The sequence below is a fragment of the Sciurus carolinensis genome, chromosome 9 (assembly GCF_902686445.1).
Source record: "Sciurus carolinensis chromosome 9, mSciCar1.2, whole genome shotgun sequence".
NCBI lineage: Eukaryota > Metazoa > Chordata > Mammalia > Rodentia > Sciuridae > Sciurus > Sciurus carolinensis.
The window spans coordinates 55,605,456-55,885,845 of NC_062221.1; the positions used below are offsets into that span (position 1 = coordinate 55,605,456).

Genomic DNA, 280,390 nt, shown 5'->3' on the forward strand with positions numbered 1-280,390 from the left:
ATTCTGCCTTAGACATGGTGGATTCATTCAGACTAAGGAAAGCTGTTTACAAAGATGTTTAATAGGGACTGGAAGTATAGCTTGGTGCTAGCATGCTTGCCTAGCACATGTGAGGCCCTGGGTTTGATCCCTAGCATTCCCCTACACATGATGTTTATTAATATATTTATGGAATAACTACATAAACAACATGTGACTATATCTACTGCCCAGTTTAAGAAAGCAATATGACCATTTCCCCTAATATCTCCTATGTACTCCTCCCAGATCTCCTGCAGAGATAACCAAAAGTTCTGAATTTTGCTCTAATAATTCTTAGTAGTTTTTCTCTTAGTAGTTTTAGCACATATGTGTAAATCACTAACCCATATATTGCTTAATTTTATGTGTTTTGGGACTTTATAAAATGAAATAATATGTCTTTTTCTGGGACATGCTTTTTTAAAAAAAAAAAAATTGCGCCACATTTTAGCCTTAGATTTGACCACATCAATATATTTAATTATTGCTCATTGGTTTTCATTGCTACATAGTATTGCATTGTATGAGTATTCCAGAATTTATTAGCAGATGAATTGACTGATGGAGTTTGGGATGTTCTTGTTTTTAGTTATTACAAAGGTTGCTCCTATATACACATATTTTATATGTATTTGCCACACATATACCCCAACATTTCTTAATGTTTTTCATATCATAATCCACATAGAAAAGGATAGATAATATTTGTACAACACACTGGATTAAAGGGAAAAAACTGTGTCCCTGACATGTCCCTGACATGTCCCTGACATTGCTTGGCTAGAGGGCTACATTCCACGTCTGGGCATGTTCATTGCATACTAGGTAAGGTGCCTCAGCACACTAAGAGGGAAGCTTTGCTAGGGTGCATGCCTGGGAGTTGAATTGCTGGTTGTAGGTATATGTTTCCTTTACCCTTCTAGGTAATACCAATTATATAGTGGTATTAATTATTATGGTTGACATCCATAGTGCTTGTATCAATGCATATTTGCATATTCTCTGAATCTTTATTTAAATTAAGGGAATCATTGAGAATTTTACCAATCTCAGGATTATGAATGTCAAGTTGGAAAAGAAATAATTTATTACTCCCTGGGATATCAATTCAAATTTGCTGTCTCCAAATATGATCATGTCAGAATTTCTCAAAAATGTGACAGCAATAGGCAGTAGGAGATGTCAAGAAGTGACAATATGTCACCATAGTTATTAATTGTGAAAGCCACAACCTGGGCTGAATGAATTACTTAAGAGAGATGTAATTCAGTCCTCCAGGTTTGGTGTTGCATTGACTTTTTGTTTCTTAACCACAAGAGGTAATGTCATGTAATGCATACAAGATGGAGTAATGAAAGCTATTTACTATGTAAGTAACTTTTAGTTTAGAAATCCAAACATTTAGAAAACAAGTTGGTTTATTTTGACTATTTTTAAAATTGGTTTTCTTTTAAACCATGAAGGTTTCTAATTATTATGATTATATTATGGTAATGAATAATGATATTGATTTCTCTATTCAGATGACATCAAACTAGACAATTAATTTTAGAAAAAAAAATCACTAACTGGTCATAGTTTTTCCATGAAATATTCAAGAAACTTTCATATATTACTTCTACTGTTACTGATTTAATGGTTTTCTTACAGGAAAGACTTAAAGTAATCTTCACTTGCTTGAGAGACTCTGTTTAAAATGAGATGAAAAATATCAGAGCAAAGTTTTCAAGCTCATTCTTAGCCTGATTTATGAAAATGTAATGCTAAAGTATTTTAATTTTCTTGGCAGAAAATTATAGATGAAAACTACATTTCTGTTTTACTGGCATACTATGCCCTATACATAAGTCAGGTTTTCACAGTTTTAATACAAATTAGAATTTGAAACATAGTCACCAATTTACTTTATTAACACCTATAGTATGTGACAGTATATGTATGTACATATGTATTTGTATATACACATGCACACACAGATATGCACATATTACATATACATATTTACATTGGTTGGGACTCAGTATAAATTTATCGTCATATAGTGTTGATTAAGCCTCTAGATATAGACAAAACTGACTTTCCTCTTAATGTATAACTAAGCTTTAGCTATAGGCATACAAGATAAATGGTTACATAAGTTGGGCTCATTAACAAATAGTGGGATTTTATTCATTATTTTTCTCCTTTGAATGTGAAATATTTATTGTAATTTTCCTTGTGAAGCCATAATTCATGAAGTTACTTTTTTAAACAGATACCCTGAGGTTTAGTAATACACACATATTTCAATATAACTGGTCATTATATGAGTGCTTCTCAAATTGTATTCAGGTATCTCCTTATAAAAGCGAAAAGTGAATTTGTAGCCCCAGAAATAGTAAAGTGACAGCCTATAAAGACATCCTACACTTGAATCTTGGAATTTGTCCTTAAAGCTCATGTGAATTCTATATTTTTCTGTTTCACTTTATTTTCTTCAAAATAAAGATAATACTACATAAAGATCTATCCTGTTGCTTCAAGTGTTTGAGAAGCATGATTGTAAATGGAATCCCAAAAGCCTTTAGCTCAGAAGTGCTTTCTCCTGTGAAAATTTCAGCTTCTGTAATCCAGTTCCATTTAGTCTTTACTGGAAAAAAAAGAGACCTCTTGAGTAAGCTTTTGCCACCATGGATCTCTCCTCTCTCTTTTGAACTAGCTGTCTTGTGTCTTCTATGTATCCTCCTTTCTTGGACAATGCATTCGATGGGCCCCTTCTTCTTAGATCTTTGTTGTTGTCTTCCCCCTTAGTTTCCAGAAAACTGCCCTATTCTGCTTCTTTTCCAAACCCTTTGCCCATTCCCTCCCAGTGTTCTTTGCTGCCACTGTTTTTCTCTAACCGTGTTTATGTCCTGTGGTTCAGTGTTGGCTTCCCTTTCCTCATTCTGTATAATCTTTCTCAACTACCCCAGGCCTGAACTCTTAATTTCTTTATTTGTATGCCTTTTGGACAGTTCACCTAGGACATTCTGAACCTGCACGCTCCATAACTGGCATTTATAAACTCATCCTCATACCCTATGGTGTAGTAGGTACCAACAAATATTTGTTGAATGAGGAAATTAACTGAAACTCATTATTCTTCCTCCTCTAATTTTCACTTTTATCAATAATGCCACTTTTCTGATCTCTCAGTGATACTGAAAATATTTTGATCTTTTCTTTTTAAATGTATCTTCTGATTAGTTATTTTCATGATTTTTTTTTTTTTTTTGTATCCGGGATTGAACTCAGGGACACTTAACCACTGAACCACATTCTGAGCCCTTTTTTGTATTTTATTTAGAGACAGGGTATTGCTGAGTTGCTTTGGGCTTCACTAAGTTGCTGAGGCTGGCTTTGAACTCGAGCTGCTCCTGGCTCATACTCCTGAGCCGCTGGGATTACAGGCATGCGCCATCATACCCAGCTATTTTCATGATGTTTATCCCAGTGTAGACTCTCAACACTTTACACCAAGATTACTCCACACTTCCCCCCTTGACCTCTTTGGTTCAGAGCTCTCTTTAAGCCATTTTCTTCAAAGTTTCTCTAATTTTTTAATAAATTTTTAATTTCAGAATAATTTTAGATTTACAGAAAAGTTACAAAGATGGTGCAGAAAGTTCCATATAACTTTCATCCAGTTTCTCCTCATGTTAACATCATCTATAGCCACAATTTATTTGTCAAAGTTAGGAAATTGGTACATGACCATTAACTAAAATCTAGGCTTTGTTTTTTTTTAAAGTTTTTAGTTGTAGATGGACACAATACCTTTATATTATTTATTTTTGTGTGGTGCTGAGGATCCAATCCAGTACCTCACACATGTTAGGCAAGCACTGTACCACTGAGCCACAATGTCAGCCCCTTTATTTGGTTTCCACAAGTGTTTCCACTACTGTAGTATTTCTATTCCAGGACCTAATCCAGGGTACCATATTGCTTTTAGTATGTCTACTTTTAAATAGATAATACCAGGACTGGGGTTGTGGCTCAGTGGTAGAGCACACCTAGCACACATGAGGCCCTGGGTTTGATCCTCAGTACCACATAAAAATAAAATTAAAGGTATTGTTTAACCTACAACTAAAATATATACCTAAAAACGTAGGTAATACCAACTGTGGTTAAAAAAATTTTAAACATTCAGAGGAGATACAAGTCTCTTTTCCATTCCTGAATGCCAGATATATGGCTGCTCTCATAGAGGGCACCAACCATTTCTGGTTTCTTAGATACCCTTCCTCAGAGGTTCTCTCTCTCTCTCTCTCTCTCTCTCTCTCTCTCTCTCTCTCTCTCTCTCTCATATACACACACACACACACACAAAAAAAAATTGCATTCTCAATATATCACCCAGTACCTCTTTTTAAACTTAACATTGCTTGTTCATTCTTGGTCATTAACAAAGATGCCTTATTTTTTTTTATTCCTTTATTCCATTAGATACCTATACTATAATTTATATGCAACAATGTGGCAGTGAATATCCATGTGTAAACATACACATTTTATATTTGTAAATAAAAATGTTGGTGAGAAAGCATTGTTCATAATTTGCCCATTTATTCTTGAGGGTTCTATCAATTTATCCTCTATTATTGCCCCATAATCTCACCAACATTACGGTTCATGAAACTTTTGAACTTCACCAATATAAGGTTAAAATATAGGTTAAATGATGTCACTCTACTATTTCCATTTTTCCCATACTGAGTGAGGTTGAGTATGTTTATATGTTTAGGGCCTTTTCAGATTTCTTCCGTCAACTATAGATAGAACCAAGATTTGCAGTCAGGAAACTTGTATGTGTTTGATCCCAACACAGGAAAGAAAAAAAAAAAAAAAGGAGGAATGAGTCAGGTACCTGGTTTGATATAGATCATGTGACAAAGACCCAAGAGTCTGATAAGTTAAGAGTATAATGCATTAAGCCTGGCAAGGTAGTGCATGCCTATAATCCCAGCTACTGAGGAGGCTGAGGCATAGGATCACAAGTTCAAGTTCAGCTTTTGCATGTTAGCAAGACCTTGTCTCAAAATATAAAATAAAAAGGGTTGGGGGTGTAGCTCAGGGGTAGGGCACCCTGGAACCCCAGTACCGCAAACAAAATAAAACAAAAAGAGTATAAGGCATTAAAAATCTAAAACAATAAACTTACAGCATCTGGATTAAGGAACTTGATAGTTCCACAATTTTTTTCTTCATCAGCATTTATTTGGAGTATTGTATTCAGTATTATATTTTAAAAGAGCATTTTAAGTAATATGGTTCTTTTTCTTTTTTTTTTTTGGAATTTTTTTTTAATTATTGTATACAAATGGGATACAGGTTGTTTCTCTATTTGTACATGGAGACAAGGCATACCATTTGTGTAATCATAAATTTACATAGGGCAATGATGTTTGATTCATTATTTTTTTTCCCTTCCCCCTCACCCCTCCCACCTCTCTTTTCCCTCTACACAGTCCTTCCTTCCTCCATTCTTACCACCCTCCTTATCCCTAACCCTAAACCTAACCCTAACCCTAATGCTAATCCCTCCCACCCCCCATTATATGTCCTCATCCGCTTATCAGCGAGATCATTCGTCCTTTAGTTTTTTGAGATTGGCTTATCTCACTTAGCATGATATTCTCCAATTTCATCCATTTGCCTGCAAATGACATAATTTTATCATTCTTCATTGCGGAGTAATATTCCATTGTATATATATGCCACAGTTTCTTTATCCATTCATCAACTGAAGGACATCTAGGTTGGTTCCACAATCTGGCTATGGTGAACTGAGCAGCAATGAACATTGATGTGGCTGTATCTCTGTAGTATGCTGATTTTAAGTCCTTTGGGTGTAGGCCAAGGAGTGGGATAGCTGGGTCAAATGGTGGTTCCATTCCAAGCTTTCTAAGGAGTCTCCACACTGCTTTCCAGAGTGGCTGCACTAATTTGCAACCCCACCAGCAATGTATGAGTGTACCTTTTTCCCCACATCCTCGCCAACACTTATTGTTGCTTGTGTTCTTGATAATCACCATTCTAATTGGGGTGAGATGAAATCTTAGGGTAGTTTTGATTTGCATTTCTCTTATTACTAGAGATTTTGAACATTTTTTCATATATCTGTTGATTGCTTGTAGATCTTCTTCTGTGAAGTGTCTGTTCATTTCCTTAGCCCATTTGTTGATTGGATTATTTGTATTCTTGGTGTAGAGTTTTTTGAGTTCTTTATAGATTCTGGAAATTAGCGCTCTATCTGAAGTATGAGTGGCAAAGATATTCTCCCACTCTGTAGGCTCTCTCTTCACATTACTGAGAGTTTCCTTTGCTGAGAGAAAGCTATTTAGTTTGAATCTATCCCAGTTGTTGATTCTTGCTTTTATTTCTTGTGCTATGAGAGTCCTGTTAAGGAAGTCTGATCCTAAGCCAACAAGTTGAAGGTTTGGACCTACTTTTTCTTCTATAAGATGCAGGGTCTCTGGTCTGATTCCGAGGTCCTTGATCCATTTTGAGTTGAGTTTTGTGTGGGGTGAGAGATAGGGGTTTAATTTCATTCTGTTGCATATGGTTTTCTAGTTTTCCCAGCACCATTTGTTGAAGAGGCTATCTTTTCTCCATTGCATATTTTTGGCCCCTTTGTCTAGTATGAGAAAATTGTATTTATTTGGGTTTGTGTCCATGTCCTCTATTCTGTACCATTGATCTACCTGTCTATTTTGGTACCAATACCATGCTGTTTTTGTTACTATTGCTTTGTAATAGAGTTGAAGATCTGGTATTGCGATACCTCCTGCTTCGCTCTTTCTACTGAGGATTGCTTTAGCTATTCTGGGTTTCTTATTCTTCCAGATGAATTTCATAATTGCTTGCTCTATTTCTGCAGGGTACATCATTGGGATTTTAATTGGAATTGCATTGAATCTGTATAGCACTTTAGGTAGTATGGCCATTTTGACAATATTAATTCTGCCTATCCAAGAACATGGGAGATCTTTCCATCTTCTAAGGTTTTCTTTAATTTCTTTCTTTAGTGTTCTGTAGTTCTCATTGTAGAGGTCTTTCATCTCTTTTGTGAGATTAATTTGCAAGTATTTTATTTAATATGGTTATTTTTCTATTGCTGTCATAAGTATTTTCATAAAATTTGAGTCTTTTTTTTTTTTTGCGGTGCTGGGGATCAAACCCAAGGCCTTGTGCTTGCAAGGCAAGCACTCTACCAACTGAGCTTTACCCCCAGCCCCAAATTTGAGTTTTAAAAGGACACAAATTTATTATCTTGCAGTTCTGTAAGTCAGAAATCCAACATAGGTCTCACTGGGCTGAAATCAAGGTCTCATCAGACTGTGTTCCTTTCTGGGGGTTCTAGTAGAAAATCTGTTTTCTTGCCTTTTTTAGCTTCTAGAGGCTACTTGCATTCCTCAAATTGTGGCTGTCCTCCTCCCTCTTCAAAGCCAGCAAGAGCAAGAGCTAGTGAATCCTTTATCTCTGACCACAGCTGGAAATCGTTCACTGCCTTTATAGGATTCATGTGATTAGGTTGGACCCATCTGGATAATTTCCCCATCTCAAAGTTCTTAACCTTAATTGCATCTACAAATTCCCTTTTGCTATGTAACATAACATATTCACAGGTTCCAATGATTAGGACATGGACATCTTTCTGGGAAAGTCATGGCAGAGGATCACCAGGATACTAAGGAGTCCAATTGTATACAGAGTATTAGACTAAAAATTGAAGATGATCCCAGAATGTATTGCCTGGGAGAGAATAAGAATGTTTATAAAGTGATTAGTGCAATGAGTACATTATAAGTGGTTGCTACTTCAAAGGGTAATGGTGCAAATTACAGACATACAGATGCTCGGAAGAGAAAGCAGCTTAGAGAAGTGAAAGGGGATAAGGAGCGTAACATTTTTATCTTGCAAAGAACAGAAATTGGGATCCAAGTTCTCACTTTACATTAGATCAGCAGGTGGTTTGAATGTCAGAAAGCGCTTAATTTTGCCAAGAATTTTGCATTGTTTCTCTCACTAGTAAAAGAATCAGAGAATGGAGATGGAGGAGGAAACTAGAATAGAAGCAATTTTCTGGCCTCTTTTTGTTATGAATGCACAATGTATAGAGCCTGAAGAGGAGGGGAACATTTTGTAAAAGGAAGAAAACGAAATAGTTGTTAGCTCAGAAGACATCCTTTATTTTTTTTAAAAAAAGAAAAGAAATCCTCTCTAAAACCAAAGCTCAAGTCATCAAATATGATAAGATTTTTAGGATTTCCTTGTAATCTTCCTTAAGTTTGTCTCTTTAAACACATTTAACTTGACCTTTGAGAAGTTGCTGATAAGCAGTTATGGAGCAGGAGTTGACTTAACGAACCCTCCCACCTTGCTTGTTGGGTGGTAGCTTCCAAGGCCACTGTCAATGTGTATCAGTGTGAACCTGATCCAGAAACTGCCAGGAAGAGGACAAAGTTTAGTCTGTGAGGAAATTGTTGGCTGCTTGTTATTTCAATCTGTTTGTCCAGACTTCAGCTTGGTGTAAGTAGTTTTTAAAAACTATTATGACATTTTAATATAAAAAGGACTGTAAGAATAATTTCTGTAAGAGTAAATCAAGTTCCTACTTGGCTCTCAATCTTGTGTACTAGACCTGCTGAAAGTTTCAGCATTGCACAAGTCGTTTTATTTTTAAAAAGGAAAAGGAAAGCCATGAAGTGTTTCAGCAACTGTTCTGCTAAGGCAGGTCCTGCTTGCAGAAAACAATTTTTAATGTCTTGTCTTATGTTGTGTGAAGGTGTTTACAGTTAGAAAATAGAAGGGAGTGAGTATGTATCTGCTGTACAGAGATCGATTTCTTTCTAAAAGCTGCTTAGCTTTCTCTCCATATCCCTTCCAGTTGCTTTTCCTTTAGGTCTATGCTATGAATTCATGTTAGCAAATATTACTCAGGGGTAATTAAACTGGAGAGTTTATGTTGAAAGAAAGTAAATGAGAATAAAGTAGAACTAAAAATGTTGTGACAAAATGTTAGGATCCTAGGTTTGAGACTGGCAGAATATATTTTCAAAGAGAAAGAACTTTGTGAAACAGATGGAAGTGACAAAAGCCTGAGAAACTTATGCCACTTTGGAGAAAATTGTGTGTTTTTTTTTTTTTTTTTGGTAAGATTTTGACATCTGTACTGATTTTCCAGATGAAATTACCAGTATTATAGTATGTAAAATAGGTTTCATATATGATAGTAGATTTGCTATGTTTTAGTGGCTCTCATTCTAATTTGCGATTAGGAGTCCAGGAACTACACATTGTTACACAAACATATTGACTTTATTGAGTGCAAATATGGGAATGTTAAGGTCGCATTTGGTGTTGCAAAAATTAACATTTTGTTTCCCTCTTACCAAAATACATTAAAAAGAAAAACAACTCCTGGTGCATGACAAATGACTTTGAATATGGAAATAAAGTTCATTTTAGTTTATGTACAAAAGTTGTAAAGACTGGCTGTTAGCCAGTAACCTTTCAAATCATTCAGAGAGTCCTAAGGAGAGAAACTGTTTATGTAGATGTTCACTGAGTTTCTCATTTCCTCTAACATCATTTCAAACCATAGGGACATTTTTCAAACCATAGGTCTATTTTTTTAACCTGTTTCTCATTCCTGCCATATTATGTGGGTACCAAGACCATTGTATTGGGCTTCAGGAAGCCCAGGATGCACTGTTCTAAGCAGGTTCTAGGTCTGTAATGGAAGTGAAAATCTTTACACACTGTTTAGGTTGCCGAATCTCAGTGATTGTAGGTTCTTAGACTGATTAAATTCCCCAAGTCAATAACCTCTTCTGAGCGTGGTTACTTATTTAGTTGTTGGTTCATGAGGCAAGAGTAGGGAGTGGGCAGAGGTGTTGGGAAAGAAGCCAATGTGGCATGTGTCACTCTTACCAAGAAAGCTTTTACCTGACTGGGTTTGAAATATTTTAGTCATTTACTTGGAAGGCCATAAGATATATATTGGCTGAATCTTATCCAAGCCCCTTTGGGAATTTTTTTAAGCCTCCAGTGGCTGCCTGTAACACCCAAGTCATTGCCCATGCCCTACAAAGCCTGCAAAAACTGACTTCTGAGCATCTGTTTTGCATCATTGCCTATCATTGTTTTCTTCACCCAGTTCGCTGGGGCTACACAGATGTGATCTGCTTTTTCTTGATCACATCTTGCTTTAGGGCTTTTGCTGTCTAGAAAGCCCTCCACCTCTACTCCACCCCCCATTGTTTCTTCCCTCCAATCATTCAGATACCTACTCAAATCCCTTCTCCTCCGGGAGGCCCTCCCAGTTTACCCCAGCCAAATAACACCACTACTCTTCCACCACATCACTTCTTTTTTCTTTTGTTGTTTTTTTATAATAGCTACTGGGCATTATTTAATTTATTTTATAAATATTTTAAAGTGTGTGTGTGTGTGTGTATGATATATGTATATATCATACACACACACATATATATAAAATGTATATATAAATGTGTGTGTACAGACACTTATATTTTGGTGGTCTTTCCTCCTAAAATATAAATTCCAAGAGGGCAAGAACATGTCTTGTTTAGTGCTGCTGCCAGTGCCTAGAATAGTGTATAGTTAATATATAGTAGGCATTTGGCAAATAATTGTATGAATAGATTAGTGTCAATTGGTGGCATTAAAATTTATTTCTAAGCATAGAAATTTTTGAATAAATGATATATTCCCATGGTCCCAAGACCAAAACATAGCTGTACATTTAAAAATCCCACCCCAGCGAGTCTCCTGTGCATTTAATTTCCATTCAGGACCCCTAAACCACTGCTATTATTTTTCCATGTATCCTTCTAAAACTTCTTAATGTATAGCAAGGATATACAAAAGTATAAATAGATTCTTAAACTCTCTCCTTTTTTACACATTATATTTTACATATTGTTCCAAATTTTTTCACTTGTAATATGTTGACTATCTTCCCCTATCAGTATGTAGTGAACTTCCTCATTTTTTTTTTTTTTTTGGTGCTGGGGATTGAACAACTTCCTCATTTTTAAGAAGCTGTATATATTCCACTGTATGGATATACCATAATTTATATAACCAGTCACATAGCAGTGGGCATTTGGTTATTTCTAGTGTCTTCCTATTATAAATAATGCTGAAGTTCATAGCCTTGTACATATATCATTTCACACATGTGTAGAGTATATCTGCATGATTGAATTCCACAATGTAGAATTGCTGAATCAAAAGGGATCATAAACCCAGCTTGGTGGTGTAACCCCAGCGACTTGGGAAGCTGAGGCAGGAGATTTCAAGTTAAAAGTCAGCCTTGGCAAAAGCGAGGTAGTAAGTAACTCAGTGAGACCCTGTCTCTAAATAAAATACAAAATAGGGCTGGGGTTGTGACTGAGTAGTTGAGTGCCTTTGAGTTCAATCCCCAGGATCAAAAAAAAAAAAAAGGAATCATAGATATTGCCTAATTGCTTTCCATAGGGATTATACCAATTCATACTCCCCCAGTAGCTTATAAGGGTACTGTTTCCCATATCTTAACCAAATAAGAGTGCTATCAGACTTTTAGAATTTGGTCAATGTGATAGGTTAAAAAACAGTTGCAGCATAGCTTTTGGTTTTTAGAATTTATAATGAAATTTGTCTTAAAGTTTAAAAAAAAAAATTTTTTTTTCGATGCTGGGGATTGAACCCAGGGCCTTGTGCTTGTGAGGCAAGTACTATACCAACTGAGCTATATCCCCAGCCCATAATTTTTATTTTTAATTAAGATTTTAAAACATGAAATTTGCCATCTAAAACCATTTTTAAGTGTACAGTTCAGTATTGTTAAGTGGATTCATATTGTTGTGCAATAGAGTTCCAGAACTTTTCCATAATATAAAACTGAAACATATAGTTCCACTAAATAACAACTCCCCATTTCCTCCACCTCCCAGTCCCTGATGACTACCATTACTTTAGTACCCATTGAACCTTTCTGAGCCTTATGCTCTAAATGTTGTGTTATTTATCTGTTACTATTACAAAATACCTTTATAACCAACTTAGAAAGTGAAAATGTTTATTTTGTCTTACAGTTTTGGAAGTGCTAGTTCATAAGTAGGCAAATCTATTACCAGGAGTTAGAGTTAGCACATCATGGCTGGAGCACATGGCATAGCAGTACTGTTCCCCTCAGGGATACATGTGAAATAGGGAGGAAGAAACCAGGGTCCCACAGTTCCCTCTGTGGCATGCCCTCAGTGCCTGGAAGACCTCCCACTAGGCTTCAACTCCTCCCAGTTGCACCACAATAACCATGTCTTTAGCTCTTGGGCCTCCAGGGGACATTTAGGATCCAAATTATAGCACCTATTAAATAGGAATAACACCAGTTTGCTATAAAGATTAAATGAGATGACATGTATATTAAATGCTTAGTGCAGGGCTGGTATGGCAAGGCAAAAATAAATAAATAAAAGGCCTAGATTTCAGAAAAGAAGTAAAATTGTGGTTATTCACACATCTGGCTGTGTATAGTAGGAGAACCCTGTATATATATATATATACATATATATATGTGTGTATTTTTTTTTTTTATTATAAAATTGTAGACAAATGGGATACATGTTGTTTCTCTGTCTGTACATGGCGTAAAGGCATACCATTTGTGTAATCATAAATCTACATAGGGTAATGTTGTTTGATTCATTCTGCCATTTTTTCCCCTTCCCCCCCTCCCCTCCCACCCTTCCCCTCCATCTATACAGTCCTTCCTTCCTCCATTCCTGCCCCCCTCCCTAAACCCAACTCCAACCCCAACACTAACCCTTCCCACCCCCCATTATGTGTCATCATCCACTTATTAGCGATATCATTCTTCCTTTGGTTTTTTGAGATTGGCTTATCTCACTTAGCATGATATTCTCCAGTTTCATCCATTTGCCTGCAAATGCCATAATTTTATCATTCTTTATGGCTGAGTAATATTCCATTGTATATATATACCACATTTTCTTGTGTATTTTTTTTTAATTGTAAACAAATGGGATACATGTTGTTTCTGTTTGTACATGAAGTAACTGCATACCATTTGCGGAATCATACATTCACATAGGGTAATGATGTTTGATTCATTCTGTTATTTTTTCCTTCTCCCCCACCCCTCCCACCCCTCTTTTCCCTCTATACAGTCCCTCCTTCCTCCATTCTTGCCCCCCTCCTACCCCCCCATTATGTGTCATCATCCGCTTATCAGCGAGATCATTTGTCCTTTGGTTTTTTGAGATTGGCTTATCTCACTTAGCATGATATTCTCCAATTTCATCCATTTGCCAGCAAATGCCATAATTTTATTATTCTTTATAAGTGAGTAATATTCCATTGTGTATATATACCACAGTTTCTTTATCCATTCATTAATTGAAGGGCATCTAGGTTGGTTCCACAATCTGGCTATTGTGAATTGAGCAGCTATGAACATTGATGTGACTGTATCTCTGTAGTATGTTGATTTTAAGTCCTTTGGGTATAGGCCGAGGAGTGGGATAGCTCAAATTAATTAATGAATTTAGCAAGGCTACAAGTTATAGTCAACATAATCATTAGAAATATTTGGAACAGCTGAAATTAGAAAATAAATGAAAATATCATCACTAAAAATATCAAGCCAGGCATGGTAGTGCATGCCTTATAATCCCAGTGGCTCAGGAGGCTGAGGCAGGAGGATCGAGGGTTCAAAGCCAGTCTCAGCAAAAGCGAGACACTAAGCAACTCAGTGAGAGCCTGTCTCTAAATAAAATATAAAATATGGTTGGGGATGTTGCTCAGTAGTTGAGTGCCCCTGAGTTCAATCCCCGGTACCCGCCCCCAAATATATATATATATCAAGTACATAGAAAATAGGCCCTTTAAAAGAGCACAAAACAAAAACACTAAAGACTATAAAACATTGCTAAGAAAAATTTGAGAAGTATAAATAAAAAATGTAATATATATATATATACCATGATCATGGATTTTAAAATTCAAAATTGGCTGGGTATGGTGGCATACACCTATAATCCTAGCAATTTGGGAGGCTGAGGCAGGAGGATGGCCCTAGCAAGTTTAAGGCAAGTTAGTGAGGCCCTGCCTCAAAATTAAAAGAACTGGGAATGTAACTCAGTAGTAAAGCACCCCTGAGCTCAAACCCTAGTACCAAAACAAATAAACAAACCAAAAAAAAGCAACAAACAAAACCTCCAAAAGAAGAAAACCTCAATGTTGTTAAGATGCTAGTTCTCCCTAAATCAATCTATATGTAGATCCAGTGCAATTCCTATTAAAATTCAAGTAGGCATCGTTGAAGAAATCAAGCTGATTCTAAAATGTATATGGAAATGCAAAGGATATAAAATAGTTAAAATAATATTGAAAGGGAACAGCAAGATGGATGATTTATAATACATGATTTCAAAACTTAACTAAAAAGCTTCAATAAGCTCATATATTGCTATATATGGACAGACATATAAGGTTAATTGATTTTTGACAAGGTCCATTCATTGTGAAAAAGGTAGTCTTTTTAACATATTGCTAAAACATGGATTTTCTTATGGGGTATGAGGGAAGAACTCCTTACACAAAAATAAATAGACATAGATCATAGAGCTAAACATAGAACTCAGAACCAGAAAGCTAGGGGAAAAAAATAAAGGAAAATATTTCTGCAATTTTGAGTTATGCACAGATTTCTTAAGCAGGACATTAAAAGCACTAACTATAAAACTAAATAGAATTAAATGAGCGTATGCACTTACTACGAGATTTCCCAGAACTTTAACATGTTAATGTTTCTAATGAGAGGGTCATGTAATATTTGGTCATAGAATCCTTTTTTTAAAAAAATCTGGAGTATAGAACTAAATTGCAGAAGTTAACAGAATATACTTGAAGAAGTATTGCTTTGGTTCTTTCCTGAAAGCATACTACTTTGGGGAGTTGTATTAAGTGATGATCAGTTTCTTCCTTTTTGGTACAAATTAATGTAATTGGATTATTTCCTCAACAAGAAAACCCTTCAACCCAAAGAACTGTGATTATTCCCACATTCACTGGTCAGCCAGCCAACTGTTGCAATTGTAACTGTTGGTAGGATTCTTGGCCATTGTCACATTAGACAAAAATTTTCATAGTAAGAGGAGGGGGGAAAGTGACTGAGAGTGCAAAGCATTTGCATCGTCCCTCCTATTTGTTCCCTATGCTTATTCAGTCAACCTTACCCTGCTCTCTCTTTGCCTATCGTTGTTAACCCTTTGCTTTTCTGATTGCTCAGCTCCTATAGCTCTAGTCCCTAACTGCTTGAAGGCCTTTAGGCTGACAGTCTTTATGTGTTCTTGGTTTCGGTGGCATGCCTGATCTCTGACTCATACTTCACTCACCTAATCAGTTTCCTCTCCCTGCTGTTGTTGCCCACTAAATGAAGTTTTATGGAATCTGAGTTGTTAAATAAGAAGTAAGGAAGGAACTAAAGAGAAAGTAGAAGGAAACCTGAGGTAAACTCAACCAGAATTTGGCCCAAGGCTCATCCTGTTCAGAGATGTTTGAAAGAAATCAAAATGGTATGTAATGCAAGAAGAAATGTAAAAAGAAAAGAAAGTTTAAGGAAGTGTCCTAATAATGTATCTGAGTTATATTTAAAACTTGAACAGTTCTAATAGATACTAGTTTCTCCTAAATGTGGAAAACTAATAGCTAATGTCATCTACGCCATGTGAATAGAGCTTACTAGAGAGTTTACATGACTAGGAAACGAGGCTTAATTTTAGATCTGCCACTAATTTGTTTTTTTATAGTAAAATATAATCTGTAAAAGAAAAAATGATTGCTTTCCTCCTTATTGCAAAAAATATTTATAGGTGTGGGCTGGGTGTGATGGCACATGCCTGTAATCCCAGCGGCTCAGGAGGCTGAGGCAGGAAAATCGAGAGTTCAAAGCCAGCCTCAGCAAAAATGAGGCACTAAGCAACTCAGGGAGATCCTGTCTCTAAATAAAATACAGAGCTAGGGATGTGGCTTAGTGGTCTGGTGCCCTGAGTTCAGTCCCTGTTATTCCCCCATCAAAAAAATTTATAGGTGTGTTTATGTATATGTATATGTGTACAGACACACCAGGCTCTGTTCTAGATACTTTCTCATGTGCTGTCTTATTTAATCATCTGTGTCCCAGATTCCTCAATCTGGAAAAATGGAATAATAATATCTCACACTGCCTTCACAAAACAACCAATGTGATCATAACCAGATAACATACTACTTTGATCATTACTCTATAAAGAACAAATCTTGAATGCTATTTGTGAAGTGTGTATCAGTGGTTTCCGTAGCAAAATGATGTGATCAATCCTGTTAAAATTCATTTCAAAGTACATTTGCAATACAAATTGAGCAGAAGCAACTTACACAGGATGTTTCACAGACATCAAAAACAATTATGGAACACCTGGAAAGTATAGACCAACCTTTTTTCTATTTCTCAATAAATGCAACACAAAGTAAACACACCCTGCATAGTACTTTATGACATACTTCATCAAAGAAAAATGAGCAGGAGAAATACTTAGGCAAATAAGTAAAGGCAGGATGGCCACACAGGTGATAAGAATTTCACATCAGAACTTGAAAAACAAATTTTGACCTGTATTAGGGTAAGATGAACAGTTAGAAGGGTGAGAAGTGCCACAGGAGGACATGTAGGTGTTCTCAGGGGTCAAGTGGTAAGATGCTTGTATAACTCTAATACTTATTAACACAGACCTGAGAGCTGAGTGAAAACGTGCTCTCTTTTTTCAGCAATTCAATTCTTTATTATAATCCAGATGGAAGATTTAAGAACTACTGAAACCCACCTCTAAACTCTCTTCCCCTTGTCTTCTCAACTTTCAGAACTTAATAATATGGTGGGAATGGGGGAAGCACAATAGCCTCTAGGTATGCAGGAAACTTTTCTCACTTAAGGTCCCTAAAATAAGGAATCACAACTAGGGAACAAACTCATCAAGGAAAGACCACAAACAGTCAGTAATTGAAAAATTGGAAAAAGGTTGATTGTATAATCCATTATCCAGAAAATGATTGGAAAATAAAGGAACAGACATGGGAAACAGGTGGCTTATATGGCTGCTTTGAGAAGCTGCAAAAAAAATTTTTTTTTGCTAGAATGTTTTCCATTTGAGAGATTCAAGAATAAAGTATTCAAACAATATACAATATAAAAATGGTATAATGGGGGTATAGCTCAATGGTAGAATGCACACTTAGCACTTGTGAGGCCCCAGGTTCAATCTCTAGTACCAAAAAAAAAAAAAAAAAAAAAAGGGAAAAGAAATACAAAAAATGCATTACAAGCAATAAGTAGCAAGTTGGAAATCACCAACATATAGTCGGGTGTAAATATCATTGGTTCCCTGAACAAAGAAAAAGATCAGAAAACAACTCATTACAGGTGTTTCTTTCATTTAGTAGTATTGCCCTTATTCCTATAAAGTGAATTCTTCAATTTTGGTATTGATTATTAGCAGCATTTTTTCTTGATTCTTTTTTATACTTACATTTCTGTAGTCAAATTTTCCATTTGTTTTTGCTTCCCTTTTCTACTAGACCCTTTAACCAAGGGAGTTATTGTGGTGGTAATTACAAGAATCCAAATATAAGTTAAAACTCTTAGAACTGAACACCAAAAACTGTCAATTTCATTGTGTTAATTTACAAAAAAAGTGTTTCAAAAAATTCTGTTTAAACAAATAACAATGTATAATAGGGTTATAAGCACATGAATAAGTAAACTATATATAACAGGAGCACAAAGGGCAGAAATAAAATGGTATAATATATGAGATAGATGTAAATAACTTAAAATTATAATGTTGTCTTGGAACAGTGGTTCTCCACATGTGTTCTGCAGACCAGTAGCATCAGTATTACCTGAGATTTTTTTTTTTAATACAAGTAGAAGCATATATAATTTTATTGAAAATAGGCACATGGTTCATGCATATTCTAATTTCAACTTATACTGTCCTAAAGTGTGAAGTAATACAAATTTCCATCCAATCATAACGCATAAATAAAAAATGAAAATATTCACTGATGCGGAAAAAAACCTATTGTACAACATGGAAGCTACTCTAAACAATGCAACCCAGAAAAGGACACAAAAATGATAGAAAATTTAACCTACAAAATCCTGAATAACCATAAGAGTGTTAGTTTAAAAATCCTTCTTTAAAAATACAATTTTCAGTTGTGGCTATAGACTCACAAGGAGCAGGCATTGTGAATCATTGACATTCATTATATAGCAGAAAATGTTCACCAAAAATCCATTATAAACATTTATAAAGAGCTTTAATGAGAAAGTTTGAATGAATAAATGTTTAAATCATATTAGATAAATTGTATTCTGATATTAATATATTATAATGGTTTAAATTAGAGGTATTCAGAAATGTACACAGATTTTCTAGACCCCCTAGATAAATAAAGTGCTGTCAGATCATGCAGAACCTCACAGACAATGGGGAGTACTATTACTTTGAATGTACTGAGAGGTCACTGAAGGGAACAAAGAGCTTTAAGGATTTGAAAATATAATAAATACAGGGTAGGACATATTCTTCCATAATTGCAAGAGAAAGAAACCTAGGTTTCTAAAAAGTCACTTCTGTTGAATGATAGATGCTCAATTAATATTTTGAAAATATGACTTCCTCCTGGACATTTGGGACTCTCATCTGTGTCCTTTGCTTCATTAATTTCTACACACCTGGTTATATGGCTACTGTCTCTTGACTATTCAAATGCCAGGGCTGTTTCCTTTGGTCCAGAAAGGTGGACAGGATGGCTTAGAGAAAGAAAGACCTGTTGATTGGGAAATGGAATATGACTTTGTGTGGTATTCTCCCTATAAATACTGAAGTTTCTATCCTAACTACTGTTATTGTTAGAAAAAAGATACAATAAAAGATTCTAGAAAAAAGATTTCTCTAAATGTACTTTGCTGACAGAAACTTTTGAATACTTAAAAAACACTTTCAATCTGCAGATTCTGACTTTGAACTATCAAAACCAAAAATAATAAATCAAAGATAAAGGAATAAATTGAACTTTAAGGTATATCTCACAGTATTTTATAGCACTGACTTACTATAAGCATGACAAATCTAAAGTGAGGGGTGTTTATCACCTCAAAAAGGAGGAAGGTTAAACACTAAAAGAAATAGTAACATTTTCTTGTCAATAACAACAAATGCCAAATTTTATTACTTAAAATCAAGAATTTGAAATTCATTCATGAAGAACAGAAGCTCCCAAGAGACAGTCTACAAAGGAAGAAAATTAAGTATTGATAGTGAATTAAGAATTCTAAAGGGAAGTTTTCCTCACCCAGAAAGACCAGGTTTCTATAGATCACTGTCACATCTCTATATAAATGTTTGCTGATCAGGATCCAGGTAGTCCCATTCCTCTTCAGAGAAATCAATGGCCAAATTCCCAAATGTCAAAGGTTTCTTTACATGCACTCTGTGTTGACTTGCCCGTATTTTTGGACCAGTGATTTAAATGGTTGGATTTTTGTTGCAGTTTTTTCTCCTTGTAATTCTCATCAGTTTTTTTTTTTTTTTTTTTTTTTTTTTGCAGTGCTGGGGATTGAACCCAGGGCCTTGTGCTTGCAAGTCAAACACTCCACCAACTGAGCTATCTCCCCAGCCCCTCTCATCAGTTTTGAAGAGGTGTACATCAATGGAACTCTTCATACTGTCATGCATTTCCTCCTGACTTTCAGGGTGTCCAGTATTCTCCCTATGGTTCTTTCAGACCCTGTGTAGCACAGAAACCCTATACTCTCCTGAGTATAGGAGAGGAAATCTGGAAACAGTTACCTGAGATCCCGATAGAGAGGAAATTCTGGGTCTGCACCCCAGATCTGCCTAAATCAGAAACTCTGGGGTTATGGCACAGTAACCTGTTTTGAGATCTTGATACTTGGTAAAATTTAAGAATCACTGCTTTAGAGAGCAGGAGTTGGGAAGCTTTTTGTATAGATAGCAACTATTAGTAAATATGGCCTCATTAACAACTGCTTAACTCTGCCATGGTGTTACAAAAGCAGACATGGACAATCTATAAATGTACAAGAGGGGCTGTGTTCAAATAAAGTGTCATTTAGAAAAACAAGTAGCCAGCTAAATGTAGCCCATGATCTGTATGGTTTGCCTACCTTTGCTTCAGAGCAAACACACACACACACACATACATACACACACACACACATATATGAAATGATAAAAATAAAATATTTAAAAATATAGATAATCCTCACTTTGCAATTGCATGGGACAGCTGAATTGCAATTGCATGCAACTGAAACTGTATAGAGTACTTTTAATAATCAGTGGGAAAAATTATGGTTGTTTCATGACCCTTAATTTTTTAATCAAAACATTTTTGGTGAAGGATGGGGGAAGGTATTTTATTAACTGGAGAGGTACTCCAGGGAACTTTCTAGTGACAGTAGAAATGTTCTGTCATTTTAGGTGGTCATTATGTGAGTGTATAGAATTGTCAACCTAATTTTACTGAGCATTTGAGACCATGTATTTCATGTAGGTAAATTATATGTCAATTAAAGATTTTTTTAAGTACAAAATAAAGGTCAGGAATACAATTTGCAGTTCACATTCAGTGACATTTTTATTTCAAATAAAACCTGATATAAATTATGGTATACCCTCCAAAATTCAAGGAAGAGGTGACAGGGCACTCTAGGGAAAAACAGTAGCAAGGTCATGTATCTTAGTTGATCAGAGAAGGAACATTTCAGTTTGACTAGAGCCTAGAATGAGTATTAGAGGAATGGCAGGAAATGGGGACAGAGAAGTTGGTGGGGTCACATCAGGAATGGTTTTATATGCCAAGTTAAGGAGTTTGTACTTTATCCTGAGGATAATGTTTCAGGACTTAAGTGTGTGTCCTCTTCTTAAAGGGTACTGCTCATTGGATTTAGAACCCACCCTATCCATTATGACCTCCAATTAACTAACATCTACAAAGACCCATTTCCAAATAAGTCACTCAGTTTTTCCTCACTGTGATAAAATACCTGAGATAATCAACTTACTGCAAGAAAAGGTGTATTTGGTTTCATGATTTCAGAGGTTTCAATTTATGTCACTTTGCCTCATTGCTTTGGGTCTGTGGTAGCACAATACATCATGGCAGAAGTATGTGATAGAGCTGGCCTGTTCACCTCATGGCAGCCAGGAAGTGAACAAGAGAGATGGGCCAGGGTCCCTAGATCTCCTTCAAAAGCATACCCTTCAAAGACCTAACTTCCTTCCACCAGGCCCCACTTTCCAAAGGTTTCAACACCTCCCCCTAGTACCATAGGCTGGGAACCACTCCTACAACACAAGGGCCTTTGAGGACATTTAGGACACAAATTGCAACAGTCATATTCTGAGGTTCTGAAAGGTTCTGAGTAGATATTAATTATGGGGGATACTATTCAACTCACCACAATATACATTAGTGTCCCCCCGAAACTAATGTTCATCAAAACCTCAGAATGTGACTTCATCTGGAAAAGAGTCCTTGCAGATATAATTAGTTAATACAATGCCAGATTGAGTAGGATGGGCCCTAAATCCAATAAGAAGTGTCCTTATAAGAAGAGGAGGGGAAGAAGGCCATGTGAAGATAAAAGGTAGAGATTGGAGTGAAGCAGAACCACGGCCACCAGCACTTTCCATGAGCCACCAGAAACTGGGACGAACTAGGCAAGGATGAGTTTCTTCCCTAGAGCCTTCAGGGAGAGTGTGGGCCTGCTAGCACCTTGATTTTGGACTTATAGCCTCCAGAACTGTGAAAGAAAAAAAAAAAGTTCTGTTGTTTTAAGCCAACTTGTGTATGGTAATGTATCATGCCATCCTTAGGGGGAAAATGTATTATTTAAGCCACATTCTACCTCCTGTATTAAGCCCATAGTAGTGTGGTTTTAAAATATATCTATATATTCTTTTCTTCCTCCCTTCAGAAAGTAGAACCTAATTCCTCTTCTCTTGAGTATAGGCTGTACCTAATGACTAGTTTCTAATGAATAGAATAATGAAGAAGTGAGGGTGTAAGTTGGTCAACTATGATCCACAGGCTGGCTGCCAGTTTTGTAATAGTTTTATTGGAACACGTCATACCCATTTGTTTCTATATTGTATGTGCCTGTTTTACACTTCAATGACCTTGTGAGTAGCTGTGCAATAGTCTATACAGAATGTGAGCCGAAAATATTTATTATTTGTCCCTTTAAGAAAAAGTTTGCCAGCCCTGGACTAGGTTATAAAAAGCACTTCTGGTTTTTGCTTGCTATTGATAACTTACTTTCAGGAAGCCAGCTGCCTTGTCACGAGGAGACTGTGGAAAGACTCATGTGACAAGGAACCAAGGCCTCCTGCAAACAAGCCGTGTGAATGAACAATCTTGGGAGTATTCCTCTAGCCCCGGTCAAGTCTTCACATGACTGTATCCCTGGTCAATAAACTTGATGTAACGTCATGAGAAACCCTAAGCCTGAACCACCCACCCAGATTCCTGACCCTCAGAAACTGTGAAGTAACAAATAATCTGTTGTTTTAAGATGTTGAGTTATACTGCAATATACAACAAATATACTCATTCTCCCCTTCTATAGTTTTCCATGCTGTCCACAAGCTTCTGTGTGTGTCTTACCCATGCCACAAGCTTTTGCTATTTCAGAAACATACTAGGGAGGGCTGGGGATATAGCTCAGTTGGTAGAGTGCTTGCCACGCAAGCACAAGGCCCTGGGTTCAAATCCCCAGCACCACAAAAACAAAAAAGCAAACAAACAAAAAAACATACTAGGGAATGAGATCGCCAGGATTTTTAGGAAACAAGGGGTTTGGAAGGCAGGGGCTATATTTGTTTGTTTTTATAATTCCCCTTACTATCTAATATAACACTGTGTATGTTCATTGCTACCAATTTTAGGCTTATAACCCAGGCTTATTTGAGTCATCAGGCAGGATGTTTACTCTTAGTCACTATTATTTATATAAAAAGGAGTAGTAGATAATGCCATTATAATCTTTATTAGGTGTGCCTTAAGGGATTTAGATGCTTTCTATAAATGTAAACCATGCTGTCTCTAGCTTCGATGGTATCAAGTTCTGAGGGTGTATCAGTTTTCTATTATTGCATAACAATATTATCACAAAGTTAGTGGCTTAAAACGACATACATTTATTACTTTGGTTTTGGGCATGGCCTACCTGTGTCCTCGGCTTAGCATCTAACATAAAGGCGTTGACTCAAGTAGGGAACTTAAAGTTGGTAACAATGTTCAGTTCTGGTGGCTGTGGGTTATGGTTGTAGGACTGAGAGCTTTTGATTTTAACTTTTTCCTTCCTGTTGCCTGGAGTCTGCCAGAGCTCATAGAGGCCACCTTTCCTTCCCCCGCATGACCACATGCTTCCTCACAGCTAGCATGTGAGGGAGAAACTCCAGACAGGTGCTGCAGTTGTATTTAACATAGTGACATAATGATGTGCATGTAATCATGTTCATCCCAGCACCATCACTGTGTTCTGTTGATGATAGGAGCAAGTCCTACTCACACTCAAGGGGAAAGGATCACACAGCATATGAACAGGGGAGTTAAGGCCACCTTGAGAGTTTGTCTGCTATGTGGACTTGGATATCATGCAAATCCTATGTGCAGGATTAATTTAATACCTTAACAAAGATGGTTTCTGTACCTAAAAAGGCATTGTGTACTTTATCTTTATTTAACCCCCTCTGTGCTACAAATGGGTGACTCCCAGCAGGGTGTTTTTTTAATGAATAGAAATGGGATAATAAAAAGCAGGGGGTTAAATGATATACCTAATCCCAAAACACAGCTTCAAACTGAAATGTTCTGTAGCTGGAAATAGCTTGGCATACAGCTAGTTAGACTGTCGTAAGCAAAGACTTCCTGCATATGAGGAGCCCAAGGTGCTATTGCCAGTGGCATAAAGGGAGGCTATTTCTTCAAGATCAAAGATACAGTGTAAAAGCTGTTTTTCTTTTAGTAGATGGGATAGATCCCAAATTTACCCTGATGTATACATTTGTTCACTTGTTTCATAATTGCTACTGAACGTACTCCACGTGCAAGGCCTTTGCTAAGTGCTGCTGTTTTTCATGTTTATTGCTATCCCTGCTATGGGTGTGGGAAGGGGAGTAAAAGAACGTTTGCCAAGTATTTACCAGGCCTGGCATATAGTGTTTTTCAAAAGGTTTGGTAGAAAAGGACCAGAGAGTGAGTAGGCAAGTTAGAAATTTTGAAAAGGAGAGACATAGCCAGGCACCATGGTGCCCACATAGAATCCAGGCAACTCGGGAGAAGTTGGAGACCAGCCTGAGCAACTTAGTGAAAACTTTCTCAAAATAAAAAGGACTGGGGATATAGCTCAGTGGTAGAGCACCCCTGGTCTCAGTCCCCAGAACCGCCCCCTCCCCACACACAGTGTGCCTAGAGGCAAAGGAGAAGCCCAAACAATAAGAGACTGCAAATTTGATATATTTCTCTGTGCCATAATAATCTGTTAGGTAGTAGGTGCTCAGTTTTACTAGTTGTCTTTCTGCTCTCTTTATACAGTCTCTCCTCCTGCCCCCGCTGCCCTCCTCATCTAGGCTGACCTTGAACTCATGGACTCAAGTGATCCTCCCACCTCACTCTTTTTTCTTAAACATATATTATACTGTTCTACTATATGCCATACATAGCAATACAATAGTACCGTAGTAACCAAACTGTATACATCCCTCACCTCTTTCCCTTTATGCCCCATCCAACCTGGAAACATGGTCATCCATTCAATCACTTCCTCCAGTCTCACATTCTCCACTCCACCTTTGGCCTTTCTTCTGACTGTGCCTAACATACCTCCCAAATCCTGATTCCGCCTACCATGTTGATTTCTTGGCATCCATTGTAGGGTCCTCAATGCTGATTGGTGGCCTTTAATTCATATCTATTGCTTTTTCCACAGTGGTTATTCACACTTCTGGTGCTTCCCATTATCCCAACTCTATCCTTCCCTTTTGCCAGATAACCATGCCTCCTCTAAGGTTATTAAAAATGGGATTTCTCAGCTTCCTTTCAACTTACCTCATAATCTCTTATTGCCATCCGCACTTTCCTATTTTCTTTTTAAAAAACAAAACTCACAAACACACACACACAACATATACATATGCATATGCCTTCTGTCAGGCTTTTTGTCCCAGACTCTCCAACCTCTTCAAATTTTATCCCAGCCATGACTATCACACTCTCTACTATAACTTAGGGTATTACAGAATAATTTCCAGGTTATCTTCCTTAAGTTTGTTTTTGTTTTACCTTATATACTTACCATTTATTTATGGCAAAATCACTTAAAATTCTATTCTTAGCAATTTTCAAGTATACATTATATTGTATATTGGCTCCTCTGAATTTATTTCTCCTAACTGAAATTTTGTATCTTTTGACCAACATCTCCCCAGTTTTCCCTAATAAGTTTTTAAAAAGTTATAATAGCAGTAGATATTTATTACCTTAGTAACATTTAACACTTTTCCCAAAAGTAAATACATTTGTACTTCATGGATAATTTAGAAATTTAGATTAAAAGAGAAGAAAATAAAATCATATTGTCCCTACATCTAGAGATAACCATGATTAATATTCTATGTTCTTCTAGATATATACGTGTGTGTCAGATCACATGATACCTCTTACTATGTTACCTTCCTTTTTTAACACTTCATCATGAATATTTTTGCCTGTATTTATATATGTAATATAGATAAATGCACACACACACCACACACACTATATACATATACATATGCATATACATATACATATATGGTATGTATGGTGTGTATGCTGGGGATTGAATCCAGGGCCTCACTCATGCTAGGCAAGCACTCTACCACTGAGCTACATCCCTAGCCCTTAGCATATAATTTGTAGAGGTTTAAAATATTCTGCCTTATAGTTTACCATAATTTATTTAACATATTCTCAATTGTAAGGGCATTATATTAGTTCCAGTTATTTTTGTTTTAAACAATTATGTGATGAAATAGCATGTGATGATCTAACAAATATGTGATGATCTAACAAAGTAGTTAGATCCTTTTTTTTTTCCCTACAAATTCCTGATTATTCATTTAGAATAAATTCCTTGAAGTTGAATTTTGGGTCAAAAGGTATTTTCACTTATAAAATATTTTAAATTTTCATTTAAAAGGATTGTTATATTTTAAGACTGTTGATATCTATTGACAAACTGTACATCAAAAAAGTCTTTTAAAAAAAGTCTTAATTATTTAGCCATCGTCAGTGTGTAAGTTCCTGTTTTGCTACACCCTTTCCCAAAGCATGTGGATAAACAAAAGATCTCAACCACTTTGCAGAAAAGCTGGTATTTTATTTTATTTTCATTTGATGCTTAAATTGTGTTTTTCTTATTAGCCATTGAATCATTTTGTGTATGAACTACCTCATGAACCTTTTCTTGTTCCTCCTTATTAGTCTACCTTTATAATTCTTGAACTCACAGTTGTTCAAATTATTAAGTGTATTTTTTTTTCTGTGTTGGGGATTGAACCCAGGGCCTCACACATGCTAGGCAAGTACTCTGCCTCTGAGCTCCATCCTCAGTCCCTGTATTTTCCTTTCTAATAACTTTGAAAAGAGTTTTTCTCAATGCAAAGGAAGAGAGACTTGTTTTTGCATATAAAATAAGCAAGAGATTATTCATGTACATGTGTGTATGTGTGTATCTGTTGCCTGAAAGCCATTTAATACTCTTCTGTGTAGCTTATTTACTCTATTTCCTTCTTCATTGCTTTATTAATTATCATTTAGGATTGTGGAATAATTAGTAGTTGAATTAAAGGGAAAATATGACAATTATCTTAGTCTAAGTGCCTCATTTATATTCTTGAATAATCAGTGTAATGCATTTTATTTTTTAAATTAAAAAAAATTTTGTAGTTGTAGATGGACAGAATACCTTCATTTTATTTATTTCTGTGTGGTGTTAAGAATTGAACCCAGTGCCTCGCACATACTTGGCAAGTGTTCTGCCACTGACCTACAGCCCCAGCCTATTTTTAAAATTTCCATGTTTTATTTTTATCAATTCATTTTATTTATACATAATAGTGGAATTCAGTATTCCATATTTGCACATGCACATAACATAATTTGATCAATCTCATTTCCCAGTACCTTCTTTCCCTCTCCTCTTCCCTCTTCCTGATCTGCTTGCTCTACTGATCTCCCTTCCATTATTATTAGTGATTATTATTATTATTATTATTATTATTAATCGGTGCACTATAATTTTATGTGTAAGTGGGATTCATGTATGTTTATACATGGACAGAGGATAATTTGGTAGATTTCATTTCCCAGTACTTCATATTCTCCCTTCCTCCCTCCCTCCCTCTCAGATTTCCTTCTTCTACTCTATTGGTATCCCTTCTATTTTTATGAGGTCCTTCTCTCTCTAGCTTCCACATATGAGGGGTAACATTTGACATTTGAATTTCTGAGTCTTATTTTACCTAGCATGATAGTCTCCAGTTCCTTCCATTCACTTGCAAATGCCATAATTTCATTCTTTTTTTATGGCTGAGGAATGCTCCATTGTGTGTGTGTATGTGTGTATGACATTTTCTTTATTCTCTTTTTTTTGGTACTGGGTATTGAACCCAGAGGTACTTTACCACTGAGCTAGATCCCTAGCCTGTCCCCCTCTTTTTCTTTTAAATTTTTGAGATAGGGTCTCATAAATTGATTAGGGCCTTACTAAGTTGCTGAGGCTGGCCTCTAACTTGCAATCCTCCTGCCTCAGCCTCTCAAGATGCTGAAATTACAGGTGTTCACCCCCATACCTGGATTTATCACATTTTCTTTATCTTTTTATTGGTTGAATGGCACCTGGCTGGTTCTATAACTTAGTTATTGTGAATTGCGCTGCTATAAACATTGGTATGCATATATCATTATAGCATGCTGATTTTAGATCTTTTGAATGAATGTCAGGGAGTAGGATAGCTGGGTCATATGGTGGTTCCATTCCTAGTTTTTTGAGGAATCTCCATATTGCTTTCCAAAGTGGTTGTACTCATGTATAGCCTACCTACAGCAAAAAAGTGTATCTTTTCCTCCCACATCCTTGCCAGCAATTATTGTTATTTAAATTCTTGATGATTGCCATTCTAACTTTTTTTCAAGAATATTTCTCCTATTTGCAGTAGGTGGCAGCAGTAGAAGCATTCTTTTCATTTAATTCAGAATGTAATAAGGCATTTATGGGGGGAAAAATAGAGGAACTTGTTCTAAATGTGAAGAACTTGTGTTGGAAGCTACTCTAGAAATGTAAATTTATCATGAAATTTATGACTATTTAACAGCCCAACTAACAGTATGTGACAACAAATACTATCCTGGGAAAAAACACATTTTATTTTTCAAATGTTGTAATGTTTAGTAATTATATTTTACTGGGGTTTTTTTTAGCTTTACTTTTTCCTCCTGCCTCCTTTTATGTTTATTTATAGTGAAATCCACTTCAAGACACTAGTCTACCAGTCTCTTTTCTGGAGGAGAGTCCTTTTGAAGATGAGCATTTAATATAGAGCTTTGGGTAATTTAATAGATTAAAAATACATGCTAAGAAAATGTGGTCCATTTAGGTTACTGCTTCCATCATGAATAGTTTTCAGTGGGGCTTCATTTTGCTAATATATCTTCATTTTGCCCAATATATCTCAGAGTACTTATCTTAGATGTCTCTAGATTATAGTATTCCCCCTGAAGTTAGATAGATAGTGTCTTTAATACATTCAGGGCAGGAGCAAGCACCACCAACCACCTCAGAGGGGCGGGCAGCATTTCTACTTTTATTTCCAAACTATACTGCCAGGTGGATATTGTGATCCATAGGCCCACATGGGTGACTGTAAGATAGGTCTAATAGTTATGGGGTTTTTAAAATTTTTACATTTGTGTGTGTTTTATTTTTATTTTTTTGTATTTTGTATGGAACAGAATCTAAAAATTTGCATCTTAATGTAAACATGGCATCAATGCATTCCAGATATCCAGTCCTGCCCTTGCCTCTGCTGGGTTCACGTCTTTCCCTTTAATAGACTCTCTGAGTGAATGCATATGTTTACTCTAAGAAAGTATTCTATGGTTATGGATTTTGAGGGTGGAAAAAAGGAACACTTACTACTTGGACCAGTTGAAAGCTAATGGTGGTTTTGATTGCAGAGAGACTAGATTGTTCTGAACCAGAGGCAACAAGAGGCCATAAGAAAAATATGCGAGCAGTGACTTTTATTTATACCCTGACTTACATATGACTGCCTCAGAATGAGAGAACATTGAAACTCAACAAAGTAAAGATGGTCTGGAGTGGTTTTTCTTACTCCAAGGATGTAGTGTTTGGGGGTGAAGGATTCTTTCACACATAATTCCACCCCAGTTCGAATTCTATATGTGAAGATATGTTAAGAAAGGAGTTTCCATTTCTAGACTAAAGCTTCTTCAGGGCAGGCACCATGTATTTATTTATCACCTGATCTCAGCTCACTGCCCACATGTACTGCGTACTTAGCAAAGTTTTTATTGACTGAATAAATGAAGTTAACTTCCTCATACTGACTCCTTATTCTTGTTCTTTCCTTTCATGTCTCCCTAAAACTGCCCCTTTCTTCACATACTTTTTAGCAGACTGTGTGCATACAATCAAGTATGCATGAATTCTTCCTCCTCAGTAAGGCACGGCTTAGAAGAGAAGTCTCTGGTGAAGAATGGTTACTGCTGGCTAGACAACACAGAAGGGATCCCTAGCCTGTGTTTTTTGTTTTTTTGTTTTTTTTCCTGTGTGCTGAGGATTAAACCCAGGGCCTTGTACATGCAAGGCAAGCACTCTACCAACAGATCTGTATCCCCAGCCCAGAGGTGGTTTTAAGAGATAAAAGCATTAACAATTTTCAGATCAAGAAAAAGGAAGAAATTTTTATGATACTTGAAAATATATTCCCAGGCCCTGGCATGTCTGATTAAATTTCAATTTGAGTTGATTCAAGTATTCTTGATCATATTTTCTATATTTCCAAAGCACTTAAGTTACCAGGAAACTGACTGCTTCCATAAGACTTTTGTGACCATTTCCATTTATATCTTGTTGGATCTCTTATCTAATTACTTGGTCTGTTTCTTGTTTGTTTATCCTTGTTTTAGTAGTACCATATATTTATACTATTTTATCCTGTGTTAAACTGCAGATATCTTTGAGACAGAACAAGTAATTTTTAAGATTCTTGTTGACTGTCCTTTAGAATTGAGCATAGTACCAAGAGTACTGAGTGAATCTTAACTAATTGTGCTAAGAAAAGAAAAAGCCAGCATTAGTGGTCACTGTGGTTGCACAGATAGAAGACGAAATGCAAAGAACACTCAGGAACCTGGGGTCACTTTTTGATTGTCACAAATTTCACAACTGTGAACAAATTTCTCAGCCTTACTTTCTTCATATGTGAAAAAGAATAGATGTTTTAAATTTTTCTCCCAGCTCTTTGATTCTCTGAGTCATTGATTCACTGAGTGCCTAGAACAATCATTGCTTATTTATCTAATTTAGGAAATAACCTGTAGCAGATACCACCAGTTGCAATATATTGAAGTTGGAATACAAACTAAGCAACAGTAACAGAGTCTCGAAAAATTTGGTGACTCAAAAAAGGAATAATGTTATTTTGCTCTTGATTAACAATCCTAAAGTAGATAGGTATTCCAGAACAGATAGATAGCTGTGATTTTCTAGACTGTTCAAAGCCCAAGGTTACATCTGTTTTGTTGCTGTGCCATTACCTAGTATATTGTCTACATGGCAGAGGCTGATTCAGCATGAGAATATGGGGTAGGAGAAGAATCCAGGACAGGCAGCCTTTCCTCAAAGGAGGACCTCAAAGTTGCAGACACAACTCTCATCCGCATCCCATTGGCTAGAACTTACTTATTCATGTGGTCACATCTGCAGCCAGGAGAGCAGAGAAGTCTTTAGCAGAGTAAACACTTATCTACCTAATCTCCCCAACTTTGTGCATGTGCATGTGTGTGTGTGTGTGTGTGTGTGTGTGTGTGTGTGTGGTACTGGGGATTGAACCCAGGGGTGCTCTGCTACTGAGCTACATCTCTAGTCCTTTCACTTTTTTGAAACAGGATCTCCCTAAGTTACTGAGGCTAGCCTTGAACTTGCCATCCTCCTGTATCAGCCTCCCAAGTTGCTGAAATTACAGGCATGTGCCCCCATGCCTGTCTCCCACCTAAACCTTTAAAATGGGTTGGGGAGGTCAAGACTTCTCTAACAGGAAAGAGAGAAAATTGAATATTGGGAGACAATGTGTACCGCTATGCTTTCTATTGTGATTTTAGGCCTCTATAGCAATTTTAAATTTTCTATATATTGTGTTTTTTAGCCAGTGAAATAGACTGAAATCAGGGTCTGTGATTTATTTCTATGTGTATGCCCAACAACACATGTTAAGGTATCTTAAACATAGATCTGTTTTTATTTACATATTAATTTTCAGGGTATGTAGGTATGCACTATGCTCAGCTTGCTTCCCTATCACTTTGCTCTGCTCTACTTATTACTTATCTAGAGAATGTTACACGTAAAGCTTTTCATTTTCAGCCTAGTTGAGAAGCCAGGATTGGACCCTACGGGGTAGTGAACTTTAAAAATATATTATAGATTGATTTATTTGGGGCAGGTTACTAGTAGTAACTCTGTCTTTTTCTTCTGAAGGCAGTAATAAAGATAGGACTGCCCCTTTTGAGGTACTTTTATTACATGTAATGGAAAACCAAGAGCTTTTCAGCATGGCTTCATTATCTGGTTTTAAGTGTATCACCTGGTGATACATATAGTAACATATAGTAATGAGTAAATTTTAAAATGGATTTTTTTTCTTGAAAGATTTTTGGGTTCTGTCTTATTTGCTCCCTCCTTTAGTGTTAATGATGAAGAGATGACTGAAGTTCTGAGTGTGAATCTATACATCATGAGATTGTTTGTAGATAGTTGTATAAGGCTAATTTTTAAAACTAAGGCTACTCTTTACAGATTCAGTTCACATCTTATCCTCTCTAACTTCCAGTTCTTTTGCTGCTGTATTGTACACTATAATCTCACATTGGAATGAGAAGTACTAGTATATGCCTTACCAGTTTTACAGTTGATATGGACTACCTTGGCAGAATTGTCCCTCCTTTCTCCTATCTAGTTTCCCCCAATTCCTCCTCAGCAAGGCGCAGTTCCAGTCTACCTCCTTATTGTAACTGACTGTAATCACCCAGCCCCAATTGATCATTCTATCAGGAACAAAAGAAAGACTTAATTCAAGCCTTGGGTAAAAGGGCATTAGTGCAAATCAGGAGTGGTAGAGCAAACTGTAGCGTAAGGACAGGGTGTGTTTGTGTAAGGACAAGCCCTTTATTCCCTCTACAAACACCCCACCTTGCCAAAGACAAGCAAATCATGAGTACTGGCTATAATCTGAGCTAGGAAGATCAACTCTCAGGCCTTCTTCAGCTTCATCTCACATTCCCAGAGCTCTTAGACTCGCTATGAGACATCTTTATCTTTGGTGCATTTTTCTTCAAGGGATTTACATTTTTCCCTAACTGATAACAGCACGTTTGTTTGCAAAGAGCCTGCTCTTACCTCCCTATGTCAACAGAGGGCAGCAAAGAGCACCACTCTGTAACCTAACCTGTGGGTCTCAAATTGGCAGTCTCAGTCCCCCTAGTGCCTGGGGGAACAAGTGCATGGGAAACTTCCTAAGCTATGATGAGACTGGAGCAGTTACAGGGATGCTAGGTATGTGCTAATAAGCATTTTGCTGGGTACAGGATAGTCCCATGCAAGGAAGACTTTGCTCCAAATTTCGGTTAATTTCCTTCTGACGTTTTCCAACCTTAAGTAAAACATTCCTGTCTACCCTGTGAATTTAGCATTCACACCATTTGTGTAGTTACACATTTCACCAAAGCTCCTTGATGCCAGAAATTGACTTTTTCATCATTGCATTGCCACTTTTAAAAATTCATCTTTAGGGACTGGGGAATAAATAGCTCAGGGGTACAATGCTTGTCTAGGAGGCCGAGGGTTTGACCCCCAGCACTGCAGAAATAAATAAACAAGAATAGTCTAATTTTTTTTCATTAAATTATAGAAAACAGGTTTTTATGGAGGGAGGGGAAAGGGTAATGGATAGAATTTAAAAGTATAGTAAGTCTTCAATATGTTACAGAGTTTAGATAAAGCTGGAGTAGATGAACTAATTTCCTGGGGCCTTAATTTTCTTATATATAAAATGGGACTAGCAACAACTCTATTTTTAAAGTACTATGTGAGATGTAGAGTGCAATACAAGATTGTATTATATATATCTAGGACCAGATTTTTCCTAATTATGATTTCTGGGATTTAGAAATCTACAACTCAAAAAGAGCACAATATAAAGAAGATAGTTTAGCATGAAAGGCATGGTATATAAAATAAATAATAGCAACAAATAGATATGTATTAAATGTATATGTCATAGAATAGTAATTTTTGAAACTTTTGTACTGTTAGTTAACTTTTCATTGCTGTGACAAATGCCTGAGGAAAATAACTTAAAGGTGGAAAGAAGTATTTTGGGTCATGCTTTCAGAGATTTTAGTTCATGGTCAGCAGACTCCATTATTTTAGGCATGAGGCAAGGCAGAACATCAGGGAAACAGCATGGCAGAGAAAAGCTTCTCAGTTCATGGTAGCCAGAAAGGAGAGAGAGAGAGAGAGAGAGAGAGAGAGAGAGCGAGAGCGAGAGCGAGAGAGAGAGAGAGAGAGAGAGAGAGAGAGCGTGCGCACTGGGGCAATATATAGACATACAATCTCAAGGGCAGCTCCCCAAGGACCCACTCCCTTTAACCAGGTCCCACCTCCCACACAGCCTCTGCTACCTTCCCTTCAACCTCAATGGTTAATCCATTTAGCCTCAATGGATTAACCCACTGAAGATGTCAAAGTCTTCATGATCCAATCACTTCCTCAGAGCCTCACCTCTGAACATTGTTACCCTTGGGACCAAGCCTTCAATAATTATTGTATGTTTTCTGTCACAACTAGTTAGTCTGAACTTCCTAGAATCTTATGTAAACTGAATCATAGAGGATGTACTCTTTTATGTGACTTCTTTCACTCAGCATAACTACACTGAGATTCATCCACATTGCAACATTTATCAATAGCACATTCCTTTTTACTGCTGAATAGTATTTCCATTGTATGGATAAACCACAGTTTATTCATTCACATACTATGGACATTTGGGTTGTTTTCATTTGGAAACTATTACAAATAAAGCTACTGTGAATGTATGCAAGTCTTCATATGAAGAAATAGCTAAGAGCAGAACTGTATCATCTGGTTGGGGTATGTTTAACACTTTAAGAAACTCTGGTCTTGTTTTACCAGCTTCTGTGAATGAGAAGACAGAATAGCAGTTCTCCTGAAAGGACCCACCAGGCTAGTCATCTTCCTGCACCACCTTCTAGCACTCAGCTGGCTCTTACACACTGTGCATCTGGAGCACCTCCCATTTGGGACACAATAACCTTTAATAATCTTATAATAATCTATGAGATTATTATGTTTTAAAACACAAGGCTGGATTAAGACCTATATAGTCCCAAACACTGAAAAAAAATTTCCTCTGGCCTAAACATTGTCAAAATCAATGCTAAGAATATTTTATATATATATATGTATATATATATATTTCTCATTTTCCCCCACAATAGCAAGTTTGATTCTTCAAAAGAAATATATGGAATATCTGATTCCATCAAAAGTAAATATTTCAGGTGCCTCTTTTTTCACTGGGGTTCTAAGCACACACATTAGTCTGCCTGGGTACACTTCATGAAGTAGGTTCTAACAGATTGGTTTTTCATTTGCCTATTACTATTCTTACTGCTATCACAGATGGAGCTGCCAGACACCCTGTATTACTTATTCACGGGCCTGTGGATCATACTCTTAAAATGGGCTTCTTCAATAATTACTGTAGCATAATTTTTAAATGGATAATTATACATATTTCATCATATCCAATTGTTTGGATACTTCTAGTGTGAGACTACCATTTAAATTCTTTTTTCCTACTAACAGATGAGCATAATAAGAAAATAGGTTCTGGAATCCACTGTTCTCTCTCTTTTAAACTGGCTTTGTTATTTCAAGTAATTTAACCTTTCTATGCCTTTAACCTTTCATCCTAAAATGGGATTAAAATACCTATTTAAATCTTTGTCTGAACTAAATTAAATATGTATGTGGTGCTCTTAATGCAATGCTTGACATAAAGTAAAAATTGATAATTTTTAGCTTTCTTATTATGGTACTCACTATTTATGCTCATTTTTATTATGGAAGAGGGTAATGGCACATATAATTCAAATTAGTAAATGATAAAATAATTTTTCACTTGGGACAAAATGTTCTTTGGCAGATTCTTTGCCATTCTATTTATATTTTGCTTGGCCTTAAATTCCTTCAGAATATGTACACTGATCATAGAAAGGAAAATCTTAAAGTGGATATTCAAAGAGAGTCGACCATTTACTTTAAAATGAAAGCCAGGAAAAGGATAGATCAGAATAAAAAATCAGTTTTTATAAACTTTGAGTAGATGGTAAACAATTTAAGAGATCCAGAGTTGTACTCTGTCAATCTCAGAATAAGAATAACCAATAAGAAAATGCATGCAACTTAGAGAAATAAAAGGTAAATTGAGTAATGGTTTTGGTTATGAGGTTATTGAGTATGTAGCTAACATTGGTTACCATGATGAGGTTCATACTACTTTGTAATCGCCTCCATGTTGCAGTGAGGCATGGAACAGTTAAGTAACCTTACCTAGGATTTCCAAGTTAATGTATTTTTAAAGCTTGAATTAATTGAGATTAACAGTAGAAATTATTTCTGTGAAAGTCATTGGCTTCAAAAATATTAAAGATAACAGTTTGGCATGATGCATGCACCTCTAATCCCAGCTAATCAGGAGACTGAAGCAGGAGGATCATTTGTTTGAGGCCAACCTGGGCAACATAGTGAGACCTTGGCCCAATATAAATGAATGAATGAATGAATGAATGAATGAACAAATGAATAGAAATCAAAGACAGCTTACTATTGAGAAGAAATGTTTGGTTTTAAGAATGTTGTACAAGGTGGATGACACAGACAATTGCAAAGTGTAATCCCTAAGTGAGAGTTAGAAAATGGAAATTTGATAGTTAATCTACCGAAGCGTTAAAATTATTAGCATCAGGAAAAGGAACAGAAAATATGATTTTAATTTTGCTTTGTTGAATATGATGGAAGACAATCAATAAATGACATTGTGTTAATAAGCCCTCTCTGTTGGCTGCAAGTTATAGAGACTTATATTAAACTGGTTTAAGTGGGGGAAAAAAAAGAGGGAGGAGGAAGGAATTGATTGGCTTACATAACTGAGAGTCCAGCAGAGTGAGCGGCTAAGTTAGTCTCTGTTATCAGGAATCTGTCTTCTTCCCTTTACTCCTCTGGGCTGCTTTCCTCTATCCTATATATGGATAAAGATGATAACCCTCTGCTTTTATTGTGCTTATAGCTAGTAACCTGATAAAAGAAATGTACATTTCATCCCCAATAACCGTAGCAAACATCCTGGAGATGAGTCAGTTGATCCTCATTGGCTGGTTTGGGTCATGTGTCTCTCCTTTCACTAATCATGCCCAAGGAGATGAGTTCCAGCCTTGTGCCACCTTCTCACTCTTCAGCCCTAGCTTCAAGTGAGGTCAGCTCCCTCTGCACCATAGGCTGATAGTGCGGGGAGAGACAGTTCCCTCAAATGGAGAAGGTGTAGGGGCAAACTTAAAAGCCCAACATTCACGACTCTCCATTCTGATCTTTATTTATCTTGCCTGTGCTGTGAAATTAAAGTAGAAATGTCAATTTGTATTTAGCTAATGGAAACAAATTTAGATAGGGTAATGAATAGAATTTATATGGTTAAGATTTATATTTTACATAAATAAAATGGCCCTGGGGTTTGAACCAGGGCCTTGAGCATGCTAAGCACACACTGTACTACTGAGGTATACCCCCAGCCCAGAAAGTATTATGAATTCTATGTGTAAAAATAATGTATAAAGTTTCCTTTTACTCTTTCAATTTATAAAGTGCCTTTATAAATGCCAGATATTATTTCTAGTCCTACAAAGTTTTGGTATATGGTATCTTGCCATAATTTGTATATTATGGAATGGTGTATTTTGAGCATGTTAAATATTTTATTAATGAGAAATTCATTTGCTTTTGATTTGCTTCAGTGTGTTTGCAGTTTTGATAAAAGAATTCTTACATCCCTCATTTGTAGTCATCCTTTTGACAGAGACAATACATTAAAACGTCATTAAGCTATTAAGATTTATTCTAAATGGCATATAAAATTACAAGCAATTGCTTTTCTTCAGTTGACTAGATGTTTAGTTATCCTTCGAAAAAAACACCTCAAAGAGTTCAAATCCAGTTAACTCGTGATATTTCTAAGTTTTTCATATTTGTGTGTACCTTTAGAGTTTTCTTTTGTCAGAAAGATGGTTGTAGAATTTACAAGACATGTCTTTTTAAAAGTTTACAGATGTATTTAGTATAAAATTTTATTTGTAGTCTACTTCAAGGATTTGAAGTGCCTATTATTAAGGAAGTATCTATACAAGGTTAACAAAAGGGAAGTCAAACTCAAAACAAGGAAGAGAAAGCAAAAATGCTAATCTCAAAAGCATATATATAGAATGTAAAGTTGGCTCTGAGTTTCCCAGCAGCAGAGACAGAAAAATGGGGAATTCAGTGAATTACACCAATGTTATATAAAAGGTGGACATCTAATAATTCTCTAAGAACAGAAAGCTCCCTGGTATTAAGTTGTAATATGAATTCTTCATATGAATTCCTTACAAGTTGACAATGCAAAAGCAGTATGGCTCTTCCTTATAATAATTCTTCACAAAAGCAAATCAACAATACTCAATGATAGTGATTCTGCTGAGGGATACTAGACTAATGATATTTAGAAAGTATGTAGTTTTCTGATTATTTCCTTTAATACAATAATAGATTTTAGGGATATTTATAAGAATGTTTTTCCTTAAATGTTTCTTAAGAGTCACTTTTTCAGATAGGCAGTTATTGGCACAGCACAGAAAAAAATTAAAGTAATAGTCTGCTGAAGTCTTTGAAATTCACTTGTTGACTAAGGATCCTCCTAATGTTTTGGATAGAAAATGATAGGTTAGCTTATTAAACTTTCTGATATGGAAGTGGAGAATTCTGACCAGTATTCTCACTTAGTAGGCAGATCATTTTCCATATTAGTTCATATTACTTTATAAAACTACATCTTTATGTAAAAAAAAAAAAATTAACTGCTAAAAAAAAAAAAAACGAACAGAATTCTTAATCAACTGGCTTAATTACCCCAAGGTTTTTCTCCTCTGATTCAGAACCTCAGAGAAAATTCCCTAATCTCTTTAAGGAAAATAATTTGGATTAGTTTTTCTTTGGAATAAGTGTCCCTGATAGATATTTTTTTAAATATCCTGAAAGGGCCTCATCAAGTTTTATTATAAACACAATAAAAATTTTTGTATTATTTTGTATAATTTTAATTCCTGGATCTGCACAACTGTTGAAATTTCCCTTATTGAGTGAGTAGAAGAGTCATAGTATTTGAATAATAACAGCAAACAAAACAGGTACTGGTGACTTTTTTTTTTATCTTCTATATGCTTCTATATGCTGGTACTGTACTAAACTTTTTATAAATGTTACTTTATTTAACTTTCCAATAATAGTATAGTCTATTATTATTCCCAATTTACTAAGGTAAAAATTGGAACTCAAATCTTTCTGGAATTATATAACTAATAAGTGGCAGAGACAGGATGTGAACCCACATCTTTTTACCAGCTTTTACCACTACATTCTGATGCCTGTGAAGGAAATCTGAGTCTTCATGCATTAGCATTTGAGGTCACTATACTCTTTCTTTTCCCTAGTATTTTTGACAAAAGTTGCCACTGAGTCATGATACTTTCGACTTCTCTCAAATTCTAGCTTAAATGAGTCATTTTCCTTTTTTAAGAATACAATTTTCCTCAAAAAACAAAAACTAGAATAGCTCATATTTTTATAGCAGAACAGTGTACCTTAATTTTTTTCTACCCTTAGATTTTTATCTAGAAATGAGTTTTTAATATCTTCTTAGGCAAGGAGACCAGCACCGTCTTCCAGTCATTATTGAAATTTGAAGAGGTTCATTTGGTTCTTAAAAGAGCTTATTCACCTCCAGAATGGCTTTGTAGTTCTCCACACTTAGCATGCCCACATGCTGAAATAAAAAATTACTTAGGTTCAGTGCCTCCTACCTGCAATCTTGGCTACTGGGAAGGCTGAGCCAGCTGGATCACTTGAGCCCAGGAGTTAGGGACCAGTCTGGGTAACATAGACCCTGTCTTAAAAAAAAAAAAAATTACTTATGATGATGTAACTTAACTTGGCTTGCTATTTCTAAATAGGTAACCTGTCCCATATGGTAGCCACCAACACATGTGACTATTTATTTTAAAATTTAAATTAAAATTATGTTAAGTTAAAAACACACTAGGAACATTTCAAATGCTCAGGAGCCACATGTGGCGGTGATATTAGTGCAAGTTATTGAACATTTCCATCACCAGAGGCAGTTCTCCTGGGCAGTGCTGCTTTAATGGTTGCTTTTTTCATGCCCCTTCCACCTTCCTCTGTTCCTACAACAACAATTGCTTCCTTCAGGAATTAATTCTGTAGCTTCCATAACATATCTTCCCAATGATTTCCCATGATATTTTACATGGAGGAATCTTTGTTGGTCCAGTTGTTATTTCTGTGGAACAGGGAAGCATGCTAACCCAGACCAAGTTCATCTTACTAAAGTGGCAAGGCCATAAAGCCAGCTAGTTTTCACTTGCTAGATTATATATTGGGCCAATAATCTTGGGTAACTGTTATGAGAAACACGTATAAGACCTTTTTGCTGAATCACTGCAGAGACTACCCCCACCCTTTAACTTATTAGTAATGATGCTACTACTGAACCTTACAAATGTGTTAACTTCTATAATAATTTTGGATTTTTTAAAATCATTTTTATTTAATCTTTTTAGTTATACATAACAGTAGAATGTATATCATAAATACATGGCATATAACTTCCCATTCTTGTGGTTGTACATGATGTGGAGTTATACTGGTCATGTATTTATATGTGAACATAGGAAAGTATGTCCAATTCATTCTACTGTCTTTCCCATTCCCATCCCCCTCCTTTTCCCTCATTCCAGTCCAGTGAACCCCTACTCTTCCTCCTGTCTGCCTATTTTGAGTCAGCATCTGTATATCAGAGAGAACAGTCTTTATCCGGATTGGCTTATTTCACTTAGCATGATTGTCTCCAGTTCCATCAATTTACCAGCAAAGGCCATAATTTCATTCTTCTTTATGGCTGAGTAATATTCCATTGTGTATATGTACCACATTTTCTTTATCTAGTCATCTACTGAAGGGTACCTAGGTTGGTTCCGTAGCTTAGCAATTGTGAATTTAGCTGCTATGAACATTGATGTGGCCACATCACTCAGTATGCTAATTTTAAGTCCTTTGGGAATATGCTGAGAAGTGGAATAACTGGATTCCAAGTTTTCTGAGGAATCTCCATACTGCTTTCCAGAGTGATTGTACCAATTTGCAGTTCCACCAACAATGTATGAGTGTACCTTTTCCCCCACATCCTTGCCAACAGTTATTGTTACTTGTAGTCTTGCTAATTTTTGTTCTGACTGTAGTGAGATGAAATCTCAGTGTAGTTTTAATTTGCACTTTTCTAATTGCTAGTGATGTTGAACATTTTTTCATGTATTTATTGACCATTCGTATTTCTTCTGTGAAGTGACTATTCAGTTCCTTTGTCCATTTATTGATTTATTTTTTTTTTGGTGTTAAGTTTTTTAAGTTCTTTATGTACCCTGGAGATTAATCTCAGGTGCAGGGAGCAAAGATTTTTTTTCCCATTCTGTAGGTTCTCCATGTTGTTGATCATTTCCTTTATTGTGAAGAAGATTTTAGTTTGATACAATCCCATTTATTGATTCTTGATTTTACTTCTTGTAATTTAGGAGTCTCGTTGAGGAATTTGGTTTCTAAGCCAACATGATGGAGATTTGGGCCTACATTTTCTTCTAATAGGCACAGGGTCTCTGGTCTAATGCCTATGTCCTTGATCCACTTGGAGTTTTATTCAGGGTAAGAGATAGGGGTCTAATTTCATTTTATTACATATGGATTTCCAGTTTTCCCAGCACCATTTGTTGAAGCTAGCTATCTTTTCTCCAGTATATGTTTATGGCACCTTTGTCTAGTATGAGATAATTTTATTTATGTGGGTTTGTCTCAGTGTCTTCTATTCTGTGCCATTGGTCTTCATGTCTGTTTTGGTGCCAATATCATGCCATTTTTGTTACTATAACTGTAGTATAATTTAAAATCTGGTATTGTAATACTTCCTGCTTCACTTTTCTTGCTGAGGATTGCTTTGGCTATTCTGGGCCTCTTATTTTTCAAATGAATTTCATGACTGATTTTTCTATTTCTATGAAAAATATCATGTACATGATTCGAGGAGAAAAAAATGTATTTTAAAGATCAAATTCTTTTAGTATATCTTGATTGGCTTTGATTGTTAGTAAAAGACATGTTAAAAAGAAAAGAAAACAAAAGAAAATGTAGCCTGATGCAGTGGCACATGCCTGTAATCCCAGCAGCTTTGGAGGCTGAGGCAGGACAAATTCAAAACCAGCCTCAGCAACTGAGTGAGACCCTGTCACTAAATAAACATTTTTTTAAAAAAAACAAAGGGGCTGGGGATGTGACTTAGTGGTTGAGAGCCCCTGGGCTCAATCCCTGGTACCAAATAATAATAATAATAGGAGGAAGGAGAACATGTATATTCTTTGTCTTCTTTCCCTTTATTGGTTCTAAAATAACCTTGGTACATGGACATATTGTTGTAAGTCTATGTGTGGTACACTCAGACCTACTGTTAATGTACCAATACTACATGGGCCTTGAGTACTCTTATCTTACCTGGGTAAACTTTTTTGGTATATCTTTTCTGCAGTGATGTTCCACCATAAACTCCTTTGGAGAAATTTGTTGACTATGTTTGTCAGTGGTATTTTTAGTGTTTGAGCATATAGTGTATATAGCTCACACATCTGTGCTGTGTGTAAAATAATCCTGGAAAGTGTCTTTTTCCAAATGAGTAATACTTAGTAGTGGTCAGGTTTGTACCCTCCAGAACTACATAGAACAGGCAACTATGTTCCTTCTTGTGGCTGTGCAAAGTACAGAGAGAGAGAGAGAGAGAGAGAGAGAGAGAGAGAGAGAGAGAGAAAGCAGATGCCTGTGCAGAATGTTCTTGGTCACTGGACACCTCATAACTGAGACCTTATATTAACCACTATTGTTCTAGTTTCAAGGATTTGGGGACATTTCCTAAGTTCAAAAGAGTCATGATCAGTATTGTGGTAACTGTGAAGTAAAATGATGGGGAATAGTTTAATAAATTATATTTCCCTCTGCTTTGGCATAACGTTTTAAAAATTTAAAGAGTAAAGAAATGCTACAGCACATACCTGTAATTCCAGCAGCTCAGGAGCCTGAGGCAGCAGATCACAAGTTCAAAGCCAGTCTTAGCAACTTAGCAACTCAGCGAGACCCTGTCTCAAAATAAAATATAAAAAGGCTGGGAATGTGGCTCAGTGGTTGAGTGCCTGGGTTTAATCAATCCCCAGTACCAAGAAATAAAAAAAAAAGAAAGAAGTGGAAGAGCCCTTTCGAAGAATTTAATACAGTAGTTTTTGCTGATAATGATAAAACTTACTGAAATCTTGCTTGGATACGATACAATTTGCTTGGATTCATTAAGAGCCCTTTTGGAGCCCTGTGTTAATTGAATTTCAGGAGTTGAGTAAACCAGTGAAGGAATGCTGTACCTTATTTAAACATAGCAGTAATTTACTCTTCTACATTCCCTTTTGACACACCACAAAGGTCAGTAACATGTTACTATTATACAAAGCAATTAGATTTATGTAATATAGTCTTAGATATTTATGTTTCCTTAGTCACTAGATTATTAATTTCATGCACTATTTTGGTGTTACAAGTCATGTTGCAGCATGCATGCAAGTCCACTGCTCACCGGTTTTAGAAATTATTTCCCTGACTTTGGTTTGTTTTTATTACGTCAGGCATATTGCTGAACAGTAAGAAAAGGGTTAAAAAAAAAAAGCTCTAATGCATAAAAGATGTGATCTTCTATATGCATTTTTTAAAATATGTATTTTATTTAGTTGTTGATGGACCTTTTTTTAAGTTTATTTGTATGTGGTGCTGAGTATGGAACCCAGTGCCTCATGCATGCTAGGCAAGCTCTCTGCCACTGACCTACAACCCTGGCCCCTTTTTTTTTTTTTTTTTTTTTTTTTTTTTTTTTTGGTGGTTTATAAATTTTTTTTCTTTTTTTTTATTCCTAGCCCTTTTTTTAGTATTTTTAGTAGTATTTATTGATCACACCAGAATTCTATTCTAATTCCCTCATTTAATAGCAATAATGTTTTCATGACTACCACACCTACACACACACACACACACACACACACACACACACACCTACACACACACACACACACACACACACACACACACACACACACACACACACACACACACACACACACACACTTTTCTCAAGCTGCCAGTCTGTCTTACGGCTGTGGCAGACGCCTGATTGGCAGGCTGTGTTTATTCTGTGACCAGATTCCTTCTAAAGGAAGGCTGGCCATGACTGCCTGAAGCCTATTGGCTGTGCATACTCAAGACCCTCCTCCCCACACACTCCCCCCTCCCCCGCCCCAGCCTTTTTTTTTCCATGGCACACACCACAGCGAAGTCTGTGCGGAATCCTAAACCAGCCCAATTTACATCCATTCATGAATCTGTGACGTCAGCAAGCCTCTGGGCTCCTTTGCGGTGGGCTGGAGGATTGTGCGGGTGGAATCCCCCTCCCCTTTATTTTTCTAATTCTGCAAGTCTCTTTAATAAGCTTCCATCCTTTTAAAGCAGGAAAATGGAACAGCATGTGTAGGAATTCTTCATTGTTGTGAGTATTGCACTATATTTTTCGGTTTCATCAGTATTTATCTCACAAGGATAGATGGAGAATGTGTTTGTGATTTGAGGTGATTAGAAAATTGATATTATTGAGGGAGAAACGTTGAGAGAGACAGGCGGAGAGAAACCTGAAACCCGGTTACAGCTAGGAGCCTCTGAAACTGACAGCTGGTTTTCCTTTGCTTGTCTGCCTGCTAGACGTGGACATTTTTCATTTACGGATCTGCACGTTACCTCTGGATGCTGGTTTGGCGTTTCTTAAAGGGAGATTCATTTCTCTTTGAGATGATGTGGGTGGTATTAGAGGAAAAGCATAGAACACTAGAAAGGTGCTGTGGAAAGTGGGGCCAACAAGACAGAGCAGGTTCTATCCTGCGGAGCACTCTTCCTTGCCGGTCCTTTCTACCCTTACTCACCCTTCACCTTGCCTTTGTTTCATAATTGTGTAACAATCAATATCTTGAGAGTGCACTTTGGGGAAGATGAATACTTTCTTGCTCAACCGTTTTTCAAAAGCTTTTATGATGGGGGTTATATTTATATGTATGTGGAACTCTTCTTTATGCCACTCCATGTACTTTATTTATATCATCAAAGACCCAAAAATCTGTACCAGAAGCAAAAAAGAAATTACCCTTGAATTCTAATTTTTAAAATACCACTAATGAAGTGATTTTTTGCTAAGCTCCAAAATTATATTATGTAGAAATGCACATGAATATTTTTCTAAGATGAACTTCCAACTGAAAATAATTCATTACACTACGTTTGGGAAATATGGAAAAGTTCTAATGTGTGACATGTACGAGGTTGATTTTATAGTTTGCTTGTAGTTTTAACAAAAAGTATCTGTGATTGAATTTGTTTTCCAAGGCTCTGGTTTATTCTGGTGGAAGTTGTGATACTAAAAATGAGGGATGTGACATTGTGACATGTTCTGCCCCTGGGGCAACTCCTCAACCCAAATAATCTTGTAGCATTTTCCAACTATCTCACTTTGAGCATTTTATATACTAGTCAGCAACATGCCCTTGGTTTTTCTTTCTAGTGAGAGAGACATCAAAATGCCGGTTATTTATTATCCAGCCTTATGTTTACCTTCTGCAATCAATACTTAGTTTGAGACTTTCATATTATTATCTTTTCTCATGAAGCAGTGCTTCTGAATTATGACTCTAATGATATCTTTTGAATTGTTCTTCTTAATGAATCTTCCAACTGTAAATTCATTTAATTTCAAAATTATCATACCTAAGGATATATTACTTTCTTTTATTTCTCAAATTGGCATTGCACTCCCTGATTTTGTTTTTCTAAGTGTATCGAACTTGCTCAAGTTATGGAAGGGAAAACCTCTGCCTAATTTCATATCAGACTATACTTGTCCTATACTGAGACTATTGTGGTTTCTTATTTTGCAATTTTTTATTTGCTAGATTGAACAAGATAATATTTTAGACAAAATTCCCTATATTTGTAAACATCTTCACTTATTTCAATGTTTTCCTTTTTTTGTGTGTATACCTTTAGAGACTTTGAAAGTAGCAATTTCAAAGTTATTTTAAATTGTTGACATTTACCAGATCAAAGATCAAATTCTTGACATTTAAAAAATATTGTATTTATGAGCTGGAGGTGTAGCTCAGTGGTAGTTCATGAGGCCCTGGGTTTAATCCCCAGCACTGGAAAAAAAAAAATATTGTGTCTATAAAATCAAACTCATATTAAGGAATGTTCACTAGGGGTTTGGGATGTAATTCTGTGGTCAAATGCTTGCCTAGCATGCACAAGGCCCTGTGTTCAATTCCCAGCACTACATTAAAAAAAAAAAAGAAATAAAGAAATGTTCTCTTTTCTTTATTTACCAGACTCTTTTAGGCACATCTTGCCAAAATAGAGTTTTACTTCCTTGAAAGAAATACAGTCTGCACTTGGATTTGTTGAAGTAAAACTGTTCCTTTAAGGTACAGGGTGGATGTAGAATCCCCTTTCTCCCTACTCCTAGTGGCTGTGTTCCAGATTATATTTATTTTCATGTATAGTGTACTTGTAGGAAAAAAAAAACAATAACTCTTAATTGTTTAATATCAAACAATAAAATCCTGTGTATCAGTGACTGTCAATAGATGGCTTTCTGTTTAAAAATTGAAACTACTCCAGAAGAAGGAATTAATTTATTTAGTAAACAAAGTCGGACAAACCAGAACCGTGTCCTGGGGAACTGTCAAAAGAATGGTTCCTAAGGGCCAGAGGCCACATCCACTGCTATATGACAGAACAACCATACTTTGATGGTGGAACCGGTCAGTTTGGTTTGCTCTGTCTACCTGCCTTCTTTCTGTGTGCTGCAGCTGAATTAATTGCTTGGGGAGCTCAATTGAATCAAGATAGCCAAGATGACAAATCTACCAGGTGGCAACCTGACTCTTAAAATTTCGGTTAAAATGAAGATTCCCCAAGAACACTCTACTGCTTCAAAACAAAACAAAACAAAACAAAACAAACAAAAAGTCATTCAAAAGATAGCACACTCCTGCTCTGTGCTGGTAATTATTCTGTAAAGATATGGAGGAGACAAAGATTTAGACAATGCAATCTTTACTCCCAAGGAATCTAGAAGGTACGTTATCAGAATAGGCTCCAACATTAGAATTACCTGGGGAACTTTTCCTCCCTCCCTTCCCTTTTTCCTTCCTTCCTCTTCTTTTTCACTACTCAGTGGTTTTAGTATTCACAGAGTTGTGCAACCATCACCACAATCAACTCTAAAACATTTTCCTCATCACGAAAAGAAACACATATCCATTAGCAGTCACTCCTCATTTCTCCTAACCCCCACCCCTAGACAACCACTAATCTACTTTTTCTATGAATAGATTTGCCTATTCTGGACATTCATATAAATGTAATCTTATAATATGTGGTCTCTTGTGATTAGCTTCTTTCTCTTCTTTTTTAAAAATTATTTTTAGTTGTAGATGGACACAATACCTTTATTGTAATTATTTTTTAATGTGGTGCTGAGAATTGAACCCAGTGCCTCACACGTGCTAGGCAAGTGCTCTACCACTGAGCTACAACCCCAGCCCCTTCTTTCTCTTCTTAATGTAATGTTTTCAAAGTATATCCATGTTGTAGCATGGATCAGTACTTTACATCTTTTTATTGCCAAATAATATTTTACTTATCTTTAATCTGCTGATGGACATTTGGGTTGTCTGTGCTTTTTAACTATTAGTAATACATTATGTACAAGTTTTGTGTAAGTATGTTTTCATTTTGGTAGTAGAATTTCTGGGTCATATGATATAACTATAGGTTTAACATTTTGAGGGGATTCTGGTTTCCAAAGTGGATGAACCACTTTATATTTCCATCAGCAATCTATGAGGCTTTCAATTTCTCCACATCCTTGTGAGAATATGTTAATATCTGTCTTTCAAAATAGAGCCCTTTTAATGAATTTGAAGTGGTATTTCATTGTGATTTTGGTTTACATTTTCCTAATAATTAATGATGTTGAGCATCTTTTTAATGTACTTATTACCTATCTGTATATTTTCTTTGGAGAAATGTTTATTCAAACCCTTTACGTATATTACAAATCAGATCATTTATGCTTTTATTGTTGAGTTATGAGTCCTTTACATATGCTGAATACAAGCTCTTTATCAGCTATATGATTTGCAGATATTTTCTCACTCTCTGGGAGTAAAGATCAAGGAAGTCTTTTCACTTCCTTGGTGATAGTATTTAGTTTATTAATTTTTTCTTTGGTTATTTGTTCTTTTGGTGTCATATCTAAAGCAGTGAAACCTAACCCAAATTCATTAAGATTTTCTCTTATGTTTTCTTCTAAGCATTTATATTTTTAACTCTACATTTAGGTCTATAATCCACTTAGAGTTAATGATTTGAATGCTGTAAGAAAGGGGTTCAACTTCATTCTTTTGAATGTGGATTTCTAGTTGTTCCAGTAATATTTAAAAGACTGTTCTTCCCCGTGTTGAAATGTCTTGGCATCTTATCAGGAAACTTAAAAGAAAATGAGGATGCCATGATCTCCCTCTAGAGATTCATATTTAATTTGTCTGTGGTGGGGCCCAGTTATCTGCTATTCTTACAAGTTCTTCTGATTATTCCAATGTGTATCCAGGGCTGAAAATTATGGGCATAGATAGAGGGCTAGTCTTAGAAAAGAAGACAGACACTTTCTGAATCAGGAGAGAAAATGAGTGAAAACATAGAGTTCTGACATGAAAGGAGGGAAGAAAGGAAAATTAAGATTAGCTAGGTGTGGTGGGAGACTGAGGCAGGAGGATCATGAGTTTAAAGCCAGTCTCAGCAAAAGTGAGGCACTAGTAATTCAGTGAGATCCTATCTCTAAATAAAATACAAAATAGGATTGGGGATGTGGCTTACTGGTTGAATGCCCCTGAGTTCACTCTCCGGTACCAAAAAAAAAAAAAAAAAGAGAGAGAGAGATTCATATCAGAAAACATAGAATTTCTTGTTAATCAGTGAGTGAAGGTATCATTAGATGTTTGTGAAATATGTCAAATTAAAGGAAGATGAGGAGCTAATATTTATTAAGCACTTTCTACATGCCTTTAAATCTGTTGGGAGTTTTTACATATATATTTTTATATTTAAAATATAATCCTCTTGATATGAAATAGGTGCTATTATCCCCCCCATTTTTCCATTGAGGAAAAAGACTCAGAAAGGCTGCTGACTCAACCAGACATACCAGGTAGTAGGATGTTATACTCAGTTTTCAAACACAGCTCTAATGCTTAATCCTATTCTGTTTCTTCTGTATACCATGTAGTTTGAGTGTTGAATAAATTTAATATCTTCTCTAGGATTGCTCTGGACTGGACAAAGATAAGTTGGAGGGTGGTGGTCATCAAGGGTTGAGGGTTGGTACAGCAGGTGCATCCATGGAAGATAAGATGGTAGGAATAAAGAGAATTATCATGTCACAGATAATTGCAGAGCCCCAACTGGCTAGAGGATCGAAGGCCAACATAATGGACATGAAAGAATGATTGAAGAGGTGACAGGGAAACCATGAGGGGACAGACAATGAACCAAGTAGAACTGGCAAGTGTAGAGGAGGTATTATTCAATTTTTCATTCATTTAAGCAATAAATTTGAGTATTTACTATGTGTTCTAGGTACACAGCAGTGAATAAGACAAATATTCTTGCTTTTGGGGGCTTATTTTATTCTAATGGAGGGAGATGAGCAGTAAATAAGTAAATTATGTTTAGCAATAAATGTTAAAGAGAAAAATATAGGTAGGAAGAGATTAGAGAGTGCTAGAGGTAGGGTAAAGCAAAAAGGGACTTCTTCATTATATTGTTTATTTGAAGATATGTCTTCCTCAAAGAGATTAATGAATCATCATACAGAGCTATCAGTGATTGACCAAGTCAGGCATCTTGGAAGTATAGAGTTTCTTCTACCTAAAACTCAAAGTGAATGTTTAGTATTAACTTTTTATTCATTAACACCCAGTGCCTGACACAGAATACACTCCATAAACATTTGTTTATTGTATAATTACCTTTTCAGGGAGCTGGGAAGCTAGCGATTTTTCCATGAGGTGGAGACCAGGGCAGGAGTGCTGCTTAGAGTGAGTGCTCTTTCAAATTTTGCTCGCCACTCTATTGGTGTAGATCCTAAGTACATGTATGGGTGTGGTGTATCCTTCATAATGTCACCACTGACAACCACCACATGGTAAGCCATAGTTAACAAGGGGAAGTGTTCTATTCTCAGATGACCTGCACAGAGAATCACCAGTGTAGGCAATTCTAAAGACACTTAAATTTCTTTTGCTTTTTCCACTTTACTAGGAGAATCACAAACACCACCTTGAATAAAGGGTGAGTTTATAGTTAAGGAAGCTTTGTTATTTGACTACTCACCTACCTTCTTCTTTCTTTAGTTAATTATATTAAAATAGATAAAATCCAACATTTTAAAAAATCTGCTAATAGACACAACAAGGCAGAGGAAAAAGAGTTAAACTAAGCCTGTAATGCCTCCTAAGCAGTCTCAGGTCATGCAAGGCAGTTGTCCTCTCAGTTCTTCTCAGCTTTGGTTTTAACATATGAGATGAAGAAATTGTTCCTAATGGTCCCAAATGTTCTTTTTAATTCTGAAAATGTAGGATTCTGGTTGTTGATTACCAACATCAAATAGGCAAGTGACAATGTCTAGGACAGTTTTAAATCTACTTTTATTTCAATTTTTTCGTAGTACTTTTATAGAAGTCAACCTCCATGGAATGTTGCTATAACTAAGGAGGAGAAGGGTGTCAGAGGGTTTCAGATGGAGCTATCTGGGCAAGGCAAAAAGGTTAAATGACTTTCACATTTGCCCAGGGACTTCCTTATAAGCAAGAAAGAGTTCTGATGGGATATGACCTTTCTATTTTGGGGTTTGCCCATTATAAATGTTATTTGTCTTGGTCATTGTTCTCTATAGTCAAAAGAGAGCCTCTGTTAGACTTGCGATTTGGGTGGTCTGGGCTAAAGGGATGTGCCAGAAGATAATCCAGTCACCTCAGTTTGGTTGTGTGTTATAGCCTTTTCCTTGTGACCTTTATTAGTGTTCTTAAGTGCAGTTCATCATATTGGCTATTTCTGTCCTCTCAGTTTTTTCTATTGTCTTTTAACTTAGGCTGAAGCTTGATAAAGGATGAATACTGTATTAAATCAGAAAATGAAGACCATCCAAATCCATAAACAATATATTTAGTCTTTGTAAAAACAAGATTATGTTATTTTGTGTAACAGTTGTGGGCTTTTGAAAATTATTTTCATAATTCCCCAAATAACAAATTGGTTGATGGATTAGTGTTTTGGATTTGGAGGTTTTGTCAAAGAAAAAAAAATTAAATTGCATTTAAAAATTAATTTTAAAAATAGCAAAACAGAAAAACCCCTTTTTCATTTTTATGTTCATTTCATTAGCCCAGAATTTTCCTTATATCCTTTTTCATTTGTATAATTGTCGAGCAGAAAGATCTGATGCCTAGTCTTAACGGCTGTAATAATTTTATATAGTGGTTCCATTTAGTAACAATACTTTATCTGTGTGGCAGTGTGGTAAAAAACATCTTGAAAAAAGCAATAGTGTATTGCAGGGAAACCTGAAGAGAATGTTCAGTAACTGTGCGATTTTAATTGTTTAAAAATTTTAAGGAAAGACAATGTAGGACTTTCGGCTGACAGATGGTGATTGTCTCCAGTGTGCTAATTTGTATCATGATTTCCTGGGCTAGGGGTAATGGTAGAACTGAGCAGTTCTTAGAGGACATTTTAGTGAGATCCTGGATTCGAAAAAGGTCGTAGAAGTGAAAGAATGAGTTGATTGAGGGTGAAGGACTGAGGAAGGAGCCAAAGATGAAGGACTGAAGAAAGGTGATAGGGAAAAAAAAAAAAAAAGAACAGAGCCCAGGGACACAGTGCTGATGAGGCAGGTGGCAACCGGGACAGCAGTTTTCACCTTAAGCTAAAGGGAGTGGATCTGGGACCCAGACTGAAAAAAGACTCTATTTTAGAGTCCTAAAGGGGGCTGTCACAGTTGCTATTACTAAAGAGGGCTCAATTTGCAAAATAAGCCCACTGAGGCTTCTTATTACCCTGAGGCACTGTGCCTGCATTTTTAGTAGCTGGCCCGCCTGCCATTAATGGGACACATTAGGCTATCTGCAGGCGTGGATAACCATGGATAATTGAGACTAGTGAGATAAAGCTCACCAAAATACAAAGCCAGGATTGCATTTTCCAGAGAAAATAATCTCTCGGTTAAAGTGAGATTAAGCATTTTACTAATTACCAATTATTTCCTCTCACATAACAAATTTAAATACATATGCACACTAAGGAGAAACAGATGCAATGTACCTTTGGATATTTCCTGTCACTTCTTTTAGACCTAAATTATGGACTCTAATCTTTGCTAAGCATAGAAACTCCTGGGAAATATCCACCTGACAGTACAGCTGTTAGGGCTCAAGAGCCAATTTAAGAACAAGTTTTACTACTTTGCTAGCCCCACACCTCCTTTCTGGCCATCTTTGAACAGAATCCCTTCCATCTGTTTGTCTATGAAAAAATAACTGAACATTTGCTTTTTACTGGTAGCATTAATTTTTGAAGCTATTCTCTAATCTAAGCTTTAAGTATTCTCATTGACCTGGAGACCAGATTGGGTTTCTTGGAGAAAGAAAAACAATCACATCATCTTTTTTTATTTTCTGCAATGATTTCTCCACGACACATTGAAACAGAACTTACCACCCCCATCATCTATTCTTCTTTGATCAGGTTATCTACCTGACTCCTGGTGTGGTGGTGCCACACCAGCTACTCCAGGAAACTGAAGAACAGAAGGATTGCTTGAGTCCAAAAGAGCTTGAAGCCAATTTGGACATCAGAGTGAGACCCTGGCTGAATGAATGAATGAATGAATGAAGTGGGGTGGAGTATCTACTTTGATAAAGATTTCTTTTAACTGAATCTTACACCTTTGTTACTGACTTTTGCTAGATTTCAACTTCTTTTGCTACAGATTGTTTTCCAAATAGTCTTTGTCTTCTCCCTGCCAACTCTTTTTTTTGGGGGGTGGGGGTGGGGGGAGGAAGGTACCAAGGACTGATTGAACTTGGGCACACAACCACTGAGCTACATCCCCAGCCCTATTTTGTATTTTATTTAGAGACAGAGTCTCACTGAGTTGCTTATCACCTCCATGAGTTGCTTAGCAACTAAGGTACTGAGGCTGGCTTTTAACTTGCCATCCTCCTGCCTCAGCCTCCGAGGCTACTGGGATTACAGGCGTGTGCCACTGCGCCCAGCTCCCTGTCAATTCTTTAAAAGACTGTGAAGCAGTTCATGGTAGCACACATACCTGTAATCCCAGAGACTTGGAAGCCTGAGGCAGGAGGATTGCAAGTTCAAAGCCAACCTTAGTAATTTAGTGAGGCCCTAAGCAATTCAGCAAGACCCTGTCTCAAAAAATATATAAAAAGGGCTGGGGATGTGGCTCAGTGGTTAAGTGCCCTGGGTTCAATCCCTAGTACAATAAATAAATAAATAAATAAATAAATAAATAAATTTTTAAAAAGACCATGATATGGTTTTGAAAACAGTCACCAAAGTTCTAAAAGCCTTGAACCAGCTCTTTTCTCCATGTTTCCCTGCTGCCATAGTGGTATGAATGAATGCCCTAGCTGTTGCCCTCAAGAGTATCAGCAGTGCTGAAAAGAGGCAAATACCAAGTGCTTGTTAGGCCTTGCTCCAAAGTCATCATTTGATTTCTTCCTGTAATGATTAAGCTTGGTTACAATGGCAAATTTGAAATCACTGATGATCGCAGAACTGGAAATCATCATGAAGCTTTTAGGCAGGTTAAACAAGTGCGGCATGATCAGCTGAGATTTGTTGTTACTGAAAGATCTACAAAAATGGCAGAATAATCTGCTCCCACCCTGTCAGTTTGGCTCTGCTCTCCTGACTGCCTCAGCTGGCATCATGGGCCAGGATGAAGCGGGATGAAAACACACATGAAGAAAAGTCTTAGAATTATTTTTCTAGGATTGCATTACATTCATACAAATAGAAATATGTCTCAATGGGGAGGGAAAAAAATCCTTGCATCCATCTGAAAAGTAAAGAGGAATTTTAGGAGAATCTCATTATTAGTGCAGAGTAAAGGGGACCACAAGAGAAGAAAAAGGATGTCGCTCAATGGAGTACCCATACTGCTTTAATGCCTCATCAAGCCCACAAGCAATATGAAATGGTAACTGTGATTGACCTGGTATGCGTACACCCTGTAACCCAGAAATTCCTTTATGCTGAGGAATAGGTATGAGTTGGAGCCAACTGTGTGTTGAAGTTTCAATGTGAAGAAACTATAATCTTGCAATGTCTATCTTCCAAGAAATAGCCAGTTGATTCCTGAGTGGAGGCAGCCAAGAATTTACAAGAGACCAAGACAGTAAGCTTTGGGCCTTGTTTTGAACCTATCCTTTCATTGCTACATATTATTTTTTATTATAGGAAACTGAAAAAGTAAGAAAAGTTTGAAACTTTACCAAGGAAATTCTTCAGATTCTCCTATTTTTGTATGTAATTCATAAAATATAGTTTATGAAAAAAACATTCAATATGATTTTTTTCAGTTACTTAGTGATAGGTTCTTTTATAGAGTTTGCTTAAATAACAAGAGAAAAACACATTTAAATTTTTTTTTTTCTCTTTCTCAGTTGACTCATCCATATTGGCCTACTCCTGCCAACCATGACTAGAGCTAACCATCCTGGTTGACTTAACCCACCTCCACAAAGTCTGGCCCTATACAGTGAGAAAGATTTCTTTTGATGAGCTATAACTATTATTCCACGTCACCACCACAAAAGATGAATTAGCAGTTTATAAACATCAGTTCTGCAAGAGAGCTACCCATGAACCAGCCAAAACAGTGCTTCTCACAGTGTGGCAGAGCATTGGCATCACCTGGGAATTTGTTAGAAATGCAAAAATCTCAGGCCTCCTCCAGATTTCCTCAATCAGAAATGCTGGCAGTGAGGTTGGCCATCTGTGTTTTAACAAACTGGCTATTGAAGATGATGCATTCCTGAGTTGGAGAATCCTTGATTTATAGCAGAGCTTCTCAGACTTTAAATGTGTATAAAATTGCCTAAGGATTTTGTTAAAAACCTGATTCTGGTCAATTGGTCTGGGGTGCTTTTGTCAAGTAACTCCCAGGAGATTGCTAATGCAGTTCTAGGACCACATTTTGTGAGTAGCAGGATTGTATAGTTCAGATCTGGAATGTTCCCTGAAGGCCTGTGTGTTCAAGATTGGTTCCCAATTTGGTGCTATTAGGAGGTGGCGGAACCTGTAAGAGGTGGGGCCTAGGCAACAGGGCCAATTGATCATGGGGCTTGAAACCTCCAAAACTGTGAGCCAAAATAAGCCTTTTTAAAAACTAAGTTGATTATTTCAAGTATTTATTATAGTTATGGAAAGTCATTAACACATAAGTATCTGGAAAAACTGTCTTGAACCACACTAAGAACAACTGCAATAAGTATGCTCCATCAAAATTAAAACCACCCCTGTAGTTCCTAAGGAAAAACCCCTAAAATAAGAAGTTTTATGCATAAAGATACTGATCATAGCATTATTTTAATAGAAGGAAAAAGGAATGGTTTAATTGTTCCCTATAGGAAATATTTAGTCAATCCTTCTAATTCACAGATACTATATTTACGCATTTGCTTTATAGCCAAAATTTATTTTTTTAACTCCAAAAACTCCTGGTTTTATAATCTTCTGCAAAGAAGCACAGAATAGCAAAAATTTGAGTCACCTGACAATCTCCCAGCCCAGGTCAAATAAGGTGAGGCATTGCCTTCTTGTTTTGGCTCTCCTATTGTAAACAAATGTCTTTCTTGCGCTCTATTTAGTGCCCTGATTTTTTTCATTTTTTGTCCTTGTTGGTGATTTTGCTGTTTAAAATGGCCCCCAAGCATACTGCCAAAGTGCTGTCTAGTGTTCCTAAGTCTGGAAAGCTGTGATATATTGTCTTAGTTCTTTTCTTTTCTTTTTTTTTTAGTATTTTTTAGTTGCTGATGGACCTTTATTTATTTATATGTGCTGCTGAGAATCGAACTCCGTGCCTCACACGTGCTAGGCTAGAGCTCTAGCACTGAGCTGCAACCCCAGCCCCATGTTAGTCCTTTTCTGTTACTATAACAGAATACCTGAGACTGGGATATTTATAAAGAAAGAGGTTTCTTTTGGTTTACAGTTCTGAAAGTCTGATAGAATCTGGCATATGCTCAGTTTCTGGTGAAGTCCACATGCTGCTCCATGCATGGCAGAAAAGTGGAATGGCAAGCAGGTGCTTGCAGAAGAGGGAACAAAGGGGGCCAGATGGTTTATAACCACCCACTCTTGTGAAAATTAATCTATTTCACAATAGAAAAATTAATCTATTTTACAATCTACTGATGTCTTTGGGAGAAAGACATTAATCCCACTTAAGGCCCTGCCTCCCAATATCAATACATTGGCAACTAAATTTCTGCATGAGTTTTGATTGGGACAAACCACATCCAAATCATAGCATGTGCCTTATAGAGAAAATATGTGTGTTAAATATGCTTCATTTCAGGAGACAAAGTCCAAGTACAGTTATATGTTAATTTTTTAAAATAGAAAAATTGAAGGAAATGTACCAAAAATTTTTGAGTGATATTATTTTTCTCTATTTCTCAGTTTTTGTACTATTGTTATATAGATTCCAAAAAAAAGTTGCACTTTAAAAATTTGCATCTTCTAGTTCTTTAAGATACTAAGAGGCACTTCTTTTTCATCTTCTGAGCAGCAGGGGCAAGGCATTCTGGTTAAGTGGTAGACCTTAGGAAAGACCTGTGTAAGATGATTATTAGAGAATATGCTCTCTGTATCAAACGAAATAAGAGTTGATTGAAGAGACATTGTGAAGATCCAAGAGTAAGACCTTATGGCAGAGGTAACTAGGTACTTAATAGGTACTACTGGAACCATTCTTTGTAAGTAATTTGTTTTGCTTAAATAGCTGTCTGAATGTTTTAATATTTTCCAACTCTGTCAACATGGTTAACGGTTTGGCCTATAAAATCAGAGTGGAATCCTATTGTTTCCATTTAGTAGCTACAAGTTTCTGGTAAGTTACTTAATGGTCTCTTAAGTTTCTCCTATATAATATATAATATATAATAGAGATCATTTTAGAACATAGTGAGGGTTAATAAGATACAATGTAAAGATTAAACACAATGTAGAGTGTATACTAAGGCCTAAATTTATGGCAGTTGCTAATATATGTTAACTTTCTTCCCTTAGTTGATTGTTTACTATGTGAAAAGTCTAGGGGAAATTTAAAAATAGAAGAAAGAAAAGAAAAAGAGAAAAAATAAGATATTATTCCTATCCCAAGAACTCACAGTCTACTTGGAGAGATCACATACACTATAATAGGACAGCAGTTCTCTTTTTGGTCTCAGGATCAAAAAAAAAAAAAAAAAAATTATGGACCCAAAAAGTCTTGTTTATATGGGTTGTATCTTCTATATTTATTAGAAATTAAAACTTAAGAGACTGGAGGAGGGGGGAGAGAAGAGAAAGGGGAAATACTGAGGAATGATATTGGCTAAATTGTTATATGGTGTGCATGTACCAATATGTAATAACAAATCCCATGATTATGAACAACTATAGTACACCAATAAAAATGTGAAAAAAGAGATTAAAACTGAGAAATTTTAAAATATTAATTTTTAAAATAACAAACAAATTACACAGTAACTTAAAGAATATTTTCTTTAATGGAAAAAAAAAAAAAGATAAAGTTTCCAAATCTTCAAAAAATTTTGCAAGGAGAGTGGCATTGTGAAAAGAGTTTTGCAGATCTCTTTATTGTCTGACTTACAGATGATAGCTGGATTCTCTTGTTTGCTTCTGATTTTAATCTGTGGTAATATCAAATGGTACATAGTGGCCACTGGGAAATTTCACTACTCAATGAAAAAGGAAAATATTGTCTTATTATTATTAAAACAATCTGAGTTCTCACACCCCATAAAAGGTCGCAAGGGTACACAGGAGTCCCCAGAGCATACCATAAGCAGCGTTGATAGGATATGAGTGCAAAGAGCAAGAATAGCAGCTAAATCTATACCGTGCTCCCTACGCAGCACACACTGTTCACGGTGCTTTACTATTTAAACCTCACCAACTCTGCAAGCCAGGTGCTGTTATTGTTGCTCCTAGTTTCTAGTCGAAAATCAACAAAGGTAAATTCATCGAGATGGAGCCAACATTCAGTTTCAGTCTGGCTCCTAGATCTCACCTCTCCATGTCACTGAAAGGCTTCCCTCTTTGGGCAATGAATAAAATTTCATAGAGAAAACATTTCTCTTAAAGACTACACAAGAACAAGGAGTCTTAGACACAATCTTACTCGTATACACATATTCTTAAACACAGCGCTTATTCTATGTTTTCAACTTTAGTTTTACCCAATGAGTTTCTTCTAAATCACTTTAGATTTAGAATCTTTTCCTTTCTTGCTCATCCTACACACCCTAGTCTGTCCAAGGTTCCTATTAAATGCAGCTGCTGGTTACTGTAATTTTGAGGCAAAAGACAGGATTTGTCACCCTTTCCTTTTTTAAAAATTGTGATTAAATATACATAACATTTACAATTTTAAGCATTGTTAAATGTGCAGTTCATTGGCACTAGGTACATGCATGTCGTTGTGTAACCATCACCAGCATCCCTTGCCAGGACATTTTCATACCCATTAAACACTAACTCCTCATTCCTCCTGCCCAGAGACCCTGGCAACCACCATTCTACTGCCTGTCTTTGTGACTGTGACTACTCTAAGCACCTCATATAAGGGAAATCAGATACTTTTTTTCTCTTTTGCGACTGGCTTATTTCATTTGGCATAATGCATTCAAGCTTCACCTACATTGTACATTGTGCTAGAATTTCCTTCTAGGTCAAACAATAAAGATGGATTTTGTTTGTTAAGAATAAATTATATATTTTTAGCCATTTTTGTTTCTTCTTTGGAAAAATGTCTGTTTAGTTTCTTTGCACATTTATTGATGGATTTATTTGGGGGTTTTATTTTATGGTTTTTTTTTTTTTTTTTTGGTGATTTTTTGATTTCTTCAAGACCTAAAGAAATATCAGTTATTTTTTAAATGAATGTAAAATACTATAGAATTTAAAGAAAGTAACATAAACATATAATGTTTTCTTCTGTGCATTATTAATAAGTTACTATTTCAACAATTATCCTAAAACTCATAATTTATCACTTGGGTCAATTTAAGAGGAATTCAGTAGAATTTTTTTTTTTTTTTTAAGGATGAGCAACAGACCCCATCACACGTACTGTAGCTATTTCACTTAATTCTAGCCTTCCTTTCCCTTTCTGGTGCTTTTTTCTGCTTCTCTTCTCTTTCCCCTGTCATAAAGTAAAACAAAACCCTCTTTCATCTCTCCCAGGAGTGGCCATTTTATGGAACTGTTTACAATTAAAAGCAGAAGGGTTCTATATTTTACTCTAACTCTATAAAATAAAATCCTAAACACACTGAAGTACATTCTATTTGAATATACTTCAAATATGTGCTTTTTATTTTTCTTTTTTGAGGGGGCAAGATTGGGGTGCATGGGATGGGTCATGGTTCTTGAGAAGAATTTTTTTTTTTTTTTTTGAGATGGGGGCTTGCTCTGTTGCCCAGACTTGCCCCAAACTCCTCAAACTCCTACCACCTTGGCCTCCTGAGTAGCTGGAACTGTAAGCCTGCACCACCACACCCAGCTGAGAATTTTTAAGGAAATTTCTGTTATCTGGAACCCTGTGGAGAACTCAGCTTTCTGGGTATGTTTTTGAATGAGTGCTATATCCTGTGCCATGCACTGGGAATATAGTGCTGACCAGTGGCAGGTTTGGACATAAAACATAATATATTAAATTCATTATTTATTGGATTATGGCCTAAAAAGTTCAAGGATTTACCCTAGATTACTCAGCTGCTGAAAACCTGCCCTCACGGAGGTTACTAGCAGGAGAGATCATTAAAGAGCAATTATAATGTAGTATGATATGTGTTCTTTGGAAGGGGGGTGAAGTGGTGACAAGTACAGGCTGATTGAGGAGGAGTGAATCTAACATACTTGAGTAAAGTAGAGAATCTAACAGATTTGAGGGATCCAGTGGTAATAGAGATGAACCATGAAGAACGAGCAAGAATTAAGTGCTGAGAGTGGTAGAGGGTTTTGCATGCAAAGTGAACGGCAAGTGTTCAATTCCAGAGGGAACAGAGATGTCAGTGAATTTGGAGAACTGAAATGAGTCCGATTGGTGGATTGCAGGGCAGTATCAAGCATGAGGCAAGAGAAGCAAAATATGCCTAGAGGGTTGCACTTTATCCTAGGAGCAGGAGATTTTACAAAGTTGGCTGGCATGTTCAGAATTGCACACTAGAAAAAGCACGCTGGCTATGGAGAGAATGGAATAGGATGGAGAGATTAGAGACAAGGATGCAATTAGGAGTCTATTAAAATAATCTAAAGATAATGACTTGTGCTAAAAAGAGTTATTAGGATGGGAAAAGGTACATAAGTTCAAGAGACTTTTAGAATGTTAAAGGATACTTTTTTAAAGGGTAAAATAATTCATTGCTATATAAAATGAATGGGTATTAGCCTGTTTTGTGTTGCTATAATAAAATAGTTGAGGGTGGGTACTTTATAAAGAAAAAAGATTTATTTAGCTCACAGTTCTAGAGATTCAAGAGTATGGTAGTAGCATCTGCTCAGCTCTGATGAGAACTTCATGGCAGATGGCATTACAATGATAGGAGTACAAGCAAGAGCAATCACATGGCAAGGCAGGAAGTAAGAGACCAAGAAGAGGCCAAGCTTGAACTTTTTATAACAACCCATTCCCTCAGAAACTAATCCAGTCCTACAAGACCAGCATTAATTCCTTCTGGGAATGGTACTCTTATGATCTAATTACCTTCCACTAGGCTCCAACTTTTAAAGGTTCTGTCACCTCAGGGCTGCCACACTGGAGAAAAAGCTTCCAATACATGAACCTTTAGGGGACACACTCAGACCACAGCAGTGTTAAAGAGTTTACTGAACTCATTTATTAATGAGGGAAATAGTAAGATGTTATAGGAAAAAATTCAAATACACATATATAGGCAATCAGGAATGCCAAACTGTTGAAACAAGTTTATAATTAGGGGAAAAAACAGTTAATATCCACAGGGCAATAATCATTTGCATTTCACCATACACAGTTCATTTGCATTTCTATTGGCAAAGATCAACTGCATTTCAGTTTATTTACTATAATCTACAGAGCTGTAAATATCTTAGAAACAAGGATAAACTAAGAATGGTTCCCCCACATAGACTACATAATAATCTTTTTGCTCATTTACAATCTTTTCCTGACAAGAAAATAACCACAGGATTTTGGTGATTAATTGGGTGTAGTGATGGTGACCAGGGTGGAAAAGAGAGAGAAAAACCAAATGTGACTATGTATTCAAGAGGTTAAGGCAACATTTTGCCAAGATTTTGAAGATGGAGCAAAGGGATCCAATGGCAAAGTTTTGGAGAGAGAGGAGATTGGGAGGTGGGGTCAGGGAAGAGGTTGCAAAGAGGAGTATAGGGACAGACTGTAAACCAGAGGAGCTTCCATCTTAGGCAACAACAAAAAACATGAATGTGATGGAAGATGGCATTTAGAACTGTTCATTTTTCCTATGTCCCTCTGGGTACTTGTCCCTGGGTATCTTCTTGCATACAGTATGTCAACTTTCTGTTACTGTAACACATACATGAGATAATCAACTTATACAGAGAAACAGTTCATTTTGGCTCACTGTTTTAGAGCTTTAGGTTTGTAACCAATATGACCCATTGTTTTGGGCCTGTGGCAACATGGTGCATCATAACAGGAGCACATGGTGGAGGCAGGTCATTCACTTCATGATGAAGAAGCAAAAGAGAGAGAAAAGGGTTAGGGTCCTCATATCCCTCTGAAGGGCACACCCCCAATGACCTAACTTCTTCCATGAGGCCCCATCTTTTCAAAGTTCCATCACCTCACAGGATTGCCACAGACTGAGGACAAACAAAGCCTTTAATACCTGGACCTTTGGGAGACAGGTAAGAGGCAAACTATAGCAGAATAGAAACCTAAAAGGATAATGTTGATTAAGAACATAAAAAGTGATTTCAGGCCAGATGTGGTGGCTCACACCTGTAATTCCAGTGGCTTGGGAGGCTGAGGTGAGAGGCTGAGGCAAGAGGATTGCAAGTTCAAAGCCAGCCTCAGTAAAAGTGAGGTGCTAAGCAATTAAGTGAGAACCTGTCTCTAAATAAAATAGGTCTGGGCATATTGCTCAGTGATTGAGTGCCCCTGAGTTCAATCCCTAGTACCCCCCCCAAAAGTTATTTCAATTTAACTAAATTGATTTAATAAAAGTAACCTCTGAGGATAGAGAATCATGCCTTGCACATCTTTCTATTCCCAAGGAGCTTAGCATAACATCTAGGAGTTATATTTCATAAATATACAGAATGGAAGACTAGTCTATAGACATTGACCTAAAGCATTTAAGGGCTTACCCCAGAACATATAGCTGCTTACATAAGGATCAGGCTTCAAACCCAATTCTTATGACCCTAAGGCTCATGTCACTAGGATTAGTGAGTTACAACATCTTATGGATTTTCTGCCACACAAGTATTAGGAATGATTTTTTAAATATTTCTTTATTTCTTAATATTTCTCATGTTTCCAAAAACTAGATATAACTGCAAAATCTACTCTTTCTAAAGTGAATTAACTTTCAAGAAGAAACTAATTTGAAATCAGATGAATCTAAGAGACCACCTACTACTATGTAACCTTGGATAAGTTATTTAACCCCTCTGTACCTTGTTTCTCTCATCTATAAAATGATACTACTGACCTCTATTTTTTTTTGAGGGGGGTGCTGGGGATCGAACCCAGGGCCTTGTGCTTGCAAGGCAAGCGCTCTACTGACTGAGCCATCTCCCCAGCCCCCGACCTCTATTAAGATATAAAGATGAGCCAGGAGTGGTGGTACCCACCTGTAATCCCAGCGACTTGAGAGGCTGAGGCTGAGGATCACGAGTTCAAAGCCAGCTTCAGCAAAAGTGAGGTGCTAAGCAACCCAGTGAGACCCTGTCTCTAAATAAAATACAAATGAGGGCTGGGGATGTGGCTCAGTGACCAAGTGCACCTGACTTCAATCCCTGATAAATTTTTTGAAAAAAGGTAGAAAGATTAAGTGAGATAATGTATATAAAAGTTTAATCATAATTTATACCTTAACAGGTACTGATATTTTTTTCTCCTACAGTGTAAAGCTTAGCATGTGTATTTTATACTAAAATCTGTCATTATTTGAACAGATTAGTGCTTTTGCTTAATTCTCATCAGGCTAAATTTAGTTTTTCAATATAATTTCTGTAGGAAGATTCTTGTTTCTTTGTATATTTATCCCCTATTTCAGGCATTTTACTTTCTCTCTTCCTGATATATTAGCTGTTTTTATTTCCAGTATTCTAAGCTTTACTATTACATGCTTCCAAAATGGCATTGCTAGATTGTAACTTAAATTGGGTTGGGTTTGTTGTAGTTTGTTTTGTCCCCTTATAATTTCTCAGATGTAACAAGTATTACTAATTCAACGTGTATTTTAATCCAGTTTTTAAAAATATTGTTACAATTCATGATTGTTGGTTTCCTTTTTAAGTGTATTTCCTGAAATTCCATACAATATTTTATTCCTCTGTTACCTGAATACACATAAATATACTGAAATCATAAATAGATAAACATATCTTTCTAGACCTCTTGTGACAAAAGCATTTAAAGGAGTCAAAAGTGAAATAATAGGATTTAAATTGTTTCCCTTTCAGGAGAGGGCATCTTACTAAACCTCACTCAGCCTCAGTTTTCCTCAGAGAAGGAAAACAATACCCATTTACCCACCTCACATGGATGTTATGAGGCTTAAATGAAATTAAACTACATGAAATTACTCTGGAAACTCAACTCAGTATGCAAATATAAGAGAATAGTAATTAGTATTATTTGCTACCATTTTGATATATGTCCCCAAGGACATAAACCAGTGGGGCACACCTGGTGTCGGGAGCTTCGGTATGCTCCAAACAAATGAGAGTTGATTGTGATTCTCTTCCCTCCCTGCTTTAATTTTTCTGACTGGCAATCAGAAGGGTTTGTGTGATCAAACCCTATGTGCTCAGTTTGGAATGACTAGAGGCATGTAGGCCTTTTCATTGCTGGGTGTAGTGTTTGCAGAGTTATTTACACCACCCAGCAACCAGGCCCAAGGCAAACAGTCCCCATCAGCCACAGAGTGACTTGCTATACCTGTCATTGTTCTGTTAACATAACTTCAAACATTTACTGTACCTAGAGGAGGGCATTTCCTCCCTCGCTTTTACTATTAAATTAATTTCATTCTTTAGTTGTTTTCGGGTCTCCAGAACTAATCAGTAAGATGAGAGAATCTTATTTGAAAGACACTGTGAAAGTCATTTGGGTAATCCTCTTTACCAAATTAAGAATTTTTTTGTATAATTTCTCTGATAGATGTGTTGTACAATTGAATTTCCAATGATAAGGAGGTAAGCAGTTGTGAGATAGTCTATTCCATTGTTGAATTGTTTTGATTCCTTATATTCAGAGAATTTTTTAAAAATTGCTTTAAAAACCTTTGAGATCATTCTAATTCGATTCCTTCAGTTGCCAGATGAGGAAATTGAGACCTAGAGAGGTTAAGTGACTTGTCCAAGGCCTAACAATTTATGGCACAGCTGGTACTCCTGATTTGTGGTAATTTCTTTCCAAATCATTAAACTGCAAAATTGCTGAAGTCATAAATGTTGAATAGTAGTAAATGCTGTTATGCAGCATATAAATGCTTTAGTATGCAGCATATTTTAGCATAGCAAGTATTTATGTTGCACTGTGGATAAACTTATTTTGATTTCAATGAAGAAAACTCTAAATCTTTCCTGTTAGGGTTCAAAGAGCTCTTTAAAGCTTCCTGAGAAACTTCCTCCTTCCAACAGTACGTTTTTTTCTTTTTCCTTTTTGCTATTCTTTTAAGAGGGGTAAGGGAGAAAGAACTCTAAGAAGTCAAATGGCCAGAAAAAATTGCAAATCACATTTCTCTGCCTGACATGAGGGTTGTGGCATGGCATTGGTCCCAGGCCTGTCAGTGGCAATGTGGATGAGACTGGAGTAAAGCCTGCCCATATGCCAGGGAGACTTTGTAAGGTTGCCTGGCCTCCCCTGCCACCTGGAAAGACTGCACTTAGAGGGACTCCGCAACCTTTTTGTTCTCCAAAATTACCTGCTAGAAGCTGTAAGGTTTCCCATTTCTCCGTGGGGGTGGGGACCATAAGGGAGAGGGCAAACATTGATTGCATATGAACGAAGACCCTGAAATGGTTTTGAGGTATTTACACAAACTTGGGAGGATTAGGGAAAGAAGCCGTAGAAATAGTGTGAGGTAAAGAACTGACGAACAATGCTATCTGTTCCAAGAAATAACCAAGAGACTTAAAAAGGGGACCTGGTGGCACCTTTGGGTATGTGAGCCAGTAGGCTAGCTTTAATATCTTTTTAGTTAGTGATATAAAAATATTCATTTAAGCTTTATCAGATGCACCAGTAAGAAAGACATCCCCCCATCCAGATTTCAAACTTTTGATTTCATATCCCTGTGAAGACAGATGGCCAGCCTCTTGCTCCCCAAAGGCAGAAAGATTAATCTTTTTCTTGTTTTATCTGACTGTACTTTGTACCTCTATTATAAGCTCTGCCTTCATTTAAAACGAACGTTTGCAGCTGTCTTCCCTTCCAGATACTACTCTCTCCCTACCAGGATAGACTTGAGTTCTGAAGAGCAGACTATTTCTTTTTTCTTGCTTGCTTTTTAAATTATGAAACATGTCAGGCATACCAAAAAAATAAACAGGGTGCTATCTTTATACCTTAACATCTCCATATGGCTTCTAAAAAGCACAGTACCTAGCATGTGGCAAGCACTTGGGAGAGATTTGTTGAATTGTGGTACTGGCTTCCCTCTTACACATGTACAATCATCTTTTTAACCCTTTAAAGATTATGTGAGATCAGAATCATTTTCTCTGGGGGTCTAAGCTCTTAGGGTCAATGCAAATATATTCTGATATTTGTGGAAATAGTACTGCTCTGAAATGCCATTGAGCAACAATACCCACCTTAGACAGTTCTAGTTATTGATGGTCTTTAGAACTCAGAGGTAGCCAAGTAGTCCATTCAGGAGACTTAAAGTTTAAACGAAGCAGTAAAACAATAAGGGTATATACAGCTGGTCCTCCATATCTGTGGGTTCTGCACATGTGGATCCAACCAACAGCAATCAAAAATGTAGTTAGGGGCTGGGGATATAGCTCAGTTGGTAGAGTGCCTGCCTTGCAAGCCTCAGGCCCTGGGTTCAATCCCCAGCACCGCAAAAAAAAAAAAAAAAAAAAAAAAATGTATTTAGGCTTGGATTAGATAGAGGGGAGTGAAGGGGGGGGGCTTGAAGCTAGGAAGGATAGTAGAATGAATCGGACATTTTAGCCTAAGTGCATATATGATTACATAACCAGTATACCTCTATATCATGTATAACCAGAAGAATAAGAAGTTAAACTCCATTTATGTATAATAAGTCAAAATGCATCCTACTATCATGTATAACTAATTAGAACAAATAAAAAATAAAGTTATATGTACATATTTAAAAAATGTAGTTAAGCCTATAATGGTCACATCTGTACTGAACATGTACAGATTTTTTTCTTGTTATTCTTTCCCAAATAGTATGGTATAACAATTTGGACTGCACTTACACTGCATTATATGCAAATACTATGTCATTTTATAAATCCACATTCATGGATCTTGACATCTGTGTGGGATCCTTCAACCAATCTCCCAGGGATCCTGAGGGATAACTGTATAGCTAATGGAACTATGAATTTGGTCCTTTAAGATTAAGAGAGTGTAGTGCAGACCATATAGCCCATCTTGTAGAGTGCCTGCCTCTCATCCTGGAGACTCGGGTTCGAGTCCCCAGCACTCTGGCATTGTGGAAATAACAAACAAAGATTAAGAGAGTGTGTTATCCATGTTCATTGTTTCATCATTTAGCCATCAGTGATTTATTGAGACCAAAGAATGGCTTATGGGTAATAGAGAGTTTCAAAGAAAGGAACATTGTCAGGTTGAGGAAAGGGGAGGAAATTATTTGTGTGTCAATATTAAGGAGGGGAGGAAAAAGAAACAAGGGAAAGATAAAATTACCCCAGAGAAAGACTTACACTGATCTCCAAGCTAAGGATAAGTGAGCCCATAAAACTTATGTCTCCTGACCTGAGTATGTTATATGAAACTTTCCCCTTGTATTTGCCTTTCCAACAATATTTATAGTTCTTTGTCCCAGTTTCAGTTTAGCAACTTCCTGATGGTTTCCAACTACCTTTCTGATAGAGTATGTCAACGTAGAAACCCGAACTTGTTACCTCCTCACTGGCATTCTGTACTAGCACCTCTTCTGGATTTTCTAGTGGTAGCATCTAGTCCTCAATGCCAGAAAACCCTCTCTCACTATCACATCCAACCAATCCATATAATCTGCCAATTCTGTCTTCTAAATAGCCCTTATATTCTCTCCATTCCCTCTGAAGCAACTTTGTTTCCACACCCCATCTTCCCTCCCTCCATTTGCTACCCTTGAACAGAATGTCTTTTGAATCTAATCATGTCTCTTCCCTTCACCTCTATTGTTCTCTGCTCATAGGAGGAAAAAAGTCCTTTAGTCCACCTTTCCAGTCGTATCTTCTACATCTTTCATCACATCTCATCATCCTTTTGGTGTTTCCTCTCTCCCCAAATAACCTTGTGATTCTTTTCACATCTCTGTGCTTGCCTGTCCCTCTGATTGATGTTCCCTCTTCATCTTGGATGGCAATTTCCCTTTCTTTGTACCTCAACAGCTTGGATCCATCTTCCTTAGAGAGCTTCTCATACTACATAGCAATTATTTGTTCACACATTTCTCCTCTAGGAGACTTCTCTAGAGTAGGGGTCCACTGTGTGTTCATCTTTGCATCATCCTTATGGTAATGTCAGCACAGTAGCTGATTCACAAATCATTTGTTGAATCAGTGAATGAATGAATAGAAAATCTGTGATAAGTGACTACCTTCCTCACAGAAAAGGAAGTTTTAGGTGTGGTCTTGTGATTTCAGTGGAAAATTTGAGTAGTATCTTTCTCAGAGAGCTTAGCAAGAACTGATATGGAGATGGCCCTTAAATGTCCTAGAAAACCCAATGAATCTAAACTTTAAGTGTTTAAGCAGCATTCCAGAAAACAGCACCATACCACTTCTAATTGTATTCTTTTCCTAAAAATGATCTCGAGTGCCCCTTAAGGTTGAGTTTTTTTCTCATTTTCTAATGATTTAGATAAATTAAATTTCTATACTCTGTTTCATTTTTATTGTCTGTTTATTTATTTATTTATTTTTGTATTAGGTACTGGGATCAAACCCAGGAATATTCTGCCTCTGAGTCACATCCTAGCCCATTTTTATGTTTATTTTTAGACAGGTTCTCATTAAATTGGCCTTGAATTTGCAGTCCTCCTGCCTCAGTCTTCTGAGTAGCAGGGGTTACAGGCCTGTACACTTGACTTTTCTTCCTTTTACCAGCCTATCCCATCTTTAAAAGTATCATATTTGGCCAGATGCAGAGGCACATGCCTGTAATCTCAGTGACTTAGGAGGTGGAGGCAGGAGGATCACAAGTTCAAAGCCAGCCTCGCAACTTAGCAAGGCCCTAAGCAATTCAGAGAGACCCTGTCTCCAAATAAAATATAAAAAAGGACTGGGGACGTGGCTCAGTGTTTGGGAGCCCCCCTGGGTTCAATCCTCAGTACAAAAAATATTAATCATATTAGGGGGAAATAGTCCAAGGCAGGTAAACTCTTAGTTTGCAGTAAGGGAAAGAAAAAAATAATCAGCCGCTAGGGCTCCTTGTCTGGGGCCTGTACAAGTTTACACACACACACATTCATGCAAAAATTGTGTAGCTTTTTGCTAGGTTAACTTCTTATTAATACTTTTCATTTTATGGTACATAATACAACTGTTCTTTTCAAGAGACATTCAGAGTTGACCAAAAATAGATGAAACAGCCCTAAACCTATTTTTTGCTCTCTTTTACATGAGGATTTTATTTGCCCAGAGTGCTTTGAATTCTAAACTTCCCTCTAATTGGATATATATATTCTCAGTCCTGGAGACTGAATCCAGGGGTGCTCTATCACTAAGCTACGTCCTCAGACCTTTATAATTTTAATTTGAGACAGGATCTTGCTGAGTTGCCCAGGTTGGCCTCTTCCTCACCTCCCAAGTCTCTGGATTATAGCTGTATGCCACTATACCCATCTTAATTGCCTATATTTAAAGTGTGAGAGTTTTCTTTATAATTTCCAAATTCAGGAATTTATATAGGATTGGGTGAGTGTCTAAGAACTGCTTTTGAAAAATCTGGCAGTGCTGTATCCTGCCACTAATAGCAGAGTCCCTTGTCTGGACTCGGAGCTGCCCTTTTCTTTGGGCCCTGCTATGGATGGTTGCACTGATAGATGGAATCTCCTAGGGGAGCTTCATGGATCAGCCTTCCATCCATTACCATGTATCAGGATTATAATTTATGGACCCAGATGGTGACTCCCTACCCCACCACTCCCTATTTACTTCAGTAAACTAGCAGAGGTATTAACTATTAAATTGCTTCTCTCTTTTTAAAATAATTGATGCTATTTGCAAAGGACTCTGCATAAAAATATTTAAACTTGTGAAAATATTTTTAAAGGTAAAGTTTTATCAGAATATGAATAACATCATGCATTATAATAAAAAAGTAAACAACCACATGATCAGATTTCTTTTTCTTGGCATACCTCCATGTGGAAATGAAAATTTGAGGCACAAATTCTGGTCTGATTCCTACATTTTCATAAGAGAGTGTCAGCTCTTTCTTCTTATTGATTGTTAAAGTTTACGGGTCTATCCACTACATGGGAACTCAAGCTATTTGTATTACAGGTTCTTGCCAGAGAATATAGCCTATAATTTTGAGCTGCTCAATATTTTTGAAAGCTTGAGTGTGATGAATAATGGTCATGGAAGATTTCCTGAAGGAGAGATAACCTTTTTCCATCTGGATTAAAAGAGACTTTCGAAGAACTGTTGATTCAGAATGTTTTACTCTTAAGTGTTGCTTTTCTAGAATTTTGGGAATATCATCTTGCATGGCAAGGTACTCTTTTAAAAACTGTCCTAGGAAAGATGCCACTGCATTTGCTATGGGGGTGTTATTGAAGCTTCTTTATCTTCTTTATTTGGGGGCGTATGAATGAAAGGAAGGCCTCTCAGGCCTTATTACCTGTAGAAACTGCTTCTCCTGAACAATTCATGTTTTTATGTTACTTGAATAATTACTTGTGTCTCTCTTTACTTAAATCCACAGAAAGCTCTGGCCCAAATTTGTTAACCATTTTTAAAAGTTGCTAACATACAAATTGTTTTTTTCTTTTTAGCTACTGATTATTACATATATTACCTTATTTAAAAAAATTTTTTTCTTCATATTTTCCCTTCACCTATTTACCTATTCTAATTCTGATGTCTCAAGAACAAAGTGTTCCAGAATGTATTTTTTAAAATTTAAATCTATTTGAGAAACCAAGCCTATTATATTGACTCTCATAATATTTTCACATTTGAATTTTAGTATTTTGGTGTATATGTCTTTGCAATCATAAAATCTTTAATAATGTGAACCATGGACAGCATTTATTAGACAGGATGTAGAGGCCAGATGATGCCTGGAAGTCTTACTGTGTAATTTAATCCTGAGTGCTGTGTTGTTTGGCTTCATTGGACTCTGAGTGTGCATATATAATTATGTGCGCATGTGTAAAAAGCTCAGACCTGATAGGAAAGAGAGGGAGGAACATCATTAGCAGAGATTAGATTTGTCTCTCCAGCTGGGCAAAGCGCCTCTGAATTCCAAGGGCTTTCCCCAGTGTAAATTATTAGACTGACTCAGCTGCTGTTCAATTCCCCTCTGGCTGAACTGCTTTTGCTAATGCTGTTAAGCTGTGGCTCAGGAGGCAAAATATCCTGAGGTATTAGATATATTTTATGCAAGTAAAAAGAAAAACCTCCCTTTTTCTCATATTCAGAGCATAGTGATATATAGTCTTCCAAATAAAAAATAAAACAGCCGAATGGAGATAGAGAAAAACTGTGTGCCAACTTCAGCCACACATACGGGACTTTAGAAATCGTTAATAGACTGAAATAATTCCCATCTAGCCAAAGCAAATAGGAGTAATCTAATCAAAAGCATTTAATTTGGATCAGTTGAGAGTATCTGACTTTAGATCTGCTGCTATTCTAAAATCGGTAAAGTCTAAATGAATTAACCCCACTCTGAACCAAATACTGTATCCATCTCCTTGGCTGACTTGGAGCCACAGGGTGGACTTATCTGAAGTTCTTCAATGGTGACAGTATCCTCACAATTATGAAAACTTGAACCTTGTAAATATGGCATGAAGCACAGGACTCAGTATAATATGCATACTTACTAATTGGTTGAGTAGAATTTGCAGCTACAGTAAATACTCTGTTTTAGTATTTTCCTTTGACAATTATGCTCTGTTTATATTGTACTAATGTAATTCAAAAAGGTGTGGTGAGATGATGGATATATTAATTGACTTGATCATGGTAATCATTTCAAATGCATATGTACATCTAAACATCAAGCTATACAGTTTTTATTTGCCAATTTATATCTGACTGTAAATGTAAATAATTTTTGTTAATTATAACTCAGTAAAACTGGAAAACAAGAACAAAATAGGAGAGTGTCTTTCCACTATGATTTTATTATGTAAAATGACCAACTTATAGATAAACCTAGTGACTGATATATCCATTAAAGTTCAGGAGCATAAATGAAATGCCACAGATAATACAGAAGCTATAATTAAGTGGTTATTTCAAATATTTTTTTTAATTTTAATTTTTTTTTTCTTTTTGTGGTATTAGGAATTGAACCCAGGGCCTCAAGCATGTTAGACAAGCTCTGTATCCTTGAGTTATTTCTCCAGGCTTCAAATCTCTTTTTAAAAGTAATTAACAGGGGATTTGGGGTACAGCGTAGTGGTACAGCATATGCTTAGCATGCATGTGGCCCTGGGTTTAATCCCTAGTGTGTGTGTGTGTGACACAAAGTCATTAATAGTTCTTTTTTTAAAGAATTAAAAAAACAATTTTATTAACAAGTAGCAAAATTATTCAACCTGAGCTCTTTTCCTCCTTCCTTTCCTTTTCCTTTGGGGAAGATGTTTTCCTTTGAGGGAAGTGCTGAGGAATAGAACTAAAATGTAAAGAACAAGGAAATCAAATAACAATGAGATCGTTCACGGATCGTTTTTTTCAGGACTATAAATACAAAGCACAGTGCCAAGGCACTCAGCAAGAATCTGCCACCGCCCATGCCATCACCATCAGCAGCAATAGCAATCATACTTACACTTCTTAACAATAATAAGCAGCCTAGACAATGCATCCATTTCAGATTCAATACTGGACATAGTTGAGAACTTCCTACCTCACCCCCTATTAATGAAGACTAATAAAGAGGGGAAATATAAGACACAAAAGATTAAGGGGAGAGAGCCTGGGTCTTCAGGGGGCAGAGGAATGGTGCTATTAGAACAGGTGAAGGGGTCAGCCCTTCTCTAGGAGGGCTTGTCATGTAGTCACCACTGCCAGTGAAACCCGGGAGGAAAACAGTGGTGACAGTGGGTTCCATGCAGGGGTGAATTAGTCGCAAAGGCTCACACTTGATGTGAGAGTTGCTTTACATTTGTCAGGCTATGTACATTGAACAGATAACCATTAAAAGTTAGGGTTTGCAGCTGGATGTGGTGGCGCACGCCTGTCATCCCAGTCACTCAGGAGGCTGAGGCTGGCAGATCGCAAGCCCAAGGCCAGCCTGGGCAATTTAGTGAGACCCTGTTTCAAAATAAGAATAAAAAGAGCTGGGGAAATAGCTCAGTGGCAAAGCACCTGCCTAGCATATGCAAGGCCCTGGGTTGGGTCCTCAATAAAATTAATAAACAGGGTTGGCAATCAGTCCAGCTTCACCGTTGTGTGGCCTATGCAGTTTCACAGAGCCTCACACTTGGTTTAATGCTCTGTTGTCTCCATCTTAAATTCTTGAATAAGGGGTCTTTCATTTTCATTTTGTACTGGCCTTACAAATTTTGTAGCCAGTCCTATTGGCGATGTATAAAACTGTTGTCAGCTCTCAGATGGTGTTCTCAGTATACCAAACCCTTTCCATGTCATATCTCTTTTTGTTCAACAGCCAGCATGCTTTTTCCTGTCTTGCTACTGTTAGAATTTTGAGAAGTAGCTCTGAAGAATGTGTCCTTGCCAATGAATGACTTAAGGAAAATCCTGCTTCAATTTTATGCCCCTCAAAATACTGCTTTGCTAATAAGGTGTATACTATATATGCGTTATTTAATGTAATAGCATGAATTCAGAAACAACACATTTTACTCATCCCAGTACCTACCATCCTGAACAACAGCTTTCTGATCATTGCACACATACTGAATATGTTTTTTATGAGGTCAGATACTTTTGATCAGAGAAAAGAAACCCGTAGTAAGCCCAGCACTCAAAACCTTTCATGATGTGACACCACCCTATAGTTATAGCAGTACTCAACACTGCTCTCCATGAACCTTATGTTCCAACAATTCCAAATGGTTTGCTATTCTTAGAAAATGCCATTTATTTTCTTGCCCTCCATTCCTTTCTTTATGCAGTGTTCTTTCACAAGAATATATGCCTTCTTCCAAATAGCATCCCCATGTCTTCCCACCCTCCACCCTTTCTGGTTTGCTTACTCTTTCATCAAGGCCCCACTTTATCGCTCAGAAATCTCATCCTCTATGAAACTTTGCTCTTTCATATTCTCAGAGTTAATTGCTGCTTCTTCTGATGCTTCTTGGCTCAGACTGCACTTGAAGGCTCTGTTCTGCCTTACGTGTTGGTTACTGGTTTACTTGCCTATCTGACAGTCCATGGAGTAGAACTGTCTGATTTGTTTCTATTCCATCATCAATGGCATTGTAACACAATGTCTGGCCCGTGTTCAATACATGTTTACTGAAGGAGGGAATTGGAAGGACTACTTTAGTCCCTTTACGGGATTGTTTTGTGTGTTTGAAACACTGGGTTGTAATCCCCTAAGGTGAAACAGCCAGTTGACATCAGTTGATCTTGTTGGAAATACTTTTGACTTTGAGAATCATTTATACAAGAGGGAAATTTAAAAAGCAGACCTGACAGTGGGATTGAAGCTCCCTAGAATTATACACCGTTGTTACTCCAGGTGTAAGAACAGTGAGAGCCCAATAGCAGAAGTGTATCAAAAGTAGGAGGCCCCAGAATAGCCAAGAAAAATTACTCAAAACAGTTTGAAGTCAGAAAAACAGGAAGCCCAAGGTACCATTTGACTCTCAATTTAGCCATTGCTAGCTAGCAATTTTGTTCTCAACTTTTCTTTTTGTAGCACCTTCCTTAATTAAATTATCCTGCCATGTCAAGAAAAGGCTTGAAATAAAGCCAGTAACACACAAGGCATATTTAGAAGTATGCCAAATGCATTTTTATTCTACTACTTAAACTTTCAAACTAATCCTAGCTACTGTGACATTTGAGTCTTTTCTTGATTCCCTTGTAGTTGTAAGGAGAAAAAGAGAGAATAAATCAGAATCTGAATCTACTGGGATTTAAAATAATGAGACTATTCTTTAAGCTTTTCTGTGATCGTAGCCAAACATGCCTTCTAATTTTTTCCAGTGGGATTAGACATATGTAGGATAAAAGGAAAAGCCATTAATCTCAAAGCCTGAGTTGTCCAAGGTATTGTAGATTGGTTAATTTCCAAGTTTTTAGTTCAAAACCTGAACGATTCTAACCTTTTTTTCATTTCAGTAATAATGAGAAGAGGCCAGACTAGATATAAGGATTTTATGATTTCATTGGTTTTTAATAATGATCCAATTTGCTTTTATTATTTTTCTTCTCCCTCCTCGTCTTTTCCTTCTCCTCCTCTTCCTCATACTCTCCTCTTCCTCCTCCTCCTCCTTCTTCTTCTTCAAGTGGGGGTCTTGTTACATCCCCTAGGCTGATCTCAAACTTGTGGACTCATACAATCCTCCTGCCTTAGCCTCCACAGTAAATGAGACTACAGGCATGTGGTATAATGCTTGGCTTATTTTCATATTTTGATGTTCAATACCTTCTAGTGGGATTGAATGGGTGCCCCATTGCAATACTCCTTAATGAACCTATTTGTTTTTCTGCTAAGCAAGTAAAAAAGATCTCTGGAAAAATCCTTTGGGTGAAAGTTAGAAATATTCTGGGATCATCCCAGAAGAGATGTGGGCTATGTTCCCACAAAACTTTTATCCAGCAAAATAAGGTTAAAAGTTGATATTAAAAGCATGCCAGGAAAGGAAAGTAAATCATAAGACAGAGGAGACCCTAAAGATGACATGGAAGGGTGCTCTCATTTGATTTGCTTTGCTAAGCGAGAGAAAGGCTTCATGAGCTGATTATGTATTTGTTTGTGAAACCTCTGGATATAAGTAATGTCTGTTTTCCTAATGTCTATTTTTTTTTTTTTTTTTTTTTTTTTTTTGTCAGCACCAGACCTGCATCTTGGCCCTTAACCCAGCATTGATTCTGGAGTGGGAATCTCTAAGGATGACTTTCAGATTCTTTTTTTTTTCTTTCTTTTAAAATTTATTTTTATTGTAAACAAATGGGATACAATATATTTTTTAAGATGTTGATGGGCCTTTATTTTATTCATTTATTTATATGTGGTACTGATAATCGAATCCAGTGCCTCACACATGCTAGGCAAGCGCTCTACCACTGAGCCACAACCTCAGCCAACTTTCAGATTCTTAAGACATGTAACCTTGACTGTACTAAACTTTCACTCATTTTATTCTCTAGACCCTGATTTTTAATTTTCATTTAGATACACTCGAGATACTTCTCTCTCAAAGTATTAAATGATTCCAAATACAAAATTAATTCACATAAATAGCAAGTTGGAACTATAAAACAATGTGATTGCATAGCAACAAAGTTTGCTACAACATACACAACTAAACTTTGTTAAAGGCATCCTAGTAAAGGTGTCAGGAAAAGTACCCATGTCATTGGAATCCTGTTATTGTTTTCTGGTGATTTTACCCATGCTTAGGACACTTTGGGGACTTGACCTTCAGAGTGCCTTTCGCTGGTGTCAGCATTGGAGTTGGGGGAAGAAAAACTCAAGTCAGTCCCCTCTTCTCCATTACTTTGTGACTGCTAGTCATGGCTCTGGTTTCTGACCCATATAGTATATAGCCTTTTGTGTTTGCTGTTTTTAACTTTTTCTCTTTGACTCTTGAGATTCATCCATGTTATCGAGTGATCTTTTTTTAGTTTACTTTACATTCATCTGCATGGAGTTTGGTGTGGGGGCAGACAGAGATGAAATGTTTATGTTCAATCTGCCATATTTAATTAGAAATCTTATTTGGTAGTTTTAGGAAAAAAATCAGAAAGTAGAAATGTAATGTGAAAATCAAACTTATTTCAGGTGAGAAATGACAAGACAACAGAAAACATTTGAAGATTTTGTAGTTTTCTTCATTGTAAGCATTCAATAAAATGCCTATCCACTTGATTTGCATCTACAACAACCCCAAAAGAAAGGTTTATTATCTCTTGTGTATAAGTGAGGCAAGTAGTTGTTATAGTTTGAGTATGAAGTGTCCCACCAAAGTTCCCATGTTAATGCAAGAATATTCAGAAGTGAGATGATTAGATTATAAAAGCTATACCTAATCAGTTCATCCTAATTTGAAAGTACTATTGTGCTGGGTGGTAACTCCAGGCCTATGGGGCAAGGCTGGAGAAGGTGGATCACTGGGGGTGTGCCCCTGGGGTTTGGATCTTGTCCTCCTAGGTCCACCCTTCTCTCTCTGCTTCCTGGCCATGAACTGATAACTTTCCTCCACTGTGCCCTTGGCCATGATGCTCTGCCTCACCTTGAGCCCAGAGCAGGAGTCAGTCAGCCATGGACAGAACCTCTGAAACTGTAAACCAAAATAAACTTTCCTTCTCTAAATTGTTCTTGTCAGGTATTTTGGTCACAGCATCAAAACGGTGACAAACTCACTAGTGTTCAGTATGTTTATATAACTTATGAAGATTTCATATCTGATAAGTGGCAGAGCCAGGAATCAAATAAGTTCTTCCTGACTTGAAAACCTACATTCTTTCCAATTATAGTACATCATAAACATAATGTAATGGCCATGGGAAAAGCAATTATTTATAATATAGTGGACTTCATTACAGTCTGATCTATTATAGCCCTGGAAGTAACCTTGCAGGAATGGTAGATTGTACGGATTTATTTTTCTCAGTATACTCTTTTGGCTAACTTCCTAACCATGCTGGGCATCATCAGAAAGGGTCTAACAGTAAAACAGGAAACAGTGTCCTCACCTTAATCCATAACCAGGGAGCAGTGACATTTGGAGCATAATTCTGGGTGGTCATCTTACAGAAAGATGGAGTAGAGTTGGAGATAGATCAGGCAAAGGACAATTGAGATCAATCAGAGTGTCCTGCCTTAGGATTACAGGCCAGAACTTTTAAGACTTATCAATGTTGAGGGGAAGAAGATTGGCATTTATAAAATAATCGCACACAAATTCTGGAATTCTAGTCTTCAAGAAGAAAACATGAGGGGGCGGGCCAAGATGGCGGACTAGAGGGCGGCTGCGTTTCGCGCTGCTCCAGGACGCAGGATTCGAGAGAGGAGATAGTGAGAGATTTGGGACCAACTCAAAGCTGCCGGGTGAGTCTCTCCTGTTGGGGAGGCGTCCCGGATGGGGCGGTAGCCCCGGAACGCAGGGAATTTGTGAGGTGGAGTTGCTCGGTGAGACGCCCCTCCCCCCACTGGAGCGGTAAACACGGACGACTGGGATCATCGTGGAGGAGGCGGCTCAGCATAGCGCTTGGACTCGAGCAGCCGCTGGGGCTCCGGTCGGCTGCCTGGGGAGGAGCTGCGTGGTGAGCTGTTTGGACCCAGAGTGACCGCTTCCGAACACCGGGGGGTTGCCCGGAGGAGGAGGAGAGGCCCGGCGGGTCGCTTGGGTCTAGGAGTGACTGCATCAGAGCCACGGGCGGTTGCCAGGGGAGGAGCTGCGTGGTGAGTTGTTTGAACTCAGAGTGGGCGCTCCTGAGCGCCGGGGGACTGCCCGGAGGAGGAGGAGGAGCACGGCGGGACGCTTGGTCTGGGAATGACTGCATCAGAACCACAGGCGGTTGCCAGAGGAGGAGTTGTGTGGTGAACTGTTTGAACTCAGAGTTAGAGCTCCTGAGTGCCGGGAGGTTGCCCGGAGGAGGAGGAGGAGCGTGGCTTGTTGTTTGACCTGGGAGTGACTGCATCAGAGCTGCGGGCGGTTGCCGAAGGGGGAGCTGCGAGACGAGCTGTTTGAACTCGGAGCAGCTGCTCCAGAACACTGGTGGCCTGCCTGGAGGAGGAGAGCGGTGGGACGCTTAGTCTGTGAGTGACTGCATCAGAACCACAGGCGGTTGCCAGAGGAGGAGGCGAGTGGTGAGCTGATTGGACTAAAAGCAACCGCTCCGGAACACCGGTGGCCTGCCTGGAGAAGGAGCGTGGTGAGTCACCTGGTCTCGGAGCCACCGCTCCTGAACACCCGGGCGGCTACCCCAAGGAGGAGGAACAGGGCGGGTCACTTGGACTTGGAGTGACTGCCTAGGGCTACAGGTGGTTGGTGGGAGGAGGAGACCCAAAGTGAGTTGTTTGGACTCCTAGTGACTGCGTCGGAAACCGGGCGGCTGTCCGGAGGAGGAGGTGTGTGGCGGGTCTCTGTGTCTCGGAGCTATTGTACGGGGCTCCAGGTGGTGGCTCAGGGGAGGGGCTGCATAGCCAGGCGATTGGTGCAGAGCAGGGTCCCAGGAGCTAGGTGGCTGCTTGCTGGAAGAGCCGCACAGAGACACGCCTAGGGGCGGAGCGAAGTTTCCAGGGCGGCGGACAGACTCTCTGGGAGAGGCAGCCTAAGGAGACTCGCCTGCGAAGGGTGAGGCTCCCAGGCCCAGGACGTAGGTCCGGGCCCCTGGGATCGTTGCAGAAGAAGACAGCCCAGCCCAGGGGGTAGTTGTAGATTGAGGGGAACCTCTAGGAGGGCAACTGACTAGCGAGACGTCCACACCGAGTGACTCTTCCCGGCCAGGGGAGGTTTTCCCACAGGGACAGTAAAGTCAGAGACATAGGCACAAACAGGCCTTGCCTCAGCCCGCAGCCTACTTCCCCGTTGGATGACCATTGGTCAACAAGTGGAGACACCTCTGCCCACTAGCAGGGAATATACGCCACCTGAGGGTCACCACCCTAGAGAGGCAGCTTCTTCGTGGAGCTCTGCATTATCAACCTCCTCCAAGACTTCAGGCTACTGAAGGATAAGAGGGGATATACTAACAATCTTCAGGGACATTATAAGTTGATAGAGGAAATCTGCAATATCTTAATGACCCACTGATCCCTGAACAATATGAGAAAACAAGGGAAGAAAATGCCCCAAACAAATCTAGATGTTACATCAATAAAATCCAACGACAGCATGCCAGAAGAAATGAAAGAAAGGGAGTTCAGAATGTACATAATTAAAATGATTAGGGAAGCAAACGATGAGATGAAAGAGCAAATGCAGGCATTGAACGATCGCACCAATCGACAGTTAACAGAGCAAATTCAGGAAGCAAAAGATCATTTCAATAAAGAGTTAGAGATATTGAAAAAAAACCAAACAGAAATCCTTGAAATGAAGGAAACAATAAACCAAATTAAGAACTCCATAGAAAGCACAACCAATAGGATAGAACAGCTGGAAGACAGAACTTCAGATATTGAAGACAAAATATTTAACCTCGAAAACAAAGTTGAACAAACAGAGAAGATGGTGAGAAATCATGAACAGAATCTCCAAGAACTATGGGATATCATGAAAAGGCCAAATTTGAGAATTATTGGGATTGAGGAAGGCTTAGAGAAACAAACCAAAGGAATGAACAATCTATTTGAAGAAATAATATCAGAAAATTTCCCAAATCTGAAGAATGAAATGGAAAATCAAGTCCAAGAGGCTTATAGGACTCCAAATACACAAAATTACAACAGACCCACACCAAGGCACATTATAATGAAAATACCTAACATACAAAATAAAGACAGAATTTTAAAGGCTGTGAGAGAAAAGAACCAAATTACATTCAGGGGGAAGCCAATACGGATATCAGCAGATTTTTCAATCCAGACCTTAAAAGCTAGAAGGGCCTGGAACAACATTTTTCAAGCTCTGAAAGAAAATGGATGCCAACCAAGAATCTTATACCCAGCAAAACTTACCTTCAAATTTGACGATGAAATAAGATCATTCCATGATAAACAAAAGCTAAAAGAATTTACAAAAAGAAAGCCAGCATTACAGAACATTCTCAGCAAAATATTCCATGAGGAAGAGATAAAAAACAAAGAAGCAAATCAGCAAAGGGAGGAATTATCCTAAAGGAACTGTCAAATAAAGGAGGAACCAAGATGTGTCAAAAATTTTAAATATGAACCAAATGACTGGGAATACAAATCATATCTCAATAATAACCCTGAATGTTAATGGCCTGAATTCATCAATCAAAAGACATAGACTGGCAGATTGGATTAAAAAGAAAGATCCAACAATATGTTGCCTGCAAGAGACTCACCTCATAGAAAGAGATACCCATAGACTAAAGGTGAAAGGATGGGGAAAAACATACCATGCACATGGGCTCAGCAAAAAAGCTGGAGTATCCATCCTCATTTCAGATAAAGTGGACTTCAAGCCAATGTTAGTTAGAAGGGATAAAGAAGGACATTTCATACTGCTTAAGGGAACCATAAATCAGCAAGATATAACAATCATAAACATCTATGCCCCAAACAGTGGCTCATCCATATATGTTAAACAAATCCTTCTCAATTTTAGAAACCAAATAGACCATAACACAATAATACTAGGTGATTTTAACACGCCTCTTTCACCACTGGACAGATCTTCCAAACAAAAATTGAACAAAGAAACCATAGATCTCAATAACACAATCAATAATTTAGACTTAACAGACATTTATAGAATATACCATCCAACCAAGAGCGAATACACTTTCTTCTCAGCAGCACATGGATCCTTCTCTAAAATAGACCATATATTATGCCACAAAGCCAATGTCAGCAAATACAAGAAGATAGAGACACTACCTTGTATTCTATCAGATCATAATGGATTGAAGTTACAAATTAATGAAAGAGTAAAAAACAGAAACCACTCCAACACCTGGAGATTAAACAATATGCTACTATATGATGAATGGATAACAGAAGATATTAGGAAGGAAATTAAAAAATTCTTAGAGGTAAACGAGAACAAAGAAACAACATATCAAAATCTCTGGGACACTATGAAAGCGGTACTTAGAGGAAGATTTATTTCATGGAGCGCATTTAATAAAAGAAGTAAAACTCAAAAAATAAATGACCTAACACTACAGCTCAAAGCCCTAGAAAAAGAAGAACAGACCAACACCAAAAGTAGTAGAAGACAGGAAATAGTTAAACTGAGAGCTGAAATCAACGAAATTGAAACGAAAGAAACAATACAAAAAATTGACAAAATAAATAGTTGGTTCTTCGAAAAAATAAACAAAATTGATAAACCTTTAGCTACACTAACAAAGAGAAGACGAGAGAAAACCCAAATCACTAAAATTCGGAATGAACAAGGAAATATCACAACAGACACGACCGAAATACAAAACATAATTAGAAGCTATTTTGAAAATCTATACTCCAACAAAATAGAAAATTTTGAAGACATCAACAGGTTTCTAGAGACATATGAATTGCCTAAACTGAACGAGGAGGACATACACAATTTAAATAGACCAATTTCAAGTAATGAAATAGAAGAAGTCATCAAAAGCCTTCCAACAAAGAAAAGTCCAGGACCAGATGGGTTCTCAGCCGAGTTCTACAAAACTTTTAAAGAAGAACTCATTCCAATACTTCTCAAAGTATTCCAGAAAATAGAAGAGGAGGGAACTCTCCCAAACTCATTCTATGAAGCCAATATTACCCTGATTCCTAAACCAGACAGAGACACATCGAGGAAAGAAAATTTCAGACCAATATCCTTAATGAACATCGACGCAAAAATTCTCAACAAAATTTTAGCAAATCGCATCCAAAAACATATTAAAAAGATAGTGCACCATGATCAAGTGGGTTTCATCCCAGGGATGCAAGGTTGGTTCAACATCAGGAAATCAATAAATGTCATTCACCATATCAATAGACTTAAAGTCAAGAATCACATGATTATTTCGATAGATGCAGAAAAAGCATTTGATAAAATACAGCACCCCTTCATGCTCAAAACACTAGAAAAAATAGGGATAGTGGGAACATTCCTTAACATTGTAAAGGCCATCTATGCTAAACCCATGGCTAATATCATTCTTAATGGTGAAAAACTGAAAGCATTCCCTCTAAAAACTGGAACAAGGCAGGGATGCCCTCTTTCACCACTTCTATTCAATATCGTCCTTGAAACTCTAGCCAGAGCAATTAGACAGACCAAAGAAATTAAAGGGATACGAATAGGAAAAGAAGAACTCAAACTATCCCTATTTGCTGATGATATGATTGTATACTTAGAGGAACCAGGAAATTCCACCAGAAAACTTTTAGATCTTATAAGTGAATTCAGTAAAGTAGCGGGATATAAGATCAATGCACATAAATCGAAGGCATTTTTATATATAAGCGATGAATCTTCAGAAAGAGAAATTAGGAAAACTACCCCATTCACAATAGCTTCGAAAAAAATAAAGTATTTGGGAATCAATCTCACAAAAGAGGTGAAAGACCTCTACAATGAGAACTACAGAACACTAAAGAAAGAAATTCAAGAAAACCTTAGAAGATGGAAAGATCTCCCATGTTCTTGGATAGGAAGAATTAATATTGTCAAAATGGCCATACTACCAAAAGTGCTATACAGATTCAATGCAATTCCAATTAAAATCCCAATGATGTACCTTACAGAAATAGAGCAAGCAATTATGAAATTCATCTGGAAGAATAAAAAACCCAGAATAGCTAAAGCAATCCTTGGCAGAAAGAGTGAAGCAGGGGGTATCGCAATACCAGATCTTCAACTCTACTACAAAGCAATAGTAACAAAAACGGCATGGTATTGGTACCAAAATAGAAAGGTGGATCAATGGTACAGAATAGAGGACACGGACACAAACCCAAATAAATACAATTTTCTCATACTAGACAAAGGGGCCAAAAATATGCAATGGAGAAAAGATAGCCTCTTCAACAAATGGTGCTGGGAGAATTGGAAATCCATATGCAACAGAATGAAACTAAACCCATATCTCTCACCATGCACAAAACTAAACTCAAAATGGATTAAGGATCTCGGAATCAGACCAGAGACCTTGCATCTTATAGAAGAAAAAGTAGGTCCAGAGCTTCAACATGTCGGCTTAGGACCAGACTTCCTCAACAGGACTCCCATAGCACAAGAAATAAAAGCAAGAATTAATAACTGGGATAGATTCAAACTAAAAAGCTTTCTCTCAGCAAAGGAAACTATCAGCAATGCGAAGAAAGAGCCTACAGAGTGGGAGAAAATCTTTGCCAATCATACTTCAGATAGAGCGCTAATCTCCAGAATCTATAAAGAACTCAAAAAACTCTACACCAAGAATGTAAACAATCCAATTGACAAATGGGCTAAGGAAATGAATAGACACTTCACAGAAGAAGATGTACAAGCAATCAACAAACATATGGAAAAATGTTCAACATCTCTAGTAATAAGAGAAATGCAAATCAAAACCACCCTAAGATTCCATCTCACCCCAATTAGAATGGCAATTATCAAGAATACAACCAACAACAGGTGTTGGCGAGGATGTGGGGAGAAAGGTACACTCTTACATTGCTGGTGGGGCTGCAAATTAGTGCAGCCACTCTGGAAAGCAGTGTGGAGATTCCTTAGAAAACTTGGAATGGAAACACCATTTGACCCAGCTATCCCACTCCTTGGCCTATACCCAAAGGACTTAAAATCAGCATATTACAGAGATACAGCCACATCAATGTTCATAGCTGCTCAGTTCACAATAGCCAGATTGTGGAACCAACCTAGATGTCCTTCAATTGATGAATGGATAAAGAAACTGTGGTATATATATACAATGGAATATTACTCAGCCATAAAGAATGATAAAATTATGGCATTTGCAGGCAAATGGATGAAACTGGAGAATATCATGCTAAGTGAGATAAGCCAATCTCAAAAAACCAAAGGAAGAATGATATCGCTAATAAGTGGATGATGACACATAATGGGGGTGGGAAGGGTTAGTGTTGGGGTTGGAGTTGGGTTTAGGGAGGGGGGCAGGAATGGAGGAAGGAAGGACTGTATAGATGGAGGGGAAGGGTGGGAGGGGAGGGGGGGAAGGGAAAAAAATGGCAGAATGAATCAAACAACATTACCCTATGTAAATTTATGATTACACAAATGGTATGCCTTTACGCCATGTACAAATAGAAAAACAACATGTATCCCATTTGTTTACAATAAAAAGAAAAAAAAAAAAAAAAAAAAAAAAAAAAAAAAGAAGAAAACATGAACCATTTTGGGACAAATTTTTAAAATTTGTTACTTTTAAATTTTGAAAAGACATATTGTTAAACCTCAATTCATTAATTCATAGAACCCTTATATTAATGCCTGATTCCATGGAAGATTCTGGGGGAAGCCGTAGTAAGATAGTCTCTACTCTCAATAAACTTCTCATCTAGTGAGAAAAACATGCTTGTTGAAGATATGTGTGTGTGTGTGTGTGTGTGTGTGTGTGTGTGTGTGTGTATCAGTACTCTGAATGGAACCCAGGAGTCTCTACTACTGAACTACGTTCCCAGCCCTTTGTATTTTGTATTTTCAGACAGGGTCTCACTAAGTTACCCAGGATGGACTCTAATTTGTGATCCTCCTGCCTTGGTCTCCCAAGTAGCCAGGATTATAAGTATGACTGCTGTATCTGGGGATCATTTATAATTTTAAGTGTTAGTGATAAAATAAAGGCATGAAGGTTTAATATAAAAAATAAGTTCAACACATGAATAAGATTCCTTAATGAACTACTAAGGGGAGCAAGTGATGTTTGTGTTATACCCATTCCATTTGGAAGTAGAAGTCACAAAAAATTACATCCCATTCAAAGATGTTGTCAGAAGCAAAGTATTAGGCTAACAGGGTTACTGACATTTCCTAACTTCTTGGAGTTGTCTTTTCTTGTTCTCCGTTTACAAGATGTTGAAATTGTAGATCATGCTGTTTTAAGAATAGCCTCGTACATAAAAAGGAATTTGCAATCAGTTATTTGTAATACAAGTAAAAAACCAGAAAATAAAGGGGGAAAATGTTCTCACATAACCAAAATTGATGTTATGAAGTCCATGTAAAGTCCATGTACAAAAACTTCATAGCTTAATTATCTGGGCACAGTAGCATAAGCCTACAGTCCCAATTACTGGAGATTTTGAGGCAGAAGGGTCACTTGAGCCTAGGAACATGGCAAGACCCTGCCTCTTAAGAAACAAACTGAAACTCCAGTTTACTTATAGGAAGAGCTTTCAAGCCTTTGTGCAAACCTATTATTTTATACACAGTTCTAACAGGTTTGGTTATCTGATCCCAGTCCATGACAAACACTAACTACTCAGGCAGATTTACTAAACTCTTTGAGAGTTAGTGACTAATAAATCAACTGATAACCAGACACTGAAACAGAAGAAAATCAAATTAACCAAACAAGTGAAACAATAAAGCAATCTTTCACATTTTAGAAGGATTCTCCACTTTGCAAATAGATTTACCAATGTTATTTCCAAATAGTGACTTCTATTGGTAATATTTAAATGTTGACTTCAAAAAAAAGTTTGTATGTTGATAACCAGACACTGAAAAAGAAGAAAATCAAATTAACCAAACAAGTGCAACAATAAAGCAATTGTTTGCATTTTAGAAGGATTCTTCACTTTGCAAATAGATTTACCAGTGATATTTCAAATAGTGACTTCTATTGGTAATATTTAAATGTTGACTTCAAAAAAAAAGTTTGTATGTGACTTGTAAGTAAAACTTTTATTAAGAACATGTACTTGTAATGAGTTGAATTGTAATTTCAATACAGGAAGCAACTAGATATGTTTTTAAATTGTCTGCTAATCTTAGTCTTTGTACTGAGGAACTACATACTGTTCGCTGTCACATAGATTGTTATTCTTATTATTCTTTCCATTAGAACTATTTTATATATTTATTATTGTTTTTTAACACTTAGAATAAATACTTAATATTTATTGATGTTCTTCCTTGTCATACTCATTTTGGACAGATGGAACTTATCAAAGATCCACTCGTAGTCTGCAAATTTCAGCTATATATTGGGAATTGAAATGGAAACTACCCCAATGAATAATTAAATAATAGATGCAGATTACTCTATAGCACAATGTCAAATCCACATTCCAAAACAATGACATGAGACAAGTGAAAAATTATTGATCTTTGCCAATTTCAAATTTTTATTCTTGGTAAAGTTCAAAATGTTCTATTGTATGTTTTCTAGGATATCATCTGGATTGAATCACTACTTTGAAAATTAAAACTCAGAAATACTTCTGTGAGCAAAAGCAATGTTAAGTAAGGAAGAATGTAAAAGTCTAAAACAACAGGATCTCTCACTAATTTTAATTACATCTCTATTAAGTTTGACATTGGATTTAGTCCTGGAGCTCTATCTGGAGCTTTTATCCTGAGTTGTAATACAGTGTTCTCTGAGAAGTGACATGAGCTGCTGGTGATTTGGTGAAAACCTCAGGTCATATTCACCTTTCCCTTCACTAGACCTCTCCTAGTTTTCTGCTTTGACCTACACTAGTCCTGTGATGAGGAACTTCAAGGAATGATGATAGTAGCAATCCAATTTCAATTTAAAATTCTCCTCAAATGACTGTTGAATCCATTCAGATATTTGAAAATTATTCCTCTGGCTCTTTTGATGACTTTAGACACCTGGCTATGAACTCTTGGAAAATCCTAACAAACAAGCAAGAAAAAAAAAATCTGTCTTTTAATTTGATCCCCATGGACCATCTTTAGAATGAGCTGTACTTAATTCACTTCCAAGTACTGTATTACTCAACTTTAGTTGAAAACCTGTTATTCTAAAGGAGGTAGTGAAGTTCTAGGCATTTAGCAAATCCCTGTGTACACAGTGAAGCCACATTCTTGATTAATCCTCACAACAAATACATTGGCTAATATGAATACAGTGCATTAGAGCAGAGCTGATCAATAGAATTTCCTGTGATGATGGACATGTTCTATTTTGCATTGTCCAAATAGTTACCACTAGCCACATGTAGCTACTAATCACGTAAAATGAACTGGTGCAACTGAGAGGTTGATTTTTTTATTTAATTTCATTTTAACTAAGTTAAAAAGCCCTGTGCGACTAGAAGCTGCTATATTGGGCAGAATAGGTATAGAATTTTAACATTAAAACAATGAGGGGCTGGGGATGTAGCTCAGTTGGTAGAGTGCTTGCCTTGCGTGCACAGGCCCTGGGTTCAATTCCCAGCACCACACACACAGAAAAACCCCAGAATGAAAGCCAGGTGCAATGGCACACACCTGTGATTCCAGCTATTTGGGAGACTGATCACACTGGGTAGCTTATAAGGATCTCATCGCAAAATAAAAGTTTTAAAACAGGTTGGGGATGTAGCTTAGTGGTAGAGCACTCACCTAGTATGCATGAGGACCTGAATTCGATCCCCAGTACTCCTCACACACCTCAGAATGGGCATATTTTTAAATTCCCCACTTGCTAAGAATTTTTGTCTTTTATCCTAAATTAAAATCTTACCTCAAAGTAAAGTGTGAGTCAATTTCATATTTTTCTGATTTAGACCTTTCTTAGTTGCATAAAAGTCCATTATCATATTGATAGTGGAATGTGGTTAAGGGCTGTTTACGCTTAGGCTTGGGCTCAGGTTCTGGAGCTAGAGTGGAACTGGGTTCAACTCCTGTATTCACCACTTAGTAGCTGTCAGTGAATTACTTAAACTTTCTCCGTGCCCCAGTTTTCTCATCATTTGTTTTCAGGGATAATAACTGTACCTTTCTCAAAGGGTAAATGTGAGGGCTGGAGAAATTAACATATGAAAAGTGTTAAGGCAGGGGTGGCACATAATCTCAGTAAATTTAGCTATTGTCATTAATATGTTGTTATAGCATTGCTATGTGTTTGTATAAAGTTTTGTTAACCAAAAAGTGAATTTCATCATGTTATCTCTGGTCCTATACTTGGTACTGGGGCTGAATAGGGAGGAAAAGAAGAAGCAAAAGATCCTGAGGTAAACAGTCGTTAATTCTCCTTAATAAATTCACAAGCTTATGAGAATTAGAAGTTTCTCCTGAAAAATAGAAGTCATGGCCCATTCATTTCTCCTTCCAGTCTGAACAATCTATAATTCTAGCATTCCTATGCAAAATCAGAAGCTATGAAAGGGTGGCAGAAGGACCCTGATGGCACTTTGTCTGCCAAGTACATGTAGGATTCACCCAGGGAGCAGGGTGTAGACTATGTAGCAAATATCTCATTGAAATTCTGTACCAAATATCTCATTGAAATCTGTTACCAACCCTGTTCAGGAGCTGGCAATGAGGTTATAAAGTATAAAACAAGTGCATAATGTGTTCTATTCATATATTTTACTGTTTATATTTATTAGATAAACACTGACAATGAATTCGATGGGAAAAGAGAACTTTCATAATATAATTTCATTTTTAAAGTTTTCCCTCCTTTCTCACTTTCTCAAAGTCATAAAGTTCTGACAGCAGAGCTAGCCAGTTCTTGATAAGCAGCACATTATCTGTCACCTCCCTAGAGCTGGCATCTAATTTAATAGCACAACCCACATCAGAATGCCATTTAGGGGCTGGGGAGATAGTCAGTAGAGTGCTTGCCTTGCAAGCACAAGACCCTGGGTTCAATCCCCAGCACCACACACACAAAAAAAAGAATGCCATTTAATAACTTGAAAGGCACTTTCATATCTATGATCTCATTTAATACACAAAACCTTTGAGGAAACTTCTTGTTCCCATTTTTCAGAACCCATGTGTAGCAAGCTGTTTCCACTATAAATATTTAACATAATATGAATATCATTTAGGTTTCATTGATAAAAATGCTTTTTGAGCATACTACATAGTATTGAGACACATGGATGACCCAAATGTAATAAATAGTATTTCCTGTAATTAGAGGGGAAAAGATTCCCCATACTTCAGCTCAGTCAGGAGGAACAGATTATTCAGTGGTACCCAGTGTCTATAAAGCCTATTACTGACACCAGAGTTACAATTTTCTCACCAAACCAAAAGGTCTGAAAGCCAGAGGTAGACCTCCTTGTCACAGGGACTCAGCTCTGCAGGTTATATTTGCAGCTTTGGCCAGGTTGTTTCCTGATGTGGTGCTTAAGATGGATTCCACTTTCTGTCCTTCTTGTGCACCCTGTTCTCTGTCTCTGGAGGTTGACACATGTGGAGTGCCTCAATGGGCTTCTTTGCCCTCTGGTTTTCTAATGGGACCATTGTTCAGCTAATGGAAGTACCTGCAGCATCTCAGAGGACAGAGGAAAGTGAAGTCGGGATTCAATATTAATTTCCCTGTCTCCCTCCCTCTCAGGTCACCACACTTTGGTTGCAACACTCTTGTTGAATGGCCTTCTGTAGCTATGCACTCCATACCTGGCAATCATTCTTTGCCTTGCCTAGTTAACAGTGTCCTGGTTGTTGTTAGCTCTAAGGCACAGCATGATCCCTGTTGCTTTTCCTTATTTTATTGAATCCCCATTTGATGTGCCATCTGTTTCTTTCCAGGACTGGGACTCATATGGTAACTTAAGTGATAGCACCTACTTCTGCTGCTCAAGTGTCATATAGACAGTGTTCAACAAGACTTCAGAAAAATGATTCTGTACAGCTCAAGAAGTTTTCCTCAGTTTAATCCTTAGTACATTTGGAATATGAATTAATCTCTAATTAGATTCTGTTTATTTTTTTCTTTAGCAACATACCTCATCTTCAAAGAAATATGTGATCTAACAAGTAATTATAGTTACATGTTAATGTGACACTTACTAGAAGTAATTATTAAATATGTCCTTATTTTCATCATCAAATTACTAATGTGCCTACTCCCAGTTAGGCAGATTACCTATTGTTTCAGCATCTATAATTCCAAATTATTCTTTTTTTCAAACTGAACAAGGCATAGAGACTATCAGAATGGTCAGAATGGTCTGAGGGCCTGCATGTATTTCTTATTTCTAGGAAACCTGCTCTATCAAACTACTTGGAAACAAATGATCTTTTCATTAAAAAAAGGAAATAGCCATTCTTTTTTTTATTGTAAACAAATGGGGTACAACTTGTTTCTCTGTTTGTACATGAAGTAGAGGGATACCATTTGTATAATCATACATTTACATAAGGTAATGGTGTTCGATTCATTCTGTTATTTTTTCCTCTCCCCCCCACCTCTCCCACCCCTCTTTTCCCTCTGTACAGTCCCTCCTTCCTCCATTCTTGCCTCTCTCCCATCCCCCATTATGTATCATCATCCGCTTATCAGCGAGATCATTTGTCCTTTGGTTTTTTGAGATTGGCTTATCTCACTTAGCATGGTATTGTCCAATTTCATCCATTTGCCTGCAAATGCCATAATTTTATTTTTCTTTATGGCTGAGTAATATTCCATTGTGTATGTGTGTGTGTGTGTGTGTGTGTATCACAGTTTCTTTATCCATTCATCAATTGAGGGACATCTACGTTGGTTCCACAATCTGGCTATTGTGAGTTGAGCAGCTATGAACATTGATGTGGCTGTATCTCTGTAGTATGCTGATTTTAAGTCCTTTGGGTAGAGGCCAAGGAGTGGGATAGCTGGGTCAAATGGTGGGTCCATTCCAAGTTTTCTAAGGAGTCTCCACACTGCTTTCCAGAGTGGCTGCACTAATTTGCAACCCACCAGCAATGTATGAGTGTACCTTTTTCCCCACATCCTCGCCAACACCTGTTGTTGCTTGTATTCTTGATAATCGCCATTCAAATTGGGGTGAGATAGAATCTTAGGGTGGTTTTGATTTGCATTTCTCTTATTACTATAGATGTTGAACATTTTTTCATATGTCTGTTGATTGCTTGTAGATTTTCTTCTGTGAAGTGTCTGTTCATTTCCTTAGCCCATTTGTTGATTGGATTATTTGTATTCTTGGTGTAGAGTTTTTTGAGTTCTTTATAGATTCTGGAAATTAGTGCTCTATCTGAAGTATGAGTGACAAAAATTTTCTCCCACTCTGTAGGCTCTCTCTTCACGTTGCTGATAAGTTTCCTTTGCTGAGAGAAAGCTTTTTAGTTTGAATCTATCCCAGTTATTGATTCTTGCTTTTATTTCTTATGCTATGGGAGTCATGTTAAGGATATCTGATCCTAAGCCAACATGTTGAAGATTTGGACCTACTTTTTCTTCTATAAGATGCAGGGTCTCTGGTCTGATTCCGAGGTCCTTGATCTATTTCGAGTTGAGTTTTGTGTAGGGTGAGAGATAGAGGTTTAGTTTCATTCTGCTGCATATGGATTTCCAGTTTTCCCAGCATCATTTGTTGAAGAGGCTATCTTTTCTCCATTGCATGTTTTTGGCACCTTTGTCTAGTATGAGAAAATTGTATTTATTTGGATTTGTGTCTGTGTCCTCTATTCTGTACCATTGATCTACCTGTCTATTGTGGTGCCAATACGATGCCGTTTTTGTTACTATTGCTTTGTAGTATAGTTGAAGTTCTGGTATTGTGATACCCCTTGCTTCACTCTTCCTGCTAAGGATTGCTTTAGCTATTCTGGGTTTCTTATTCTTCCAGATGAATTTCATGATTGCTTGCTCTATTTCTGTGAGGTACATCATTGGAATTTTAATTGGAATCTGTATAGTACTTTTGGTAGTATGGCCATTTTGACAATATTAATTCTGCCTATCCAAGAACATGGGAGATCTTTCCATCTTCTAAGGTTTTCTTTAAGGAAATAGCCATTCTTTGGGGCCACTTTAAGGTTGCTTTTTTTCCATGGTCATATCCCTAAAATGACCAAGGACAAATCTATTTTAAAAGTTATATTCTCATTTGAGCTACTCTTTTAATTATATAGATAATAGTAAAGCATATATGTTCTTATTTGAGAATCAAATGTTTATTAATTAAAATATACATAGCAAATTTTTATTGAGTGCTTGCTCTACACCAATAGTAGATTAAGCACTCAGCAAATATTATCTCACATAATGCTTGTTACAACCCTACAATGAAAGAGTGAACCAAGATAAGTAACTTGCCTGTGACAGAAACATATGAGGGCCCAGGAAGTTTGAATCCAGAGTTCCCGAATTTTACAATAATAATAAATTTGTTGCCTAAGGATATTTTTTAAATGATTTTTCTGACTTGGAAAGAGTTGCTATTATACAGAGTTCTCTAGACTTAGAGCCACAGACAACTTCTTGGACTTTTTTTGATGGTCTTTCTATGAAAAGTAAAGGTAAGCTGCCGGAAGACAGAGAGTAACAATGCCAGGAAGGTGGTCACACAAGCAGAGAAGTAGCCATCTCCAGAAGGCAGGCAGGCTTCATGTGTTGATAGATGATAGCCTGGTGTGGAAACCTGCAGATCTCTAGGGAGAAAAATTCCAAAATCACCCCTGGGGACACAGCCCTGAAATGGTTTTCTTCTGTCCAAATTGCTCTGTCTTTTAAAGCATAAGTGATGTTTTCCTAGAGATATTTTCTTAAATCAATAACATCATCTCCTAATTTAACATAGCAAAGTTAAAAGCATGGGAATGAATTTTTTCTCCTCCCAAATAACAGAACTACACAGTATTAATATTCTTTCAAATATTGCAGCTGTTTTGGGCTTTCCTTCTTTTTGCAATTTACTAAAGCCTGGAATATAAAAATAATTGCTATAGTTAAAAACAAAGGAAATGCTATATGAAAAAGAAGTTGCATGTATTTGAGGTTTCTCTCTCTTGTTCATCTTTCTTTAAGAAAATCTTGTCTTCCCCTGGCCCTTCTTTTTATTCCCCTTGGTGTGACATATATGTTGAGCATGCTGACATGTAACGGTTGATTCTAGTTTTTCTGTTTAAGATTTGGATAGCTGACATATTGAGGGTTCACTCTATACCAGGTGTAGTATAGTATTATAGATTATTCATTATTATTATAGTATTATAGATTTAAGTTCAGGTTTATCTTCCTCCTGTGCTTTCCTAAGCCCTCACAATATAGCTGTCAAGATGAGATACATGGGTCTGAATATTTATTTATTGATTGCAAAATAACATTAAAATGTGCATTTAGCCCAAATTTTTAAAAATACTTTTAATTTTGAAAAATAATTTTAGAAATAATTTCAGTTGTTATTTCAATCCTTGCCCTAAACTATTTACAATGAGGAAAGTCATAGAATTCCAGAGAGGGGAAAGTCATAAAATAACAGGAAATGAAAAGAAAGGAACTGGAATTTGAGAGTTTTTTTTTTTTTTTTTTTTTTGGTGTGTGTGTGTGTGTGTGTGTGTGTGTGTGTGTGGTGCTGGGGATTGAACCCAGGGCCTTGTGCTTGCAAGGCAAGCACTCTACCAACTGAGCTATATCCCCAGCCCTGGAATTTGATATTTAATGTACAATTGATGCTTTTATCAGAATCCAACCCAAGTTCATAGTTCTATATATTCACTAATCCTTTTTTTTTTTTAATTCTCTACCTTCTGCTTTTCATGAATAACATACTCACAGCTCTCAAAGTTAATTCTTTAAAAAAGCTTGTTTTGGGGATCCTAAATACAGGCATTTTAGTGCATTAGCATGTAATTCATTTGGACCTTAGACCTTGGAATTAATCAAAACACTTCCATATGTTCTTATTATCTCATCACCCATTTCGAATTTCAGTTTTTTTAGTCATGATTGTTTTACCTTTTATATTTTGAATATGATTCTTACTAGTAGAAAAGGTAATCACAAAGAGGAGTTGTGAATTTTATTTCCTCATTATCTTTTTAATTCTTTTTGTTTTGAATTCATAATTATTCTTAAACCTGTTTACAGCATATACTGACAATAATTTCCTGACAATGTTCTTAACTTCATATCATTTTTTATTTCTGCAAATGTAGAAAAGTTGACTCATACGTTTAAATGTTTAAAGCAACAAAGATTTGGATTGAAATTTCTGATTAAACAAATAATGTATGCTAATTATAGAAATTTATGGAAATATGCATAACCACTATTGATTTGTTTGTGTGTGTGTGTGTGGTACTGGAGATTGAACCCAGGGTCACACACACTGGGCAAGCTCTCTACTGCATCTCAACTCACGAATTCAAACTTTTTTTTCTTTTTTGTACAGGTAATTGAACTGGGGATCTTGCACGTGATAGACAAGCATTCTATCCCCAAGCAGTATCCCCAGGCAGACTTTTTAACCTATTTTCTTAAAAGTTTGTATAATTATTTTATACTTCTTAATATTTATATACATATTTAGAGACAAGGGCTCACTTTGTGGCACAAGCTGGCCTTGAACTTGCTATCCCCCTACCTCAACCTCCAGATAGCTGTGCCACCATGCCCAGTTCAATATTTATACATTTAAAGGCATCTATGTTTGTATCTTATTTTTAAAGACATTTTAAGTGAATTGGTTCAGCTGATTTTGTTCTTCATATTGTAAGTCATATTTACATCAGAAAATATCGATTTTATTCTGGACTATTAGTATACAGTGATGTATTTTATTTATTAAAGATTTATGGAAGTTATGGACAAATCATTATTTTGGTTGAGAAACATGTTGAGCTTCTGACTTAGGTATTTTTAAAAGCCTAATATATTTCTGTATTTTTGATGAATTTATAGACTACAGCTCTGAAAATAAAGCATCTTTATTCATTTTTAAACCTCATATAATACTGACCATATTATAAAGTTATATTATGCACATATACTAATACATAACAGCAAATCCCATCATATGTATGATTACAATGCACCAATTAAAAAAAAGTGTGTAGGAAAAAAACCCTACCATATACAAGTACAAGGCCAGCCTCAACAACTTAGTGAGACCCTGTCTCAAAATAAAATTAAAAAACAGCTGGAAATATAGCTCGGAGGTACAGCACCTCTGGGTTAAATTCCTAATTAAAAAAAAAAAACCTACTATAAATTTATTTTAACTTTTATCATAGTTATAGATACTGATATTCAGAAAGTGATCCATCACCATGGAGGATTTGTCCTTTTGTAATTTTTATTTTTTGCTGAGTCCAGCATACAGATGCTCCTCAATTCACTATGGAATTACATCCCTATAAACCCACTGAAGTACGATTGGAAATATCAGAAGTCAAAGTGCATTTAATATACCTAAACTAACAAACATCATAACTTGTGGTCACAAGGTTGACTGGGACCTACAGTTTACTGAGGCTGCCCAGCACTTTGAGAGAATGAATGGCATATCTCCTATCACCAGCCCAGAAAAAGATCAAATTTCAAAAAACAATTTCTACTGAATGTGTATTGCTTTTGTACGATTATAGTAAAAAAAAAAAAAAAAAAGTAAGCTAAACCATTGTAAGTTGGAGACCATTTGTACACTGATATTATTAAGCATTTATAGTCTTTACCAAAAATATAAACACATGGTAAGCAAAGAATCAATCTTTTTGAATGACTGATTATTGAATGAAACATAAAGAAGATGGAGTGAGGTAAGGTAGTGGATTTGGCTAATGTGAAGTTAGTTATCATTGCCTTTTCAAAGGAGAGTTTAGCATAGGAGGGGTAAAGGCAGAGTGGTGGGCCACTCTGTTTATCTGATTTGAAATTTCATAGTTACAATTGTGTAACTCCATTCAAAAAAGCCATATAACTTTTTAAAGTTCAAACTAAGATCTGGGTGACAGACTTCTATGCTAGAAAGATCATTTTTTTGTTATTACTATAAATATCTTTGTCTCAGTTTTAAAATGGGGTTGATTATCCCTAATAGCAGAAATTCCCTTTATCCTCTCAAGACTGGTTTATGAATTTTAGAGAAGTGATCAGAAGTTTAAGATGGCAATAGTACGTTTATCTAAGAAATAGGTAAGAAAATACCAAGAGAAGATCAGTTGGGAAAAGTTCATCATCAATCACCACATCTCATAATGCTTAATTTAAAATTGTATTCAATTTTAGTCATACTGAAGAATGTATTTGTGGTGTTCAACTTTTCAAAATTTTGATATACTTGCTTATGATATAAAGTTCAAAATCTGATCATTATAACATTAGCTTCAGTTAGCAACATGGGGAAAATGCATAATAAAAACCTGAGACTTTGAGGGCCACGTGCCCAGATTGCCCCATCCATTCCTTTTTTTCTGTGCTGCATCCTGGGATCATGGCACAAAGCCAAGGTAATTTCCAGAGATTGGCAGTGCCCTGCCAAATGCACAGCTGCTGCTGTCTCCAGCCCTTGCCTACTAATTTTGCATAAACCACTTCCTCCTCTTGGGGCCAAGAAATTCTCAGGGCAGGGAAAGTGTGCCTCGAGGGAAGATACAGGAGCATCATTTTGTGTTCCCTGCAGACCCAGAACCTGTCACAAGGCTAGCAGCAGAAGTTGCACATCACCTATGGGCTTCCGATAGCAAGTCCTACTGGGAAGGGTGATGTTACAACCTTGCTCTTTTCCTTTCTGACAGTCCTTATTTTTTTTCCATTTAGCTCTCAATGTTTCAAAATCTTGCCTCATTTCCTTTTCTTCTAATAATGACTAGCATTGATTTCTCATTGTGTTAGTCAGCTTTATGTCGCTGGGACCAAAATACACAAGAACAACTTAGTGAAGGGAAAGTATATTTTGGCTGAGGGTTACTGAGATTTGGTCCATGACTGGCCAACTTCATTGCTCTTGGTCCAAGGAGAGGCAGAACATCATGACCAAAGGGTGGAGGCAGAGGAAAACTGCTTACCTATGTCAGCTGCGAAGGATGGTGGCGGGTGGGGAGAGAGAGAGAGAGAGAGAGAGAGAGAGAGAGAGAGAGAGAGAGAGAGACAGAGAGAGAGACAGAGAGAGAGAGAGAGACAGAGAGAGGAGAAGGGGTTCAGGGCAGATGCACCCTTCCAGGACACGCCCCCAGTGACCCACCTCCTCCAGCCATGCCCCACCTACCTACAGTCACCACCCAGTCAGTTCCTTCAAACTAGGATGGACTGATGAGGCTACAGCTCTCAAAATCTAATCATTCGCCTCTGAATATTCCCTCACCAATACTGGAGCTGTGGGGGGGATACCTCATATCTAAAAATAACACTCATGAATTAAAAGAAGAATGGTCAGTTGTCCTGAGGGTATCTGAACCAAATTGGGACAGGGAGAGAGGAGCGAAGAGAGCAAAAGGCAGCAAGAGAACCGGGCCTCCTGCATACCCTCAGCTTCCACTTGCCAGTTCTTCACTGTGCAGTGGCAGCGTGTGGGCGTACATACAAACACAGGTAAAATTTAGATATTTTTATCCTCCTACACTCTTCTTAAATGTAGAGTCAGCTCTGATCATATTTGAATATAGTCATGGTGATGGTTTTTCTTTCCCTTTGTTCTTGTGCCTCTCAATTTTTCTGCCTTTCTTGATTCACATTGGACTTGATATTCCTGGTGAGCGTGAGGAAAGCCTATTTGACTGCACATCTTTATGTACACCTTGAGGTTGACCTCACCTTTCCCACTCAGAGGAGTGCCGAATCCCAACAGTAGCAATCCTTACTGCTCTGTTGAGACGGGTAGGGATGTTCTAGGTGGGTGCTTGTGCTTGAGAGTGGCTTTAGGACATCTTGAATAGCACTCTGGTTTTGTTTGCTTGTTTGTTTTTGTGGTGCTGAGGATCGAACCTGGGCCTCTTGCCTAGGGAAGCATCTACCACTGAGCCACAGCCCAGGCATAGAATAACACTCTGAATTGCTATCATTTTTGTCATCAGTGGTCATGATATCTGGCTATTTGTTTCTCTTTGGTTAACAAACAACTAGATTAGTAGAAGGAGTTAGGTTGAGGGAAGAACATTTGTCCTCACTCTGCCACCACTTGGTTGTTAGTTTGAGCAAATCAGCAATTTGAGATTTGATTCTCATGTAAAACAAGTGGGTGAACTGTATGAATGTCCTGCTTTTTCTTGCTCTCTTAAATATCAAACTGCATGTGATTATTGTGATTAGACTCATTCCCAGTGCCTGTGGGATAGGTCCACTTCACACTCACCCTTACCCTGTTAGAAATGGGAAGAGATTGTGAAACAAAAGTGTTTTTCTGGGGCTGGAGTTGTGGCTCAGTGGTGGAGCGCTCGTCTGGCATGTGTGAGGCCCTGGGTTCAATATTCAGCACTATATATGAATAAATAAAAGATCCATTGACAACTAAAAGATATATTTTTTAAAAAAGTGTTTTTCTAATGTTTTGTGTATGTACCCCTTGCAATATGTCATCAGGCATCAAAAACTGAAAAAAAAAAAAAAAACCAAAATATAAAAAACAGAAATTTACCAGGAATTAATATGAAGTCCTGAAGTTTGATTTTTAAAAATGAATGTACAAATAGACATTTGACTGAAATTCACATCTACATTTGGGGACTTGCATAATTTCCAATTTGTTGTAAGCCAATAGCCTAATGAATGTCTGTACAACTAGGATAGCCTGGAGTCCCAGTGGCAAAGCAGACTGGAAATAACTGCTGAGGCAGTGGCCAGTCAGATAGTATGAAGTCAGCAGTCTCAGAAGAGATGAAACCCAACAAGGTCGAAAAGGTCAAAGACAAGAGACAGCCCAAGGTTGTGACTGGTAACAGTGAGAAAACTAAATGAGGACATCTGTAATGTCGAAGCGTAGAAATGAGTACAAAGAAACAGGATGGGGAGGATGAGGTAGGGAGAATGGGGGCCGCTTCAGCAAACATCTACTGCTGTAACAAAGGCTTCCAGCTTTTCTCTCTTTTTTCTTTTTCTTCCAACCTTATAGTCCCAGGCAGCTTCCCAAAGCCTAGAGTTCATGCCCTGGAATTTAAATTCCTCTTAACCTGACCTCTTCCAGTTAAAGTGATCTCTCTAATGTGTTTAATAGAAGAATCACCTGCATTGTATCCAACACTCTCAGCCTGCGTGTGAGGCGAGTTCCCTTTATTGTACCCTGCTCCTCAACCTTGGCTGCTATTTCATTATTTCTGGGTCATCTGCCTTCTCACACATGCCCTGGTCATTCCTGCTTCCCTGCCTCTGCTGATGCTTATTCCGTCCTGATTTCCTTCCCTTTATCATATCTGGTCTTCAGAGGTTCATTTATCCTGTGGTAGCTACTTCCGCCCCCATTATCCTCCCCCTGTATAACAGAATATGGTTCATTCATCCTGGGGAGGGGCGAACAATCCCCTTAATGTAATTATTAACTCCTTAAGTAGTTTGTGAACTTTAAAAGGTTCACAAACTAGAAAAGTTTTCTAGAGACTGCATGGTATAGAAGAGAGTGGGATTAGGAAAAATAATCTGATTTTCAGTGTGACCTTCATTTCGCATATACCTCTTACCAGAATTAATTTCTCTCTGTGAAAAATGGGGATTTATGATTCCATGCTCTGAGTTCCTTACACAGGTAATCAAAAGTTTATATCCAATGACTACAGGTAACCTCAGTTTTTAACCTATTAAGAACTCTAATAAAGTGAAGGATTATCATAAGTTCCATCATGTTATTTTAAAAAGGCAAAGGGATTTGGGAATCTGAATTTTGAGCTAGATTTAATTCCTGCTCCACTACTTAATATATTGCCTTTTAAAAATTTTCTTACTTCTCTTGCAAAATGAGAATGACACTAACAAGGATTATGGTGATAGAGCTGGCTTATATACCAGTTTGTAGGAGTCAATTGTCAAATATTTAGAAACTTTGTAAGCAAGATGTTAAACCACTATTAGCTTGAAATCTGCTATGGTGGGAGTATTTATACTGGGGAAATAAGCAAACCCTACAAATCAGATGCTTATTGTTTTGGAGAGTTGATTTACCAGTACATAGTTGATAGTACAAACAGTGCTGTGTAAATTATAAAGCACTATCATTAAAATTAGTGATGATGCTAGACCTGGTGGTGCACACCTGTAATCCCAGAGACTTGGGAAGCTGAGGCAGAAGGATTACAAATTCCAGGGCAACCTCAGTAATTTAGTGAGATCATATCTCAAAATAAATTTTAAAAAATATTAAATCTGGGAATGTAGCTCAGTGGCATCCCAGGTTCAGTCCTCAGTAATGAAGATAGTAATGGTAATGATAATGTTCTGTGTCCACAGAACCTAACCTAATGCCCAGCACTGCTCCTGGTACATTTAATAAATACATCTTTAACTTATACTATTTAGAAACTTCTGCACCTGAGCTAAATGATCCCTCATTTTTACCTCTTTTCAAATTCTTCTCTACAAAGTTTATTTTTCAAGTGAGAAAACATAAATAAAAATCTAGTTTAGTGCACGACACACAGTGGACCTTAAATTCTCTACTTCCTTAACTAAGCTAATTATCTCCTTATTAAACCTTCCTTTCTTCTGGTATTTCATGTCTCAGTTATTGAGACTGTCCCTCTGTCCATATCCCAAATAAATTACTTGAAAAGCCTTCCCCTCTCCCCTTTTCTCCATTTCCATGTCTATGATCGATGCTTAAACCTTAACCAAGACAACCTCTTAAATCTATCCTGTTCTCTTTGTTGCCATTGCTACTGCCTTGGTTAGGTTCATCATCATTTTTTCTTGAACTCTACCTCCTAACTGATCCTTTAGCCTTTCCCTTCAATCCAACTTCCACTTCTGTAGATGTGATCTTAATTTACAAACTTGACCAAATCCCTCCCTTACTCAAAACTCATTGATGGCTCTCTGTTGTCTGAAGGATAAAATCTAAGAGGTATATAGCTTGTCACACAGCTCCATCATAGTCAGACCTTTGCCTGTCTTTTTTAAGAGTTGTCTCTTACTATTTTACCAGTCTTTCATTCCTAAAGACTCCTATTAATCCTTCAAGACCCAATCCAAAGCTTCTTCCATGACATCTCTAAATGTATTCCGTATATTTTCTGAGCTCCCATGGCACCTTGTGCACACATTTATACCATGTCTAACCATGTGACTGTTGTTATTGGTCTTTCCCTCTAGGTTGTAAGCTCCAAACAGTAGGAACTAGGACCATTTGTTAATGCCTGACACGTTGTGTAGCATATAATAGGAGCTCATGAAATGTTTGAACAGATGAGAGTATAGAAGATAGGATATTTTCATTGGTTCACAAACACAAGTTATTCATACATTATAGAAGTGAAAAAAGGCTTAAAAAATTAAAGGATCTCAATAATGAGGAGAGAAAATAATAAAACAGGGATGGTCTATTTTTATCCATGTTCCCCATTATAGGATACTACGGCTCAGGATACAATCCAGAACTCCTTTCGGTCTAGCCCCTGTCTGTCCTTCGAGATTTTCTCTGTGCATTTATAAGTAGCCTACATTCCAGCCACTCCGAATTTCTCGTCTATCCCAGAGTCTCTCATGCTTTCATGTTTTCATGCTGTAATTCATGCTTTGGCCGGTACCAGTGATGCCTTCTCTCTCTACACCTGACGAATTCCTACGCTTTCTTCAAATGAAACAAAAGTTACCACTTTTAAGTACTTTTAGCTGAAACTATCCCTCCCTCTTCTGTGTTCTTAGAGCACTTCATTCATGATAAGCACTGCAGTGTCAACCTTTGCCAGTCTGTCTTTTGACTTCTGTAAAGTCAAGTGGTCTTTATACTCTGGCCTTTAGCACATTCTAGGTGCCTAATACAGAATAAAGGAACAAATGGATATCATACAGGGAAAGGCAATGAAAGTACATTTCTGATAAAATGTACTTTGAATAATTTTTTAAATTAAATATATACATACACACATATGTACAGGGTGTGTGTGTGTGTGTGTGTGTGTGTGTGTGTCGCTGGAGTGTGTGTGTGTGTGTGTGTGTGTGTGTGTGTTTGTGTGTGTGTGTGTCTCGCTGGAGATTGACCCAGACCCTCACATGAAAATTTTAAATCTATTTTTAGTTAACATGTAAAAGTTGCACATATTCATGGGGTACCATGTGATGTTTTAATACATGTATACATTGTATAACATTCAAACCAGGGTAAGCATATCTGTTTGCCCAAACATTTATCCTTTTTTTGTGATAAAAACATTCCAAATCCTTTCTTTTAGTTTGTTGGAAATAGAGAAGATGTTATCATTACTTGTAGTCACTCTGCTGTCTGTGGAATAGAACCCCAGAACTTATTTCTCCCTTCTAACTGTAACTTAGTAACTTATTGACTAACCTTTCTCCATTTTTTTCTCCCCTATACTTGCTCTGGTAACTAGTATTCTATTTTCAACTTCTATGAGAGCAACTGCATTAGACTCCACATGTGAACGAGTTCACATGGCACTTCTTTTTCTGTGCCCGACTTATTTCACTTAACATAATGTTTGCTAGTTGCATCCATGTTGTCCCAAATGACAGGATTTCATCTTTTTCACAGCAGAATAATATTCCATCATGCAAATGTACTTTATTTATTCATTCATCCATTGATGGATGCTTTGATCTTATTAATAGTGCTGCAATGGTAACGGGAGCGCAGAAGTTTCTTCAACATACTGCTTCCATTTCCTTTGGATAAATAATCAGTAGTGGTACTGCTGGATCAAATGGTAATTCTAATTTTAATTTTTGGAGAATCTGCCATACCGTTTTTCATAATGGCTGTTCTTATTTACATTCCACCAACAGTTATAAGGGTTCCCTTTTTTCCACATCCTTGCCAGCACTTATCTTTTGAGGAATGGCCATTCTAACTAGAGTAAGGTGTTATCTCCTTGTGGTTTTGATTTGCACTTCCCTGATGATTAGTTAGTCAAGCATTTTTCCATATATCTGTTGGCCCCTTGCCTGTCTTCTTTGGAGAAATATCTATTTAGGTCTGTTGCCCATTTTTTAATCATATTATTTCTTTTTATCCTATTAAGTTGACTTTCTTATCTGTTATGGATATTAACCCCTTGTCAGATGTATAGTTTGCAAATATTTTCTCTCGTTCTGGAGGTTGTCTCTTCATGCTGTTGAGTTATTTTCTTTGCTGTATTTTTAGTTTAAATTCCATTCATGTATTTTTCATGTGTTTCCTGTGCAAAAAAATGGGGGGTCTTATCCTGTTTTGAACAGATTTAAGAATAATGTTACATATCTTGCTGATCTAGAACAAATCTGTGTTTCAAAGGTTAGGTTGCCCCAAGGAAATACTGCTCATGGACAGATCAGAAGCAAAGAACATGTTTAAAGAGCTGGGGCTTAATTGTGTTGCTCCAGATTTGGTACAGTACAATAAAAACATTTATATCTCAGGAATTTGTCTTGTCATACACAGAAGATATTTATCTACATGATCTAATGAATGCCTTAGAAAGTAAAGCAGCACCCCAGTAGATAAGACCCTAAAAAGCAAGGAGAAAAACTTAGTTGTAATTTATAATAACATAAGTTATAATAATGTAAGTACATATATACTGATTTCCCTTGTAGAAAAGAAAGTCATTTTATCTGATTAAAGAGATAGCAGAGTTAGGGGCCGTGGTGCATGCCTATAATCCCAATGAGTCTGGAGCCTGAGGAAGGAGGATCACAAGTTTGAAGCCAGCCTGGGCAATTTAGTAAGACCCTACCTCAAAATAAAAAATAAAAAGGACTGGGGGTGTAGCTCAGTGATAGAGCATCCCTGGATTCAATCCCCAGTATGCCAGGGGTGTGGGGGGAATAATAGTTATTAATATGGAATGCTTGGAATACCTTGAAAATCACAATGCTATAAACTGCTCCCAAATCTAACCAATTAACTATTGTCAATTCTTTGGATGAATCATTCTGGTCTTTTGTGTGTGTGTTTGTGTAACCTTTTAAATAAAATTTCTGAGATATATATTGTTCTAACCCTTTTATATGATATGTCATGAACATTTTTTATGTTAGCATTTAATCTTTCACAACATAATTTTTCATTGCTGCACAGTTTGGATCAAGTGGAATCAACCACAATTTAATCCTCCTGATCGTTTCAATGTTTTTATTATATAAACAGGTGTAGTAGCAAGGACACTAAAGAAACAGTGATCTCGTGTCCTCCTTTTGTTTTTCCAGGTTTTGGAGACCTCTTCTGCATCACACCTCTATTCTAATAATCCTCTGAGTGTCATCTCAGGACCTTGGTCACACTCATGGCACGATGGCCAACCCTCAGGAGCACCTGAGCTGCTCCTCTTCTCCACATTTACCCTTGAGTGAAAACAAAACCTTCAGTGGACTGCAGGATGAGCTTGCAGCTATGGGGAACCACCCTCCACCCAAGCTCCTTGAGGACCAGCAGGAAAGGGGGGTTGTGCGAACAGAGCTAATTGAGAACATGAACAGCCCTGTCACCACAACAGTGTTGACCAGTGTGAGTGAGGATTCCAGGGACCAGTTTGAGAACAGTGTTCTTCAGCTAAGGGAACAAGATGAATCAGAGATGGCTGTGTCTCATGGGAACAGTGGCACTGTGGATGGGGAGAACACGAGTGGAACTGAAGACATCAAGATTCAGTTCAGCAGGTCGGGCAGCGGCAGTGGGGGGTTTCTTGAAGGCCTGTTTGGATGCTTAAGGCCTGTATGGAACATCATTGGGAAGGCCTACTCCACTGATTACAAATTGCAGCAGCAAGGTAAGAAAGATAGAATGTGGACTTGGAGAATATTTCTGGCATAAGTGCACCGTCACCACCACCACTAAACACTAGATAACCTTTGACGTTTAGGTAAGTTAAAGAAGTAGGTCAGATGACTAACTACCCCGTCAGTTTCCTATAGACCTTCTGAATGGACCGGATGCACATTTGGTGTGTCTTTTTTGGTCAGAACCCATCTTTTGTGGTTATCCTGTCTAGTAGTGTCCAAAGTAGAGAACATACAACACAATACATGAGTTTATAAGAAGAAAATATTAGAACTCCTCTTTATCTCATCTTTTAAAATTTCTATTTTCATGCATGTCTTCAGGTATATTTGATATTTTAATATAGTTGTATAGATATAAAATTTTTAAATAAATTGCTTAGTGAGTGCATGTTTAAGCATTTTTTTTTTACTGATAGTATTTATAATTTCAAAAGGTCTGATGGCCAGAGTTTGGCACAGTGGCATGAGTCTATAGTCCCAACTACTCAGCGGCTGAGGTGGGAGGATCACTTGAGTCCAGGAGTTCAAGAACAGGCTGAACAACATAGCAAGACCCCATCTCAAAAGAAAAGAAAAAACACCTGATGGTCATTGGGCTAATTCATAACCAGATGGAAGTCACTGGCAATGTCCTTGAGGATCACAGGACTGCCTTAGAGTATAGTAAGAAGGAATAATTAGTTATAGTAAAGGCATAGAAAGCTCATGTTTTGATGAAAGAACCAAACTATCTAACCAATCTTGAGAAGAATATTATTCTAGATCCCACAGTTTTTTAAATAGTGAGTTTTTAGCTCCCAATATTGTATAACATTTATATCCATATATTAGAATTCAAGTATTGTACTTTCGAAGTAGAGGGAACACATGGCCCTGGTGTCCTTTATAACCTAACTTTATTCTCTAAAAGGACTTTTAACCAATAACAAAAGCAACACATGTATGAAATTTGAAAAATAAAGGTAATTTCCCTAAAAAGTGCTAAAATAATCTATGATCCTTAGTCTCTTCAGAATAACAACCATTAATGGTTTAAGAATATACTATGTTGGACTTAGTGGTAGAACACCTGCCCTGCATGAGCAAGGCCCTAGGTTCTAACCTCAGTGCTGCAAAAAAAAAAAAAAAAAAAAAAAAAAAAATCAACATATGTGTTGCCTGTGCATGTGTGCATGTGTGTATACTTTTTAAAATGGAGTCATACTATTTGTAACACGTTTTTCATTCCATATTATGAACATTGTCCACTTCTTAAATATAATTTTTAGCATCATTTTTAAATTGTCCAAATGTGCCAACATTTATGTAAGGGATCTATTGCTCGAGTCTGAATTTGCTTTTATTTTTAGTGATTATAAGCTACATTGCAATGAACATTGTCTATTACTTTATTTTTGCACATATCTTTGATTGATTCTTAGTATAAATTCCTAGAACAGCAATCATTGAATCCAACAGCTTTGTTGTTTTTAAGGTTTTTTTTTTTTTTTATACATATCCTATGGCCTTATTTAAATGATTCTTTACATTCCACTCTCAGCTGCCTTCCATGATTTTTAGGTTTCAAGGAAATTAAAGTTGTTCCTTATTACACAAAGTTTGGAGAGTCCTGTGTTAAGCAGTGCTAAATAGCAATATGGATTAAAAATTGGAAATAAGGGCCAGGTGCAGTGGCACACACCAGTAATTGCAGTGACTCCAGAGGCTGAGGCTGGAGAATACCAACTACAAAGCCAGCCTCAGCAATTTAGCAAGGCCTTATCCCAAAATAAAAAATAAAAAAGGCTGAAGAGGTCGCTCAGTGGTTAAGCACCCTTGTGTTCAATGCCTCATACCAAAGAAAAAAAAATTGGAAACAAGGATAAGCACAAACAGAAAATAAAAATTACTTGTCATCCCACAACCCACCCACCCATCCTTCCTTCCTTCCTCTTTCTTCCTTCCTTCTTCCTCTCTCTCTTTCTCTCTCTCTCTCTCTCTCTCCTTTCTTTCTGTTTTTGTGGTACTCAGACTTAAACCCAGGGCCTTCACATGCTAGACAAGTGCTCTACCACTCATATGTCCCCATCTGTCCATAATCCATTATTAATAACCATATTTTATTTATCATTTTAAAAAGTTCCTTGTTCCCTGCTTAGACATAAAACCTGCTAATATCCACTTATGTAAAAAATGATATTTGGTTTTGAGGGTTTTCTTTTGTCCATTCTTGTTCTTATTTTGGTGGTAATTGGACATCTCAGTATCCAAACACATGACTGAAAAGGTTCAGACTCATAAAAAGGGGCAACAAACATATCCTGTGTGCTTGCTAAATAGAGCCTTTTAATTTTTTTAGTTCTACAAACTTGAGTTCAATTTTGTGTTCCAATCAATTATGTGATTTTCAGGAAAGATTAAGAAACAGACCTGGTCAGCATTAAGATTCTTAACATGGTATAGCAGATGCCTAACTCTTCAGCAAATTGCAAAGAGTTAGTTAGGCACTGAGGGCTAGTGTTGCTGTAGGCTTCAAGAGAGATTTACCAGCCAGAAACTGAATGTAGTGTTCCCTTCTCATCTCTGGGATCAGGGAGCTAATCTTTAATCCTACATTGCAATCAACCATAGAATAACACATGTAACAGATGTGTCCCCCTACTCTTGGTATTTAGGAGAAAATGTCACTAGATTTAAAAAAATTTTAATGATGTCCTCATCTCCCTTTTAAGTATTTTCATAATAAAACCCAAGTAAGGTAATATGTGTTATTGAAATCTTTTGTTGACAAATAGTTTCCAGTCTTAAAGCAGGTATTGTCATGGCCCTATCTGAATAAACAAAAGAAAACGTTTGCCTTAAAGTGGGTGATATGAGGGTTTTCCTCAGTACTAGGAGTCATAGTGGATGTTGGAATTAAGTTGTTACTGTGATCAATAAGAGAGAGAGAAAGAATTGTGTGTGTGTGTGTGTGTGTGTGTGTGTGTGTAAGAGAGAGAGAGAGAGACAGAGACAGAGAGAGAGAGAGACAGAGAAAGAACGAGAGAGAGAGACAGAGAGAAAGAGAGAAAGGGAGGGAGAGAGAGAAGCTGGGGAAGGGTACCAATGAGACAGATATAAGAGCAGCAAAAATTCTGGAACTAACCCTATAGAGAATATAGCCAGTTTTCTCTTACAATGAGGTTAATTATCTTGCCTGACTGTTATCCAGTTATCCAAATTTGAATGTCCTTCCTTATTACTTTCTCTTTTCTGCTACTTTCCCATTCCTTGGCTTTCTTCTAGATAACCAACAGGGACCAAAGGATGAAGCAGACAGGACTAAATTCACAATAATTAGTTTTACTTCTGGTAATTAGTTCCAACAAAAAGATTGATGGATACATGGTTGAAGTATTGCTTTCTTTATTTTACACTCTTTCTTAAATGGCCAGTGCTATCCCTTTTATTTTTCCATGGATAATTAAGACTTGACTGAACATAGCTGAACAGCACAGGCATGAGCTACCTTTGGAAGAAGAGCATTTTATCCTTTAAACAGTTTTATACCATAAACAGTTGATTAAGTGCCAAATAATTTTGCCACTTTCATTTTAATAATTTACTTATTACTCACTTTATAAAAATACTAAATACTAGGTATTATTTCTAAAAATATAGCAATTACAATGTAAGCATCATAAAAAATTAAAAGGAAAGGCTAATTTAATTAATTATTTAATTGAATTATTTTGGAATTACTAAATAGCAGTACAGATAAAAGTTATGTTTGCCTTCACACCTCATTACCAAAATAAACTGCAGAAGAATATAAAGGCTAAAGTTTTTAAAATAGCTTTTAGTAGATAGACTACATTGCCTACAATGGAAAAGGTTACAAAGTAAATATTAAACTATATTATTTTGTTTTTAAAAATAGTAAAATTAGCTGGGCATGGTGGCACTTTCCTGAAATTCCAGCTACTCAAGAAGCTGAGGCAGGAGGATCATAAGTTTAAGGCCAGTCTCAGCAACTTAGTGAGACCGTCTCAAAATTTAAAAAAAAAATTTTTAAGGGTTCAGGATTTAGTTCAATGGTAGTACACTTGCCTAGTATTCATAAGGCCTAGATTCAATCCCTAGTACTACAAAATATAAAAAATAAAATTAGAATAAAAAGGCTTATGAAAATATTCTCTCCATGTTATCAAAAAAATATTTAGAGAACTTCTTCAAATTTATGAGACCGACCCTGTCTGGATCCTGATTAGATAAATGAATAATTCATACAAGGCAGATATGCATATTAAACAAATATGAGGAAAATGTTTTTATATTTGACAATTAAACTAGTTCAAACTTATAAAACACTGTTTTATACCTAATTAGATTAAAACAAAAAATAATTGACAATATTGCTGGCCAAAGTTGTGGTGAAACCAACAGATTCAGATGTCGCTACTATCTCAGCAAAGCTAGCAAAATCCTTTTGGACAGCAGTTGGGAATGTACGTATTCCAAGAATGAGGAAGATATTCGTACTTTTTAACCTAAGGATTGAATCTAAGGAAACAATGTAGAGAGAAAGTATCAAGTTTAAATTAGCAAGACAGAAAGATGAAGACATGCATGAGAAAAGGCAAGAGGATACAGTCAACTATTCAAATTTACAGTGAAAACAGTAAGTAGATGAAGAATATGTAATACATGAATTAGTAGAAAAATACATATCACATACAACTTTTACACAGCTATAAATATAAACAAAAACTAGAAGGAAGATAACAGTAAATGTAAGATGGAATTTCAGATAAAGTGTTTTTCTGATTTTATAATTTTTTCTAATGTTTCTAATATTTAATAGTAAATAAATTGAGTAAACAGTAAATAAAGATTGAGTAAATTATACCAGTGTATCTTTTTTTTTTTTAAATACTACATTGGTCTAATTTAGCAGCTATATTAATAGTTAGGTTAATGGCACATTTATAAAGTGGTTTAAAGACATATTGCCCAATTATGTTCTCACCCCAGGATCCAGCAATTGTACCATTTTTAGGCTCCAGAATGGTCAAAAAGACAGTGTGTGAGTTCTTCACTGGACCCCAATGAGGAGCATTCTCTTTCAGTATGCCATGGGTATCTGTGTACTGTGCGTGTTACATGAGTAAACCTACAGGGATGGAAGTGAGATTGCATGAGCCATGTAACAGTTGTCATAGAAGCCCTAAAGATATTTGATAGTCAAGGATACAGCTTGCTGTCTCCTCCCAAATCTCATTTGTTCCTTTGATGATTTCATATTTGTGCACAATTTGAATTTTAGAGAGATTTGTGTTTTTTTGTTTGTTTGTTTTTGCCGTACTGGGGATCGAACTCAGGGCCTTGTGCTTGCAAGGCAAGCACTCTGCCAGCTGAGCTGTCTCACCAGCCCTAGATTTGTGTTTCTATAGCCTCTATTCATTTTCGATAGGGCAGAAACCTTTAATACTGCTTTTGTCTTGAGAATGCGATGAATGCCCATGCTGTGTACCACCTCCACTGTAATCTATTTCCACTTTACATCGTTATATTATGAAGGTCAAGTTTTAGCCATTGTAATGAGAAACCACATTTTATCAAGAATCTAAAGAATTTCTTTTAAGATCAAGAAAATTAAAGAAGAGGGAAGTACAGCTTGCTTCTAGATACTCATGAATTCTTTCTGTTCTTGCTTCATCAACATAGTAGACAGTAAGTTGATTTGCTTTCAAGGTCAGATTATCTTCAAATCTAACTCAACACTACTCTGCTTTGTCTTCTGCAAACAGTAGCCTGTTAGTGACCAATCGAGAATCTCCCATAGTCTTTAATATTGCCATCTGTCTTTTCCTTTCTCCATAGAGCTCCTAGGTCTTTGATGTTTATTTCTGTCCTGTGATTATCAATCCCATGGTAAGAAGGAGAACAAGAAGGAGGACCAATAGTAGATTATGTTCCAAGTTTAATGAGATTAAAATAACATATTGATTGAATTTTAGGTGCTTTATTTAAAATAGCATTTTATTCATTATAAAAGTGGCATAAACATATGGTAAAAAAAAAAAAGGATACAGAAAAGGATAAACAAATATAATGTGAATCACCAATAATACCACTACTTAGAAACCACCCATTACATTTTTGTGCAAAAATATTAAACTGTGAGGAAAAAAGTAACTTAAATACTGCAGTTATATGGCATCATGACTAATGATAAATGGCCCTCTTGATTAGTTCATGAAAGGCAATGTGGTATAGTGAAGAAAACACTGTGCCTGGAATTGACCAGTTCTGAGGTTCTTGGCCCCGTTCTGCCACTTGCCAGTCATGTGTCTTTGGGTAATGCAACCATCCCATGCCTTAGTTTCTTATCTTTCAATACTATAATAATTCCAGACTTGTAGAGTTGTTGTAAGGATTGAATATACAATATATAGAAAGCACTATACTAGTGTCCAATAAATAGTGCCACGTAAGTACTCAACAAAAGGTAAATAGTAATTAAGTATTATACATAATTAGATTCTTAAAACAGTGTCATTGAAAATGTATTCAGCAAGATTTGTTGAGCAACTTCACTAGAGATTCAAAGAGGAATAAAATCACACCTATAATGGGCAATGAGTAGGGACTGTGATGCAGAGATAGATAGAAAAGTTGACCAAACATACAAGCTTAAGGTAAGAAGGTAGGGTTGGAGAAGTATCGGGACATGCTTTGCTTGAAAGATATTATATTGGAGATCTCTAATCTGTTCAATTTTCAATGGTTAAAAACTAATGCGAACATATATATAATCTATAATAATTGTGTGTGTGTGTGTGTGTGTGTGTGTGTGTGTGTGTTTGAAATACCAAGATCCATAGAAAGGCTGTCTTTCACTGGGAGTCAGAGAGTAGGAATTCCAGTGATGGTGATATTGGTACCTTCACAATGGCCTCGTAGAATGGTCCCTAGCAGATTTTAAGATCTCTTCAAGTTTTTCTCACTTATGTGCCTAGATACTTGGGAAGTGCCATTTGAGGAGATCTCAGAGCTGCAGTGGCTGGGTAGTGGAGCCCAGGGAGCTGTCTTCTTGGGCAAATTCCGAGCAGAGGAAGTGGCCATCAAGAAAGTGAGAGAACAGAATGAGACGGATATCAAGCACTTGAGGAAGTTGAAGCACCCTAACATCATCGCATTCAAGTAGGTCAAGGCTTTATCTTTTTTTTTTTTAAGAAATAGAGAAGAAATAGAGATATTTTATTCCTCTCAATATGTATGCTTAGGTTCTTACTTTGAAAGACATTTCAAAATCACTGGATAGACTTAGCACTCTGCTAGATTGATTGGAAGGATACTAAAGAACTATTAAATCTTGAGTCATGTCCTGAAACATCTTTTAATCTAAAGGTTCATTTTCCACAAGCATGCACTGCCTGCTAGAGACGCACATGGGGCAGGGAGAAAGGAAGTGGGTTTCTACCAAGCTGTCAGTTCTGCAACAACCCCATTTATCAATGGGATGACAGATCACTTCAAAATAACCTGAACATTCTAAAATTCTGTTAATTTTTTTTACAAAGCCAATGTCTGAAGTGTTCAGAGAATATTCAATCCTTGTGTAATAGATATTTACTAGTTTCTGTTAGCATCCCTTCTTTAAAAAGAATTTTAGATGTAATAGACCTTTATTTTATTCATTTATTTATATGTGGTGCTGAGAATCGAACCCAGTACCTCACACATGCTAGGCAAATGCTCTACCACTGAGCCACAACCCTAGCCCCTGGCATTCCTTTTTCATATTGACTTATAATAACAGGTACTCTCAGAACATAATCTCAGGTTTTGCTAGATCCCTTTTCTATCAATGCAAAACAATTTTCTAAATCTAGTGATAATGGAGTTACTGATGATACTTAAGTTTATGTTATATGTGTGTGAGCATATCTTTCTAGTCTAGACCATCATTTCTTAATATCAGCTGGAATCCCTAACAGAAGGAGAGAGTCAAAGGGAATTTTGTGGAGGTCACCAAACTTGGAAGTGCTAAGCTGTGAATATATTTTAACCTCTTCTGCCTGTACCTTTTCCTGGGGTTCCCTCTCTCGCCAGCCTTTACACTTTGCCATAGGATTGAAAAAATGAATGCTAAGTGGTTTTAGGTAAGATGAAAGCTTAGAAATTAGAGATTCTGGCATATTTTATATATATTTTTTCTTCCTAAAATAGTATAACCAACAAGGGTATAGCTAAAAGTGAAATAACTTACATATCCTTTACTAGGAGCATCTTTCCCAGCAACCTTAAGAGAGATCTTTTCACTATAAAACTCATGTTACAAAGCTAAAAATGTCATGTGATGAGTTTTAACTGAAATCACACCCACAAAGAAAGGAATAGAAGTCTTTGGTACAGGTTTTATAGAATGGGTTTTAATGAGTACTTAGGTTAAGTTTTGATTCCTTTGTAAGACTCTGTGGAAAGGGAAAGATGTGAAAAAGAGGAAAAGCATTCCACTGGATTACTCAGAGACTGAAGGAAGCATTTGGATTGATTTCCTCGTGCAAGGACCATTCATGCAGAGTACATGATGGCGAGCTCCAATCTCTGTCATAATTCCATCCTTGATTGCCCTAGTGGATCTAGAACATATGACTAAAGTTGAATGCTATAGAGACCAAATATAATTTTTCCAAAGATGATATATTTCAAAAGATAACTGGAGAATTATTTTAAGCAATTAATAGAGACCCCCCCTCTTTTCTTCATTTTATTTCACTGAAATGATCAGACTTCCTCCATGCTGTGCCCCCCTAAATGGAAGAAAGGGCCAAGAACTCAGATAACAAGAACAGTGGGTTGAAACAAAGAATATTTGGTAAATGAGCATGACTTTTTGGTCTCCTGAAATGACCTAGGTTGTGTGTCCCAGGTAAGAGAGCTTTCTAAGGAGGATGCCCTAGGTAATGGAAGGTAGAAATGTATCCTTAAGAGGATGAAGGAACAAGAAGCTTTATTTTTCCTTCTATCCTCTTGTTTCTTCCGTCTTCCTCCCAGTCTTTTTCCCACCTCACCCTTCTGACCCTCCTACCCGTGTATGCAGTTTTCAGCGTTGTTGGGCGAGTTCTGCTGCACTAGTACCCAACTCTTTAAGCTGAAGATCCTCGATTGCCTTCACCTCTACATGGCAAACAATAGTGAGACTGTGTCCCTGGCCCATTACACCATGCATTTGGGGCATTGTGCAGTGTTATATTTGCAGCCATCTGTGCCATGTGTTGCTTGGCCAGTGAATCACATTCAGGACCGTCTGGAAGATATGAGGACACGATTAGATTTTAATACATCTCCCTGGATACCTATTTCTGTGCTTACAGCTTCTTTAAAAGTTAGTAAGAACCATGTATAGAAAGGGAAGTGCAAGATAAGAATACTATATATTTTTTCTTCCATTTTTTTCAGTAATCTTTTAAGAAAATCCAACCCGACTGTACCTAATAAATTCAGTGCCAGTGGAAGAAAAGGTAGCAATTAGAAGTGATTATAAAGCTGTTATTTATAGAAACTAAGAAACCTTGTCATAGTACAAGGCTGATGGAATGATTGCTTCTTATTCGTCAGTCAAGAGAGATGAAAAGTTAAAAACGTATCACTGTTAGACACTTGCTGTGTTTGTGTGACAATAAAGCATAGTCACACAGGATGAATAGGATGCTGAGTACCTTCAAACAAATATTGATCTTGATATTCTTAAGTATATTATATAATCCCTGCCCTATTCATTATTTCTCTACAATGATAATTAAATTATCTGTTTGTAGTTGCCATATGCTTGTGCTTATCTGAGCACTTTTTTTCTTTTTTCTTTTCTTTTTTTTTTTTTTTTTTTTGTGCTTTCTTAAAGGTAAAATAATAGAAACTTGGAAAAAAGTTTAAAATTTGTTCTTCTTAGATACACATGAAACTTGAAAAAGTTTACATTAAAAATCAAGATGAGAATTCTGAATAGCCTAGAAAATAATAGGAGAATAATAGGAGTAGTTTTGTGGCATTTGACAGGCACATTAAGGCAGGGAAAATGAAGACTAATTAAACTTCTTCATAACAAGAGCTTTGCATTATCAGCACCTCAAACAATGGCCTCTAAAGTCTTTCCTCACTCAGAGCAGCCCAAGAGATAGGACATGAATTGGTGGTTGGCTCAAGACTTTAAATGGATGTCATGTAGATAACACTCTGTTAACTTCTCTAGAAAGTTTCAAAGGGAGGTGTACATACCATTAAAAGGTGGAACACAAAGAATTGCAGATGATAATTTTTCTTCTTTTGTCTTAAGAACAAAACTATGAGGTAGATTTAGTATGATTATTACCACTTTTATGAGCTAATGGAATGAACATAGGAATTCCCAATATCCTTGTCTATACAGAAGTTAAAAAACTGAAATGGAGGCAGTACAGTATAGTAAGAGGAGTCAGGCTTTGAAGTTAGATTAAGTTTGAAACTGACCTCTGTCACTTATTAGTTATATGAACTAGTTGTGATTAAGACAAGTCACTCACTTTGAGCCTTACCTATGGAAGCGGAAGAGATAATATCTGTCTTCCAGTGGTTTGTAAGATAGATCTTAAATAAGACAAATTGTGTTGGATTATTAAATAAGACAAACATATAAACATGTCTGAAAAATATAAGATATTCTTTCCTGATGGCATCCTTCTTCCTACTCCATGCCTCTGTACATGATGCATGAAGGCTGTCTTCAGCTATGAATGTTGAGGTGAAGTCAAGAAATATTTATCAAGGACTTGCTCTGAACATCCAAGCCTTGTGGGAGAGAGAAAAGAATTCAAAGACCTTTCCCTTCAAGGAGTCTATAATCTCTATGAGCAGAGAAAAATTGCATGTAAAAAAATTCATGGCTGCTATATATTATAGGAACTTAGAGAAGGGAAAGATCTTTTGGATTGGAATAATAGGAAAAGGTTTCATGGAAGATGGAAATATACTCTGCATAAATATATAATATGTTACATAATGTTACTTTTATTCTAAACAAAAATGCTTTTCAGATTATATAAAACAAAAAATTGACTCATTAGTTATTTTGAATTTCAGTGATTTAAAATTCATTAAGTAATAATAAAAATAATTTGTTTGAATTCTCAGTCCCCTATATATAATACCCTCATTTTAATTTAAAATGCAGATATTTTTATTCTTAACAATCAAAGATATATTGCTATTCTTAAAAATCTAAAGTAACACAGTATCCAGCCTATATAGGCCTCAGAAAAGGGTGCTCTTTGTCCCAGAGTGGAATGGTTCCACATGAAACCACCAGACACAGCACAGCCTATAGTTATCTAGAGTGAAAAGAACAAAACAAAAATTGTCTATATGCATAATAGACAAACCTGTAGACTAGATAGATTTTAATGCTAAAGAATTAGGAAATATTAACTATATATATCTTTTAAATCAATTGGATAAAGAATTTGTCTTTATTGAATAGTCTTAAAATATAACTGTGTATGTATATGTATTTGTATGTCTGTGTGTATTTATGTACATGTTTGTTTTTCTTGGAAGGGGTGTTTGTACTCAGGCCCCATGTTATTGTATCATCATGGAATACTGTGCCCACGGACAACTTTATGAAGTCTTGCGAGCTGGCAGGAAGATCACACCTCGATTACTAGTAGACTGGTCCACAGGAATTGCAAGTGGAATGAATTATTTGCACCTCCATAAAATTATTCATCGTGATCTCAAATCACCTAAGTGAGTTTTGAAGCTAATTTTTCACCTATTTTGTTTTGTTTTGTTTTTTGAAATAAGGAATTTTTATCAGCTATAGTTGAAGTTTTCAGTCATCATACTTTGAGTTCAGATTAAAGTCAGCACGGTGGGTAATTCTATTTGCATATCTTTTGGATTATTGATGAGCTACTCACTTACCTATGTGGCAGATACATCCAGGTACCTGTTACTAGTTTCCCCTTTTTGTTATACAACTTTACAACAAAATTCATTATTATGTGAAGTATTCAGCTTCTATCATCTCTGATAATTAATGTCAAACTTCCCCTCCAGAAGGCTTGGTTTTTTTGTATTCCTACTGTTTTATATATATATTGATTGATTGTTTACAGTACTGGGGACTGAACCCAGGGGCATTCTTCCCCTGAGCTACATTCCCAGCTCTTTTTATTTTTACTTTGAAGCAGGATCTTGCCTAATTTCCCAGTCTGGCTCAAATTTCTGATACTCCTGCTTCATCATCCTGAGTAGCTGGGATTGCAGGTGTGCACCACTGCATCTGCTCCCCCCCCCAAAAAAAAAATTAAACCTGGTTTCAGAAATGTATATGATAGGGTAAAAATGGTTGATAATAAACAGGCAAAGAGAACATAAAAACATTAGTACCAAAATTTGTTCACAAAATGTATGCCATAAACCAGGTGCAAGGGCACACATCTATAAGCCCAGCTACTCTGAAGCCTGAGGTAAGAGGATTGCAAGTTTGAGATCAGCCTGAGCAACTTAGCAAGATCTTATGTCAAAATAAAAGATGGCTTGGGATGTAGTTCTGTGGAAAAGCACCCATGGTTCAATCCCCAATAGTACTAAAAAAAAAATTGTCTTATAAGATTATGTACAGTTGTTTGAGGAAGACTATAAATTTGGCATTGAGCTTCTGAGAGTATAAACAAAGGAAAAAATAAACCAGTACAAGTTACAAAGTGGCCGTAAGAAAAACTGTTACTTAAGTAAAGCAGAACTATTTCTATTAATCTCCGATTTCCAAGTGATTCCTTGGTAACCAATAATCCCTTAAGTGTTTATTCAATTCCCCAAAAAGGAATGGATAAAATAGCATATGTCTATTTAGCTCCAACTTTTAAACATTATTTTTTTTATTTCTCACCACATTTTGGTTTACAGAAGCAGAAAGACAATCTCTTTTCTTAAACATTTTTGCATGGTGCTTTATTAGTTTACAACATGTTTTATAGCCATTATCACATCTTTGACCCTGGCAAAAACTGTGTGTGATAGATGTGATAATATCATTATTCTTTTTTTATGTAAGAGAAAGTGGGCCTCAGCCCAAAATTATGGGAATAGGATTTGAATCTAGAACTTTTGAACCAGACTACAGCATCCTACCTCATTATGTGAAGATAAGGGATTTATAATGATTCCTGCCTCTTCTCTAATGGAAGATAAAATCGTCCTTGATTAAATAGTTAAGCAACTCTTTTTTATCACCATCATTCTCAACAATGTTTATTACAATGGTTAGTTCCCTGAACAAACTCCTTCCTTTCCTTGCAAATAAACACTACTATATAGTGTTTATTCCTTCTGTTCATATTCTTAATACAGTCTGTTGCCTCTGTCATCCCCTATATACACATAAAATATGCAAAATACTTGCCAAAGGGACTAGGGTTGTGGCTCGGTGGTAGAGTGCTTGCCTAGCATGGGTGAGGCACTGGGTTCGATCCTCAGCACCACATAAAAATAATAAAGGTATTGTGTTCATCTACAACTGAAAAAAAAAATACTTACCAAAGGCATCCTCAAATGATCCCCTGAAACCAACCTGTTCTCCTTGAGAATTAAATGTTAGAGTTGCTCATTCAGTAATAATACCACCCGACCCCTGAGCCTGAGGCCTGTTTGGGTTTCAAATGAACTTCAAGAAGACAAAGATCAACCTGGCTTGTTGTAAGGAAAGATTTCACTACCAACATTAAATCTGCAGTCTGTGTGTCTGCATCTTTGTCTCAGAAGATTTCAGAAATGTTTCAGTGTTATATCATCCCTAATCTCCTCCCAAATACATTCCCTCTTCTCATACCAACTGAGACAGAAGAGGAAGTTCCTACAGTGTTTCTGTTTCTAGGGGATGATCTTTTTTTTTAATTTCATGGTATATGAGACTATCAATGCTCCAATTATTTCAGATATCTCATAATATTTTAATCTACATGCATTGTCACTAAAACCAACACTATAAAATCAAAACTCCTAAATTATGTAAATTTTACATATCCAGTGCTAAACCAGGGGTAGAATAAGGATGGAGGTATTCCAGAGCAACTGTAAGCACAAAGCTATTGAGTAAGTAGAAAGTCACTTGGCATTGCCAGTGGAGATGAGCAAGTGTGAAGTCCTTGGTTCAAATGAGAAGGGCAGGAGTGGATTCAGAAGTTTTCTGTTTTCTAGCCTCCTTGAGTCTGATACTATTTGAGTATTAAGCCTCTTACCTTTTTAAAAAAATTTTTTTAATTTGTTCTAATTAGTTGTACATGACAGTAGAATGCATTTATACATTTTGATAAATCATACATAAGTGGAGCATAATTTCTTATTTTTCTGATTATACATATTGTAGGGTCACATTGGTCAGACATTCATATATGTACATGAGGTAATAATGTCTGTTTCACTCTACTATCCTTCTTACCCCCATAACCCCTCCCCTCCCCTCTCTTCCCTCTGCCAAATCCAAAGTTTCTCCATTCTTCCTTGCTGCCCCCCATTATGAATCAGCATCTACCTAACAGAAAACATTTGGCCTTTGGTTTTGAGGGATTGACTTACCTTGCTTAGCATGACATTCTCCAACTCCATCCATTTACCAGCAAATGCCATAATTTCATTCTTCTTTAAAGCTGAGTAATATTCTATCATATATATATTCCATATTTTCTTATTTTTATGTTTTTATTCATTGTACACAAATGGTGTACAACTTTTCATTCCACGCTCTTCAAATAGAGCACTAATCTCCAGAATTTATAAAAACTCTAAAAACCTTACACCAAGAATACAAATAACCCAGTCAATAAGTTGGACTAAGGAACTGAGCATACACTTCACAGATTTACAAGCAATAAACAGATATATGAAAAAATGTTCAACATCTCTAGTAATAAGAGAAATGCAAATCAAAACTACCCTAAGATTTCATCTCACCCCAATTAGAATGGCTATTATCAAGAATACAGATAACAATAGGTGTTGGCGAGGATGTGGGGAAAAAGGTACACTCATACATTGCTGGTGGGATTGCAAATTGGTGTAGCCACTCTGGAAAGCAGTATGGAGATTCCTTAGAAAACTTGGAATGGAACCACCATTTGACCCCGATATCCCACTCCTTGGTCTATACCCAAAGGACTTAAAATCAGCATACTACAGTGATGCATCACATCAATGTTTATAGCAGCTCAATTCACAATAGCTAGATTGTAGAACCAACCTAGATGTCCTTCAACAGATGAATGAATAAAGAAACTGTGGTATATATACAAAATGGAATATTATTCATCTATAAAGAAGAATAAAATTATGACATTTCCAGGTAAATGGATGGAGTTGGAGAATATCACGCTAAGCGAGATAAGCCAATCCTAAAAAACTGAAGGCCGAATATTTTCTCTGATAAGTGGATGATGATACATAACGGCAGGGAAGGGTAAGGGAAGAATGGAGGAAGGATGGATTGTGTAGAGGGAAATAAGGGCTGGGAAGAGGGTTGGGGGAAGGAAAGATAATGGAATGAGATGAACATCATTACCCTATGTACATGTATGATTACACAAACTGTAAGCCTCTTATCTTTAAAAATAGGTCCCTATAACAGTAAGGCTCTGACACCATAACTCATTAACATTCTAAAGTTGTTAGCAGATTTTTTCAAGTGAACTCAATCTAGTGCGCGAGACTGTCAATACTTTGGATCTGTATTTACTTTTAAGGCAAGCAAAAGCTTCTGCTCCAGGACGCATTTCAGAAAAGTCCTGTGAAAAGTAAAACATGACTTGGATGGATGCTACTTAAGCTTGTATTTATTCCTGCTTTTCCTTTTCAGCAGTAGTGAAATCCCAGCATTCATATGAGTCTTTTAATGTAATAAATCTCTAGTGTCATGGCCCCATGCATGACAAAATTGGCCATTATTTAATAATGTTTTAAAAGAAGTGTTTTCCTTAGTGGGTTGGATGAGACTGGTAAGGGGGGAAACCAAAAATATTGAGTACTGGTGTTTTATGTATCTAAGCTCATTTAATTCAAGTGAAAATTCTATGGGATCATTATTACAGGTCCATAATCTCTTATCTATGACTCATGGAGTGGGCTGGGGATATAGTTGGTAGAGTGCTTGCCTTCGAGCACAAGGCCCTGGGTTCAATCCCCAGCACCGCAAAAAAAATATATGACTCATGGAGCCAGATGATTTCAGAAAGGTAATATAGTACATAACCTTAGACATGCAAGGAAGTTCAGAGGAACTCCCTGTAATCAGCTGCATTAACATATCTGTGGCAAAATCTATGAAATTCACACAAAATGGGATAAAATGAGTTTACCTTATACATATGAAAAGTATTTGCAAACCATTTTGATACCTTTTACATTTCTGAGTTGTGGATAAGATATTGAGACCTGAATTGTCTCCATTTTATAGATTAGAAAACTGACTTAAAAGAGCTAAGTAACTTGCCAAAGTTAGCAAATGGTGGAGGCAGGATAAAACGAGGCATTGTGAGGATCGTAGAATGAATTGGACATTAATACCCTATGCACATATATGACTACATGACTAGTGTGATCCTGTATCATGTACCACTAGAAGAATGATAAGTTGTACTCCATTTATGTATGATGTGTCAGAATGCATTCTATTGTCATGTAATAACTAATTAGAACAAATAAATTACATTTGAACTATTAAAAAAAACTGGGCATTTAGCCTATTCTGCTAAGCTGCCTCACAATTGCTGTTTCCAGTGTGTAGCTAATGCCTCAGTCACATCGGAAATTGCAAGTTGAACTCTACAGGAGGCAGCAAACAAAATCTCTAATTGCCATTTAGAATCATGATTTTCATTACTACTAATGATCTGGATATTTTCTTTATTTCTCTTTAAAGTGTTTTAGTGACTCACACAGATGCAGTAAAAATTTCAGATTTTGGTACATCTAAGGAACTCAGCGATAAAAGTACCAAGATGTCTTTTGCTGGCACAGTTGCATGGATGGCACCAGAAGTGATACGGAATGAACCTGTCTCTGAAAAAGTTGATATATGGTGAGTGACGATGTTATATGGTGGGAAGGATCAGAAGAGGAATTAGGGTGAATATTTACTTAGTAAATCATCAGTTTGGAGGATGCTCAGAAAATATGCTGACCTTTCCGGAAAACTAAAAGATCACTTCAAATGACCATTTAGTATAGTCTTCCTGAAATGTATTGCATAATTCTCACCTTTTTGAGTAAAATACATTAAACAAAACTTTTCCTAAGCCAGGCATGGTGACATATATGACCCTATCTCAAAAAAAGGACGGGGGAGTTTGGGGATGAAGCTCAGTGGTAGAGCATCCCTGAGTTCAATCCCCAGTACCAGAAGAAAAACAAAAAAAAACCTATTCTTAATGATTCACATCATCATTACACATATTTGTAATGTACTTTGTTGTGATACAGTTTTGTGCTTTAGACCTATTTGAAGTGTATGAGGCTATTTGCCTTTTTATTGAATAACTCCTATGGGCTATGCTTTTGTTTTTTAATCTTTATCAACATTTCCTCTGAGGTCATAAGCCCTTACTTTTAGCATTATTTTCCCTGTAATTGTTTTTTCCCCATCCTTAAAATTGGCTACTGAAAACTTTTAGGCTTTAATAAAATAATAGCATATGTTAAAGTTGCATATAGCATCAGTATAAATGGAATAAAATATAGTATTCATAATTTTGATCATTACCAAAGTATCCTCCTTAGGGATTATACCAATTCATGTTCCAACCAGAAATGTATAAATGTTTTCTCAACAAAATATGCTATGTTTTTGTACTTTTAACTATTGTGTAGGTCAAAAAATAGCATCTTGAAAGCAATTTTTATTTGCATCCCTGCTGTTCTAAGTAAGGTTATACATTTTTATATGTTTGAGTCATTCATAATTTCTTATTTGTGAACTATTGACAACCTTTGCTCAGATTTCTGATCTTTATTCTTATCAATTTATGAACCTTTTTTATGTTAAGGAGATTTGCCTTTTATATAGATGAATTGCAAATACTTTTTATATTTTGTTATTTTGATTATAGCATTTTCTTCTCATGCCAAAAAAATTTCTAAGGTAGCCTAATTTATCAACCTCTCCTTTTGGCTTCTGGATTTCATGGTTAGAAAAGCCTTCATCAGCCGGGCGTGGTAGTACACGCCTGTAATCCCAGCAACTTGGGGGGTTGAGGCAGGAGGATCTCCAGTTTATAGTTAACCTCAGCAGCAGCGAGGCACTAAGCAACTCAGTGAGACCCTGTCACTGAATACAGAATAGGGCTGGGGATGTGACTCAGTGGTCAAGTGCCCCTGAGTTCAATCCCTGGTACCAAAAAAGAAAAGAAAAGCTTTCATCACTAAGATTGTTTTAAAAAAAAAAAAAAATTCTAACGATTTCTTTTAGGATTTTTTATGGGTTTTTTTTTTTGCATTTAATTCTTTGATTTGTTTAGAATTTATCTTGATATACAGTGAGAGATAGATTTAATTTTTCCCCTACTTGTCCCAACAGCAATTATTAACTAATCAATTCTCCCACTAGTTTATGATGCCGCTTCTATTATACATTCAGTTCTTGAATGTATTTGGTTAATTTCTAGATTTCAATTCCAGGCCATTAGTGTGTTTGTCTATTCATGCACCAGAGTTAATTATTGAGACTTTATAATGTCTTAATATCTGGAAATGTTGGTTACCCTTCATTGATTTTTTTTCAGAAGTTTCCTCAATTTTTCTATTTTTTTAATAGTAGTATTCTAATTTTAAAACTGGACATAAATATTAGTTTGATTAAAAATTAAAATATAAACCAGTCATTCTGAAATGTCTTCTGTACATGTTCCTGGTACTATTATGTAGGTCTTTTGGAGTGGTGCTTTGGGAGCTGCTGACAGGAGAGATCCCCTACAAAGATGTAGATTCATCAGCCATTATTTGGGGTGTTGGAAGCAACAGCCTACACCTTCCAGTTCCTTCTACTTGCCCTGATGGATTCAAAATCCTTATGAAACAGACATGGTAAGAAATAACATTTCTTCCAATATTCTCGTTACTTTCTTCTTCAAAGGCGTAATACAACTTCTCTAAACAAGCATGGAAGTCTGTAATGTGTGTTTGTAGTCAACCACCTGATGGTGGAAAGACTAGATAGAGCCTTGGAGTTTGAGACTCTTGATTTCAAATGCTGACCCTGCCTTTTTCTATCTGTTTGCTTTGGAGCCTGACATCAATTATCGGTTTTCTTGTAGAGACAGCCCTTCCTTATGGAGTTGTGTTGTGATTAATTAAAATTTATAAGTGAAGAAATTGTTATGATATCTTGAAATAGTAGGCCCTAGTTAATGATAGCTACTAATACTTTACCAGTCCTAATAGACTATTATCAAATAGGCCTCTGCTCCTAAATTTCCATTTCATCAATAGAGGTATCTCCAAATTGCCTTTTCTGTTTGCCCTTCAGTACATCAAAACTATCTGTGATACAACTATTTTGGAGTAAAACAAAAATGTATTTCATTAAGTAGAATAAAATCTTTATCTTCCTGGACATAACTTCTGAAATGCACAAGCTGTCTTTTTTACTTTTAGGCAAAGTAAGCCTCGGAATCGACCTTCTTTTCGGCAGACACTCATGCATTTAGATATCGCATCTGCAGATGTACTTGCCACCCCACAGGAAACTTACTTCAAGTCTCAGGTAAGCTCAGAAACTTTCTAACAGATGCTACTGAACAGACAGGGAACTCTTAAGGAGACAGGTAACTCTTAGAAGGAGGCCATTCTCATTCTTATAACAATTAAATAACTATTTGTTGAACAATAATGATATGTCACACATATGGCATTTGGGAGTTTGTTAAGCACTTGATGTACATTATTTCATTTGAAAAAAACATATTTGAATGTTGTTCTTAGAATGGGTTCTGATAAAATTGTTGAAGAAAAAAAGAAGAAAAGAGGATGCAAAATACATAATGTACCTCCATTTGAATTGGAATCATGGCTGACCTTCATGAAAGCATTGCTTTCCTTGAAGCAGAAAAGCTGAAATACAGAGGAAAGACATTGAATACCAGAATGAACCCATGAAACAATTAAGCCCAGAGAAAACCTTTTATCTAATTCTGTGTGTTACCTAGTAGTAGCTCCAAATAAAATATAATTTAATGTATCTATTTGCCTTCACAGTACTAAAACTTCCCAAAACTTACGGTTTAAAACAGTAAGCATTTATTTAGATCTCCATTCTGTGAGATGGCGTTTTGTGCTAGGTTATTCTTCTGCTACCTTTGACTGGGCTCTGTTCACATGTCTGCAGGCAGTTACCAGGTCAGCCAGGAGGCTGGCTAGCTCTAGACAGACTTATTTACAAGTCTGGGGAAACTCTGACTGTTAGCTTGGAGCACCTCGGTTCTCCTCCACATGGCCTCTAATCCTTTAGCAGGCTAGCATGGGCTTGTTTTTGCAGTTTCTAAGGAATAATAAATCAGAGACTTGTCCTATTAGTCAAAGTTCTAACATATTTTCTGTGATCCATGAACTTAACTTTTACCATAGCTGTGACTTTAAATAGTCAGACTTGCCCCTACAGTTTTTTTAGTGTTTCTGAGAAATTATTATGTAAGTAAAGTGTTTGTTTTTAGAGAAAATAAAATGATTAAGAGGTTGACTTCATGACAGTTCATGTATTCTTTGATATGTACTCAGATAATTTCCCTTAGAATTATTAAAACCAGTCTGTTCAAATACATGCAGGTATGAGGCACTGGATAAGAAATCTTTCAAATGTCCTTTTCCTGGTATTCAGAAAAGACTTAGTCCTTTTGCAAAATGAAAGAGAATGATATATCATGACGTAGTCAATCTTTCAAACCATTGCAATCACATCTTTGCTTCTTTTACAATGAAACTACATGTCCCAGTTTTTTAAAAATTTTAAAGTACTCTTAAGTGACAAGTCATTGAGACAATCAGTTCCATTGTACATATTTGGAAAACTTCAAATTCTAAACAGATTTTTACTGAAGTTCTCCCTAAATACCACTCTGAATCTAGTCCAACTTGAGCAACTAAGTACCAACAGTCAGTATCCTTAATGGGCCAACTTACTTTATTCTTGAAATACCCAAAGCATGAAGTATCTACACTGAGCTCAGGAAAGGTTCTTTTCGGAGAAAATAGGAGAGGAGAAAATGTAGTACATTGGGCATCTGCCTTAGTTGGGGCTACTACAACAAAATGTCGTAGACTGGGTAGCTTATAAACAACAGAAATTTATTTCCCATAGTTCTGAGTCTGGGAAATCCAAGATCAAGTTCAAAACACCAACAGATTTTGGGTCTGGTAAGTGCCCAAGTTCTGGTTTATTGATGATGCCGTCTCATTGTGTCCTCACATGACAAAGGGTGAACAAGCTCCCTCGTTCCTGCTTTCTGAGCAAACTTATCCCATTAAAAATAGGTAAGCCCTCATGACCTAAGCACCTCCCCAAAGGACCCCACCTCCTAATACCTTTACTTAGAGAGTTAAGATTTCAACATAATGAATTTGGAGTAGGGGAGATACAAACATTCGGACTATAACAGCACTTTTAATATTTATTAATTCATTCACATTTTTCTCCCAACATAAAATTTTACTTCTCCTTCAACAACCCCAAATCTGCTATTCTTGATAGTTTCAAGATTTTTTTTCAGGTATTTATAAGCTGATATGTCTCTGGGTCTGAAATTGAGACTATCTCTGACTAATGATAATAAATTATTTATGAACTGGCTAGTGAGTTACTAGGAAAAGCAATGGACATTGAATCTAAACCGCTGTCCTATCACTTTATACTATATGACCTTGAATAAGTCACTAAATTTTCTAAGCTCAGCTTACTCATCCAAACAATGAAGACAGTTGTATTTTCTCTTAGGGAGTTTTTGTGAGAATCAAATGAAAAGATTAAAATGTAGGTGCACTGTAAACTATTAAGAGCTGTTTGATTGTAAAATGTTATTCGCCTCCAGCAAAGCCACACAAATTAAGCGTCCGTTGAGTTGTTACCTTCTGGGTGCTTTTTCTGATGAACTCCTGAGATGAATAAGATGGTAACTAAAAAAACTCTTAGTAATTGTGCTTTGACTTTATCCTGCCCCCATAGGGAAGCTCTGATTGTTTCACGCTCACAGGGCTTTGCTCTTGCTAGAGCAGTATTATACCTGAGGCCTTGCCTCCTCCCGCCTGCTGACAAGATGTTCTCAGCGTCATTCTCAATCAGTGGTTATTAGCTCCTGATCTGCACCTTTCACCAAAACTGTCACTCAGGAGTGCTGCCAAGTGTCCAGCTGAGCCCTTCCTGAGAAAAAGGGCTTCATCTGCAGCAGCAGCACGTGTGTAAAGATGCCGTGCATATAGAACAGATGACAAAGCAACCATTTCAGCACAATGTAAGATTCTGCCAAGGCTGTTACTTCATTCCCAGACAATCACTCGTTTCTCCAAGGAGGCAATTAATTGCTCCTGGTATTCAATTGCATTTCATTTGAGTCTTTAGAAAGCAGCCTTGTCCCACATCCTGGTTGCTCATGTGCTCGGCTTCTAAACTCTCACACTTGCCTCTGCTTTTGCACCGTTCCTGCTTCCTCTTGAGAGCCACTGTGTGTTAGTCAGTTTTTTATTGCTGTGACCAAAATACCTGACAAAACAATTTAGTCCATGGTTAGCCATCTCCAAAGCTCTGGGCCTGGGCGAGGAAGAACAGCATGGAAGAAGGATGTGGCAAAGGAAAGCTGCTCAGCTCATGGCAGCCAGGACGCAGAGAAAGAGGAGAGTGCCAGAGAGAAGACAAGGCCTTCTGGGACACACCCCCAGTGACCGTCCTTCCACTAGGCCTGGTGGTCTATTCAGCCATCAGTGGACTAATCCACTGATAAGGTCAGAGCCCTCATGATCCAATCACTAACCAAAAGCTCCACCTCGGAACACATGAGGCTTTGGGGGACATTCCAGATCCAAACCATACCACACTGTAACCACCCAGAGATTTAGGCGTTGAGAGTTAAAGAGGTGCTGCACTTGTCACAGGGCTAGCCTGTGCTGCCTATTAGTGAAACAATCGAGTGAGTAGGTACCACGGCTGTGGAGGCAGTAAGGAGCAACCAAGAGCTGGCAAAGGACCGAATCAGATGCCCTCTAAGGCTTTTCTGATCATCTATGATTTCCCACTCCTAAGCCCCCAGCATCTTACTTCTATATTCCTTGAACTAGACTGGAACTGGCTCAACTTTTTTTTTTCCTTTATGAAAATGATGGTAAAATCTATTACAAAGTTTACCATTTTAGCCGGGTTAAGTGTACAATTCAGTGACTTTCTTCATTAAATTCACAATGTTGTAAGTGGTCACTACTATTTCCAAAATTTTTCATCACCTCATTAAGCAATAACCCCCTTTCCCTCCTCTGACCCCTGGTAATCTCTATTCTACTTTCAGTCTCTATGAATTTGCCTATTCTAGATATTTCACTTCTGTGGAATCATAAAATATTTGTCCTTAGTGTAAGACTTGTTTCACTTAGCATATTTTCAAGGTTCATATATATTGTAGCATATGTCAGAACTTTATTATTTTTATAGTTGAATAATATTCCATTGTATAATACCATATTCTATCCATTCATCTGTTAATTAAACTTCATGTTGACATCTCTGTTATGGGAGATAAATATAATCTTTTTTTTTTTTTTTTTTTGGTATTAGAGTTTCCATCTACTGCATAACCAGAAGACTGGAAAAGATGGAAACGTTCTAAATGTCACAGATTTCCTAGGCCTTCTCTGGGACATAAAGGGGGTATAATTAATGTTAGTAATCCAAGTTTCACTTGATTGTTCCCTTAACACAGGACTCATTAAGCACTCCCCTCCTTCCATACCTACATATTACACATGCATTTTCAGGGAGTCCTCAGGAAGGAGGAGAGATCTCAAATAGCCTCACATTGTCATCTGCTGTCCTTTTTACTGACTCTGACTAAACACAGCCATCTCCCTTCTGGCATAGCTGGGCATTTCCATATTGGTGAGTCCTCACTGTTTTCTGCTAGAAGATTGTATCCCCAGTTGCCATCCATTGGATGCTGCCATATCCTTAAGTAACTGAGGTCATCCTCTGGGAGCTGCTATCCTCTGCTACAGCAGAGCTCTGGAGTTTCCAGGATTCCAAAGCTGCACATTGTTCTGTTTATGCAATGAGCTCTTCTTTTCCCTGTTGAGTTCACTCTGTGAAAGGTGGCTATGGCCTGATGTTCTACATGTATGTCAGGTAAACAAAGGGAAATGTCCCATCCACTTGTGTGACAGTGGCTTTGTTATAGGCCAAGCTGATGTACACTGTTCCCTCTCTCAGCAGCTCCTCAGTCTCTGCAAATTGACTTCTGCCCCACCTCCATTCCTTCAGATATGCCAGATAGGTCTGAATAGCAGGTTAAGTCAAATTGTAGCTCCTGGTAACATAAAGATTCTAAGTATATCAGATGAAACTCCAAATTATCTTCTATCAGGAATATGATACCTTTGAGGAAAATGCATTGTTGGTCAGTTTTTGGTGTTTTCCCATACATCTTGTTTGCTCTTCACAGGAGGGAATCTCCTTGTAGAAATCTAGTTTCTTATAGATTTCAAACTTCAGAAGGTTCTCTTTAAGTTTCCCATAATGATAAGCAAGATTTCAAGAGGTTTATTTCCTCTAGAATTAAAATCTGACTTGTCATATCTGATTCTTTACCACCAGAGGGAGATATTCCTTTTCTTTGTAACTTCTTTAAGTATTGTATTTTTTGTTTTTGCACAAAGAGGATGTTTTCAGGTCTAAATTTGATCCTCTCCTTTACCCTTATTTGTTCTAAAAGTTCTTGTTTATCATTCTTTGATCTCCTAAAGTTGAAATGCAGTTCCTATAATATGGTTTTGATCTGATGACTCAGAGAGCAGCATTACCTGGGGCTTAACTGAACTTTCATATACTGTTTAAATGCTGTCAAAGACTCTTACCCAACAATGGGATAGCATGTTCTTGATCTTGGCTTTCTGATGACATTCAGAAGGTTTGTTGCCTGCTCAGCAAAAGTCAACCAGCTGGTATAAACACCTCTCCAATCACCAACATATAGAGAGAACCTAGTATATTGTAAATAAGCAAGCAGGATGGTCATTTTCTAAATGATTATATTATTTCCTATATAAAAATTGATGTAAACATATAATTTGGGGAAAACAATTCACATAGTCACTTAAATATAATTTTTTCTATGACTCAGATTTTTTTATTGTGGTGAAAATACTTAGCATGAAATCCACCCTCTTGACAGAGTTTAAGTGTGAAGTACATAATTGTCAACTGTAGACCAATGTGGTACATTATATCTCTAGAACTTTTTCATCTTGCATAACTGAAATTTTATATAACCATTCATTAGCAAGTCTCCATTTCTGCACCCTTTCCCCAGCAGCCATCAGTCAACTCTCTACTTCTAAGAGTCTCACTATTCCAAATACCTCATACAGTGAGATCATACAGTTTTGTCCTTTTGCACCTGATTTTTTTAATTAATATAATGTCTTCCAGGTTCATCCGTTTTGTCACATATTGCAGAAGTTCCTTCTTTTTAAAGGCTAAATAATATTCCATTGTATATACCACATATTCTTTATTCAGTTATCCTTTGGTGGACATTTAGGTTGTTTCCACATCTTGGCTATTGTGAATAGTGCTAGGGACATAGCAGGGCTCATATCTCTTCAAGATCCTGATTTCAGTTCTTTGGGATAGAGTTGGGCACATGCTTGTAATCCCAGTGACTCAGGAGGCTGAGGCACAGGGATCAAAAGTTTGAAACCATCCTTAGCAACTTAGTGATACTCTATCTCAAAATTTTAAAAACTTAAAAAATAAAGAAGACTGGGAATGTAACTTAGTGGTAAAGCACCCCTGAATTCAATCCCCAGTACAAAAAAAAAAAAAATACTTGAAGAATACCCAGAAATGAGATTACTATTATCAAGAAAAAAAGAAAAGACAGTAAGTGTTGGTGAGGATGTGGAAAAATCAGAACCTTGTACACTATTGCAAACTGTACAGCTGATATGGAAAACAGTATAGGGGTTCCTCAACAAATTAAAAATGGAACTACATATAGTACAAAGATTTACTTTTTAACATACATGTGAAGGTAATATAATAGTTCTAAGAGAATATTATATAATTAGAGACAGTTACACATCTAGCTTTCACTAAAAGTTACCTTATTCTCATTATCTTCTTGGGATGGTAGTCTACACATAAAATAAACTTTTAATTGTTCTTTAGAAACTACCTGTAGAACATATATCAGCAGAGGTTTGCCTCCCTAAAATTTAGATAAAATTGGAAAGATAAAAATCCCGTGAAAAGTCCAGTGTTCTCTCTCACATTTATGTGAATTCCTGATAGATTTCTTGATTTCAAAGCCACTCTGGCTTTGCCTTCTTAAAATTCTTGACCCCCTCTTCTGCCATCCTATGGCTATTCCTTTGTCCTGTCATTGACCCAAATGTGAAATTCAGCACTTTTCCTTGATTTAAGAAAACAAACAACAAACAAAAACACTAATCCAAAGCCAGGGTGAATGCCAGAGACTTTACTGGCATTGTGGGAAATGGAAGTGGTTTAATTCTGAACAACTTAAATCCCATATTAGACATCCAGGCCTTGTCCTAAACATTTTGCCAGACTACTAAATTGTTTGGCTGTACCTTCTCCCTCCTCCTCCTCCTCCTCCTCCTCTCCTCTCCTTGTTTTTTCCCTCAATTCCCAATTTCTGTATAATTTCCCATATGTTTAGTCTCATTTCTGCTGTGTATGCCCTGGGGTCTTCTACTGCAAATATTTTTTCAAGGTATTTTTCTCTTAAACAAAGCACAGAAGGAATTCTGGTACCTGTTATAAGGATGATCATTTTCTCACAGACACATACATGTACCCATGTGGTTGTCAGAGCTGTTCTTTCTGGCCAGATTCTCGGCCACTATATTGACTTAAATTGAGCTCTTTTGTTCCAGGATGCCAGCTATGCCTGCATGCCAGCTATGTTGTTTCTGGTGGCCATAGCTGCAGGGAAACTGGGAAAGAGATAGCATCATATCCTAGAATATGGGGAGGGGCATGCAGATACAATAGCATGAGATATTTTGCTGTCAGCCAACTAATATTTCTTGAGTACCTTTTCTGACTAAGGTTCACGTAGGAAGCATGTAGAAAAAGCAACAAAAGCATATAGAAGCATGCAGGCAAAATACATTGCACCTGATCCTATGATTATACCAGGGATTGGAACACCTAGAATACTAACAAAATCAAGTTTTTCTCACGCAGGCTGAATGGAGAGAAGAAGTGAAAAAACACTTTGAGAAGATCAAAAGTGAAGGAACTTGTATACACCGATTAGATGAAGAGTTGATTCGGAGGCGCAGAGAAGAGCTCAGGTCGGCCAATCTCTCTCCTCTACCTCTTCCTACCTCCAGGTCTTTGGATATTGGCAGGAATGCTTCTTATGAATCACCAGTTTGTTTTCTACTCACCTTTCACCTCTGCTTGTTATTGTTATGCTCTTTAAAAGTTTCCCTAAGAGTCAGCTCTCCTGTGGAATCTAAAAGAGTCAGTCTTGTAGCAGTTGAGAGTAGAATGATGTTACCAGTGTCTAGGGAGAGCGAGGAAAGATGAGCGAAGGTTCTTTAAAGAGTACTGAGTTATAGTTAGAGAAGAGAAAGGAGGTCTGATGTTCTTGATCAGTAGGGTGACTACAGACAACAAGAATGTACTGTATACATATTTTTAATTAAAAAAGCTAGAAGAGGGCTGGGATTGTAGCTCAGTTGTAGAGCACTTGCCTAACACGTGTGAGGCATTGGGTTTGATCCTCAGCACTACATAAAAGTGAATCACTAAAATAAAGGTATTATGTCCATCTACAACTAAATTATATTTTTTTAAAAAGCTAGAAAAGATTTTGAATGTTTTTACCATAAAGAAACTAAAATTACCAGGCATGGTGGTGCACACCTGTAATCCCAGGAGGTTGAGGCAGGTGGACTTTAAGTTTAAGGCCAACCTTGGCAACAACTAGACCCTGTATCAAAAATCAAACAAAGCCAGGCATGGTGGTGCTTGCCTGTAATCCCAGTGGCTCAGGAGGCTGAGGCAAAAGGACTACGTGTTCAAAGCCAGCCTCAGCAAAAGCAAGACACTAAGCGATTCAGTGAGACCCTGTCTCTAAATAAAATATATAATAAGTCTAGGGAATGTGTCTCAGTGGTCAAGTGCCCCTGAGTTCAATCCCCAGTACCCCCAACCCCCCCAAAAAAAAGAGCTGGAACATACAGTGGTAGAGCACTTGGTTAGCATGCATGAGGACCTGGGTACATTCCCAGTACACCCCTCCCCGACACAAAGAAATAATAATTTTTTAAGGAGATACACATTTACCCTAATTTGAACATTATACAATTTATACATGTATCAGAACATCACAAGATACCTGTAAATATGTACAATTTTTTAATCAGTTTTTTTTTTTTAGAATGTGTCTTAGGCAGTTTTGAAATCCTGAATCTTTTTTTAAACTATTTTTAATTTGTTCTTTTTAGGTATACATGACAGTAGAGTGTATTTTGACATTATACATACATGGGGTATAACTTCCCATTCTTGTGGTTGTACATGATGTGGAGTTACACTGATCGTGTATTCATATATGAACAGAGGAAAGTGATGTCCAGTTCATTCTACTGTCTTTCCCATCCCCTTCCTTTTCCCCCATTCCAGTCCAGTGAACCCATACTCTTCCTCCTGCCTGCCTATTTTGAGTCAACATTGGCATATCAGAGAATATTCTTTTTAAGGATTGGCTGATTTCACTTAGCATGATTATCTCCAGTTCCATCCATTTACCAGCAAATGCCATAATTTCATTCTTCTTTATGACTGAGTAATATTCCATTGTGTATATGTACCACATTTTCTTTATTCATTCATCTATAGAAGGGCACCTAAGTTGGTTCCATAGCTTTGCTATTGTGAATTGAACTTCTATGAACATTGATGTGGCCATGTCACTATAGTATGCTAATTTTAAGTCCTTTGGGTATAAACCGAAGAGTGGGATAGCTGGGTCAAATGGTGGTTCCATTCCAAGTTTTCTGAGGAATCTCCATGCCACTTTATATAATGGTTGTACCATTTGCACTCCCACCAGCAGTGTATGAGTGTACCTTTTTCTTCACATCCTTCCAACACTTATTGTTGCTTATATTCTTGATAATTGCCATTCTGACTACAGTGAGATGAAACCTTAGAATGATTTTGATTTGCATTTCTCTAATTGCAAGAGATGATAAAATTTTTTATATGTTTGTTGATCAATTGTATATCTTCTTCTGTGAAGTGTCTGTTCAGTTCCTTAGCCCATTTATTGATTGGGTTATTGGTTTTTTTGGTTTTAAGTTTTTTGAGTGGTTTATATATCCTGGAGATTAATACTCTATCTAAGCTGAAGGGAGCAAAGATTTTCTCCCATTCTATAGGCTCTCTCTTCATGTTCTTGATTGTTTCCTTTGCTGTGAAGATTTTAGTTTTACACAGTCAGTACAATTTATTGATTATTAATTTTCCTTCTTGCACTTTAGGAGTCTTGTTGAGGAATTTGGTTCCTAAACTGACATGATAGAGATTTGGGCCGACTTTTTTTTCTAGTAGGCGCGGGGTCTCTGGTCTAATGCCTAGGTCCTTGATCCACTTTGAGTTGAGTTTTGTGCAGGGTGAGGGATAGGGGTCTAATTTCATTTTGCTACTTGTGATTTCCAGTTTTGCCAGCACCATTTGTTGAAGAAGCTATCTTTTCTCCAGTGTATATTTATGGTGCTTCTGTCTAGTATGAGATAACTGTATTTATGTGGGTTTGTCTAGGTGTTTTCTATTCTGTACCATTGATATTCATGTTTCTTTTGGTGTCAATACCATGCTGTCTATGTTACTATGACTCTGTAAAGTCTGGTATTGTGATACCTCCTGCTTCACTTTCCTTGCTGAGGATTGCTTTGGCTATTCTGGGTCTCTTATTTTTCAAATGAATTTCATGATTGATTTTTCTTTTTCTATGAAGAACATCATTAGAACCTTAATAGGTATCATATTAAATCTGCTTTTGGTAGTATGTCCATTTTGACAATAAGAATTCTGCCTAAGAACATGGGAGATCTTTCCATCTTCTAAGATCATCTTTAATTTCTTTTCTTTTAATGTTCTGTAGTTTTCATTGTAGAGGCCTTTCACCTCTTTTATTCGATTAAGTTCTAAATCATTTATTTTCTTTGAGGCTATTGTGAATGGGATAGTTTTCCTAATTTCTTTCAGTTGATTCATCACTGATATATAGGAATGCAATTGATTTATGGGTGTTAATTTTATATCTTGCTACTTTGCTGAATTCATTTATGAGTTCTAAAAGTTTTCTGGTGGAGTTTTTGAGTCGTCTAAATCTAGAATCATGTCATCAGCAAATAGTGATAGTTCGAGTTCTTCTTTTCCTATTTATATCCCTTCAATTTCTTCTTCTATCTAATTGCTCTGGCTAGCATTTCCAAGACTGTATTGAATAGAAGTAGTAAAAAAGGGTATCCCCATCTTTTTCCAGTTTTTAGAGGGAATGCTTTCAATTTTACCCCATTTAGAATGATGTTGGGAGGACTGGGGATATAGCTCAGTTGGTAGAGTGTTTGCCTCGCATGCACAAGGCCCTGGGTTCAATCCCCAGCACCACTAAAAAAAGAGAAATAGAATGATGTTGGCCTTGAGGTTCGTGTAGATACTTTTATAATGTTGAGGTATGTTCCTTCTATCACTAGATCCCTAGTGTTTCTAGTGTTTTGAATGGATGGTGTATTTTGTCAAATGCTTTTTCTACATCTATTGAGATAATCATATGATTCTTGTCTTTATGTCTATTGATGTGATATATTACATTTATTGATTTGTGTATGTTGAACCAACCTTGGATCCAAGATGAATTCCACTTGATTGTGGTACACTATCTTCAATATGATTTTGTATGCAATTTGCCAGAATTTTATTGAGAATTTTTACATTTATGTTTATCAGGGATATTGGTCTGAAATTTTCTTTCCTTGATGTGTCTTTGTCTGGGCTTGGTATCAGGGTGTGACTAGCCTCATAGAATGAGTTTGGAAGGGTTCCCTCCTTTTCTACTTCATGGAATAATTTGAGGAGTATTGGTGTTAGTTCTTCTTTATAGATCTTGTAGAACTCAGCAGAGAATCAGTCTGGTCCTGGGCTTCTCTTTGTTGATAGACTTGATGGTGTCTTCAATTTCATTGCTTGAAATTGATCTGTTTAAATTTTCCATGTCCTCATGATTCAATTTGAGTAAGTCATATGTTTCTAGAAATTTGTTGATGTCTTTGAGATTTTCTATTTTATTAGAATATAAATTTTCAAACTAGGCTCTGATTATCATCTGTATTTCAGTAGTGTCTGCCTTGATAGTTCCTATTTTAATCACAGATTTTAGTAATTTGGGCTTTCTCTCTATTCCTCTGTTAGGTTGGTTGAGGGTTTATCAATTTTATTCATTTTTTCCAAAGAACCAACTTTTTGTTGTGTCAAGTTTTTGGATTGTTTCATTTCAATTTCATTGATTTCAGCTCTGATTTTAATTATTTCCTGCCTTCCACTGCTTTTGGTGTTGATTTGTTCTTCTTTTTCTAGGGCTTTGAGATGTAATGTTAGGTCATTTATTCATTGAATTTTATTCTTTTAATGAATGAGCTTAGTGCAATGAACTTTCCTCTTAGCACTGCCTTCATAGTGTCCTAGAGATTTTGACATGTTGTATCGCTAATCCTCATTCACCTCTAGGTATTTTTCTAATTTCATCCCTGATTTCTAATGCTATCAATTCATCTTGCAATAGAGTATTATGTAGACTTCAGGCATTAGAGTAGCTTCTATTTTTTATTTTATTGTTGATTTCTAATTTCATTCCATTATGTTCTGATAGGATGTAAGGTATTATCTGTTTTTTTGTATTTGTGAACAGTTGCTGTGTGGCCTAAGATATGGTCTATTTTAGAGAAGGATTTATGTGCTGCTGAGAAGAAAGTGTATTCAGTCATTGATGGATGAAATGCTCTATATATGTCTGTTAAGTCTAAACTATTAATTGTATTCTTTAGTTCTATAGCTTCTTTATTTAGTTTTTGTTTGGAGGATCTATCCAGTGGTGAGAAAGGTATGTTAAAGTCACCCAGTGTTATTGTCTTTTGGTCTATTTGCTTCTTGAAATTGAGAAGGGTTTGTTTGATATAAGTAGATACCCCATTGTTTGGGGCATAAATATACACAATTGTTATGTCTTGTTGATGTATAATTCCCTTAAGCAGTATAAAATGTCCTTTGTCCCTTCTGATTAACTTTGGCTTGAAGTCCATTTAATCTGATATGAGTATAGAAATCCCTGCTTGTTTACAAAATCAATGTGAATGATATGTTTTTTCTCATCCTTTTATCTTCAGTCTGTGGATGTCTTTGCCTATGAGGTGAGTCTCTTGGAGACAGTGTATTTGGGGGGGGTCTTGATTTTTAATCCAATCTGCCCATCTGTGTTTTTTGATTGATGAGTTTAGGTCATTTATAATCAATGTTATTATTGAGAAATGATTTTTATTCCCTGTCATTTTAATCTTTTTCTTGTTTTTAATTTGAATTAGTTTTTCCTTTGATTGACTATTCTTCTAGCATAGTTCCTCCTTTTACTGATTTTCACTTTTATATTTCATTTCTTCATGAAATACTTCATTGAGAATATTTTCTAGTGCAGACTTTCTGGTTGTGAATTCTTTTAACTTTTGTTTATCATGGAATGTTTTTATTTCCTTGTCAATTCTGAAGCTTAATTTTGCTGGGTATAATATTCTGGCTGGCATCCATTCTCTTTCAGAGCTCCATATACATTTCTAAGACCTTCTGGCTTTGAGGGTGTGGGCTGAGAGATCATCTGAGATCTGGATTTCCCTCTAAATGTTACCTGTCGTTTTTCTATAGCTTCTGTTAAAATGCTATCCTTATTGTGTATGTTAGGCATTTTCATAATAATGTGCTTTGGTGTGGGTCTGTTGTAATTTTGTATATTGGGGGTCCCAAAAGCCTCTGGTATTTCATTTTCCACTTCTAAAATTCTTTAGGTTTGGGAAATTTTCTGATATTATTTCATTGAAAAAATTGTACATTCCTGGCCAGGCATAGTGTCTCATGCCTGTAAGCCAGCAGTTCAGGAGGCTGAAGCAGGAGAATCATGAGTTCAAAGCCAGCCTCAGCAAAAATGAGATGCTAAGCAACTCAGTGAGACCTTCTGTCTAAATAAAATACAAAATAGGGCTGGGGATGTGGCTCAGTGGTCAAATGCCCCTGAGTTTAATCCCCCATACCCAAAATAAAGATTTTACATTCCTTTTGTTTGTATCTCTAAGACTTCATCTATCCCAATTAATCTTGAATTTGGACTTTTCTGGTTATCCCATGTTTCTTGGAAGTTCTGTTCATGGTCTCTTAACATATTTTCTCCATGGTCAACTTTGTTTTCAAGATTATATGTTTGTCTTCATTGCCTGAGACTCTGTCATCCAAGTGATCTAGTCTGTTGGTGATGCTTTCAATTGAATTTTTAGTTTGGTTTATTGATTCCTTCATTTTGAGGATTTCTGCTTTTTTTTTTTCCCCCAGAATCTCTGTCTCTTTATTGAAGTGTTCTTTCACTTCCTGTATTTTCTCTCTGTTTTCACTCCTTATGCCATCCTTTACTTCACAGGTCAGTTTAACTAGGTACATTCTAAACTCTGACATTTCTTCCACTGTAGTGTTGATGGATTCTGTTATTGAAGTATCTTGGTTTGTTTGGGGTGATTATTCCCTTCCTTTTTTATGTTGTTTGTGTGTCTACCCATCTAACAGAATGGATCTGAGGCAGTCAAGTTTCTACCCTGTGTATTTACATTGTCCCTGAAGCTTTCCAGTTCCTCACTGTTTAGGGGGAGATGAATAATAACAGCCAGTGCAAACAATGTAGAGCATTAAACCAAATAGTTCCCACTATAACTTCTACAGTGTTAATTATCACAATAAACAGAAATGATATGATCAGTTATTGTCTACAATAAAAATAGCAAGTTTGCAAAAGGATTTACAATTTCAAATGGTGAACAGAGAGAGAACAGAAGTAATATAGGATACAATGACTATGAGGGAGAAGGAGAAGATAGAAGTAAAAAAAAAAAGGAAGAATGAAAGAGAGAACAATAGAGATTGGCTGTTAGGAGAAGAAAAGAGAAAAATAGAATCAAAGGAAATAGGTAAGAGAAAAAATACATATAAAGTAAAAAATCTTTAAAAATAAAAATTAGAGAATACAAAACAAAACTAAAATAAACTAATCAAACATCCTAGTCCTCTAAAAAACTGATCCATGAAAAATAACTGGCTTCAAAAATGCTAGAAATGAGAAAAAATATGAATATGTCCATGTACCTTTAAGGGCACAATTAAATAGAAAAAAGGAAAAAAGTTTTTAAAGAAAAAAAAAAATGTCAATGAAAAGTTAAAGAATTCTTTCCATTGAAGTTCAAGATCCTTAGCTTCTCTCCTCAGCAGTTTTAGGTGGGGTCATCTAGACTGTGATGCTCCCCCTCTGGATTGCTGGAGTGAGAGAGGTAATCTCCTAGGTGGGATTCGTGGAGGCAGGGTTTAGGCTTCGCTGTGCTCCAGGCTCTTTACTGAAGAGTTGAATCTGCAGTGCCACCTCCAGGGTTCAGTACTTGCTGGTCCACACTAGAAGACTCTATCCCAGGAGATCCCTTGGGTTCCACTTGTATGGTGGGAGAGCCAATCACCTGCAGGCCCCACATTTCCTGGTCTTGGGTTCAGTCTCCAAACCCAACCTCTCCTGCCTCCACCCTTCTGAATTCCTGACCAGATAGATGCCTATCTCCCAGCTGGTCCTGCAAGCAGTCAGATTGAATGGGAAGGAGTAGGACCAGGTGGGTTTCCATGGCCAGTTGTCCCTTCTCCATATTTGATTTTCTCCTGGTCACTTATGCACACTCTATGTCATGCAGTGTGTACTTACTGGGCCTATGTTTCAGGCCAAACTCAGGTTTGCCAGGAATCAGCCCCTTGAGCTGCCAGCCCCTGTGCTTCAGCTGCAGAATGATTCCTTCCTGTGTCCTCCAAGCACTGCCTGGAGAGATGGTGGCTTCTTTCCTGCACAAGGATATTGTGCAGCACACCTTTCAGGTTTACTGGGCAATGCCCTTGATCTCTAAATGCTCCATACCCAGACATGCCTCAGGCCTCCTAGAATGTGGGTTCTTTAATTCCCTTATCCTTTTACTATGCTCAGGGAGGGTCTGCTCTTGCCAGTGCTTCCCCGCTGGGGATTCTTCCTTATTTTATTATATTCAACCTCTTGAGTCCCTGATCTGCTTTGAATGTCCAGTTTTAAATTCCAGTAAAGTGCCCACCCACCTTTTTTTTCACTCACCTTGCTGAGAAGCTGCCTGTCTGCTTTCTTGGTTTCATGCCATGGAGCCTCCTCTAGTCCACCATCTCAAAAACCCCCTCCAGTTAATTTTATTTTTAAGTTTAAACAACAGCAACAAAAAGTTAGCTCTCCTTTATATCTATTTTTTTTAATCCTCTCCTCCAATATCCTTCTTTGTGATTTTCTTCAACCAAGAATCTCTGAGCACTGCTATTTGTTCATTCAGCTACCATCCTAGGTTCCATGGAAGGTCAGATAATTATAAGATTTAGTCCCTGGCCTCATGCACAGCCACTGTCTTAAGATAGTAGATTTCTATTAAAAACTACCCTAGACCTGGTAGTTTATAAACAAAAGAAATGTATTGCTTATAGTTCTGGAGGTGAGGAAGTCCAAGATCCAGGCACCAGCAAATTCAGTGTCTGGTGAAGATCTGTTCCTCATAGGTGGCACCTTTTCTGTGTCTGCATGATAGAAGGATGAAAGGATTCCCTCAAGCTTCATTTTAAGGGCACTAATCTCATAAATAAGGCTCTACCCTCATGATCTCAGCATCTCCAAGAGGCCGATTACCATCACTGGGGAGGGAAGGTTTTAATGTATGAATGGGAGGATACCAAACATTTAGACCAAAGCAACAAAGATGGAATCTGTGCCATGAATCAATACAAATAAATGATTATGAAGTTGGCTTTAAATTCATATTTCCATTAATGTATAAGTATATTATACTATATTCTAGTGCCAAATAAAGGCTACAAATTATATTCTGATTTTATCTGTGGCCCTCCTGGTTTTCTTTTCTTTCCTTTTTTTTTTTTTTAAACATTTTTTGTTGTAGATGGACACATACCTGTATTTTATTTATTTATATGTGGTACTGAGGATCTAACCCAGTGCCTCACACATGCTAGGCAAGTGTTCTACCACTGAGCTATAACCCCAGCCCTCTCCTGGTTTTTTATCCAGCTGGATGGGCCCCTAGGGATAAACTAAGTAGAAAGCTTGGATTTTCCCATCTTCCACTTTCTTATCTGAGTCATTGTTCAAACAAGGGAGCTTTAAAAATAGTGTCCTTGGGCATATGCTTTTGAAGTAAACTGTGCAGTGCATTTCGTTAGAGCAGAACTTTGTTCTCCCCAAAGTTAGTTGGCCTCACTGATCCTGTGTTTCCTTTGATAGACATGCTTTGGATATTCGTGAACATTATGAAAGAAAACTTGAGCGAGCTAATAATTTATACATGGAACTGAGTGCCATCATGCTGCAGCTGGAAATGCGGGAGAAGGAGCTCATTAAGTATGTATTCCGGCAGAGAAGGCCTTACTGATTTTAGTCTGTCAATCAACAGAAATTACTACTCTTGCATGTTGCTGCCACTCAGAATTGGAAGATATTTTATTCATTCACCCAACATTCCTCAAGGAAGTGCTATGTCTAGGTCTCTGGCCTGATCAGGCAAACACATAAGTGAGGTTGGTGCAGAGCTGGTTAAAGGAAAGGTGACCTGGACTGGCGTTTTTTATACGTCACTCTACTGAGTGGTTCAGAGGGTATGCACATTCATTTCAAGAACTCGGTGTGATTAAGTGGGAGCTTACTGCCCCTGGGGAAGTAAAGTGGTTGCTGAAAATACTTCAAGATATTCCTAATCATGGCCAGAAACCCCTGGGGTCCTGACCAGAGCGGCAACTACTAAAAATAAGAACTTTGGCCATTGTGTTGTATGAAGGAAGAGAAAGGCAGCAGCTAAGTCTGTGAGCTGAACAGCAGAAGTTCAAATCAGGTTAATTTGAATTTAGTATCTTCATTTTTATTATAATCATTAGCCTTGTTATTCAAATAGCCTTTACCTGTTAAGTGTGGCCAGAACTCTGGATAGAGTTGCCTGTGAAAACACTCTGCCCATCTTTTCTGTCTTCCCTGACTGCTGTGTGTCTTTTTCTTTCATCCTACAGGCGAGAACAAGCCGTAGAAAAGAAGTATCCAGGGACCTACAAACGACACCCTGTCCGTCCAATAATCCACCCCAATGCCATGGAGAAACTCATGAAAAGGAAGGGTGTGCCCCACAAACCTGGGGTGCAGACCAAGCGGTGAGACACCATTCCCACTTGACATTCAGAGAAATGGGAAGATATCCCCAAAAGCACACACTCAGAGTATGGTATATGTGGCCGCTTCTGTAACTCATTGATAGCACGCTTGGCTTTAGATAAAACAGAATAGGAAGGGGAAAGAGACAAATTAGAGTCTAGAAATCTAGTTTTTACTTTTGGAGACATAGTACTAAACAGAGGAGAGAGAGATACAGTGGGGACTAGGCAGCCCGGGTTCAAATCCCAGCCCTGCTTCGTCAGCTCTCTGACTTGAGCAATGCCATTCAGCCTCTTCCAACCCTATGGGTAAAAGGTATGATTATAGCTCATGGGATTTCTTTTAGTTTTTATGACCCCTAGAACACAGAATTCAGTTAATCATAATTCTTTATTTATAACACAATGATTCAAGCATGGCCTACTTTTATTTATACTTTAAGGTAGTTATTTTTAATAATGAAATAACTCAATACCAAAAACAAAGGCAGGTGCTTTGCTCATTACCTATATCTAACCATATTATCCCCCTCATTCTAACTCTACATAGGATTTTTGTGAAGTTTATATAATGTGAAATCACCTTTCAGGTGTTCAAAAAATAGCATTTTGAATAGTTAAAAAAATCATCCTTTCCAATTTTTATAACACATTTGCCTTTTATTAGTTTAATCTCTTTTTTTAGTTGTAGATGGACACAATACCTTTATTTTATATATTTATCTTTTTGTGGTGTGAGGATCAAACTCAGGGCCTCACACATGCGAGGCAAGTGCTCTGAGCTACAACGCCAGCCCCTATTGGTTTAATCTTTACATGCTTAGATGCATGAAACCCTGGGTTCAATCCCCACAACCAAAAAAAAAAAAAAAGACATACTTTTTTACTCCTTTTTTTATTGCCAAACTCTGTGGAGCCTTAAAACTCCCAAATAACAGAGAATTGACTCTGTCCTAGATAAGTTAATGTAAAGGAAAGAAATGTTCTAAGTGTGGGGTGTAGACTCAATAGGAAGATTTGAAGTAAATGCAGTAAGAATAAACGTAATGAGAAAACACAAGCCAGGAATTATTTTAAGCCTGTCAGAATGATGGCTGTTCTACCACAGCAGGACTAATGTCAGTCTAAGTTATTAATGAGTAACAACAACACGGATTAAGTCCAGTTTTGCTTTTACTTATTGCCTCTGACTATCTTCTGGTCAAATTGGAAGAAACTCTTCAGGTGGCACCTGGCACAACCCTCAGGGCAATCCCAGGGTCATCATTTCTTTTCTTGTGCTAACAAGGGACAAAGTCTACCTACTGCCCTGGTTCTGCCTACAGTTTTACAACCAAGGAGTGTGTTGGGGAGAGGAGAAAATAGGACTATTTAGGGCTGGGGAGATAGCTCAGTCGGTAGGGTGCTTGCATTGTAAGCACAAGTCCCTGGGTTTGATCCTCAGCACTGCAAAAAAAAAAAAAAAATAGGACTATTTAAATTCTCTGTTTCATTGTGGTGCTGGGGATTGAACCCAGGGTCTCTCGCATGTAGGCAAGTGCTCCCTAACCCTTAACTTTTAAAAATACGAACCCATGGTTACCTTTTTAAGATTGTTTTTATTTGTTCTAATTAGTTGTACATGACAATAGAATGCATTTATACATTTTGATAGATCATATATAAATGGGGTGTAATTTCTCATTTTTCTGATTAGTCATATTGTAAGATCATATCAGTCATGCAGTCATATATGTACATGAGGTAATAATGTCTGTTTCACTCTACTATCCTTCCTACCCCCATGCCCCTTCCCCTCCCTTCACTCCCCTCTGCCTAATATAAAGTAAAGCTATTTTTGCTATTCTTCCCTATCCCCCTGCCCCCATTGTGAATTAACATCTGCATATCAGAGAAAACATTCAGCCTTTGGTTTTCTCCATTTGGCTTATTTTGCTTAGCATGATTGTCTCCAGCCCAATCCATTTACCTACAAATGCCATGATTTCATTCTTCTTTAAAGCTGAGTAATATTCTATCATATATATATATTCATATATATATATGTATATATCACATTTTCTTTATCCATTAATCTGTTGATGGACATCTAGGTTGTTTCTACAGTTTAGCTATTGTGAGTGGAGTTGCTATAGACATTGATGTGGCTGCATCAATGTAGTATGTTGATTTTATGTTCTTTGAGTATAAACTGAGGAGTGGGATAAATGGGTCAAATGGTGGTTCCATTCCAAGTTTTCTGAGGAATCTCCATACCGCTTTCCATAATGGTTGCACCAGTTTGCATTACCAACAACAATGAATGAGAGTACCTTTTCCCCTCATCTTGCCAACATTTATTATTGCTTGCCATTCTGATTGGAGTGAGATAAAACCTTAGGGTAGTTTTGATTTGCATTTTTCTAATTGCTAGAGATGTTGAACATTTTTTCGTGTTTGTTGATCGATTGTATTTCTTCCTCTGAGAAGTGTCTGTTCAGTTCCTTAGCCCATTTATTGACTGGGTTATTTATTTTTGGGGTGTTAAAATTTTTGAATTCTTTATATATCCTAGAGATTAATGCTTTATCTGAGGTGCATGTGGTAAAGGTTTTCTCCCATTCTGTAGGCTCTCTCTTCACGTTATTGTTTCTTTTGCTGAAAAGAAGCTCTTTAGTTTGAATCCATCCCATTCTTGATTTAACTTCTCGCACTTTAGGAGTCTTGTTAAGGAAGTAAGATCCTAGGCCAATATGGTGAAGATCTGGGCCTACTTTTTCCTCTAGTAGTCACAGGATCTCTGTTCTAGTGCCTGAGTCTCTGATTCACTCTGGATTGAGTTCCATGTTTACTTTTATGTTGACTTGGAAAATATTTAACACCACCAGGATCTGCTTGGTGAGTAAATGAGCAGAACAGCAGGAAGGCAACTTGCAGAGTATCACACTGTCCACTGAGACTGCCCCTCAAATAATTAAAATTTCAGATTATTGGAAGCATCCTGTGATTGCCAAATCAGAAGCTCAGTGACCTATGAGGAAATCAGAGAGGAGAAACCACTTACCATCCTTAAATCTAGGTTTCAGTTCATGTTTAGTTAGGGACTAAAGGAGTGTTGACTTCAATTTTAGATCCTCTGAACCTGTCCCAAGTGAAAATAGTCCATAAAGATGCTCTAAATATATACTAGTAGGAAGCTTGAGATGGGAGCTGTGCCTTGGAATCAAAGACCTTGGGTTCAAGTTATGAGTTCTGTTTTATGATGAGCACAAGCTAAGTCACCTCTGATCCTCAGCGCCCTTATCTATAAAATGGACATTGTAATAGTAGGAACCAGGCACTTTATATATTGTAAAGTGCTTTGCAAACTGTGAAGCAGGGTAACAAGGCTATTTTTCCACTGCCAGCTTCAGTAAGAGCAGCCTCCCCCTGACTTTGGCTACTTTCACTTCAACTCTCCTTTAAATACCACCGTAGCCAGTTACCCTGTGAGCAGATGCCTCCCCACTGGGAGGGCTCTCTTATCTCATAAAAAGACTCAGAACCTCTTCAGTCCAAATACTTTCTGCAGTACAAGTTAGTCAGCTGGACCTCAGTTTCTAACCCTGGGACAGAAAGCTTTTGATAGACCTCAGTACTGAAAGCACCCAGAAACCACTGCAGATGTTGGAACGCACACAAGAGTTGACATGCACAGTGTCTGCCTGCAGGGTGAGAGAGAGAAAGAGAAAATGAGAGAGGGAGAGTGAGAGTGAGGAGGGGAGAGAGAGAAAGAAAGGCAGTGGAGCTATTCTTAAGTAGTGGAATTTCGTAGGCTAATAACAATGGACCAGTGGCTGGTGAGGAGGTTCACGGGCTAACAATCTGAACAAATGTCTTTTGACTAGGAAGTTCACAGGCTAGCAATCTAGGTTGTAAAATGGTGTGTAGCAGGGAAAATAATGGCGGCAGCAAAATAGCAGACCTGATGCCAATAAGTACCATACTTACCTTATCATAAACTAGCAATACATACAGTCAAAGGCTAAGATCAGCCTTTGTACTTTTCCTGGAAAAAGAGAAAAGTCCATCTCCTACTGCCCAATGCCTACTAATGCCCTGTGAGCTCTGGCTGTGCCTAGTGAGGTTGTCAGTGCAGCCCAGCTGACAGCCTGGTAGCAGTACAGGTTCTTAGGCCCCACCCAGACCCACTGAAAGAAAAAGTTCATTTTAACAAGCTCCTCAAGTAATTTATATGTACCATCAAGTTTGTACTCTGTCCAATAAGCCAGGCTGAACACTAGGACACACTGCTCACTCATCTGAATTCTATCACTAGCAGGCTGAGACCTTGAGCCACTTTGGATGACTTTGGGTTTCTCATCATATATGGCAGAGGCAGGACTGTATCTGTGGTTTCCTGGCAATGCTAGGACACCCAACAGCTTACACAGAGGTGTCTCAGAGGCTACTGCAGGGGTAGGAAGGACAAGGTAGGGGAGCCCTGTAGGGAGGGGTTTCTGCCCACCCTCTTTCAACCAGGCCTATTATATCCATTTTATAAAGTGGTTTCTCATAATAATTTGTTTGAGAGAATTATGTTGTTATATATATAAAAAAAAATGTTTGTACTCTCCATTTCTAAAATCTCCTACTGATTTGTGTCTGTCTGGTCCGAAAGACAGGTGAGGATACTTCCTGGGAGGAAGGAAGTGGTGGTACTTTCTGGTAATCCTAGAGTCTCTGATTTGAGTCAGTTCATTAGCCCAGGAACCATTTGTTGTTTACCTATGGACGTTGGAATCAGTGTGGGCAGGATTTATCTTCAGGCCTCCTTTCTCTTGCACTACTGGCCCAGTGGGAACTTGGAAATGAAAGAGCACCTTTTTCCATTAGGATTAAAGTAGAATGACAGTATCACTTCCCACCAACCCTTTTCTTGCTTCCTCTGCTCAAAATGGGCTCTCTACCATTTCTGCTTTCTCTGACCCTTTCCTTCCTAAAATTGATTACCTACTATAAATAAGAATTCTTTTTCATAGGAAGATAGAACATAATTCCAACTCCTTAAGAAACCATGTCTACCACATTTTTAAAATCCATTCATCTTGAAGGGCACCTACATTGGTTCCATAGTTTAGCTATTGTGAGTTGAGCTGCTATGAACATTGATGTGGTTGTGTCACTGTAGTATGCTGATTTTAAGTTCTTTGGGTATAAACTGAGGAGTGGGATAGCTGGGTCAAATGGTGGATCCATTTCCAAGTTTTCTGAGGAATTGCCATACTGCTTTCCATAGTGGTTACACCAATTTGCATTCCTACCAGCAATGTATGAGTGTACCTTTTCCCCCACACCTCGTCAACATTTATTATTGCTTGTATTCTTGATAATTGCCATTCTTACAGGAGTGAGATGAAATCTTAGGGTAGTTTTGATTTGCATTTCTCTAATTGCTAAAGACGTTGAACATTTTTTTCATATTTTTTATTTTGTGTATCTTCTGTGAAGTGTCTGTTCAGTTTCTTAGCCCATTTATTGATTGGGTTATTTACATTTTTGGTATTAAGTTTTTTTTAGTACTTTATATATCCTGGAGATTAATGCTGTATCTAAGGTGCATGTGGTAAAGATGTTCTCCCATTTTGTAGGCTCTCTCTTCATGTTTTTGGTTGTTTCTTTTGCTGAGAAGAAGCTTTTTAGTTTTAATCCATCTAATTTATTAACTCTTGATTTAACCTCTTGCACTTCAGGAATCATGTTAAGGAAGTCAGATCCTAGGCCAACATGGTGAAGATTTGGGCCCACCTTTTCTTTTGTTAGTTCCAGTATCTCTGTTCTAGTACCTAAGTCTTTGATCCACTTGGAGTTGAGTTTTATGCAGGGTGAGAGATAGGGGTTTGATTTCATTTTGTTACATGTGAATTTCCAATTTTCCCATCACCATTTGTTGGGTGGGTTATCTTTTCTCCAGATGAATATTTTTGGTGCCTTTGTCTAGTATGAGATATCTGTACTTATATGGGTTTGTCTCTGTGTGTTCCATTCTGTCCATTGGTCTACATGTCTGTTTTGGTGCCAATACCATGCCATTTTTATTACTGTGGCTCTGCAGTATAGTTTAAGGGCTGATATTATATACTCAGCCTTAAAGAAGAATGAAATTATGACATTTGCTGGTAAGTGGATAGAGCTGGAGAATATCATACTAAGCAAAATAAGCCAACCCAAAAAACCAAAGGCCAGATGTTCTTTCTGATATGCAGATGCTAATTCACAATAAGTGGGGTGGGGCTAGGGAAGAATTGAGTTATTTTAGATTAGGTAGAGGGGAATGAAGAGAGGGAAAATGGGGTATGGGGGTAGGAAGGATAGTAGAATGAATCAGACATTATTTCCCTACATACACATATATCTCTGTGACCGGTGGGTTTCTACATCATATACAACCCAGAAGAATAAGAAATTATACTCCTTCTATATATGATGTATCAAAGTGCATTCTACTGTCATGTATAACTAATTAGAACAAATTTTTTAAAAAAAGAGATCATGTCTAGGCTCCTTGAATTCAGCCTCTGGCCTAATTAACCTGAGGTTTCCTTTCTCTGGTACCAGACTTCTTTCCATTATGGTCCCCTGTGGGATCTGACCAACTCCATCATGGGACAGATTCCAGGGTGTATACACACAGGCCCATACTTTGGCACTCTGGTACCAGTACACACATAGGATCATGAGGAAGTGATCAAGAGCACTGTAGAGTAGAATTATGATTTTAAGAGGATCGAATACCTAGGTTAGGAAGACACAGAATGAAATCCAGGCGGAATAAAGGAAATCCTCTATATGCGAACATTTAAGTTGTATCCAAGTTTTTATATTTTAAATAATACAATAATATAACATTATCAAACATATATCTTTGTGCACACCATTACATCCAATGGATGAGTTCCTGTACATGGAACTACTGAATCAAAGAGCATTCTTTAGAGCTTGGGGTACATTTCCCCAAACTTGAATGTGTTTTTGTGTCTAAAACTAAACCTGTCCTTTTCTCCTAGGCCAGATCTGTTGAGATCAGAAGGTATCCCCAGTACAGAGGTGGCTCCCACTGCATCCCTTTTGTCTGGAAGTCCCAAAATGTCCACCTCAAGCAGCAAGAGCCGATATCGGAGCAAACCACGCCACCGCCGGGGGAATAGTAGAGGCAGCCATAGTGACTTTGCAGCAATCTTGAAAAACCAACCAACCCAGGAAAATTCACCCCATCCCTCTTACCTCCATCAGGCTCCATCCCAGCACCCTTCTCTCCATCACCATCACCCTCTGCAGCAACAATACCAGCAACCCCCTCCTGCCCTGTCTCAGAGTCACCATTCCAGACTCGGGATGCACGGACAGGACATTGCAACCTGCGCCAACAACCTGAGGTATTTTGGCCCAGCAGCAGCCCTGCGGAGCCCCCTCAGCAACCATGCTCAAAGACAGATGCCTGGCTCTAGCCCTGACCTCATCTCCACAGCCATGGCAGCAGATTGCCGGAGAAGTCCTGAGCCTGACCAAGGCCAGGCTGGCCCCTGGGGCTGCTGTCAGGCTGACCCTTATGACCCCTGCCTCCAATGCAGGCCAGAACAGTGTGGGTCCTTAGATGTACCCACCACGGGGCCAGTGGGGAGGAGCCCCAACCTTTCCAAGTCACCAGCACATGATCCCCTCTCAGAAAATGCCCAGGGTTCTGCGAAAATGGAAGAAAATGAATTCAACAGCTGTGGGTCTGCATCATCCCTTGGCACCCCTCACCATATCACCCCCCCAGTGCTACCTCGAAAAACAAGGCCTCTTCAGAAGGTAAGGTGTAATGACAAGAGCAGTCTGTGTCACTGCCTTCAGAGTGTCAGATCCTATCATACTACGCACATCATAAAACGTACATCCAAAGCATACATTTTGGAAAAGGACAACAAAAGCATAAATAGAAGTTTCTTTTATTTTAAATATTTTCTTTCCATACTGCTTAAATGATGGATTGGGGAGGATACTTTGAAGTCTATTGAACTAGGGACTGATTCAAATGTGTGTAACTCGTGGATAAGCATCTATCAGGGATATGTAATCAAAATAGTTTGGAAACCTCTACCCTAGAACTCTACTCTTGAAGGATGTTGGAAGAAGAAAGGATTGAATTATAAAATTAAATTTGAGAAACAGTATTCTCAGTCCATTCTTGGAGATTCCTAGTACACATCACCACAGGTTTTGAGAAATTGTGGTAAGTTTTTGTAATCCAGCAGTTTCCTCAACTATTGGACCATAACCATGTTTTAAAAATAGCATCTATTAATCCCCCATGGAAGTAGCTTTTTTGTAGTATATTTTAGAAAATATTTCCTTAATTAATAACTAAAATGAGCTAACTAATCATTGAAATTTGTTTCTTCCTTATCCACTGGCTGCCTGGGGTTTATTAGCTGGGAAGCAGTCTACTATAGTGGTTAACACCATGAACTTGGGAGATCATAGTTCAAAGCCAGGCTCTTCCACTGTCTCAGTTTGCCTGTCTATAAAACAAGCCTAATAATGGCCTCTGCCTCATTGGTTAATGTGAGGATTAAATGAATTAATACATAGGAAATATTTAGAATACAGCTTAGAACATAGTAATCTTCCAAAACTGCCCGCTCATCTTGCTTGTGTGTGTATATGTGTGTGTGTGTGTGTGTGTGTGTGTGTGTTTTAAAGACTGCATATGAAAAGTGGAAAAGTGTCTAGAACACTTTCTAAGTATTGTTTCATCTCAGCACTGTTCATCTTGTATTTAGTTAAAGGAATGACAACATCCAAAATGTAAATGAATATGTTTTGAAGAGATGGAACTTGGGGGCCATTGTCTCAGAACTATTCTTCCTGCACATGTGTTACTGCTACTGATGAAGTGTTCCTGGGATAAAACTGTGTTTTCAGGAGGTGCAGTTGATTTGGGCTGATCTGTTCCCCACTCTCCCACACCTATGGGAGTTACATGTATTTTTTTTGTAAAATTAACTCACACACCATGCAGTCTTTCCATTTCAAGTGTACGGTTTAATGGTTTTTATCCACCGATTTCTGCAACCACCACCACAACCAATTTTAACATTTTCATCCCTCTGAAAAAGAAATCCCATCCCTTTGACAGTCATTCCATTTCCCAGTCTCCCACAAATGACGTGACCTTTGAACCACCCTGATGCCATTTGGAAGCGCTCTGTGGGAGTGCAGGCCCAGGACACATGCGCCTTGTGCATTTGTCCTCATTTGTACCACACTTCCACAGAGCAGCCCCCTCCTGTAACTGAGATCCACTCCACAGGGATTCCAGGGTGCACTGCCCATCTCAGCAGTCAGATAACTCCATACCAGAATACAAATGAGTAAGAGTCATGGGATTTTAGAACTGACTTTTTAAAAGGTAAATTATCCTCAATTTTTGGTATGACTTGGACCCAGTCACCCAGTTTATAAAAGATTACATAGTCCAGTGTGTCACATCGCTGAGCATGGTTGTTCCTAAGTGTGGCTGCTTTTCTGCCCTTGATGTCAGATGAGATTTTCCCTGGAAAGGAAAATTTACCTTTTCAGTTAAAACACTTAGCCAGCCTTCCAGGTAGACCACAAAGCCCAGCAGTCACAGGGCCTCCAGTGTCCCAAACAGAGCTGTTTTATCCCTGCCGATATGCTCACTCAATAAAAATGCATGAAACACTTTCTATCTATCTATCTATCTATCTATCTATCTATCCATCCATCCATCCATCTAGTTTGGTGCCAGAGAACAAAACCAGAGCATCTCATGCGCTATGTATGCATTCTATCACTGATTTACTTCCTGAGCCCCACCTTTCTGAAAAAAAAATTGATGAGTAATAATATATATATATGATGGTGATAAACATCTGTTTTGAATGCCACATTGCTTTGGAGTGAGGAATACAAATAATGTATGTCTTAGTGTAATTGTAATATAAAAGTGATTATATATAAGAGGAAAAAGTGGTTGTTGGGCTTTGAAGAAGTGAAAGATCACTCCTTGGGGAACCTCAGCGACAAAACTTGGAACTGCTAAGGACAATGAGCCAGCCCACAAATCCACGGCCTCCTCTCCTGATTCCCTTCCATCATGGCTTCACTCTTGGAGGCTTCTCCTCCCTGAGGGCAAAGATAAATTTCTATTCAATACTATATGTTTTCCACATCTAGGGCAGGGCCTGTCACCTTGGGCACCCAGGACAAGTTACTAAATGAATAAGAATACATATGTTTAAAGATCCAGCCAACTGGGCTGGGGATATAGCTCAGTTGGTAGAGTGCTTGCCTCGGAAGCACAGGGCCCTGGATTCAATCGCAAAAAAAAAAAAAGATCCAGCCAACTACTACCAAATGTTTTTGATGATAATGAAATCTTTTACTGGTGGTACAGGGCATGGGGAAGAGAGAGAGATGCCAAAATAAATAAAAGCCTTTTTTCCTTATTCTCCTCAGAGTGGAGATGATTCCTCCGAAGAAGAGGAAGGGGAAGTAGATAGTGAAGTTGAATTTCCACGAAGACAGAGGTAAAACCAACACACCGATGATTGCTTTCAATGTAACGGGGCAAACCTTGAGTTGGTTGAATTTCGCTATTCAGCCATAGGTCACTTTTGTGTGTGTGTGTGTGTGTGTGTGTGTGTGTGTATGTGTGTGTGTGTGCTGGGATTTGAACCCAGGGGCCCTGAGCTACATCCCCAGCCCTTTTTTATATTTTATTTAGAGACAGGGTCTCCCTGAGTTGCTGAGTCTGGCTTTGAACTCGCAATCCTCCCTGCCTCAGCCTCCTAAGCTGCTGGGATTACAGGCATGTGCCACCGTGCCTGGCAACCACAGGTCATCTTGACAGATGCCTCATAGGGAAACTCGAACTCACTATGTTCATGTTCTCATGTTCTTCCATTGCCATATTTTGAAAGTTGCCTGTGCACAGTAGATCCTACTTCATCAGAATTCATTTCATAGGAACTTCAAGACCATGAACGTAAATACAGATCACCATTACAATAGAGAAGACAGTGGGAGTGATGGCCATGCTCTTCGAGGTTAAATTTATTGGTTCCTAGTGGACCTCCCTGTGTTAGTCTGCTCAGGCTGCGATAATAAAATCACAGACTGGGTGGCTTAAAAAACTGAAATTTATTTCTCACAATTCTGAACTCTGGAGGTCGGGATCAAGGTAACAGCTGATTGAGTTGGTAGTAAGGGCACTCTTCCAAACTTGCAGCCACCTACCTTCTTGCTGTGTCCTCATGTGGTAAAGAGAGAGAGATGAGGGAAGAGAATATTGGGGCAGACATAGTCAGTCCTTAGTGCCTCCCTATTGCTTTAAAATTAAATGGTACCTATCTTGGTTTTTAATCTTCCTTAGGGATGGCAAAAGTAAACTAGATTATCTCTCATCAAGACTGATTGACAGCTGGGGAGCTAGCTCAGCTGGTAGAGTGCTTGCCTCACAAGCACAAGGCCCTGAGTTCGATCCCCAGTGCCGCAAAAAAAAAAAAAAAAAGACTGATTGACAGATAAGAAAAGGGAAGTAGTTGCTCCTGTGATTAAGTTCCTGTGGTTCTCCCTGCTTCTAGGCCCCATCGCTGCATTAGCAGCTGCCAGTCATATTCCACCTTTAGCTCTGAGAATTTCTCTGTGTCTGACGGAGAGGAGGGAAACACTAGCGACCACTCAAACAGTCCTGATGAGTTAGCTGATAAACTTGAAGACCACCTGGCAGAGAAGCTGGACGATCTGCTATCCCAGACGCCGGAGATCCCCATTGAGATATCCTCCCACTCGGATGGGCTCTCCGACAAGGAGTGTGCTGTGCGCCGTGTGAAGACGCAGATGTCCCTGGGCAAGCTATGTGTGGAGGAGCGTGGCTACGAGGTAGGTGCCACTCCCTTCTCTCATCTCGCTTCCCCTCTTGGTTCCTTTGGGTTAGGATGTGCTCAAGTTCTTAGGGCCTTTACAGTTTCCATTTAGTATATAAAATGTGACGGCTGCCTCCATGAGGTAGAAGCTCAATGTAACCGAGCTCCCAGAAAAGAGGCCACGTTTTCCCAAATAAGGCATAAACACTAAACTGCTCAGGAACCCTTCATTTCAAGATTTAGCTCAAACCTCACCACTTTCTGCTCCATCTCCCAACCTGGTTAAGGAACTGAGCCTTCTCCCTCCGGTTCCCATTCTCCCTGGGAGATACTGTCACAGCACATGTAAAACTTTATTTCATATACAGTTCTGCAATTGGAGGGACAGACTAGCATCATGGCTAAAAGGGGTAGTAAAAATGGAGCAGTTCTCTTCCCAGACAAAAAGCAGGAAGAGAGAGGGAGGCATCATACTGTCTAAAAGCAAATCCCAGCCTTCCTTCTTACCGTTTGACCATGGCCAAGTTACTTAACCTCTCCAAAAGTCAGTTTTCTTATCTGTAAAGTGGGGATAATAGTATCTATCTACCTAGCTATGTGTCATATCTATGAGATATGATCTCTCTCCAGGATGCTGTAAGCATTAGATGAATTAACAGATGTAAAGCACTTAACAACAGTGCCTGTAACTTAGAAATACCACCTAAGCGGAAGGTGTGGAAGTCTGTTACAACTGGCCTCGCCATCGTCATTATCAACTTTATATGTCTCTTTCCCCCATAAGCCCCACAAGGACAGGACCTGGTCTCATTTGTCTTTGTAGCCCCTTACCCAACATAGTACCTGTTATGGGGAAGATATTCAATCTGTGCTCACTGAGAAATTGTAGAAATGAACTGAGTTTTACCTTGTCTTGACCTTGCAGAACCCTCTGCAGTTCGAAGACTCAGACTGTGACTCTTCAGATGGGGAGTGTTCTGATGCCACAGTTAGGACCAATAAACACTACAGCTCTGCTACCTGGTAATGAAGGAACACCCATCCTGAAGATCTCATGATGTGCTGGTGTTTCAGATCCTCCACACCCCTAGATTCCTCCCTTTCTCTTTCTGCTTTTTGTCTGGGAAGAGAACTGCCCCATTTGTACTACCCCTAGAAATGAGCTGCAATAACAGGAACATGAGACTTTGCAAATCTCTGGAAAAAAATATCCAAATGAAATTAAGTCTCACTGAACATTTCAATCAAGAATGGCAGGGATCTATTTTATTGAATATTCTAGCTACTGTAATATTGATATTTATTTTTGTTGAACATTTTAACACTTTGTACTGTAAAGAGTGAACTATATATGATATAGAGAGAGACAATAATTTCTTGCAAAAAACAGAGAAAGAAAAGAAAAAGAAAGAAGAGGACTTTAAGAGCAACATACTTGGGACTATTTGGGGCCAGGAGGTATTATTGCTGCTTGAACAGGGGACCAGGTCTTTTGGCCATAAGTGAGTGAAGAGCCCGAGCAAGACATATTGAGCATTTTAGAACACAAAGAACAGCAAAGGAAAGCGCAATTCCAGGTAACCTGTGAACACACCACATTAAGTTCAACCAGCTTGTCCAGGTGGGTGATGGAAATGACCTAGAAAAGTTGGGTGACCAGAGATATTAAAGGCATGTGCTTCCTCTAGGAGGAGATAAACAAACAAAACTGTACATGGAAACTGACTTCATTTTTTTAAACTTTAAGCAGCATTTGGTAGTGAGGCTTACAGATAGCATCACACCTTGTCCCTGGCAAATACTTCCCTTTTTAATACTGTCATTGTCATTACCTTGGCAAATGTATTACCTTGACCAATGTGTTGATCTTTCAGACTCAAGTGCCATTTTCCTATAGCTTTTTTCCTTTCTACCTGTTGACCACTTCCTTTAGGAAAAAGGGAGGAGTTGCTGAGGAGAACAGGATGAGAGAGAAAGAACATTTACAGCAATGTTAGGAAAGCAGATGTGGAATCTATGAAAGCATGTTCTCAGGATGGTCAGTTCAGCTCTATGGAGAAGATGGAACCACCCCTCTCTAGAACCAGGTGGTTTGTCTGCTAGAATCATATTGATTCAAACAGGAGAATAGACTTTGAAGGCAGCTAGGATGTGTGTGTGTGTGTGTGTGTGTGTGTGTGTGTGTGTGTGTGTTTCTGTCTGTCCAGTGTCCAATCCCAAACCATCCCCTTGTTTTTATTCATTAACCCATTCTATCCTGGAAGCTTTAGTAACTGGCCGTCATTGGTAGAATAAAGGTAAAATAAGCAACTTGCAAAAAGCAACCCCTTTTCTACCACAGTAGCATTTTTGTTACATGCTACTTGTAAAATATATTTTACTTCACGCTAAATCAGTGCAGTTTTGATTAATTGAATTTGGAAATTCATGGAAAGAACAACTGATTTTGAGCAGGGAATTGGAAAGATTTTTACATTATCAAAAGCTTGAGGTTTTTCCTGTCTCCAGGGACATGGGTTCTGAAAAGCATCAAAAGGTACTTCATAGTACCTTGGCTTTAAGGAAATTTTTATCTAGAATTTTATATACAAATAAATGTTGACCTAATTCCTGTCTCTGACTCCAAGAAAGCTTACACTTGCTCTAGACCCTCTGATAGTGTCATGTTGGATGTTAGGAAAGACTTGCAAATACTAAACCATTTCCAATGCAGAAGAAAATGGTACCCTCCTCTGGGTTCCAGTGATTGCATCAGCCAAAAATGAAAGGCAGGAGGGAATTTAGAGCAGTTCCTTTTGTTTGTTTGATCCCTCCATTTGTTTACACTTTATGTTGAGAAACTGATTTAAAATTTAGTATCTATAATTTATAGTTCTTCAGTAGGATGAAAGAAAATGTTTAACTTATACAGAAAGCAGTATTGTTTGCATTAAATTATTCCATTTTGTATAAATTCTGTAGCTGGACTACATGAAAGATCTTAAGTTATGGCATTATTATCATTGTTATTTTATTTTATAATATTATCATTCTCATTTTCTGTTGATCAGAAGGTGCAGTTTATGATGTAGCACAATGATTGTGTTTATTGCTAACCATGAATCACTATGGATTTTATGATTTTAATGATGGTGTGAACATGGGACTGCCACTTAGGAGCTCCCTGGTACTCACCATAGTTGTGTCCCTAATTTTCTGTGTACAAGGATCTTCTGAAGATGCACATTCTGCCCCAAAGCTAAATGGACACAGTGTGGTTTTGACTCCATCGTGAAAGTTCCTGGCAGGCAGATGACAGAGGGTGGACGAATTGTGCAAAACTGTAAACTTTCTCAAATTTCTTAAGAAATAAAATCATGGGACTGCATTAGAAGCAAAAAGAATTATTTAATGCCCCCAAGAGGAACAAACCTAAAAAGTTCGTGGGACTCATGGATTAATTTCAAGAATCGACAACATGGTTTGTAATCTCCTTCCTGCCAGAGCCCACAAAACCAACCTTCTCTCCTAAATGGGAGTAGCAGGAAGACTAAAAGAAGAAATATATATTTATATTTCCTAGTCATGATGTCATCCCATAATGAAACTAAAGAAATTCAAGGAGGCCAAGTCACATAGAGGATATGGGGCTTAGAAAAGTACCCTGAAAGATGCTATTTTGCATTCTCTGACTTCAGATTCCCCTGCACTTTGAATCTTTGTGGTTCATTGCTCCTTGGAATGAAGGATGCTACAACAGTATCCTGCTTCTGTTCAACAAATATATCCACACTTGTTTGTTCAGGTTTTTACCCACTTTTAGTGGCAACAGAGAAATATGAAGGTCAACATTTGTCTTACACCTTTCAGTGATGGTCTTCCTGAAAATTCACCCCTGATGCCTCATAATTTTGAGCAATTTTTTGAATTCTTTTCTTGTCATACTAATACCAACTTATCTTGATTTACTATTATGAGCATGTTAGGGAAGTAGATAGCCTTGAATCTTCAGACATTCACTAGTCAAGATTTTAATAAAGTCCTCATTGAATATCTTTTGAGTAGAATTGACTAGAGGTTTCAGAAAAGAATGGTGTCCTTAGTCAAGGTTAAAAGGGAGGGCGGGGATGTAGCTCAGTAGTAGAACACTTGCCCAACAGATGTGATGTCCTAAATTCAATCCCTAGCACCTCAAAAAAAGAAAAGTTAAAAGGGAATTGCCTTCTTTATCCCAGCCTTGTCCTTCATTGCCTGACTTGTGAAAATCTTGAATTGATGTTTCCTTGAGAACAGCTCCATAGTCGTTGGAAGAGAGTTGAATCAACAGCTTATTCTTTGGTCCTATCAGCCTGAGTTGGGCTTCAAGGAACCTCATGGGACTATGACTTCAAGCTTCCTCACAACTGAAAGTTTAACCCCCTTGGGCGGGGTTGAGGATCCATGTTCAGCTCACTTCAAGATGAGTTTCAATTTATATTGCAGATGAGCATTTGGTTTTAATTTCCATTTTTTTTTTCTAGATCAAGTCCTCAAATACCAATTTCTCTTAAAATTGGTTAGCAGAAGGACTGAGTAGCCCATATCCACTTTGAAATTATAGTGGATCTTACAACCATTCAAGTTTAGACCTGTTTGTAAGACTGTGGGGAGCTCCCACCCAGAAACTGAAGATGCTATCTCACTGTCTTAAGCTGATTTGGGATGCCCTACTTGAAGTTCAAATACTTTAAAACTTTAGTGTCAACAAATTCATCCTTCTAGGATTGAGATCATTTTTAGTAGGATTTAATAAGTTCTGGACATTTACGTCAGGTCTTTTTGTGCTAAGTTGTTCTTCTGTCTTACCCTAAATGTGATGGTTTTGGATTTCCCTGGCAGTAGCCTATCAGATTTAAATGCCCTCCTCCATCATGGGGCACTGGCACCCTCTTTGTGAATGCATTCTCATTGATCAGATGCTTTACTTTTTTTTCTTCATGCCTTTATGTCTCAATTTTTCCTTAAAACATTCCTACTTGAACTTCCAAGAACTTCATTCTCCAGAACAGAACAGAATATTTGGAATCCAAGGCATTCCTGTCCTGCTGCACAGAACAGTGTGGTACATCTCGTTTTCCCACTAACCCAGATACCAGAACACCACCATATACCACCATCCTCCACCTCCATCCTAAATACTGAAGACCAGCATTACTTAAGGAGCACCATGTTCTTTCCTACTAAGTCTAGCTATAGTCTCAAAACCACTCACAACACAGCACTTGGAGCAACAATTACCACTAGATTGGAACTGGTGTACAAAGGGAAATTTGTTTACTATCCCAGCTTTAAACTCATCATTATTTCTGAAAGGTGGTTTGAGCTCTTGAGTTTGCCCTGATGGAAGAACAGGTTTACATCAGTGTTTTCTTTCTGGATCCCACCTGAGGCGGGCAGGAACAGTACCAAGATGGGGAAAATGCCACTCACTTCTATTCACTGCCCTTTTGGACCATAATTCCACTTGAATATTCACCAATCACTGATGCATCAACTTCCAAATGTCTCTTCAATCATTTAATTATTGAATGAACATGTTCCTCCTTCACCTTCTATAAACAGGAAGTTAATGTTCTAAGTCCTGGTTACTTGCTTCCTTCCAAGATACCATGAGACTAACGTGACATTCTTTTCAAGACATGTCTTGTACTGTCAGTATGAATTTAGTGCCTTTCCAGGCAGCAAGGTTTTTCTTTGCTGATTTCATAGAACAAATGTCACACCACCAATGTTTCCCACCTTAGAGATCGGCCCATTAGAATCACTAGTCTGCTTATTTGCATGTTACAACTGATACTGCAAATTGGAATGGATGACGCTGCTAAGTGGAGGACGCTTGTGGAACCTGGAGTATTTCTCAGGGACAGGTGGCAGAAAAGGGGAGCTCTGAAATTGCAGCTCTGAGAAGCAGAAAAAGGAATTGGCTTAAGGCTTTGGTTAACCATTATGTGGCCAAGGCATGATGGCAGGATTTCACACAAAGCCAACCCCCAAACAGATGGCAAGGCCACTATCAGGAAGCTTCCAGCAGAATCACAGGCCTGCCCAGAGCCACTTCACAGCACTCAGGGGATCACTGGCTCCTGGCCTCAGGCTGCTGTCCAGTGACCATGGTCCTCCGATGGTTGCAAGCCAGAGGGAACCCCAGCCAGGACATGCAAGCTGTTAGGGAGATGTCCCATCGACCATATCACCCCAGTGGCTCTCCACCTCCAGAGTAACTACATCCCAGACTCTGGAAGTAGGAAGATTCCTTATTACGATAATTTGAATTACTTCTATTTTGGAGTAAATGAATTTTTTGTGGTTGGATCTCAAAATGAATTCCCTCATCTGTCTCCCCTGCGGTCACCTGCACTGTCCATTCCCCTGCTCCCTGTGTTGTTTTCTGATGCTGGCTCCCTCTTTGTATTGAACAGCAATGGAACAAGAATGACTATCAAAGCAAACAAATGCATGAAATTAAACAAAAAGTATACTTCACTGTTTTCTGGTCCTTTCTTTTCCTAAAGGTACTGTTTGTATCCTATGAGTTGTCTTAACAAATGTCTCAGTATTTGTCAGAACCTCTGAAAATAAAAGACTTTACATGAATAGGTTTTCTGCAGCCAAGAAAAATAGATGGGGAAAAGTCAGTTTCTGTGATTCTTGGGTTTCAGTAACAAGCACAAAAGGAGGATATAGCCATCATTTTTGCTATTCTCTTCTTGAGTTTTCTGTAAAAGCCTAGACAGGCACTCTGCTTCTTGCCTGTGCTATTCTGCTGCTCCACCTGCAGGGTCTTCGGTTACTAGTGACCCTACTATAACATGAGTGGAGAAAGGAAAACGGGAATCTGGAATCATTTTGGTGCAAGGCCTGGTGATACTGGAAAGCTAAACACCATTTGGGAACACCCAATTCCCACTGGTAAAGGCAGTTAAAAGCAACATGTATAACAAAGATTTAAGTCCATTTATTTATTACAGAACATTTATATCCATTTATTTGGTAAATCACTTTACTTGTAAACTCATAAGTACTTTACTTGTAAACTGATAAGGCACATTGTTGCAAAATCATGCAGGAAGGAGACAGATGGAAAGAGGCAAAGATCTGAAAAGGGGCAAAGAGTACATGTTTGCAACAGTGTGGAAAACGTCCTGGCTCTCCCCTCCCTCTATTCCCCAACACTAAAAGCCACTGATTACAAAGTCCAGATAGGCCTCCTCCTCACCTCAACTCATTTTCAAGCCTTTTTTTAAAAAAAGAAACACATTCTTGAAAGTGAAGTCTTTGCTGTGAAAAAATCATACCATGTCCAAAAAACACCACTTGGGAATCCATTCTTCCTATGGAATGTAAGTTCCAAAGAATTCATATAGAAAAAGAGGCTCAGATGAAAGCCTTGGCAAGATTCTTAGCCAATCCAAATTAAAAAAAAAAAAAAAAAACAAAACAATGGATGATGCCCAAGAGTAGCAATTCTGATAAATTATGATGAGGATACAATATTGCAGAGCTGGTCAGTTCAATGCCAAGGGCCATTTGTCCTTAGAGGCAATAATGCAGGTCCCTGCCAATCCAAACTGCAGCTATAGGAAGCAATGACAGCTTTAAATAATTACAACATAACCAAGTCATGAGACCAATGTTTCCTCTTTGAATTAAAAAATACAACTACTTATCAGTTTTTCTCAACAAATAACAAAATGAAAAACATTCACAGGTATATTGGCTAACAGCCTAGTGTACTGAATCCATTCTCCAAGCAGAAGGAGGTAGAAGGGATTCCCGACTGAAAGGACATATTAGATAATGTACAGATGGACATTTCAATCAGGTAACTCAAGGGCCTGGCCCTGTCCAGATAAAGATTTCTCTACAACAGATCCATAACATAAAATTTGCTCCATTCATATTTAATAGTCTGACTGTAGTCAGCATAATTGTCAGGACATACAACCATGAGGAGATATGACATACATGGTTAAGAGCATCACAAAAATCACCAAGCATTTGAGCTACATGTGGAAGTCCTAGGCAATTTCCCTTGGATCATGGAAGAGGTAGATCAGCAGCAAAAAAAAAAAAAAAAAAAAAAAAAAAAAAAAAAAAAAAAAAAACAGAAGAAACATCTCAAGAGACTAATAGCAGGTGGAAAGTCATGTCAGCAATATGGGTTCACAAGTCAGCAATGATCCTAATAACAGAACTTAACAGGAAGAATAGGTGTCACACACAGCCTATCATTTTTCAAGAGGTACTCTGGACAAGGACAACCAACAACTTCTCCCAAGACAGCCCAGGAGTGGGCAAGAGGCAAATCCAACAGACTACCCTGAGTTCCTTTGTATTTAATAAAACAGAAATGGGATTTTCTAGGAGGCCATCCAATTCAGTCCTGCTAAACTGAGGCCAGACAGAACCTAATACAATCACCTTTTAAAGCTGAGTGCCCTTTGTGACAAGACACTGCCCACAGATGAATAGTGTCCAGATCACCTGGTGAGAGTAATTAAAAAAACAAGGAGGACCTTCAAAGGATCGCATCCATTACACAAATCATCAGAGTCCAAGGATGTAACAAACAAGAAAATCCAGATCACGTGTCTTTTCTACTATTTATAAGATTAGTGTTGCTTGGCTCATTCATTTGAAGGTGTTTCTGGCTAAATTTTTTAATGAGAGTTCCAGGAAATAAGGCCACTAGAGCAATGGCCAACAGCTTAAAGACTGTTTCCCAGGAGAAGAGAGCATCCAGGGAGGTCAGGGTTGACAGGATGGAGCCTGTCTGCACACAGATGAAATTGTATGGTATCAAACCTGGAAAAAGAAAAGAGGAAACAATCTGTTAACAGAAGCAGAAAATGAAGAAAATAACATTTCAGCAATGACACTGAGAATTCACAACAGTGACTCCAGCTGTTTGCCCAACTCCTGACCCCTAAACATATTTTTCCTCCCCTCCTTTCTATTCTTTTCCTTCCTTTCCTCATTTCCCATATACATCTGTCTCACTCAGCAAAAGAAGTTTTGATGGTCTACACAAAAATCCATATATATATGTGTGTGTGTGTGTGTGTGTGTGTATAATTTATATATATACCTATAAATTCCATTTTAATTTTTTTCAAATTAAAAATTTCATTATTTTTCCAAATTTGTATATATGAATTATACACACATATTATATAAAAAAAACAATTAGATAAAAATTTTATAACTGGAAAGACAAAATGAATGCAGAACAGTAAAATAAGGGAGTTAAGTTAGTAAAAAAAGAAAATGCATGAGGTTCACACTTTTGCTAAAGGTACCCTGAATTTGGTTCTGAGCATCCTATAACCAAAGACAGAAAGAAACACCATCATTATGAGATTTATAGTATGCATAAGATTAAAAATACAAACAGGGCTGGGGGGTGTGGCTCAGTGATAGAATGCTTGCCTAACATGCACCGGGCCCCTGGGTTCAATCCCCAACAATGTAAAAATACACACACAACAGTTTCTTAGGAGAAGTACTACTTTTCATATTCTGCACTGTCTCTAAGAAGGCATCAAAGCCACTGGATTCCAAAAGTCTGTCTGGTAGCTGGACAGGCTGGTCACTTAAGGATCTCCTAGTCAAGTTAAAAACACATTCTCGGGGCTGGAGATGTAGCTCAGTGGCTCAGTGGTAGAGCACTTGCCTGGCACTCATGAAGCCCTGGGTTTGATCCCCAACACTACAAAAAAATAAAACAAAAAAACATCCTCAGCACAACCCCCACCAGAGATTCTAATTACTTGGTTCTGGGGTACAGTCCAGGAACCTGTATTTTAAGTCTCTTTTGCCCCCACCCCAAAGCTTCTGACTGATCTGGAACCCTGATAATCCATTCCCTCTCTATAGCAGAGGAAGTACATGGGAGATGATAGAATACTCAAGGTCATACAGTTGGGCATATAAGAACCCTGTCTCGGTAGGCATGGCCTGTGAGTGTGCAGACGGGGTGAGGGAAGCAGCAGGCGAGGGAGTCCCGTACCTAGCCCGATACCGGGGCAGAGGCGCGGCGGGAGGGGAGCGGGGACGGCAGGGCGAATCCCTTGGGTTCGCCCGGATAGGGACTATGGCTGCCCTCAGTATAGGGGTGGTCGGCTGGCTCCAGGTGGAACCGGCGCCTTGCCCTCAGCTGCGAGTTTGCATGGTGGAAATCAGCCAGAACTTGCCCGCCAGAAAAATATGAAGAAAACCCAGGAAATTAGCAAGGGAAAAAGAAAAGAGGATAGCTTGACTACCTCTCAAAGAAAGCAGAGGGACTCTGAGATCATGCAACAAAAGCAGAAGGCAGCTAATGAGAAGAAGTCTATGCAGACGAGAGAAATGACAAATGGCCTTTTGGAAGACCTGGGTGCTACAGCCAACTGGGTGCATCATAAGCTCTAAGACCAAGATTTCTTAAGAGTAAACATTCATTACATATATTATAACTTATCTTTATAAAACTGTCTGTTTTAAACTTTAAAAAAAAAAAAAACTGTCTCCAAGTCTTTCTAAGCCTTATGCTACCTAGGTACTTCCAAGCTGTTAACTGCCATTAGCTGAGGTGCTGAGGCACTCTGTCTGAAAGCTGATATGACCAGAATTGGCTGTGGTCGATCTGCTTTAAGATCTTACTTTCTCCCAGGAATTGCCTATTAATAGCAGCTACTCCACTAAAGATTTGTTACATTTGACCTAAAAGCACTGAATGTCGGTCCCTCTACACTCTAAGGTTTAAGAGAAGGTGATACTTTCTTTAGGCTTAAATAAGGGGGTTTACTTCCAGCATGGAGAAAGTAACAGTCACTGATCTTACAGATGTTTGTGCTTCACCATTCTGATAAAGGTGGTTCAAGGCCTACACTTTGAAAAACACTGCTCTAGTTCCAGCCCCTTATTTGGCAGCCCATTGAGGGTGAGTAGCTTATTGAAGGTCATACAATTGTCAAACCAAGGAGAGACACCAGAAGTCCTCTAATTCAGCAGATTGCCTCCATTTTCTTGGAGGCAGGTACATGCCCATATGGCAAGTGACTCAGGGAAGTTCCCCAACACAGCATCTCTGAAGACTCCAACTTAACCCTCCAGTATCTTACCAATAAGAACTGAGAAGAAGAATTGCACAATGGGGATGTTCAGAATCGGGGCCGAGAGGTTCAAGAACCAGTTTGGTGTCATAGGGAAAAGTCTCAAAAACAGTAAAAAGAAGAACAAGCTGTTTCTGTTCTCCTCCACCTACAGGAAAGAGGACAAGACATTAGGAAGCAGGAAGGGTGCCTGGGCACTGTTCTAGACACTTTACATATACTACTACTCCCAACTCTTCCCATAACCCTGTAAGGTAGAGACTATTTTTTCCCATTTTAAAAACAGAGGCACCTGAGGATCAGAGAGCCTAGGAACTTGTCCAAAGCCACAGAAATCTGATCCCAGGTCTGTTCTCCAGAAGACATCAGAATCCCTAAGTCCTCCTGAGGGAGGGCAAAGGAGCAATGTGAGAGATCCCTGCTCCTCACTCCCCTAAGGCCATGAGGTGACTCTCAGGAACCCAGCACTCAGATGTACCCTGTTCCCTACCTTCCTCTGCAGCAGGGCCACTTTATCAGGAAAGTAGGAGACCACCAGCTGTTTGCCAAAAATACTGGAGAGCAGGTAGCAGCATGTGGCGCCCACCGATGTCAGTATACAGCATAGCACAAGTCCCAGCCATGGCCCAAACAAGGCACCAGCTAATACGTTCTGCAAAGAAAGCAAACCCTCAGCCACGAAAACATCTGGCAGCTACCAGTACACCTTATTGTGGAGTCCCAGAGTCATAGGTTCCCTCCTAGGAATCACACACCAACCTCCATCTCTTCACCTTTAAAACAAGGATAAAGAGTAAAGCCTCAGAGGACAGAAGCAAATTAAAAGAGATAATATGCATATACCGCATTCAGTCTACTGCACAGACCAGCAATCAACAGGGCTAGAAGAAGGTAGAAATCATGAAACTCACAAGATATTTTTACTATTTCAAAGGATGAAACAAATCATGAGTGTTTTTTTGGTAAGACCACACAAGCTATTATAAAAAATATTTTGTTTCTTCAGGTTTTGCTGGGATTATATCTATGTAGTATGCTCTAGAGATTCCATGTTGACCAAAGCTCTCACTGACACTTAAAGAATACTTAGTTCCACAAAAATGGAAAAGTGAACCAAAACTTCCTAAATGCAGTTTGGTTGGTAAGCATCATCTTGCTAAAGCATGGGATCCAAGAAAGAAATCAAAAGGGGACCTTAGCAGTGAGAAGGTGGGAACCTGCTGAGTACCTACTGTGTTGGTCTTGACTACATGTCTTACGTAATGCTCACCACCCCTGTGGCGTATACTGTCCTTACCATATTCTACAACTGTGGGCAAGATCACACCTGGTAGAGTGAGGATACACCCCTAGGTCTGGGTATGGAGCCCTCACTGCATAGCAGCTGGCTCTCTACCCTCAAGAGGGCTCAGCTCAACAAGGAAGACAATACAGGAGTCAGCCCCTGCCTTTCTTTGAAATGTATGCTTTCTTCCAGTTTCCAGCCAAAAAACAAAACAAAACAAAACAAAAAAACTGCTGGAAGAAGAGACGGGGGTAGGACAAAAAGAAGTCTGCACAGTTTCCTGTTTGTCACTCAGTAATTCAATAAGTACTGAAGGCCACTGTGTGCCAGCCTCTCTGTACCCACTGTTTCATTTTTTCCTCCAATAACTGTAGGGGTTCCAGAGGGATAGCAGCATTTTACAGAAGGAAAACAGGGTTGGAAACAGGGGAGGACACTGACCAGGAAGCTGGAGCCAGGGATGGCAAAGCCCTGTTTGTAGAGGTAGGCGCTGCAGAAGAGCAGGAACACATAGGCCTGGTGCTCCTTCCTGTACTCTCGAAGGACCTCGGAGAGCTCCCGCAGCTCTGCTAGGTCTGAAGGGAACCAGAGCGACCTGGGATTTGGAAAAGCAAATGAAAGTATGAGTCCAGATCACGCTAATGCTTAAGAAAGTTATTTGCTGTGTCTTCTTTCCAAAGTAGGTTTATAGCCGGGCATTTATGTGGCATATTCCTGTAATCCCAGCTAATTGGGAGGCTGAGGCTGGGAGATCTTAAACTCAAGCCAAGTATGGGCATGACTCCTTCTCAAATACAAACAAAGGGCTGGGGTTGTGGCTCAGTGGTAGAGCACTTGCCTAGCACGTGTGAGGCAATGGGTTCAATCCTCAGTACCACATAAAAATAAACAAATAAAATAAAGGTATTGTATCCATCTACAACTTAAGAAAAAGTAAATTTATAAATACCATCTGGTTTGCTGGAGACACAAACATAACACAAGCCAAGTTGACGACCTGATAGAAATCAGCAGAGACAGACAGAAGAACCCTACTTGAGAAGCAAGAGACCTGGGTTGGTGTGCCTACCCTACCTATTCATGTACCTGTTTCCTTATCAAAAAATTAGTTGGTGTTGGATAATCAGTAAATTTCCCTTAGCTCTCAGATTTTATAATGGATAAACTGATTAATTTTTGGTACTGGGGATTAAATCCAGGGCTTCCTGTATACTAAGCAGGTACTCTACCACAGACCTACACTCCAGACCCTTCACATCCAGGCAAGCACTAAACATCCTAAATTGCCTTCCTTTCAAGGACATCCCTTCCCCAGCAAGACAAAAATAATTCAGACTTCACACTGCTCCTGAGGTGCTAAGTAAACTGACTTTAATCATTCACTGAAAAGTCAATTCAAGATTCTAGGAGAAGTAGATCTATCCTATGCCATAACTTTCTTGCTGTATGTCAGGTCAGGCTTAAAAGCAACACTCAGAGAGACTGTGCACTCTGAACACTGTTCAAGGTTCACAGTATAAAGCCTACCTTGACTCTGCCATCTGAACAATCCTTGAATCTATCAGAGAGCAATTATGAATAACCCCTCCTAGTTCTCATGAGAATGCTTCTCTTAGTACATCTGACACCCACAACAAAAGCCTTCTCACCTAGAGCAAAAAGAATATAGAAAACGGTTCTCTTAATATTCAAATATCAGTAAATTCCTTGATAACATAATGCTGTGCCAGGTACCTTTCCATGCCTTTATAAATGGTATATAGCGGTGGCATACTCCAGTTACTCAGGAGGTTGAAGCAGGAGGATAGCAAGTTAGAGGCCAGTCTGGGAGATTTAGGGAGACCATCTCAAAAACACAAACAAAAACTCAAAAAGGGCTAGAGATGTAGCTAAGTAGCAGATTACTCTCCCAGCATCCCCAGTACCAAAAAATAAATAAATAAAATAAAATAAAAGTATGTAGCAATCATGAAAATCGGCCCGGTAGGAATTGTTTTGCCTCCTCCTGCCTGGTCTAGTTGTCTGTGAGAGAAAGAGGAAAGTAGGGGCAGGGCAACCAGGGCCAGAACAGACCCGACATTATTTCGTGAATAATTTCTTTAAAGTTGTCTACCCAACGTATCTCCTGAAGACCCAAGCGCTGATCTGCCCGAAGTGGAGTGGGGGTAGCAGAGGGGACCTGAAGGCGGACGAGAAGGGGCTGGGGATCCACACAGGAGCAATGGTTGACTGGAAAAGGGTCTCGGGGCTGGAACAGGAAGGCGGTAACACACGCGAGCAGAGGCGTCGTCAGGCTCCGCCCGGGGTAGGGCGCCGGGTTTCCCTCCTCAGATCACCATCCCCAGGCACGCCGAGACAGCTCAGCCCGCGCAGCCCTCAACACACAGGTCCCAAGCCGGCTCCGTCCACCCGACCTGACTGAGGCCGTGGAGACGCGAGCTGGATAACGTCCAACTCTCCGGCCCCGGAAAAGAACCTCAAATCCCTGTCCTCAGCGCGCCCGTCCTCGGACTGACTCCCTTCCTCTGATCAGACTCCCGATCCCGCCAGCGCCGCCACGCACCTGCCTTCAGGCTCCTCGGGGGAGCCTCGTCTCGGCGCACGGGGTAGTCGCGTCGACAGCACGTACAGGGCAAAGGTGCAGCCGGCGAAGACCAGGAGCAGGCCGAGCAGCGGGCGCATGTTGGCGCCGCACCCGGGCCGCCGGGCCACACGAGTGCTTGCTATACTGGTTGCGGTGCGGAAACTTGGCCACGCGCGGACTGAGCCAGCGGAGCGCGTTCGCGGACGGACCGGGGCGGGGTCCATCCAAGCCCCGCCCCCTGGAAGACCCCGCCTCCTCCGGGAAAACCTATGGTCAGTGTGTCTGCGTGTGGGTCCCTCTCAACTGTGGATATTCTACGTTCTTGTTTTTTTGGCACTGGGGATTTAACCCAAGGGCGCTTTACCACTGCCCTGCACCCCCAGACCTTTTAATTTCATTCTGATGCAATGTCTCAATAAACCGCAAAGGGCCTTGTTGATTTGCTGAGGCTGACCTTGAATTTGCGATCCTCCTGTCTCAGCCTCCGGAGTCCCTGGGATTACAGGCGTGCGCCACTGCTCCTGGCTCTTCTACGTTTATTCCTGTTTCTCCACTTGTTCCGAAGGCGTTGAGCACCCACAGCACAAATGTAGACCCGGAGTTCCAATCAAATGCAGTGGGACAATAATGGTAACCGTAGAAATAAAAGGTAAACCATATTCCTATTAACCCTAATCCTCACAACCATCCTGCAAAATAGTTATTTTTGTCTTTAACAAATGAAAAATCTGAGTCGTGGGGATAGGGTTGTAGTTCAGTGGTGCAGTGCTTGCCTGGCATGTGCAAGGCCCTGGGTTGGAGCCCCAGCACACACACACACACACTAAAAAGCTGGAGGTTGTGGTGTATACCTGTAATCCCAGCGGTTCAGGAGGCTGAGGCAGGAAGCGCACAAGTTCAAAGCCAGCATCCGCAACTTAGCAAGGCCCTAAGTAATTTATCGAACCCTGATTCAAAATAAAAATTTATTTTTAAAAAGAGCTGGGGATGTGGTTCAGTGGTTAAGTGCCCCTGGCAATCCCTGGTTACCAACAACAACAACAAAAAAATCTAAATCTCAAAAAGATTAAAAGATATCCCTCAAAAGAGAACAAGGATAAGAATCCAGGTCAACCTGGCTCCACAGCTGGTGGTCCTAACTTCATGGGTTCTGGTTTGAGTTTACCCTCAAGGATGAGCAAGAACTTTACAAGCAGAAAAAGGAAGAAAACGAAAAAGAAAAAGGGTGAGTCCAGCTTCAGTGAAGACCAAAGTGTATGAAAAATAAGTGAGAAATTGGGGACAAATTAAAGAGCATCAGAAGGTAGGTAGGGAGTTGAGTTTTTTACTATTGCAAAAGGTAAAACACCAATGGGGGTGTTTGATGAGTCAGAATCTGAGTCAGGTCTGGTTTGCGGGTATTTAATAAGAATGATTTTTAAAAAGAATGATTCAGGTCTGGTTTGGGGTCACGTGGGCAGGTGAGTAGAATACATGCAGAGTTAACAGCTGCAGTTGTCCTGATGAGAACGGATATGGCCTGAGCCAGAACCACAGGGTTAAGAGTATGTTATGACTCATTTTCTGGGGGGAGGGGTTACTGGGGATTGAACTCAGGGGCACTCAACCACTGAACCACATCCCCTGCCCTATTTTTTAATATTTTATTTAGAGACAGGATCTCACTGAGTTGCTTAGCACCTTACTTTTGCTGAGGCTGGCTTTGAACTCGCAATCCTCCTGGAGCCACTGGGATTACTGTGTGTGCCACTGTGCCCAGCATGACTCGTTTTTTAAGAAGAAAAGGGAGTATATTTTGTAAATACTCAAGTATTTACAAATGAAATCATTCAATGTCAGGTATTTGCATCAAAATAATGAGACGGATTTGGTGGATAGAGATATAGACAGAATAAGATTGACCCTGAGTAGACAGTTGTTGAAGCTGAGTCATGGACACAGGAAGGCAGATTCTGTACTAGTTTCTCTGTTTCTGTATGTGTTTGAAGCTTTCCTTTTAAGAAAGTGGGGGAAACAGTCTCAGCCCTCCATTCCAGCTGAAATGCACATGTTCATTCACACCTCTGACAACATTCGTCTCTCCATCTGGCAATGTCTGCCTAGCAAATTCTTACTCTTTTGTCCATACTCAAGACAACTGTCACCTACCCTAAGAAGTCTTTCTGATTTCACACCATTTTTCCTTCTCTGTGGCTAGGGATCCCTGAAAAATGCCTGTGTTCCTTTTGCAAACACCTGCTCCAGTGTCATCATCCTTCTCCCCAGGACACAGTGAAAGTTGTCATAACTGAGACAATGTCTCATTTATTTGGAGGCTATGTTAGCTTTTTATTACTGTAACAAAACAACTGATATAAATAACCTTAAAAAGAAGAAAGTCTTATTTTGGCTCACAGTTCTAGAGGTTTTAGTCCATTGTTAAGTTTGTCCCATTACTTTTAGACAGGTGACAAGGCAGCTCATCCTGGCTGGGAGCTCATGCATAGCAAAACCATTCACCTCGTGGCTGGGAGGTGAAAGAAAGGAAGATGAAAGGTCTGGAGTCCCACTATCCCCAAAGACCTGAAGACCCCTACTAGATCCTGCCTCGAGTTTCCTCCACCTCCCATAATTGCCTATCGAAGGACTAACAGTTTGACACATGGGCTATTGAGGGACACTTATCCAAACTGTCTGTCTAGAGGAAATCATTGACATGAGGGGAGGAGAGAAGGTCTCCTAGGGATTCTGTGAGAAGACTACAGATAGCACTCATTGAATATCTGGTACACTCTAAAGCCCAAAGGCAGCATTTTATATGCATGAATTTATTTATTCCATATGACAACCCTCATGAAGCAGGGACTCGTAGCTTCCCCTTCTCATAGTCCAGAAAACTGAAGCTTAGGAAGAGGGAAGCAAGCAAGTCCAAGAAGCAGTGGAGGTCACACACTGCAAAGGCTAGACACTCCTCCCTGACCATGCATGCCCTTTCAAGGAGGAAGACTGAAACCAGAAACCTGGTAAGGGAATAGTGAAATAAATTAAAGAGAAAGACTCATTGGATGTTGGAAAACGGGAAACAACAAAAAGAAAGTGTCCTGAGAGCCCAGGATAGATTTTCAGAAAAGGAACCATACCCAGTGTCAAAGTCAAAGTTCATGGAGAAATCCAGTGGGGAAACCTGAATGTCATAGGATGTGGCCAACGCAAGGTGGGAAGGGCCTTTGGCTAACCTCCAAGAGGTTCTACTTTCTACAGGCTCACCACCCAAGCATCTCCTTGCTACCCTGACCTGCCCCACTGGAGTCCTATGCTGATTTCTCCTGTTCAACCTGTCTGCTTGGTGAAGAAGCCCTGGCCTGGGCTCCCCACCCCCAACCACTTCTGCCCCGATCTCAGTCTCCTTACACTCCTGTCCCCCGACCCAGCACCTGCAGCAGCCTCCCCTGAGCCACTGGTTCACAGCACACGCCCATGCAACCTGACCAAGGACAACCACAGCCACTCACCAGGGGCACAAGTGGACTGGGAAACTGGAGGAAAATGGGAGGGAGGCAAACATGAGGTTCCAGGAAGAGCGAATCAGCCGGGCACTCACCGTGGCTCTTGGTCAGTAGCACCCAGCCTCTCCTGCTTCTTTGGACCTGCCCAGAGCAATTGAAGGGAGGAGCTCCAAAGACCACATGAGTTTGCTCCCACCCAACCCCAAACATAACTGAATGGACCAGGCTGGACATCTTCCCAGCAGGAGGACCCCAGGGCAGCTTCCACTTCTTAGATTTTGGTACAGGGCCACCTAGACAGGGAGTGGTTGTTTTAGTCAGCGTTTTCATTACTGTGACCAAAACACCTGGTGAAAATGATGCAGAGGAGGAAAAGTTTATTTGGGCTCATGGTGTCATAGTCTCAGTCCATAGGTGGCCAACTCCATAGCTGTGGACCTGAGGTAAGACCACATCACGGGAAAGCAGCTCAGAATAGGGAGACAAGAAGGAGAGAGAGAGAAGGAGGTAGGGAAAGAAGGGGGGAGGGAGAGAGAGAGAGAGAGAGAGAGAGAGAGAGAGAGAGAGAGAGAGAGATTGATTCACTCACTAGGGACAAAATAAAAACCCCAAATGCATGCCTCCAGTGACCCACCTCCTCCAGCCATTCCCCACTGGCCTACAGTTATCCCCCAGTTAATCCACAGCAGTGGATAAATGCACTATGTTAAAACTCATAACCCAATCATTTCATTTCTAAACTTTCTTGCGTTGTCTTATCTAAACTATAACAGTGGCCAACAACCCAATGAAGCTGCCCCGTTGAAAGAGCCGAGCTCAATCAGAGAACTGGTGGGAGAATGTTAGGGTTAACACAGGCCCACAACCTCTTGTGGCTGAATTCTCCAGGACCACCCCACTCCCGCCCTTTCTGAGGTCTGATGGTCAGCCCTTAGCTCTTCCATCACTCTAATGAAACACCTGAGGCAATTAACTTATAAAGAGAAAAGGGTTATTTTGGCTCCTGGTTCTAGAGAAGTCCAACATCAGATGGCCCCATTGCTTTGGGCCCCTGGCAAGGGTGGCACATGGGGCAGAAGCATGTGGTAAAGCAAAACCAGCTACATCACGAGCCAGGGAAAGACAGAGTCCACACCCTCAATGACTAAGGCGCTCCCCATAGGTCTCCCCTCCAAAAAGTTCCACTGCCTCCCGATAGCACCACCCTGGGAACCAATCCTTTAATGTCTTTGGAGGACATTTAACCTCCAAACCGTAGGGTTGGAATTCTCGTGTGTTCCCCCTCTCTCAATAATCTGTAAAGTTTGGGTCAATGTGAGTGGACTCTGACTCCTGGTCCCCAAAGCCTCCTTAGCCAAGAGAGGTTCTGCAGGAACAAGAGCAGGGGGTAGGGATCCAGGGTCAGGCGTTCCTAAGTTCAGTTGTGTGGAACTCACACCGTGAAGCATATTGATGTTTAAACCACTGTGGAGGTGGTTCTCTCTGGTTCCTGAGATGGAATCCATTCCATTCTGCTCAACAGATGTTTTTGGAGCATCTGTCTGCTCCCGGCATTGTGCCAGGTGCTAGGGAGGCAGAGATAAGCAGCAGTTACTGTTGTGGCGCTCACAGGCACAGAAATGTCCCTACACAGCATCATAAAGGCTGCGGTGGAAGCATGTACGAAACTGGTGGCAATAGGGACGGTGAAGGGAGAGTCACAGAAAAACAAAGGGAAGCCTCTGGGCCACGGCGTGGAATCACCGGGGAATACTGAGGGTCCCAGAGGGTTTCAGCAGTGGTGTTGAAATGGGGGATGGGAATGCCAGACTTCAGGACAGGCCGCCTTGCTGAGGAATGGTGGCGGGACCCCCTGGAAGATGCAATAAGAAGTGAAAAAAGAGGCCACTCCTGTTTTCTTATGGGGATTCTGGGAAATGGCCTCTAAAGACAATGGACAAAGATAATAGCATCACAGAAAAGTCCAAGGCCGAGAAGGTCAGGCACCCTCATGGCAATGAGCTATGGTCAGAGTGAGAGGCAGTCTCTACTCAATCAGGTCTGGTTCCAGAACAAACCATAGAGCTCAGAAGAACATGCAGAGTGTTCCTTTAAGAGATGTTTCTTGAAGGCAGACTGTATTATTGGTATATGGTTCATGCTCAGCTGAGCAGACTAGTGAATATGGACATTATACATAAATAAATGTAAAAATAAACAGTGCGTGAAGGAGGAAGTATGGTGAGCTCTAAGCGGAAATGAGATCTGAGAAGACTCCAGAGAGCAGGCCACTGAGCCAAGATTCAAAGGACAGGTAGGAGAGAATTGGTGAAAAGAGGAGGAAAGAGTAGGTGGTAATTTAATTGTGTCATGGATTTGAGATTCAGACAGATACACTGACAAAGAGAAGGGAGGGGAGGCACAGGCAACAAGAGAGAGTCACAAGTTCCCGGGAGGTCAGGAGGAAGATTTTGAGAAGAGCGTGACCGATCCTGCGGGGCTGTCCTCACTTCTCCTGATCGCCGTTTCCTAAAACTCACTGAAATTCATCTCCTGTCAATGGACAAACTTCCTTCCTTTATCCGTTTATCCTTCCCTTCATTCATCCACCCCCCACCCCATAGACGCCGGGGGCCCACGGTGAGCCAGGTCCCGTGCCAGCACCCGGTGGCCCAAAGAGTCCATAAATGGATAGAAATTCTACTCCTGGCATTTTCTTAGGATTGTTTTGACTGCCTGCTTGGAGAAAAGGAATAGAGGACAAGAAAGTAACTGTGCTAATCAAAGTGCAGGAACAATAAAACTCTAAAAAGAAACCAGGGCCTCTCGGCACACTGATCTCTCTGTCCACAATTGCCGAGGAAAGTTGTGAGGGAGGTGGAGGCCAAGAGCCACTGAGCCTGTTCCCTTCGGAGTCCAGCCATCCCTCCCTTACACAAAAGAGACTCTGTTCGATACAAATGAAAATCTGTAATGAGCCACATATCGATTTATATCATTTATGACATAGTCCATTTCTTTACAATAAGGGCTGTTTTCACAGAAAACGGTAGAGGACTATGGGACAGTGGCACCCACCCTCATGCTGGGCATCTGGCTCCGGGGATTGTCCTCCTTCATCCCAGCCTTGGCCCTATGGTTCTTCTTGACTTGACTTCTGCTGTATTCCACACTCAGAGGTCACACCTACCTCCAGGGAAGACTGAGAATTCCTCATACTGGAGGCTGCAGATGCTCTGAGAGCAAACTGGTTTATGCTTCGAATTCCCATGTTAGCAAAACAAGTTATAGCATCGTTCAGAATTTTTTCTTGTACTGTGCACTTAAAATATTTCCTTCAATAAACATGGATTACATTGATAGTAAGGAAAATATAAACATTTCTTTTCTTTTCTTTTCTTTTTTTTTTTTTTTGGTACTGGAGATTGAACCCAGGGGCGCTTAACCACTGAGCCACATCCCACCCATTTTATGTTTTATTTAAATACAGGGTCTTGCTGAGTTGCTTAAGGCTTCACTAAGTTGCTGAGACTGGCTTTGAAACTGCAGTCCTTCTGCCTCAACCTCCAGAGCTGCTGGGATTACAGGCATGAGTCATCGTGCTCAGCTAATACAAACATTTCTTAAAGATTGTTTAAAATAACCTGTAATCCTAGCTACTTCAAAGGCTGAAGCAGGGAGATCACAAGGCCAGCCTCAGCAACTTAGCAAGAACCTGTCTAAAATAAAAACTGAAAATAAATAAAAAATAAAAACTGAAACGGGCTGGGGACATAGCTCAGCTGGTAGACCCTGGCCTCGCAAGCACAAGGCCCTGGGTTCAATCCCCAGCACTGCAGGAAAAAAATAATAATAATAATAAAATAAAATAAAAACTGAAATGGGCTGGGGATATAGCTCAGTGGTAGAGCATCACTGGGCTCAATCCCCAGTACTGAAAAAAAAAAAAAAAAAGGGTTGCCTGGGTTGGAGTGCGTAGCTCAGTGGTGGAACACCTGGAAGGATCTCCAGCCCTGCCAAAACGAACATACACACAACCTAAACGGAAAAGAAGGGCTGCCTATAAAATGCTCCTTGTCCACCTTTAGGTGAAAAAGAAGCCCTTTTCTCCCCTGCCTCTCACTGGTCCCCTGTCCAGGGGCTGTGAGGCTGCTCCCCTGCTGCTGCTTCCTCTCTAGTTCCAGTACCGCCCTCACGACTACCAGCCCATCCCTACCTCCTCTGTGCACCAGCATCACTTTGGAGGCAGTGGGAAGCCAAGGTATTGATAAGGAGAGGTCACCCTATCAAAGCACATGAGCTAAGGAGTGTTAAAATAAATAAAAGCATATTCACATTCATCACACATCTCACTGATGTGGTACCCATGGGATTTCAAAGAACTCTTCACAGACTTGTCTTCCAAACCCACACAGCAGCCCTGCGAGGTAGGTCAGTTTTGTTCCCTTCTGTGTGACAGGTACTGTGCAGAATTTGGCACAGGGAGCAGAGAGTCCGAAGTGAGGTCTGCAGCCCCCTCCTGGCCTTTAAGATGCATTCCCGAACCCCTGAGGAGTAGACGCACTTGCGTGATGGGCAGCAGAAGCGACAGGTCGGAACAAACGAGGCCCCGGGATGCAGCCAGACAAAGCACTAGGCTGTCGGAAGCCTGGCTATTTCTGACTTGTCCTAGTTAGGGCCACCCTTCCCAGGATGGTTTTATAATCACAAAGTCATTTGACATTCTGCAATGTGACATCCGTAGGACGCTGCTGAAAATAACTTTGGTTTTTCCATGCCTTTTGAGCTTTGAGGAAAAGCTCAGGTGAAGCTTTCAAAGAGGCTGTAGATGTAGCTGTCTTGACATTGTTGCTGCCCACGTGTCCCAGCAGCAGTTACATCTGCAACTTGGGACAGAGAATAGGTTGGAAGACTGTCTGAACATTTTCCATCAGGACAAGATCATACCGACATAACTGGGGCCTGGGAAAACAAGAGAGCGATATCCCCGTCAATAAAATCATAGAAATGCCACGTTCTAGTCAAGTACCCTGCATTATATCCTTAGGACATAAAATTATGCAGCAGATGTTTCTAAAGGAATAGGAAAAATGCTTCTGGTAAGTAAAACATCAGGAGCCCCAGAAAGCAGAATGTAAAACATCATTACCATACGGCTTCAACTAGGTTTAAAAAGCAAACAGAAATAACCAAAACTAATTAACAGTGGTTGCCTCTGAAGGACATTAGAGTGGTATTTTTCTGCTTCTGACACTTTCTGTACTTTCTAGATTTTATAAAATGGGCATGTTATCCCTTTGAAAATTAGGAAAGTACAAAAAGTCCCACCGTCTTAAGATAGAATGACTATTCTCTTAGAGGAAATTTGTATTAAATATTTTAGGGTGTCCTAAACCTTCAAGAAAAATGAATTCATAAACATAAAGTAACTGCTTACATCATTTCCTGTCTCTCTTTTTCAGTCCACAGATTAAAAGTTAAGATTATATGGTAGAGTGGCATTTATTACAAAACACAAACATATCCCTGCACTTAAAAAAAATTCTCTGTCTTTATGCACATTTTTTTTCTGAACCCATTGATAATAGACTGTTTACTCCTTAATATTTCTTAATACTTCTGTGTATATTTTCTAAGAACAAGGATATTCTCAATGAAGTTATCAAATTTAACAAATATAAAACATTGACATTGTCAATAGGAAAAAATCCAATTTTTCTTTAACCTTATTTATATTAAGCTCTGTATTCTCAGTTTGCTGAATGATGAAAAGTTTTCTTTTGTACAACAAACCATCGACCTGCAAAGAGCATGGGTGGTTAGGGAGGAATTATGTAACTCTAAGCATATAACACCATTATTTCCTTGGGTTACTGGGTCATGTATCTTTAGGCACATGCCAGTATAAATTTCTTGGATTGCTGAGCAATTTGTTTTAAATGGAGACTATTTTTGGAAAACCCCCTCACTCCCCTCGCTGTGAATAATGAAGTCCCATTAAAACACCAGACCAAGCTGACGATCCGACAACATCTTTGGAAAACCTTGCCTGTGGCTCACCTCTCTGGATGGACAAGGGACCGCAACCTAATTCGGAGGATCCTGAGCTTGTACTTAGGGCCTATTACAGATCCTGTAGAGAATACCAATGAAATTGTTGCCACTTTATCCAGATCTTGATTAAATCTTGCAAGCAGGCTCACTTGATGATATTTCTGAAATATGGCTGGTTCACTGGAAGGAAGAAATAACATTTAAAAATGAGTATAGATGACTAAGGAAAGAAAGCAGCTTTGCAGCCTACAAATCATTGGTTAACAGGCAACCACTTGACCCTATTGCCTGCACTAGCTGACTTGAATGGGTAAAGTCCACCAGTTCCAGGCGACTGTCTAAGTGAATCTACTGACCCCCAAATAACATTAGAGAAGAATGCTGCTTACTATGCGCCAGGTGGTATCCTCAGTCTTTTTTCTTTTTTTGGTACCAGGAATTGAACCCAGGGGGGCTTAACCATTAAGCCACATTCTCAGTTCTTGTTTTAAAAAATATATTTTATTTAGGAACAGGGTCTTGCTGAGTTGCTTAGCGCCTCACTAAGTTGCTGAGGCTGGCTTTTTTTTTTTTTTTTTATTTCAAGCCCCATTCTCCCCCCCCCTTTTTTTTTTTTTTTATTGTAAACAAATGGGATACATGTTTTTTCTCTGTCTGTACATGGCGTAAAGGCATACCATTTGTGTAATTATAAATTTACATAGGGTAATGTTGTTTGATGAGGCTGGCTTTGAATTCATGATCCTCCTGCCTCAGCCTCCTGAGAACTGGGATTACAGGCATATGCTACTGCACCCAACTTGTATCTCTTGACACATCTCTCCCATTCCCTGAAATATTCAGCAGGATGGGATTTTTTTAAATATATATTTTTAGTTGTGGATTAACTTTTATTTATAATTCATTTATTTACATGTGGCGCTGAGAATCCAACCCAGTGCCTCATGCATGGTAGGCAAGTGCTCTGCCACTGAGCCACAACCCCAGCCCCAAGGTGGGGATTTTTTCCTATTTTACAGGTGGGGCAAAAGCTGCTTGAAGAGCTTAAGTTCCCCACATGACAGGGCTTACAAACTCAGCTCTGAGTTCAAAGTCATGTTCTTTCCATTAAACCACATTGCTAGAAACACATGTAGATTTCTAGCCAAACTGGATATTAACAGAGGAGTTACCCTTAAGCACATTTTTTTCCAGTCCTTTCTCTCAAGATGAACCTTAAAATAGCTAAATCTAGGTTCTAGTTCTTTTCCCCAAGTGTGTGGAGATGTTTTCTATACGTGGAACCCCAAAGATCCTAAGAGATATCACTGGGGAGGTTCAGCACAGTCCTTGTCCCTCTGCAGAGTTGGAAGAGGAGGTCACAGAGAACCAAGGAGCCTCCTGGGCTCAGGAACAGTGGGCTTGCTCCAGACACAATCCTTAATTGGGGGGTTTAGTGATGTGAGCAGGCGTCTGTCACCCCAACCCCACTGTAATCGAGTCTGCATCCTGTGCAATACAGAAGGTACCACAAGAAAACTAATTCAGGAAGTGCCCAGATTTTTTTTTTCCTTTTTTTGTTGACATGGGGCATTGAACCCTAGGGCACTTAACCCCTGGGCCCTTTTTACTTTTTATTTTGAGACAGGGTCTATACTAAGTTGCTTAGGGCCTCTCTAAGTTGCTGAGGCTGGCTTTGAACTCTCAATCCTCCTGCCTCAGCCTCCCAAGCAGCTGGGATTACAGGCATGTGCCACCACACCCAGCCCAAATTTTGGTTTCGAAACCAGGATTTCCTGGAGAAATAGTTGATTCCCAGATTGGGGCAGGGAATGTGCAAGGTGAGCCTCGGACAGCCTCTGTGTCCAAAAGGAAGGAAGTGCTCCAGAGAATGTCGGAAATGCTCCATAAGACACAGAATCCCCTCATACCCATTAGGACAACAAGTGTTGGTGAGGATGTGGAGAAATCGGAACCCTTGTGCAATACCAGTGGGACTAGAAAATGATGCAACAGCCATGAAAATGGTATGGCAGTGTGTCACAGAATTAAAATTCTTCTGGGGAAATATCCAGAAGAAATCAAAGCCGGATTTCAAAGAGACACTTGTACATCCACATTTACAGCAACACTACTCATAATAACCAAGAAATGAAAGCAAAATTAGTGTCCATCAGGAGTTAAACAGGTAAATAAAACATGGTAGATACATATAATGGAATATTATGCAGCCTTAAAAATGAAGGAAATTCTGTCCCGTGTACAACATCGATGAACCTTGAGGATATTATACTAAATGAAATAAGCCAGATACAAAAAGACAAATACTGTATTGATTCCACTTACATGAGCTATCTAATGTCGTCCAATTCATAGAAAGAGAAATAATGGTGTTTACTAGGGGCTGGGAAGAGTGAGGAAAGGGGAATTGTTTAATGAGTACAGAATTACAGCTTTGCCAAATGAAAAAGTTCTAGAGATCTAACTCATGATAACATGAATACACTTAACCACTACTGAATGGTACACCAAAAACTAATTAAAGTGATAAGCTTGGCAGGTGCAGTAGCACACACCTATAATCCCAGCAATTTGGGAGGTCAAGCTCAAGATCACAAATTCAAGGCCAACCTCAGCAATTTAGTGAGATTGTCTCAAAACAAAACATAAAAGAGCTGGGAATAGAGATGCAAGGATGGATTAACATATGCAAGTCAATAAATGTAATTCATCACATAAACAGAATTATGGGCAAAAATCACTTGGTCATCTCAATAGATGCAGTGTTTTCTCTTTGACAAAATTGAACACCCATTCATGATAAAAACACTGAAGAAACTAGGGATAGAAGGAACCTACCTCAACACACATGTACACACACACACACACACACACACACACACACACACAATCAACTTCATAGTAAATGGGAAAAAAACTGAAAGCATTTCCTTTAAAATCTGGAACAAGACAAGAGATTCACTCTCACTACTTATATTTAATATAGCCAGAAATTCTAGCCAGAGCAGAAAATAAAAGTAATAAAAACAGGAAAAGAAGAAGTCAAATTATCCCTGTTTGCAGATGATATGACCTATACCTAGAAGATCCAAAAAAACTCCATCAAAAGATTGCTAGAGCTAATAAACAATTCAGCAAAGTTACAGATTACAAAATCAACATATGAAAGTCAATAAAGGAGTTGAGGTTGTGGCTCAATGGTAGAGTGTTTGTCTAGAATGTTTGAGGCACTGGGTTCCATCCTCAGCGCCACATAAAAATAAATAAATAAAATAAAGGTATTGTGTCCATCTACAACTAAAAACATTTTTTTTTAATATCAATAGCTTTCCTACATATTAACAATGAATCTGATGAGAAAGAAATCAGGCGGGGGGGGGGGAATTCCATTCACAATAGCCTCAAAAAAAAAAAAAAGCAGGAGTAAATCTAACCAAGGAGGTGAAAAACCTCTACAATGAAAACTATAGAACACTGAAGAAAGAAACTGAAGAAAAACTCAAGATGGAAAGACCTCCCACACTAATGGACGGGCCAATGTCCAATCAAAATACCAATCAAAATACCGATGATATTCACAGAACTAGAAAACACAGTCTTACAATTCATTTGGAAAAATAAAAGACCCAGAATGGTCAAAGCAATTCTAAGTCACAAAGCAATGCTGGAGGCACCACAATATATGAATCATATTACACTATAGAGCTATAGTGACAAAAACTGCATGGTACTGGCATAAAAACAGACACACGGACCCATGGTACAGAATAGAGAACACAGAGACAACCCTGCACCTTTACAGTCATCTGCTCCGTGACAAAGGTGCCAAAAACATACATTGGAGAAAAGATAGCCACTTTAATAAATGGTGCTGGGAAAACTGGTTATCCACATGAAGAAGAATGAGACTAGATCCTTACCTCATAAAAGAATAGGAACATGTATGTGGGGGTGCCTTTGGTCTCTGGAGATAGGCCTCTTTGGAGAAGCGGGTGAGAACTTGTACTTTTATGCCGCAAATCCCTGTATGTTTTTTATTTGTGCACTTTTGTTTTTTAGTACTGTGAATTGCCTAGGATTGCTTTACTACTGAGCTACATTGTTATGGTTTAATATGAGGTGTCCCCCAAAAGCTCACATATGAGACAATGCAAGAATATTCACAGGTGAGGTGATTAGATGATGATAGTTATAACCTATAGATTAACTGGGTGATAACTGTAGGCAGGTAGAGTGTGGGTGGAAGAAGCAGGACACTGGGGGTTATATTGTGTCCCTGGTGAGCAGAACTCTCTCTGCTTCCTGGCTGTAGCATCTTGAGCTGTTTCCAATATGAATTTCTACCTCATCTTGGGCCCAAAACTATGGCACTGGCTGACTGTGGATTGAACCTCTGAAACCATGAGCCAAAAATAAACTTTTCATTCTCTAAGTTGTTTTTGTCAGGTCTTTTGGTCACAGTAATACAAAACTCATTCAAACATACACCCCCAACCCTTTTCATTTTTTGTTTTGAGACAGGGTTTTGCTAAGTTGCTGAGGCTGACCTCAAACTTGCCATCCTCCTGCTTCAGCCTCTGGAATGATTCGAATTATAGGCACGCACCACCATGCCTGGCCCTTTATGGTTGCAAAATTAAGATTATTTTTTTTATTGACAAATCATAATTATATACATTTATGGGGTATAATGTAAGATTTTGATACATGTATATAAAGTGGAATGATTAAATCAACATAGTTGTTTATTGTTTAAACCTTTACGATAAGCAAGAAAATCTTTTGTAATTAAATATTCAATCAGAGGAAAAATTAGAAGAGAAAAAGAGATGGAGGAAGGGAGAAGGTAAAGGAGGGAAGGAGAGAGAAAGGAAGGAAGAAGGAAGGAAAGAAATCACTTGTGCCAATACATTTGTAGAGAGCCCGAGAGATCAAAAGCCAGGGTAGCAAGTAAACAATATAGTCCCTTATATTTTTTGTAGGACAAGGCAAAGCACAGGCCTATAACAAAGAAAGTAGGTATATTTGGAATTTAATTCCTCCAAGCAAAGAGGGAAATAGCAAATGGCAAACTATTACGGCTCAACTTACTGATCAATTTTAGATTCTGTAGTGTTTCCATTCCTGTCTCTCAATTCGATTGTAATAGAGCCTCTTCTGATGTTCTTGTTCCAAGATATAATGTCCACAAAGTAATGATACACTGCAGAACAGGGAGGGAACACAATAAGAGAGAGGTGGCTCCAACTGCTCCCCTGGATGGCCGACTCTGGAAAGCCCAACATCCCTAATAACTGAGTCTCCTTTTCGCTTCCTCTGGAGTTTCTCTGCAAAGATCCAGGGCAGAATTTTCTATTGTTCTTTTTTCTTCTCTTTGTTAAAGATGGCATGAGTGACAGCAGAGTTCACTGGGATCCAGTCACCATGTTCAGGCATCCCACGTTCCCACCCAATGGACTGAGGCCTCCTGGCCGATCACCAAGTCTGACTGGTTCACTTCCATTCCTGCCCATGTTATGCTAAAATGACCAAGTTGCCGTTTGGAGCTACTCCGTGGCTGACAAGGTCTTCCACAATTTGGGTCATGTCCACTACCTACCTGGCGCACCCTGAAGCCTCCTTCCCAGCCCTGCCACGCCACCCACACCTCCTGCACTAACAAGCTCTCTTTTGCTCTTGGGCCTTCCCTGCCTGGACATCCTTGATGGCCCATTTTGGGTTTCGGCTTAATGTCATTTCCTCCAGGAGACCTTCCCTGGCTCTCAAACTAAGTCAGTTCTCCTTTCTTTGAGTCCTTGTCATGTTTAAACATCCTCCATCTTAACCCATCATGCTCAAATGTACATACAAAGTGAAAAGAAAGTGGTCAATATGAGTACATCTATATAGATATTGCCTGAATAATATCCTGTGGGTTAAAAAACAAGATAGAACTAAAATATACCACAACAAGGGATGATTATTACTTCTAAAACCCCAGCAGTAAACCTTAGAGGCACCCAATAATTCCTCTTGAATAAATGATACGTAATGTGTTCAGAGAACTATTTTTCCTCCTTTCTATTTGCTCCCCAAGCTCAAGTGTGTTTGGGGAAGATAGGGATCCCTACATGACAGTCAGATCTGCTCTCTCTTGGTCAGACTTGCAAGGAATGTGAAAGAGGCTCAGGGAGACGAGGGTCCCATGAAAATAAAGTCCACTCTGGAGTTGCTGTTTCATGGCCCTTACTGTTCAGGGGCTCGCCCCATACAGACCAGGCAGACGCCCAATCCTGGGCTGCCAGGTATGGCTCCAAAGGAAGAGGGAAACCCAGGGATCTGCCTCATCTCTTAGAATGGTTGCTCCCAAGAAAAATGAAAAGGAATACAAGGCATGGGGTCACTTGCCTATAATCCCAGAGACTTGGGAGTCTGAGGCAGGAGGATTGCAAGTTCAAAGACAGCCTCAGCAATTTAGTGAGGCCCTTAGCAACTTAGACCCTGTCTCAATTTTTTTTTCAAAGGGTGAACTGGGGATGTGGCTCAGCTCAGTGGTTGAGCACCCTGGGTTCAATTCCCCATACCAAACAATAATAACAACAACAAAAGAAAAAAGATTGCTAGAAAGGCATACATCTTCCCAGGCAAATCCTGACTGCCTATCAGAGCATTTAATCAAGTGCTGTTCTAATGAGCTCCCATCTGGAATACTTGACCTCTTGATGTCTTGAGTTCATCATGGTAGCCATAGAACTGGGGCTGACCCATACATGTGCCCGTCCCCTGAATTTTCCTAGCCCCAACTTTAGGTCTCCTGAGGAATCAAGCAATTTCCTGGAAGATCTTAGTGATTACGATGGCCACTGGTGATGCTAACACTGATTTATTGATATTTTAATCTTAATAGCCCAGAAGACAGGCATTATTATCTCCATTTATCCAGGTAGTACCCTGAGACCCACAGAGGTCAGAAGACTTGACCAAGGTCACACAGCTATTATGTGACAGAATCAGGATTCTACCTAGGTCTTTCCAGCTCCAAACGCCAAGCTTTACTGTGGCCTTCATTTGCCAAGAAGCAGCTAGGAAGCTGAGGCTCAGTCATCTGCACAATAAAAGGGTAGGTCAAAAACAGTTCACCACTCACTGCAGAAGGGCTCCTTCTCATCTGTGTCAAAGAACGCCTTAGTCATCGGAGGATCCTTCTGCCTTAAGTAGTCTTTCCAGTTGTCAGCATAATAGCCTATAAAACAAGCAGGAAAAACGTAACATGAACACGTATTATATAAACAGGTAACAGAGGACTGAGAACACCGAGATGCCTGCAGCCACCACAGAGACAGCCTTCCCACCATGGGGAGGACCGCAGGGCCTCCAGGACAGAGTCACCCCACTGAACACCATTCTGGCTGGTTGTCTCCATCCCTAAGAGCTGGGGTGCAAAAGGACCCTACAATGGTTTTTACCCCTTTACTGGCTCTTGGCTAACTTGGTAGGGAGATGGGGAGCAGCGCACTGTTTGGGACCAAAAATAGGACTGATGTTTTTCAATAATCACTCATTTTCTACATTAAAACAGATTTAGGTTTAGACCTAAAATAGCATCACTATTGCAAAGCATGGTGCTTTTTATTTTCCATTTTTGGGGATGGGAGGTGCTCAGAATGGAACCTAGGGTCTCATGCATGCTAAGCACATGCTCTACCACTGAGCTACACCCCCAGACTCTGTGCTTTCTTGAAAAACTTTATATTATTAGGTCACTAAGTTGTACCAAATGTGGGCTGGCCAGATAACTATGTCACCAAGCAGATGAATGTCTCCCTTTATATCTATGCCTACAGGAGCCACAGTTGAGTGAGATCCTGTGACTTCTTTCTCTCCTCTAACCTCACTGCTAGAAAATGGCCTCCAAGGGCGGAGGTTGTGGCTCAGTGATAAAGCACTTGCCTACCACGGGTGAGCACTGGGTTCGATCCTCAGCAACACATATAAGTAAATAATATAAAGGTATTGTGTCCATCCACAACTAAAAAATTTTTTTTAAAAAAAGAAAGAAAATGACCTCCAGACTCTGACTTAATTGATGGGGAATGGGACACAGACACTGGTATTGAAAAAGAAAAAAAAAACTCCCTCAGTGATTCTAATGCACAATCAGGCTTAAGAACCCCTACATATAGCATGCCCTGCTGTTTACTTGGATTTTTCCTTTTGGGGAAAAAAATCAGAAAACCCTCATGGCTATCCAGTTTCAACCCTAGGAAATATCCAAGCAGTATCCACGGCACCTTTGACCCCACCCCACCCCTGTACATACACACAAGAGCCAGAGGATGGAGTGAGGGCACCCCCCACCCCAAACCCTGTAGTGAGAATTGAACTAGGGGCACTCTACCCCTAAGCTACCTCTCCAGCTCATTTTACATTTTATTTTGAGGCAGGCTTCCACTAAGTGCCCATTCTGGCCTTGAACTTGCAATCTCCTGCTTCAGCTTCCCAAAAAGTTGGGATTACAGATGTGTGCCACCATGTCCAGCTGTGAGTGAGAGCATTTATGGACACTAGTTAGAAAGGATTACTCAGCAATGTCATCTGGCAGAGGGTCTCTGGTTCCCTGTGAACTCTCGCCCAGCGGAGAGGTTGGACGCACAGAGAGGGTGCGCTGGTCCTCACGGGGGCAGGCAACATAACGTGGCCGTACTCTGGGTAGACTGTGCTCCCTGCTGGATGGAATCCTACACAGTTTGCTCTTCTAACACTTTTGTAATTAAGAGACTAGAAAATTGACTAGAAAAAGCTGCCCAGATTGCTTTTTGTTTTTGTAAAATAATTTGGGGACCCATTTTTAGGCAGCAAAATGGTTCTGCAAAATCTGTGCCAGAGCAGAGAGGGATCGTGCTTTGGACCTACCCAGGACGGGGCAGGACTGCTCCTGTGGTGTGCCGCAGCTGGCGCACTTGGCGTTCCTGTAGTCCCGGTAAGAGTCACAGGGATAGGCGGTGATCTCACAGTCCTCTCTCAGGGAAGCCAGGTACAGGTACACGGACCTCTGGTGGTCACACTTGAAATACTTCATTCCTTGGTTGGAAAGGGAGTGATTCAAGGGTAGAGCAGTCGAAGCATTTAATAGAAGTACATCATATACTGGACACACAATTTATCATGTCTCCTGCGCTGCTCTGAAAACTCCCATGTACTTGATCCCATTTAATCCTTATGAAAAGTCATAAATAAGGATTCATGCTGGCAAGTGGCAGGAGAAAAGATCACACTAAATTAAGGAGTTAAAGCAAATCTATTTTAATTAAGTACCTTGGGGCTAGAGGTGTAGCTTGCAATAGGCAGAGCATGTGCCTACCTGCGCAAGGCCCTGGGCTCCAGCCCCAGCCCGCAAAAAACAAAACCAAAAATAATTTACACTGTGAAATATAACCATTAGATCTAATCAAGTACAGTCTTTTATCTTGAATAACTTGACTCTGCTTCTCCCAAAATAAGCAGTTTGCATATTTCGCTTACTGTCGTAGCTTTAAATCTGAGAATAGTGCCAGGCACACGGCAGATGAGCACCAGGTACTTGGATGTGCCATCTCCAGCAGGTTCTGCTACACAGTGAAACTCCGCGGCCTTTCTTATCTTTCAATGGTGAGGATTGCATCCATAGCCTCACGCATGCTAGACAAGAGTTCCACTCCTGAGCTATACCCCAGCCCTTCTTTTTTCCTTTTCTTTTCTGTGTTTGTTTTTTAGATGGAATCTCATTAGGTCCTCAGACCGGCTCCAAATCCATGGACTCACTCCATCCTCCTGCCTCAGCCTCCTGAGTATCTGGGACTACAGGTGCACGCCACCACATCGGATCTTCTGCCTCATTTCTGCTCAAGGCTTTAACTCAAAGTCTGGTTATTATGGGTTCCCTCAATCTGGTACTGGTCAGTACTAATAAGGCCAATGACTGCAAAATCAAGGGCAAGAGAGTAGTTTTGATTACTGCCACGTTTTTCATTATGTCAAAAGAAACAGGGCCAGGCTGGGGTTGTGGCTCAGTGGTGGAGCACTTGCCTGGCACATGTGAGGCACTGGGTTCCATCCTCAGCACCACATAAAAATACATAAGTAAATAAAATAAAGGTATTGTGTAAAAAAAATGAATCATCAGAAAAAAAAGAAAGCAACAGGATCTGGCAGTGAACAGAGACCAGGCAGGCACCAAGGAACACATGGTGGACAGCTACTAGATGTTAGGAGTCATTGGAAAATACAACTACTCAGTGGCTCTCAAATGCCACTTTTATGGCCAGAAGCATAGCTCAGTGTAGAGTGTAGAGTGAGCACACGCACAAAGGCCTGGATTTAACCCCCAGCACCCCCCCCCCAAAAAAAAAGCTATTTCTGGACTGATGCTGATCTGTGGTGAGATTTTTGGGTTTCAATTTTTTTAAAAAAAGTATTCTAAGGGGGCTGGGGAGATAGCTCAGTTGGTAGAGTGCTTGCCTTATAAACACAAGGCCCTGGGTTCGATCCCCAGCACCCCCAAAAAAAATTTTTAAAAAAATAAATAAATAAAAAAGTATTCTATATAATTAAAAATATGTATATTCTAGCCAAGTGCAGTGCACTACTCTGGAGGTAGGAGGATCACAAGTTTGAGGCCAGCCTGGGCAACTTAGTGAGATCCTATCCCAAAATAAAATAAAAAGGGCTGAAGGTGAACCTTAGTGGTAGAGCACTTGCCTAGCATGTGCAAGGCCCTGGGTTTAGTTTCCAGTAAAAGTATTCTTTATTTTGTGAAATGATCCTGATAATGGATGTATTTTTTTTTGTGTTTTGACATTTTTGTTTCAACATCTCTAGCAATTACAGAAATGCAAATTAAAACTACACTGAGATTCCATCTCACTCCAATCAGAATGACAATTATCAAGAATACCAGTAACAATAAATGTTGGCGAGCATGTGGGGAGAAAGGTACTCTTATTCATTGTTTTGGGACTGCAAATTGGTGCAACCACTCTGGAAAGCATTATGGAGATTCCTTAGGAATCTGGGAATGGAACCACCATTTGACCCACTTATCCCACTCCTCGGTCTATACACAAAGGACTTAACAGTATACTATACTACAGCATACCATAGTGACACGGCCACATCCATGTTTATAGCAGTTCAATTCACAATAGCCAAACTATGGAAACAACCTAAGTGTCCTTCAACGAAGGAGTGGATAAAGAAAATGTGGTATATATACACAACGGAATATTAGCCATAAAGAAGAATGAAATTATGGTATTTGCCAGTAAGTGAATGGAACTGGAGAATATCATGCTAAGCAAAATAAGCCAATCCCAAAAAACCAAAGGCTAAATGTTCTCACTGATATGTGGATGCTAACCCAAAACAAGAAGGTTGGGGAGGGGAGTAATAGAAATAGATTGGACTGGACAGCAGGGAACAGAGAGAAGGGAGAGAGGAGGGGAATAGGAAAGACAGTAGAATTACTTGGTCATAATTTTTCTAACCTTGTATTTCTATACATGACCAGGGTAACTCCACATTATGGATGACCACAAGAGTAGGAACCTAAATAGAATAAGTTATACTTATATGTATGTATATGCTGCCAAAATATATTCTACTGTCATGTATAACTAAGAATTCTTTTAAATAAAAAATTTTTAAAAATTTGCTCTACTGGCAAGTAAAGTATCCCAACTTTGTTTCAAATATTTTAAATCCAGAAACCTATAAATTTTATAGATTAATAGAATCTATAAATTTTATATTGAAATAAAACAAAATCAGAAATACCATATTGGGTAGGAACAGCCTACGTGCTTCGTATAACATGTTGCTAGCTCTCACAATCCTGTAAAGTAGGCAACATTAGTCCTATTTTATAGATGGGAACGCTGAGGCACAGAGAATCTGAGGCCCATGCTAATAAGGGCAAAGCTGGAATTCTGCCACCTGTGGTCTACGTGACTCTCAGATCTATCTGTTGCACTGCTACTGAAGTTCTCAAAATACTGTCTTCAGACCAGCAGAATTAGCATCACCTGGAACTTCTTAGAAATGGAAAGCCCTGAAGGGCTTGCAGTTGTTGGCAATCTATGATTTGGTTTGGTGTTGGAACTGAACACAAGGCCTTACGCATGTCAATGCGATCTGTGTTTTAACAAGCCTTCCACATGATTCTGATACACGCCGAAGTTTAAGAACCACTGCTGGGCTGCAGAATAGAAGAGGATGGGAGTATGCGGCAGGGCAGAGGGGACAAGGGTGGGGATGGCACACAGCCTTAAATCTTAATCAAGGACTGAACCTGAGATTTTCTAAGATGCCACAGTTCTTGGTGACACATTAGCTGGACCACAGGATGAATTCACCTCTTTTTTTTTTGGGGGGGGGGGTGTGCTGGGGATTGAACCCAGGGCCTTGTGCTTACAAGGCAAGCACTCTACCGACTGAGCTATCTCCTCAGCCCCCAAATTCATCTCTTACTAGAAGCCCAATGGCAGTGTGAAAGCACCCTGCATGGGGACCCTGCAATGGTCACCAACATGGAGGGCCAAGGAACCAGGATCAGCTGATATGAAAGTACAGAAGGGACTCAAGAGTTATGTGAGGAGGGTTGGGGGTGTTGCTCAGTGGTGGAGCACTTGCACAGGAGACTCTGGGTTCAATTCTCTGCAAGCATGTCACTCACGGCAAACACACACCCCTCTGAGGAGGAAGACCACATAAGAAAATGTATGAGTCTGCACTGCAAATCCCCCCATGAGTATATCCTCCCTGGAATTGACCTCCGGTCTAAGTGGGCACCAAAGGGCAGCAGCTTCTTGGAAGTGGATCACTTCAAGAGTGAAGATTCCCTAAACGGATCTGGGCTGTTGGGTGGAGTCCAGGGTATATACAGTCAACTAGATCAGAATTTACCCTTTCCACTTTCAGGGTGAATTCTGAAGTCAGAAATACAGATGAAAGAGGGGTGGGAGGGGTGGGGGGGAAGGGAAAAAATAACAGAATGAATCAAACAGCATTACCCTATGTAAATTTATGATTACACAAATAGTATGCCTTTACGCCATGTACAGAGAAACAACATGTATCCCATTTGTTTACAATAAAAAAAAAGAAATAAACTTGACCATTTGAAAGGCAAAAAAAAAAAAAGAAATACAGATGAAATATTTAAGAAAAAAAGGGAGCCTGAGATGAAAATCAGATGACATATGGCCCAACCTAAGGGAAGGTACCTTCAGAGAGCCCTCAAAAGAGTGACCATGGAAAGACCCGCCAGAGGACATCACCTGATGACATAGAAGCAGGAAGGGGAGAATTTTAAGTGAAGGCTTAGTGGAACCAGAAGCTGGAGACTTAGGGAAAGCCGAAGCTGGGAAAAGGACCCTGGGCATCTGGGATGGGGAGGCTGCTGGCGAACTTGAAGAAGTCACCTCCAGCAAAGCAGTGGGGGTAGAAAGTGGGAATGTGGGGGTCAGTGAGGAGATGGAAACAGAAATGAAGACCCTCACTGCATGGATTTGTCACTGAAAAGGAGGAGAAAATTTCAGTGGTGGTCAGAGAGTCCCTACAGGTTTACAACAGAAGGCAGTAAGTCCAAGGCAGAGGAGAGGAGCCACTGAAAAAGGAACAGGAGCAGACACTAGGAAAAGAAGGCACTGGGGAGTGACTTGATGGAATGTGAGCCTCACCATGGTCCAACATGGGTAGCCCTGCTTATGCCATTTCAGCCGGATCACTTGCAAACACTCTGTCATTCTTGGGGCTGTATTCGACTACCTTTTCATGCCAAGCCCATCCTTTTTTTGTGGGGGCTGGGCACCAGGGATTGAACTCAGGGGTACTCGACCCCTGAGCCACATCCCCAGTCCTATTTTGTATTTTATTTAGAGACAGGGTCTCACTGAGTGCTTAGTGCCTCGCTTTTGCTGAGGTTGGCTTTGAACTCATGATCCTCCTGCCTCCACCTCCCGAGTTGCTGGGATTACAGGTATGACCATTCTTTTTCTAGAATCATTTCCATGGTGGTTTGACTTTCTCTAGCAGTGACAAAATATATATTTAGAGTGCTAAAGGGCTGGATATTAAAATCTGTCCTCCACTTCACTTTTTTAAGTTGTAGGTAGACATAATATCTTTATTTTATCTACTTATTTATTTTTATGGGTGCTGAGGATTGAACCCAGAGCCTCACACAAGCTAGGCAAGTGCTCTACCACAGAGCTGCAACCCCAACCCCACTCTTTTTTTTATTTGTTCTTTTTAGTTATACATGACAGTAGAGTATATTTTGACATATTTATACAAGTATGGAGTAGATCTTATTCTAATCAGGATCCCAGTCTTGTGGTTGTACGTGATGTGGAGGTTCACTGTGGTCTATCTATATAGGTACACAGGAAAGTTAAGTCAGATTCATTCCACTGTCTTTCCTATTTCTGTCCTCTCTACCTTCCCTTCATTCCCCTTTGTCTAATCTACTGAACTTCTATTCTTCCCCTCACCTTGCCCACATTGTGGGCTAGCATCTGCATTTTGGAGAGAACATTTGACCTTTGCTTTTTTGAGATTGGCTTATTTCTCTTAGCATAGTAGTCTCCAGATCCACACATTTTCTGGCAAATGTCATAAAGTCATTCTTTTTTTATAGCCAGTATTCCATTGTGCATACAAACCACATTTTCTATATCCATTCATCTGTTGTTTTGCACCTAGGTTGATTCCATAGCTTAACTATTATGAATTGAGCTGCTATAAACATTGATCTCCCACTTCACCTTTAATGTTGCCCTCCAACTCCTTATTTTTTGCTTTGAGGAGGTGATTTTGCAATTTATAATTTATATTTAAACCACTGCTATCTTCTCAGAAAAGTTTGTTTTCTATTCAAACTGTGAAGATAATATCAGATTTTTTAAAATGTGCTTTTCAATCCATTATTTTACATAATATAAAGTATCTGTACTTACCTCCAAATATCGTTTGAGGGCAACCTGGTTGATCCAATCCTCCATTTGGATAGAAGTCTATGTTTCCTAGGGGTTCCCTGTAGCCCAGTGCTAAAAGAGAACACACTATGCTTTCACACTGCTTTGACCTGTTCACATCTCATAGCTCACCTGCCTGCCAGACATAGGCAGGATTTGTATGATTGTTGTTGTTATCATTACTATTATACTTTTTTAAATGTTTTGCCCAAAGTTACCCAGTTACTAAAGCAGGAAGTAAATTCCACTATCATCTATTCCATTATTAAGTGATTGGGCAAATGGTGATGGAATTTAATTCCACTATTTCTAAAAAACATAGGGATTTTGGTTACTCATTCACTGCAAGGATGATAAAATCATGTTATTTTCCTTATATTTGGCTGGGCCCCTCCAATTGTCATGACTTCCTGAGTCTTGAATTTGCATTGTATAAATCTTTAATGAATAAGAAATAGGAAAAATTCATTTTTACTTAGTAGGCAAAATCTTTTAGAATTTGGGATCCAGGATGATAAAAAGTATGGAAACAATTCTAGAAAATGAGGTTCTAAAAAATTACAGATTTAATAACTACTTGTTTTCTTTAACCATGTAACCCTACAATAATCAGTAAAATGCTTGATTAAAATATTACTGGGGTCTGGGGTTAGAGTGCTTGGCTAGCATTAAGGAGGCCCTGGGTTCAATTCCCAGCACTACCACTGAAAAACAAAACAAAACAAAAACCTGTAAAAGACTATTGATAAGCTGAACATGGTGGCTCACACCTGTCATCCCAGCTACTTGAGAAGCTGAGTCAGGAAAAATGCTAGAGTTGGGCATTCAAAAGCAGCCTGGGCAACAGAGTGAAATCCCTGTCTCAAAATAAATAAATAGAAGATTTTAGATCTGTATGTACACATGTAAGTGCACATGTATACATAGTGCATCACGGTAATACTAATAGCTAGTATATAGTGAGAACCTACATGTCTCTGTGGTATGACACAGATGCTTTATAAACCTTTCTTCTAATGTTCACAATGTCTGCAAAGTGGTCACTGGCAAATTCAGATGAACTAACTAAGATGACAACAGAGGCTCAGAGGACTTAAGAAATTAACATGACATCACTAGAAAGAACAGAACTTGGAATCTGAGTCTACATCGCCCTGACTGCAAAACTTATACTCTTTCCTTCAAAATTCACGTTCCAAGAATAAAAAGTGAATTTCTTTATTCCATGCAAAGGACACTGCAGTACTGCACTTAAGTAAAGTTCATACTTGCACTTAAATAAACTCCCTAATAATGATGCAGATGCTTCACAAAGAGGTGCTCCTTTTAAGGCAAACAACTGTTAAATGCCACACTAGATGCCCATGATAGAGGGTCCAGGTTGGTTTGTTTTGTGGTGCTGGGGATCAACTTCAGGACCTCGTGTATCCTAGACAAGCTGCACTACTCCTGAGATGCATTCCCAGTCCCAGGTCAAGGTGATCGCATCATAAAGAAGGTACATGATTAAATGACCACCAGCTCTGTCCTCTCTGTCCTTCTCAAACTCCTACATTACTTCCTCTCCCAGACATCGGCATATATTAGACACCCATCCTTGAACATCACCCCAGCCCACAAGGCATATGCCAGCAATCCATGATACAAAACCAGCACCTCGAAAGACAGAAATGGCCTGGAAGATTCACAGAGAGCTGGGAGCTGTTGGTGCGTGGGTTGCTGTGTGGAAGAACACACACCTCAACTAATCTTTCAGCTTAAGGAAATAATGAGAAGTAACCAACACACCCAAGAAATCATGCATACAAACCCAGTTGTGCATGTGGAAACACTGTCCACATGGCATGCAAACTGGCCTGCCTTTGACTGGGCACAATGGTCATTTTAAGATAAAAGACTATGGGAAAATGATCCCCACTGCAGCATGGATCCTGCAGGCCTGGCCACACCCACTTCCCTTCAATGTCTGCCGATTTGGAACCCTGCCTGGTAGGAAGAGGGCATCTGGAGGAACCTGCTCTGCCCATGCATGACGATTCCCCCAAGGGGGGTTCTGTGGGTCTGGGGGGCCACTGACCCACAAAGACAGGAATGTTACCATCAGTGTCAGAGTGGATGACGTCAACGAACTGCGCATCGCTGGGATCTAATCTGTCCTGGGGAGGCCTCCCGTTGAATAAAGGGCCCGCAGGGTCGAGACCTGGAAGGAAAACAGAGTGGCTTGGCAGCCCCACGCCATGAGTCACTGGCACTGGGCCTTTGATGCCTCCCAGGGAGGAGGGTTCACAGGCTGCAAGGCCCCCTCGGGTGGGTGAGCACTCACATTCCCATCCTGCTTTGTCAGGACTCCTTTCCACAGCCCCGTAGCTCTTTCCCACAGTAGATGGTTACCGTGATCATGGCCCTGGGACAGTGCCTGACTCCAGGAGGAGACACAGCTCATGCAGAGCGCAAAGCACAAGGGGGTGGGGGTGGAGGTGGGGGCAGGGCAGGGCAGGGCGGGGCGGGGATACACTAGCTCCCGAGGAAAAAAGCACCAAGGTGTGCATAAAAGAGAAAAAGCAAATGCTGTATCTTATTTTATCTCATTTTAGGTGATCCAGAAACCTCATTCAGTCCTTCCTTCTTGTTATTAATAAAACTCCTTTACAACTTCACTGGTACTCATATCCTAGCTCATTAACTTGCATTGCAAACCTGTGAGGAGGCAGGGCAGCTATTATGATTCCCATTTTATAGGTGAGTGAACTGAGGCTGGGGAGATCAAGCATCTTGAGGAGAGTCCAGCCTCTCAGTGCAACCTCCTCTGGCTGTTGAGCTCTTGGTTTCTGTTCTTGGCACAGAGCTTAGCAAGCTCAGAAGGAGAGGGCAAAGCCTACTGGTGAAACCAGGAAAGGGCCAGGTTATCAGCACCTGTAGAAACTAAGATATCACCCACTCCTGAGTGCCTGGACCAAATTCTTGCCCTTAATCAATGTTAGCTGGGTGTTTCTCACCATCACTGTGAAACAACTGGAAAAACAGGGGAGCAGCTCATATGATATTATAACCACAAAATAAAAACTTAAAAAAAAGGGGGGGGGGAGCTGGGGAGATAGCTCAGCTGGTAGAGTGCTTGCCTTGCAAACACAAGGCCATGAGTTCGATCCCCAGTACTGCAAAAAAAAAAAGGCACTTACTAGAGCCCTATGTGAAGTGAAGAAGGTTTTAAGGGACATCCCCCATCAAGCTTTAATCTATGAATATCACTTTAAAAATTTTTTGTTTTGGGTGCTTAAGGTTTGAACCTAGAACCTTGAACAGGATAAGTCTATGCTCTAATACTGAGCTATACCCTAGTCCCTACAAATGTCATTTTAGTTGACATCTCCCATCCTCCCAGGTTACATATAAAATCCAAGTTGAGCATCTTTTCCTCAACATTCCTGGTTCTAGCTTCAGCCTCTCCATTTCTCCTCTCCCAATGCACTTCTGCTTCCTGGAGCCATTTATTTATCTGCCCCCTTTCCTTATCTTCTCTCTCCCAGCCTTTCTCTTCTATCCTCTCCCAATTGAAACTGGTGTGGGAGGAGAAGGGCCAGCACCCAGGCACCCAAGACCACAGGCTGTTCTCCATACAACAGGAAAAACTCTATAGCCTTAGAATTTGTCCCCCACCAGGAAGCTCCTCCTCCCTCCTCACATCAGACAGCACTACTTCCTGTCTAAGAAAATGAACGAGACAGAGCCCCAGTTTACAGCAACCTCCAGCTCATTGGCAGAGAAAACACCTAAACCAGGGCAATTTTGAGAGTGATGAGGGTACTGTTCATAATTATACCAAGGCAAGAGGTACAAACCAGGACCGTCACAAGCAAACTTGGACTTATAATATCCATAGTGATATGCCATAGCAAATGATCTGCTGACAATGTCAGTCAAAAAATTATAGTAAAATTGGCCCAAAATCTGCACACTCGCCAGGCATGGTGGCTTATACCTGTAAACCCAGCAACTCAGGAGGCTGAGGCAGGAGGATTACAAGTTCCAGGTCAGCTTCAGTAATTTAGTGAGACCCTAAACAACTTAGCAGAACCCTGTCTCAAAATAAAAAATAAAAAGGGCTGGGGATGTGACTCAGTTGTTAAGAATCCCTGGTTCAATCCCCAGCACAGAAAAACAAAACAAAACAAAAGAAAACAAAACACCAAACCTGCACACTGTGTAGACAGACCTAACACCAACAAAAAAAAACCCATATAATTTATGCAAGATATCTAAAATATTGTCATGTCCATGTAATCAATTAAATAATTAATATTTTTTACATTCTGGTTTTCGTTGTTATTATTCTGTCTTCTAAAACTAATGTGTATTTCACACTCACAACAGATCTCAGTTTGCACCAGCCATATTTCAAGCACTCAGTGGTTACATGGGATGTGAGGTTACTCTATAGTTTCTCGAAGTATGGAGCTCAGACCATCTGCATCTTCTGGTTAAAAATACAGATTCCTGACCCCCAACTCGGGAGATTCTCAACCAGCCCATTGGCATTGTTCCCAGCACCCCAAGGAAGGTTTTACATATAGTCAAGTTTGAGAATAAAATTTAGTGTATTCACAAATGATCCAGGTACTTGAAATGTTTGCAAGTTATTCATCGTCTACCATCCTCTCTTGGAGAAGTTAAAGATAGGGGTTGGGGATGTAGCTCAGTGGTAGAGTGTTTGCTTAGCATCATGAGTGAGGCCCTGGATTCCATCCTCAGCACAACAACAACAAAAAAAAAAAAAAAAAAAAAAAAAAAAAAGAGAGAGAGAGAAGGAAAAGTTAATGAGAAGAAAAACCAAGAGATAGGTGCACAGAGAGGAAGAGCAAAAGGAGGGCAGAGGAAAGAAAGAAATGGAAGAGGCTAAGCAGCCATGGAGACCACCAAGGTAAGTAAAAGGCAGACCCATCCGATCCATGGGAGTTAGATGTGAATTGTATCCTTGGGTTACAGGTCCCATTCCCACCCTGCAACCCAGTGAGTCCACCCAGGCAGCGCAGAGGAAGTGGGGTAAGGAAGGGGAAATGCTTTACTTCCTTAGCTGCTCTTGGGGAAAACCGAGACTAGCCTTGGGACTCAGGGAACATGGAGGTAGAAAACTGAGCTGTGGACGATCCGCTCAGTCCAGGTTACGGGGCAGGCTCACCTGGGCCCAGAGTGAAAGGAAGGCTGGCCTGGGAATTTCCATGGCCAGAGGCAGCACATGTTGTAGGTCACTTTCAAAGTAGTTGTGGGAACTGATTTGCTGGGAGGCTTAGGAGTGAACCTGGCTTGCAGACAGAACGAGACAGTGGTGTGGACTGCAGAACAAATTTTGTTCATTTGTTCATCTCTTCTCATTCATCCCAGGCTCGTCGGTACCTTGAGATCAGCCATGGTGGGAGTTTTAACCCCAGAAAATCAGCAATTGCTACAAATCAGGGCCTGCCTATCTGCCTCTTTTTTTCTTTCCCTTCCCCTCCCTTCCTCTTTCTTTTCCTTCCTTCCTTTCCTTCTTTTCCCTTGTAGATAATGACATAGGCAAACTCAAACCATTTGTCCTTTATATAGGAGGAAAAATTTTAAAGACACATTGCTTTCTAAAAATAGTAATAATACATTTTCAAATTTAAAAAATCACTTTGCTTCCCTAGGAAAGCAGATAAATAAGATGAGGAACCTGGGCCCTCAGATTAGAGTGAATTTTTTCAAAATTGCCAACACAAAAAATGTGACCTAAAATACCATAGCTAGAATTGATGCCAGTCAATGTGGTGTGTGTGTGTGTGTGTGTGTATGTGTGTGTGTGTGTGTGTATGTGAGAGAGAGAGAGAGAAACAGAGACAGAGAGATGGACACAGAGTCACAGAGATGGAGGTGACTTGCCAGGACTAGAGCTGAGGCTGTAGTTCAGTGGTAAAGCTTCCCAGTACCTCAAAAAGGAACAAACAAACACAACAAACTGTGAGGCGTGAGGATGCATTCAGGGAAAGGTAAATGAGAGAGGTTAGAGTCTTGGAAATAGAGAGCCGCCCTTGCCCGCAGCCCTTTGTGAACAGCTGTGGAAAGTTACTAAACTCCAGGTAAGAGATCCCAGCAAGGGAATCTTTGTCTGGGGTGTAACCTGCTGTATTTCTGAGTGTTTTCATTCAGTGTTTGCTAGAAAACCGATATATTTACAGAGTCAGGTCTAGCTACCAAAATTCCTGTATCATTTTTCTACCACAAGACCACTTCTGGGGATTTCGATGTACTAGGTATGTAGTTCAGGTCATTCTAGATTAGATAGAAAGAAGAAGACTCCGTTCAGAGCATAGATCAAATTCCCATGGGACATCGCTGTTTTCCTAGCTATAAGAGAAATTGTCACCACCAATCTTTTCTGTGGCACACAATTTATAAAGTGCTTTACATATATTTTATTAAATATTAACCTGAGGTTAACATTATTGTGGTTTTTCTTTTGCAGAATGGAGTCTATGCTCAGAAAGCTGGCTTCAAACCCAAGGACTAGGATTGCCTGTGTACTACTCCCCCAGTGACCGCCTGGCCCACGCTGCTACCCCACAGACCACAGGAGCCTTACCTGTAATTCTCCCCAGCTGCCCATCATACATTTCTCCAACAAATCCAGATATATGGGCTCCTAGACTTACTCCAATCATATAAATGTTGTCAAGAGAAGCTCCTTCTGCCTGGAATTTTAATAAGTCCATCATTACACTTTGTCAGGAGTCAATTTGGAGAAATTTACAAATTATTGACTTTGGGGGAACATTTCTAAGTGCCTTACAACTATTGTCTTATTTATTGTCACAACACCCCACAATATAAATACTCTCCTTTTCATTATACAGATGAAGAATCTGAGGCCCACAGTTGAAATCATGGGAGAGGTCAGGAAGTTGGAAGGGGGGCTGAGTCCAAACCCAAACTAGTACCTTGCCCTTTATGTCATGGTGAACCCACTCATGCTTTGTTTGTTTGTTTGTTTCCTGGTTGGCGGGGGTGTTGTACTGGGGACTGAACCCAGGGGCAACTTAACCACTGAGCCACATCTGAACCCTTTTTATTTTTTATGTTGAAATAGGGTCTTGCTCAGTCACTGAGACTGGCTTTGAACTTGCAATCCTCCTGTCTCAGCCTCCCAAATTGCTGGGATTACAGGTGCTCACCACTGTGCCTGGTTCGCAGTCACATTTCTGCTAGAAGCTAAGCATAGACATCTCTAAAGCCTTCCAGACTGGGGAGAGGGATGACAATACAATTTGATGAATACTCTTATCTTCATCCTGGCCCAACGAATGAAGTCACCAAGAAGAGGGAAGGAAAGAAGGGCAAAACCTGGGGAGGGTGAACCACACAGTTCATAGGCTGCTGGGATAGCTGGTCCTGAGTCCTTCAAATATTCTCCTTACTAGACTGTGGCTTAGGTGGGGAGCTTGTATAACACCCATGTCACGCTGGGCCATAGTGGTCACCAGACCTTTCCCTCTTCAAAATCTTCCTGATTTCATGCCACTTATTTTTGCTTCTGTTGTTAAAAGGAGCAATGCATGAGATGGATCACTAAACAAAGTTTGACCATTATAAGTCTTTTAGAAACATAAATTATCTCATCGCACCAGTTTTGGATAATTCAATCACTAAACCTCTGGCACTTGTAGCAGAAAAGATAGCTACTAAAGTTGAAGAATCTCTAGACCTTTAAACCAAGAAGCTCCTAGACAGACTGCCTCCTACCCCTAAGACACTTTTATGTGAACTAGAAAAAGAGCTAGGCATGATGGCATATGCCTGTAATCCCAGCGACTCAGGAAGCTGAGGTAGGAAGATCACAAAGTTTGAGGCCAGTCTGGGCAACTTAGTGGGATCCTGTCTCAAAATTTAAAAAAAAAAAAAATGCTGGGGATATAGCTCAGTGGGACAGCACCCCGGTATCAAAAAATTAAATTGAATTAAATTTTAAAAGACCTAGGGATGCAACTGGGTAGTAGAGCACTTACTAAGCAAGCACAAAGGCCTTAGGCTCAATGCCCAGTATCACAAAAGAAAGAGAGAGAAAGCTTCCCCTTGCTTAAGATATTTGGTTGTCATATGTGGGAAAATTATCATAATAAACATAATACATAAATCTACATCTACGAAAATAATGCTGCTCCCTTAAATCAGTGTCCTGTGCAGGGCACAGCCTGCACCACCATACCTGTGGCTCTTACTTAGGGTCCCTCTGCAGCCCTGCATGGGCCTTATTTAGATTTGCAGAATTTTACAAAATAGGCCCCCTGTTCATTGAAGATATCGCTTGGCTTTAAATCTCCAGGTAATTAGTTAGTTTCAATTTGGCTGCAAATCATACAAGAGAAGTCTTTCTTACCAACATCTGGTCGATAAATTCCTTCAAGATGGTGGCTACTTGCTTGGTCTTACTAGCGGCATGGGTGTATATGACAGTTGTAGCGCCTCGATTCCAGTCAACCACAACCACGTTCATGTGTTCTGCAGAGAGCAAAGCCTCTACTAAGTCTTCCATCCAAACTGGAGGGGATCCTGTTGGCCGGAATCCATGGATAATGAAGGTGGTTTTCTTGGTCACATTCAAGTTCCCAAAAGCTGTTGAGTTGATGATTTGGGCGCAGGTCTGGTTTCTCTTCGTATAGAGCATCAACCTCACGTGCAGCCCTGTACCCACTACCGCACTGTGAAAGCTCAGTCTGGTGAACGAAGGGCATGTTTCATCTGTGTCTGAAAATAAAAATTAGATGGCATCGTGACACCAAGACTGCAAGAGAGGGCTGTCCTCCACTCGCCGAGTGCTTAAGTTCCTTACAGCACTGGGCAGAGGGCTGGATCTAGCTGAATGAAGCTGCAAAGTCATTTTGGATTGGTGCTCAGCAGTAGCAACCTCTGGTTTCACCTGGAAACTCTTTTTCCAAATCCTACCCTCCTTCAGGATCTAACCCAAGAGTCACCAACGAAGCCTTTTGCAACCCTCCCAGACATAAGCACTACCCTCACCCCGGAACACCCCAAATTCCTGCATGTACCTCACTGGCAGCATGATGAAAACACGCTGTCAGGGGTGCACATGCCTATTATGTACATGTGCGTCTAGCCTGCTAGACCGCGATTTCCTTAAAATGGGGTCTTACAACTTGCATATGGCTCACCGTGCCCTGAACATGGTAGAGGGCTCGGTAACCGAGTCCTGCATGGTTTAAGCACTTCTTTTTTCTTTTTTTAATTTGTTTTTTAGTAGTCAGTGGACCTTTATTTCATTTATTTGTTTGTACGAGGTGCTGAGGAAGGAACCCAGCGCGTCACACATGCCAAGCAAGCGCTCTACTGCTGTACTACGTCCCAGGCCCCAAGCATTTCTCGCTGTGTGGAATACCCGCCCCGGATGGCGGTGGAGAACACCGTGGGCCACGCACTGAGCCTTTCTGCAGCTTCTCAAAATGCTGACCACCGTCCCCGCTCTTGGTCCTCCTCTTCCGTGTTCCTCAAGCACCACCTTCAAGCCCTCAACCTACAGAGCTCACTCTAGGGGTGACCTTAGGAGAAAGATTGGAGATGAGGCAGGGAACAGCACAAGATGAGCCTGGAGCATCTTTTTAGGCCAGAAAGTAAGAAAGTGTTCAAAAACATGCCACACATGCAACAACAATGACAATCCCAAACAAGAAGGTTGGGAATATAGCTCAGTGAGACAGAGCTTGCCCTAGTATGTGTGAAGCCCTGGTTTCAATTTCCCAGCACTACAAAAGAAAAGAAAAAAATGTCACAAGGGTACAGAAGAGAGCTTGAAGAGGCTTCCATTGACCAGATCAGATCTGAGATAGTCTAAGCACACTTTAATTTTTCCCTGCAAGGGGACTGAACTCAGGAGCATTATACCTCTGAGCTACATTGCCCAGCCTTTTTCTTTTGGTACTGGAAATTGAACCCAGGGGTGCTTAATCATTGAGTCACATCCCCAGTCCTTTTTTGTATTTTATTAGAGACAAGGTCTTGCTGAGTTGCTAAGGACCTCCCTAAGTTGCTGAAGCTGGCTTTGGACTCATGATCCCCTGCCTCAGCCTCCCCAGTCATTGGGACTACAGGCATGCACCACCTCACCTGGCTCAGCCCTTGTTTTTAAAATTTCATCAGGAGACAGGGTTTGCTAAGTTGTTCAGGCTGGCCTTAAACTTCAGATGTTCCTGCCTCCCTAGTAGCCAGGATCACAGGCATGTACCACCACACCAAGATTAGCACAAAATTATTAAAAAATTATTAAAGTATTGAATTTGAATTATAGGGCTTTGGGAAAAAATAAGAATCTTCAACCATACAATAAGCTGATAGATAAAGAAAGAAACAAATAAATAAATGGAGAAGAGAGGAAGATTCTTTCAGTATAGGTTGAAAGTTGAGTGGTACATATGGAAAGAGTGCTGGAATTGAGACTCATCATTTGGTAATCATCATAATAAAGATTAGTTAGGAAAGAATCATCAACACCAAATTCTAGATCAGGTGGTGTCGGGATTTTGATGAGAAGCATATTTGTATGGCTTTAAAATGTCTCCCACAGATTGCTCTTTAGTGACTAGGGAAGATGCAGTATCTATGCAGAGGAGAAATTGGCTAACACCTTAATTAAGTTACACAATTCAATACCACCAGTGAGGGGCAGAAGGATGTCATGTGCCTGTAGCTATCGTGGTCTACATAAGATTATAATGGGGATGCGGAACTGGACTCTAACCTGGAGGAAATTTCATCTCAGACACACAAAAAGAAAAAAAAAAAAAAAAAAAACTACCTTCTTCTAAAAAGTTCAGTGTGATGCATGACATAGAAAGAGTATGGAACTTGCTGAGTGTGGTGGAACATGCCCGTAATCCCAGCAGCTTGGGAGGCTGAGGCAGGAGGATTATGAGTTCAAAGCCAGCTTCAGCAACTTAGTGAGACCCTAGGAAACTCAGCAAGACCCTGTTTCAAGATCAAAATTAAAAAGGGCTGGGTATGTGGCTTAGTGGTTAAGTGCTCTGGGGTTTAATCCCTGGTACCAAAAAAGAAAGAAAGATAGATAGACAGACAGACTGTGGTAATGTTCCAGATTGAAGGAGACAAAAGAAAAAAAAAAAAAAAAAAAAAATGAATGCAATACCTGGCCCTAGACTGGATCCTGTATTTAAAGAAAAAAAATGCTATAAAATAAATTATCCAAGCAATTGGGATATGAACACACCAAATCAGATATAAGTATTTCCTTGGTGTTACATTAATTGAGGTAGTTAACTATAGTATGGTTATGTAAGAGAAAATCCTGATTCTTAGGATATAAATTAAGAAGACTATCAACTTGAAACAGGCCAACAGAAAACAAGAGGGCCACTGGTGCAGACCTGTAATCCCAACTACTCTGGAGGCTAAGGCAGGAGGATTGCAAGTTCAAGGCCAGCCTGGGCAACTTAGAGAATCCCTGTTGCAAAATAAAAAATCAAAAGGGCTGGAGTGTAGCTCAGAGGTGGAGTACTTGCCTAGCCTGTGTGAGGCCTTGAGTTCAATTTCTAGCACACACACACACACACACACACACACACACACACACATAGGCGCACACACACATGCATATACACACAAAAGAAGAAGAGGAAAGGGAAGTTCAATGAGAATTTAGGAATCATTTGCCCTGTGCCCCAATTCTTTCTGCATCACTTGCATACCCAGGAACTATTCCTCCCTAATTCTGAGCCCAGAACAGCCTTCATCCCAGGGTCCCTGTTCATCCTTAATAACCTGGGCCCTTTCCTGTATGCATTTATCTGAAACCTCTTGCAAAGGTTTTGACACTCAGGAGTGAGTGAGGTTCTAAACTTAAATGAGCAAAAAAAGTCCAAATAGATGGTTAAAAGTAGCTGGGCATGGTGGTGCACGCCTGTAATACCAGCAGCTCGGGAGGCTGAGACAGGAGGATCTCAAGTTCAAAGCCAATATCAGCAAAAGTGAGGCACTAAGCAACTCAGTGAGACCTTGTCTCTAAATAAAATACAAAATAGGACTGGGGATGTGACTCAGTGGTTGAGTGCCCCTGAGTTCATCCCCAGTACCAAATAAAAAAACCAAAAAAACAAAAACAACAACAACAACAACAAAAAATTAAGGAGGCTTAGAAACACTTCACCCTAAAAAAGAGATGCTTAATTTTCAGCTCCAAACTCACACATTTTTTCTTTTACTTGTATCACCTGGTAGGCCACAGTGAAGCTTGCTCACAATATAAACATTTCAACCTCTCTTTCACTTCCTCTTCCTGTAGATTGCATGCTTCTGGAGAACACTGACCGAAACTTGTCTGCTTGCTTGTAGAGCCAGTCTCGGAGCAAATAACTGTTTAATTAGTCATCTTATCGAACAGGAGGTGTCTAGGGTAGGGCTGAGTCTTTCAGGTTTGCCCATCAGTAAAGCTGGGTTTTGTTCCTGTGTGACTGACTCACCAGGTGGCCTAGAGAAATCATGTTATCGTTCTTGCCACCTGTCTGCCCAGGAGAGGGGTGCTATTGAGATTAATTCTGAATGAGGTCATACTGGGAAACGCAGACATTCCTTTCCCAAGAAGAAGATGGTTTAATCACTAGGTCTGTTCACTTTGAGCCAAATGAGTTTTCTTAGGTCATGGCGTCATAAGTCATAGATCTGAGTCTATGAAAGACTCAGAAGAATTGTAAAGTGTGGGGCCAGAACTGCTGTTTTTCAGCAAAAACTGCCAACTTCAGTATCTATGGAATGGTTCAGCCAACCTCCTGGACCGTCATAGGCCCTTAAAATTGACAAGCATTGAAAAGTAAGAAGGAGGGGCTGGAGTTGTGGCTCAGGGGTGGAGCCCTTGCCTAGGATGTGTGAGGCACTGGATTTGATCCTCAGAACCACATATAAATAGATAAGTAAATAAAGATCCATCATCAACTAAAAAAATTAAAAAAAAAAAAGAAAAGTAAGAAGGACAAAATAGATTTTTAGTTTTCATTTGAGAGAACCATCCTGACATCATATATTATTTTAAATGTCCTAGCTGTTTCTATAATGGCACTGTGCCCTGGACAAGTGTTTTGTAAGTACCACATGAAAATCAGTAGATGAAAGGAAATCCTCTCTCTCAGTTCTAAATAATGTACGAGCTTTATATGTATTATCTCGTCTCTTTGGAGAGCATGCGCAGTACATCTAATGGTCTTTTGTTGTTTTGTTTTTTGGGTTTTTGTTTGTTCGTTTTGGCACCAGGGATGGAACACAGGGCCTCGTGCATGCTAGGCAAGTGCTCTACCACTGAGCAGCATCCCCAGCCCTAGTCCAGTTTACGCTACGTTCTATATGAGGAAGCATTTTAAGGAGAGAGTCAGGTAGTAGTAAAATAAAACACACAAATAAATATAAAATTGCTACCTGTGATAATGAGTCACATAAAAGAGATACTGTGTGAAATGAGAACTTGAATAGGGACCTTGGCCTGACAGAGGGATTCCAAGTTTTCTCTTATATCATCTGGAAATAACGTATCTAAATGCCAACACTGGGGAATTTTTTTTAAGAGAATAATAAAAGTATAGGAATGCCAAAGTATAATAATGTCACACTCAGGAGAATTCAGATTCTCCAAACTACTAAAACCTTCATGTCACAGATTTTTCCTTCTATTACCTAAGCTTAATGGTTCAGATGTTACATCCTTCTTTATTTTAAGGTATTCCTTTTGTCCTGAATATCGCGAATGATATTTTTACCATAACTCTACCCTCTTTTTATTAACATTCATCTAGCATGTCTTTATTTATCCTCTATATCTTTTTAAAAAATCTTTAAGTTGCTGATGGACACAACACCCTTTTTTTTTTTTTTTTTTTTGGCGGTGCTGAGGGTTGAATTCAGAACCTTATACTTGCAAGGTAAGCACTCTACCAACTGAGCTATCTCCCCAGCCCCACAATACCTTTTTTAAAATTTACTTTTATGTGGTGCTAAGGATCAAACCTAGTGCCTCACACATGCTAGGCAAGTGCTTTCCCACTGAGATACTACCCCAGCACCCACCCTGCTTTTATTTTATAAGTCTTTTTGCTCTAAGGGATCTTACATTAAGCCTCTAGTGTGACTCTATTTTATGACTCAAACTGAGACCTTTAAAAAAAAATAGGAGAGTTTATCTCATTAACATTTATTGGCAGATTTTAATGGTGGCCATAGAAGTGCCTCACTCAGATCTGCCCTCAAGAGAGCTTTCTGTAGAAAGCACAGAACCCAGGCGCCATGGGCATGCCTCAGTAAGTTAAGGCAGGAGGATCATGGGTTGGAGGCCAGCCAGGGCAATTTAGCAAGACCTGTCTCAAAAACAATCTGTAGGGAGCACAGTTGAGTGGTCCCATGGCCTCCAGCTGCTCCACAGCATTAACATGGAAGCCATGGTTCTCCCAGGCTCACCCAGCAGGGAACTGAGCACTGCAGGGTCACTAGAGCCAGGAATCCCCACATAGGATTCCTCTAACCTGTTACTTAGGCTCGGGGACCTCCCATCAGTCTAGCTGAAGTACACTCAGAATCATGTGCTGGGGTCTGAGGCTCTTTCTGTCCAGTCCTTGCTTTCCTCTCTTCTTTCCCAGCTGCCAGGCCTGCAACATGGTGGGAAAGCTCTCTGCCCACTCCAGCACCCTCATCCTTTTTCCTCCAATAGCTCTCCTACACATCCAATCCCATCTGGGTGTCTGCTTCTCAGAGGACCTGAACAGACAAGTCAATTTACTACTGTAATGCTTTACTTGCTGGTTTTAATGCCTGCTAGGTTCACTACCATTTGCTATAAAGAGTGTCCTCTCTTTTTTTAAATAATTTTTTACTTGTCAATGAACTTTTTTTTTTTCTTATGCAATGCTGAGAATCGAACCCAGTGCCTCACACTTGTAGGCAAGTACTCTACCACGGAGCCACAACTCCTCAAAGAGAGTCCTCTTTGAGGTTTTTTTGTTTTTGTTTTTGTTTGCTTTTTATGTATTCTTTCTCACATTGTGAAGTTTATCCTCTGTTTTAATTCTTCTGGTATTTAATTTATAACTTTATATGAAATATTTAAAATTATATTTCATTAAGAGATATAAATGTATGGGCTATATGTCAGAAATAAACGTATACAGAATAGATATGTTGCAATAGATATGTTTTTATTAAGACTGAATTATCCACCAATGTAATGCCTGGCAATATTTTTGAGTATCTGAAAACTATTGCAGCCAGGTGCAGTGGTACATACCTGTAATCCCAGCCACGCCAGAGGCTGAAGCAGGAGGATTTCAAATTTGAGGCTAGCCTCAGCAATTAAGTGGAGACCCTGTCTCAAAATTAAAAAGTAAGGGCTAGGGTTGTGCTCAGTCAAAGGGCACTCACCTAGCTTTCGTGAAGCCCTGAGTTCGATCCTTGGCACCACATAAAAATAAAGGTATTGAGCCCACCTACAACTAAAAAATATATATTAAAAAAATTAAAAAGAGAAAAGGGATGGGATGGGGATGTAGCTCAGTGGTAGAGCTCCCCTGGGTTCAATCCCCAGGACCAAAGAAACAAAATGATACAAAAAAACTGTATTTCAGATTGTCTTGGAGCATGTTTTGGCTTCTACCATGTGTTCTGCTGCTGATCTTTGCCAGAACAGTTCTTTCTTTTCTCTGCCCTTGTCCTTGTTGTATGTGGTAACGTGAGGCAGTATCTAGTGATCCTCTGTTATAAATGATGAGGACATTAATACGCTTCATACTTCTCCCCACTAACTGAACTGCTATCTCCTGACTTTCATTAGTTATAAATTTGTAATTCATCTGGCGACTCCTTTTGTAGCTTTAAAATAAATATTTAAGCATCTATGTATTGGTGCATCAATCACAGATAATTTCTGTTCTATTTACTGTAGCTGTTCTATCTACTCATTCTCTACCAGGAAACACGACAAAGTTAATACAGTATTGCCTCTCATATCCTCCCTGACCCTATTTCAGAACACACACTTGCACAAACATACACCTCTTCCCCCATTATCAAAGCACAGTCAATCCTCATGATTTGTAGATTCCATATTTGTAAATCTATCTGGAATCCCTAAATCAACACTTGAGGTATTTTTTCAGTCCTTTGTGGACATGTGCACAGTGGCAAACAATTTGAGCTACGTACTGGCAGCTGAGGTTGAACAAAGTAACACTCTTCCTTGTTTGCTTCAGCTTTCCCATTCTAAATGAGTGTCCTTTACAGTCACTTAGTGACAGTCATTTACTACCATGTTTTTTTGCTTCCTGAACTACCCACAAATGTGTTAAGTCCTGGCAAGGATTTTCAGGCATCTTGGTTATTTTACTGCTTATAATGGCCCCCAAAGAGCTGAAGGGCTGTCTAATTTTTTTTTTTTTTTTTTTTTTTTTTTTTTGAGATAGGGTCTTGCTAAGTTGCTTAGGGCCTCACTAAATTGCTGAGGCTGGTCTTGAATTTTGATCCTCCTGCCTCAACCTCCCAAGTTGCTGAGATCACAGGCATGTACCATCATGTCCAGCTCTAATAAACAGTTTTGAAGGAATACATTGAATGTATCTTACGTTGGACCACATTACAAATTAGTTTAAGCTTCTTGCGGGCAAGGATTGTGTTTTTTTTTGTCCAACATTGTCTACCCAGTACCTTACACTAGAACTTGCCTTTTTGTTGGACTCCAAATTCTCAGGAAATTTGGAAAATGTGAAAGCACTTGATATTTAGTGAAAATAAATTTTTTTAATGGCTTTACCCACATAAATGGAGTTCTTTTCCATTTCAATTTATATTAGGGTTTTTTTGTTTGTTTTTGTTTTGTTTTTGGTACCAGGAATTGCACTTAGGAGCACTCAACCACTGAGCCATGTTGCTTAGTACCTCACAAAGTTGCTGAGGCTGGCTTTGAACTCTTGATCCTCCCGCCTCAGCCTCCTGAGCTGCTGGGATTACAGGCGTGCGCCACCACGCCCGGTTTATGTTAGAATTTCTAAAATGATCAACTATATTTGTGAGTTCCAAATGCAAATCTCTTTGGGGTGATTTTGTTGCTCAGAGGCACTCTTAGCAGAGTAGAACCAAAAGTAACTATAGAACATGTTAAACTGGTTTTTAAAACTTAACCTCTTCTACTAGAGTTTATTTCAAACAGGAAAAATTTTCTTCACCTGTCCTTTTCATACTATGCAATGCAGTTATTCTGAAATGCCATTTCCTTTTGACACCTGGAAGATTACAATTGGATGGGTGATGTCTACAACATCCTTTGATGAGGCATTCAGGTTGTTTGGAGCAGGCCTGATTATCATTTTTTTGCCTTCTCATTCTTAAATTAAAGGAAACATATCTAAGTAAGACATCAGAGCAATCTTCTATAACTTCTTTAGTAACAGCTTATTCGTAGGTTTTGTTGTAATCTAATGCATGATCACCCACACACCAAAGCTGGCCAGACCCCTTTATATATTCTCCATGGCTGCCTTCCTCCTGTAACCGTGGAATTGAGTGGTTATGACCATTGGCCCATAAAGCTGGAACTATTTACCATCTGGCGCTTTACCAAATAAGTTTGCCAGCATGCATGAGGCCCTGATTTCAATGCCCAGCACCACACACACACACAAAAATAAAAAAGAAAAAAGAAAAAGGAAAGAAAGAAAAAAGGAAAAAGAAAGAAAGAAAAAGTTTGCCAACCCTGGGCTAGCATCTTAAACAAAAATACAACATGATTTTGGAAAGACGTGTTTTGGAGTAAGACTTAGGTTTGAAGTCCAACTTCATTGCCAAATAACTATGTGAACTCTCATAATTAATTGCCTAACGTCTCTGGGCCTTAGTTTTCTATTTGTAAAATGATCAGGATAGTGCTAATCTGTCAGGCAATGCCATACAGAGCCACGCTGAACTTGAAGCAAAAGAGAAAACATTACCCCTACATATACTTATCAAAATATCCTCTCAAGGGGACAGAATGGGGCTCCATGGTACAGCACTTGCCCAGCATGTGTGAAGCCCTCGGTTTGATACCCAGCACCACAAAAAAACCCAGATCTTCTTGTACTTTAAACCAAGTGAGAAAAGTTCTTAAAAGCTCTATAATAAAAATATATGACTGTACATAGAAAGTCCTGTGTTACTCTGTCTGTTCACACACCTGTGTCAACGCTCATAAACTGCCTAACAAGGAAATGAAGGTGGCCTGGGCCCAGGAACAAAGATGATTAGAAACACTTTTCCCATTGCACAGTAACACAGGGTTTATAAACAAGCAAAAAATACTATTTTAAGCAAAATTTTGAAATTTTGTTCATCATGCATTTATTTGCATTGAATTTGATTTTTTAAAATATTGTATTGAGTCAGGTGCTATGGTGTACAACTGTAGTCCCAGCAGCTTGGGATGCTGAGACAGGAGAATTGAGAGTTCAAAGCCAGCCTCAGCAACTCAGTGAGACCCTGTCTCTAAATAAAATCAAAACAGGGCTAAGGATGTGACTCAGTGGTTGAGTGCCCCTGAGTTCAATCACTGGTACCAAAAAAGAAAAAAAAAAATACACACACACATACACACACACACACACACACACATACACACACACATGCATGTATATAAAAATATGCATGTATATAAATTTATAGATATAAATATATATAAATATTGAAATATCAATTTCAATCTAGATTGCTGAGTTTTGGCACCCTCCTCTCTTTAGAGTTTGTACCTGAGCCAGAGGCAGTGGCACACGCCTGTAATCCCAACATCTAAGGAGGTTGAGGCAGGAGAATTCCAAGTATGAGACCCTAAGCAATTTAGTGAGGCCCTGTTTCCAAAAAAGGCGAGGTGTGGGGGGCAGGTGGCACTGGGAATGTATCTCAGTGGTTAAGCAACCCTGGGTTAAATCCCCAGTACCAAAAAGAAAAAAGAAAAAAAAAAAAAAAAAAAAAGAAAGAAAGAAAGAAGAGAAAAGAAAGAAAGAAAGAAAAAAAGAAAGAGTTTGAATGCCTCTCAACTCACAGCTCTTATCTTACCTACCTCACCCTGATCCTGGCCCTGCTGTCTGAATTGTTAAAAGAATTACATCTAATGTCCATGAGGCAGAATACTAACTTGCTAAAAAATGAGCAATTGTTGATGATAAATTTCCTGAGAGGTCTCTTAAGAAAACTAAATGAGCTCATGTAAGTAAATCTCACTGTACATGGTATTTGATATGTAACAGGTAATCAATAAATATTAATTCTTCCCCTTCTATCATTTTAGCTCTATGGGCCCGTGTACAGATGACAGTGCTTCTGCCTGGCCAGAGCACTAGACTAGGAATTTGAGACCTAGGTTTGGTACTTGCTCATGAACAAGGTTTAAAAAGTTACCTAATATGTTTCTCATGCTAAAATGAAAGATTGGTTCTTCATTCCCTCAAGATTTAACTAACTTCTAGCATTCCTTTTGGACACAAAATTCTGATTGACCAGCTAGCTGATTTAACGATGCAAGAAGACTCTATTTATTGATTGATTTTGTTGTTGTTGTTTTTTGGAGGTGCTGGGGAATCGAACCCCAGGCTAGGCAAGCATTTACCAACTGAGCTATATCCCCAGCCTGAGGACTCTACTTATTACTATTTATTTAAAAAAAAAAAAAAAAAAAAAAAAAGGACTTGGGTATGTAGCTCAGTGGTAGAGTACATGTTTGGCATGCATGAGATGCCAACTTTATTCCCAGCACCAGCACCACTAATAACAACAAAAAAATTTCCAGAGTAAGCTTGGAACAGTGGCACACACCTGTAAGCCCAGTGGCCCAGGAGACTGAGGCAGGAGGATCTTGAGTTCAAAGCCAGCCTCAGCAAAAACAAGGTGCTAAGCAACTCAGTGAGACTCTATCTCTAAATAAAATACAAAATAGGACTGGGGATGTGGCTCAGTGGTCGAGTGCCCCTGAGTTCAATCCCCAGCACCTCCCTCCAAAATAAATAAATACATAAATATAGCAATAAATTGAAATTTTTTAAAAATTTTAATTGAAAGATCTGAAATAACCATACTTAAATTCTTGTAATTAGAATGCTGATCAGATAAGGGTTGTGTCACCTTTATGCAAGCACTTTTGTTTTTTCTGCTAATTAAATATCCTCTAGTTAATAAACATGGTTCAACATGCTACAACAAGGTTGAATCTCATTCCCAGCAACAAAAAGAAAACAAACCCCCCATCCCCAAAACAGGATGAATCTTAAAACAAAATGAGTGAAAGAAGTCGGTCATAAAAGACCACAGATTATGGGCTGGGATCGTGGCTTAATGGTAGAGCTCTTGCCTAGCATGTGTGAGCGACTGGGTTTGATTCTCAGCATCACATATAAATAAATAAAGTAAAAGCCCACTGACCACTAAAAAAATTTTTTTAAAAAGACCACATATTATGATTCCATTGCTATGAAACATCCAGAATAAGTAAATCTATAGAGCCAGAAAGCAGATTAATGGTTGTTGAGGATTGAAGAGGGGGCTAGATGGGGTATGATAAATAACTAAAGGGCACTGACAGGGTTCCTTTCTGTAATCATGATTTTTTTTTTCCTTTAGTGCTGGACATTGAATCCAGGGCCTCATGCATGCTAGGCAAGTGCTCTACCACTGAGCTAAGTCCCCAGCTGGAACGGTATACTTTAAGTAGGTGAATCATATAGTAAAGGAATATACTTCAATAAAGCTGTTAAGGGCTGGGGATATAATTCAGGGATAAAGTGCTTGCCTAGTGTGTATGAGGCCCTGGGTTCAATCCCTGGCATTGATGATGATGATAATAATAGTAATAATAATAATAATAATAATAATCACAACAAGAAGTTATTTAAAAATGGTTTCTGGTCTGTAAACATTTTTAAAAAATTAAAAAGGAAATAAAATAAAATAAAAATGGTTTCTGCCAGGTGTGGTGGCTCATGCATATAAACCCATTGACTTGGGAGGCGGAGGCAGGAAGACCACAAGTTTAAGGTCAGCCTTAGCAATTTAGCAAGGCCCTGAGCAACTGAGATAGAGCAAGACTCTACCTCAAAATAAAAAATAAAAAGGGCTGGGGATGTGGCTCAGTGGTTAAGTACCTCTGGGTTCAATACCCAGTACCTCCTCCCCCCAATACATATATATGTATGTATTTCCTAAACCTAACATGATGGCTCAAGCCTGTAGTCCCAGATCCTTGGGAGGCTGAGGCAGCAAGATCACTTTAGCCCAGGAGTTCAAGGTCATCCTAGGGAACACAGAGATCCCATCTCAAAAAAACAAAAATAGGGCTGGGGAGATAGCTCAGTTGGTAGAGTGCTTGCTTTGCAAGCACAAGGCCCTGGGTTCAATCCCCAGCACCATAAAGAAAAAAGAAAAAAAAAAAATTTCCTATAATTTCATAATTTCATGGAAAGACCAAAATGGGGGGAAGTAACCCAGGACAAAATTTTGCTTTTTCTGTCAAAACAGACCTCAGTTCTCAGTTTTCCAACACATAGTTTTTCCCCTGCAGGCTGAGGTTGATAGATCTTCACTCTCTGTAGGTCCAATAAAGTCCCCAGTCTTGGTTGGGTGGATCCCAGTGAGATAGAAAACTGATTCCCTGAAACAGGACTGGTTGCTGACAACCCCTCCCTTTCCATGAAACTCCCAGGGTGTCCTCTGACTGTGCCTTCACAGGGTGCACTGCCCTGGAGCTAGATACAGTCGCCATGATGAGGCCTCAGCGTCATCACCCTCAGCCCTGGCTTTTTAACTCCTACCTATTTTTTGGAAGAACTGATTTCATTCCCCACTTTTTTTTTTTTTTTTTTTTTTTTTTTTTTGTGGTGCGGGGGTTGGAACCCAGGGCCTTGTGCATGCGAGGAAGCACTCTACCAACTGAGCTACATCCCCAGCCCTCATTCCCCATTTTCGAGGGAGAATTTCTTTAGAGAGGAGAGACTACTTATTTATATCCAAAATAGTTCTGTGAAAAGAGAAGATGGAATTGAGGGGAAAAATAACCTCTTGAGCTGGCTGCCATGAGCAGGGGTAAAAGGAAAGCTCTGTGAGTCTCTGAGAGTCGGTAGGTGAGGTGGGCTCACCTCCAGGCTCTCAACATGGCTGAGTCAGCTTATTATTAGAAACAGAGGTATGGGGCTGGCTGCAGGGGTGCAGCCTGTAATCCTAGCAAATTAGGAGGCTGAGGCAAGAGGATCCCAAGTTCAAGGCCAGCCTCAATAATTTGGTGGGACCCTATCTCAAAATAGAAAATAAAAAGGACTGTGAATGCAGCTCAGTAGTAGAGCACCCCTGGGAGTCAATCCCCAGTACCAAAAAAATAAAAACAACAAACAAACAAAAAAGTATCCCAAGCTAGATTGTGAAGGGATCACAGGGTCAAAGCTTGTGGAATATTTTTTATTCCTCTTTTATTCTGGGCAGAGATGGGCAAGAAGCACGTGGCAGGATGCCCTCTTGATTGAAAGGATATCTCTTTTATTAATAACCAGAAAACAAACACAATGCCAGATTTTCTCATTCTGATCTCTCTCAGAATCCCACTACACCCATGGTACTGGGGATTGAACCCAGGGACGCTCTACCATTGATCTATATCCAACCCTTTGCAAAATGAAAAATAAAAAATTTATTTTGAAACAGGGTCCCACAAAATTGTGAGGCTGCCCTCCAGCTTTCTATCCTCCTACCTCAGCCTCCCAAGTAGCTGGGATTACAAGTTTGTGTCACTGCACCTGGTTCACTCTCATCTCTTAATCTTGTGCATAAATGTACACATTCACACCCCCAACCTCACCTTTGCCTCAGCGTAAGACAAAGATGAGTCACACACCAAAACAGTATTCCGATATCTGAGAAAGTAATTCTCACCGTTGGGGGCACTACAAGTAGTTTCCCCTTAGGGCTTTCCTGCAATCCCTGTTACTGAGGGAAAGATGATCACAAGTTAGAGGCCAGCCTGAGAAATAGGGAGACTCCAACTCAAAAAGAAAAAAAGAAAAGTAAAAAGTAGTCTTCCCTCTTCCAGTTTCAGTTACCCATATACCATGGTCCCAAAATACAGTACAATATGGAAAGATATTTTGAGAGATTACATTCACAAACTTTTGTTACAGTATATTGTTATAATTGTTCTACTTTACAATTGTCCTACTGTGCATAATTTATAAATTAAACTTTATCATAGGGTCGTATGCACAGAAAAAAAGTTTAGTACTATCCGTGGTTTCAGGCATTCACTAAATGTTTTCAAACATTATCCTCCAAGGACAGGAGAGAACTATTATAAGCTGCTTTTTCTGGAAAAAAAAAAAACTACCTAGTTTTACACAGTTACCATAGGCCAAAATATAATAGCAGGGTACGTTTAAATATACTTACGACAAACAGTCTTCATAAATTTATTTATTTATTTATTTTGGGTACCAGGGATTGAACTCAGGACCATTTGACCACTGAGCCACATCCCCAGTCCTATTTTGTATTTTATTTAGAGACAAGATCTCACTGAGTTGCTTAGTATCTCGCTTTTGCTGAGGCTGGCTTTCAACTCGAGTTCCTCCTGCCTCAGCCTCCCGAGCCACTGGGATTACAAGTGTGTGCCACTGTGCCAGGCAACAGCCTTAATTTAGAACAATATTTATCAATATGTGTTCCTTGAACTATCTGCAGCTGAAAACCTTGAGGGTATTTTAAGAATGCAGATTCTGGGGATCTCTCCCAGATCCACTGAGTCTGAACCTTTGGAGGCTGAGTATCTCTCCAGGTGATTCTAGTACACTTTAGAGTTTGCTAACCATTGCTTTGTTCGCTGGTAAAATTATGGCAAACATTCTTAACATAACTTCAAAAGAGATTAGAACAACAAAACAAAGATCTCTGAATGTGAATGATTTGTGTCCTTGGAATTTCTGACTCCCAGTTTAATGTTTGCTAATTTTTCAACTGCAAGACAGAAGAAGGGAGAAATCAAGTCAAAGTATTTGTGTCTAATAATTTCTATTGGATGCATGAATAACACTCTCCTCAAAAATCCAAAGTCATGGTTTTAGCTTGAACTGAGAAATCTAGTTTTAGCTTACAGCTATAATTTTTTTTCTAGCTATAGTTAATTGTTCTTTATCTTTGCTTAGATTCTATCATGCTGCATGAAAGCTTTTTAGAATCATTTAAGACTGTCTCTCCCCCTGGAGATAGCCCAGATTCTCCCTCTAATGCTTGAGTTGGACCCCATTCCCCCTTGAATATCTGCCTTCTTAAAATAAACTGTTGTCTATGCCTTTGGAAAAAGAAAAGAAAGAATAATAGAATCATCTGAAACAAGACTTTATTTACTTAAGTAAAAAGATGGATCATAAACCGGGGGAGGTGGTGCAGCCTAACCCCAACGATTTGGGAGGCTTAGGCAGGAGGGTCATAGTTCAAGGTCAGCTTTAACAATTTAAGGAGAAACTATCTCAAAATTAAAAATAAAAAGGGCTGGGGATATAACTCAGTGGTAGAGCACCCCTGAGTTCAATCCCTAGTACTACCCAGCCAAAAAAAAGAAAAAGATTAAAATAATTAAGTTGTCATCATTCCAACTTTGCAACTAGAGATATGAAATAAGAAAGTACCCACAATACCAACACTACCAGTTTTTGTGTTAGGATTAGCCTTCTCTCCCATAAGATATCCCCAAATTTATGATCAGTTTCTAAATTTAAAAAATGATAATATACACCTCAAAATGCTGACTTCTCAGTTAAAAATATCATCATTAGTATAATTTTAATTTACTAAAAATCTCAAAAGCACATATTAAGAAAAATTTATTTATACACTGAAGTCCTAATGTATTTTAAATTATCCATTTCCCTTCTAAATAGCATTTACAGACATACCAACAAGTTTTTTTTTAAATATTTTTAGTCGTAGATGGACACAATACCTTTATTTTATTTATTTATTTTCATGTGGTGCCGAGGATCGAACTCAGTGCCTCACACGTGCTAGGAAATCACTCTACCACTGAGTCACAACCACAGCCCTACCAGTTTTTAACATAGTTGTAATTATAGTTTACAAACTTGAGTTCTTTTTTCTGCTTTTTATTATTTTTAAAACATGTTTGCACATTTCCGCATAACTCCGGAATTATTTTATAGGTTACTTTTTAAAAATTAAATTGATACTTATGCTTTATCCATTCCTGTAAGTAGGAACATTTTTGTTCTATCTAGTTCCAAGTTACTATAAGTAACATAATTAGAATTATCTCTGTATATGAGGCATTTTTTTTCCCTCCTGGGGTCCAACCCAGAGTCTCCCAAAAGCTAGATAAGCAATTTGCCACTGAGCTATATCCCTGTCTGCCTTTTTTTCTTGTAAAAGTTATTAGTTTAAAATAAATACCCAGCAATGGTTTTACAAGTTCAAAAGTCATGAACAGTTTTATGAATCTTAATATATAACACATTTCTCCCTTGTTATTCAAAAAGTATACCAATCTTCATTGCCACAAGCTATATTAAAGACTGACAGATATTAGATTTTTTTTCATTTCAGCATTTCACTTTATCCCTTACCACATATGTTTGTGTTTTAATTTTTATTTCTTCATTATGATTAACTTTTAAAGTCATTAATATGCCAATTACCATTGTACAGACTTTATGTATATAAAATTATATTTTTAAGCAATTTAAATATTCCCTCAATGCATGAAAGCATAAAAACACATCCTGTACATAGTGGGTACCATAAAACAATTTTTTTAATTTCCAGGAATTAGTGGCTGGGGGTGTAGTTCAGTGGTAAAGTGCTTGCCCAGCATACTTCAAGGCATTTGGGTGATCCCCAGCTCCTCAAAAACAAATACGTAAACAAATATCCAGATAATAAGAGATCTCATTTCAGAAAGGGAGAAAAGCACAGAAACTTTAGCTATGAAAGAAAAAATATCATCCTATATTTTCAGCATATTTAATGTTTGTATATAAGAAAAAGTTAATTTTAAAAGTTTATCATTGAGAAAAAAAAATCTTCAGGATCAGAAAGTTCCTTTAACTTCCTTTGCAGGAAGTATCTTCCTTAAAAATGATCCTGTAGAACTTAAAAAGTTCACAGAAGGAAATGGCATGATAAATGCAAGATGACAATACTACTACAATTTTTTAAATACTTAAGAAAACCATTTGCTAAATGACCTACCTGATCTCACCAAGCACGTCAAACTGATAAGTAAGTATAACCTCAGCATATGGAAACTGCAGAGATCCTGTGTCACATTCACAGAAGGATGATTTACTTCCAAGAGCCTTGGAGTTTTCACTTCGGGGGTTTTGCTCACGGCGAGCTCGAATATCTAATCCAGAGGTGTGGTGACAACAGGAAGTTCCCAAGGGACGGACTGCAGCCCTGTCTCAGCCCTTTCAGGATCTTTGACTCCTCCTCTTTTCAATAAGAGGTCAGGTACTTGACACATTTTATGCATACCTTAATATTATAATTTGTATTTGCCGAATGACGAGTTCAAAATAGTTTCATTCTTTGTGGGCGGTTTATTAGCTGTTTGGCTTGGTGTGTTGAAATCTAGTGTGTCTTGAAATTTTCCCCTGGTTAACTCCTTGTGAATGAAATGACAAATGCAGTTAGTATTCTGTTGGCCCGTGTGTTATTTTTATGCACTCATAATTTATGCACTCATTCCTCATAGGGCAGTCTTTAGAGTTTTATTAAGCACATTTCATTAGGACCAATTACCTATCTGTATTTGCAAAATATATCTGTTCCAGATTAAAGGCAACTTTTTAAGACTGTATTGTATGTCTTCATTTTATTTCTTTCTGTCCAGAGTTCCAATCTCTCTAAAGTTCTTCTCTTTTTAAAGCAAAAGCAAACGAAAAATAAAACTTAAATACAGAATTATGCCAGAATCTATCCACATCAGTGTTAGAAGTAACTAACTTTGTTTGGTTCCTAGCACTGAAAACAAACAACAAAAACATAGCTACAAAAGGAATTTAATCTCCTTTCCAGTGAAACTGCTGGCAACACCTAAAAATCATATAGAAAGATAATTTTAGAATACATTTTCATCCAAAGCATCAGCCAAAAGCCACCAATCACTTAGCATTGCCTATCAGAGATACATATTTATGAAGTAATATCTCTCATAAATTGATCTGTTCCCTTTGTGTCTGCACCCCATTTAAATAGCAGGAGATTCCTTTGCAGGAATTATCTTCTAGCAATGCTTTTCAAGGAGTCAACACAATACAATCATCTAGAGAGATTTTAAAAGTACTATATATAGCTTTCTGTGTCATGCCTCAGACGTAATGAATGCCAGGACCACCTGGTGCTGGTCCACTAATAGGGGTTCAGACCCCATGTCTTCGTGGGGCCCTAAGCAAAACATTTCAGTTCTCCTAGTCTTCTCAAGCTTAAAATGGAGATAGTAAGATCATCACAGATTGCACAGGGCTGCTGAATGGATTAAGTGAGACACAGTAGCTGAAGTCCTTAGCACTGTGCCTACCATCAAGGTGAGCTTGGCACCACTTGGTAACTCCTGTTACCACTAGCTGGCCATACAACCTGCCCCCTCAGGAGGTAGATGGCACAGTGCGAGCAGAGGGCACCAGGTGGGAAAGTAGAAACGGAGGGCTCCTCAGAGTCATGATACTTCAAGCAGAAGACGTCAGTCAGCACTTCGGTCTGTTTGGTTTTTGCTTCCTGCTTGGAGAAATGAATTAAGGAAGCATAAGTAGGAAAATCAAATAGATGACCTGCCAGCTTTTCTATGTTTTTCCATTTGCTCTAAGCCTTACTGATTTAAAAACAACTGCCCTGTGGAACAAATGGAGAATTGTTTCCCCTTTCTCTTAGGAACCTGTTATGAAGTACACTGTTTCTTACTGGACCAGTATACTTGCCTAATAAATATTTGTTGAGTTCCTATCAGTTTTAATTACCATGTCACATGCTTGTCCAGACAGAGCCAATGGATTCTTTTTTTGGAAACTAGCCAGTTATAGGAATAAGGATCATTCCTGTTGGGACATCTCTGTGTTACCTTTCATGGTTAGGACACAGAAGTTTCCCCAGCTTCATAGTCCTGTGCTCCTTTCTTCCAACATTCAAAATAGCACATGAATCAAAGGGAGAACCTGTTCCTTCTTTTTTCCATCAGTGAGAAACATCACATATAAGAAAAAAAAAAAAAAATTCCCAAAGGCAGGGGAGTGGGGGCAGAGGAGAATGGGAATGACTGTAAAGGGATAGCTTGAGGATTTTTTTCCCCCAGTGGTGAGGATGCTAGGCAAGTGCTCTCTCTACCACTGAGCTCTTCCCTGACATCTACAGGGACTTATAGTGATGGAATAGTTCTGTGCCTTGACTGTGGTGGTGGTTACAGGAGTCTGCACATGCAATAAGACTACATGGAATGACTCGCACATACACACACATACATGTTATGCTGATAAAAAACTAAATGATCTGTAATGTCAAGTTTCTGGTTTTGATAATTATAAGATGTTATAATTAGGAGAAACTGAGTGGGGTACACAGGACCTCCTTGTACTATTTTGTAACTTCCTGTGAAGGAATAATTATTTCAAAATAGAAGGTGTTTTTAAAATTCCCCCAAATGTGTCCACTCTTATAATCATTGGAAAGAACATTTATTATGGGGCTAATTTTTTTTTTTTGGCAGTGCTGGGGATTTGAACCCAGGGCTTTGTACTTGCAAGGAGGCAAGCACTCTACCAACTGAGCTATATCCCCAGCCCCCAGAAAGAACATTCATTTAAAGGCATTCTGAAGAAAACCATTTCTTTTATCTCTCACCAGCTCATCAAGATTATATCAATCTTATGACCTTGATAAATATCACAATTCCAGAATGCCACAATTTTCCTCATTTCCATCAACATATTTTGTAATGGCTTTTTTTTTTCTTCTTCTTCTTATTTTTCTGTTTCTTTTTTCTTTCTTTTTAATCTAGAAATCACTTGCCATAGAAAGCAAAACAAAAAGGGACAGGTAAGCTTCCAAAAGCATGGACAGGAAAAACAGGTATGGAAGTGTAATGGAGCTGAGGAGAGGTGGTTTTATAACTCTCATTGGTTTCAATAGCAAGAAAGGTGACCTATGTCCCCACCCACTCTGGTCTAGGGCTCCAAGCTGATATATGACTCACTATAAAACCCTTTTGTTTCCCCAACTGCATCAGTGATATTGCTATCTCTCATTTGCAATCCAAGTTTAGAAAGATAAGTCTGTTTCGTCAATTCATATCCTACAAGGACATTAGGGTAACTTCCCCCAAAATAACACATTTGCTTCATTTCTTTGTTCTTTCATTGATAAAACATCTCGAGATGCCATTAAAATAAATAAGAAGGAAAAAATAGGATACAGTTCCTTCTGTCAGGGAGGGAAATTAAAAATGGAGGCCTCCTCAGTCATGATACTTCAATAATAATCAATACTTCAATTATTATCAATAATAATAATGTTAATAATAATGCTAATATAGAGACATGAATATAAATTCTATAGGAGAACAGAGGGGGAAGTAATAAGACCTTGGGAATCCCAGAGACAGGCAGCATTGGAAAAGCTTCACAGAGGAGGGGGTCCTTTGATTTGGGTTCCAAAGACCAAGTAGTCATTTGTGAGATGAAGAAGGTTGGGGAAGAGCATTCAAAGGCAGAGGGAACAGTTTTGGAAGATGGAAAAAGTGTGGTTTGAGAGTTTGGTGTGTGTGAATAGGAAACTGATAGTGATTTAAAGATAGGCTATGAAGAACTTTGTATGCCATGTTTAGGATATTGGATTTTATCTTCAATGTGGTGTTAACAGAAATGGGATCTTTAGGTACAAAAACGATAGAAATGAGATCGAACTGAGTATTCACAAGCAAGACTTTAATTGGGGCTTCAGCTGAAGGGAGACAGTCCTGATGGACAGGGGACCAGGCTGCTTCCCAAACAAAGGAAGGGGCCAGTTGTTTATGGAGTTACTGGGGTGGGGTAGGGTCTGGTGTTTCTCTTTAATAATGAGGGCAGTTTTTTTTCAACAAATCTTTTCCTTATGAAAGGTATGGATCAGGAGCTATTTACTTTATTCTTGGAGACATCATGGCACCAATATTCTGGCTTGTGATAAGATTTTTGAAAATATGGGAGAGGAGGAGAAAGAAAAGGAGAAAAAAAATGCCAGTTTTAAAGAATGGTAGTTTAGGGGCATATTGCTGAGGGTATTTTCCTCCTCCTTTCTGCATATTATTATTTTAATGGATGCACATCAGGGGCTGAAATTGGGATGGGGGGCCCTTCGAGGGTGTCTTCCATCCTTGTAGTGGTGCCTGTCTCAGTAGTGGGAACTTGACTTTGTTGTTGTTAACTTATTTATGTCAATATATTGTTGTTATATGATACAAATAAGTCTGGGGATGTTAGTTTAGTGGTAAAGTGCTTTCCTAGCATACACAAGGTCCTGGATTCAATCCCTAACACACACACACACACACACACACATACACACACAATAAATATAAAAGGATATATTTATAAATACATAATAGATATAAAGATAATATATTTATATGTTAACATTATTTATTATTATACAAGTAAAAACTTTTTTGGTAATTTATTACAAAACAAAAAGAGATACATCTGCATAATGTGTTTTTGACTTAGTATTTTTCACATCAGGCAGCTCAGTGGTTTGTGCCTGTAATCCTAGCTACTTGGGAAACTAAGACAGGAGGATTGCTTAAACCCAGGAGTTCCTGGCCAGTCTAGGCAACTTAGCAAGATCCTGTCTCAATTGAAGAAAAAGAAACAGTATTTTTCATGGCATAGGGCTACCTCTTTTTAGAAACCAAGACTTCCTTACAATGTATCAAACAAAATCAATGTAGTTCAGTCCTTTCAGTAACTGTTTGTTTTCAGAGCACAGAAACTTCAAGGACTGTGGGAACAAGTCAAAAGAGAGACAATTTGCATTTTCTTATGGAAAGTTCTAAAAACACAGCAGGGCACGTTGGCATGGGCCTGTACTCCCAGAAACTCAGGAAGCTAAGGCAGGAGGATTGCAAATTCAAGGCCAACCTGGCCAATTTAGCAAGATCCTATCTCAGAATAAAAATTTAGAAGACTGGAGATGTAATTCAGTGGTAAAGTACCCCTGGGTTCAATCCCACGGACTGGGGGGAAAAAAGTTCTCAAGAAACAAACAACCAAAGGAATCAACAAAAATTTAAGGGGAATAATTGTTCACTGGTAATACATATTTTAGACTTATTTAGATCTTAATATTTGTATCTTAAGCTGTTATTTTAAAACGTTATTAGAGTCAGATTTCTGCTTCGATGGATGTTTACTTAGCTACCTTCTCAAATTGGGTCCTGAGAATCTGGAAATTTAAATTTCATTAGACAATAATTGAATTCTCTGGAGCATGCACAGAGTCAGTGAGAAAAACAATTCTATGGATATGGATAAATTCTATGGTTTGGCTTTTTTTTTTTTTTTTTTAATATGGTACTGGGGCTCGAACCTAGGCCTCCAAAACCTATAATTTGGAAAGTTAATCCTTAGAACTTCTGGCTTGGCTCCTCATTTGGAACCTCATGAGCCACTTCGGGGTTCACGCCGTCTCAGGGTATTTCCATCATGGCGGCACTTCTCTTCTGCCTGCCCCTCAGTTTTAGCTGCTCCTGGTAATACCTGTCTCGGCTTTGCAGGGCCAGCCCCAGAGTCATTCACCGTTAATTTTAGAATTGCCCCAGGGCCTATATTTTAAGTCAGACCACTCCAAACAAGCCTCCCAAGTTTTGATGAAAATCAATTCAATCATTTTGAGTGATTCAGTAATAGAAAAAGACAGAAATTTTATTTCTAAATTTACCTTTCTTAATAAATAAGAACAATAAGTCTGACAAGGTGGTGCAACTCTGTAATCTCGGTGACTCGGGAGGCTGAGGCAGGAGGATTGCAAGTTAGAGGACAGCCTCGTCAATTTAGGGAGACCCTGTCTCAAAATAAAAACTAAAGAGGACTAGGGAGTTAGCTCAGTGGTAAAGCACCCCTGTGTTCAATTCCCAGTATAAAACAAATAAAGAGTATTCTTGCTTTTATAATAAAACTTATAATAAGCCCAAGATTATTATTAGACAATTGATAAAATCATAGTCTTGGAATTAGGATATGTTCTTCTTTAGTACCAGAAGAGTTGGTCCCAAGAGAGAAATTAATCTTCGGGTGGTCAATTATGTTGAATTTTAGATACATTAGACTGTAAAGGATTTTTAAAGTTGTATTAGACCAAAACCAATAAAATCTCACCTATGGACTGCTATCCCAATATTATTTACTTTCTATTTATATATTTATTTATTTTTATTTATGGTTTGCCCACTAGGGGTTTAACATAGGGCTTTGCACATGCAGGGAAAGCCCTATGTCACCAAGCTATATCCCACCCCTTCCTACACCAATCTTTGAGCCTTCTGCGAATGCACCAGAAGGAAATTTCCAAGACTAAAGAATGGACTGGAGGCTGGGGAGATAGCTCAGCTGGTAGAGTGCTTGCCTTGCAAGCACAAGGCCCTGAGTTCGATCCCCAGTACCGCCAAAAAAAAAAAAAAAAAAACAACAACAACAAAAAAAAGAATGGACTGGAGGGTTGGGTCCTCACTGCTAATGTGAAGGGGAAGTAGATTTTGAGGAGGATGAGGGTGAGGCTGTGGAAGGACTTGAAGATCTCAGTGAGGGTTCCCAGGAGGAGAAGCTTTTGGAGAAACTGGAACTTCAGTTTGGGACTTGCTGCAGAAGCTTAAACAATGAGGAAGTAGTGGTACAAGGTTTCAGGTTAGCCAAGTCAAGGGCAGAAATCTCCATATCATGTTTCTCTGTGTGTCCTTGGGATATCCCCTGACCCTTCAATAAAGATCTCCTGGGTCCAGGAATGTGGTGGGTTTGGGGTTAAGAATAAGTTTGCTTCTTGGTCAGTGGACAGGCAGTGGCGGCTGCTGCTCCTAGTGTGGATGGTAGGACATCAAAGGCAACAACTTGAGGACAAATCTCAGGCAGAAGCAATCATAAGAACAACTCTCCTTTTCTTCATTCAGAGGGCAACTAAAGACATGGAGGGCCATGTGGCTAGCAGGTTGGGGGTTTCCACACTTCCTTCCTGAGTTATTTGCTGATGACATTCTGGAATTCTGATTGAGGTCTGTAAACCCAAAGCCTTGAAACTTTCATGATGGATAACCAATATTTCAATATTGTATTTATGCAGGTGCTATTAATAAAGCACAAAGAAAGAAAATAGTTTATTTATTTTTTTTGCGGTGCTAGGGATTGAACCTAGGGCCTTGTGCACTCTACCGACTGAGTTATCTCCCCAGCCCAAGAAAATAGTTTATGTTGTGATGTCGCACTAGAGTGCTATGTGACCTAAAACTTTGCAGCTTGACCTGGGATAGATTGCTATTCTGAGGCAGTTTCCAGTTTTCTGATTTTTTTTTTTTTTTGTGGTGCTGAGGATTGAAGCCAGGGCCTTGTGCTTGTGAGGCAAGCAATCTACCAACTGAGCTATCTCCCCAACCCTCTGATTTGTTTGAATAAACTGCTCTTTTGTTTTAGAGAATCCCCTCTTCTTGGTTTGGCAACAGTAAAACCCAGTTTTCATACTGGGATTAATGGTTAAGATTAAGTAAACTGCTCTGCATAATAATGCCAACAGTTGTCTTCTTTTAAATGGGATCTGGTTCTTCCTTAAGTATACGGGGGGGGGGGGGGGGGGGGGGGGGGTCCACCCTAAAAGGGACAAAGATGGAATTGGAGGTAGAGGGGAGGTCCTTTGGGAGACAATGGACAAGGGGTTATAAATGCTGTATATCTAATAGCCACTTTCAAGTCTTCTCAGCTTTGTAATTCTTCTCTTATTCCAAATGTTACCTCCAAAATATGCCACCCTGAAATTTCTTTCTTTCTTTTTTTGGGGGGGAGGGCGGTTACTGGAGATTGAATCCAGGGGGCGCATAAACCACTAAGCCACATCCCCAGTCATTTTTTATATTTTATTTAGAGACAGAGTCTTGCTGAGCTGCTGAGGACCTTGATAAATTGCTTAGGCTGACTTTGAACTAGCAATCCTCCTGCCTCAGCCTCCATAATTTAAGAGGGCTTTTTGGAGAAACTGCAGACAGGATTAACTCTGAAAGTTAGCCCTTTTGTAAAAGAAGTTTACAGTGATAAAGGAAATCTACATTGGTGAAGTCAATAGTAAATGGGTATAAACAGGTTTTTCTATTTGGTACATCCTTTTCTGCCTAGGAAAGATATTTTTGTGGCAAGAAGAGATTGAGGAGCTGAGAAAGTAGCTTTCATGGTAGGTCACTTGCCTGGCATTTGTGAAGCTCTGGGTTTGATTCCCAGCAAAACACACACACACACACACACACACACACACACACTGTGTGCACAGGTATCTGATATATGGCTATTACCTGGGAGACTATCTGCATAACAAAACAACCCTTGCTTTCTGTGCTAGGCTCACCTCAAACTTCCTTAGCCAGTGGCCACCCACCTCCTTTCATCTGAACACTTAAGCCCCTTTCTCTTCATTTAGCTCTCTTTAAACTTCAATTCTCTATTCCTTCTTGAGTCTCCTATTTTGTGTATGGCTCTCATGTTTTTACATATCAATCATTTCCTTTTTTCCTGTTAATCTGTCTATTGGTGGTTTATTACATAGACTATCATTATCAAGGCTTTAGAGGGAAGAGAATAAATTTAAAACTTTCCTTTTCTAACTTTCAGTAATGACTTGGTGTTAGCTATGAATAGGGATATTACGGGAAGGGTCTGTGCCCACATCAGAATTGGCTTCTACTCTTTAAGACCTACCTTTCACCCCTTAAATTCAATAGTCTGGAAATTTTGTCTTAACTGAATCACAAGCCAAGAAAAAGTAGTCAGTGAAGTATTTGTGGAGCATGAAAACCTTTGAAGATTCCCAGTATTGTTTAGGGGAGAACAGTGGATTTTCTATCATTAAATAGGATGGAATTTGTTCGTAGTTGATAATCAGAAATGTGACCTTTAGATAGGTTTATTTACTTTATTTATTTAGCAGTAACTGGGATTGAACCCAATGTATCACAATTATAAAGGAAATCTACGTTGGTGAACTCAATAGCAAATAGCAAATGGATATAAACAGGTTTTTGTATTTGGTAGCCTCTTTTCTGCCTAGTAAAGATACATCCTCAATTCTTTTTTTTTTTAAGACATGGTCTCCCTAAATTGCTCAGACTGGCCTCCTTGGAAATCTCCTGCTTAAGCCACCAGAGTGGTTGTTGGGATTATAGGCCAGCACTACCACGCTACCACGCATAGTTTGACCTCTAGATTCTACAGGGAGAGTAGTAAGAATTACTCCCTCCCAGCTCAGGGAAGGAGACAAAGTATATTAAAAGGCCACAGGTATCTTGTCATCCTTGTTCTATGAAGCCTTCTAGGAGTTCCGCCCTTTCCCTCTCTCCCCCAGCATGTGGTTTTCGTTTCTCTAGCTCCACTGCACTTTGCACACTCCTTTATCATAGCAGTCAATTATCTTGCAATTTGTAATTATCTTTGTACAAGTCTCTTCTCAGTGGTGTGACTCCCAGGGTGTGGAACTGGTGCTAAAACTCAGACCCCGGTTCAAATTCCAACATTGCTTGTACTAGCTTTGTGATTTGAGGCAAATTTTTTAATTTCTGTATGCCTCGTTTTCCTTATTTATAAAACGGGCATAAGACTCCCTATCGCAATCGGTTGCTAGGAAGCATGGTGACAATGCACGTAAAAGATGAGGCACAGGTATATGCAAAATAAAGGGCACCTAGTACGGTAAACATCTTGTTAATTGTTCTGATCTATTTTTACTGAGCTCACTCAACATTCATTTACTGGGTTCAACTGCGCTCACGACTCTTCAAGGTTTCCTCCTGAGCCTGGTCTCGCGGGCGGATTCAGGACTGGCTCCGCCCAAGAGAAAGCCCGCCCATAACTCCTCCCATCTCGTCAGCGATTGGACCCGGGCCGTTCCGCAGGCTTTCTTGTTGCTAGGCTCGAGGGTAGAAGGCGGTGCTATCTTGCGCGTGCGTAGAGTGAAGATGAGGCTTTCCGGTCGGGCGGGAGGAGGCGGCGTCAAGAGTCGTAGCGGGTGGGGGCCTCCCTTAGCCCGGAGAACGTTGTATCTATGGGCCCACGGATCGCGTCACAAGCCAGCGACTGATCCTTGGTGGTGGTGGCCAAGGCGGCAGCGGCGGCGACAGCTCTGGGGTTTGCGTCTCGGGGTGTGTCGGCCGCCGCTGCTGCTCGGGCCTGGTATGTACAGATGGCTGGTTAGGATTCTCGGCACCATTTTCCGTTTCTGCGACCGGTCGGTGCCCCCTGCCCGGGCCCTCCTGAAGAGGCGGCGCTCGAACAGGTGAGAAGAGAAGGGGCCGAGTGCCGGCCTGGCTGTTTGCCCTCCCCCACCGCGGCTCCTCCGCCGAGGTACCGTCCTTCCAGCCCGGCAGGCCATGTTCCCCCTAAACGGCCGCTGGGCTGAGGCCCTGGAGCTGCGGGTCGCTGGTATCCTGGTGACGTAGTTGCTCCCGCCACGCTGTGTGGACGCGGGATGAGGAAGGAGCTAGTTGTCTTTGGAATGGTCGTTGATGGTAGGATCTTTAATGTTCTCGTCAGAGTCAAAGTTGCTTGCTGACAAATGAGGCTTTCTTCTATTTTTACTGCTCTTAGGCTAAACACTGAAAATTAAAGGAATACTGTCTTTATTGTGGCTCCCTGTTTACAAAGCACACTCCCAAGTGTCATCTGTGGACAGTAAGCGCAGTTAAGAGAAGTGAGATTGGTAGCTTGCCCCAAGTCGTTTTGACTGCAAGTACTGTTCTCCTGCACCAAGAAACAGCAGCTGTCTTGTTCTAAAACAGCTGTCAAACACTGTGTGTGTTTGGGGCCGGAAGAGGGAGGGAGGTGTTTATGTCCTTTAGAATTAGTGTACGAGGAAAAAAAAAGTACCGGCCTCCTTTTAAATAAGATCACTAGTGTGAACTCTAAAATTCAGTTAAAAGTGAAACTACAGGTTGTTCTTACTTAATATCTACTCCCTTTCTTCTCATTTTATAGTATCTATTGCCTTGCCTAAGAATTAATCTAGAAAATGAAACCAATTCTGTACACCACCTAATTTTGGATGATTGAGTGGTAATTACCTTCCTTTTTTTTTTTTTTTTTTGTTGTTGTTTTTGTTTGTTTTCCTTCTGTGCTGGGGATTGAATTGAACCCAGGGGCAGTTTACCAGCCTTTTTTATTTTTTATTCTGAGGCAGGGTCTTGCTAAATTGCAGAGATTGGCCTCAAACTTAAGATCCTCCTGCCTCAGCCTCCAAGGTAACTGGGATTACAGGCAGGTGCCACCCTGCCTGGCCTAGAGTGTATATACCATTGAGCTATATCCCCAACCCTTTTTGTTTTGAGACAGAGTCTCCCTAAGTTACTGAGGTGGCCTCCAATTTGAGATCCTCCTGTCTCAGTCTCCCTGGTAGCAGGACTTATAGTGTGTGCACCACCATGCCCGCCCTAGTTTCACCTTTAAATTAAGCCTCAAGGTCAAGGGAAGTAGACAAAGGGTTGGTTTGGGAGGAGCTTGAGAGAGTAAAATGATTAATGCATGAGTTTGGGAATGTAGGTCACTGATAAATTGGTTATTGACTAAATTATAGCATTTCAGATACCCATGGTTTCAACTCATTCTTCCTTTCTACCTTTGGGAAGGATTGATGTTAGAATCATTTGATAACATGAGTGCTAAACAGATGCTCAGTGTATGGAGGGGTTGTATTTGTTTATTCTTCTCTGAGGGCCTTGTACAGAGTCTGGTGCATGGTAAGCACTTGTTACATATTTATTTGATAAGGGTGTGTTAATTCTCTTACCCTTATTCTGTCTTTTTGATGTAAATTCCTGTAAATTAGGGGAACAAGGGTTGGGAGATCAAACCCCTATTCTTTATTACAGTTGAGGTGCTTCTGTCTTTCACCTAAAATGACACTTCTTAGGAGCCTGGGTATAGCTCAGCGATAGAACACTTTGCCTAACATTTGTGAGGTCCTGGGCTAGATCCCCAACAGGGCAAAAGAAAAACAAACAAACCCTTCTTCATGGAAACCAATTTTCAGTCAAAATGAAAGTTGACTGGGCTGTTTAAGGTTATAATCCCTTCTGAGATCTCATTCAATTCCTCTCTTGGTAAATATGATTAAGCTTAAAGATTCAGAAAGATGATTACTATACCATAAGCCTTTAATACTCTTGACATATAGGGCTAGAAACTTCCCTGAATTTCCAAATTATTTCCACTGTAATATAATTCCCATTATAATATTAAATGTAACACCTTTTCCTAGCTAAGAACTGTCATTTTTCCCCCCTAGTGTTGGGATTGAATGCAGAGGTACAGCTACCACTGCACTATATCTCCAGCCTCTTTTTTATGTCTGTCTATCTGTCTATTTTTTGAGACAGATTCTCACTAAATTGCTGAGGCTGGCCTCTAACTTATGATCTGCCTGCTTCAGCCTCCCAAGTAACTGGAATTACAGGCATGCACCACCATACCTGGCTAGGAAATATCTTTTAAGACTGCTTATGTTGTCAACTGAAATAAGTGATGAATTTCTTTGGGGGTCATCTTTCAAAAAGAAATTATTTATTGTTTGAATTTTGGCCAAATTACCCATTATTATGTGATAAAGAATTTTGGGTTTCTTGAATAGTTGAAACCATAATGTTAAACCTTCTTCTTTTAAAACTTCAGTTGGATTTCATCTTATGACAAAGTGAATGAAAGGGAGATGTTTGGTATGATATGAACAGTAATATTTTTGTTTTGCTGTTGAGTTTTGATCCAGTGCCTTGTGCATGCTAAACTGCTTTACAACTGAGTTATACCCCAGCCTTGACTAGTTAAGTTTATTTATAGAAATGGATTTTATATATATTTTCTCTTTCCTTTCAGCACTCTGTTTTCTACAGTGGACACTGATGAAATACCCGCTAAAAGACCAAGATTAGGTACTAAACATCATTTTTAAAAATTATTTTTTTAGTGGGAAAACATGCATGGAACAAAATTCAAAAGATAAAAAGTGTATGCAGTGAAAAGTAAGTCTCTTTTCTGTCCCTTCCCTACTCAGTTTTTTTCCAGAGGTAACCACTGTTACCAGGGGCTTGTATATCTTTCCAGATAAATAAACAAATTTATAGAATTTACATTTTGAAATTGTTAAGTTCTTCTTAAAAGAAGATACCTTTTCTTTTTAAGGTGGAAATTTTGTAAAAATTACTTCAAACTGTGATCAAGTTCAGATGATTAAATGAAGTGGTCTAATTTGTTGTCACAAATCTTATTTCTATATATCTTCAGGGTTAGAAGAGAATAAAACTAGGTTTAAGGGGAAAGGCTCAGTAAAATACTACATTCTACTCTTTCTCAACATTAATGTGAATTTGGGTCTATTCCAGATGTGATAGTTGAGTGTGGACCTGTCAGTGTTAATATTTAGATGTTTGATTCAGTGAGTACTTAATGAGAATGTCTTGATGCTAAGCAATGTATTAGGTTCTTATTTTCTTTTTTCTTTTTTCTGTACTGGGGATTTTGAACCCAGGGCCTCGAGCATGCTAGGCACTCTACCTCTGAGGTACCTCTGAGGGTTCTTCAGCCCTGTGATACGTTAGGTTCTACAGGAAATACAAAAATTAGTAAAACAGGTTCTCTATTTTTCAGGGGCCTTACATGATTATGTGGTAAGGGGTATAAGATAAAGCAATCATTAATACTGATGTCAGTAAGGACATGATAAATGACATAAGAAAGACAGCAAAATTGTATCCAATTTTCAACTGGTTGAGTCTCATAATTTTTGAGGAAGGTTGTAGAATGTGAGATGGGTAGATAGGATATCAAAAGAGATCAATAGGAAGGGAAAACAATCTAGGTATAGGAAACAGCATGGGAAAATTGTACAAATTTAGGAAATAGTTATTAGAGCTCAGGGGAGAAATTGAAAGCAGGTCAAATTACAGGAGATTTTTAATAAAGGAATTTATACTGTATTCATTACATTATGTCCCAAAGCATGGGATAGATACCAATTTAGGAAATGATTTTAGAGGATATAACATTTGTAACATGTTACATTCGAATCATTATTATATAAGAAAGTTGTATTCTTTTCAGTTATTTTTAATTTCCTAATTATTTCAAAGAAAATCTTGGCTTTAGTGCTAGTATGTCTTCAGTGCTTATCTAACACATGCTAATCTCCCATTTTTTAACAGGCCCAGCCAGAACTTAATGTTTTCATTTCTTTATAAGACATGATGTTGGTTTTATATTTATAGTGGTAGTTTAAAAGTATCATAAGTACATTTATTTAAGCAAAAAAAAAAAAGTAAGTCAACTTTAAAGAAAAGCATAAATAAACATTAGTTTGTATTTGAATGTAGTTTAAAAAAACCTTTGGTGGTGGTATTACAGAAGGTTCCTGAAGTATATGTGGTAATCATCTATTTTATGACCTTCTGTGTTAAGATCATCCATTCTGTTATCCGTGAAATAAGTATTAGGACTTTCTTTTTTTTCTTTTTTTTTTTTTGTACTGAGGATTGAACCTAAGGGCGCTTTACCACTAAGCTACTACATCCCCAGTTCTTTTTATTTTTTATTTTGAGATAGGTCTTACTTAGTTGCTCAGGCTGTTCTTGAACTTGTGATCCTCCTGCCTCAGCCTCCCAAGTCATTGGGATTTCAGGTGTGGGCCACTGTGCCTACCTTGTATTATGATTTTCTGAGTGGCAGACTATAAAAGGGAATCCAAGCCAAGGATGAAGTGGTGGTTAACAGAGGCAGTACTTATTAGAGTTATTAAATGTCTATAAAGTGCTAGGACTTCCTATAATGATGGTTCCTGAACACTTGAAATGGCTAGTCTGACTCAGTAACTGAATTTTTTTTCCAGTGCTGAGGATTGAACCCAGAGCCTTAAACAAACTAGGCATATGCTCTATCACTGGGCTACATCTCCAGCCCTTTTTCAAATTTTATTTTGAGTCAGAGTCTTGCTAAGTTATCCAGACTGAACTTGACCTTGTAATCCTCCTGCCTTATCCTCCCTAGTAGCTGAGATTATAGATGTATGCCACCATATCTGACTAGTAACTGAATTTTTAATTTTAATTAAATTACTAAGTAATACATCTATCTGCCTGCCTGCTACTATATTGAAGAATACAATTTTTGGTTGCTTTTGAGAGAAAAAAAAAAAAGCAAGGATAAAAGAAAGAATCTCAGAATCACTGACTCATGATTTTATAGTTGAAAGGGATTGTCAGAGATCAATTTAGTCTAATCTCAGGAAAACATGGTAGTCTTATTCCTATGTTACAGATGAGGCAGGTCTGCTTTCATTCCTTTTTTTTTAAAATCAGTGAAATCTTTTGACATAATCTTGGGTCATACTCAGTTTTTGACAAAATTTGTAGAAAAATATTAAATACTTTTTAGTGGCTACTATTTACCGTTATCAAGGGTACCTCTTATTATCGGGGGTCTGGATGATAGTCTGTGTGTTAAGCATCAATCCCTAACATGATTTTTCTCTCACTTACATTCATAGCAGAATATAAGTTGTATCCTTCACCACTATTATAGGAATAACCTTGAATGCCCACAATGAGAAACAACTCATTTACAAACTTTGGTATTTTTAACTATTATCATATAACAAATTACTTCAAGTTGGATTCTACTTTCCTGGCCATCACATCCTCCCATTTGCTTAGTTGTTTTATTATCATTCTTTAAAGTATTTTATATTTACATATTCTGGAGCTCTACTTGCTTAAAGCCACCATTGTAGGCTCTGAAGCAGAAACTGGTGCTTAGAATACCCTTAATTAGGACATAGAAACATACTTGTGTAGGAATTGAGAAAAAGGTAATATTTTAAAAGGGGAAAGTACTGAAATCTGCCCCTCCTCCTTATTTTATTTACTTATTAATTTTGTGGTCTTTATTTTTGCAGGAAGAGGTGAGTCAACACATCTTTCAACACATCTAATCCAGCAAAGAGAGGGGTAGCTTATTTCATCATAGATGCTTAAAAGTTGTGTATTTTATACTTCACCTAGCCAAGATAGAATAGGGTGCTTAGTAAGTTATTGTTGAGAACAAATATTGTTACCTGCCTGGGACGTAGAGACAAATCAAGGAATAAATGACAGTGCTTCCTGTAGAATTCTGTCTTACCTAGTGGTTATATGATCCTTGTTTAGTTATACCCTCACTTCTCTGGTAAAAATTCACTTTATATATTCTGGAGAAGTTGCTGCTTAAAAGCTGCCATTTCAGCACCTTTCTTTGTGAATCTGAGATTTGCTAATGTGATGGTTCCATGTTTTGGTAGCATCTTGGATATTTGTTTTAAAAAATTACATATTGGAATTCCAGTTATCAGTTAGAGAAAAATATTTTTATACATACCTTTTTATTTTAGTGCTTAGAAGAGGGACTTTTAACAAAATTGAGAGAGGTTCTTTCCAAGATATAACTTTTCTTTTTTCTGGTAGTTTATTACTCTGTATTTATAGTTTGTTGACATCTTCTAGATTGCTTTATTCACCAAGTGAAAAACAGTCTCTACAATGCTGCCAGCTTATTTGGATTCCCATTCCAGCTGACCACAAAGCCCATGGTAACTTCTGCTTGTAATGGAACACGGAATGTGGCCCCTTCAGAAGAGGTCAGTGGGAATAGGGCTCCACTGGGGGTACTGATCTTTTTTTTGTTTTGTTTTTTTGGTGTTGGGATTGAACCGCGGTCCTCATCCATGCTAAGGATGTGCTCTACCACTGAGTTACATCCACAACTCCAAGGGCTGCTGATCTTTGTGTTTAATCATTAAAGTGTACTTTTAGAACTATTCCTTTTCTTTTAATTAATGTAAATGACATCTTCCCAGAAATGTTCTTGTCTTTATTAGTTGTGATCCAGTGATCAAGAAATTAAAGATTAAAAACTTAAACATTTAAAAAATATTTATAAATAATAGCATTGCTTTTGTTTTTCTTAATGTAAGGATGATGAAGAACCTGCTATTGTCATTTTTACATCCTTTTGTATATCTTGACAAATTAAACCTTTGATCTTGATGATATTGCTTCTTTGAGCCAGCTAAGAAAATAATCACCAATAGTGTGATCTTTTCATATTAGAAACTTACATAAATTGCAAAATTTAGATGCTACAGAGGAGATTCTGTTTGATTTTAAGGTATTTTCGAACTCTTCATCTTGTGAACTGACAGGTTCTGGATCCTGGAACAACATGCTGAAACTGGGTGAGGTGGTCAAAAATATTTTTGCTTCCCTGTACTTCCTTCTGCCCATTTTTCCCTAAATTTTGAGACTATGAAAGGAAAACACCGATTTGGATTGGGATGAGAATAAAGACATATTCTCTCTACCATTCTAAAAAGCAAATACAGGTTGAGTAAGTATCTTTATGTGAAATACTTGGGACCAGACATTTTTCAGGTTTTGGAGTTTTTCAGATTTTAGAGTATTTGCATGAACTTAACCAATTGAGCATCCATGATCCAAAAATCCCAAATCTGAAGCTATAAATTTTTTGAGCATCAGCCCTCAGATTTTTGGATAAGGAATGTTCAACCTGAAGCTTTCCTTTGGAATTGTTGTCATTGAATTTACTGTTGTGTTTTCTGTTTGTATTATCAGTATCCTTAGTGTGACTTAGATTAAGAGTTGTTCATTAGAATAAAAATTTCCTGAGAGCTTACTTTGTGCCAGGCATTGTGCTAAGTTATTATCACAAATAATAGAATAATAAAACCTTGTTCTTGCCATCAAGGAATTCATCCTCTGTTTGGTGTACAATTTTGTAATTTTATGGATTAGGGGCTTCCAAATCATCATTAAACCCTGAAATAGAATTGTAATTATTTTCTGTACTATACAAAATAATATGGGGAAAAGTGGGAGGAATACAGAGTTCTAAGAAATAGTTGTGATGTCTGCCATGCTGGTAAGATTGTAAAGTTTGAAAATAAGGGAAGGAAGTAGGGAAAATGAGCAGTAGAGAAGTTGTGTATTCAGAAATCAAAAATGGAAGAAGCTGAAATGATAAATACCTTAGCACTGTGCCTCTCAAATTTTTATGGCAAAATACCTCTGGTGGCAAAGAAGAGCAAGGGTAAATGGATACTCCTGTGACTGAGAATCTAGTTCCAAAGGACTTGGAACAAAGATGTTTCTTTTCTTTTGTTCCTTTTTTTTTTTTTTTGAGTTGCTGGAGAGTGAACTTAGGGTCTCAGCCATGCTAGGCAAGCACTGTATCACTAGATACATCTCTAGCCCAAGTTGTTAATTCTTTGAAATCTTTTATATCATTTAGAAAAGTTAATGTAAATTGATTTTGGTCTGTTCATAATGTTTGAGTATTAAGTAATTTGTTGTTGTTATTATTTCTGTTGTGATGCTGGGGGATCAAACCCAGGGCCTCATGCATTGCTAGCCAAAGTGCTCTACCACTGAGCTACATCCCCAGCCTTTCCTATTGATTTGCTTTAACTTTTTACATTTATGCTGGATTCCTGTGCTGTCTATTAATAGAATTTGGAAAAACAAGTTATTTAGTTAAGTGTAAAGTACTCACAAATTTCTGCCCTAATGCTATGTTGGTCACAAAGTTTTCTTTTTCTTTCACAATACAAATACATTCTTCAAATAGGTAATAAATCTCCTAATGGAATAAGTGACTATCCTAAGATCAGAGTGACAGTAACCCGAGATCAACCACGTAGAGTCCTGCCTTCCTTTGGGTAAGTGTTAAATTCTGCCTTTCTGCAAATGGAAATTTAGCAATTATTAAGTGTTCACTCTTGCAAAGCATTTTCACTTTTGTACTATGTAACATAAAGAAGTATTCTTAGAGTAGTAACTTGCTGAATATCATACAACTAGTAAAGAGACTTGAACTGAGTTGTATTACTTTTCTATCTGTATTATATGCCCATATCCTGATCTGATCTGATTTTTAAAACCTTTTATGTGTGTGTTGGTGGGGTGGGAGTTGCTGGGGGCTTACACAGGTTAGGTAAGTGTCTATTACTGAGGCATATCGGCAACCCTTCTTAAATTACTTTTTTTTTTTTTTTTTTTTTTTTATTAGTATCGGGGACGGATGGGGGGGCTTTACCACTTTTGCCCAGCCCTTTTATTTTTTATTTTGAGACAGGGTCTTGCTAAGTTACTTAGGGCCTTGCTAAGTTACTGAGACTAGTATTGAACCTACAATCCTTCTGCCTCAGCCTCCTGAGTTACTGGGATTATAGGTTTATACCACTATGTCTGACTTTTATTTTTTAATTTTGAGACACGGTCTCTCTAAGTTGCCCAGGCTGTCCTTGAACTTGGGGTTCTCTGACCTCAGCCACCCAAGAGGCTGGGATTACAGGCATATGCCACCAAGCTTGACTTGATTTTCTCTTTTCAAAACTGATTTATTTTAAAGCTGTCATAGTTTTTAAGTTGAAAGAGTCCTCCTCTACCTACCCATTTCATGTTTGTTTCCTTTGCCATGTATCTTGTTTTTATTATAAAAATGTAAAATATCTTTTCTTATCTCAATATTATTTTAAAATTTCTTGTCGCTGTTTTGTCTTTTTCTTTTGAGTTGCCCTCTCCTTGGTTTATTTTGAGCTTATCTTTCAAGTTAAGAGTCTTTATTCAAATACCTGATAATCCTTGACTATCCACTTATATTTAAGAGTGAGTGAGACACTAACTAAAATCCAGGGCCCTCTGGGGATGGATGAATGACTAGGGCCAGAAGGGAAAATACAAAGTGAGACTGGAATATCTTGTGCCGAAAAGAAAGGAGAGCTCCAAAACTATGGTATGGCTAACCAACTTAAGAGGAAACTTACAGGAAACTTAGCTGGCCAAACTGGGGACAATTTAAGCATCAAAATGAATGAAGACAGGAATATAGATATTAGTAAGTAAATCTATATTATGGAGAGAGAAAGATCTTTTTTTAATAGAATGCCAACTATAAGTGCAGAAAGAATGATAAAATTAAAAAATTCACTCATTTTGTGATTATTAGTAATGATTGATATGAATGGGAATCTTAAACTGAAACTAGTAAGTAAAAGTTTGATGAGATATGGGATTATTTATAAAAAACTCAAAATATCTCCTAACAGATTATTTATTAATTATTTATAAAGGGAAACATATTAGAGAAAACTGTCTGATACCTCCTTAACCAAAGGATCAAAGTTAAGTCACCAAAAGTGAGACCAACTGACACAGCCTCCAGATATATTGCACTGAGAAAGACATCATCATTTAATGTAGTATTTCTGTAAAAACCAATCATCTGAATCTACCTATGAGAAAATGAGTTAATCTGAAATTAAACTTCATTCTACCAACAATAGGTCTATATATTTAAAAGATGAAGAATTTTCAGATTAAAGGAGAACAAAGATATGTGACAACAAAATACAACACAAGATCTTGGATTAGATCCTAGAATTCTGTGAAGGATAGTTTTAATGACTTCAGAGAAGTTTAAATATGTGTTACATGTTACATTATTGTATATCATTCCTAACATTCCTGAATTTGATGATTGTATTGTTAGGTAAGAAATGTTCTTTTTCTTGGGTGATAGATATTTAGAGGCGAACTTATTTCTCTAAGCATTTTAATGCTATCAGTTTCTCTATAAACATTGCTTTAGCTGCATCTTCCAAATTTTTAAGTGTTGGTTTTCATTCTTATTTGGTTTAAAAGATTTTCTAATCTCTGTTTTATTTCTTCTTTGGTCTATGATTATTTAGAAGTATATTGTTTAATTTCCAAATATTTGGGACATTCCAGATATTATAATGTTACTGATTTCTAGTTTAATTCTTTTACAGTCAGAGACTATGTTTTGTATAATTTCAATTCTTTTAAATTTGTTGATGTTTGTTTTTTGGTGTAGAGTCAGGTCTATTTGGATGATATTCCATGTGCACTTGAAAACAATATTATATTCTGCTGTCGTTGGATAGGGTGTTCTGTAAATGTCACTTAGGTCAAGTCAGCTGATGAGGTTTTATGGATTTTACTTATTTTTCTGTCTACTGATTAATGAGTGAAGAGTGACTGTTAAAGTTTTCTACTATAATTTGGATTTGTCAATTTCTCCTTCCATGTATGTCACATATTTTGAAACTATTAGACAAATAACTTTGCTCTTTAAATTCAAAGTTCTTGCGTTTGTTTCTTTTATTTATTTATTTATTTTTGGTGCTGGGGATGGAACCCAGGGCCTTGTGCTTGCAATGCAAGCACTCTACCGACTGAGCTATCTCCCCAGCCCCTTGTGTTTGTTTCTTAAGAGTGAGAACTTTGATTTACATAATCATAGGTTATGAAAATCAGAAAATTTAACATTGATATAAAGTTATCATATAATCTATATAGGTCATATTTAAATTTCTTCTTTATGGCTTTTTTCCCTACCCTGAACCAAGATCCAGTGCTAGATCATGTCTTGCATTTGTTTTTCATGTCTTTTTGGGGTATTTTAATTTGGAACACCTCCTTTGTGTGTCTTTGTCTTTAGTGGTATTAATATTTTAATTTTAATTTTTAGTACTGGGGATTGAACTCAGGGGTAACCATTGAGCTATATCCCTGGTCCTTTTTTTCTTTTCTTTATGAATTCCTGAGGGTCTTCTTGTAATCCTTCTGCCTCAGCCTCCTGAGTTGCTGGGATTATAGGCATGTGCCATTGCTTCTGCCTAATATTTTGTCTGATGTTTACTCATGATTTGCTTCAGATTGTGCAATGTTTTTATAGTAATGCTACATAAGTGACTTTGTATTCTTTTCAAAATATCATATTGAGGGGTATGATAATCAGTTTATTCCATTATTGGTAATGGCAGAAGAAGCAGATATTTGTCACTAGCTGCAATGACTCAAAAGGGGTTCTGTGACAATTTCTTTAGCATTTATTAATTTACTTTTCGTGGGGGTGGGGCACGGACAGGGTGTTGCCATGTTGCTTGGGTTGGCCTTGTACTCCTGGACTGAAACAATCCTCCTCCCTTTGCCTCCCAAGTAGCTGGGACTCCCAGTGCACACCATCTGTGCCCAGCCTAGCATTTATTAATTTATCATTCAGGGGCTGGGGATGTAGCTCAGTTGGTAGAGTGTTTGCCTCACACGCACAAGGCCCTGGGTTCAATCCCTAGCACCACAAAAAAAGAAAATAAAAAATAAAAAAATTCATCATTCAGCAGATATTACTTGAGAGACTCTTGGCTTAGGTCCTGTACTTAGATATAATGATAAAAAGATAGAATCTCTCTTTTTATAGACCTTATGATATAGCATGGTATATAGATTTTAAATAATCACAACAATAATTAATTTTTGTGGTACCGAGTGACTAAAGGAAAAGTAATATGGACATTGTGGGGATGTGTGCAGTAGGGGAGCTAAATCTGGGTTTGGTGTTGGATGATTGGTCATGAGGAAGAGAGCTTTCATGTGATAGCCCTCGTGACTGTAGGTACATATTCTCTAGTGGAATTCTGGGGTACCTGTATCTAGGGATAGATCTAACTTATACAAATGGTGGTTGTCTGACAAGTAACAAGCCTAAGCTAGGGCAGCGTAATCACAGGCTGGTATAGGATCTTGAGTTCTAGCACTTTAAGCAGTCTGGTGATACATTCTTTTTCTTATTTTTTTCTGTCAGTTTTACTCTAAACTCAGAAGGCTATAATAGAAGACCAGGTGGCCGTCGCCATAGCAAAAGCAATCCAGAGAGTTCCTTAACGTGGAAACCTCAGGAACAGGCTGTAACAGAGATGATTTCTGAAGAGGGTGGCAAGGGTCTGAGGCGTCCCCATTGTACTGTGGAGGAGGTAAGCCCTTTTAGCCTGGTTTCTTTAAAAAAAAAATTAATAAATATTTTGGGTAATAAATAATATATGTACTATACTAACAGTACAAAAGTGGGTAGAGTGTATGTTTCCAGTGTGCCTTCCATATCTGGCTTCCACCACCCAGTTTGACTCTTAGCAAGCAATGAATGTTACTGTATATGTTCTTCTAGAGATAATTTGGAATGTACATAATTGAGTCAATTTTCAGATGTAGTTTTTCCTTATAAAGAAGGAAAAGGAGTCATATTAGGAAGATTCTGAGTGCCTGAATTATTCTGTTTCTTTTATATGCTGAGAACTGTCACTACGTGAGAGTCAATGATGTGCTTCTCTGCTGTTTCCTCCCCTTTCAGAGCACTTAGCATGATGAAGAGATACTTTCCATTTCATTTCTCTCTTGAGGTCTTTACTCATTCTACAAAATTTAGAATTGTTTCTGTATTTGGCATTTCAGGACCATCAGCTATTTTAGTTTTCTAGATGGTTTTCTGAGTGAGTTGTTTAGTTCATCAGAAAAGTATTTATCCATTTGTTTACAATAATAAAAAAAAGAGTATAATAAAAAAAAAAAGTATTTATTTAGGTCCAGATACTGTGATAGTTGTGAGAAATTCAAACTTGAATAAAATGTGATCTTTGCCCTCTAAGAGTTTTTAGATAAATTGTAATTCAGCAAACTGTTAGGCAGAGAGTAAAAATGAACCACAGTTCCTGAAGAGAATTTTAAGAAGAGATATTAAAGACTTCAGTCTCTTAGGTGAAAAAACCAGAGAAGGATTAGTAAGTAAATGACTGTGGGGTAGACAGAGAGGATATATTCTAGAAAGAGTGGTAGGTAACATTAAAAAGGACTTTTTTTTTTTTTTTTTTTTTTTTTTAATTGATTAAGTGTGTTATAACAGAGGGAAGAGTCTGAGTCCCAGATGTCAGTCTTGGGTAAATACGTGTCACTGACCAAGATACCCTATGTGTTTAGGGGGAAGATGATGACTTCAGTTTTGGACATTGTTTAAAGTGCCTGTGCAACAACACAAGAAGACCTGTCCTGTAGACTCTTGGATATAGGTGATGGGAGTTTTGAGAAGAAGGCAGGGTTAGAGACACATTTTGAATTTTCTGCATATTGATGTTACTCAAATCAAGGGAGCTGATGAGATGATTCAGGGAAAGAATGTAGTGTGAGAAGCAATATGGGTAAAACCATCAGCATTTATGGCAGGCAGAAGAAGGAATAACCTTCAGTGGAGACTCAGAAAAGAAGAAGAATCAGAAGAGTTTAATACCCAGGAAGGCAAGGCAAGGTCAGCTGGTGGTGAGATGCTGAAGGGAGAACTTTATAACGTAAAGACTTAAAAAGAACATTGAATGTGGCCAGTAAAAGGCCACTGGTGATTTTGGAGAGACCAGTTCGATTTTGGAGGCTACAGAGTTTGATTATGCAAGTGGATTATTTCCACTGATCTTTTTTGCAGTTAACCCAATTTCATTCAACCTAATTCTGTCAAAAACTCAGATGTCATTAAGATTTAGCAGATAAGGTAAATAAGTGAAATGGGATGGAGAGCAAATGGCCCATCTAAAGGGGATAGTGCTATGTCCAGATTGTTGGATCTAATTTTTCAAAAGAGGCCATATTTTTGGACTTTAAAAAAAAATTTATAAGGTTGATGGTTAATTTTAAGAAACTTTCAAAACATTGTGCTGGCAAATAAAATACATCTGTGGGCTGCATTTAACCTCTTAGTCTCTGATTATGATTTACTTTTAGATTTAATGTGTTAGTACTTATCTACCCTGCTTTCGTTTATTCAGGGTGTTCAAAAAGAGGAAAGAGAGAAGTACCGAAGGTTATTGGAGCGACTTAAAGAAGGTGGTCATGGAAACTCTGTCCCACCTGTGACTTCACATCATCACAGGTAAAAATGAAATAAAAAGACAAATGCTAAAAAAAAAAAAAAAAAAAAAACAGACAAATGCTTTGTTCGACAATTTTTACTTTGTTTTTGGAGAGAGATTGATGGGATGGTCTCGTCAGGAAAAAAAAAAAAAAATGGTTAACACTAAAAGAATCAACCCTGCAATTTGCCTGGACACTGTATCTAATGATGCTTTGTATACAAGTGTTTTTTACAAAATTAGTTTTCTGTTAGCTTTAGAATGCTTTGTCTAAGTGAACTCTTACTTGAAATTCCAATGTGGAAAAGTGGATCACTGGTTGAAGTCAGTTTCCAGTGGCAGTTTTCCAACTTTCCCAACACATACACTTTCCATAATCTCTGTCTCTTTCTGCCTCTTTATTCCCTGCTTCTTCTCTCTTGCCCTTCCTTCCGTTTCTCTTTTCCTCTTCCTTTCTCTCTCCTTCACTTCCTCACCACAGTCTCTTGTTTTTTCTTTCCTTCTGCCCCATCCTCACCCCTATCTGTAACACACACACACACACACACACACAAACACACACACTCTCTCCCTCTCTCTTCCTGAGGCATCCCAGTGATTGCATTTTAGCATTCTTGGAAACCCTCTACCTTAGAGATAAGATTAATGTCACCCAGATCATAAGAATTTACCTTATTAGATTGCTTGTTATTGAAATAACTAATAATATGAGTAAATAAATTAGAGTGGCAGGAGATGTCTGGCCTGTGATAAGAGGACAAAAATGTGTGAGCTCAGATTTGAGGTTCACTTGCTAATTCTAACAAGTGGTGTGAAAATACAGATTCCACAAATTACGTAACAGCAAATTTAAGGTCAAAGAGTCACAAGACTCTTGAACTTGTTGAAGGCAGAAATAATAAATTCATTAAGAATTTTAGCTTTGTGAACTATGTTTTGTTTTATTGTTTTTTAATTCTCTTAAGAATGTTAGTATGTTCTCCATTTTGTTTAGCTACTGTTGGAAGCAGCAGTATGCTTGATGAACTATTGGCTTTGTCATTTTGGCAAAACTCTCAGAACTGGCTTTTTTAGGTTCCTGCTTTTGACATATTGCTTTAGAGTTCATTTAAATATATAGTTTAAATCATTTCATTATTTATTTATTTATTTATTTAGTGGATCTGGGAATTGAAACCAGAGCCTCATGTATGCTATGCTCTATCACTGCACTGCAACCTATAGCCCTTTTTTTATCTTTTAATCTGAGTTAGCAGATAGATTTTTCTTTGACTCAAGATGGCACTAGGAGTAGAGAACATCTAGCGGTTTTTTTGGTGGTGATACTGAATCCAGGGGCACTCTACCATTGAATAACTCCCATCCTTTTCTATTTTTTATTTTGAAACAGGATCTTACTGAGTTGTGAGGCTAGCCTGGAACTTTCAATCTTCCTACCTCAGCCTCCATAGTGGCTGGGATTAAGGTGTGCACCACTGTGCCGAGCAGAGAACATCTAGTTTTACAAATACAGAAAGTAGAGGTTAGGTACCTTAGAATCAGGGTTAGATTGCTCTTATCCTAGTCCCAGATGCTACTGTGTTGCTTCTTCATTGTTGTTTGATGTTAAAAAGTAATCAGTAACCCCTGTGTGGAGAAGCTTGTCAGATAGAGGTAATTAAGATTTAAGGTAGCTTTTCTTTTTGTATCTGATCTTCCTTGTTTTTTGTGTTTCTAAGCTCTCAAAGAAGTCATATAGACACATTAAAGACCAAAGCCTGGGGGGAAGAGCAGAATCACGGAGTCAGAGCAACTCAGTTTGTTCCAAAACAATGTGAGTTCCCAGATCTAACTTCGTCTTAATGTATGGACCTTAGTTCATGTAAGAGTGTGCCTATGAGGTTGAAAATTGACACACAAGTGGAAGATGGTGTCCCAGACCTTTAAACTCTGGTAAACCTCACAACATTGAGTGGTATTTACATAGTACCAGGAGTTTCATTTAAAAAAAAACTGTTTCAAGATAAAATTGATTCATAGAATACCTTTTGGTTATTATTCTTAGGCTCTATAGTAGCATATTTTATGACTAAAAAATTAATTTACTTATAATTCTTATTTTAACTGCCTATATTTCTCCACCAATTGTCTACTGAATGATACTAAATTAAAATTTATCAAATGAACTTATCACTCAGCCTGTGCTAAAGATATTTGAAGAACAGATTTATGCAATTTGGGGCTACTTAGTTTATAAGGAGGGCTGGTATCTTTAGAGTTCACTTCAGTGTTTCAGAGTAAATGAATGTTCTGATACTTTAAAAATGGTAAGTTGAAATTCTAGCCTGTGATTGATTAGTAAAGGAAACATTTAATCCTTTCTTTACCATCCTCACAGATAGAGTTGCTGAAACAAGGGGACCTCTATGTCCAATGAGAAGTGAAAAGAGGTAATTGTTCAGTTAATTCTTAAGTTTTGTTATGTATTTTCTCACTTTAGAAGTTATGAGCAACTAGTTTTGATGAAATTGTCAAGTATCTTTAACTCTGGTAGCTGGGCAAGCATATATGTACGTGTGTATAAATAGCTTTTGTGTGTGTGTGTGATATTGGAGATTGAACCCAGGACTTTGTGAATGCTAGGCAAATGCTCCATCACTGAGCTAAAAACTCCCAGCCCTTTTTAATTTTTTGGTGGTCAGGGTCTTGCTAAGTTATCAGGTCTGGCCCCAAATGTGCCTCACCCTCCCAAGTAGTTGGGATTATAGGTAAGCACCACCATGCTCCATAAGTAGCTCTTAAATCATATTCCTTGGGAGTGTGCCCTTAACCTCCTAGGCATCAGTACTTGGAGAAATAGCTGCTTCTTAGGAGTGTGGGCAAGGTGGCATCTCTGGGAATGAGTATCTCTAATATAAGACCAGTGAAGGTAGTTCTACATGTTTTAGGATTTTAGATATAGTTTCTTTGTATCAGAGTTTGTGGACTATGGCCTAGGTGCCAGGCCAGTTCTGGCCCACCTATTTTTTTTTTTTAATAAATAAAGTTTTATTGGAACATGATCATGCTCATTCATTTACATCCTGTCTGTTCCTATTTTTAAACTATAATAGTAGAGTTGAGAAGATGTGACTGAGGCTATGAAATCTGCAATACCTGAAGTGTTTACTATTTACTATCTGGTCCTTTTCAGAAAGATTTGCCTACCATTGGTGTAGAGGATTATGTAAACTCCAGACAATTTTTGTTTATAAATTAATCATTTCTAAAAATAGTCTAATATGGATCAGGTTAAAATCATGGGCAGAAGTCTGTAGTCTCTTAATTTTTTTTCCTCAGGTGTTCCAAAGGGAAAATTTCTGATACAGAGAAGATGGTAGGAATCAGACTTGAAAATGAAGGTGTAAGTAGAAACCCTTTTTATGTCTGTTCATTCACTGGATTTATGTTTTAATGCCCTTCAAAAATAAGATAGTAGGCATGTATTACTTTGATTTCTAATTCCATTACTTTTTTTCAAAAAGCAATAAGCTTTGAATATATATAACTTTTTGTGTCCTTGAGTTGCTGATTTTTATATTTTCAGTAGTTACCTTTCTTTATAAGAGACCAGCCTTATAAAGACTCCATACCAACCCTTATTGTATTGTATTCCTCCTTTTGGTGAACTTTTTTTTTTTTTTTTTTTTTTTTTTTGGTGCTGGGGATCGAACCCAGGGCCTTGTGCTTACAAGGCAAGCACTCTACCGACTGAGCTATCTCCCCAGCCCCAGCGAACTTTTAAAAACATAAGTCTCTAGGAAAGATATGTTCAGGTGTTTGTTTTCAGAGTCAGGGTTTCAGATTTACTTGAAAATTTTAGCAATCTAATGCTTAGTTTGATTTTGTATTTCTACATAAGAATAAAAAGTGTTTCAGTGATCTCCATAGCAATACTAGCATTTTTAATAATGGCAAAGTATTTTGATAAACATTCAATGTCCAAAAGAAATACATTCCTAAATTAGATCCAAACTTGAAGTTTTAGTTTATTTCATAATATAGATACATAAAATTATAAAAGCCGAGGTGATTGCTTTGTGTTAACTCACAGTTTGGTCAAATTTGTGTTCCCTAAGAATTAGAATTCAAAAGGCTAAGTCATGGTCTTATGTCATAAATCTTAGAACTTTCCCTTTTCTGAGTTCCCCATTTTCGGTGACTGAGAGTAGAGTCTTTTGTGTTTGTCAGTTTACACCTGTGGAGCAAAATCTGACAAAAGAAGGTAGTTAAACATGAGAGAGGACGGAGTAGAGGTATTTGGAACCTAAGAAATATATCCTTCTTCCATCTTTGCTGAACCAGGGGGAAGGACTAGTATACCTGACAGCTGAAGTGAAGAATACTGGCGAGGGGAGTTAGGACTAGTGGTTCTAATCCAGAGTTCCATTTCTAATAAATTTCCTATTTTAAGAATAGTTCTCCTACTAGATGACTTAAAGGTAATATTAAGGTTTACATAGTGTTGTAATAGGGAAGGGGCTTGTCATTGTTTCTGGGGTACTAGCAGAATTCTTTTTAACTTGAATGGTGGTTATTAATTAAAGTGGTGCATTACTGATTTGTATGTTTTTCTCTTTTTTACCCCATGTTTACTCATTTTTAATAGACAACATTACAAAGGATACAGATGAACTACCAGATGAAAGAGATGTGTGGATGTAGAATTTCCACCCTCCAAACTTCTGCATGTGTTTAACCATCCAGAAGCTGCCTGAACCCAATCTTTGGGCTTTTATGGGGGCTTCATTGTATAGGCATGGTTGATTACATTATTGGCCATTGTTGGTCAGCATAACCTTCCTGTTTTATGCATTTTTCTGTAATATATAATTACTTTTTTTTTTTTTTTGCGGTACTGGGGATCGAACTCAGGGCCTTGTGCTTGCAGGGCAAGCACTCTACCAGCTGAGCTGTCTCCCCAGCCGTATAATTACTTTTTTAAAAAAAAATGTTTTTTCGTTGTAGATGGACACAATACCTTTATTTATGTGGTGCTGAGGATCGAACTCAGTGCCTCACATGTGCTAGGCAAGCGCTCTTCCACTGAGCTACAACTCCAGCCCCTAAAATTACTTTTTAAAAGATGAAATAGAGCAAGTTTACTTAGCATAAGTGTAGCAGTGATGGGATTTTAGGTCACATTTTTAAAACTCTTTAAGAAAACTAAAAAAAAAAATAATAATGTTATTTTTAACTGGAATATAAAAATTGAAACTACTTTTCTTACTACTTTAAGGGAAAGTGGTGAGTGTTCTCTTTCATGGTTTGTAATTGAAGCGTCTCAACTTTAACTCTGGAGCTTCTTTGTTCTGCCTTGCCAGGACAGACACTGTGCTAAATCTACTTTATTCACTTGGGGGATTTGCTAATTCTCATCTTTTATGATAATGGCAGTGTTTTATATTTCATGTGAAATATATGTAATGTGTGCAAATATCAAGCATATCAATAAAATATAGAAACTTTTTGATCAGCGGAGGGGACACCGGCTGGAGCCTGATCTATCTGAAGAAGTGTCAGCTCGACTCCGCCTGGGCAGTGGAAGCAATGGATTACTCAGGAGGAAAATGTCAATACTTGAGGCAAAGGAAAAGAATTTCTCAGGCAAAGAAAGGGATAGAAGAACAGATGATCTCCTTGAACTTACAGAGGTATTATTCCTTGTGCTGATTAGAATAAGGAACACATTTAAAAAAATAACCTCAGTTACTCTAAACTTGAATGAGTATTTTGTTTTAAGGAGTTTTTACAGGCAAGGGATGAATGTTTGAAAAAATTAGAGTCAGGTCTTCTCACTTTGGCTACCTTGATCATTGATGCTCTGTGAAGTTGGTCTAATGGATCAAATATAATGGATTCTTTGCAGATTCTTTTTGTACCCTTCAAACATAAATTGTGCTATATAATATGGGGTTGGCATTAAGTATAATAAGAAAAATGAGAGATTACACTTCATTTATGTATGATCTATCAAAATGTATAAATGCATTCTATTGTCATGTACAACTAATTAGAACAACAACAACAACAAAAAAGAATGAATGCTTTGCTGGGCTTGGTGGCACATGCCCATTATCCCAACCTCTCAGGAGTCTGAGGCAGGAGAATTGCAAGTTTCAGGTGAGCCTGGGCAATTTAGTGAGACCCTGTTTCAAAATAAAAAAAAAGGTCTGGGGCCAGGTGCATTGGCACGCTCCTCTAATCCCAGCACCTTGAGAAGCTGAGGCAGGAGGATCCCAAGCTAAAGGCCAGCCTCAGCAACTTAGCAAGACCCTGTCTCAGAGTAAGAAACAAAAAGAGCTGGGCATGTGGCTCAGTGGTATAGTGCCCCTGGGTTTAATCCCCAGTACAGCAAAAGAAAAGATTTTTTAAAGTAATGATTATGGCTTACTGAAACATCCCTTTCATTGATTATTATATTTGAAAATAGTAAAGGCTTATAGAAAATGAGGAGATGAAAGTAGTTAAAATTCCTATTTTAAAGGTAAACCCATAGTCCCACCCCCCATGTCATCTTGTTAGCTAGTGTCCTATTCAGTGTATATTTCTCAAGCATTAACTATATATATTGGACATGGAGGTAGAAAGAGAGAGAGCTATAAAGTAACCAAATTGTGTGCAATGAGGAGAAGCAATAGAAAAATCATTTGGATGAAAATAACTTTGATTGAATTTACAAATTCCATTTAGTAGCTTAAATATGCATTTGTCTACACAGTCCTTTAGAATAATGAAGCCATCTAGTCAACAAGGATATAACCTTTAGTAAGATTCTAAGTCTGAATTTTTTTAAAAAAATTATTTTTGATGTATTGCAAACTGAATCCAGGGCCTCAAGCACGCTAGGCAAGCTACCACTGAGCTATGCCCCCAGCTCAGTTTGAATATTTTCTTTTCATTTTCTTTTTTGAGGGGTGGGGCTGGAGATTGAACTTAGAAGCACTCAACCACTGAGCCACATCCCTAGCCCTATTGTGTATTTTATTTAGAGAAAGGGTCTGAGTTGCTTAGTGTCTCACAGTTGCTGAGGCTGGCTTTGAATTCGTGATCCTTCTGTCTCAGCCTCCCGAACCACAGGGATTATAGGCCTGTGCTACCACGCCCAGCTCAGTTTGAATATTTTCCAAGTTTGAATTTTCTAAATCTTTGACAGTGTTTTTTCTCAAGTGTAATGTGTTGCTAAGACGAAAGTCTTTTTTAGTCTGACTTTGCCCAATATCTGTTAGTGGTTCTATGCTAAAATAGCAACCTTTGCACTTCCTAATTTAGGACATGGAAAAGGAAATCAGTAATGCCCTAGGCCACGGCCCACAGGATGAGATCCTAAGTAGCGCTTTCAAATTGCGGATTACTCGAGGAGATATCCAGACCTTAAAGAACTATCACTGGCTGAATGATGAGGTAAGTTCATTCTTTTTTTCTTCCCACTTTGACTATCATCATGTTTAACCATTTGTTATCTATAATCAAAGTGATTCGTACCTAATTATAAGGGGTTGGTAAAACAAGTTTTAGGTTTTTTGTTTTGTTTTTTTAAACAAAAACATCCCAAACCTTACAAAGGTAGCTATTTCTGCCACAGTATTTCTCTTATGCATCTGTTCTTATCCACTATGTCATTTTTAGTCTTTTTTTTTTTTTTTTTTGCGGTGCTGGGGATTGAACCCAGGGCCTTATGCTTACAAGGCAAGCACTCTACCAACTGAGCTATCTCCCCAGCCCTCATTTTTAGTCTTTAATGACATTTTTATGAATCCTGATTGTCACTAATAAATGGAAAGTATTTTACTTGTGTGATGTGATGTCTCTTCCTAATGCTATAACAAAACACCTCAGACTACAGAGGTAATATGCCAATGGTAGAAATTTATTGTTTTTAGTTCTTTAGGCTGGAAAATCCCAGATCAGGGCACCAGCTGATTAATTTCTGGTAAGGGCCTGTTCCCTTGCTTCTAAGATGATAAGAAGGAACATTGAATCCTTACACATGACAGGGGTCAAAAGGAACTAGGCTGTCTGCATTCAGCCTCTTTTATGAAAGCACTAATCCCACCCACAAGGTTGAAGCTGTTATGCCTTAATCACTTCCCCAAAGTCCCACCTCTTATTATCCCATTGGTATGAGTTTTGGAGGGATACACAGATTCAAACCGTAGCAAGTGATAACTCCAGAGAGTTGCCTAATTATTGTCTTGAACACCTATATATTTAGCAAAAGATGGCTCTTAGTTCTTGGCAGGTTTCTAGTTATTCCTTTCCTCTGTTGTTTAGTCCCTGCATTGCTTCCCGTTGCCTTCCTTTTGCACTTCCCCATGCCTAGTTGCCTATAAACATTCTCCTCTCCTCTCCTTTCATCTCCTCAGGAACATTCTACATCTGAGTTTTATCCCCAGTCCTTTTACTAACTATGTTTGAGACAAGCTATACCTAAGTTGCCAAGGCTGTCCTGGAACTTGCAATCCTCCTACCTTGGTAAACGTTCTGGTAAAACTAGAATGTTTTGTTTTACTTCATAAATGTAATGTGGTTTTTTTTGTTTTGTTTTTTTGAAATACAGGAAAAGTAAATTATTTTTCAAATTACTATAGATACTTTGGCAACTCTTTCCAGTTAATATTTTTTAAATTGAGGTATAATTTTTATATTGTAAAATTTTCTTGTAGTTAATTTTTCTGCGTATCTTGTGTGATAGAGTTGCATTCACCTTTTCATTATTTCCCAGACTTCTTGGTTCTTACAAGTGTTACTCATATGTCTTAAAAATACAATTTTTTTTTGGCATTCTGGGGATTGAACCTAGCACCTTGTGCATGTTAGGCAAGTGCTGTACTACTGAGCTACATTCTAGCCCTTCATTCCCTCTTAATCTTTCCCATTTTCAGTGATCAGTTTCTTCTTCCATAGACAGTCCTTTTATCTCCTTTTATCCCCTTTAGGACCTTCCCTAAGCACCTCACTTTCTAATTCATACTAACGAAAGTAGAAACTTAGTTTCAGGAATATACTTGCCTTGTTCCAACTTTTACTTTGTTGGTATTTTACAGGTCATTAATTTTTACATGAATCTTCTAGTGGAAAGAAATAAAAAGCAAGGCTATCCGGCACTTCATGTATTCAGTACTTTCTTTTATCCTAAATTAAAGTCTGGGGGTTACCAAGCAGTGAAAAGATGGACCAAAGGGGTAAATCTCTTTGAACAAGAACTTGTTCTGGTGCCTATTCATCGGAAGGTACATTGGAGCCTTGTGGTGAGTTAAGAGGGTTAATTGTTGGCATTTAAGGAAACAAACTATTTTCTTAAATGATGAAAGTTATTCTGTGTTCAGTGAAAGACCAATAGTATGTATGAAGGGCATACACTAAAGAATCTCTTCTCAATTATTATTATTTTTTTTCCTGGCAGTACTAGGGACTGAACCCAGGTCCTTGAACCTGACAGGCATACACTTTACCACCAAGCCACATCTCCAGCCCTTTTCTAATTTTTAATTTTTATTTTGAGACAGAGTCACACTAAGTTGCTGAGGCTGACCCCAAACTTACAATTCTTCTGCCTTGGTCTTGAGTTGCTGGGGTTATAGGCATGCTCTACTGTGCCCAGCTCCCTACTTATTTCATCCATTCACTTATTATTATACTGAAGGCTGAATCCAGGGGCTCTTTACCACTGAGCCACATTCCCAGCCATTTTTAGTTTTATTTTGAGACAGGGTCTTTCCTAGGGTTAAGGCTGGCTTTGAACTTGAGGTTTCCTGCCTCAGCCTCTTGAATTGCTGAAATAGTGGGCATGTACCACTGCACCCAGTTTCCCAATCAGTTCTTAAGTTGGACAACTTAGAAAGCTAGAAGAGTGATTCCTGCACTTGAGGAGCTTTCATTTCTAAGAGAAGAGTTTTGTAATTTTATTTGTGTATTTAGTTTCATTAATAAGATGGGTCAGATGGTATAGGTTTATTGAAGAAAGGTGAAGGTAAAGGAGAAACAAACAAAAAAAGCTTCTATTTCTTTATCTAGAAATAGAAATATATAATATTAAATTCATCTGTGCTATTTTGTAACTTTTGTAACTTTTTTAGAGCTAAAACTGGGTCTACATTAATCTGTGTTTGTACATTTGTTGATATTTTTTAAAGATGCTTTTGTTTAGAGATATATTTTGTGTGTCTGTTAATGTTTAAGATATTTCAGTATCTCCATGTTGCTATCCTTCCCATTATAGGTGATGGACCTAAGAAAAAAGTGTCTTAAATACCTGGATTCTATGGGACAAAAGGGCCACAGGATCTGTGAGATTCTCCTGTAAGTAAAGGCTGGAACTTCACTGTAGTCTCATTGTGCCCTCTTTGATGATGTCTCTTTTATTTAATTCTAATAAGCAGCTCTGGGTGGCAGTCTCTTTTTTCTTTTCCTTTCCTTTCCTTTCCTTTCTTCTTTCCTTTTTCCCTTTTCTTTCCTTTCTTCTTTCCTTTCCTCTTTCCTTTCCTTCTTTTTTCCTTTTTCTCTTTTTGGTAGCAGGGATTGAATCCAGAGGTGCTTAACATTGAACCACATACTCAGCATCCTCCCCCCCCCCCCTTTTAAAAATATCTTATTTAGAGATAGGGTCTCAGTAAGTTGCTAGGGCCTCACTGAGTTGCTGAGGCTGGCTTTGAAATTGCAATCCTCCTGCCTCAGCCTCCTAAGCCGCTGGGATTACAGGTGTGCATCACGGGCCCAGCCTGGATGGCAGTCTTTCTTTTTTTTTTTTTTTTTGCAGACTGCATTTTGATTCATTGTACAGAAATGGTGTGCAACTTTTTGTTTCTATGGTTGTACTCAATGTAGATTCACACCATTCGTGTAATCATATATGTACATAGGGTAATAATGTCTGTCTCAGTCCACTATCTTTCCTTCCCCCACCCCTGTATTATGTATCATCATCCACTTATCAGAGAAAATATTTGGCCTTTGGTTTTTTGGGATTGGCTTATTTCACTTAGCATGATATTCTCCAGCTCCACTGGATGGCAGTCTTAATGTATAGTTAAGACTGTCTTCCCAGTGGCTCAGGGCTTAATTTGAATCTATCTTTTTGTTTAAAAATAACCTAATACCTGATTTAACCTGAGAAATCCTATTTAATAGCATCATTGAAAACGTTTGCCTTGTGTTATAATGTAAAATATATCTTAATGTAGTCCTGTGACTTAAATTAGATTTTTTGGGATTAATACATTATTCTGAATGTTTAAAGAATTATTAGTTGGAGCCGGGTTCGGTGGTGCACTACTGTGATCCCAGCGGGATCTGGGGCTGGAGGATTGCATGTTCAAAGCCAGCCTCAGTAATTTAGCAAGGCCCTAAGGAACTCAGTGAGACCTTGTCTCTAAGTAAAATACAAAAAAGGGCTGGGATTTGCCTAAGTGATTGAGTGACCCTGAGTTCAATCTCTAGTACCCCCCAAAAAGAAGAATTTTTAGTATTGGTCCTGTAAATTCTGAAATCCACTTATGTCTCTGTGCTTTCCATGGTAGTTGGGCTCATCTCATAGAACCCAAGGGCAGTTTTTAAATTAAAATGTATGGCTTGTGGCAACTATTCCAAATGCAATAAGTAGTTCCCCCTTTATCTGTTAGTATATATTCTAAGTGGATGCCTGAAAGCACTGACAGTATTGAACCCTACATATATTATGTTTTTTCCTATGTACCCTTCAGCATTACCACGCAGTACCAGAGTTAATCTGTCCTTCCATATTTCTTGTCATGGAGCTTCTTTTGCATCATTATTTCTTTCTCTTTGGAACCATTATTAAGTAAAATAGTGTTACTTGGATACAGGCACTGTAATACCAATATAGCCAATCTCATAACCAAAACTGCTATTAAATACAGGTGGGTAGTGTATACATTGTGGATATGCTAAGCGAAGGGAAGATTCATGTACCAGATGGGCTGGAGGAGATGATGTAAGATGTCTTTGTGCTACTTAGAATAGTATACAATTTAAAATTTATGAATTGTTTATTTTTAGAATTTTCTATTTAATATCTTTGGATAATGGATAACTAAAACTGTGGAAAGTAAATCACAGATAAGAGGGTACTCCTGTAGCAATTGCTGGAAACCTGCCTTTAAAGCATAATTATTATCTGTGACATGAGTTGGTGACATGGATTTAAAAGTGAAGTAGCACATCAGGAAGAACCCCTCTCCCCATCATACTTTTTTTGTTTTTGTGGTACTGGGGAATAAACCCAGGGGTTCACCCATGCTAGGCACCTAGCAAGATAAGACCCTTTTGAACCTCCTCTACTCACTGGAAGCAAATGCAGGCTCCATTTTTTTTTTTTTTTTTTTTAAGTTGTAGATGGACACAATACATTTATTTTATTTATTTTTGTGTGGTGCTAAGGAGCAAACCCAGAGCCTCACGTGTGCTAGGCAAGTGCTCTACCCCTGAGCTACAGCCCCAGCCTGCAAGCTCCTTCTTTTACCTTTAGTAAGAATGAATGGACATGCTAAATGAGTCTTATAAAGAAAAGTTTTGGGTTTTCTAGAATATATTTTTTTTAGTTGTTGATGGACCTTTATTTTATTTATTTTTATGTGGTGCTGAGGATCGAACCCAGTGCCTCACACATGCTAGGCAAACTTGCTACACCTCTTAGCTAAAACCCCAACCCAGTTGTTCTTAACAATAATTAGTTCATTTATCTGTACTCCACCCCCAATTTGTTTTATTGTAAAAGATCTTTTCAACTGGGTGCAGTGTTGCACACCTGTAATTCCAGTGACTTGGGAGATTCAGGTAGAAGGATCACAAGTTTGAGGCTAGCCACAACAACTTACTAAGACCCTATTTAAAACTTAAAAGAAAGACTGGGGATGTAGCTCAGTGGTAGAGCACTTGCCTAGCACACATGAGGTCCTGAATTCAATCCCCAGTTTTAAAAAAAACTTATATTTATGGTCATTTATCTTGAATGAAAAAGAAATTTTTAAAAATCATAAAATATACCAAATTATATATAATCCTTCTGTTCTTTCCTATGTAGGATATAAAATGTATATATGTACTTGTGAGTGCATATACACGTATATTAATATATCATTGCATGCATAGACACTGCTAATTACTGTTTATTGAACTCATACTGTTCGATTTTGTTTACTGTTTATAATCCTTTTTCTTCCTTTCATTTGAAAGGATCATTTCCTGTGGGCATCCGAGTTTTGTTCTTTTCTGATGCACCTAGTTCAGTTTTTTCTCAACCTTTTTTTCATTATTCTCCCCACTCCCGGAGAAAATTTTAATTTAATTTTTCCATAATAAGAAAAAATACCACTGGTGAGTATGTCCCAGCTAGTTGAGCTTTGGAAATACCTATGATTTTTATCCTCTAAAAACCATATTTTACCCTGTTGGGGACAGTACCACCCCCATTGAGAGTGTATGTCCTGGTCTAATGCAGGCTAACCTTATATACACCTTAGAATTAGAACTGATTTCTGGGTTATTGAGTTTGATAACCTGGAGAGGTGGATAAAATTAATCACTCTAGTACTTAAATATGTATCTCTTAAGAATAAAGAAATTCTCCTATATAACCACAATGCTATTATCACACTTACAAAAATCAGTAATATGTAATATATGGTCCATATTCTGATACCTCCAGGTATCTCTTATTTCCCCTCACCAGTCCAAGAACCAGTCAGGGTTTGACATGTTTTTAATGTCTTTTTAGTCTCTCCTTTAATTCAGAACAGCCTTCTTGCCTATTTAATTTTTCAAGAGTTCAGGACATATGTCTTATGTCATAGTTATTTTAAATTGAGAAAAAGCAAGTTGTTAAATGAGAGTTTTTTTGTTTTTTTATATATAGTACCTAGGATTGAACTCTAGAGGTGCTTTACCACTGAGCTACATCCCCAGTCCTTTTTATGTTTTATTTTGAGACAGGGTCCTGCTAAATTGAAGAGAGTCTTGCTAAGTTGCTGAGGCTGGTCTCCAACTTGATCCTCCTGCCTCAGCCTCCCAAGTTGCTGGGATTATAGGTGTGCACCACTAAGAATAAAATGTATGTTTTAAAATTGTGTGTATAGCCAAGCACAGTGGGGCATCCCTATAATCCCAGTACTTGGGAGGCTGAGACAAGAGGATCACAAGTTTAAGTTCACCCTGGATATCTTATTGCAAAACACCGTTTAAAAAATATAAAGGGCCAGGGATGTAGCTTAGTAGTAGAACACCCCTAGGTCAATCTCCAGTACCAAAATAAACAAGCAAACAAAAAGGTGTGTATGAAGGTGTATTACAACAATTTGGTAATAGTAATTATTTCTGGAGTGGTTATTATAGTGGTTAGTGATCTTTTGCGTGTACAGTTTTTGCTAGAAAAAGAGAATTCAAAATGAAATTTAAAAACCAAAAAGCAGTCACATTTTTGAAAAGCTAATGTGACTTGGATTGAGAATAGCATATCTGTTAAACATCACAAATTCCTTTGTCATAATGGTCAATTTCCTAGGGATTCATTGATCTATTCATTCTTTGCTATTTTTGTTTTCTTTAGTCAGTATTTACAGGATGAAAGTAAGACCAAAAGAAATATTGATCTAAATCTTTTAGAGTGGACCCACTACAGCATGAAGCCACATGTAAGTGATATTCGTCTACATTTGACCTACTTTGTTTCATTTACTGACTGTATATTGTTCAGTCTCGGCTTCCTTTCTACCCTCACTTCACTCACTGCTTTAAGCGTGCATGGCATGCATTCTCCTAAAGTATACTTTTTTTTTTTTTTTTTTTGGTGCTGGGAATTGAACTCAGGTTCTCATGAATGCTAAGTACATACTCTACACTGAGCTACACACCCCCAGTCCTAAAATAGACATCTTTTTTTTTAATAACTTTATTTTCTCTTTTTATGTGGTGCTGAGGATCGAACCCAGTGCCTCAAACAGACTAGGCAAGCAGTCTACCACTGAGCCACAACCCCAGCCCCTAAAGTAGACATCTTAAGAATGACCTACTTCCAAATCTGCAGCCATTAATTTAACCAAAATAGTTCCTTCTTAGTCTTTAACTTCTTGTTCCAAATCTGTTAATTCTATTAAAGCTGGTTTTTGGAAAGACCCAGTTCCAATATATGAGAACCAGCCCCAACGTGCCATGAGATCCAAGAAAGAGGTAGACAGATCCAGGATTGTACAGTGCAAGTAATTGGAGACTTAATAAAGTAGTTGGGATTTAGGTGACTTCATTCAAGCCAGGATTATCTGGTTTATCTCAAGTGAATATGAAACTTAGACACATTGCTTTCACTTACTCTGCCGTGTCTGGTTGTGAAGCTCCACTTATTACTGTACTGTTTTGTCTATTTGAAGTGTGCTGGGAGATAGTGAGGAAAACTGATGAGAGTTACTCAGAGGAAGTTCCTGGCACTCATGACCCAAGGTGGCTGCAGTCATGTCAAATTGAAATATATATATGTATACACACACACACACACAAGCACATTTCAGAGAATTGGAAAAACAAAAAAAATAAAGTTAAGTCAGTTACTTTTCTTAGTCAGTGCTAATGAGAGTTTAAAAGTTCTTGCCCAAAATTTATCTGGGGATTTGTTTATTTAGGTTTTAGGGTCCCATGCCATAGGTTTTCAAGAGTCAAGCATGCTGAATCTCCTCCCAATTCAAGATTTAAAAACGTATCCCTCTTTGAATCCTAATGACTATGCTTTAAAGTTAGCCACATGAATTCCGTTTTAGCTCTAACCTGTATATGATGGCTCCACAATCTTCATGCAAAAACATTTCCATTTCTAAATTCAATCATTTGAAAGTTGAGCCTTGAAATTTACTGAGGAGAGGATAGGTGTAAGAGTCGATTAGGATCAATACTGTGTTCTGGTGTGGAAAATGTAATAAAAAAAACAAATACTCTTCCTTTGTAGATTGGAGTCTGTAGTTCTGTGTCCTCTGAGAGAAGCCAGCCCAGGGAGAAAAGTATGAGGCACCTAGCATATGTATGGGTCATGTGCATGTTCTGTCTTTTCTTTTCTACAGCAATCAACTGTATTTCTGTGAATAAAAATGGAGCTTTTGTCATTGAGTGTGTTTTCCAGCAGTGAAATCAGTTTCTACTATCTTGTACTCTTTATGACTAACAGCCCAAGTGTGTAAAGGGTTGGCCAAGATTAGGATAAGATAGGCCTTGGGCTATGTAAGTTTACCTCCTGTGGGTTTGAAATCTGCCATCTTTGGCTTATGATGCCCTTCCCCCACCCCACCCCCAGTACTGGAGATTGAACCGAGGGGCATTTTACCATTGAACTATAACCTTATATCCTCAACCCCTCTTCCTGTTGTTTGTTTTTTTGTTGTTGTTTTCTTTTTTGAGACAGGGTTTTGCTAAGTTGCCAAGGCTGGCCTTGAGCTTGTCTCAATCCTTCTGCCTTAGGCTCTCCAGTGGCTGAAATTACAGGCCTGCACTACCCTGTCAGGCATTATATGCTCTGCATTATGATGCTGCTTGCAGCAAGTTCTGTTTCTGCTTCAGGGACAGATTGTAATTGGTTTTAACCTATCAGAGGCTTTTAAGCCTGTCAAAGGCTTTTTTATTTGTCCCTCTTTCTCCCTGCCCCTAACCCCATATTTTTTATTGGTACATTGTGTCTGTTCCTCTTGATAGGGGTCCAAAGCAGTAGGCCTGTTTTCCTGGCTAGGATCAGAAGATAAACTGCAGTTTCCAAGTATAGGTTAGTTGCATTTTAAGTGTATCTTTGATTAACCTACACGTAACCCTTTTTAAAGTTATAACTTTCTGAAATAATTCTGACTAGCATTCCTGTTCCTAGTAATACACCTTCCAGTTTGGTTTCATTTCTTTTCTTTTCCTAAGTGCTGGGGATGGAACCAGGGCCTCATGTATTTAGGCAAGTGCTCTCTCATATCTCTAGGCTGCAACCCCAGCCCTCAGTTTAGTTTCTTTGAGTGAGAGCGAAGAGATGGAAATCTTACTTTGCTTTTCTCCTTTCTCCTAAAAAACATTTTCCATGGAGTTTCATACTTTTATGTCATGATTAGGATTTTTATGAGTAAAGCTAATTGTGTTAGTGTGTGTGTCTGTGTGTTTGTGCAATACTAGATTTAACATTTACCTTTATAATACTGTTTTTCCACAGTATTTAGATATTTAGAAAAAAAAATCTAAGGAAGTTGTATTTGTCGATACTTTACCACCTCCTCCCTTTGTTTTTGTAATTTTAGGAGATTCCTCAACAGTTGAATGGGAGTGATTGTGGAATGTTTACTTGTAAATATGCAGATTATATTTCTAGGGACAAACCTATCACATTTACTCAGGTGAGTAAAGATCCTTCCTTATCCACTTGCTTGTTACTATACAAAGTAGAACACTTTACCAGTCAGTTCCTGGCACACATTAAGGCCTCAATTATAGGAGTTGCTCTACTACAGCCTTGTTATGGTAGTAGCCCTTGGGCATAGCTCTGCTCTTGCCAAAATCAAAGGTTGTCACGTCATCTGCTCTCAGGTTTATCCTCGTCTTTGGTGACGAATGGAATAATTTGCATGCCTCTGAACTCCATTGTTCACTGTTATTTTTAGCTAAAGAGGGGGACATGTGAGTATACATAATACCAAGGAAAAATTTAGGCCTTGTGAAAACATAAGTTCAGGTCTAAGATATGACTATGAATACTGCTATTCTTTTCTGTTCTGGTTAGTTTGGGTTCCCCATGGCTCTGCATTTGAGTGAAAACTCATGTATATTGGGAACTCTTGAGAATTTCTGTTACAACTAAGGACAACCCCCATTAAAATAATTTCTCTTCAGCAGACCTCAATTTGATAGATGTTTGCGAAACAAAGCTTTGGAGCAGCATGAAGTAACTAGGGGTCCCGTGCTGAATTCATACAATTGCAGTCTAAAGTAAAGGCACAGTTTGACTAAGAATGAATGTACAGTTTTTTACTCTTATGTTTTAACTATTTAAAATAATATAAGAATCGGGCTGGGGAGATAGCTCAGCTGGTAGAGTGCTTACCTTGCAAGCACAAGGCCCTGAGTTCGATCCCCAGCACCGCAAAAAAAAAAAAAAAAAAAAAAAAAAAAGAAAAATAATATAAGAATCAACCATAGCCAGGCACAGTGGCACGTGCCTGTAATCCCAGCTGCTTAGAAGATTGAGACAGGGGCATTGCAAGTTCAAAGCCAGCCTCAGCAACTTAGTGAAACTCCGAGCAACTTAGCAAGACCCTATCTCAAAATAAAAAAACAAAAAAGGGCTGGGGATGTGGCTCAGTGACTAAGTGGCCTCTAGGTTCAATTCCTGGTACAAAAAAAAAAAAAAAGAGTGAATCCTGTGTTGACTCCCCACCCCATACCAGGAACTCACTAATAATTTATAATAAAGTCATATGCCCTAACTATTTATAATAGTATATTAAGGGTGTGAACTTTGATTCATCAGAAGGTAGGGGGTAGGCAGTTGAATTATAGGTCATTTCAATATTTTGTTTTGCTTCTTTAACAATTGGCCTATGCAGTTATTGTCAATTAAGGCAATATTAAGGCAATATCATTAAGCAAAACATATTCTCATTATATTCTCTCTCTCTCTCTCTCTCTCTCTCCTCTCTCTCTCTCTCTCTCTTCTCTCTCACTCCTCTCTCTCCCCTCTCTCTCCTCTCTCTCTCGTTCTCTGCAAGGGATTGAACCCAGGGCACTCTACCACTGAGCTACTCCCCTTCTTATTTTGAGATAGGTTCTCAGTAAGTTGCTATGGCTGGGATTACAGGTGTGCCCCACCACACCCAGCTACATTTCATCCTTTGCTGCTAAGTTTAGCAAGGAATTGATTATTCTTTGAACTTGAGATTTCAAGGGAATAAACCGTTTTTTTAACAGAATTGACAGTGTATAACACTAGTAAAACAAATTTGTAGATCAAATTCTTTTCTTTATATAAATAAAGTCCACTTTTTTCATATAAAAGCAAATAATATTCATCATAGAATGTTTTGAAAGTACGTTTAAGTAGAAAAGTTGCCCGTTGTGCCATCTCTTGCACTTCTGGTTTTGATACTCATGTATTTTTTTCCCCCAGTGCTGGGGTCCAAACCTGTAATTATGAACATGATACATTATAAAATGTCAAGGTGGACGTAACTTAAAGGACATGAACATCCACTTCATTTACGTGGTGACACCTACAGGTTGTGATGCTGCGCTCCTCAGTGTGTAACTAGTGCGTTGTTCGTGGGATTTTTTGCAGCACCAGATGCCTCTCTTCCGGAAGAAGATGGTGTGGGAAATCCTTCATCAGCAGTTGCTGTGAGAACGCCCCCGCCTGCTCCCTCTCGCTGCTGGTGGTTCTTTCACGGACGTATCCATATACCTCATGCATTGTGGGTTAAAAAGTCCCTGCATCATTTCTGTTCTCTCACAGGTACTGAGCTGTCAAAAGTGCATGGAGGCCCCTTTCTGCACTACAGTCCTGACTTGGGGTGTGGAGGGGCTGCTTGCAACCCTGTCTGTAAGGCTGTGCCTGCTCAGAGCCCTTGACTGTTCAACCCACACAAGAACAAATGCTAATTATTATGTTTTTTGTTTTTAAGAGTTCTTTCCCTATGAATGTGGGAAATGCAGGATTTATTCTATGAATTGTTTTTTTTCCGTGTTTGTTCACGTGTATTCATTTGCTCACTCATTTGCAAACCTTGGGTGGTGGCCATTTTCCACTGCTCTTTTACAGTTAACTCTAAATTACTTGTTTGAACTATTTATTTCTGAAAGGAATGTTAATCAAACTGCCACTCCCTGCTGAAGGTCAGGAGGGACCTCAGTGGGGAGAGGAAGGAAGTGTTAATTAACTTTTCTAATGCTGGAGCAGTAACTGCCAACTTGAAGTAAGGGGTCTCCTCTTTTTTGAGGCTGGAAAATGCCAGGAGAAACAAAAATGCTGTGTTGTCGGGGGCCGATTGCCTTTCAGAAGAAGTCTGACACTCCAGCATTGGCACAGTGTTGTGGAAAAGCAGCAGTGTGGCCAAGGAGCTCTGGCCATCCATGTGTCTTCAGAAGAGTATCATGGTCATCGTAAAGACACTTCCCTTTCTGGAATTGAGGTGACTTGGCTGACTCCTGAAACTGGATTCAAAGTAACCATAGACCCTAAATCTTCATTTTCACCCTAGATGTGATTGAATATAAACCTCAGTAAGGGCTGGCCAGAGCTGTCCATTTCACAGGATAGTATTCAGTTTAAAGCTGTTTTTCCTCAGAAGTTTTTTTTCTTTTTATTAAGCTCAATTCAGTTTTGTACTCATTAAGATTAATATCCCCCCACTCCACCCCTCTTCAAATCTGTGGAAGAAGACTTAGCACTTGGCTCTGAGGTTATATAATAATCTATTTTGCATATGAAAGTTTGTATTTAACTTTTTTGTTCATTAAAAATCTTACAGATGTGGTTATGCATTTTTAATTTCAGAAAGTTTAGAGTTGGTCAGAACATATTTTGCAAGATCTAGTGCCTAGTGTTGCTTTTATGATGTAATAAAAGGTTGTCTGGCAGAACCTGGAAAGTATATGCTGAAATGATTTCTTACCCTTTCCTTGCTTTAGCCTTCCAGACTCATTCTGGTACATAAAAGTGAAAGGTAAAACTGGAAAAACTGGGTGCGTGTAAGCTATTCATGTAAGTGTCCACCTGGAGGGCCCAGGCTGCTGGTCACAGAGGCATATTGGTTATAACGATTGGAACCATTTTTACTGTGCCCTGTAAAGGTCTTGGTATGCAACATGGGGTCTGCCATGTGAAGTAACGCTGCTGTGCCTACTTGGTGACCAGATCAGAGGCTGTGTGGTCAGGTGAGAACTAAAGGGCTAGCCAGTTGTACTAGCTCTCTCTCAGGCTGGGGCTGCACAGAGAACCCTTCCTGCAGCGTGATCCTTTCCCTGGGGCTGGGCCAGTGAGTACTGAGAGCAAGCAGCCAGCACAGCCAAAAAAGCTCTGGGGCTTACTGGGTCTGCGCTGTTCTGGAACCTGGTTTCCACTGGGCACCAGTCTGTTTCACGTAAGAATTTAGAACCTTGGTTAAAATGTGTTCCATGGTTGGTTAGGGTTTAAAATGTTATTCCATGGTTGGAATAGAAGTTTATATTCTGCCCAGATGAATGGTGCAGGAGGTTCATGTGCTATTTGAGGGACCTTTTAAGAGCAGTTTTCACCAACCTTTCCATTAAAGTTTACTCTTCAGAAAAACTCTAAATATCTTCCAGGACATAATGAAATTGATAGGAGCAGAGTGTTAAGCTAGAGAGGAGGATTCTCCTTTATCCTGAGTTCCTGTATTTAAGGTGAAATGCCATAGACCAGCGTTCCCTAGGCACTGACATGTCTTCCTTGATGCAAAGCAGTATGTTGGTAATAAAACCTATGTCTAAACAGTTTATGAGAAAAATGATTAGGTGATAAAAGTAGCTATTGATTATATCAGTAGTAAGTTAGCATAAACCAGTGATTTTTCTTTTCAAATTGCAGTAGTTTGGGGCCCAAAAAAAGGTGCAGTGAACCATGGTTCTTTTGTGTACACACACACACACACAAACACAAGCACAAGCATAAGCACAAGTTCTCCTTTCTCGTTGCACTACTGGGGATTGAACGAAAGGCCTTCACATGCTAGGCAAGCACTCTACCACTGAACTACATCCCCAGCCCCCATCGTTCCTTTTTAGTAGGTAGTCTCTTAAAAATCAAAGACAAAAACACAAACTATTGGTAAGTAAGCTTTCTCATGCTTGACCTTGTGCCGAGCCGAGGTGGAAGAGAAATAGACCTGGGACATCTGGATGATGTTCTGGGAGCTCCATATTCTACCTCAGCTACAGCTTTGGAACCTCTGATCTTGTCCTTCTCTGAAGTCCTAAGCACAACTTGGGGACTGCCAAGGGGAATGGCGGGTGTTTATCTGTGCTGGGAGGATATGCTCAGTGCTGGGACCCAGGTGTGGGTGTGGGGAGAATTGTTTCCTTCTAGATCCAGTGAGCCTCAGGTGAATAAACAGGCAATATAGAGAAAGTCAAGTTTGTGATAACCTTAGTACTGTGGTTACTAAGCTCCACTATTTAAATTGGCTTTTGTGAACTGACTGGGGACCTACTCTCTTTATAACAGTTTCTTTGAGAAAAACTCCAAGCACCTAATATTCAAACTTTTGGTACTTAACTCATTTGTAAGTTGAAGATGTAGCTAACTGTATTGCTTTGATGATTTTCTTCTTTTAATTTAATTAAAAGGTGGATTTTGGGTGTGTTGGTATAGGTGTTAATTTTATCTATTTACCAATAAATTCATCTCTTTAATTCAGTGGCTTTCAAATTTTTTATTGCAACTCATAGTAATAAATATATTTTATGTTTTGACCAGCACACACACCAACATATTATGAAATTATAAGTGCACATACAAAGTTTTCACAAGCAGTACCTAGCCTTACTGTGTAGTAAGAGTTCCATTATAGAAACAGGGAGGATTGAGATTACCACATTGATTTCTCTGCCCACTGATGGATGGAGAAACAGGTTTATTTGGTGGTGGTGGTGATTTGGGTTTGCTGTCATTTCGTTTTGTTTTGTTTGATTTTTCCCTTTTCGAATTGTTGGTGTGTGCATGCAAAGCAAGGGCCCTAGCACCGAGCTATGACCCAAGCCCTAGGCTTTCAGTTTGGAAACACCTATGAATGACCTGACGGCAAAATGCAAGTTTTTTAAAACTATAAAACTTGGGAACAAAAAAAGAGAGAAATGTGAAGCTGTCATAAGATGATCCATCTAAAAATCTAGGAAAACTGTCCCTCAGACCCTGGACAGAAATATGTGGTGTAAATATTCTTCAGGTAAACATTAGCATTCCTAAAGGGTGTTAAGTAGAAGTCCTGTTACTTCTTTTTACAGGTTGCAAAACAAGGGGTCTGTGGCTTAGTAGTATGTGTCCCATGTCCTTTCCTCCTGAGACTGGTAGCAAACATTGTTTTGTACTACTTATAGCTTAACCTAACATTTTTCAAAACAAGGACATTGAACCTTTTCTGTATGTCACCTGTGGGACTGTTGATGGAACAGAACACACTTGGCAAAGTTTCAGAAGCAGCAACATATAGTTGCTGAAAGCTTGCACTTTCAAATACACTCAAGGAGCTTACCACCTTCATCCTCAAACACTGCCTTCCCTAAGGACATATAGGGGTAAAGTCTGTGTTCCCAAGGTGCTGCCCTGCCTCCTCTTATAATTTTCCTAAATATCAGTAATAGAAATCCACAGTAGAAAAGTGAAGTACTGGTAGAAGGTAAGAAGTAACAGTTCTACAAATTCACTACCCAAAGTTAGTATTTCATACATCTTGCCCTTCCCCCATCCCTGTGCATGCTTGTGTTTTTCTTGTTATTAATAAATACAGAAGTGTGTGCATATGCATGTGTGTGTGGTTATTCCTTTCTACTTCATTTATCTTGAACTTTTTTGGGGGGTGGGTACTAGGGACTGAACCCAGAGGCCCTCTACCACTGACTACATTCCCATCTCTTTATTTTATCTTGAAATAGGTCCAGCATTGAATATATTTTCATGTCAATGAATATGTCATTTTAACTGCTGCGTAGTATTCCTGTGTATGGCCTTAAACACATATTCCAGCAATAGTATCTTAAATAATGCTTGTCTTATTCTTTTAGGACAAATCCCTAGAATTGAAATTTCTGGGTTAAAAATTATAAGGGCTGAGGTTGTGGCTCAGTGGTAGAGCACTTGCCTATTTTATATGTGAGGCACTGAGTTCAATTCTCAGCACCACATATAAAGGTCCATCGACAAATTTTTTTCCACCCATAATTTAAAAATATTTTTAAAAAATTAGGGCAAGAGGGCTGGGATATAGCTCAGTTGGTAGAGTGCTTGCCTTGCATGCACAAGGCCCTGGGTTCAATCCCCAGCACCACACACACACAAAAAAAAAAAATCAGGAAAAAATTACCCATCTCCCAACCCCTTTTTTTTTCTTGGCACAGAACTGGGGATTAAACCCAAAGGCACTCTACCACTAAGCTACCACCCCAGTCCTTTTATTATTTTGAGAGGTCTTGCTAAAGTAAGTGGGATCACAGATATACGCCATCATGCCTGGCACCCATCAGTATTTTGACTTTTCTAGCACAGGTAATAGTTTGTCCTTTTTTTTTCTGGAGGGCAGAGGAACTAGAGGTTGAACCTCAGGGTGCTTTACCACTGAGCTACATCCCCACTCTATTTTTTTATTTTGAGGTAGGGTCTCACCAAATTGCTGAGGCTGGCCTCAAACTTGCCATCCTCCTGCCTAAATCTCCTGAGTCCCTAGGATTACAGGTGTGTGCCACCATGCCCAGCTTCAAAGGTTTGTGTCTTGATGGACTTAGTTTCATAGTATTTTTCATGAGCAGGTCTTCAGTTCACTCTAATGGATTTAATGTCTCATTTTAGTGGACGATTTTATCTTTTTTCAACTACTTTACAAAAGAAACCCTGTGTTATGGGAATTTCAAGACACAAAAAAGTAGAGAAAGCATAATAAACCTGCCCCATGCCCTCTTTGACCACTTAATAGACATTTGGCCTATTATCAGAATCAGCTGTGAAGTTTAAGGGAGATAAATATCTTCTGGATAGCCTGTTTACTAGGATGAGTCAAATTCTTTTATTCGTACTTTTGGTGCCAGAATAGTGTTTTATAGAATTTTCAGTATCTTTACCTTTCCCCACTCCCACCCCACTTCTCTTTTTCAGTACCAGGGATTGAACCCAGGGACACTTAGCCACTGAGCCACATCCCCAGCCCCTTTTATGTCTTATTCTGAGCAGGGTCTCACTAAGTTCCTGAGGCTGACTTTGAACTGGCGATCCACCCTCCCAAATCACTGGGGTGATAGGCATGTACTGCCACGCCCGACCCCTTTCAGCAGTTAAGAAAATGTGGCTAAATCTTGGTTCACCTATTTATGCTTTCCATGGGGGATGGGCCAATGTGGAGGGCTTGGGGTTTTGTTTGTTTTTGGTGATGGTGGGGCTGGAAACAAGGGCCTTGCACAGGCAAAGCCCGCACTGTGCTGCTGCGCAGCATCCCAGCCCAGGTTTGCAGTAATTTAAAACAAAATCTGATATCACAGCATCATGTGATTCTACCTAAATACTTCAGAATGTCTCCTTCACTAATAACTAAAAAAAAAGAGAAAAGAAACCCCTGTCATTTCACACCTAACAAAATTAGAATTTGCTAAAATCACCTGATGCTCAGTTCATATTCTTACCTTCCTATTTGTTTCAAGGTGTTTTAGGGGCTGAGGGATAGTTCAGTGGTAGAGTGCTTGCCTATCGTGTGAGGCCCTGGCTTGGATCACAGCACTGGAAAGGAATGTTTTATTCTTGTAATTAAGAGATGTAGTGGGCTGAACGGTGGCCACCATAAGACAAGTCCACATTCTAATCCCTAGAACCTGTGAATATTACATTATGTGGCAAAGGGAATATTAAATATTACCTTCTGTGACAAAAGATATCATTTGAAATTTTGAGAAAAGCATTTTTCTAGGATTATTTGAGAGGGGCCTGCACATAATCCCATGTTTTATAAGAAAGCAGGTTTCTGTTGTTGAGGTTCTAGGGCTCAAACCCAGGACCTGGTACAATGCTAGGTAAATATCTGCCACTGAGCTACACCCCTGCTTCTGCAGCAGAGAAAGAGCTAGAATTTGGAGTGAGGTTTCCCACAAGCCAAAGAAGCCTGGAGACATCAGAGGTGGAAGAGGCAAGAAATGAATTCTCCCCAGAGCCTTCAGAGAGAACACCTTGATTTCAGATTTCTGCTGCCAGAATTATGAGAATAAACTGTCTGAAGTCATTAAATTTGTACTAATTTGTTAACAGTAGTCTCAGGAAGCTAACACAGGAGTCAAATTTGTACACTGCCTATGGCAACTACGTCTATTTTTTTTTTTTTTTTTGGAGAGTGTCTCGCTGTGTTGCCAGGCTGGCCTCCGACTCCTGAACTCAAGTGAGTCTCCTGCCTCAGCCTCCTGAGTAGCTGGGATACAGGAGTGGGCCACTTCACCCAGCTTTGTGTCTCTTTAATCTCTCCTATTCAGTAACAATTTCCTTCTTCATACTATGTTTTGAGAAACTGCTTTCCCGTAGAACATCCCACATTACAGACTTGACTTACAGCTCTGGTGGTGGTTGATTCTTTTGTCCCCTGTATTTCACGGAAACTGGTAAGTTCTCATTTAAAGGCTTGAGATTCAGATGGTTGCGATTTGGATCTTAAATGTCCCTCATGTAATGTATAAAGCTGCTCCCCCGCCCTTTCCGGTGCAGCCATTTTCCCCGCCTCCCAACCACTTGTCATCTGTGAACATCCTGGCTCGCTATTGGTTCATCAGTCAGCTTGCAAGTATCCTTCTCTGTATTGGTCCCCTGTTAGCCCGGCGGAATTCAACTGTTTTACTGTAGCTTCCCCGCCATCTTTTCCCATTCTTCTTCTGTCTGTCCTCCTCACTTTTCTCTATCCTTCTGGCTTTCCACTCTCTCTAGCGTGCACCCTTTCTCTTTCCCTTTCTTTTCCTCTCATTTTCTCTCTTACCCTGCAGGGAGACACTGCTTAATAAACTCCCTTTGTGATTTCCCGTGTCCGGCGTGCTTCCATGGGATCCCTTACACCTCACAGGCTCATAAGCTAAAGGCTTGGTCCCTAGTGCTACTGGGGAGTGGTGGAACCTTAAGGAGTGGGTCTGGGATAAGGAAGTTTGGTCACTTGAAGGGAATATTGGAGTCCCCCCCCCACAACTTCCTCTTTCTCTGCTTCTCCATCATGAGGTAAGCAGTTTTGGAGTGTGTGAAGCCACGCACTCCCCACCATGTTGCTCTGCTTCACCGTTGGACCAAGACAATGGAGGGAACTGACCATGGACAGAATCCTGTGAAACCAGAGCCAAAATAAACTTGTCCTTTTGATACTGCCGTTTACCGGTGACGAGTTCTGCTCCCTCTAATGTTGAAGATTGAACACTAGAGAAGCACACCAAGGCAAGCATATTAAGCAGGTTTATTTAAAGGGAATAATACAGACTTCTCCCGGCAGGAAGAAGGGGGCCATGGCTGATGTTCTAAAGTCCCCAGAAGTGAGCGCACCCTACATCTTTTATAGGTTAAATTCTCTTTTGTTCTCCAGTTCTCTCCCCCCTTATTTCTCCTTCCTGCCTTCGTGACTAGGCCTGGTTTTGCATTAAGTGAGAAGCCATGGGCAGGGGGAGGGCCAAGGTGATTCAGGCAGGCAAGGGCCCAGGGGGCATTAATTAGCAGCTCCTTGCTTGCAGTCCTTGATAAAGGCAGGTAAATTTGGTAATCAATGGGCTCCGGAGATCCTTGACATTCCATTCTTCCAGGGGCAGTCTCCAACTTCCAGAGACAGATGGCTTCATGGCTTCATTTCCTCAATTTGACCCGATCCCCTATTTCTACACTAACTGCCTGTCCTTAATTCTGGCTTAACTTTTTTAAAATTGATTTTCTCAGGTGCTTTGTCCTAGCCTCAGAAAGCTAACACACAGGTTTAATTTATTCATCGAGGGAAATTAGTGATCTTGTTTGCATCATGAGCATACCTGGAACTCTTCCATTTAGTGGTGCTAAGACTGATCAGTGGTTCAGGCTGTGTTGGCCTGAACTCCCCATTTTTTTCCTATAAATCTTTCTCCTTATGGTTTAAAATTTATTTGATGATCTTTTGCTTCATTCAGAGGTACAAAATGGTGATTGTCTAATTCTATCATCCTGTTATGAGGTGTCCCCCAAAGCTTATGTGTAAGACAATGCAAGAAACTTTAGAGCTGAAATGGTTGGGTTATGAGAGCCTTAATCTAATCAGTGTGTCAGTCCACCTGCATGAATGGTTAACTGGGTGACTGTGGGCTGGTAAGGTGTGGTTGGAGGAGAAAGATCCTTGGGGGGTGTGCCTTTGGGTTATATGTTTTATCTTCTGTGAGTGAGCTGTTTCCTGATTGGCATATTCTGAGCCACACTCTTCTGCCGTGATCTTCTGCCTCACCTGGGACCCAGAGCTATGGAGTCAGTCACCTATGGACTGAGACCTCTGAAACTATAAGCCCCAAATAAACCTTTTCTCTTCTAAAATTTTTTTCTCAGGTCTTTTGGCCACAGCAATGAAAAAGCTGATGAAAAAACATCCTTCTGTGTTCATTAGCTTGAACTGTTCTATAAAGAATTTTTTTTTTGTACCAGGGATTGAACCCAGAGGTGCTTAGCCACTGAGCCACATCCACAGTCTTTTTATATTTATTTAGAGATGGGATCTGACTGAGTTGCTCAGAGCCTCACTAAGTTGCTGGAGGCTGGCTCTGAACTCACGATCCTAGCTGCTCCCTAGCTAGGATCAGTCTCCCTAGCTGCTGCGATTATAGGTATGGGCCACCATGCCCTGTTTATAAAGAAAAATGGGTTATCTGGTTACCTTGAAATATAACTCATACAGGGAGGGATATAGGCTGTTTTGATTCAATGTAATTTTTTTTTTAATTGCACTGGGGATTAAACCCAGGGCTTCTTCACCTGCCATGTAAGTACTCTACCACTGAGCTATATTCTCAGTCTGTAATTATTCTTTTTATTCATTAGTACAGTAAAAGCTTATCTTACACATTTCCTGGCCATTTCTTGTTGGTGTCCTGATTTCTTTTAGTGAGAAATTCTAGAATTAAGACACTATTAATGTTAATTTCTCCCAGGTTATTTGTTCTCCCAAGTCTTTGCAACAGACTAGGAAATGATTTTCTTGGAATGAAAAAAGAATAGTTTTAATGTCTTCAATTTCAAATATAAGATCTAAGGTCTTTCTTTTTCATTCCTCCTCCTCCTTTTTTTTTTTTTTTTTGTACTGGGAATTGATCCCAGGGGTGATTAACTGCATCTCCAGCCCTTTTTATTTTTCATTTTGTGACAGGATCTTGCTAAATTGCTGAGGTTGGCCTCAAACTTTTGATACTCCTGCCTCAGCCTCCTAAACTGCTGGGATTACATGCATGTGCCACCACACCTGGTTTCCAAGATTTTTCTTGATCTTATACTGTAACACTGAAAATCTTGGTCACTAACCATATCAATGTAATTACTTCTCCCAAGGTATACCTAGTTTATTCCAAAAAATATCAATACCAGCATAACTACCAACAAGGCCACTAAATGGAGTTGAAGATTTTTTTGCAGTGCTTTTTATTTTTAGACCATCTCTAAAGATTTGCAGTGAGAATAGTTTTATTTATTTGTTTGATTTGTACTAATGGGGATTGAACCCAGAGGTTCTCTGCTACTGAGCTAATCCCCAGTCCTTTCTATTTTTTATTTTGAGACAGTCTCATTAAATTGCTGAGGTTGGCCTCACACGTCTGATTCTCCTGCCTCAGCCTCCCAGGTCTCTAGGATTACAGGCCTATGCCACCGCACATGCCACCCCCTTTTGCACGACACTGCCCCCTTGTACATTTTGTATGTCTTGTGGTCCTTATTTACATAGTGTTTTTGAACTTTATTATTACTAGTATATTTTGTTTCCTCTCAAAGGATAATTTTTGATAGTTAAATTAAGTTGTACATTTAGTTATGATCAGCCCTAATTTTAGATTTGCAATAACTTAAACATTTCTAGTTTAATTAGTTTCAATGCTTTAATTTTTTTTTTTAAGTGAAACTTCTTTGGCTTTTTCAGTTAGTAGAAAATATTTTCACATAATTTTCTTTAAGAAAGGCATTTAAATTATCTGAATCCTTGCAAATGAGGAATTTTTCTGGAGCTTTCTTTCACACATGAAAGACAATTTGCCTGAGTATAAAAATTCATGAATCACAGTCTTCTCAAAACTTGTTTTCTGGCACTTGTAGTAGAACAGAGATATCTGAAACTAGCTTGCTTTTTGCTTTTTTATTTTTAAAAACTTTTTTTTTTCCTGTAAACCTATTAGAATTTGTATTCTATCCAAAAAATATGCCAGAATCTGTTTAGGTCTGAATAATTTTTTCGGGTTGCATTTTGATGCCGGTTTGTTGCTATAAGAAAAACCCTAATAATGGTGGCTTAAACAAGATGCAATGTTCTCTCTCCACTACCAACTTGAGCCTGGGCAGCGCAGCACTGAAGCGGCCTTCACAGCGTCAGCAGCCGGTCCTGACCACCGTCTTCTATTTGGAGTGCGATGGCTTGCTGCACTCGGCGGCGATGGCTCCCACCTCCACCTCCACCTCCCTTCCGTGGGAAGTGGGAAAGCGTAAGCTCCTCCTTTTCCTTCATCCTTAATGGGAGGGGTGCGTTTTCTGTCTTTACACGGTGGTTTGATGAAAGCTGACACTGGCACTGAAGGGTTCTTTTTCCACTCGTCTTGCTTAACTTCTAACTTCTGCCAATTTCTCTTGCTTTCAGCGTTTGTTTGTTTTTTGGTACTAGGGATTGAACTCAGGGGCACTCGACCACTGAGCCACATCCCCAGTCCTATTTTGTATTTTATTTAGAGACAGGGTCTCACTGAGTTGCTTAGTGCAACTTAGTGGCTTTGAACGCCTGATCCTCCTGCCTCAGCCTCAAGCTTTCATCTTCTTTTTCTCATATTTTCTTGATATTGAGAAATGTGGAAAGGAACATTGCTAACCGGAGCCATTATTGATTTACAGGTTCCTTATATTGAAATCAGATCAAAGACTATCGTGCTCCAACATTTTACAGAATAGAATGGTCCTCTAAGAGCTTGTGGTGTGCACAAGGTCAGACCATCGATGTAGAGGCAAGGAGAGGAGAAAACTTCAGGCTGGACTTTCTGTCGTGTTCCTGATGAGACAGGGAAGCTGCTAGAGGGGGATCTGTCAGGCCCAGGCGCCCAGCTGAAGCCTGCGCGTGGAGCTCTGGCCAGTACCTTCTCCTTCCACAGCCCTCACTGTTCCTGGGGCGAGCTCCCCCAGGCATGGACCCATTTCCCCACCACGGCTTCGGAAGGCCTAAGGTGCAGGGGCGGAGGCCCTGTTGCACAGTAGAGCTGAAGCAAGTCGTAGAGCAGAGGGAGGATGGGAGGAACTGAGAGCAGGAGGAGGTCACAGGTGTGTGCAAACTGGAGGAGAGCTTTCTAGGAATGGTGATCCAGATGCTGCGTTAGTGGCAGTGGGAACAGCAGATTTCAGATCGGTGGAAGGAAGAACTGAGGATGGGCTGGGCCAAGGCAGAACTGCTGACCTGGGGCTGGGCTCTCTTCTTGGATGGGATGATCAGCTGGGGAGATGCTGGAGGCCTTTATGCCCTATTAGGAAAAGTGGCCTGAATGGCTTCTAAGGTTCTCGTACTGCTGTTCAGGGAATCTCGAGTGGAGAATGGATTTGCTGAGTTCACCAAGGGTCCTGCAGGTACTCTTGTGACTATGGGGAATTCATATTGGAAGTCGTTGAAATTACAGATAAATTGAGGTAAGGACTGGATTGAATTTAGTTTTTCAATCAGTTTGCCTCGATCACTAGAGGTTATTTGATGCAAACAGGAATATTCTTCATTGTTTATTGTGAGCCACATCTGAGAGAGTACGGAGCAGTGTCCCAAAATTTACTAGTGGGAACAAATCCAGTGCCTTCAATCCATGACCTAATTGATGCTTTTATAACAGAATACAGGAGCCATTGAGGTCATTAGAATGTAATTTTGTCTAAGGCTCGTCCCAGCGCCAGCTCTGAGAAAGCAAGAGCTGTTAAGAATGACTCAATCATGACTTCTAGAAATACAGTGACCTTACGTGGCTGGTGTGAGCTGGCATAGAAAACCAACCTGCATGGGATACATCCTACATTTCTATTCATCAGCATGTAAGGGGTGAAGAGGAAATGAAGGGCCGCAACAATTGACAGGAAGCATCACAGGAACATTATTCAACCTTAGCTGTAGGCCACAGAACCTTGGAGTGGGCTTTATGATACTAGGAATCTGGATGGATGTGATGTAGGTTAGTCTCCAGATACCTACAGCTGTGGGCTCCTCTCATAAGATACACGGGGAGACCTCTGTCGCCCACATCCTTCCTAAGGATGTAGGGATAAGTGTGGGCAAATCCCTTCATACTCTCAAGTCCTTATTCTTTCTTGGTCTGCTCATTGAATCATCCCGATATCAACTGATGCCAGGTCGTGGGTTTTCCGCTTGCCCTGGGAAGTCCAGTGTTTCTCCCACCCTTGCCTCCTGTCCCTGTCACATTGCCCTTTTCCTGTCTAGGGCTAAACTTTTCCTTTGATTCTTTGGTGACACTTGCCCCCCCATGCACACGCAATTTTAACTATCAATTCTCATATTTTTAAAGTTCTCCCTCTGTGCTGGAATCATTTTCTGATCTGTAACCAAATTGTGCTATCATTCCTTCCCATGCCATGTTCAGTGACAAGAATGGCACGGGGCGGAGCTGAGGGGAAAATGACAGGGCAAAAGGGATGCCAGTACCGGTTGCCACGCCTGGTGAGCTATCAGCAGGCCAGACTGCTGTGGGTCATGGTTTTCAAGGGGTTCAATCCAACAGCGGGGAGAGGGACTGAGTGGTGTAAGCTAATGAATAAAAGCTTTCATTAGTGTAGGTTAATGAGCCTACTCTCCATTTAACAGCTATCATTTTATTTTTGTTTAGTGTAAAATCATGTGTAATTAGAACTTTCTGGAATGTTAGGCGGTCTTGTCAAGACAGAAAGAGTTGGAGACTTACAGATGAAGTTAATGCAAAGTCTATAATGGTCTGAGTGCCTGTGTGGTGAACAGCTCTTTTTCACAGTGAGATGGGACTGGATGCACTTGGGTAGATGGCTTCATACTGGCACTGCCTTTGGGAAGCTCGAGGGCACCTAGCCCAGGCGCCAAATAATCCAGCATTTTCATTCTCTGAAAATGGGTCATGAAGAGGAAGTCCTTGCCAAGGGACAAACAAGGCCAGCTGGTCTCGTCCCTCCTGTCTTCTGTCTCTCCACATGGTCTCCCCTTCATTTCTGCAACCCTAGGACAATTTGAGTGCTTTGTACCAGGGCGAGCCAAGCCTCATCTTGGCACCCTCCTTCCTTTTCCCACATAGGTTCATAGACAAATATTTGGAAATGGGTACTTGAGGAGCTAACTTGAAATTTTGCCATCTGGAATAAGGACCAAGGAATGAAACCTGAGGGGCAGAGACAAAGGGTCCTTTTGGGGCTGGGGAGATGGCTCAGTCGGTAGAGTGCTTGCCTTGTAAGCACAAGGCCCTGGGTTCGATCCCCAGCACCCAAAAAAAAAGAGGAGTCCTTTTTTGAGGCTCATGTCACTTTTTCCCCTCCCTGATGTCTCATCTTGAGAGTCATTACCAAGGTCTTTGACCCCTACCTCAAACCTTTCTTTACAGAGGTGCTGCTTTTCTTTGTTCATCTGATGTGACACCTCAACCCAGGGAATGGCTTTCAGTAATAACCTTGGTTGCCAGGAACCCCACAATTTCTCTTTGACCGTCTGTCCACCAGGGTTTGTTTCCACCAGAGAGGGCAGTGGGCTTGAATCCTAAATAGAGGAGGGGTACATGAAGCCATAGGTGAAGGGGTTTGTAATGGTCACAGAAGGGACTATCTGGTCCTGTCCACATTCATGCCACAGAAGTGAGAGAAACAATGTGGGGAGCAGCTGGGAATCTACATGCCATAAAACTTAAAAAGTGAAATCGGCATCACTGAGATGGAAATGATGAGAAAATCAGGAGTGGGGATGGGCATCAAGCTGAACACATTTTAAGTGATTTAGGAGGCATGTGGCTACTCTGGAATCCCATGAGTTCACCATCTGCCTCTGCTGTACTATGAATGATCACCCCAAAAAGTCTAATTGACCATTTCTGGCAGTCAAGTATTAGGTGTTTTGTTGAGATGGGGTCTTGGTGTGTTACCCAGGCTGACCTTGAACCCCTGGACCCATGGGACCCTCTGACTTCAAAGTAGCTAGCACTGCAGATGCACACCAGAGCACCTAAGTATTAGGTCTTTATTCCCACTTTTAAGCAGCTGTGTGAGAGACCCTACAGATCTATGAACATAGAAGCTTATGAATGGAGCAGGATCATTCCAGTCTCATCAGTAGGTGTGCCAGGTACAGTTCCCACCCTTCAGTCCAAGGATGCTCCTGTCCTTCTCTGATCGCCCCACACACTTAAATGAGTTGCCCATGGAGGGTGAAGTACTTGTTCCCTTGAATGGTTGGACATGTAAAAATAAAACCTTCCCAGGTCAGGCTTGAAGTTCCTTAATGACACAGACCTGTCTTGCCTAGTTCAATACGCAGCCACTCCATCCCTCTAGTTCTGTGGCTCTCCAACAGTGCACACAGGAACCGCCTGGAGGGCATGCTGCAGCAGCAGATACTGGGCCTCACCCTGACAAGTTCTGATTCGAGGTAGACCTGAGGAATCTGAGTGTGTTTGGTTTTTGCAGTGCTGGGGA

General features: G+C 38.7%; 4 protein-coding genes, 2 non-coding genes and 1 pseudogene across 16 annotated transcripts; 5 read left to right on the forward strand and 2 right to left on the reverse strand.

Annotated features, from left to right (window-relative positions):
- Positions 1-8,479: 8,479 nt before the first annotated feature.
- Positions 8,480-162,752, forward strand: Map3k13 (mitogen-activated protein kinase kinase kinase 13). Of its 4 annotated transcripts, XR_007110165.1 has the most exons (15): positions 8,480-8,577; positions 105,005-105,564; positions 112,558-112,741; positions 117,134-117,325; positions 122,493-122,651; positions 124,493-124,651; positions 125,222-125,330; positions 133,029-133,138; positions 142,444-142,560; positions 143,220-143,357; positions 150,383-151,169; positions 153,840-153,910; positions 154,967-155,264; positions 156,174-156,869; positions 158,455-162,752. XR_007110165.1 is itself a non-coding variant. In XM_047563794.1 (14 exons), exons 2-14 carry the CDS (start codon positions 105,090-105,092, stop codon positions 156,273-156,275), a joined length of 2,901 nt encoding a protein of 966 aa, XP_047419750.1. In that variant the 5' UTR covers positions 8,480-8,577; positions 105,005-105,089; the 3' UTR covers positions 156,276-162,752. The 4 variants fall into 4 exon arrangements, 3 of the variants coding, with proteins under 3 accessions (XP_047419750.1, XP_047419752.1, XP_047419753.1); XM_047563794.1 differs by having other exon boundaries at positions 156,174-162,752; XM_047563796.1 differs by lacking the exon at positions 8,480-8,577 and adding an exon at positions 44,400-44,522 and having other exon boundaries at positions 156,174-162,752.
- On the forward strand, positions 53,688-54,148 carry LOC124993622 (40S ribosomal protein S15a-like; annotated as a pseudogene).
- On the forward strand, positions 136,400-136,472 carry Trnaa-cgc (transfer RNA alanine (anticodon CGC)). The gene has a single exon. It is a non-coding gene; the product is annotated as a tRNA-Ala (tRNA).
- Positions 162,753-163,582: 830 nt separating the features above from the next.
- Positions 163,583-170,401, reverse strand: Tmem41a (transmembrane protein 41A). Its single transcript, XM_047563798.1, has 5 exons — positions 170,208-170,401; positions 168,086-168,239; positions 166,850-167,011; positions 166,369-166,507; positions 163,583-164,071 (listed from the first exon to the last, which is right to left on the reverse strand). Exons 1-5 carry the CDS (start codon positions 170,324-170,326, stop codon positions 163,851-163,853), a joined length of 795 nt encoding a protein of 264 aa, XP_047419754.1. The 5' UTR covers positions 170,327-170,401; the 3' UTR covers positions 163,583-163,850.
- Positions 170,402-177,651: 7,250 nt separating this feature from the next.
- Positions 177,652-221,194, reverse strand: Liph (lipase H). Of its 3 annotated transcripts, XM_047564592.1 has the most exons (10): positions 220,999-221,194; positions 203,123-203,490; positions 201,332-201,440; positions 196,835-196,936; positions 194,719-194,808; positions 188,639-188,806; positions 186,873-186,968; positions 184,838-184,949; positions 179,753-179,926; positions 177,652-178,654 (listed from the first exon to the last, which is right to left on the reverse strand). In XM_047564592.1, exons 1-10 carry the CDS (start codon positions 221,045-221,047, stop codon positions 178,567-178,569), a joined length of 1,356 nt encoding a protein of 451 aa, XP_047420548.1. In that variant the 5' UTR covers positions 221,048-221,194; the 3' UTR covers positions 177,652-178,566. The 3 variants fall into 3 exon arrangements, with proteins under 3 accessions (XP_047420548.1, XP_047420549.1, XP_047420550.1); XM_047564593.1 differs by lacking the exon at positions 196,835-196,936; XM_047564594.1 differs by lacking the exons at positions 194,719-194,808; positions 196,835-196,936.
- Positions 221,195-231,006: 9,812 nt separating this feature from the next.
- Senp2 (SUMO specific peptidase 2) lies at positions 231,007-266,406 on the forward strand. 6 transcript variants are annotated; one of them, XR_007110214.1, is made up of 18 exons: positions 231,007-231,291; positions 233,880-233,935; positions 237,533-237,666; positions 238,197-238,263; positions 239,673-239,763; positions 243,711-243,879; positions 245,713-245,816; positions 247,515-247,609; positions 248,174-248,225; positions 249,115-249,178; positions 251,292-251,468; positions 253,087-253,218; positions 254,862-255,065; positions 256,037-256,116; positions 260,378-260,462; positions 262,501-262,567; positions 263,079-263,174; positions 265,109-266,406. XR_007110214.1 is itself a non-coding variant. In XM_047564289.1 (17 exons), exons 1-17 carry the CDS (start codon positions 231,191-231,193, stop codon positions 265,169-265,171), a joined length of 1,770 nt encoding a protein of 589 aa, XP_047420245.1. In that variant the 5' UTR covers positions 231,009-231,190; the 3' UTR covers positions 265,172-266,406. The 6 variants fall into 6 exon arrangements, 4 of the variants coding, with proteins under 4 accessions (XP_047420245.1, XP_047420246.1, XP_047420247.1 ...); XR_007110213.1 differs by lacking the exon at positions 262,501-262,567 and having other exon boundaries at positions 231,009-231,291; positions 265,109-265,282; positions 265,767-266,406; XM_047564289.1 differs by lacking the exon at positions 262,501-262,567 and having other exon boundaries at positions 231,009-231,291.
- On the forward strand, positions 243,136-243,209 carry Trnav-cac (transfer RNA valine (anticodon CAC)). Its single transcript has one exon. It is a non-coding gene; the product is annotated as a tRNA-Val (tRNA).
- Positions 266,407-280,390: the final 13,984 nt, after the last annotated feature.

Coding starts and splice junctions, on each gene's coding strand:
- Senp2 (XM_047564289.1), top strand. CDS start 231,191: ATGTACAGATGGCTGGTTAGGATTCTCGGCACCATTTTCCGTTTCTGC. Junction 239,764..243,710: donor AGAGTCCTGCCTTCCTTTGG/GTAAGTGTTAAA, acceptor TTTTTCTGTCAG/TTTTACTCTAAACTCAGAAG. Junction 251,469..253,086: donor ATCTCCTTGAACTTACAGAG/GTATTATTCCTT, acceptor TTCCTAATTTAG/GACATGGAAAAGGAAATCAG.
- Map3k13 (XM_047563794.1), top strand. CDS start 105,090: ATGGCCAACCCTCAGGAGCACCTGAGCTGCTCCTCTTCTCCACATTTA. Junction 143,358..150,382: donor CCTGGGGTGCAGACCAAGCG/GTGAGACACCAT, acceptor CTTTTCTCCTAG/GCCAGATCTGTTGAGATCAG. Junction 155,265..156,173: donor TGGAGGAGCGTGGCTACGAG/GTAGGTGCCACT, acceptor TTGACCTTGCAG/AACCCTCTGCAGTTCGAAGA.
- Tmem41a (XM_047563798.1), bottom strand. CDS start 170,326: ATGCGCCCGCTGCTCGGCCTGCTCCTGGTCTTCGCCGGCTGCACCTTT. Junction 167,012..168,085: donor TCCCTGGCTCCAGCTTCCTG/GTCAGTGTCCTC, acceptor CTTTCTTTGCAG/AACGTATTAGCTGGTGCCTT. Junction 164,072..166,368: donor CTTCTTCTCAGTTCTTATTG/GTAAGATACTGG, acceptor TTCTTTTTCCAG/GTTTGATACCATACAATTTC.
- Liph (XM_047564592.1), bottom strand. CDS start 221,047: ATGCTGAGGTTATACTTACTTATCAGTTTGACGTGCTTGGTGAGATCA. Junction 194,809..196,834: donor CATCCACTCTGACACTGATG/GTAACATTCCTG, acceptor GTTCTCTTTTAG/CACTGGGCTACAGGGAACCC. Junction 184,950..186,872: donor TGAGAAGGAGCCCTTCTGCA/GTGAGTGGTGAA, acceptor CCTGTTCTGCAG/TGTATCATTACTTTGTGGAC.